General features: G+C 46.7%; 1 protein-coding gene across 3 annotated transcripts; it reads right to left on the bottom strand.

Annotated features, from left to right (window-relative positions):
- Positions 1–38,042: 38,042 nt before the first annotated feature.
- EFCAB5 (EF-hand calcium binding domain 5) lies at positions 38,043–192,432 on the bottom strand. Of its 3 annotated transcripts, none has more exons than XM_063955958.1 (21): positions 192,340–192,432; positions 169,144–169,703; positions 162,595–162,751; positions 159,559–159,622; positions 159,157–159,224; positions 151,965–152,120; positions 151,015–151,117; positions 131,797–131,973; positions 129,945–130,043; positions 127,006–127,098; positions 121,622–121,836; positions 120,875–121,031; positions 104,954–105,240; positions 104,685–104,854; positions 102,659–102,887; positions 101,597–101,749; positions 100,487–100,593; positions 63,251–63,507; positions 57,689–57,918; positions 55,276–55,372; positions 38,043–40,661 (listed from the first exon to the last, which is right to left on the bottom strand). In XM_063955958.1, the coding sequence occupies exons 1-21, from the start codon at positions 192,364–192,366 to the stop codon at positions 40,510–40,512; spliced, it is 3,558 nt and encodes a 1,185-aa protein (XP_063812028.1). In that variant the 5' UTR covers positions 192,367–192,432; the 3' UTR covers positions 38,043–40,509. The 3 variants fall into 3 exon arrangements, with proteins under 3 accessions (XP_063812028.1, XP_063812029.1, XP_063812030.1); XM_063955959.1 differs by lacking the exon at positions 192,340–192,432 and adding an exon at positions 183,431–183,577; XM_063955960.1 differs by lacking the exon at positions 192,340–192,432 and adding an exon at positions 183,431–183,577 and having other exon boundaries at positions 169,144–169,725.
- Positions 192,433–278,158: the final 85,726 nt, after the last annotated feature.

The following is a 278,158-nucleotide window of genomic DNA, read 5'->3' on the forward strand; positions in this document are numbered from 1 at the left end:
TTTATCAGGAATATGTCAAAATAAATTCACAACTTACCTCTTCAGCCTTGTACTCCATGTCACTATGACTCCGTCTAATTTCCCTGCGAATATATTGCGGTTTAAGTCTGTGAATATGAAAGTGTATGATGGTATATCTGGGGCGCCCTCTTTCTGTGGCTATGTGGGAAGGCCAAATCAATGGTCTCCTTATCAAACCAGGGACGAAACGGCCTGAGCTGATTGCAATCTGTGAGTAGGTCTGGAGCTACTCAGAAACTGCTAAGAATTTTCTATTCGCAATTCTGCCAATCTTTCGTTCGCAATTCTGCTAAGCTAAGATACACTCCCAGAGGGCGACGGCCTAGCGTGTGCAATGCTGCTAAAAGCAGCTAGCGAGCGATCAACTCGGAATGAGCCCCCATGCTCTGACTACAGAGACTGCGTCAGTAAACACAATGATAAGAGTTATGGAGAACTATGACAGACTAACTACGGACAATGTGCCAATAAGCCATTGCATGGAAGGGGTTGTCAGTGAAAAGGCATCATCCAAAAGTCTTTTGTCCTTTTAGAACATATCTCAAATTTGCCCTAAGTTGTTTTAGTGAGCACAATGTGAAACGTGAGGAAAAGAAAGAAACAGTCACAGCGCCCCACATGCTAATATAACCTATTGGGATGGTGGTCACAATGGAGGCACACCGGATGTAACAGTGGCTGTTAGGCCACACAGAAAGTCCGTAACAGCAGGTACAGGGTTAATGCAGGAACATAGTGGTAATGAAGTGGTTAACAGCAATGGCATCAAACCGTGGTAATTGCAGGTATTAGGTGTCTCACCTCAAGTGTGCAGCATACTTGCCCACTGCCATGGATTGGCCAGTAGGTTACTAAATTTTGGGTGGCGCTCAGCCTGGAAGAGTGGGCAAGTCTCCTGAAGGCCAACCACGGGCGCTCACTTCTCAAGTGAGGTGGGCAGTCCAGCCAACTGGTGACGTGGTTCGCACTGATTTGCTTCATCACGGCCCAGACCCTTGTCTCATTGTGCACAGCGATGAACAGTATATATCAGCTTCCCCTCTCATTCTCTATAAATGGACCCTAAATTGTTAATTATATATACTTACTTTTATGTTAGAGCCATGCAGGTGGTTTATGGCATTCATAAGAGTTTTAAAAACACGTCCATGTTCTTCTGGCTCTTCAATCTGTGCTTTATACATATATGCATGTATCATTTCATGGAGGAGGGTCTGCAATACAAAGCAATGAGTCTGTTATAGTAGGAACATTATGCCCACACAGTATGGCCCCTTATTGCACATTATGCCTACACAGTAGTGCCCCTTATTGCACATTATGCCTACACAGTAGTGTCCCTGTCAAAGTCGAAAAATATCATGATGCATATCCTTTTGTACTAACCCCATGCACATGCCCGCTGCGCGTGCACTCGCTCTGCCGTGCGTACGCATATCCGCACTTTGCGTAACGGAGCTTCCACGGCCATGCGCCCTGACGCGTGGTGTGCGCATTTACGGTAGGGTTTGTGAGCGTGTAGCGTGCGACTCAATCGTAGCATATTTAACCCACATAGTGCATTTTGTAGTTAATATTCCCCTAGACCATGTCAGCGAGTATGATTAGTTTAAACTGTTCCTGGACAGAGAGATTCCTCTTTGCATGATAGGAAGGGTCAGATAAAGGTTGAAAGGTGGTGTCTAGTATCCAGCTGTAGGGTATTTTAAGGGTAATATTCCTATGTTAGTTAGGAAAGAATCGCATGTTCCTGCGCATAGTTATGTGCAGAAGTAGAAAATAGATATAAAATTGTATTTAAAATATATTACGAATGGGGCGGGAACTCCACATCCCAAGTCCTAGGCATCGCCCACTTCTTGAACTAACCAATGGTCCCCGGTGCAGGACATATCCCACCCCCTAACCAATGGAAGAAGAGCACACAGTGTCTATTGTATTATGTCTTGAGCTAGTGAATAAATAGAGCTTGCAGCAGGCTTGGTCAGACAAGACTCTGAAGGCTTTCTCCCTGATAGCTGAGGACTGGATTCCAGGTTGCGCTGGCGAAACATTCTCACGTATGTATATTTCTCTGTAGCCATTATTCTCCATTATTCTGTTTAGATTTACTTGTTAGTTTGTAGTGTATGACTTGTATTGTTTTACCTTTTATTAGAATCAATCCACGGCAGTGTTAGAGCTGCTGTGGTTTTTAACCAAACCCGGTTTTGTGTTTTCACTTTCCTGCAAAGGGCTCTCTTAGCGTCTCAATCGCTCAAACAGCATACACATTGTTAAGGTTTTTAAGCGTTACATCATTACAGTATTTGACTACTAAGGTTTAGAGTATAAGTATATTCTTACTGTGTTTTATTAACAAGGTTTAAAGGTTATCAACTGTGTGTGCGCCCGCTGTGTGTAATCCGTACACTCAGCGCAGCGCAGCGTGTGTACGCCAAGTGCGTACCACGTGCAGGACTCTGTACGCAAATAGCGTACAAAGTGCGTAGCACGTGCACGTGGTCTAGCGGCCATAGCGGCTCCACGGTAATAGTGTATAGCTTTATGTTTAAAGATAATAATTGACATTATCAATTCGGGGCAATCGTCCGGTTCTCCTCATATCCGCAGCCTAGCAGGACAAGGCAGACTTTTATCTATCAGCAAAGGGCGGGAAGGTAGTATCCCCTGTTAGCCGTTTTGTGGTCGGGGATACATTAGTGCTGATTAGGTAAGCGTCTGCTCCGCTTGGTTTGTAGGGATGCTGGTGGGATCCGAATCCGAAAGGTAAGAACGTAAAGCTATTATTTTTTTTTAAATCTGTTAAATTTCTGTGTGGTGCCAACTGCGCACGCAACACACGTAACACACGCACACACCTGTATTTTATTTGTGTACTCTGCATATCTATTCACTTGTTGCCATTAGCATTGATTATTAGATACATTTTGACCCGTGCTGAAAAAAAATAATTGTTGCTATTTAGTTAAAAATATAGAGTAATATTTAAGGGAGTACATGTAAAACACACACGCAGCCTGGCCCAGTTATAAAGGTTAATACAGGAGATACTGTGTGGTGTGGGTAAGCGATTATAGTTGAATATCGTTTACATTTATAGAAGCGTGTTATTTGTGTTGCTGCGGACGTATCCGGCCTTTGTATACATGTCTCGGGCAGCGTGCGAGACTGCGTATGCAACGCAAAGGCCTACACACGTGACGTATTTTACGCAACGTGCGTACAGATACGCCCACTAAATACAAATCACACGATAGCATTGGTTTAGTTTAGGCGAGACGGTAGCCACGCGATAATAGCACAAATTGATCAGTATCCAATATTTAGTTTAAAAAAAAACTTTTTTTCTGTATTACCTCTGGGGAAAGTTATCAGTTAACAGGAAATTATTATTTTTTTTCTGATCAGAAAACTATAGAATGATAGTGTGGTCTTGGTGATCTTGGTGAAGCAAGGTCTAGGTGAAAACGTGCGAGCACGGTCCAGGTGTACACGTGCGACGGAGTGTGATAAAGTTTTCATGGTATTACGCTCCGGCTGTTGTGGAGCACAGTAGGGAGACTCCAATGATCCTACCATTTATAGATAACAAGTGTCTATAAGTGGTACGATTGGACCGCACGGTTGTATGTGTAAACAATTGACGCAACATGATATGAGGTTGCATATTCGTGCGTAAATCTTATCCTCATACGCGTTGTAGGGAGCACATGCAAGCGTGATTTGTGTAAAGTAAATGTTTAGGGAAATGTCGCCGATCTCTCAGGAAAATCTTGAGAGGTAGGGCCTGCAACGGCTACACGAGTCTGCTAGAAGGCGGACCGGGGATACTCGGAGCAGAAGAAGTTCAGTGGAAGAGCTTTAAGGATTTCCACCGTAGACTACTGTGTTTGGTGCATTTTAGGAAGTTTTTCTGTGTTAAAAAGGTCCACAATGGAAGCCAAGTGCACAACACAGGGACGTTACTCCGCCAGGGTTCAGGCAGAGATTTTCAGACCCCGGGGGTCTGCTCGGTTAGTAATGTGGGGGAAGTATGGTCCCCATACTGAGACCTTTTGTGATGAATGGACATGAATGACTGTGGGGGATAAAGCACCATTTCCTGGGATAGGTAGTTTTGACTCAGAGGTATTGCATAATCTAAGGCTTAGGATCTGTCTCATAAAATCCCAAAAACAGAGGATCAGACACACAAACTGTTTACATTTATGGCAACAAGAGAGTGATATACAGAGGGAATTAGCTTACACAGCTGGTTCCAACCCTAGCAGGAAACTGATAGCAACAGCACCACCACCACCACCACCATACATAACAGGAGAGAAAATGGCTACAGAGAATGGCATACTGGTATACGATAAAAGTGCACTTAATAAATATATTAATGACAATAAGAGTAAACGTAATAAATGTATTAATGACGATAGGAGTAAAACTGATAAATGTACAAATTCTAACCCGTGCAAGTTGCACCCCATGTTAAACTTCCCTCAGGATTACAAGCAAGAAAGTGAGCCCAGCACGATGTCGGCACTTTCTCCAGCAGCCACCATACAAGACACCCAGGTGGGCACGGCCCAATCGGTAAGGGCAGTAGTAAAGCCCCCTAACGGAGGGTCAGGTGAGGTCGTGTCCACAGGTAAGTACGGTATTGTACATTATGCACAGACAATTGCACCTCACATTGTAGAGTCAACACAAGATGGTGTAATTTAACTAAATCCTGTCAGGGTGATCACAGTCCCCAATGGGAGGACTGACGCTCAGGGAGTCACTCCCGTCAGAGACATTGCTATGCATTGTCCCTGGTCCCGGACAGAATTAAGGACAATTATGTCTGAATTTCCCGATCCCAGGAGAGATCTAGCCGCATGTGAAAGGTTTATTAAAGAATTAGGTAATGCCACCGAACCCACAAACAAAGATTGGCGAACAGTGCTACGAGTATGTCTACCCTCCAATATTGACCCTGCGAAATTCATCACTGATTGTAAGTTAAACGCAGAAGTACCTCTCACTGAGGAATACAATCAGGAGAATGTACGACAAATCAATCTGCAATTAGGAAAATATTTCCCAACTGTTGTCAAGTGGAAGAAAATTTTCTCCATTAGACAAAAAGAAGGTGAAACTGCTTCTGACTATTTCCACCGAGCACTGCAGGAAATGGCTAGATACACTGGGGTCGTGGACATTGAGGAAAATATGCATCATAGGGAGGTAGCTGTGTCCGTATTAATGGAAGGTTTAAAAGAAATGTTGAGAACCAGAGTACAAACCACTCAACCTAACTGGAGAGGTGTCTCGGTGGCTGCATTAAGAGAGTCCGCTGTTAAGCACGATCGGAACATCAGTAAACACAGGGAGTCACAGGGGGGTAAGCTGATGACAATAAGTATAAAAGTCCTGACAACGAAGCCACATCAGCCTAAACCCCAGACCCCTGTTAGTAAGTCGTATGTGGTAAAATGTTATAACTGCCAGAGGGAAGGACATTATGCACGGAGTTGCAGATTTAGAGACCCACATAAGGTATATCGACCCCCTAGACCTGAACATGACACACTGTATGACGCACGTAATTGTAATCAGGGATCATATAGGAAAATTTTGGGCCGCACCTGTAATTTGCAGCCAGTGAAGTTGATTGTTAGCCTAGGTAGTAAACCTGAGGTCACAGTTGATGTAATTGGTAGGTCATTCCTTGTAGACACAGGGGCGGCCAGGTAAACTCTGTGATTTATCTTTAAATGTTTCCTCTTCATCTCTGACGTTCACCAGCAGAACTACAGCTCAAACGTCACATGTCTACTTGGTCTTTTCAGAGGTCTGCCCAACCCCAGTATATCTTACCAGCATCATTGTGCCTGGCCATGCACAGAGGGTGGAGAGTGGAAATACTGGTGGGGGAGACTGTGCAGAGATACCGATAGACATGTTGGTGTGACAGCCTGATGGTGAACGGAAATCTGACAATTTTTCTCTTTTTCTATTATTCTCTCTCTTTTTGTTTTTTCATGTTCTAAGGATGGTATGTCACACAACAGTTAAACAAATGGTAATGCAAGATTTATGCTCCTTACAGAAAGGTCGCTGATTCGGAAAGAATATCGTATCACTGGAGTGTCCGTTTTGGGAAGACTTAGAGGCAGCACTGTTACTTGAGACGGCATCTGAGCAAGGAGAACAACAAGACTAGAGGCGGTTATCGCGCCAGTTTCTCTAACGTCCTAGTGGATGCTGGGGACTCCATCAGGACCATGGGGAATAGCGGCTCCGCAGGAGACAGGGCACAAAAGCAAGCTTTTAGGATCACATGGTGTGTACTGGCTCCTCCCCCTATGACCCTCCTCCAAGCCTCAGTTAGGTTTTTGTGCCCGTCCGAGAAGGGTGCAATCTAGGTGGCTCTCTTAAAGAGTTGCTTAGAAAAAGTTTTTAGGTTCTTTATTTTCAGTGAGTCCTGCTGGCAACAGGCTCACTGCATCGAGGGACTTAGGGGAGAGAATTTCAACTCACCTGCGTGCAGGATGGATTGGATTCTTAGGCTACTGGACACCATTAGCTTCAGAGGGAGTCGGAACACAGGTCTCGCCCTGGGGTTCGTCCCGGAGCCGCGCCGCCGACCCCCTTGCAGATGCTGAAGATTGAAGAGGTCCGGAACCAGGCGGCAGAAGACTTTTCAGTCTTCCTCAGGTAGCGCACAGCACTGCAGCTGTGCGCCATTGTCTGTCAGCACACTTCCCACAGCGATCACGGAGGGTGCAGGGCGCGGGGGGGGGCGCCCTGGCAGCAATGTAGAATACCTGTATGGCGAAAAATACATCACATATAGCCCTTGAGGCTATATGGATGTATTTAACCCCTGCCAGACTTCACAATCTCCGGAGAAGAAGCCCGCCGAAAAGGGGGCGGGGCCTATTCTCCTCAGCACACAGCGCCATTTTCCCTCACAGAAAGGCTGAGGGGAAGGCTCCCAGGCTCTCCCCTGCACTGCACTACAGAAACAGGGTTAAAACAGAGAGGGGGGGCACTGATTTGGCGATATACATATATATTAAATGCTATATGGGAGGAACACTTATATAAGGGTTGTCCCTGTATAATTATAGCATTTTGGTGTGTGCTGGCAAACTCTCCCTCTGTCTCCCCAAAGGGCTAGTGGGTCCTGTCCTCTATCAGAGCATTCCCTATGTGTGTGCTGTATGTCGGTACGTGTGTGTCGACATGTATGAGGAAAATGTTGGTGAGGAGGCGGAGCAAATTGCCTGTAATGGTGATGTCACTCTCTAGGGAGTCGACACCGGAATGGATGGCTTACTTATGGAATTACGTGATAATGTCAACACGCTGCAAGTGGGTTGACGACATGAGACGACCAGCGAACAAATTAGTACCGGTCCAGGCGTCTCAGACACCGTCAGGGGCTTGTAAAAACGCCCATTTACCTCAGTCGGTCGACATAGACCCAGACACGGACACTGATTTCAGTGTCGACGGTGAAGAAACAAACGTATTTTCCTTTAGGGCCACACGTTAAGGGCAATGAAGGAGGTGTTACATATTTCTGATACTCCAAGTACCACAAAGAAGGGTATTATGTGTGAGGTGAAAAAACTACCTGTAGTTTTTCCTGAATCAGATAAATTAAATGAAGTGTGTGATGATGCGTGGGTTTCCCCCGATAGAAAATTATTGGCGGTATACCCTTTCCCGCCAGAAGTTAAGGCGCATTGGGAAACACCCCTCAGGGTGGATAAGGCGCTCACATGCTTATCAGAAAAATATCCTAAAAAGTATACACACACATGCTGGTGTTATACTGTGACCAGCGATCGCCTCAGCCTGGATGTGCAGAGCTGAGGTGGCTTGGTCGGATTCCCTGACTAAAAATATTGATACCCTTGACAGGGACAGTATTTTATTGACTATAGAGCATTTAAAGGATGCATTTCTATATATACGAGATGCGCAGAGGGATATTTGCACTCTGGCATCAAGAGTAAATGCGATGTCCATATCTGCAAGAAGATGTTTATGGACACGACAGTGGTCAGGGGATGCAGATTCCAAACGGCACAAAGATGTATTGCCGTATAAAAGGGGAGGAGTTATTTGGGGTCGGTCCATGGGACCTGGTGGCCACGGCAACTGTTGGAAGATCCACCGTTTTTTACCCTAAGTCACATCTCTGCAGAAAAAGACACCGTCTTTTCAGCCTCAGTCTTTTCGTCCCTATAAGATATCTGCCCAGGGATAGAGGAAAGGGAAGAAGACTGCAGCAGGCAGCCCATTCCCAGTAACAGAAGCCCTCCACCGCTTCTACTAAGTTCTCAGCATGACGCTGGGACCGTACAGGACCCCTGGATCCTACAAGTAGTATCAAAGGGGCACAGATTGGAATGTCGAGGCGTTTCCCCCCTCGCAGGTTCCTGTAGTCTGCTGTACCAATGTCCCCCTCCGACAGGGAGGCAGTATTGAAAACAATTCACAAGCTGTATTCCCAGCAGGTGATAATAAAATTACCCCTCCTACAACAAGGAAAGGGGTATTGTTCCACACTATAGGGTGGTACTGAAGCCAGAAGGCTAGGTGAGACCGATTCTAAATCTGAAAAATTTGAACACTTACAAGGGTTCAAATCCAGATGGAGTCACTCAGAGCAGTGATAGCGAACTGGGAACAAGGGGACTATATGGTGTCCCGGGACATCAGGGATGCTTACCTCCATGTCCCAAAATTTGCTTTTCTCACCAAGGGTACCTCAGGTTCGTGGTACAGAACTGTCACTATCAGTTTCAGACGATGCCGTTGGAGTGTCCAAGGCACCCCGGGTCTTTACCAAGGTAATGACCGAAATGAGGATTCGTCTTCAAAGAAAATGGACGACCTCCTGATAAGAACAAGGTCCAGAGAACAGTTGGAGGTCGGAGTAGCACTATCTCAAGTAGTTCTACGACAGCACGGGTGGATTCTAAATATTCCAAAACCGCAGTTGTTCCGACGACACGTCTGCTGGTCCTAGGGATGATTCTGGACACAGTCCAGGAAAAGGGTGTTTCTCCCAGAGGAGAAAGCCAGGGAGTTATCCGAGCTAATCGGGATCCTCCTAAAACCAGGAAAAGTGTCAGTGCATCATTGCACAAGAGTCATGGTAAAAAATGGTGGCTTATTACGAAGCGCTTCCATTCGGCAGATTTCACGCAAGAACTCTTCAGTGGGATCTGCTGGACAAATGGTCCGGATCGCATCTTCAGATGCATCAGCGGATAACCCTATATCCAAGGACAAGGGTGTCTCTCCTGTGGTGATTACAGAGTGCTCATCTTCTAGAGGGCCGCAGATTCGGCATTCAGGATTGGATGCTGGTATCCACGGAGGCCAGCCTGAGAGGCTGGGGAGCAGTCACACAGGGAAAAAATTTCCAGGGAGTGTGATCAAGTCTGGAGAATTCTCTCCACATAAATATACTGGAGCTAAGAGCAAATTTGTAATGCTATAAGCTTAGCAAGGCCTCTGCTTCAAGGTCAGCCGGTATTGATCCAGTGGGATAACATCACGGCAGTCGCCCACGTAAACAGATAGGGCGGCACAAGAAGCAGGAGGGCAGTGGTCAAAACTGCAAGGATTTTTCGCTAGACGGAAAATCATGTGATAGCACTGTCAGCAGTGTTCATTCCGGGAGTGGACGACTGGGAAGCAGACTTCCTCAGCAGGCACGACCTCCACCCGGGAGAGTGGGAACTTCATCGGGAAGTTTTCCGCATGATTGTGAACCGTTGGGAAAGACCAAAGGTGGAAATGATGGCGTCCCGCCCGAACAAAAAACGGGACAGGTATTGCGCCAGGTCACGAGACCTTCAGGCGATAGCTGTGGACGTCCTGGTAACACCGTGGGTGTAACAGTCGGTGTATGTGTTCCCTCTTCTGCTTCTCATAACCAAGGTATTGAGAATTATAAGACGTAGAGGAGTAAGAACTATACTCGTGGCTCCGGATTGGCCAAGAGGGACTTGGTACCCGGAACTTCAAGAGATGCTCACAGAGGACTAATGGCCTCGGGAGCTAAGATGGGATTTGCTTTCAGCAAGAACCATGTCTGTTCCAAGAGGAACCGTGGCATCTGCCTCTAAGAAAGGACCTGCTCCAGCAGGGACCTTGTCTGTTCCAAGACTTACCGCGACTGCGTTTGACGGCATGGCGGTTGAACGCCGGATCCTAAGGGAAAAGGCATTCCGGAAGAGGTCATACCTACCCTGGTCAAAGCCAGGAAGGAGGTGACCGCACAACGTTATCACCACATGTGGTGAAAATATGTTGCGTGGGTGAGGCCAGGAAGGCCCCACGAAAAAATTTCAACTAGGTCGATTTCTGCACTTCCTGAAAACAGGAGTGTCTATGAGCCTCAAATTGGGGTCCATTAAGGTTCAAGTTTCGGCCCTGTAGATTTTCTTCCAGAAAAAATTGGCTTCAATTTCCTGAAGTCCAGACGTTTTGTCAAGGGAGTATTGCATATACAGCCCCTTGTGTGCCTCCAGTGGCACCGTGGGATCTCAACGTAGTGTTGGGATTCCTCAAATCATATTGGTTTGAACCGATCAAATCTGTGGATTTGAAATATCTCACATGGAAAGGGACCATGTTGTGGCCCTGGCCTCGGCCAGGCGATTGTCAGAATTGGGGGCTTTGTCTTAAAAAAAGCTCATATTTGTTTTTCCATTCGGACAGGGCAGAACTGCGGACTCGTCCCCAGTTTCTTCCTAAGGTGGTGTCAGCGTTTCGCCTGAAACAACATATTGTGGTGCCTGCGGCTACTAGGGACTTGGAGGACTCCAAGTTGCTAGACGTTGTCGGGGCCCTAAAAATATATATATATATATATATATATATATATATATTTCCAGGACGGCTGGAGTCAGAAAGTCTGACTTGCTGTTTATATTGTATGCACCCCAAAAGATGGGTGCTCCTGCTTCTAAGCAGACTATTGCTCGTTGGATTTGTAGTACAATTCAGCTTGCACAGTCTGTGGCAGGCCTGCCACAGCCAAAATCTGTCAATGCCCATTCCATAAGGAAGGTGGGCTCATCTTGGGCGGATGCCCGAGGGGGTCTCGGCTTTAAAATTTTGCCGAGCAGCTACGTGGTCAGGGGGGAACACGTTTGTAAAATTCTACAAATTTGATACCCTGGCTGAGGAGGACCTGGAGTTCTCTCAATCGGTGCTGCAGAGTCACCCGCACTCTCCCGCCCGTTTGGGAGCTTTGGTATAATCCCCATGGTCCTGACGGAGTCCCCAGCATCCACTAGGACGTTAGAGAAAATAAGATTTTACTTACCGATAAATCTATTTCTCGTAGTCCGTAGTGGATGCTGGGCGCCCATCCCAAGTGCGGATTGTCTGCATTACTTGTACATAGTTATTGTTACAAAAATCGGGTTATTATTGTTGTGAGCCATCTTTTTTAGAGGCTACTTCATTGTTATCATACTGTTAACTGGGTTCAGATCACAAGTTGTACGGTGTGATTGGTGTGGCTGGTTTGGGTCTTACCCGGGATTCAAGATCCTTCCTTATTGTGTACGCTCGTCCGGGCACAGTACCTAACTGAGGCTTGGAGGAGGGTCATAGGGGGAGGAGCCAGTACACACCATGTGATCCTAAAAGCTTGCTTTTGTGCCCTGTCTCCTGCGGAGCCGCTATTCCCCATGGTCCTGACGGAGTCCCCAGCATCCACTACGGACTACGAGAAATAGATTTATCGGTAAGTAAAATCTTATTTTTCTTTCCCTTCTAATTATTTTCTTTACCTCCCATTACCACTTTTTCTTTCTCCTCCTGCAAGATGGACTTACCCCCAAGAGACTGCGTTCCGGGTTTTCCTGTTAACCCTGTTGTTGACCAGAACAGTCTGTTTCGGTGAGAGTACCAGAGAAGTCGAGAGAGGATCTGGAGTGGGTTCTGATGACAAGGACGGATTCGTAGAATTCCAAGAGCAACACAATCACCGAGCTAAGGCGAGTATCAGAAAACGATCTGGTAGTCATGACACTAGGAGACATTGTGAAGGATTGTTAGCTGAAGAGAATTGTATCTGTAGGAATTGTGAAAACATAGTTGAGGACGGGTGCATCCAGAGATGTCAGTCCAGCCTTAATATCAACATGGACCGTCATCCATTGAGTGACTATCACTCATTAGTGGGTAAGGTTTTAAACCAAACGGAATGCTGGGTGTGCTCACAAGTACCTCAAGGTCATAGCAAGTCAGGACTAGTGCCATACTCTTTAACAATAGATGAGGTACTTGAATTAAGGGGTGGGAGACCGGTGGACAAGAAATCTAATATTTCTAGGGCTCCTAGTTTGAAGCTCCACCAATATCATGTGGATAGGTCCTTAGTATGTTTTAACATTTCCAATCCCCAAAAGCCGGGAAATTGGGAAGTGACATGGAACAACCAAACCATGGCATTTTCACACAGAGCCGATAGAATGCTCGTAGACTCAGAACTTATATGCCAAATAGCCAATGGTGGGAGATATTTTCAGTATAGGTACACTCTAGGAAGTAGGACCATGCGGGTTGGAGAAGTATCCCCAGGATACTGTGCGCGTATCATACAGCCTGATACGTGTACTGAACAGATGAGAGAGTTAGGGATAGGATTTTTCACCTGGAAGGTTTGCAATATGGGGATGTCATATTCTGTCCCATATGTCCTCCCCGATGATGCATATTTCATATGTGGGAGGAAGGCGTATAAGTGGCTTGCCCCAAACTCAGAGGGATTGTGTTACATTGGAAGAGTGTTGCCAGAAGTAATGACCATTACCCATGATAAGATGAAAGACGTTCACCGCAATGCTCAAGCTCCTTACACTCACACTCACTACGAACACATTGTTAAGAGACACCTTATAGATAGGACAGAGCACGCAGCCTCTGATTTGATCCACGAATCCACGGGGATTCAATTCCTACTCGCATTAGATATCACCCGTACCGCCAGAGGAATTATAAATTTTAGGTATATTACTGCGCTAGCGAACCTGATAGACAATATCACGAGATGTATGATGACACCTTCAGGTATACTGGGAGGGAATTGCAAGCTTACAAAACGGAACTGATCCAGCACAGGATGGTTCTCAATTACCTCACAGCGGTGACAGGCGGGTATTGTGTCACCCTAGCAACTCAGTATGGCGTGAAGTGCTGTACATATATCACAAACAGCACCGATGACCCAACCGAGGTCATAGATCAAAAGATGGACGATATCTTGCAATTGAAGTGGGAGTTCCGAAGGAGACACAACTTTACCCTTACTGCTGTGAGTAATGAACTGACCGGCTGGGTTTCATGTTTGACCCACGCAATTGGTTCTCAGGTTTAGGAGAATGGGCTCAAAATGTTATCGTGAATGTAGGGAAATTTCTCCTTTGTATCCTAGGAGTTGTCATAATGATTGGATTGATATTTAGATGTGTTCGGATTTTAATGCATTGCAAGCGCAGTACCAAATTGATGAGTTTAAGGAGCGAGGGCATTGTTACAACAACTGGTTTAATTTATGACCCATCAATCGAGACAATGTTGTGATAAGACGTGATTTCCCGGTCCGTTTCTTTCACCCGTTTCTCCTTTGTTTTTCTCCAAGGTAAAAAGACATCCACTCGGAAGAAGATTTTGATGCACATTTCTACAGACCGTTGATGAACATTTCCACAGACCTTTGATGAACTTTTTCACAGACTTTGCGAGACACTTTAGAGACTTTAACTTTCTATGGACACTTGAAAAACTTTGCTTACCACTTACAGCAAAGATACAGCAATCCGGACAAGACTTCAACAGACGCCCAAGGACAATCACACACATTACCATATGAATGTATTTATAACACATGTTTCTTATCTTCATCTCTACGATCTTCAGGTAGTGACACACATAGTCGACAGGTGACATAGGTACATATATCAGCACTCACATATTTTACCCCTCCATGTATCATCAACTAATGTGCACCCCATTTGTTGGAACTAAAAGCCGAAAAGAGCTCGGTAGAGTTTGTTAGCCCACTTACAGACCCTTAATACGGGATAAGAAGGATTTAATGTATACTTCGCAATACCTCAAAGCTTATTTAGAACATGTACGGCACGATGATACATGGACCCTCAGACATGAATTTCATACATACATGCTTTTACTATCCCACTAGGTCATACATTTCCCACCTTCTCCTCTCCTCCCTACACCCAATCATTTATAGGTATTTCACGGTATTATATATTTTTCTGCTTAATTGTTTAGATAGTGGCAGTTATTGTTGACTGCCAAAGGATGGACTGTCAAAGTCGAAAAATACCATGATGCATATCCTTTTGTACTAACCCCATGCACATGCCCGCTGCGTGTGCACTCGCTCTGCCGTGTGTACGCATATCCGCACTTTGCGTAACGGAGCTTCCACGGCCATGCGCCTTGGCGCGTGGTGTGCGCATTTACGGTAGGGTTTGTGAGCGTGTAGCGTGTGACTCGATCGTAGCATATTTAACCCACATAGTGCATTTTGTAGTTAATATTCCCCTAGACCATGTCAGCGAGTATGATTAGTTTAAACTGTTCCTGGACAGAGAGATTCCTCTTTGCATGATAGGAAGGGTCAGATAAAGGTTGAAAGGTGGTGTCTAGTATCCAGCTGTAGGGTATTTTAAGGGTAATATTCCTATGTTAGTTAGGAAAGAATCGCATGTTCCTGCGCATAGTTATGTGTAGAAGTAGAAAACAGATATAAAATTGTATTTAAAATATATTACGAATCAGGCGGGAACTCCACATCCCAAGTCCTAGCCATCGCCCACTACTTGAACTAACCAATGGTCCCCGGTGCAGGACATGTCCCACCCCCTAACCAATGGAAGAAGAGCACACAGTGTCTATTGTATTATGTCTTGAGCTAGTGAATAAATAGAGCTTGCAGCAGGCTTGGTCAGACAAGACTCTGAAGGCTTTCTCCCTGATAGCTGAGGACTGGATTCCAGGTTGCGCTGGCGAAACATTCTCACGTATGTATATTTCTCTGTAGCCATTATTCTCCATTATTCTGTTTAGATTTACTTGTTAGTTTGTAGTATATGACTTGTATTGTTTTACCTTTTATTAGAATCAATCCACGGCAGTGTTAGAGCTGCTGTGGTTTTTAACCAAACCCGGTGTTGTGTTTTCACTTTCCTGCAAAGGGCTCTCTTAGCGTCTCAATCGCTCAAACAGCATACACGTTGTTAAGGTTTTTAAGCGTTACATCATTACAGTATTTGACTACTAAGGTTTAGAGTATAAGTATATTCTTACTGTGTTTTATTGACAAGGTTTAAAGGTTATCAACTGTGTGTGCACCCGCTGTGTGTAATACGTACACTCAGCGCAGCGTGTGTACGCCAAGTGCGTACCACGTGCGGGACTCTGTACGCAAATAGCGTACAAAGTGCGTAGCACGTGCACGTTGTCTAGCGGCCATAGCGGCTCCACGGTAATAGTGTATAGCTTTATGTTTAAAGATAATAATTGACATTATCATCCCTTATGCCCATTATTCCACACAGTAGGGACCCCTTTACCTATTTGATACTAAAGAGTGGATTCGGCCTAATGCCCAGAGTCACATTTTTATTTGTGGCACGAGCCCTCTGTCTGCCTAGCATGCCCCACAGGCTTGAGACACCCATGGGCCTAATGCCTGACACCTGAAGGCCACCTATCAGTACCTACAGTAATATTGTTTAGGAAAAACATGTCTCCTTTTAACTAGTATTGATGTTAAAAAAAAAACGTGTCTCATTTGGCAAAATTACCACTTCAATGGTCCTAATGTTGTTAATATACACACATATTCATTTATTTGTCTTCCAATATTTTAGCTAGAATTGTTTTTCCAATATGATGTGACAAGATTCTCTAACACCCCCACCTGCCCTCCCCCACCTGTAAGAAAAGTTTAAGGCCCCCATATAGCAAAGAGTGTACGCTTTTAAACTCGTTTCTAGTGTTAATTAGCAATACTGCTATTTATGAATGTGGTTAGAACTATGCTGATGCAGCGCTATTGGTTTTTCATATTTTCATTATAAGTAGCCGGGTGCTCTTGTTTAACTCAAGCCGTCACCAATTTTTGTTACTGTAGCGATCTACTGTACATCTCGGTTTGCTCTTCCAGCCTAAACATAACAGAAGCCTGTCCTTTCCATGACAGATTTGTAGCAAACAGGTTAGCCCTAGGGATCTGGGCACTAGGTATTAGTTAGCTGGACAGGAAAAAAAACATAATTCAAATCGGATGTAAGGTGCAACATTTATGACTAAATGTTAATAAATAGAATCATTATTATTTTTTAGGAATATGTCAAAATAAATTCACAACTTACCTCTTCAGCCTCGTACTCCATGTCACTATGGCTCTGTCTAATTTCTCTGCGAATATATTGCGGTTTAAGTCTGTGAATATGAAAGTGTATGATGGTATATCTGGGGCGCCCTCTTTCTGTGGCTATGTGGGAAGGCCAAATCAATGGTCTCCTTATCAAACAAATGAGTGGGTAAACTCAATATGGGTGTGGTAACAATTATTGCTGTAACACTTAAATAAAAAGTAGACACAATTTAATATACAATAACGTACATAAAACATCTATATAAAAGCATACCAATAAGGTAAGCTAGGAGCCGCAGGTGTTATAGGGCAGGGTGGTCCAAGCTTCACCCTGCTCTGGCTCCCAAACTTATCAACAGGTCAATAACCCCTGAACGAATGGTGATATTTGCGGAGGTATTCAATAATACAGCAACTCAAACGGTAAAAGGAAAGCGTACCAGAAAGGTAGCCAAGGAGCCGTAGGTGTCGGAAATAGCAGGGTGGTCCAGACTTCACCCTGCTCTGGCTCCCAAGCTTACCACAAGGTCGGTGTTCAGTTGAAGATTGATGGTGATTCCGAATAGATCCAATATCCAACGCGTTTCAAGATATGCAATCTCTTCCTCAGGGCTTGATCAAGTCTGTGAATAGTTGTTGAATATTAGGGTGGGGGTCTATAGACTCCAACAATTCATCCACAACCGACAACTTGCCGGCAAAGACATTCTCTGTGCAGTCTTGCACGCTCTGTCCATCATGGACTGACATCTTCCTGAAACAGATGGCTCAGTAACTGTCAAGTCCTTACATGCGAGCCACAGTGCGCATGTCACAATGGCTGGCTTTATGGTGTGTGTGTGAGTCACAATGGCTAGGTGCATGATGGCTGGGATGTTAGTATCAGTTGTCGAAATCAAAAATATTACATAAAGAGAACATACAAACTACACACATTATAAGTCGCTATACTTGCAAATACGCGCAGCGAGCACAGCAATATATGGTAACACACGCATTTACACGGACATGCCACAGTGATGGATTCGACACTTATTTCATACAGTACATAATTATAATAATATCAAGCGCCAGACATCATGATGGTTTAGAATTGTATATGATGGAGCGGTGTCATGTATGTGTATTATTTGAACGAAACAAGATAGACCGGTCATGTTTACTATTGAAACGACCAGATTAATGTGTGGATTAATTTGATACTTGTTATTAAGTTGTAGGACATTGCAACACGGAATTATGATTAAATGTATATAAGCTAAAATCACTTTTATTAGAACAATAGATATTTCAAATAGGTAATGAACAGGCAAATTCAGGCCAGCCCTTTGGATGTCTTCAAGGCTGAACCTGATTACCATATACAAAGGGACTGGTGACTCATCGTGAACCCCTCCCCCAGAAACTAGATAACACATTGATCACACAGGAGCTCAGTGGCTTTTTGGTCTCAGAGGATGATGGACTTGCTGCCAGATCAGTTCCTGTATTTATTTACAAAGAGAGAGAGACATAAGATGCATTGAAGGGAATGGTAATTGTATCGCTGGCCTGTAACTGAAACTGTATGTAATGGCATGTAACTGTATGTAACTATATGTTTTAACTGCTTACTGTGTGAATGTAACCATGTAACTATAGGTATACTGTACTTTGTAATATATATTGAATCCATATCCTTTTTAATAACAAATATATACATCAATGAGCTTTGGAACTCAGATAATGTGTGGGTGTATTGTTTTCTCTTATGGGATGCAGTGTTTTGCGATGTATAGCGCACATTCATGGGATATGGCAATAAGAGGTGCAGGCGTTTACAATATATATTAGAGCGGGCATTTTAAATATTTGTGAGAAATCAATTTGGCATTCTTAGATGAGGGCTCTTACGGGATATCAGGGTCTTAATGATGCACTGTACATTACAAACGTGGCTGTCATTGACCGGCTCCGATGGACGCATTGCAAAGCTGATGAAAATAACATCCACGTTAATGTATTGTTGTGTTATCAGTAAGCCAATGATATGAAATTTCAAGGGACAATGCATTTCTCATAATATTTAAGATGCTAAAATGTATTTTTATTGTTGCAAAACAAGGTTCAAATAAGTCATATTGTGTTTGATTCAGATTGGATTGTTTACCTGTTTAAGTAAGTTTAAAAGTACATTTAAAAGTTGCTGTATAGCCGTGATATAGTTTTTTTTTTAAACTCAGGCCTAAAATAACTTCTGGTGCTTGTATGATGTGTGATTTCTTTGTGACAAAGGAAGCCGCATGGTCTGTCCTCCATTTTGGACTAACCACATGGCCTGTCCACTATTTTGTGTAACCCTCATGGATGTGGAAGGGGGAGGAGCAGCGGCCATTTTGGGAAGGTCATTTTCTAAATGGCTGATTTTCACTGCTCAGAATAATCAGCTTTCCTTGGTCACATCAAACACCATTTATGAGTTACCAATGCTTTTATTTAACCCATGCCATAGTCAATTACAAATAGTTTCAGCTGGGCCTAGTGAGAGTTAATAGATGAATACTTGATGTAAGAATTACACACAGATATAAACAAAGTTTTTTTCTTTTTCCTCCAGGATTTAGTTAAATCTGCTTGCTAGTTTAGGATAGCCATTGAAATGTTAATTAACCTGTGTAACTGCTTTTTCTTAGTAGTGAAAAACCACTTTTACAGGCAGGCAAAAGCATATAGCTTTGATATGCAAATTAGAAGCACTGAATGGGTAAATGAGTCTCATAGGAGACCAGTGAATGGTACATATATATAATATTATTATAATTATGTGTATATTTATATCAGTGTATGTTCTGCAAGATAGCTATCCAATCTGAATCATATCATTTAAATTATTGATTATTGCTAGAGTCATTATAGATCTGTGTGAAACCGTTTACATTTTGTTGCTATATAGTTAAAACTAAAATAAATGTTTAAGGAAGTAAGTGTAAAGCACAAACGCAGTCTGGCCTGGTTGTAAAGGTTTATACAGAAAAAAAACTGTGTGTTGTGTTAAGTGAGCGATTATAGTTAGTATTGCTCACATTTATAGAAGTTGTGTGATTTGTTTTATTGCGTACGCACATTGGTACACGTGGTACGGAACGTGAGGACAGCGTACAAAAACGTGCATGTGGCGCAAGGCCGCACACGTGGCATAGAGGTACGCACGGTTGCGTAATTACGCAACCTTGCGTAGGGTTGTGTGCGCATAATAAAATTACACAATAGTTCATTTAGTTTAAAGGTGGGACAGTAGCCACGCTACAATAGCACAAAACTGCCCGGTTTCTAAAGCAGATTAATATAAAAAAAAAAATAGTATAAAAACATTTTTTTTTAAATTGCCTCTGGGGTAAAGCTGTCAACCTGAATGAATCCAAATTTTCTGTACAGAAAAACAAAGTGTATTTGAGTGAGCGAACGTAGGAGTGAGTGGATATTTGAACCCAGGGAATTCGGGATCTCGTCGTGTGGTACATCAAGTAAGTGGAGGCTTGGTGGCGTGAGGCGGCTGACTCACGTTAGTATAAGGTTTAATACGCAAATCGTGAGGTGATTTGCAAAGGAGCGTGATAGTGCATAAGTATTGCGAAGTATTAAAGTAAAAAGGTTTTTGTATTACGCTCCGGGCTGAGGGTCACAGTTTGTACATTGACCCGTGGTTGTACGGCAGATAGGTAACAAGTACCTATACGCTGTGCAATTGGACCGCGCGTTTGTGGGTGCGATATATACAGCGCAACTTGATACCCCTTTACAAACTTTTGCGTAAAATCGCGGTATCATTAGCGCTGTGTAGAGCATACGCAAGCGTGATTTGTGTATAAGTGTATAGGGAGTTTTCGCTGGTCTCTCTCAGGATAATCTCCAGCGGTGTATATTCACTGGAATAGGTAAGTCACTCCTAAACACTTCCAGTGAATAGAAACCAGATAGGGGCCTCACTGGGTTCGCAGTGGTCACTATTGGAGTGAGTCGTGGTACTCAGCGGAGAAGGAGTTGGTGAAAGCGCTCTAAGAACTTTCACCGTCTATTCGTATTGTGCATTGGGGATTGCGTAAAAAGGAAAAAGTCTGCGATGGGATCCAATTGCACAAGCGGTGGATGTTTTGTAGCCAGGGTTCAGGTTGAAGAGCCGTGGCCCAAGGGGTCAGCGAGGTTTGTTATGTGTGGTAAATATGGATCACACACGGAAGACTTTTTGTCTGAATGGGTATGTATGACTGACAAAGATAGGGTACCATTCCCTAGGGTGGGCAGCTTTGAACCATAGGTACTGCAGAACTTAAGGATAAGAATATGTCTGATAAAATCCCGAAAACAAAGGGTCAGACATACAAATTGTTTAAACCTGTGACAGCAAGAGAGGTTGGCGAGTTTGATCCTAAGGTATTGCAGGTGGTATGTTTAACCAAAGTCATATAAGACAAGAATGGAAATATAAGAACTGTTTGAACTTGTAGCAACAATAAATAAGTAGGAAGAAAAAAGAGAATGCAAGTACACCGCCTTATGTAGATGTGGAAGCAGTTACGGCCAGCATACAAACTATAGAAAATAATAAAAATATGAAAAATATGACTGTAACCTATATATGTACTAATGAATGTTGAAGTTTTATTTAGGAGGAGAAGGTGACCTGATTGTTTTCAGCCATTTCTCATGTACCCAGAGGAGTATCCAACTGGTAAAAGAAGAGCAGTAGCCTGTGGGGGAAGTGGCTGAGACCAGTGGAACAGGTAAGTATGGTATCATTCGTGTACATATATAGTAAAACAAAACAAAACAAAAAAATAAAGAGTAATGTCAGAAATGGAGAAAAAACCTGTCCGCACATTAGTATTTGCCAGTAGGAAAGCGGACAGAGACAAGGTAACCCCAGTGTATTTCTTTCAGTTACCATATAAGAAGTATTCATTCCTAGTAATGCCCCTAGTAAAGATGAGCTTGGAAAGGTTTGTTGGACCATGTACAGACCCTTAATACGGGATGAGAAGGATTGAATGAAATACTTTGCATGACCTAGAAGCTTGTTAAACTTTTTTTGTTTTTGTCTCTTGCAGTAATAGAAAACTCTCCATCTGGATAAGATCACTGGTAAACACTAATTCGGCAAATGGGAGGTGGCTGTCTCTGTGCAAATGGATGGGCTCAATAAGGCATTGAGTGTCAGGGTGCAGACTTCTTTGCAAAATTGGAAAGGGGTCACAGTAGCTAATCTTAGATAGTGTGCTATTGAACATCACCAGAATAGTGCTAGGCGCAGAGAACAACAGGTGGAGAGGTTGAGGACGGTAAGTATACTGGCACATACAGGAAAGACCCATCAGTCCAAACCCCAGATCCCTAATGGTCAATAATATGTTACACTTGTAGGAAGGAAGGGCATTTTGCCAGAGATTGTAGGAGTAGTAGGACACATAGTCAATATAGATCCCCTAGACAGAAAACACAAGCCACATTATTAAACACATAGACGGGACCAAGGGACATATAGTAAGGAATCATAAGCCATATAGAAAACACAGATTCGGTTAATGGGAAGAACAGAATAAATGCAACTTACTAATGTTACATTTCACTGTTCTAGATGCATGTCCATCACAGGTAGAGGAAATTAACTCACAGATACCGGGTTCCCTATGAACTTAGGATGGACAGGACACTGGATTGATGGCTGGGATAGTCCCAGTAGAGATAAGACACACAGAAATTTTTTTTTTTTAAGGGGAGTAGACCAAGTAGAGAATCACTACCCCGTAGTGCCCAATCCAGTTGTCACATTTTTATAAAATCTTCTCCACCTCTACAAACTCATCTGTCACCAACCTCTATTCTGTTTCTCTACAGTTTCCTCTTCATCTTTTGCGTTCACACAGGGTGGTACAATACATGGACCCAAGTACAGTTCAAACTCCACATGCCTAGTAGAGATGAGCGCCGGAAATTTTTCGGGTTTTGTGTTTTGGTTTTGGGTTCGGTTCCGCGGCCGTGTTTTGGGTTCGACCGCGTTTTGGCAAAACCTAACCGAATTTTTTTTGTCGGATTCGGGTGTGTTTTGGATTCGGGTGTTTTTTTCCAAAAAACCTAAAAAACAGCTTAAATCATAGAATTTGGGGGTCATTTTGATCCCAAAGTATTATTAACCTCAAAAACCATCATTTCCACTCATTTTCAGTCTATTCTAAATACCTCACACCTCACAATATTATTTTTAGTCCTAAAATTTGCACCGAGGTCGCTGGATGACTAAGCTAAGCGACCCTAGTGGCCGACACAAACACCTGGCCCATCTAGGAGTGGCACTGCAGTGTCACGCAGGATGTCCCTTCCAAAAAACCCTCCCCAAACAGCACATGACGCAAAGAAAAAAAGAGGCGCAATGAGGTAGCTGTGTGAGTAAGATAAGCGACCCTAGTGGCCGACACAAACACCGGGCCCATCTAGGAGTGTCACTGCAGTGTCACGCAGGATGTCCCTTCCAAAAAACCCTCCCCAAACAGCACATGACGCAAAGAAAAAAAGAGGCGCAATGAGGTAGCTGTGTGAGTAAGATAAGCGACCCTAGTGGCCGACACAAACACCGGGCCCATCTAGGAGTGGCACTGCAGTGTCACGCAGGATGTCCCTTCCAAAAAACCCTCCCCAAACAGCACATGACGCAAAGAAAAAAAGAGGCGCAATGAGGTAGCTGTGTGAGTAAGATAAGCGACCCTAGTGGCCGACACAAACACCGGGCCCATCTAGGAGTGTCACTGCAGTGTCACGCAGGATGTCCCTTCCAAAAAACCCTCCCCAAACAGCACATGATGCAAAGAAAAAAAGAGGCGCAATGAGGTAGCTGTGTGAGTAAGATAAGCGACCCTAGTGGCCGACACAAACACCGGGCCCATCTAGGAGTGTCACTGCAGTGTCACGCAGGATGTCCCTTCCAAAAAACCCTCCCCAAACAGCACATGACGCAAAGAAAAAAAGAGGCGCAATGAGGTAGCTGTGTGAGTAAGATAAGCGACCCTAGTGGCCGACACAAACACCGGGCCCATCTAGGAGTGTCACTGCAGTGTCACGCAGGATGTCCCTTCCAAAAAACCCTCCCCAAACAGCACATGACGCAAAGAAAAATTAAAGAAAAAAGAGGTGCAAGATGGAATTGTCCTTGGGCCCTCCCACCCACCCTTATGTTGTATAAACAGGACATGCACACTTTAACCAACCCATAATTTCAGTGACAGGGTCTGCCACACGACTGTGACTGATATGACGGGTTGGTTTGGACCCCCACCAAAAAAGAAGCAATTAATCTCTCCTTGCACAAACTGGCTCTACAGAGGCAAGATGTCCACCTCATCATCATCCTCCGATATATCACCGTGTACATCCCCCTCCTCACAGATTATCAATTCGTCCCCACTGGAATCCACCATCTCAGCTCCCTGTGTACTTTGTGGAGGCAATTGCTGCTGGTCAATGTCTCCGCGGAGGAATTGATTATAATTCATTTTAATGAACATCATCTTCTCCACATTTTCTGGATGTAACCTCGTACGCCGATTGCTGACAAGGTGAGCGGCGGCACTAAACACTCTTTCGGAGTACACACTTGTGGGAGGGCAACTTAGGTAGAATAAAGCCAGTTTGTGCAAGGGCCTCCAAATTGCCTCTTTTTCCTGCCAGTATAAGTACGGACTGTGTGACGTGCCTACTTGGATGCGGTCACTCATATAATCCTCCACCATTCTTTCAATGTTGAGAGAATCATATGCAGTGACAGTAGACGACATGTCCGTAATCGTTGTCAGGTCCTTCAGTCCGGACCAGATGTCAGCATCAGCAGTCGCTCCAGACTGCCCTGCATCACCGCCAGCGGGTGGGCTCGGAATTCTGAGCCTTTTCCTCGCACCCCCAGTTGCGGGAGAATGTGAAGGAGGAGATGTTGACAGGTCGCGTTCCGCTTGACTTGACAATTTTCTCACCAGCAGGTCTTTCAACCCCAGCAGACTTGTGTCTGCCGGAAAGAGAGATCCAAGGTAGGCTTTAAATCTAGGATCGAACACGGTGGCCAAAATGTAGTGCTCTGATTTCAACAGATTGACCACCCGTGAATCCTTGTTAAGCGAATTAAGGGCTCCATCCACAAGTCCCACATGCCTAGCGGAATCGCTCCGTGTTAGCTCCTCCTTCAATGTCTCCAGCTTCTTCTGCAAAAGCCTGATGAGGGGAATGACCTGACTCAGGCTGGCAGTGTCTGAACTGACTTCACGTGTGGCAAGTTCAAAGGGCATCAGAACCTTGCACAACGTTGAAATCATTCTCCACTGCGCTTGAGACAGGTGCATTCCACCTCCTATATCGTGCTCAATTGTATAGGCTTGAATGGCCTTTTGCTGCTCCTCCAACCTCTGAAGCATATAGAGGGTTGAATTCCACCTCGTTACCACTTCTTGCTTCAGATGATGGCAGGGCAGGTTCAGTAGTTTTTGGTGGTGCTCCAGTCTTCTGTACGTGGTGCCTGTACGCCGAAAGTGTCCCGCAATTCTTATGGCCACCGACAGCATCTCTTGCACGCCCCTGTCGTTTTTTTAAAAAATTCTGCACCACCAAATTCAAGGTATGTGCAAAACATGGGACGTGCATGGAATTTGCCCATATTTAATGCACACACAATATTGCTGGCGTTGTCCGATGCCACAAATCCACAGGAGAGTCCAATTGGGGTAAGCCATTCCGCGATGATCTTCCTCAGTTGCCGTAAGAGGTTTTCAGCTGTGTGCGTATTCTGGAAACCGGTGATACAAAGCGTAGCCTGCCTAGGAAAGAGTTGGCGTTTGCGAGATGCTGCTACTGGTGCCGCCGCTGCTGTTCTTGCGGCGGGAGTCCATACATCTACCCAGTGGGCTGTCACAGTCATATAGTCCTGACCCTGCCCTGCTCCACTTGTCCACATGTCCGTGGTTAAGTGGACATTGGGTACAACTGCATTTTTTAGGACACTGGTGAGTCTTTTTCTGACGTCCGTGTACATTCTCGGTATCGCCTGCCTACAGAAGTGGAACCTAGATGGTATTTGGTAACGGGGGCACACTGCCTCAATAAATTGTCTAGTTCCCTGTGAACTAACGGCGGATACCGGACGCACGTCTAACACCAACATAGTTGTCAAGGCCTCAGTTATCCGCTTTGCAGCAGGATGACTGCTGTGATATTTCATCTTCCTCGCAAAGGACTGTTGAACAGTCAATTGCTTACTGGAAGTAGTACAAGTGGGCTTACGACTTCCCCTCTGGGATGACCATCGACTCCCAGCAGCAACAACAGCAGCGCCAGCAGCAGTAGGCGTTACACGCAAGGATGCATCGGAGGAATCCCAGGCAGGAGAGGACTCGTCAGAATTGCCAGTGACATGGCCTGCAGGACTATTGGCATTCCTGGGGAAGGAGGAAATTGACACTGAGGGAGTTGGTGGGGTGGTTTGCGTGAGCTTGGTTACAAGAGGAAGGGATTTACTGGTCAGTGGACTGCTTCCGCTGTCGCCCAAAGTTTTTGAACTTGTCACTGACTTATTATGAATGCGCTGCAGGTGACGTATAAGGGAGGATGTTCCGAGGTGGTTAACGTCCTTACCCCTACTTATTACAGCTTGACAAAGGCAACACACGGCTTGACACCTGTTGTCCGCATTTCTGTTGAAATACTTCCACACCGAAGAGCTGATTTTTTTTGTATTTTCACCAGGCATGTCTGTGGCCATATTCCTCCCACGGACAACAGGTGTCTCCCCGGGTGCCTGACTTAAACAAACCACCTCACCATCAGAATCCTCCTGGTCAATTTCCTCCCCAGCGCCAGCAACACCCATATCCTCCTCATCCTGGTGTACTTCAACACTGACATCTTCAATCTGACTATCAGGAACTGGACTGCGGGTGCTCCTTCCAGCACTTGCAGGGGGCGTGCAAATGGTGGAAGGCGCATGCTCTTCACGTCCAGTGTTGGGAAGGTCAGGCATCGCAACCGACACAATTGGACTCTCCTTGTGGATTTGGGATTTCGAAGAACGCACAGTTCTTTGCGGTGCTTTTGCCAGCTTGAGTCTTTTCAGTTTTCTAGCGAGAGGCTGAGTGCTTCCATCCTCATGTGAAGCTGAACCACTAGCCATGAACATAGGCCAGGGCCTCAGCCGTTCCTTGCCACTCCGTGTGGTAAATGGCATATTGGCAAGTTTACGCTTCTCCTCCGACAATTTTATTTTAGGTTTTGGAGTCCTTTTTTTACTGATATTTGGTGTTTTGGATTTGACATGCTCTGTACTATGACATTGGGCATCGGCCTTGGCAGACGACGTTGCTGGCATTTCATCGTCTCGGCCATGACTAGTGGCAGCAGCTTCAGCACGAGGTGGAAGTGGATCTTGATCTTTCCCTAATTTTGGAACCTCAACATTTTTGTTCTCCATATTTTAATAGGCACAACTAAAAGGCACCTCAGGTAAACAATGGAGATGGATGGATACTAGTATACAATTATGGATGGACTGCCGAGTGCCGACACAGAGGTAGCTACAGCCGTGGACTACCGTACTGTACTGTGTCTGCTGCTAATATAGACTGGTTGATAATGAGATGTAGTATGTATAAAGAAGAAAGAAAAAAAAAACCACGGGTAGGTGGTATACAATTATGGATGGACTGCCGAGTGCCGACACAGAGGTAGCTACAGCCGTGGACTACCGTACTGTACTGTGTCTGCTGCTAATATAGACTGGATGATAATGAGATGTAGTATGTATAAAGAAGAAAGAAAAAAAAAACCACGGGTAGGACTAGGTGGTATACAATTATGGATGGACTGCCGAGTGCCGACACAGAGGTAGCTACAGCCGTGGACTACCGTACTGTACTGTGTCTGCTGCTAATATAGACTGGTTGATAATGAGATGTAGTATGTATAAAGAAGAAAGAAAAAAAAAACCACGGGTAGGTGGTATACAATTATGGATGGACTGCCGAGTGCCGACACAGAGGTAGCTACAGCCGTGGACTACCGTACTGTACTGTGTCTGCTGCTAATATAGACTGGATGATAATGAGATGTAGTATGTATAAAGAAGAAAGAAAAAAAACCACGGGTAGGTGGTATACAATTATGGATGGACTGCCGAGTGCCGACACAGAGGTAGCTACAGCCGTGGACTACCGTACTGTACTGTGTCTGCTGCTAATATAGACTGGTTGATAATGAGATGTAGTATGTATAAAGAAGAAAGAAAAAAAAAACCACGGGTAGGTGGTATACAATTATGGATGGACTGCCGAGTGCCGACACAGAGGTAGCTACAGCCGTGGACTACCGTACTGTACTGTGTCTGCTGCTAATATAGACTGGTTGATAATGAGATAAAGAAAAAAAAAACACGGGTAGGTGGTATACAATTATGGATGGACTGCCGAGTGCCGACACAGAGATAGCTACAGCCATGGACTACCGTACTGTACTGTGTATGCTGCTAATATAGACTGGATGATAATGAGATGTAGTATGTATAAAGAAGAAAGAAAGAAAAAACCACGGGTAGGTGGTATACAATTATGGATGGACTGCCGAGTGCCGACACAGAGGTAGCTACAGCCGTGGACTACCGTACTGTACTGTGTCTGCTGCTAATATAGACTGGATGATAATGAGATGTAGTATGTATAAAGAAGAAAGAAAAAAAAAACCACGGGTAGGTGGTATACAATTATGGATGGACTGCCGAGTGCCGACACAGAGGTAGCTACAGCCGTGGACTACCGTACTGTACTGTGTCTGCTGCTAATATAGACTGGATGATAATGAGATGTAGTATGTATAAAGAAGAAAGAAAAAAAAAACCACGGGTAGGTGGTATACAATTATGGATGGACTGCCGAGTGCCGACACAGAGGTAGCTACAGCCGTGAACTACCGTACTGTGTCTGCTGCTAGTATAGACTGGATGATAAATAATGATATAAAAAATATATATATATATCACTACTGCAGCCGGACAGGTATATATTATATAATGACGGACCTGCTGGACACTGTCTGTCAGCAGAATGAGTTTTTTTATTTTTATAGAATAAAAAAACACCACACAAGTCACACGACGAGTGTACTTTTTCAGGCAGACATTCAATCACAATATACTATACTGGTGGTCAGTGTGGTCAGGTCACTGGTCACAGTGGTCAGTGGTCAGTCACACTGGCAGTGGCACTCTGGCAGCAAAAGTGTGCACTGTTTAATATGTACTCCTGGCTCCTGCTATAACCTATAACTGCTCCCCAGTCTCCCCCACAATTAAGCTGTGTGAGCACAGTCAGATATTATACATAGATGATGCAGCACACTGGGCTGAGCACAGATATGGTATGTGAGTGTGACTGAGTCACTGTGTATCGTTTTTTTCAGGCAGAGAACAAGAACAGAACGGATTATTAAATAATAATAAATTATAAAACTGCACTGGTGGTCAGGTCACTGGTCATCAGTCACTAGTATAACTCCTCCTAAGCTCCAGTAAGTAAATGAAGTGTCTCACTCTCACTCTCCTATCTATTTTAATTTCTAAACGGAGTGGACGCCAGCCACGTCCTCTCCCTATCAATCTCAATGCACGTGTGAAAATGGCCGCGACGCGCGGCTCCTTATATAGAATCCGAGTCTCGCGATAGAATCCGAGCCTCGCGAGAATCCGACAGCGTGATGATGACGTTCGGGCGCGCTCGGGTTGACCGAGCAAGGCGGGAAGATCCGAGTCGCTCGGACCGGTGTAAAAAAACATGAAGTTCGGGCGGGTTCGGATTCAGAGAAACCGAACCCGCTCATCTCTAATGCCTAGGTCCTTCAGAGTTCTGCCCAAACCCAGTATATCTCAACAGCACGATGACACCAGTATTACTGCAGTGTGCCTTGTCATGCACAAAGGGTGGTGAATGGGAATACTGGTGAAGGGAAATTTTGTATAGACACTGATATGTCTGTTGGTGAATGGCAAACCTGACATTTTCTTTTTCATTTTCTTCTTCTTTCTCTCCTCTAGAGATATTTCTTTTTTTCTTTTTTCTTTTTTGAGTTATGCTCATGGTACTCTACATTGCAAACACACGATAGTTAAATAAAGATACAAAAAAAATTGTGTTCCCTGCAGGAAGAGGCAATCTGGAGGACAAAGGGGTATGGCCAGGAGTCCTCAGGACTGTGGGCAGGTGGACACGGTAAGCCAGTAGCCCCCAGAGCATACCTTCCAAGTCTAGCTGAGGTGGCACACGGTCTGACTCATCTAGGCAAAGAGGGTAGGTGCAGGCTGATGAGAGCCTACTGGTGTGCGCCAGGATTCTATTCTCATGCAGGTAAGAGAGCAATGACCTGTCTTACTTGCTTGAGGAAGAATATTGGTAAAGCAATACCAACAGAGCCATCCCATATCCCTCCTGCAGACGGATCTTTTCAGGAAATACAAATCGACTTCGTACAGTTAACACCCTTTAGGAATTATTGTTATGTATTGGTGTGCACTGATGTTTTCTCAAACTGGGTAGAGGCATTTCCTGCCGCCACGGATGCTGCTGTGTTTACCACAAAGAAAAATTGCGCAGAAATTTGTGTGTAGATAATGGTACCCCTAGAAGTAGGAGCAAAGCCTGAAATTGTACTATTGTGATCATAGATACTGCCACTAGTATTATGTAGCTTCGGAACCACTCCCAGATCTTCACTTAATGAATCACCCTCTTCGAAATTTTGTTTTGGTATTTGTGTCTTTTTTTTGGATTGTTTTTGGAAGACAACCTCATGTCATGATTGATCCGCACAATGATCAGAAATACACCAATAAGGTGACAGTACAGTACCTTTTTGAGATGAGCCAGCATTTGAGAACTTGACAAAAGAACTTGAAACTGTTGATTGCTGGTATGCCAAATACTAATTGTCTTGATTGTGAACCAAGAGACTGTGTGATTGTTCTTACGCTCAGGTTGCCTAATAGACAGGTGGGAAGGACCATACCAAGTTTTGGTGACAGCACTATCCCAGTGAAAGTAGCCGAAAGAGAGGGTCCACTCGTCCCACTGCAAGAAGGTCGCTGATCCGGAGGGAACTCGTGACAAAGTAGTTTATTGCTCACATTCATCGAGTTTGTGTAGTTTGGTAACTGTGTGTTCGAAGTGAACTGTGTGTTCCAAGTGAACTGTGTGTTCAAAGAGCAAGGTGGAGAGCAAAGTGAACTGTGTGTTCCAAGTGAACTGTGTGTTTAAAGAGCAAGGCAAAGAGATCGCAAAAGTATCACCAGAGACTCTGTTCCGTGAAGACTGAGAGGCGGCACTGTTGAACACTACCTGAGCGTACTAAAGGATTGCAGAAAGACCAGTCATTGTAATTGATTTGTTATGAACAAGAGTTGTTTTGTTCTAGTTCTCTTTTCTCTCTTTCCCGCTGACAAACATTTTCTTTCAGGATATTCTATTTTTGCGAGGTTTTTTTTTTATGAGGAGTCGAGTGTGGGACTGGAACTGGTTCTGTAGGAAGGAGTGATCTCCTTATAGGATCCCAGGATTAGCCGATCAGTTTGTTAAAGTCAGAGAAAAATCAAAGGTCTAGTAGTTATGGAGTTCAGAGGTAATCAGGAACAGTCAGACAATGGCTATTCACACATTGCAGATAAAGAGCTCATTAATATATGTGGAAGAAAGGTTTATGAGTGGCTCTCCCCGAACTCCGAAGGTTTATGTTATTTAGGAAGGATACTACTTATAACCCTTGTTCAATGATTAAACAGACCTAGCATACGTTCCAGAAATGGAAACAATGTTCAGAAAATGATAGGAATATGTAGATCATGAAAATTTTATATGTCACTGTCACGATTTGTTTGTGTCTTCTTCATCTACCCAGCAGAACCTCAATCGAATCCAAACATCAGTGTACAAAGACGTAGGTACATGTATGTGTGAAATGTTCGTCGCAAATCAGGCATTATAGGCCAAAGCACTGTCCCAGCATACTCTATAGGTTGAATGTTGTCCCACACCCAACCAGTGGTCCCGTGACCGCCGAGTGCATATAGAGGATGTATCGTCGTCCTCCCTGTCTTCCCCAAATATAGTCAAGTGTCTGATTTGCGAAATGCATACATACTTGTGTCTAGGTCACCGATTATTGTATGAAATATTTTTTCTTATGTTAATAATTGATGGCAGTTATTGTTTACTGCCAAAGGGTGGACTGTCGAAGTCAGAAATATTACATAAAGAGAACATACAAACTACACACATTATAAGTCGCTAAAGTAGGACTGCAGCAAAGAAGGCTAATAAGATATTAGCATGCATAAAATGGGGTATTGATGCTAGGGACGAGAGTATTATACTCCCGTTATATAAATCACTAGTGAGGCCACACCTTGAATACTGTGTACAATTCTGGGCACCGTACTACAAAAAGGATATCCTGGAGCTAGAAAAGGTACAGAGGAGGGCGACCTAACTAATTAAGGGCATGGAGACGATGGAATACAAGGAAAGGCTTGAAAGACTAGGCATGTTTACATTGGAAAAGTGGAGACTAAGAGGGGATATGATCAACATCTACAAATATATAAGGGGACAATACACAGAGCTTGCGTGGGACCTGTTTTTGGTTAGATCAACACAGAGGACTCGTGGACACTCGCTCAGGTTAGAGGAGAGGAGATTCCGCACAATACGTCGTAAAGGCTTTTTCACGGTAAGGACAATACGTGTTTGGAATTCCCTGCCCGAGGGAGTTGTAATGGCGGAATCTGTCAACACCTTTAAGAATGGGTTAGATAAATTCCTAATGGATAAGGATATCCAGGGGTATGGTGCATAGTCATGCATTATAGTTACTATAAATAGGGATAAAATGCAACTGCTGACAGCAGCATCAGTCAGAAATTTTAGTCAAATCATCATGCATAGGAGACCACAAATAGGTTGAACTCGATGGACAATTGTCTTTTTTCAACCTCAGATACTATGTTACTATGTTACTATGTTACTTGCAAATACGCGCAGCGAGCACAGCAATATATGATAACACACGCATTTACACGGACATGCCACAGAGATGGATTCGACACGTATTTCATACAGTACATAATTATAATAATATCAAGCGCCAGACATCATGATGGTTTAGAATTGTATATGATGGAGTGGTGTCATGTATGTGTATTATTTGAACGAAACAAGATAGACCGGTCATGTTTACTATTGAAACGACCAGATTAATGTGTGGATTCATTTGATACTTGTTATTAAGGTGTAGGACATTGCAACACGGAATTATGATTAAATGTATAAAAGCTAAAATCACTTTTATTAGAACAATAGATATTCCAAACAGGTAATGAACAGGAAACTCATGCCAGCCCTTTGGATGTCTTCAAGGCTGAACCTGATTACCATATACAAAGGGACTGGTGACTCATCGTGAACCCTTCCCCCAGAAACTAGATAACACATTGATCACACAGGAGCTCAGTGGCTTTTTGGTCTCAGAGGATGATGGACTTGCTGCCAGATCGGTTCCTGTATTTATTTACAAAGAGAGAGAGACATAAGATGCATTGGAGGGAATGGTAATTGTATCGCTGGCTTGTAACTGAAACTGTATGTAATGGTATGTAACTGTATGTAACTAAGTTTTAACTGCTTACTGTGTGAGTGTAACCATGTAACTATAGGTATACTGTACTTTGTAATATATATTGAATCCATATCCTTTTTAATAACAAATATATACATCAATGAGCTTTGGAACTCAGATAATGTGTGAGTGTTTTGTTTTCTCTTATGGGATGCAGTGTTTTGCGATGTATAGCGCACATTCATGGGATATGGCAATAAGAGGTGCAGGTGTTTACAATATATAATAGAGCGGGCATTTTAAATATTTGTGAGAAATCAATTAGGCATTCTTACAGTAACATACAGAGAGGGAATAGGGGCAAATTAGATCATTCCTATACAGGTAAAGGACGTTTTACCATCACCGGCCAGGCCCAGTATAAGGGCAGGAATTAGCCAATGTTCTTATATAGACAAAAATAAATTCTGTTCAGGATAAAGGAAAGTTATGTGCCTAGAACCACAAGAAAATGGCTTACGGGAGCCCTTATACTGTTCACAAAATTAGTTCTAATAACTAGTCTCTCATTTAATGAATTAATCAGTGACTCATATTATGATGGTATATACTATTTTAAAGTCTGTACACACAGTGCTATTTTTCTTACGATTTTGACTATATAATCAAAATTGTAAGAAAATATAGTGCATACCGCACCGTGTGTATAGTCCTTGCGATGCCGATGTGTGGTCCTGCGGGATCGGCATCGCAAGGAAAAATAGACTGTGCAGGCAGCCCAACATTGACTATATCAGGGGGGCCCGGGCTCCGGCCACATTGAATAGTCAATGTCGGGCTGTACAGCACTTTGCACCGTGTGTACACAGCATTACTGACTGCTGATTAGTAGCTAACACTCAGGATCAAAGTTACTACATGGGTAAGTGTCTATTATATCTACCTTCATTACTCATATACCTTATACAGATAAAGAATTTACTAACTAGGTCTGTCCTTCATCGTTTCCATGACAGCAAAATATATGTATAAGTCCTGCTTGCATACCTTAACTTTCTCCTCTCTGGGAGAAGCCCGGAGAGAAGATGCTGCAGGAGACTTCGGGGGGCGGCGGCCAGGCTGTGACATTTGCATCATTTTGAAACCCTTCCCCACCCTACAGACCCGCGAATACGGGAGATTATCTCTCCATCCTGCCCTTATCACTAGGATGCGAGCAGGATGCGGGAGACATGCCAACTCTTCCGGGGGTGCGGGAGGCTACCCCAAAAAACTGGAGCCTCCCGCAGCTTCCGGGAGAGTAGGCAAGTGTGGTATAAGTCAAAATACATGTATATATATGCATACAACCCATATCTATAATATGTGATACATGCATAAAAGCTGTTTTATTTTAGGGACACGTGGCAAAATCACAAATCCTATCAATATCTGATGTTTATATCAGTGACGTGCGGTGGGGTGAGACAGGATATATACACTGCTCAAAAAAATAAAGGGAACACTAAAATAACACATCCTAGATCTTAATGCATTAAATATTCTTATTAAATACTTTGTTCTTTACATAGTTGAATGTGCTGACAACAAAATCACACAAAAATTATCAATGGAATCAAATTTATTAACCCATGGAGGTCTGGATTTGGAGTCACACTCAAAATGAAAGTGAAAAAACACACTACAGGCTGATCCAACTTTGATGTAATGTCCTTAAAACGGGTGGTATTCATGTGACCGGCGGTCTGCTGACCGACAGTCACATGACCTCCTCCACCATCCCGCCGGCTCAGTATCCCGATGGTCGGCATGCTGACCAACAGGGACTATTTCCACTCGTGGGTGTCCACGACACCCATAGAGTGGGAATAGAACCCGTGGCGACCGCAGGTCGCCACTGAGCCCGCAAAGGGCTTGCTACACTCGCCCCTCCCCACTGGGATCCCGGCGTCGGTATGCTGCCGGGATCCCGGCGCCGGTAAGCTGACCGGCGGTCAGGAGACCGCCGGTCAGCCATACTACACCCCTTAAAACAAGTAAAAAAGAGGCTCAGTAGTGTGTGTGGCCTTATATTTGTATATGGTTCTGCACTCACCATAATATACAACATGGTCATGGTTTTGGTTCATACAGTATTTAGGACCCTGTTACACAACTGACTTGTTTTGAGTACATGAACATTTTATATTACTATCAATTAAAAATGTGTTCATGATTGGTATTCTGTGGGCCTAATTCAGACCTGATCGCAGCAGCAAAATCTTTCTCTAATGGACAAAACCATGTTCAGTGCAGAGAGGGCAGATATAACATGTGCAGAGACAGTTAGATTTGGATGGGGTGTGTTCAAACTGAAATCTAATTTGCAGTGTAAAAATAATGCAGCCAGTATTTACCCTGCACAGAAACAAAATAACCCACCCAAATCTAACTCTCTCTGCTCTTTGCTGCTGCGATCAGGTCTGAATTGGGCCCTGTATCGGTTGTGGTTTGCTAAAGGCATACGTTTCCTTCCAGCTTGCCAGATCTTGTTCACATCCAATCAGATTAGGAAATGATGTAAAACATACTGTACTAGTATCTTCATAATTGGAATGGCTATCAGTAAGAAGATAGATGCAACAGATGCACGTACACACTCAGGAGCTGATGCTGAGTTGGCCACATATCTATTAAAAGAATAGCTGTTCTACCCGTTCTTCGTATGGGAGTTTCTGATTTTCATGGTTGTAAATATAAATGTGTTAAAATTTGGTGTGCATATATATATATATATATATATATATATAAGAAAGGTGATATGGGCGGCACTCATGCAGACTCAGCAGCCTAAATAAGGTAATTCACTTTAATACGGCCAACATGTTTCGGGGACCTAACCCCGTCCTCAGGGCCCTGAGGACGGGGTTAGGTCCCCGAAACATGTTGGCCGTATTAAAGTGAATTACCTTATTTACACTGCTGAGTCTGCATGAGTGCCGCCCATATCACCTTTCTTATCTACTTGGGACATTGTATCTATTTATTTATTATTTATTAACAGTTTCTTATATAGTGCAGCAAATTCCGTTGCGTTTTACAATTTGAAATAACAATAACAAACTGGGTGATAACAGTCATAGAGGTAGGAGGGCCCTGCTCGCAAGCTTACAATCTATAGGGAAATAGGCATATGTACACAAGGAAAGGTGCTATCTATTGCATAGAATGAGAAGACATGTGAGGATATGTGTGGACTGTACAGAGTGGATGTAATTTGATAGGAAGGTTTATGAAAGTTATGTGGGTGGTTCAGGAATTTGATACGCTTGCCTAAAGAGGTGAGTTTTGAGGGAACGCTTGAAGGTTTGGAGACTAGAGGAGAGTCTTATTGTGCGTGGTAGGGCATTCCACAGAGTGGGTGCAGCCCGATGAAAGTCCTGCAGTCGTGAGTGGGAGCGAGTAATGAGTGTGGATGAGAGACGCAGGTCTTGTGAAGAGCGAAGAGGTCGGGTTGGGAGATATTTTGTGATAAGCGAAGTGATGTACGTTGGTGTAGTTTGGTTAATGGCCTTGTGTGTGAGTAAAAGTATTTTATATTGAATGCGGTAGAGTACAGGTAACCAGAGGAGGGACTGACAGAGTGGATCTGCAGACGATGAACGTCTAGCGAGGAAGATAAGTCTCGCCGCTGCATTCAGAATGGATTGTAGTGGTGAGAGTCTCGTTTTGGGAAGACCAGTTAGGAGACTATTGCAATAATCAATGCGGGAGATAATGAGAGCGTGGATTAGAGTTTTAGCAGTGTCTTGTGTAAGGTATGGTCGTATTTTGGATATGTTTTTTAGATGCATGTAACATGATCTTGAGACAGATTGAATGTGGGGAACAAAGGACAGATCAGAGTCAAGGATGACACCTAGGCAGCGAGCTTGTGGGGTAGGGTAGATAGTCGAGTTTTCAACAGTGAAAACTGTTCCAACTGGGAAGGCACCTCAGCTGTTGCTGTTATTCTGAGTGGAGTGCCGGGCCATTCCTGTTTGTTCTATATATATATATATATAGAGAGAGAGAGAGAGAGAGAGAGAGAGAGATGTTAATTTAAGACGTCTTAATGTAAGTAAATATTATTCCATGGTTCTTGGTGTCACCCAAGGAGCACCCGTAGCAGATACAGTAAAAAGTGATAGGACCATTTTTGTAGTTTATTAAATTTTACACACTGGAGATGCAATCCAAATTTTCATCAGATTGTCCTTTTGGGTGTTGTCATTCACGCAACGCAAGCCACGCATCGGTAATGACGTCATTATGTCAACTCCCTTTTCATCCCCTTAGAGAATGGTTATTAAAATTCTAATTATGTGATTTTCCTATTTCCCACCTGAGGAATACCTATGTTACATTTCATCTTCCTAACATATCGGGAAGTAAGAGAATGAGTGAGTGAGTGAGTGAGTGAGTGAGTGAGTGAGTGAGTGAGTGAGGGCTTAGCATTTATGTATACAGATTAAAAGTATGGTAATATATGGACCTCATTTATAAAGAAATCATTGTTTTTTCTTTAGCAAAACATATTTCAGATATGGTAGTGTTTTAGTTATTAATATATACGTATTTTGTTTAAAATAAGCAATCTCTTAGTATAAAGTCTCTTTAATATAGAAATGTCAGTCTTTCTCTAACAGAAAGCCTGGTGGGAAGGCAGTATTGCAGTATGTAGGTATTTTGGATAAATAATGTTTTGTACTGGCAGTTTAATATCTTTTAGAAGATTCCTGGAAACATGGCTGTTTCTCCCTAATTGTCCTTTTACAGAAATACAAAGCAGAAAAGAGATTATCTCTGGGATCAGGTAGCACAATAACAAGAGCACCTTATCACATGAATCAGCAAGACAGCTCTGACCTGTATTGGCAGTGTATTATCAGATAAATAAAATAACACACAGATGTAATTTCCCAAATTTTGGTTTTATTAAAAAGATGTTCTTGCTTGGAATATGTTATTACAGAGATGGAATCTTTCTGTCACTCTCAATACAGAACACCTTAACTGCTTCGCTGCAGAGCTGCTGAAACAGGGAGCCTGGAGACCAATATAGTGCATGACAGAACAGAGTATATTTACAATATAGAGCAACAGATAGTAGAAACATATTTTTAAACGTACAGTAGCGCTTGTGTTTGGGGTTTTACTTTTTATACAGCATTGTATATGACAGTTTAAACACGTCTTAAGTGTAATCTGGTACTTATTAACTACTCCGAATTCCTTTGCTATTACTAAATTGCAGTATACAGTAGAAGCTTGCCCTGTTATCTCAGTGAAACAAATCTGTTCCCAACCTTTATCAGATGTAACAAACAGCTAAAACATAAATCATAGATCCCAGCACTAGGCTAGAGGTTAATTTTCTACATTGTCACCCAAAGCATATGTGTAGGGGTAAGATGGAACAGGGCACTACAACAGGTCAGGTTGTCAAATGTGTATTACAGATGTTCTGCCCAAATTCTCCAATGTGGTGTTTTCTCCTATGTAGTGTTTGCTCCTACAGAATGTGCTCCTATGTAGTGTTTGCGTCTACAGTATGTGGTGTTTGCTCCTATGTGGTATTGGTTCCTACAGTATGTGGTATTGGTTCCTACAGTATGTGGTATTGGCTCCTACAGTATGTGGTATTTGCTCCTACAGTATGTGGTGTTTACTCCTACAGTAAGTGGTGTTTGCTCCTATGTGGTATTTGCTCCTACAGTATGTGGTGTTTAAGCCTACAGTATGTGGTGTTTGCTCCTATGTGGTGTTTGATCCTACAGTATGTGGTGTTTGCTCCTACAGTATGTGGTGTTTGCTCCCATGCGGTGTTTACTCCTATGTGGTATTTTCTCCTATAGTATGTGGTATTTGCTCCTACAGTATGTGGTGTTTGCTCCTATGTGGTGTTTGATCCTACAGTATGTGGTGTTTGCTCCTACAGTATGTGGTGTTTGCTCCCATGCGGTGTTTACGCCTATGTGGTATTTGCTCCTACAGTATGTGGTGTTTGATCCTACAGTATGTGGTGTTTGATCCTACAGTATGTGGTGTTTGATCCTATGTGGTATTTGCTCCTACAGTATGTGGTGTTTACTCCTATGTGGTATTTGCGCCTACAGTATGTGGTGTTTGATCCTACAGTATGTGGTGTTTGATCCTACAGTATGTGGTGTTTGCTCCTATGTGGTATTTGCTCCTACAGTATGTGGTGTTTGCCGCGACAGTATGTGGTGTCTGTTCCTACAGTATGTGGTGTTTGATCCTACAGTATGTGGTGTTTGCTCCTACAGTATGTGGTGTTTGCTCCTACAGTATGTGGTGTTTGCTACTATGTGGTGTTTGCTCCTACAGTATGTGGTGTTTGACAATAGAGCAACCAATGACCAAACAGTTTCCTCCAGTCACCTACATTGTCTGTTCCTCTATCAGTAACCCCAGTGTGTCATCACAGATTGCCTTGCAGTGCATTGCTAGATATGGTAAATGGAGCATACTGTAAACACTGTAGATATAAGATAGTTTTATTGCACTCTGGTGCGATCCTCAGGGGCTCCTATAACAATGTACAGGATGTTCAGATTAGATCTAATTTACAGGGATAGCAGTTTGCCCTAACCCCACCATTTTAGGCCAAACACCACCATTTTACTTCCTGAACACTGATCCTCCACACTTTTCCCCAGTTGTGGGATATCACACGGGAGACTAAAATGTACACCTGTACACCTTACAACTCGAGAACAGAGCTATAAGATGAATAGTGGGAAAGTATTGTTTTCTTATTTTAGCTATTTTGTTTCTATATAAACCCCATAAAATACATATGTTTATGTTTAAATTTGTTCCATAAAAAAACAACAAAACAATGGAACATTCATTTGCTAATGCAAAGAAATTAACATGTCTCTATTAAATGTGAACATTTGGTCTGGTCATGGAGTGGAGAAGAACCTACACCGACAGTCTTGTAGTGGAACAGAATAACCATTAACACACAACGGGGGTATCCTATTAGCTGCGGTAATTTGCCAAATTAAAACAAAACAGGCTTTTATCGCGATAAAAGCCCGATGGTCACTTTGGGGTATTCAATTATTACTCCACTTTTTTTGTTCAGCAAATCAGCCCTATTTGCGCAAAAACACATAGGGTCCACGGGGTAGCTATTGCGGAAAAAATATTCTCATCGGGGATTTGGTTCCGCCTGCCTGAGGCAGGTAAAACCAAATCCCCAATAAATAACAGCATTGGGGCTAAAAGGGTAGCCCTGTCAGCGTTATTTACCACGGCTAACAGGATACCGCTGGGAGTATGCAAGCAACAAGTTACTATTAAACATACAAAGCAGGTAGCGCAGGCACTGTGTTATTTTTATTCATATGTTAGCTGGGTGGTGGAAGTGAGACCAGGGACGGGGAGTGTGTCTTCTGCATTTTCTGAGAAAGCTCCATAAGTGAGAGACAGGTGAAAGCCCAGTTATAGAGGTGTTCTGCTGGGATAGAGCCATGTTTCCAGACTGCGCCTCTGGGAATACCTGAAACATATTTCACAAAATCAATATTAACAATGTTATTTTCAAACGGGGGTGGAGATGGGGGGTTAGGGGTTTAAGAATGCAATAGAATTTTACATAACACCACAGTGTTTGATATATTCCCTGTGTGCAGCAATAGGAAAGAGATTTTATCATGAAGTAGGAAGTTGAGGAATGTCTAGCTATTTACTAAAACTGGAACTTTTCTAGATGTTCTAACCATGTCAGTATAAATTTCTATATGGGTTGTGGCCTTTACACTGCCAGATTACACACAACAGCCTGACTGTCTCCCCGGTCTTGGAGCATGTGTGAGAATGGGCACGTATAGCACATATATTCTGACATTAAAACTGGTTCTGGAAGGTCATCTGTAGCTTAGTTAGTAGATTGGTAGACCATGATATATAGACTATAGAAAGGATAATAGAGACATTATTGGTCATGTTCACCTAGAGTTACATTTACGGCATTTGCAAGTGAGCAGTTTTAATCCTGAAAGTTAAAATGACAATGATAATAATAATAAAAAATTTAAAATCGGTTGCGTTTTGCATATACTATTGCTAAGTAAAGGTAGCCCTTAGTCACTAAAGCAACAAAAGCCTCCTGTAAATGGTAATCCCCTAAACCTTTTGGTCAAGAGAAAATGATACCCAGGGTCCAAGCCCCTAAAAGCCTCATATTGGAACCCCAGATAATGTTCAAGGGATAACACCTGGAATAGAATCTCATAACTGGCTTTCTGTAACATGTGCAGCATTTCCTGTAAGTCCATATACGCATGGCCTGGCAAGTCCCTGCAGTGACCGGTCTTCTCCCTGTTGGGTCACAGATTGGTACTCCACAGGTCTTTTTTGAAAACCAATAAAAATGAAATAAACATTAATGATATGTAAAAACAGAGAATGAATGTGTGCATCCTGAGCTGCACAAGAGCAGAAACCTTATTGGCTCCAGTGAAAGCTCTGCAGCATACCAGAAAAGTAACACATGCCTCCATGTTTGCACATGCAGATTCCTTTTTGCGCAGTGAAATCACAGACTTGCAAAGCTTTCAGACTGTTCCTACCAGTGTGTGTTACCCAGGCAACCGGCACATACTGGCATCGATTCAAAGTTGTACGCAAGTGTGTTACAATTGCATCTGCCGTAATCATCATCAGCAACATCAATATACCTTGTGCATGAGTTAGAGATGAGCGCCGGAAATTTTTCGGGTTTTGTGTTTTGGTTTTGGGTTCGGTTCCGCGGCCGTGTTTTGGGTTCGACCGCGTTTTGGCAAAACCTCACCGAATTTTTTTTGTCGGATTCGGGTGTGTTTTGGATTCGGGTGTTTTTTTCAAAAAACCCTAAAAAACAGCTTAAATCATAGAATTTGGGGGTCATTTTGATCCCAAAGTATTATTAACCTCAAAAACCATAATTTACACTCATTTTCAGTCTATTCTGAATACCTCACACCTCACAATATTATTTTTAGTCCTAAAATTTGCACCGAGGTCGCTGTGTGAGTAAGATAAGCGACCCTAGTGGCCGACACAAACACCGGGCCCATCTAGGAGTGGCACTGCAGTGTCACGCAGGATGTCCCTTCCAAAAAACCCTCCCCAAACAGCACATGACGCAAAGAAAAAAAGAGGCGCAATGAGGTAGCTGACTGTGTGAGTAAGATAAGCGACCCTAGTGGCCGACACAAACACCGGGCCCATCTAGGAGTGGCACTGCAGTGTCACGCAGGATGTCCCTTCCAAAAAACCCTCCCCAAACAGCACATGACGCAAAGAAAAAAAGAGGCGCAATGAGGTAGCTGACTGTGTGAGTAAGATAAGCGACCCTAGTGGCCGACACAAACACCGGGCCCATCTAGGAGTGGCACTGCAGTGTCACGCAGGATGGCCCTTCCAAAAAACCCTCCCCAAACAGCACATGACGCAAAGAAAAAAAGAGGCGCAATGAGGTAGCTGACTGTGTGAATAAGATAAGCGACCCTAGTGGCCGACACAAACACCGGGCCCATCTAGGAGTGGCACTGCAGTGTCACGCAGGATGGCCCTTCCAAAAAACCCTCCCCAAACAGCACATGACGCAAAGAAAAAAAGAGGCGCAATGAGGTAGCTGACTGTGTGAGTAAGATAAGCGACCCTAGTGGCCGACACAAACACCGGGCCCATCTAGGAGTGGCACTGCAGTGTCACGCAGGATGGCCCTTCCAAAAAACCCTCCCCAAACAGCACATGACGCAAAGAAAAAGAAAAGAAAAAAGAGGTGCAAGATGGAATTGTCCTTGGGCCCTCCCACCCACCCTTATGTTGTATAAACAGGACATGCACACTTTAACCAACCCATCATTTCAGTGACAGGGTCTGCCACACGACTGTGACTGATATGACGGGTTGGTTTGGACCCCCCCCAAAAAAGAAGCAATTAATCTCTCCTTGCACAAACTGGCTCTACAGAGGCAAGATGTCCACCTCATCATCATCCTCCGATATATCACCGTGTACATCCCCCTCCTCACAGATTATCAATTCGTCCCCACTGGAATCCACCATCTCAGCTCCCTGTGTACTTTGTGGAGGCAATTGCTGCTGGTCAATGTCTCCGCGGAGGAATTGATTATAATTCATTTTAATGAACATCATCTTCTCCACATTTTCTGGATGTAACCTCGTACGCCGATTGCTGACAAGGTGAGCGGCGGCACTAAACACTCTTTCGGAGTACACACTTGTGGGAGGGCAACTTAGGTAGAATAAAGCCAGTTTGTGCAAGGGCCTCCAAATTGCCTCTTTTTCCTGCCAGTATAAGTACGGACTGTGTGACGTGCCTACTTGGATGCGGTCACTCATATAATCCTCCACCATTCTTTCAATGTTGAGAGAATCATATGCAGGGACAGTAGACGACATGTCCGTAATCGTTGTCAGGTCCTTCAGTCCGGACCAGATGTCAGCATCAGCAGTCGCTCCAGACTGCCCTGCATCACCGCCAGCGGGTGGGCTCGGAATTCTGAGCCTTTTCCTCGCACCCCCAGTTGCGGGAGAATGTGAAGGAGGAGATGTTGACAGGTCGCGTTCCGCTTGACTTGACAATTTTCTCACCAGCAGGTCTTTCAACCCCAGCAGACTTGTGTCTGCCGGAAAGAGAGATCCAAGGTAGGTGTGACAGGACGATACCGTACGGAAGCACTCGCAGCTTCCGCGTCCCGTTGACTGCGCACAGAATGGAAGGTCAAGCCGCACGAGGCCTGACCACATAGGGGATTCCCGCTTACCGTCAGTAACCGCCTGTTACTGACTCCACCCACTGCGCTGTGGGCGGGTTCTCGCTGCCACCACCAAACTCCTAACCTGCCGTGGCGTTTGGAACCACGGTTCTGCTCTGTATGTGCCGACGCACTGCTTTACCACACCTGTGTGGTGTCGACGAATCCCCACTAGCCACTTGCTAGGCCTCTACCGGTAGCTGGCGGAAGGCGGAGCTTGGAGACGTCAGGTGCTTCCCTGGACAGCCGGAGAACGGGGCTAGGTTTGGCCTAACCCTGTTGGTCACAAGATGAAGCAGTCTTCTTGAGGCAAAGGTGTTTATTGCTCAAATAACCTTTAAAAAGGCTCCTCCCTATTGCTAGGGGCAACGGCATACAATCAAGATCTTTTCAGCAGAAGAAGATGTTACAATACTACCATCTGGAGGCACACAGGTCTCCTTTTTATCTCAGTTCTACACACAGTACCACAGGGGGGTAAGCCCTCCCTGTCTTCTCCAACCAATCAGGTTATCGCAGAAAATATAAAGAAATACAAGTTTACAATTCAAAAGTTAAGAATTAGATAACGCACATTCCTGCTCCTCTTCATATATAACCAAACCAGTGTGCTATCCCAAACACAATCTGATTATCATGTTCCTGTCTCTTTCACAAATGTAAATGTAACTTGCATTTCAATTGCATTCACCCTCTCACACATAGACAACGTTCTTATACTGTAAATTAAACATAATCTGCATCACACATAATGCAGCCTAAGAAATCTTACATCAAACTGTTGTTGAATGAAACCCACTAGTTTGCATTTGTGAAACACAATCTGATTAACATGTTCCTGTCTCTCTAACATCTCCATGCAAACCCAGTTCACACAATATTCAGAGAAGACAGCAACAAATCCTTTCACCTGCATGTGTCTATAAAGTTACACAGACGCATCTCAATCTCAAACAAATGGCTTGTCCATACACCCCTTTCCAGGTGCCAGGGTCATCAGCATCTCAATCCCTAGGTGAGAAGCTTCCAAGCCATTTGTCCACAAACGTAAATGCATTTTAAAACCAACACAGCTTACACATTCCTTCTAAGTGCTGGCATTTGCTGCAATGTAAATGTGCAGTCTTACAACTGTGCCTATTGCCTTAAATATAACATTGGTGAAAACACAGTATTAAATATATTTTTAAATACCCGGTGCCTAGCACCCACACTACATTTAAAGATGGCGCTTAGCACCAGTGCACAATTTTAAAGTGGCGCCAAGCGCCCATTGTCCCTTAATATGGCGCCGGGCACGAGGATTAACACCTTCAGTGCCGCAGCCGCCATTACACGTGTGGCTGGTTGGTCTCTCCGGCCACACTCCTCCCCCCCCATTCAAGCGGGTCAACCAGGGACCCATGTCCCAACGATTTGGGTCCTGGTCCCGCAGTCCGTTGGGGTAAAGGGGACGCTACCTGGGATGTGTAGGCTCTGGCCTAGACAGTTCATCCATAGTGTAGTGGGCCTCTCTTCGTGTGTGCACAATGTTCAAATAGTCCACCTGAAGTCCAAGTTCAAGGCTCCACCACAAAAGTCTGTCCAATTTCCCCAAGGTAGGTTGCCGCCACCTAACAGGTGGGTGGTAAGTCACCACGGCGGGGGGCTGGTTACAAACAAGTGCCACCCACGGTGTCCCAACTGGGGCATACCCCACCTCCCACAATAGCAGTATACTGCTCAACCAGGCCACAGGGTGCTCCTGCCCATATGGCTCTTTCTGTCTCGGTACTGCTCCCAGTCCGTGCAGTGGCGCAATAGTTCGTAACACACAGTCCTGGTCAAGAATGTGCGCCATCAGCACTGGAGCGGGTACCCGAGCCTCCTTCAATGACTGGAATGCCAACTCGCAAGCGGGTGCAAAGTCCACTGACTTGGGAATGCCCTTCCTAGCCATCTCTGTCAAGGGGTTCACTACAGGACTAAAGTCAATGACAACATGTCCGTAGGGCCTTACAGGTTCTAAGGTCAGTACCGGTCTGGGTGATGTGGGTCGGGGACAGCCTCTGGTTGCCTCCACCCCCTCTGGGTTGGGCCTACCCCTGTCTCCTCCCACATGGTGCCCCAGGCACTGCACCTCCGTCATACCTATCTGGCAACTGTCTGCCCTAACTGTCAGACCTGCCCTCCAATCCTCTTCTGTCGACCTTTGACTCGGGAAACCTACCCTGTCACCTAGGCCTACTCTTTCCTCCTCGTCCGCTACCTGTGCCGCAGTGATGGCGGCCAGACCACCAGCCTCTGGATCCTGTGTGGCATCCACTACAGGGAGGCTGCGTGTCTTCCCCGATCTACTGCGCACAGGCAGGGGACCTGCTATGTCCACAGCAACTTGCTGCAAGGGTTCTCCTATGGGCAGAGGCCCAGAGACAACACAAACGCCGGAGTGCCCCGGCTGCCAACGCATGGCACCAGCCTTACAGTTGGTCTGGGCGTCATCCGACATTCCAGACCAGGGTAAGCACTGTGTCAGGCACTTTAGGGTACGGTCTGTCTCCGGGTTACTGTCCAAAGGGGTTTCACTGGCAACCGACACCGGTTGCGCAGGAACTTTCCCTGAGGGGACCAGTTGGACACATTCCCTATCTGGTCTATCCCCTCCCACTTTCCTGGCTACCCTGTACCTTAACCCTTCCCGCCAGGTCAAACTTCCTGCCCCAACCCTGTCAAGGCCGCTGCCAGAGTGGCGCCTCATGCCTTTTGGGGATGGGTCAGAGAGTTGAGCCTCCCTAAACTCCTGCCTGTGGCCCTCAATCTCTCCTAAATTGGGACACTCTACAGGGGGATCTAGGTGGGAACTACTAGGGTCAGTCTGGTAGGGGTCAGTCATGGAAAAATCAGTGTGGTTTCTCATACTCACCGCCGGAGTTGGCAAACCACTTGGGTCAGGAGCATCATTGGGCACCCCCACAGGATCAAACAAGCTGGAACCGACATCCTCTGCGTTGCTAGGGGACGTAGGCATACCAGAGGCAAAAGGCATGCGGGGTCGATGTACAGATCTAGCCGCTGTAATCTTTTCCTCTGGGCTGGTTGATGCTGTGGTTGGCTGTGTTGGCAGTTGTCTAGCAGCTGTAGTCTTTTCCTCTGGGCTGGGCTGTGCTGGAGTAGCTGATGTCAACGGTGGTTTTGGAACTTGACTCCGGGGAATGGCGCCAACAAACATAGTGACGATCCCACCACCCAGATCATTTCCTAGGACCACATCAGTTGGGAGACCATCCATGACGGCAACTTCTCGCAACTCTGGTCCAGCTCCCCAGTCCAGGTAGACTCTTGCCATGGGAACCGCTTTTTCTGTTCCTTCTGCCAGGGTGACCGTGGCAGTGTGACCCTGCAATACTGCAGCAGGATCTATAAGGTGGGGGCTCACCACAGTGATTGAGGCCCCAGAGTCTCTTAGGCCTTCTCCCTGCAGGGGTCCCACGTGGACTGGCTGCAGGTGCCTCCACATGTTGTGTAGGGGCTGTTTGGCCATGCAGGTGACTCTCTCTGCAGAGTGCACCTGTCTCTCGCCACACTCCATCGGACTGACTGGAGGGGGAACAGTCTCTGTAGGCTCATCTCCTCTCGTCAAACAAGCGAGCCGGGCTCCAGCACTCAGATTTGGGGCACGAGTCTGGGGTGCTTGGGATGCAGGACAGTTCATCCTCAGATGTCCGATTTTCCCACAGCCGTAGCACTTCTTCTCCAGTCGTGGCACCGATGATCTCTGATCAGTTGCAGGGACGCTGCGGTGCGGTTGCTGGCCAAGAGCACCCGGGTTGGAAGATGCTTGTCTTTGGGGGTGATGAGCTGAAGAGGGGGGTCCCCTTGGTGGTACAGTCTGTTGGAGCTGGCTGCTGGCGGGGCGCTTCTGCCCCCGTGGCCGAATTGCCACATACTTGTCGGCTAATTGGGCAGCCATCTTTAAGCTGGGTGGCTCTCGATCTAGCACCCACTCCTTCACTTCCTGGGCGCACCGGCGGTAGAACTGCTCCCTGCAGATCAGGTCGATCAGTGCGTCCCATGTAGTGGCTTCTGAATCCTTCACCCACTTCACCACGTACTGCCGCAGCTGGGTGGCGAACTGCTCATGGGTGCTGCTAGGATTCTTGGGCAAGTCTCTGAACTTCTTCCTGTAAGACTCCGGAGTGATGAAGAATCGCTGGAGGAGGGCCTTCGCGACTTCGTCGTAGTTCCCACAGTCCTCCGTCGCCACTCCTCGATAGGCCTCCAAGGCCTCTCCATGCAGAGTGGGTACAAGGTGTCTCACCCACTCTGACTTGGGTAGATCATGTAGTTTACAAGTCCTTTCAAAAACTTGCAAATGTCCATCAATGTCCCCATCACTGTCTGCAAACTTGGCAAACTGAACTCGTCCTGATCTGTGTACAACAGCTGACAACGGCTCCCGGGGTACCACGGCTTGTGATGCCCGCTCCGCATGCCACATCCGAATGACAAGCATGCGTTCTTGCTCCGTTGCCCTTTCCCCCAATTCCGCTAGCCGATCTGCTAGGGTATCCGGGCCGCCCCCCCTGGGACGTTGGGATCCTGGCCCTGCTAGGGATTGCTGGGAAACATTGCTGCTGTGAGAGAGGGCGGGGCTTGTGGTTCTCACCGGTTCCTCACGAAGGTCCACTGTTGGGCCGTCCTCTGCGATGCTGACGCCGTCAGTGCTTTCCACCTCCGCCCGATGAGACTCCTCCCAGCTCCTGAGCGCCGCCTTCATGACGCTTCTGGACGCGTTGAAAGGGATATCCACACCCTTGTCCTGGCATACGATCTCCAGATCATCCTTGGACATTCCGCTGAATTCCGCCATCTTGTGCGTTCTCCTGCGCTGCAGTTACTCCTCTCCTGAGTAACTCGGCTTCTCCAATCGGGTGATGAAAAGCCGCCTGGGATTATCCCACCACTATGCCACCAATTTCTGTGACAGGACGATACCGTACGGAAGCACTCGCAGCTTCCGCGTCCCGTTGACTGCGCACAGAATGGAAGGTCAAGCCGCACGAGGCCTGACCACATAGGGGATTCCCGCTTACCGTCAGTAACCGCCTGTTACTGACTCCACCCACTGCGCTGTGGGCGGGTTCTCGCTGCCACCACCAAACTCCTAACCTGCCGTGGCGTTTGGAACCACGGTTCTGCTCTGTATGTGCCGACGCACTGCTTTACCACACCTGTGTGGTGTCGACGAATCCCCACTAGCCACTTGCTAGGCCTCTACCGGTAGCTGGCGGAAGGCGGAGCTTGGAGACGTCAGGTGCTTCCCTGGACAGCCGGAGAACGGGGCTAGGTTTGGCCTAACCCTGTTGGTCACAAGATGAAGCAGTCTTCTTGAGGCAAAGGTGTTTATTGCTCAAATAACCTTTAAAAAGGCTCCTCCCTATTGCTAGGGGCAACGGCATACAATCAAGATCTTTTCAGCAGAAGAAGATGTTACAATACTACCATCTGGAGGCACGCAGGTCTCCTTTTTATCTCAGTTCTACACACAGTACCACAGGGGGGTAAGCCCTCCCTGTCTTCTCCAACCAATCAGGTTATCGCAGAAAATATAAAGAAATACAAGTTTACAATTCAAAAGTTAAGAATTAGATAACGCACATTCCTGCTCCTCTTCATATATAACCAAACCAGTGTGCTATCCCAAACACAATCTGATTATCATGTTCCTGTCTCTTTCACAAATGTAAATGTAACTTGCATTTCAATTGCATTCACCCTCTCACACATAGACAACGTTCTTATACTGTAAATTAAACATAATCTGCATCACACATAATGCAGCCTAAGAAATCTTACATCAAACTGTTGTTGAATGAAACCCACTAGTTTGCATTTGTGAAACACAATCTGATTAACATGTTCCTGTCTCTCTAACATCTCCATGCAAACCCAGTTCACACAATATTCAGAGAAGACAGCAACAAATCCTTTCACCTGCATGTGTCTATAAAGTTACACAGACGCATCTCAATCTCAAACAAATGGCTTGTCCATACACCCCTTTCCAGGTGCCAGGGTCATCAGCATCTCAATCCCTAGGTGAGAAGCTTCCAAGCCATTTGTCCACAAACGTAAATGCATTTTAAAACCAACACAGCTTACACATTCCTTCTAAGTGCTGGCATTTGCTGCAATGTAAATGTGCAGTCTTACAACTGTGCCTATTGCCTTAAATATAACATTGGTGAAAACACAGTATTAAATATATTTTTAAATACCCGGTGCCTAGCACCCACACTACATTTAAAGATGGCGCTTAGCACCAGTGCACAATTTTAAAGTGGCGCCAAGCGCCCATTGTCCCTTAATATGGCGCCGGGCACGAGGATTAACACCTTCAGTGCCGCAGCCGCCATTACACGTGTGGCTGGTTGGTCTCTCCGGCCACAGTAGGTTTTAAATCTAGGATCGAGCACGGTGGCCAAAATGTAGTGCTCTGATTTCAACAGATTGACCACCCGTGAATCCTTGTTAAGCGAATTAAGGGCTCCATCCACAAGTCCCACATGCCTAGCGGAATCGCTCCGTGTTAGCTCCTCCTTCAATGTCTCCAGCTTCTTCTGCAAAAGCCTGATGAGGGGAATGACCTGACTCAGGCTGGCAGTGTCTGAACTGACTTCACGTGTGGCAAGTTCAAAGGGCATCAGAACCTTGCACAACGTTGAAATCATTCTCCACTGCACTTGAGACAGGTGCATTCCACCTCCTATATCGTGCTCAATTGTATAGGCTTGAATGGCCTTTTGCTGCTCCTCCAACCTCTGAAGCATATAGAGGGTTGAATTCCACCTCGTTACCACTTCTTGCTTCAGATGATGGCAGGGCAGGTTCAGTAGTTTTTGGTGGTGCTCCAGTCTTCTGTACGTGGTGCCTGTACGCCGAAAGTGTCCCGCAATTCTTCTGGCCACCGACAGCATCTCTTGCACGCCCCTGTCGTTTTTTTTAAAATTCTGCACCACCAAATTCAAGGTATGTGCAAAACATGGGACGTGCTGGAATTTGCCCATATTTAATGCACACACAATATTGCTGGCGTTGTCCGATGCCACAAATCCACAGGAGAGTCCAATTGGGGTAAGCCATTCTGCGATGATCTTCCTCAGTTGCCGTAAGAGGTTTTTAGCTGTGTGCGTATTCTGGAAAGCGGTGATACAAAGCGTAGCCTGCCTAGGAAAGAGTTGGCGTTTGCGAGATGCTGCTACTGGTGCCGCCGCTGCTGTTCTTGCGGCGGGAGTCCATACATCTACCCAGTGGGCTGTCACAGTCATATAGTCCTGACCCTGCCCTGCTCCACTTGTCCACATGTCCGTGGTTAAGTGGACATTGGGTACAACTGCATTTTTTAGGACACTGGTGAGTCTTTTTCTGACGTCCGTGTACATTCTCGGTATCGCCTGCCTACAGAAGTGGAACCTAGATGGTATTTGGTAACGGGGGCACACTGCCTCAATAAATTGTCTAGTTCCCTGTGAACTAACGGCGGATACCGGACGCACGTCTAACACCAACATAGTTGTCAAGGCCTCAGTTATCCGCTTTGCAGCAGGATGACTGCTGTGATATTTCATCTTCCTCGCAAAGGACTGTTGGACAGTCAATTGCTTACTGGAAGTAGTACAAGTGGGCTTACGACTTCCCCTCTGGGATGACCATCGACTCCCAGCAGCAACAACAGCAGCGCCAGCAGCAGTAGGCGTTACACGCAAGGATGCATCGGAGGAATCCCAGGCAGGAGAGGACTCGTCAGAATTGCCAGTGACATGGCCTGCAGGACTATTGGCATTCCTGGGGAAGGAGGAAATTGACACTGAGGGAGTTGGTGGGGTGGTTTGCGTGAGCTTGGTTACAAGAGGAAGGGATTTACTGGTCAGTGGACTGCTTCCGCTGTCGCCCAAAGTTTTTGAACTTGTCACTGACTTATTATGAATGCGCTGCAGGTGACGTATAAGGGAGGATGTTCCGAGGTGGTTAACGTCCTTACCCCTACTTATTACAGCTTGACAAAGGGAACACACGGCTTGACAAATGTTGTCCGCATTTCTGGTGAAATACTTCCACACCGAAGAGCTGATTTTTTTTGGTATTTTCACCAGGCATGTCAACGGCCATATTCCTCCCACGGACAACAGGTGTCTCCCCGGGTGCCTGACTTAAACAAACCACCTCACCATCAGAATCCTCCTGGTCAATTTCCTCCCCAGCGCCAGCAACACCCATATCCTCCTCATCCTGGTGTACTTCAACACTGACATCTTCAATCTGACTATCAGGAACTGGACTGCGGGTGCTCCTTCCAGCACTTGCAGGGGGCGTGCAAATGGTGGAAGGCGCATGCTCTTCACGTCCAGTGTTGGGAAGGTCAGGCATCGCAACCGACACAATTGGACTCTCCTTGTGGATTTGGGATTTCGAAGAACGCACAGTTCTTTGCGGTGCTTTTGCCAGCTTGAGTCTTTTCAGTTTTCTAGCGAGAGGCTGAGTGCTTCCATCCTCATGTGAAGCTGAACCACTAGCCATGAACATAGGCCAGAGCCTCAGTCGTTCCTTGCCACTCCGTGTGGTAAATGGCATATTGGCAAGTTTACGCTTCTCCTCCGACAATTTTATTTTAGGTTTTGGAGTCCTTTTTTTACTGATATTTGGTGTTTTGGATTTGACATGCTCTGTACTATGACATTGGGCATCGGCCTTGGCAGACGACGTTGCTGGCATTTCATCGTCTCGGCCATGACTAGTGGCAGCAGCTTCAGCACGAGGTGGAAGTGGATCTTGATCTTTCCCTAATTTTGGAACCTCAACATTTTTGTTCTCCATATTTTAATAGGCACAACTAAAAGGCACCTCAGGTAAACAATGGAGATGGATGGATACTAGTATACAATTATGGATGGACTGCCGAGTGCCGACACAGAGGTAGCTACAGCCGTGGACTATTGTACTGTACTGTGTCTGCTGCTAATATAGACTGGATGATAATGAGATGTAGTATGTATGTATAAAGAAGAAAGAAAAAAAAACCACGGGTAGGTGGTATACAATTATGGATGGACTGCCGAGTGCCGACACAGAGGTAGCTACAGCCGTGGACTACCGTACTGTGTCTGCTGCTAATATAGACTGGTTGATAATGAGATGTAGTATGTATAAAGAAGAAAGAAAAAAAAAACCACGGGTAGGTGGTATACAATTATGGACGGACTGCCGAGTGCCGACACAGAGGTAGCTACAGCCGTGGACTACCGTACTGTGTCTGCTGCTAATATAGACTGGTTGATAATGAGATGTAGTATGTATAAAGAAGAAAGAAAAGAAAAAACCACGGGTAGGTGGTATACAATTATGGACGGACTGCCGAGTGCCGACACAGAGGTAGCTACAGCCGTGGACTACCGTACTGTACTGTGTCTGCTGCTAATATAGACTGGATGATAATGAGATGTAGTATGTATAAAGAAGAAAGAAAAAAAACCACGGGTAGGTGGTATACAATTATGGACGGACTGCCGAGTGCCGACACAGAGGTAGCTACAGCCGTGGACTACCGTACTGTACTGTGTCTGCTGCTAATATAGACTGGTTGATAAAGAGATGTAGTATGTATGTATAAAGAAGAAAGAAAAAAAAACCACGGGTAGGTGGTATACAATTATGGATGGACTGCCGAGTGCCGACACAGAGGTAGCTACAGCCGTGGACTACTGTACTGTGTCTGCTGCTAATATAGACTGGTTGATAAAGAGATGTAGTATGTATGTATAAAGAAGAAAGAAAAAAAAACCACGGGTAGGTGGTATACAATTATGGACGGACTGCCGAGTGCCGACACAGAGGTAGCTACAGCCATGGACTACCGTACTGTACTGTGTCTGCTGCTAATATAGACTGGTTGATAAAGAGATGTAGTATGTATGTATAAAGAAGAAAGAAAAAAAAACCACGGGTAGGTGGTATACAATTATGGATGGACTGCCGAGTGCCGACACAGAGGTAGCTACAGCCGTGGACTACTGTACTGTGTCTGCTGCTAATATAGACTGGTTGATAAAGAGATGTAGTATGTATGTATAAAGAAAAAAGAAAAAAAAACCACGGGTAGGTGGTATACAATTATGGATGGACTGCCGAGTGCCGACACAGAGGTAGCTACAGCCGTGAACTACCGTACTGTGTCTGCTGCGACTGGATGATTAATAATGATATAAAAAATATATATATATCACTACTGCAGCCGGACAGGTATATATTATATAATGACGGACCTGCTGGACACTGTCTGTCAGCAGAATGAGTTTTTTATAGAATAAAAAAAAAAACACCACACAAGTCACACGACGAGTGTTTAACTTTTTCAGGCAATCACAATATAGTATACTACTAACTATACTGGTGGTCAGTGTGGTCAGGTCACTGGTCAGTCACACTGGCAGTGGCACTCCTGCAGCAAAAGTGTGCACTGTTTAATTTTAATAATATGTACTCCTGGCTCCTGCTATAACCTATAACTGGCACTGCTCCCCAGTCTCCCCCACAATTATAAGCTGTGTGAGCACAGTCAGATATATACATAGATGATGCAGCACACTGGGCTGAGCAGTGCACACAGATATGGTATGTGACTGAGTCACTGTGTATCGTTTTTTTCAGGCAGAGAACGGATTATATTAAATAAAACTGCACTGTCTGGTGGTCACTGTGGTCAGTCACTACTAAACTCTGCACTCTCTACAGTACTCCTAAGCTCCAGTAAATCAAGTGTCTCTGTCTCAAATCAATCTCACTCTCTCTCTTCTAATCTAAATGGAGAGGACGCCAGCCACGTCCTCTCCCTATCAATCTCAATGCACGTGTGAAAATGGCGGCGACGCGCGGCTCCTTATATAGAATCCGAGTCTCGCGAGAATCCGACAGCGTCATGATGACGTTCGGGCGCGCTCGGGTTAACCGAGAAAGGCGGGAAGATCCGAGTCGCTCGGACCCGTGAAAAAAAACATGAAGTTCGGGCGGGTTCGGATTCCGAGGAACCGAACCCGCTCATCTCTAGCATGAGTACACTCAGCTCATCATAGCCCCCAGCTGCGTCTACACACCATTGGAACAATAAACCTACTATACGTACAAACACCCCATTACCACTCAGGTACACCCATTCAGCTGCAATTGAGATGCGTATGACTCTGGATCACCTCTGCAGTTACATACCCTTGGCTACGAAGCATGCACAGTACTAATAATCACATGACTTGTGTGCAACTCTGTAGCAGCCAATTTGCTTAATAATGAATATGTAACAACAAATAAGTCATTTACCTTTAACATACTTAGCCAGGATCTCCGGGTTGATCTGTACAGACTGGGCTGTGGGGTCAAAGTATAATATCTTCCGAATCAAATCACTATTTAGTTTCTAAAAATATGAAAATAAGTAATATAAATAAATATAAATAAAAAATAATGTAGTAGTGAAATATTGTCCTTAGGAACATAGTGCATCACCAAGCATGTAATATACAATGATGTTGGTCACTTCCTGGTGGGGATACTTTCTAAAATAAACACTAGTATGTAATATATTTTTCTATTTGTAACAATTTGACAGAGAAAGTTAAGGATACAGTTATTTTGGATAAGAAAGATCCACAAGCTTATACTTTATCTACAATTTATGAACCACGTAGTTGCTAAATGGACCTTAGACTATGAATCCATGTGTTTTTGCTATTCAGATAATCATTTTTGAATCTTTTTTGTCATTCTGCCAATGCAGGCAGTTACAGTGTTGTGGTGGGGCAACAACAGCTGCAGCTGTCGAAATTGATAGTTGCCGTTGTCAGAACGGTCAGTGCCACTGACTGTTCATACACTGCCTGCGTATCGGCGTGCTACCTTGTTTTTACTATTCAGATAATCATTTTTGAATCTATTTCTCATTCTGCTACTGCCAATATGTACTGTGCTGTCTGCTAAGATGTGCATATAGTGCACATCTCCTCAATACATGGGGGAGAAGCGACATAACGTACGCTGATACCACTTCTCCCCCATCGCCCATTAATACATCTACCCCAAACTTCTTCACAAGACTCAAGAAAATTGTGACCCCCGAAAAAAGATCAATGTTTACTATTACACAGACATCTGTACTCTATATATCAGGAGACAGGGGGCCTGATACAGATTTGTACACACATGCCAATGCAGCTGCGATTTATCTGCCTATGGACTTCCTGACCATCACAAGTGAAGCAGCCCAGAAAAGAACAGAAACGCCCACTGGAGCCATCATAAAATCTTCTGCAAATGCGCACATATACACAGCATCAACGCAGAAACGAGGAACATCGACTCTCCGAGTGAGGCTATTGTCATACAGACAGCTACAGCAGTGGTGACACTGGTGCCATGTTTCTCTATGTACATGATTGCAGCTGAAGGCAGAAACACACCCCGAGAGCAGCCGTGACACACCTGTGTTTTTGCTGCTGCTCCCCATTATCTCCCCCAAACGTTCCCTTCCTCTCAATTACTCTGCCCCAAACGTTCCCTTCCTCTCTATCAGTCTGCCCCAAATGTTCCCTTCCTCTCAGTCTGTACCAAACGTTCCCTTCCTCTCAATCAGTCTGCCGCAAACGTTCCCTTCCTCTCAATCAGTCTGCCCCAAACGTTCCCTTCCTCTCAATCAGTCTGCCCCAAACGTTCCCTTCTTCTCAATCAGTCTGCCCCAAACGTTCCCTTCCTCTCAGTCTGCCCCAAACGTTCCCTTCCTCTCAATCAATATGCCCCAAACGTTCCCTTCCTTTCAGTCTGCCCCAAACGTTCCCTTCCTCTCAATCAGTCTGCCCCAAACATTCCCTTCCTCTCACTCTGCTCCAAACATTCCCTTCCTCTCAATCAGTCTGCCCCAAACGTTCCCTTACTCTCAATCAGTCTGCCCCAAACGTTCCCTTCCTCTCTGTCTGCCCCAAACGTTCCCTTCCTCTCAGTCTGCCCCAAACGTTCCCTTCCTCTCAGTCTGCCCCAAACGTTCCCTTCCTCTCAGTCTGCCCCAAACGTTCCCTTCCTCTCAATCAGTCTGCCCCAAACGTTCCCTTACTCTCAATCAGTCTGCCCCAAACGTTCCCTTCCTCTCTGTCTGCCCCAAACGTTACCTTCCTCTCAGTCTGCCCCAAACGTTACCTTCCTCTCAGTCTGCCCCAAACGTTCCCTTCCTCTCAATCTGCCCCAAACGTTCCCTTCCTCTCAAGCAGTCTGCCCCAAACGTTCCCTTCCTCTCAATTAGTCTGCCGCAAACGTTCCCTTCCTCTCAGTCTGCCCCAAACGTTCCCTTCCTCTCAATCAGTCTGTCCCAAACGTTCCCTTGCTCTCAATCAGTCTGTCCCAAACGTTCCCTTCCTCTCAATCAGTCTGCCCCAAACGTTCCCTTCCTCTCAGTCTGCACCAAACATTCCCTTCCTCTCAATCAGTCTGCCCCAAACGTTCCCTTCCTCTCAGTCAGTCTGCCTCAAACGTTCCCTTCCTCTCAATCAGTGTGCAAATAAATTCTCACTGCAAGCTGCATCGCAAAGTTACTTTGGCATGTGCACAGTGCAATTGCAGTGCATGTACAGTCTACCACTATTCTCTCAGTTGCGTGAACATCGGAATTGCGTACAAATCTGAATCAGGCCGAGAGTGCAGCATGTGTGTAAAATGTATGGAGTTCTAGACTTCACAAATTACCTACCAGTTTGCATTGATTCCAGCTGTGAATCTCCTCTGATTCATCCCAGGCTGGGCAAAAGAAAAGCAGCACAGCCTTGAGGATACTATGTACCATTACAGGGGGCTCCTTATAGCTCTTCAGTTCAGCAAAGGACTGGTGGTCCAGCTTGCTGACACACTGCCTCAGATCCTGCAGCATGAAGCGATGAAATAGGACTCCCACGTTCCTCTGCCTGGACACTTGTTCTGCCTCTGCAATCACAAAGCAGGCAGGTGGAACAGACACCTGAGACAATACACAAAGGGGGTCAGTCAGACCTGAACGTAGCCGCACGTCTGTACTCAGCGGCTGCATTCAGGTGGTCTGCGCATGCGCACTTGCCGTAGTGTTTGTGCGTGACCTTACACATTGTGGCTGCATCCCAGAAGGAGTCATCCGCAGTGTGATTGACAGTGGTGGGCGTTCGCGAGGCAGTGACGAGGCAATGGGGGGCGTAGCGTTCAGGGAGCATTTTCGGGGCGGCTGTGTTACGTCACAAGCGCAGACTGGTTCGATGCATCTGCAATTTACTTGCAGACTCATCACGAGGCGGCGCTACATATGCTGGGTGGCCTTGGCCTGTGCTTGGCGGCGGCCCCCAGCATCTGAGGAGATGGACGCAGATCTGGCTGCGTATGCAGCGATCTACATCCATCTCTGATCCATCTCTGAATTAGGCCATTTTTCACAAGTTATTTCACATACTGTACATGGAAATGTTTATTTTTCCTGCTTTTATTTATTGATCATGTAAAATATTCAAATCAATGTAGGAGAAGAAATTGGGCATGCATGTTACCTGTTTACAACTTGTACTAATAGCTATATGAATGCATATGGTAATGGTACTCAATGCTTTGTTTTGCCTTTAAGAAGGGAATCTAGGATTCTGCTGTACAATGTAACTCTGCACAAGTTAATATTTATAACTAGGCACTAAAAGTAGTTTACTAATTGTAAAAGTACAAACCAGCAGGCAGGCTCTTTGTTAATGTCACACACCTAAAGAAAGTGCATGGATTAGCAAGCTAAAATGGTGCTCTCTGCAGTGGTGGAAGAGCCGTACCTAGGGCCTAATTCAGACCATGTCGCTGATGTGCAAAAATCGCTATGAAGAGATTTTTGCACATCCTCCTCGCATGCACATATGCCGGTACGTGCATGTGCAAGGTCCTAAACTGCGTTCTCTCCAGAACGCAATTTAAGATGGGGGGGGGGGGGGCGGGAATGGGGCATCGATGCCACGTTTTGTTGGCCTTGATGCTCCGTTTATGGGGCATGGTCCGTGCAACGGACAGCTTCTGGGGTGGGTCGCGGTGGCTGCGTGATGTCACACACAGCCGCAGCGACCCTTAACATGGCAAGTAGCTATCTGCCTTCGCAGCTAGGCTGTGTAAGCAGAGGGCTACTCGAAACATGAGAAAGCATCGCCGCCGTGCGATGCTTTTGCATGTCTGCAGGCAGAGCCGGCCTTAGTTATAGGCAGGCTAGGTATTTGCCTAGGGCATCCAAGCATGTCTAGGGGCACCCAAGCATGTCCCTGCAGTATTTCATGCTGGGAGGGACAGTCTGCAAACTATCTGTTGCTTTCTAAATATTTTCAATCAGTACTTGTATACACTGCTGTTTACATTTCAAATAGAATGCACACTGTCCCTTGAACTTCCTCTGACATGCTTGAATGCCCCTGACTTGTGAGACCTTAGACAGCAGAAGCCCAGTAACTGCAATTCCTGGACCTGTGACATTTTCACTGACTATATAAGTTTATTACTGGATGGCTCCTTATGATACCACGTGTATTCTGGAAGACTGCTCCACATAAATCTGACATCACCTTGTGCACATGGGGGAGGGGGACCCTGCTATCCTGTGTCCCTTATCTCTGTGCAACCCCTGGTGTCTGCAGGGACATAACATGGGCAGTGTTCTCCGCACACTTTATTTCTCAGTCAGTCCATGCTGTAAAATTCCCTTACCATCCAGCACTGTAACGTGGTCAGTAAGTTGCGTTGCGCTATTTCTATATGAAACGTCAGTGCAGCGTGACTTTCAGATGCATCAGACTGGAGAGCAGAGCATACTGCTCCCGCAGTATAAAATAAAGGGCATGCAGTTGCCGGGAGTAACAGACACCAGCAAACACACTGAACAGTGAAGAGAATGGACAGTTGCTACATGTTTGATACTGGTCTTTTTGTATAACCAGCAAGTATGGCAGTATCTGGACTTTGCTGACATCTGTGTCCAGCAAGCTAAAATAAAGGATGAGGCTTGCAAGGGACGGCATACCCTATGAGGGCACATCCCTTGTACGGGTGCCCCTTTAACGGGTGCCACCCCATCTCACAAAACGCAGTCACGGATCTAGGGAGCTGCATGGGTGCACACACTGACTGCAAGCACACCAGCAAGCAAAAGTAAGTTTTATAAAAAAAAAAAAAGCTACTAGCACTACTAATGTGGGGCATATGTGTAAGGTGAATTGCTGTGTGGCATTATGTGTATTAAGGGCATTACTAATGTGGTTCATATGTATAAGGTGCATTACTGTGTGGAATTATGTGTATTATGGGCATTACTGTGAGGCATTATGCAGGGTTGAACTGGCTCACAGGGGTACAGGGTAAGCCCCCGGTGGTGTTGCTGGGTCTAATGCAGAACTAGTGGTGGTGCTAGGGGGCACCAGTCAAAATTTTGCCTAGGGCATCAAATTGGCTAGGGCCAGCTCTCTCTGCAGGGGGGACTGGATCTGGCATGCAGGGTGGACTTGCCCTGTGCTGGGCGTCCCCCCGCATGTCAAAGAATTTGATCGTAGGTGTGCGTTTTTTCACACATCTGCAATCAGGTCTGAATTAGGCGCCTAGTTTTGTGGAGTATTACAAACACAGAATTTGTTTTGTGGAGTGTGATTGTTGAAATGAGAAAAAGGCCTGGGGTCATTGCATTGCTGTGTGGAAGGGTGCACAGGCATTTTCATCCTGCTACTGGACATGTGTTTTGTACTAGCAGTCCTATGCTAGGCCTCCATCTGGCTGCACTAATGACGGAGTAGTGTATTTCTAGGAGTAAAGTCATAAGCGAGGCTAAACTGATCAGTATTATAGACGGAAAACTGAAAAGTTTATATTATTGGCGGGGGGGTTCTAAATCGGTAGGAAGTTGGACTGTGAAGTTGCATTTACACTTTGCACAGTCTATATCTTAAAAGTTTTCCACCTTTCTGCACATCCACAGGGCTGTCTGTAATTTCAGGTGGCTGAGTGATGCTGCCATCAAGGGCGCAGGGCCTGTGGTTGGCACCATCAATGTCCATGGTACCTGCATTTGGAATAAAGGGTGCCTGGTATGGCAACCTGCAGCCTAGAGAGCTGAGCCACATGTAGCATTCTTAGGATACTGTGGGTGCTTAGCTTGGGTTGGTATCAAGATCCCGGCGCTTGGGATGTTGGAAGTCAAAATACCAACAGCGGCATCCCGAAGCACAGGATCCCAACACGCAGGGTCTTGACACCTGTATGGTAAGTATACTAAAAGTAACCGCTACCATTCTAACTCCCACCCCCCCTTCACAGGCTGACCATAATTCCCCCTTCCCTCCCTTCGTGCAGAACAACCCTAGCCCTCCCTACCCTGCAGGCTAACCCTATCCCTCCCCGGCTGTGCTTAACCCTTACATCCCCTCCCTGTAGCCTAACCCTAACCTCCACAACCCCCATTCGCAGTCTAACCATAACCGTCCCCACGCAGCCTAAGCCTAACCCACCTCCTCCAATGCAGCCTGATCCTAACCTGGCCCGGCATACTTACGGTCGAGATGCCGGAAATCGAAATGCCGACTTCTGTCCGTCGCAGGCATCCCGACACTGGTCAGAAGTCGGCATTCTGACTGCTGGCATCGCAATTGCCGGTATAGTGACCAGATCCCCTCAGCTTCTCTGATTAGCCCCGTCATGACAGTATACAGTATGTAAGTTCATCCTGCTATGGCCATACATATCCAGGTGCATTTCATCTTTGTCGACTTGTCTCCTGAGATCTGACAGCGGGGCTATCCTGTGCTGGTTGGCATATTTGTGTGCACTGGTGTGAAACAAAGGTGTTTTACAGTGTGCATCCACTATGCTTCTTAAGTGTGACCTCTTGTGCTTTGGGGCCCTCAATGTATCCAAATTGATGCAAAGTGCAGCTGTGGATTCTTAAGAACCATAGCAATTTGGCATTGCCTCTGTACAGTGATCTGACAATCAGCTGTCCCTGCAATCCCTAACACTCTACTTCAGTTGCACTGAAACTTACCTCTGACAGGTCTGCCCAGTGCGCATGTGTGACCTGAGTTCACGCATACCACTGCCGCAGGGCACGCAGGGCCAGAGGAATCCCTCTTCCCAACACAGACCTCTTTCCCATAGAAAGAATCTGGGCTCCATGAACCAACGCCATCTGAGAATTATGTAGGTTCCCGCAGGCAAACGCCCAAAGCTTTCAGTGTTCAGAGTTTGCTGAATATTGGGGCTCCTAATGATAAATAGTTCAGTTACTAAAAACACATGGACACTAGCATTTCTGCATGTGTAATAATCATTAATGATCATGAATAGGCCCCTTAAAAACTAAATTAAAATGTGGCCTGATGCTGATACTTGAGATAGGGAAGGTTGAGGAAATCCTAACATTAAGAAGGAAAATGGCTCCCTCTAGTGGGTAAACATATTTCATCAGGCAGCTCATTGAAGCTAAATATAATCCATATCTACGTAAAATGCATGGAACGAAGAAGCTCGTGTTTATTTATTTTTTGGGGAGAGAAACAACTTGTTTGAATACTTATGCATCTCAATTTATTAAGTTCTGTAATGGGTAACGGAGCGCAGTGGGACAATATTTATGGTTGCTATGGGTTGTCAGGATAGAGATAATCCCGTTTTGTGGCTGCTTCACCTTTTCCAACCCACAACCCTTTTTGCCCACTTCTAGGGCCCTCCACCCTCCTGCACCCAGCTCCAGCCCCTACAGTGTGTGTCTAGTTACTGTGGACTGGCCCCTTCCGGGACTAACCCTGCGCCCTGATCACCTCCAAATTCATATGTTCCTCTGCTCTTCCACCTCTGCTCCTCCTTCGTACTTTGTCTCCCTCCCCCATCTCCCTTAGACCCAAACACCCACCACAGCCCCTTTCAGAGCACCTGTCCCCGTATGTGATTTTTAATATATCTGAGCAATAATAGGCCCCTTTTTGTTGTAGTTTTATTCTAATACACTATTATCTTTATTCCCCAGTGTCCTTTTTAACATAAATATGTGCATATGTGTGTGTGTGTGTGTGTGTGTGTGTGTGTGTGTGTGTGTGTGTGTATTTGTGTAGAGACTGAGAGATAGATAGAGCTATATAAATGTCTATCTATCTATCTAATCAGAAAGGTGTCCAGCTGCCCCTGAGGGGTTGACGTTCAGCAATTTAGGGGTTTTAAAATGAAATTATATCTTGGCAACCCCCAACGTAAAAACATTGTGGTGCCCCTGACTGAAAGGGAAAAATGTTACCTAAGACAGCTTTTCTTGGCATGTCCCGTATTAGTTGTTCCTCCAGAATCTCATAACAGGCTTCTTGTAACATCTGTAGCATTTTCTGTAAATCCTGATACTCGTGGGCTGGTAACTCTCTGCAGTGACCGGTGTTCAGGTCCAACACTCCAAGAGTTCTCCCTGTTGGGTCTCGGATTGGTACCGCAATATGGTGCTCTCCATAGGCCTCAGTAGTAATAACCTCTGAGCTGTCTGCACACTTAAAGAGATAATCCCTGTCCAAATAACCAGGAGGTATTGCTTTAATCATAGAACATATTGACATTGACATGCAGTAATAATTTAAGAAAGTCAAGCTGATTCCTAAACTGTATCACCCTGAGGCAGGGTTGGACTGGCCCACAGGGGGGGGGGGGGGGGGGGGACGACCACCCACAGTCTGGGGCCCCCTCCTCCTCCTCTAGGGATCATCAGGTTCCAGCCTGTGTACTTAAATCATACATTATACATATGTTACCTTGTACTGCACTAGACCATGATATATTCTCTACAGTGCATTGCTAATATATCTGGTACATTATCATGCATGCACTAGCAGTATTCATATATATATATATCTATCAAGGGGCCCAGACCATGCACTCTCTAATGGTTAGGCAAACCAATGTAGTGGCTGGCCACACCCCCTCTGAAGACTGGCCACACTCCTAAACATGGGCCACTACCACTGCATTCCCTGGTGGGACCTTCATGCCCCAGTCCGACACTGCCCGAAGGTGCCGCAAAGCTCTTACATGGGTGCCTCGGTTTACTGTTCCAGGACAAAATGATAGGCAAAACCAGTGCTTGTGGCTGCCAATCATAAAACAGGTGGACAATCAGAAGCAAAACTGTACACCACCACATAACTGTCCCTAAGGATGACACGTAAGCCCAATTTACTGAATTTACAAATTATTCAATAAAAAACTTTTATCCTGGGCGCCGTGATTCAAGAAAGTTTGGGAACCACTGTCTTCACCTATAATCAAAATTAAAGCAATTTACATTGCGTCTCTGCTAGCTGCAAGTTGTTCATTGTCTATGAGAAATTATTTTAACCATTTTAACCTTGCCTGCGACTACCTCCCTTGTATGTAGCTAAGATGGAATTGTGACGGGAGACAAGGCTTCGCAGACAATACACCAAATACTAAAAATTGCATTGCACAATAAAAATATATTGACAATAATGGCCGGCTGTTCTGCTTGTAAGTAACCAAGTGGTTCGGAGCATTAGAATTAATACACAAATCAGATACTGTTCTGGACTATGGTGTGCTTAATGACTGCAAGATTCTGTGAAATTCAGTTTGCCCAAAACTATTGTTAAGCACTGCATAGTGCACTGCTTTCATTAATTATACTCAATATAGGTATTTTTCATAGTGGTTTGCCTGTACAAAAATGAATGTCTATATTATGATTTGTGCTTTAATTAATGCTTATCGTGTTTCACATGTATGAAAGGGGCAGTCATAAAACAAGATTTATGGTAAGAACTTACTGTTGTTAAATCTCTTTCTGCGAGGTACACTGGGCTCCACAAGGAATGACATTGGGGTGTAGAGTAGGATCTTGATCTGAGGCACCAACAGGCTAAAAGCTTTGACTGTTCCCAGAATGCATAGCGCCGCCTCCTCTATAACCCCACCTCCGTGCACAGGAGCTCAGTTTTTGTTAACCAGTCCAATGCAGTAGCAGGTAAAACAGACGACAACCGTTATTAGCCACATACACCACATTCTCACGACAGGAGAAAGTGTCAGCGTTTAATGCCATACCAACCCAAAGAAGCTATGTGCGTCAGGGTGGGCGCCCTGTGGAGCCCAGTGTACCTCGCAGAAAATAAGATTTTACTCACCGGTAAATCTATTTCTCGTAGTCCGTAGTGGATGCTGGGAACTCCGTAAGGACCATGGGGAATAGACGGGCTCCGCAGGAGACTGGGCACTCTAAAAGAAAGATTAGGTACTATCTGGTGTGCACTGGCTCCTCCCTCTATGCCCCTCCTCCAGACCTCAGTTAGGATACTGTGCCCGGAAGAGCTGACACAATAAGGAAGGATTTTGAATCCCGGGTAAGACTCATACCAGCCACACCAATCACACCGTATAACTCGTGATACAATACCCAGTTAACAGTATGAAATATAACTGAGCCTCTCAACAGATGGCTCAACAATAACCCTTTAGTTAGGCAATAACTATATACAAGTATTGCAGACAATCCGCACTTGGGATGGGCGCCCAGCATCCACTACGGACTACGAGAAATAGATTTACCGGTGAGTAAAATCTTTTTTTCTCTGACGTCCTAGTGGATGCTGGGAACTCCGTAAGGACCATGGGGATTATACCAAAGCTCCCAAACGGGCGGGAGAGTGCGGATGACTCTGCAGCACCGAATGAGAGTACTCAAGGTCCTCCTCAGCCAGGGTATCAAATTTGTAGCATTTAGCAAACGTGTTTGCCCCTGACCAAGTTGCAGCTCGGCAAAGTTGTAAAGCCGAGACCCCTCGGGCAGCCGCCCAAGATGAGCCCACTTTCCTCGTGGAATGGGCTGTTACTGATTTAGGATGCGGCAATCCAGCCGCAGAATGCTCCAGCTGAATTGTGCTACAAATTCAGCGAGCAATAGTCTGCTTAGAAGCAGGAGCACCTATTTTGTTGGGTGCCTACAGGATAAAAAACGAGTCAGTTTTCCTGACTCCAGCCGTCCTGGAAATATAAATTTTTAAGGCCCTGACTACGTCCAGTAACTTGGAATCTTCCAAGTCCCTAGTAGCCGCAGGCACTACAATAGGTTGGTTCAAGTGAAAAGCTGATACCACCTTAGGGAGAAACTGGGGACGAGTCCTCAATTCTGCCCTATCCATATGGAAAATCAGATAAGGGCTTTTACATGACAAAGCCGCCAATTCTGACACACGCCTGGCCGAAGCCAAGGCCAATAAAATGACCACTTTCCACGTGAGATATTTCAAATCCACAGTTTTAAGTGGCTCAAACCAATGTGATTTTAAGAAACTCAACACCACGTTGAGATCCCAAGGTGCCACAGAAGGCACAAAAAAGGGGCTGAATATGTAGCACTCCCTTTACAAATGTCTGAACTCCAGGCAGTGAAGCCAGTTCTTTCTGGAAGAAAATCGACAGAGCCGAAATCTGGACCTTAGTGGAACCCAAATGTAGGCCCATAGTCACTCCTGACTGTAGGAAGTGCAGAAAACGACCCAGCTGAAATTCCTCTGTTGGGGCCTTCCTGGCCTCACACCACGCAACATATTTTCGCCAAATACGGTGATAATGGTTTGCGGTTACTTCTTTTCTGGCTTTTATCAGCGTAGGAATGACTTCCTCCGGAATGCCCTTTTGCTTTAGGATCCGGAATTCAACCGCCATGCCGTCCAACGCAGCCGCGGTAAGTCTTGGAACAGACAGGGCCCCTGCTGTAGCAGATCCTCTCTCTACTATATCTCTCTCTAATATCTATCTAATATCTCTGATATTATTTCTTGAAGTTCTGGGTATCAAGCTCTTCTTGGCCCATCCGGAACCATGAGTATCGTTCTTACTCCTCGTTTTCTTATTATTCTCAGTACCTTTGGTATGAGAGGCAGAGGAGGGAATACATAAACCGACTGGTACACCCACGGTGTCACTAGAGCGTCCACAGCTATTGCCTGCGGGTCCCTTGACCTGGCGCAATATCTAGTTTTTTGTTTAGGCGGGACGCCATCATGTACACCTGTGGCCTTTCCCAACGGTTTACCAACAGTTGGAAGACTTCTGGATGAAGTCCCCACTCTCCCGGGTGTCGGTCGTGTCTGCTGAGGAAGTCTGCTTCCCAGTTGTCCACTCCCGGAATGAACACTGCTGACAGTGCTAAGACGTGATTTTCCGCCCATCGGAGAATCCTTGTGGCTTCTGCCATCGCCATCCTGCTTCTTGTGCCGCCCTGTCGGTTTACATGGGCGACTGCCGTGATGTTGTCTGATTGGATCAGTACCGGCTGGTTTTGAAGCAGAGGCCTTGCCAGACTTAGGGCATTGTAAATGGCCCTCAGTTCCAGAATATTTATGTGTAGGGACGACTCCTGACTTGACCAAAGTCCTTGGAAATTTCTTCCCTGTGTGACTGCCCCCCAGCCTCGAAGGCTGGCATCCGTGGTTACCAGGACCCAGTCCTGTATGCCGAATCTGCGGCCCTCTTGAAGATGAGCACTCTGCAGCCACCACAGTAGAGATACCCTGGTCCTTGGAGACAGGGTTATCAGCCGATGCATCTGAAGATGCGATTCCGACCACTTGTCCAAGAGGTCCCACTGAAAGGTTCTTGCATGGAACCTGCCGAATGGAATTTTGCTTCGTAAGAAGCTACCATTTTTCCCAGGACTCGTGTGCAGTGATGCACCGATACCTGTTTTGGTTTCAGGAGGTCTCTGACTAGAGATGACAGCTCCTTGGCTTTCTCCTGCGGGAGAAACACTTTTTTCTGTTCTGTGTCCAGAACCATCCCCAGGAACAGCAGGCGTGTGGTAGGAACCAGCTGTGACTTTGGAATGTATAGAATCCATCCGTGCTGTTGTAGCACTTCCCGAGATAGTGCTACTCCGACCAACAACTGCTCCATGGACCTCGCCTTTATAAGGAGATCGTCCAAGTACGGGATAATTAAAAACTCCCTTTTTTCGAAGGAGTATCATCATTTCTGCCATTACCTTGGTAAAGACCCTCGGTGCCGTGGACAGTCCAAACGGCAGTGTTTGGAATTGGTAATGGCAATCCTGTACCACAAATCTGAGGTACTCCTGGTGAGGATGGTAAATGGGGACATGTAGGTAAGCATCCTTGATGTCCAGGGATACCATGTAATCCCCCTCCTCCTGGCTTGCAATAACCGCCCTGAGCGATTCCATCTTGAACTTGAATTTTTTTATGTATGTGTTCAAGGACTTCAAATTTAAAATGGGTCTCACCGAACCGTCCGGTTTCGGTACCACAAACAGTGTGGAATAGTAACCCCGTCCTTGTTGAAGTAGGGGCACCTTGACTATCACCTGCTGGGAATACAGCTTGTGAATTGCCTCTAGCACAGCCTCCCTGCCTGAGGGAGTTGTCGGCAAGGCAGATTTGAGGAAACGGCGGGGGGAAGACGCCTCGAATTCCAGCCTGTACCCCTGAGATACTACTTGAAGGATCCAGGGATCCACCTGTGAGCGAGCCCACTGATCGCTGAAATTTTTGAGGCGGCCCCCCACCGTACCTGGCTACGCCTGTGGAGCCCCCGCGTCATGCGGTGGACTCAGAGGAAGCGGGGTAAGAATTTTGATTCTGGGAACTGGCTGACTGGTGCAGCTTTTTCCCTCTTCCCTCGTCTCTGTGCAGAAAGGAAGCGCCTTTGACCCGCTTGCTTTTCTGAAGCCGAAAGGACTGTACCTGATAATACAGTGCTTTCTTAGGCTGTGAGGAAACCTGAGGTAAAAATTTTTCTTCCCAGCTGTTGCTGTGGATACGAGGTCCCAGAGACCATCCCCAAACAATTCCTCACCCTTATAAGGCTCTATGTGCCTTTTAAAGTCAGCATCACCTGTCCAGTGTCGGGTCTCTAATACCCTCCTGACAGAATGGACATTGCATTAATTCTGGATGCCAGCCGGCAAAATATCCCTCTGTGCACCCCTTATATATAAGACGACGTCTTATGTTCGCAAAATAGTATCCCTGTTTGACAGGGTTACAGACCACGCTGCAGCAGCACTATCTGCAGGTCTCAGTCTAGTACCTGAGTGTGTAAATACAGACTACAGGATAGCCTCCTGCTTTTTATCAGCAGGTACCTTCAAAGTGGCCGTATCCTAAGACGGCAGTGCCACCCTTTTTGACAAACGTGTGAGCGCCTTATCCACCCTAGGGGATATCTCGCAGCGTAACTTATCCTCTGGCGGGAAAAGGTACGCCATCAGTAACTTTTTAGAAATTACCAGTTTCTTATCGGGGGAACCCACGCTTTTTCACACTTCATTCACTCATTTGATGGGGGAACAAAACACTGCCTGCTTTTTCTCCCCAAACATAAAACCCTTTTTTAGTGGTACTTGGGTTAATGTCAGAAATGTGTAACACATTTTTTATTGCCGGGATCATGTAACGGATGTTCCTAGTGTATTGTGTATATGTCTCAACCTCGTCGACACTGGAGTCAGACTCCGTGTCGACATCTGTGTCTGCCATCTGAGGGAGCGGGCGTTTTTGAGCCCCTGATGGCCTTTGAGACGCCTGGGCAGGCGCGGGCTGAGAAGCCGGCTGTCCCATAGCTGTTACGTCATCCAGCCTTTTATGTAAGGAGTTGACACTGTCGGTTAATACCTTCCACCTATCCATCCACTCTGGTGTCGGCCCACAGGGGGCGACATCCCATTTATCGGCATCTGCTCCGCCTCCACATAAGCCTCCTCATCAAACATGTCGACACAGCCGTACCGACACACCGCACACACACAGGGAATGCTCTGACTGAGGACAGGACACCACACAGCCCTTTGGGGAGACAGAGAGAGAGAGTATGCCAGCACACACCAGAGCGCTATATAATGTAGGGATAAACACTATCACTGAGTGAATTTTCCCCAATAGCTGCTTGTATAAACAATATTGCGCCTAAATTTAGTGCCCCCCCTCTCTTTTTAACCCTTTGAGCCTGAAAACTACAGGGGAGAGCCTGGGGAGCTGTCTTCCAGCTACACTGTGAAGAGAAAATGGCGCCAGTGTGCCGAGGGAGATAGCTCCGCACCTTTTCGCAGACTTTTCTCCCGCTTTTTTATGGATTCTGGCAGGGGTAATTATCACATATATAGCCTCTGGGGCTATATATTGTGATTATTTTGCCAGCCAAGGTGTTTTTAATCGCTGCTCAGGGCGCCCCCCCCCCCCCCAGCGCCCTGCACCCTCAGTGACCGGAGTGTGAAGTGTGTATGAGGAGCAATGGCGCACAGCTGCAGTGCTGTGCGCTACCTTGGTGAAGACTGAAGTCTTCTGCCGCCGATTTTCCGGACCATCTTCATGCTTCTGGCTCTGTAAGGGGGACGGCGGCGCGGCTCCGGGAACGAACACCAAGGACGGGTCCTGCGGTCGATCCCTCTGGAGCTAATGGTGTCCAGTAGCCTAAGAAGCCCAAGCTAGCTGCAAGCAGGTAGGTTCGCTTCTTCTCCCCTTAGTCCCTCGTTGCAGTGAGCCTGTTGCCAGCAGGTCTCACTGTAAAATAAAAAACCTAACATATACTTTCTTTCTAGGAGCTCAGGAGAGCCCCTAGTGTGCATCCAGCTCGGCCGGGCACAGAAATCTAACTGAGGTCTGGAGGAGGGGCATAGAGGGAGGAGCCAGTGCACACCAGATAGTACCTAATCTTTCTTTTAGAGTGCCCAGTCTCCTGCGGAGCCCGTCTATTCCCCATGGTCCTTACGGAGTTCCCAGCATCCACTAGGATGTCAGAGAAAGAGATTTAACAACGGTAAGTTCTTACCATAAATTTCGTTTTCTGCTGTGGAGTACACTGGGCTCCACAGGGAATGACATTGGGGATGTCCTAAAGTAGTTCTTCATGGGAGGGTATGCACTGTAGCAGGCACAAGAACCCGGCGTCCAGAGGAAGCATCCTGGGAGGCGGAAGTATCGAAGGCATAGAACTTTATGAACGTGTTCACTGAGGACCACGTAGCCGCCTTGCACAATAGTTCAAGGGCCGCACCACGGCGGGCCGCCCAAGAAGGTCCAACAGACCGAGTAGAATGGGCCTTGATGGTAGCAGGAGCTGGAAGGCCAGCCTGTACATAAGCATGTGCAATCACCATTCTAATCCATCTGGCCAGGGTCTGCTTGTGCGCAGGCCAGCCACGTTTGTGAAAACCAAAAAGTACAAAGAGAGGATCAGACTTCCGAAGGGATGCAGTTCTCTTCACATAGATACGGAGAGCCCGTACCACATCCAAAGACTGCTCTTTGGAAGACAAGCCAGGAGAGGCAAAGGCCGGAACCGCGATCTCCTGATTAAGGTGGAAAGAAGACACCACCTTATGTAAGTACCCGGGACGTGTTCTAAGAACCGCTCGGTCTTAGAATCCGTCTAGCAGAGGCAATAGCAAGCAGAAACAATACCTTAAGAGAAAGCCACTTAAGGTCTGCAGATTCAAGAGGCTCAAACGGAGACACTTGCAAATCCTCCAGAACAAGTCCCATGGAGCCACAGGCGGGACATAAGGAGGTTGAATCCACAACACACCCTGAGTGAACATATGAACATCAGGTAATGTCGCAATTTTTCTCTGAAACCAAACCAACAAGGCAGAAATATGAACCTTGATGGAGGCCAGACGAAGGCCCAAGTCCAGGCCTTGTTGTAGAAAGGCCAAAAGTTTGGCCGTACTAAACTTGTAAGCGTCATGATTATTAGTGGCGCACCAAGCAAAGTAAGAATTCCAGACCCTATGATAAATCCGAGCAGAAGCCGGTTGCCGGGCCTTCAACATGGTTTGAATGACCGCCTCAGAAAATCCTATGGCCCTCAGGACGGAAGCTTCAAGAGCCACGCCGTCAAAGCCAACCGGGCTAAATCCTGATACACACAGGGGCCCTGAATGACGAGATCCGGGCACTGTGGAAGTAGAAGTGGACGCTATATCGAGAGACCCTGTAGGTCTGAGAACCAATGCAGTCTGGGCCACGCATGAGCGATCAGAAGTAGGATTCCGCCTTCTTGTTTGAACTTCCTTATTACTCTGGGCAGGAGTGACACCGGAGGGAACACGTATGGCAGCTGAAAGTTCCATGGAATTGCAAGTGCGTCCACGAATGCTGCTTGAGGATCCCTTGTCCTTGCTCCGAAGACCGGAACCTTGTGATTGTGTCGAGACGCCATCAGGTCCACATCTGGAAGGCCCCACTTGTCCACCAGTAGTTGAAACACTTCTGGATGGAGGCTCCACTCTACAGCATGTATGTCCTGATGACTGAGAAAGTCCGCTTCCGAGTTTAGGACCCCTGAAATGAATACTGCCGATAAATCTGGCAGATGGTGTTCCGCCCACTGAAGAATCCTTGATACTTCCCTCATTGCCATGCGGCTTTGAGTGCCGCCTTGATGATTGATGTACGCCACTGTGGTGGTGTTGTCGGACTGTACTTGAACAGGTCTGTTCTGTATTAAATGCTGGGCCAAGTTCAGTGAGTTGAACACCGCCCGCAGTTCCAGAATGTTTATTGGGAGGAGAGACTCCTCCCTGGTCCACCGACCCTGAAGGGAGTGTTGCTCCAACACCGCGCCCCAACCCCTCAGACTGGCATCCGTCGTCAGAAGGACCCAGTTGGAGATCCAGAAAGGATGACCCCTGCTCAATCGATGGTCCTGCAGCCACCATCTTAGTGACAGACGGACCTCCGGAGACAAGGAGATAATTTGCGACCTGATCCGGTGAGGCAGGCCGTCCCACCTGGCAAGAATCCGCTTCGCTAGAGGGCGGCAATGGAATTGAGCGTACTCCACCATGTCAAAAGCCGACACCATGAAACCTAGCACTTGCATTGCCGAATGTATCGACACTTGTGGACGAGATAGGAAGCATCGAATCCTGTCCTGAAGCTTCAGGACTTCAGGACTTTCTCCTGAGGCAAGAACAACCACTGGTTGTGAGTGTCCAACAACGCCCCTAGGTGCACCATGCTCTGAGCAGGGAACAGGGAAGATTTCTTCCAGTTGATGAGCCACCCGTGGGCATGCAGAAACCGGATAGTCAAATCCAGATGGCGCAGGAGAATTTCTGGGGAATTCGCCAGGATCAACAAGTCGTCCAGATACGGCAGGATCCTGACCCCTTGACGGCGGAGCACAGCCATCATTACCGCCATGACCTTGGTGAAGACCCACATAGCCGTGGTCAAACCAAAAGGTAACGCCCGAGATTGGTAATGGAGGTTGCCAACCGCAAACCTCAGGTTCTGCTGATGCGACATTGCAATGGGAATATGCAGGTAAGCATCCTGTATATCCAGGGAGACCATATAATCCCCAGGTTCCAAGGCCAGAACAATAGAGTTAAGAGTTACCATACGAAACTTGGAGACCCTCACAAATTTGTTCAAGGACTTGAGGTTGAGAATGGGCCGAGAGGACCCATTCGGTTTCGGGACTAGGAACAGCGGTGAATAGTTTCTCTGAGCCAGAGGCACCTGTACTACCACTCCTGTGTCCAGGAGGGACTGTACCACAGAATGAAGAGTGTTTGCCTTCACCTGATCCGAAGGAAAATCTGTCAGGCAATATCGATGAGGGGGACGATTCTTGAAGGCGTAACCTCGAATGACAACTTCCCATATCCAGGCATCTGAAGTGGTCTTCAACCAATCCTGGGTAAACCCTAGAAGTCGGCCCCCCACCCTGGGAACCCCCAGAGGGAGGCCCGCCCCATCATGCAGCAGGCTTGTCAGTTTTGGAAGCAGGCTGACGGGCAGCCCAGGCCCGTTTAGGTTTGGGCTTAGTGGGTTTGGAAGTGCGAGCCTGTTTCGGGTATGTCTGACCCTTTACTTTCCCGGAAGGACGAAAGGAGCGAAAGGAAGTACTCTTAGCCTTCGGTACCGAAGAAGCAGTACTAGGTAGACAAGCTGTTTTAGCAGAAGCTAAGTCAGCCACAATCTTGTTGAGGTCTTCTCCGAAAAGAATGTCTCCCTTAAAAGGGAGCACCTCCAGGGTTTTCTTAGAGTCCAGATCCACAGACCAGGACCGTAACCAGAGAATCCGGCGAGCCCAAATGGACGTAGTAGAAGCCTTAGCCGCCAGAATACCGGCATCAGAAGCCGTCGCCTTAATGTAATGAGAAGCTGTGACAATATACAACAAACATTGTCTAGCATGATCGGAAACGTTGGAAGGCAGCTCAGCTTCCAACTCCTGAGCCCACGCTTCAATAGCCTCTGCAGCCCAAGTTGCTGCAATGGTGGGCCGATGCGCAGCACCAGCTAGGTGTCAGGGCCGGGTGTTTTTGTGAATCCGTTAACCCTGGACCAACCAAAGGTGTAGGTGCTGGGGTATGATGAAAGCAGGAAGGACGGAGAAAGTTCCGTTTCATATATTAATTGTAAGCAACAATTCCAGTAAGGAGTTGAATGACAAATTATTAATCACCATATATAAACTGACGTATTGCATAAAGTGGTAGAAATGATAAGCAGGAACAATCTTAAAGATACATTGAGGAAATGTTCATAGAACTGAGTTTTAAGCAGGCTTGTGAATGAATGATGAATTGTCCAAAAGAAACAAGATTTGATACTGAACTGTAAAGTGTGTTAACTGGATAATGCAGACATAAATAAGTAACTGTAGAGATTTGTAATGAAGTTTAGAGATTTAACTGAAAGGCTGTGAAGAATTGTCCTTGATTGTAGCAACACAGAAAATACAGTACTGAAATGGGTTACTTGCGAGTTCTGAAGATCACTGTGAAACTGCAGCAGACGACAATGGTGATAAATGGGTTAAGTTTAGAGCAGAGCAAACGAACAGCTGATGTTAGTAGAATCCTCCAAAGTCTGTGTGGTTGAAGCAGGCAGACAGGGTAACCTCTTGCAAGGCTCTGGGAATCCACTTGTTTGCCACTGGGAGAGTGATTGACTGACAGCACAGCAGGGAGCTGGAGGATCTTTAGCAGTGAAGGCTGCAGACGGACCTCTGGGAGCGGAGGCGATATCTGGACCACGGGAATCACACAGGAATGCACGGAGAGAGCACAGAGCTAGGGCATAAAGTAGATACAACAAAGCACTGGCCCAGAGTAGCATAATCCCAGCCTACTTAAAGGCAGCACAAGCACGGGATTGGCTTACACTTACCCACAGGTGTTTTCACAAGTGCTCTGTATTGCTTATTTGGTCTCCAACATGGCCGCCTCCTATACTGCAGACACACAGCGGTGCCTTTGGCCATTTGGTCCCCACACTCCCAGCTCCCAGATCCTGCATCACCTGTGCCACTGATCACGCCGCGTCCCCACACGGCCGCACAGCACCGCGAGCAACCGCACCGACAACGGATAAACCCCAGAACCCGCAGAGGTGAGAGATCGGTTCGTGACAGTACCCCCTCCTTTAAGGGTGGTCTCCGGAAACCTTTGAGCTTTATCAGGATTCTTGGAATAGAATTTCTGTACCAGTCTTGGAGCATGAACATCTTCGGCAAAAACCCAGGACCTCTCCTCTGGACCATAACCCTTCCAATCGACCAAAAACTGCAGACGTCCATATCGGCGACGTAAGTCCACAATCTCCTTAACCTCAAAATCCTCATCCTGCAAAGAGTGAACTTTAGGAGGTTTGGACAGGGTAGTACGAAACTTATTGAGAATCAAAGGTTTCAATAACGATGTATGAAAGGCGTTAGGAATTTTCAAAGACGGTGGCAACTTGACTTTGTATGACACAGGATTGAGTACCTTTACAATGGGAAATGGGCCAATAAACTTGGGAGCAAATTTCTTAGAAGGAACTTTGAACTTAAGATTGCGAGTAGAAATCCAAACTTGGTCTCCTACCTTGTAGTTTGGTACAGCCTTACGTTTTCTATCTGCAAAAGATTTATAACGAGCAGAAGATTTGACCAACGACTTGCGCACACAACTCCAGATTCTAGATAAACGTTGAAGCTCTTGATCTGCTGCTGGAACCTCTAGAGCTGGCAACGGATGGAACTCTGGCACACGAGGATGAAAACCAAAGTTAGTTTAAAATGGCGTAGATTCTGAAGACGAATGAAAGAGATTATTATGAGCGAATTCTGCCAATGGAAGGTAGTCAACCCAATCATCCTGTGGGGACGATATGTATAGCCGGAGAAAGGTTTCCAGATCTTGATTTACTCTCTCAGTTTGTCCATCTGTCTGAGGATGATATGCCGAAAAAAAATTCAACTTAATGTTTAAAGATGAACAAAGCGAACTCCAAAACTTGGCTACAAACTGTGTTCCCCGATCAGAGATGATCTCTCGAGGAAGGCCATGCAACTTGAAGATCTCAGAAATGAACAATCTGGCTAGTGAAGGGGCTGAAGGTAATCCAGTTAATGGAATGAAATGCGCCATTTTCGAAAATCGATCCACTATCACCCAAATGGTATTCCGCCCTTTTGATGGAGGTAAATCGGTCACGAAATCCATTGAGATATGAGTCCACGGTTGTTTGGGTATAGATGATGGATGTAACAAACCTGGCGGAGAACCCCTTGGACTCTTATGTTGGGCACATTTAGGACATGCTGCTATAAACTCTTGAACATCGGCTTTAAGACGTGGCCACCAGTAAGACTGTTGAATAAATTTGAGAGTCTTTAGAACCCCAGGATGACCCATGAAGGATGAAGAGTGAGCCCAAGTAAGCAGTCTTTTTCGAAGATTTGTGGCAACAAAGGTTTTGCCAGGCGGAGGAACCGGAGAGGTTCGAGTCATTAAAAAAGACGTAGGACTCACAATGGCTTGATTCGTGGTAGCATCATTTAATTCAGAAGAAGTGAAGGACCGAGAAAGGGCATCTGCCTTTTTGTTCTGAGACCGTGGACGATAGGTGAGCTTGAAATTAAATCGTGTGAAGAAAAGCGCCCATCGAGCTTGTCGTGGATTCAAACACTGAGCTGACTGCAGATATAGAAGATTCTTATGATCGGTATATACTGTAATGCGATGTTGTGCTCCCTCTAGAAGGTATCTCCACTCCTCAAATGCCAACTTGATGGCAAGTAATTCCTGCTCCCCAATTGCATAATTACGTTCAGCCGGTAGGAACTTACGGGAGAAATATCCGCAGGGATGAACTTTTTTTATCTTCAAAGACTTGTGACATCACAGCTCCTACTGCTTCCGTAGATGCGTCCACCTCCAGTAGAAAGGGACGGTTCAAATCTGGCTGTCGAAGAATGGGGGCTGACACAAAGGCTTGTTTTAAATCAGAGAAGGCTTTGATTGCTTCAGAGGACCAGTTCATAGGATTTGCTTCCTTGCGAGTCAAGGCTGTGATGGTAGCGGCCAACGTAGAGTAATTCTTAATGAATCTCCTATAGAAATTAGCAAAGCCAAGGAATTGCTGAATCCCCTTGAGAGTCGTAGGAGTGGACCAGTCTCGGATAGCTTGTACCTTTACAGGATCCATACATAGCTCTGATCCGGAAATGATGTAACCAAGGAACGGTATGGAGGATACTTCAAAAGTACACTTCTCCAACTTACAATATAGTCGATTTTTCCTCAGACGTGTCAGTACCTCTTTAACTTGGTGACGGTGAGACTTCAGATCCTTGGAGAATATTAAGATATCATCCAAGTATACTACTAGACACTTGTAGAGAAGATCACGAAAAAGTTCATTCACATAGCTTTGGAAAACTGCAGGCGCATTACAAAGACCAAAAGGCATTACAAGGTATTCGTAATGCCCATCCCGGGTATTAAAGGCAGTCTTCCATTCGTCCCCTGCACGATGCGGATTAAATTGTAGGCCCCTCGAAGATCTAATTTTGTAAACACAGTAGCTCCCTTTACCCGGTCAAATAATTCTGGAATTAATGGTAATGGGTACTTGTTTTTTCACAGTGATCTCATTAAGTCCACGGTAATCTATGCATGGTCGTAACCCACCATCTTTCTTCTTAACGAAGAAGAATCCGGGTCCTGCAGGTGAAGATGGTCTGATAAATCCTTTGGTTAAATTCTCTTGAATATAATCAGACATAGCTTGAGTCTCTGGGATGGATAGCGGATAAATTCGCCCCCTAGGAGGTGTTTTGCCCGGTACCAAAATGATTGGGCAGTCCCATTCGCAATGAGGGGGTAAGGAGTCTGCCGCTTGTTTACTGAAAACATCCACAAAGGATTGATAGACTGAGGGTAAGTCGGGAAGACTAACTGACCGGAGAGGTATAATTGAAGCTAAACAGTCCTTGGTACAGGATTTACCCCACGAAAGAACTTCCATGGTTTGCCAATTAAATTGTGGATTTTGTTTCTGTAGCCAAGGTAATCCAAGTATCACATCATGAGAGGCTTAGGGAATCACGAAGAAGGAAGTATATTCGGAATGGAGCACACCTACCTTCATCTTGAGACATACGGTTCGATGAGTAATTATACCATCTGGAATTCGACTTCCATCCACTGCTGTAACAGCAACTGCCGCTCCCAGAGGCATAGTTTGAACTTTAGATCGTATGACAAAGGCTGAGGTGATGAAGTTCTCGGCTGCACCGGAATCTAGAAGAGCTGAAACTTTAACTGTAGAACTTGGAACTTCTAAATGAATAGGCAAAGTCGGCTCTTTCCCAGAACGTGATTCCAAAGTAACTCCTAGCTTAACCTCTCTTGAATAAGCTAGGAGCGAGAGTTTCCCGGTCGGAGTTTGCAAGACTTAACTAAATGTTCGGAGGACCCGCAGTACATGCAGAGGTTACCCTGTCAACGACTAATTTGTTCCTCCTCTGTGATGCGAGAGCGCCCGATCTGCATAGGTTCTTCTGTCGTTACAGGAGACTGAGATGAAGAATCTTGTCGAGGTCTAGGATGATAGCGCGGACTAGATCGCTCTGCCTTGGATTTCTCTAAACATCACTCTCTGTAGCGTAGGTCAAGTTTATTACAGATAGAAATCAATTCATCCAGCTTAGTTGGCACATCCCGAATGGTTAAATCATCTTTGATTCTCTCTGAAAGTCCATTCCAAAATGTCGCGATCAGGGCCTCCTCATTCCAGTTTAACTCTGAAGACAACGTGCGAAACTGAATAATATATTGACTGACAGGACGTAAACCTTGACGTAGACGGAGAATCTCCAAAGATGCTGAAGTGGTTCTGCCTGGTTCATCGAAGATTTTCCGGAAGGATGATACAAACTCTTTGTAATTAGAGAGAATAGGATCTCCCCTCTCCCATAGTGGCGACGCCCACTCCAAGGCCTGACCGGACAGGAGGGCAATAATATATGCGACCTTAGAACGGGCTGATGGGAAACTAGCGGACAACAGTTCGAACTGGATCTCGCATTGGTTCAGAAATCCTCTGCAAAGCTTTGGAGTCCCGTCAAACTTACTCGGAGAGGGTAACTGCAAACGGGACATAGGCAGCGTCACAGGAGAAACCGTTGTGGTAGCCGAAACAACCGGAGTTGGGACTTGGACTTGAGACGTCTTTATAGCCGTATGAAGAACCTCCAAACGATCTGCCATAGTTTGCATAAACTGAACTATTTGTGTCTGTATAGACTCCTGATTTTCCAGACGGGAAAGGATGTCGGTCATAGCACCGCCTCCTGCGAATTGGTCACCTGACGGATCCATGTGGCCAGTGCTTACTGTCAGGGCCGGGTGTTTTTGTGAATCCGTTAACCCTGGACCAACCAAAGGTGTAGGTGCTGGGGTATGATGAAAGCAGGAAGGACGAAGAAAGTTCCGTTTTATATATTTATTGTAAGCAACAATTCCAGTAAGGAGTTGAATGACAAATTATTAATCACCATATATAAACTGACGTATTGCATAAAGTGGTAGAAATGATAAGCAGGAACAATCTTAAAGATACATTGAGGAAATGTTCATAGAACTGAGTTTTAAGCAGGCTTGTGAATGAATGATGAATTGTCCAAAAGAAACAAGATTTGATGCTGAACTGTAAAGTGTGTTAACTGGATAATGCAGACATAAATAATTAACTGTAGAGATTTGTAATGAAGTTTAGAGATTTAACTGAAAGGCTGTGAAGAATTGTCCTTGATTGTAGCAACACAGAAAATACAGTACTGAAATGGGTTACTTGCGAGTTCTGAAGATCACTGTGAAACTGCAGCAGACGACAATGGTGATAAATGGGTTAAGTTTAGAGCAGAGCAAACGAACAGCTGATGTTAGTAGAATCCTCCAAAGTCTGTGTGGTTGAAGCAGGCAGACAGGGTAACCTCTTGCAAGGCTCTGGGAATCCACTTGTTTGCCACTGGGAGAGTGATTGACTGACAGCACAGCAGGGAGCTGGAGGATCTTTAGCAGTAAAGGCTGCAGATGGACCTCTGGGAGCGGAGGCGATATCTGGACCACGGGAATCACACAGGAATGCACGGAGAGAGCACAGAGTTAGGGCATAAAGTAGATACAACAAAGCACTGGCCCAGAGTAGCATAATCCCAGCCTACTTAAAGGCAGCACAAGCAAGGGATTGGCTTACACTTACCCACAGGTGTTTTCACAAGTGCTCTGTATTGCTTATTTGGTCTCCAACATGGCCGCCTCCTATACTGCAGACACACAGCGGTGCCTTTGGCCATTTGGTCCCCGCACTCCCAGCTCCCAGATCCTGCATCACCTGTGCCACTGATCACGCCGCGTCCCCACATGGCCGCACAGCACCACGAGCAACCGCACCGGCAACGGATGAACCCCAGAACCCACAGAGGTGAGAGATTGGTTCGTGACACTAGGGTGTAAATCACCTTTAAACAACCCTCCACACGCTTATCTGTCAGTTCTTTCAGAGACGTGATGGTCGTTACAGGCAGAGCTGAAGATACCACCAGCCGCACCACCTGCGAATCCACTGTCAACTAAATGGTCAGAGTGAGGTAAAACTTGTTTAACCACTTTCTGATGTTTAAATCTTTCCCGTTTCTTAGGGGCAGTATCAGGCTCTGGGTCATCAGTAATTTGAAGGATTAACCTGACAGCCTCTAACAAGTCAGGAACATCCACCAGTGAATCAGATTCCCCATCAGAAGCATCAGAATCAGTGTCTGTAGGGTCAGTATATACGCCATCCTCGTCAGACGAGGTGTCTGGGACGTTGGTGGTTTGTGAGGAAGTAATGGCCCGCTTAGAGGACCCTTTGGTCTTAGGCGGACGAGGGTGAGATTTCTGTTTAGTCAGTGACTGGTTCAATTGCTGTAACTGAGTGGACAGTTGATCTGCCCATGGTGGATTAACCGCAGGGACCATAAGCAGTTGTACCGGCACAGGAGGTCCCATAGGGGGCGTAAGTCTAGTTACCAGCGTATTCAATAACGTGGAGAAAGTAGCCCAAGGTGGATCTTATTGAACCCCCGTTGCTACAGTCCCACTGGGGGGTAAGGAACCCCCAGAACCTGAACCCTCTGCTGCTATATTTTCCTCAAACATGTATGCAGAGTCACCATCACGCACTGTGGGATCAGCCCCAGCTCCATGCTCCATCACCCCTTGTAGCTGACATATCTGAAAGCTCAATTCAAGGCAACACAGTACAATATCAGCAGCCCAACAACTGACAAGAACCCACGTGTAGTGTATTAGCACAAACAGAGAGTTCCAGAGGAATATGGTGACTAAAAATCACAGAGAAAAATACACAATAAGTATATCTTGTGAAACACCTATATTAAATATAACCCTGACGCATTTAGCCCCCTCAGGTTATAGAATATAGGGATAGCAATCTGAGTGAGATACACCAAATGGAGATCACACAGCAGCTATCTGCACACACACAGTCACATTGTACAATGCAGAAATTATAACATGCTATAAAACTGCACTGGACTAGCAATACAGAGTAATACTAAGTATAGCTATACACTCAATGGATATATCAATGTACAGTAAAGACTGGATGTATATCACAGGGTACTTGTACTGTATAACCCTGACTAAATGCACTGTTTCTTAACTAACACTGTCAGCAGACATGTAGAATACTTAAGTGTCCTGTAAAATGCACAGCGCTGATATGCAGGCGGCTTTACAGAGGAGGATTTGCCCAAACAGTCCCAGGATCAGCTCAGCTTGTCCCAATGGTGCCCAAACGCTGACAGGGAGTGAGGGAGAGAGAGATATGCAGCTCCAGGGCGGGAACATTTACTCTAAATGGCGCCCGGGGGCTGGGGGAGGGGCTACAGGTCAAAGCCTAATCCCCTAGCTGGACTTCACCACCGGGTACTGCGGGCTTTATAGTAAACGGTTTTTAGTAAAACCGACCTGTGCCCTTGCCCTGGTGGTCTAGTGGGGTCCCTGTACTACCACAGTGTCCACGTCAGCGCGCGCGGCCCGCCTCCTACCGGCCGCGCCGGATCGCGATTTCCAGCGGGTCCCATCTGGGGGACCCACTTACCTCTTCCCTGAGTGCGGCCACGCGATTCGGGAGAGCTGCGGTGGGGTGTGTGACTGACAGATGAAAACCGGAGCCTCTGCTGTAAGTACTGAGCAACCAGGGCGCGGGAGTATACAGCGCCGCTGGGGGAGGTGATGAAGCTGCAGCAGGAGATGTCTGACTGACATCTAACACTCACAGTGTCTCTGCTGCAGCCCTTGAAGTCTTCATTTTTCACTTAAAAAAGCTCTTCTGAGGGCTGGAGCAGCCCACCTGTTGTATGCCTACACTGCATGGCACCAACTACAAAACTGAGCTCCTGTACAAGGAGGCGGGGTTATAGAGGAGGCGGTGCTATGCTTTCTGGGAACAGTCAAAGATTTTAGCCTGTTGGTGCCTTGGATCAGGATCCTACTCTACACATCAATGTCATTCCCTGTGAAGCCCAGTGTACCCCGCAGCAAAAATGTGTTTAATATAGTGGATGTCACCATATCAGGGTCGGATTCCTACTCATAAGGGGTGATTCCGACTTGATTGTAGCTGTGCTAAATGTAGCACAGCTACGATCAGGAACACAGACATGCGAGGGGACGCCCAGCACAGGGCTAGCCTGCCCCGCATGTCAGTCCCTGCCCCGTTGCTGAAGTACAAAAGCATCGCACAGCGGCGATGCTTTTGTACTTCAGGAGCAGCTCCCGGCCAGCACAGCTTTTGCGTGCTGGCCGGGAGCTATTCGTCGCTGCCTGGCTCGCAGCGGCTGCGTGTGATGTCACGCAGCCGCTGTGGCTCGCCCCCCGCACGTTACGGCCACACCTGCGTTGGCTGGACTGCGCCCACAAAACGGCGGCCAAACACTGCCGTGTCGCCACCTCCTGCCCAGCGACTGTCTCTGCCTGCCTATCAATCAGGCAGAGGCGATCGCTAGGCAATGACAGCCATCGGCTATCAGCCATGCGCTGGCGTGCGCAGTTCTGACCTGATCACTGCGCTGCGAATAACTGCAGCGAGCGTTCAGGTCAGAATGACCCCCAAAGGGTCCTGGAAGAACCCAGTAGTAGGAGCTTTAGATAATATGGCAGCAGGAGGTGAACAATCAGATGCCGGGGTGTGTACAAAACGTTGACATTTAGAATATTGACCAGTCAGATCAGACACTGCCATAATGTTGACATCATGAATGTCCTCAGTCGGTAGCAATTTCAGTAGATTGTAGCCCTACACCCTAATTCTACCCTAACTCTAACCCAGCCTAACCCTAACCACAGTCTACCTCTAACCCAAACACTTAGACCCCTTTCACACCGCAGCTTGTACCCGGTAATTTGCCGTTTTTACTGGCTTCCTAAACGGTTCGAGCTGCGATGTGAAAGGGTCACCTTCAATTTACCGTTTACAAAATACCAGTATTTTGAAACGGTAAAAAAAGCAGGGTCCTACCCGTTTCAGACCCGTTTCATTGTGCAGTGTGAAAGGGTCTGAAACGGTATTTGCAAGCCCCAGAAGGTGATAGGCTGTCTCCATGTGTGATCTCACCAGGCAGAAGCAGGAAATAAACATTTAAAATGACAACCACTGTTTTGTATGGGTGAAACGGGTTCAGTGTGAAAGGTACCAAAACGGTAATGAAATGGTAATATACTGGTTACAACATGCGATGTGAAGGGGGTTTAACTGCTCAGACCCGTTTTAAGAACCGTTTAAAGAGCCGTTTCAAAAGCAGGTTTTGCGATGTGAAAGCAGCATAAAATTGACTGTCAACATTCTGCCTGTCGGCATTCAAGTGTAACTTGAGCTAATGATTATCAGCATCCTGTAAACTACATAGACTTGCAGGCTGGAGAGGAGTAGCAGTCTGGAAGCTGCACAGGATTGCAGCGGTTAACTGCACTGTGTTGCTGGCTAAAGCTAGATATGATTAGCAGCCTGGGAACTACATAAGACAGCAATAATAACTGCAGAGGGTTTGAAGGCTGAAACTGCAAAGGATTAGTAGTATGGAAACTAAAAAGTAGTATGGAAAGTAAAAGAAAAACACTGCCAAAGAGAGAGAGAGAGATGGTGTTAGGGAGAGATTGACAGTGTCAGGGAGAGAGAGAGAGAGTCACTGCCAGAGAGAGAGTGAGAGAGAGGCAGTGTCAGGGAGATAGAGAGACAGTGTCAGGGAGATAGACAGTGTCAGAGAGAGAGGGAGGAGCAAGAGGGAGGGGAGTGAGCGGGATTGAGAGAGGGAAAGAGAGAGAGAGAGGGGAGTGAGAGTGTCAGGGAGAAAAAGAGGGAGAGAGTGTCAGGAGGGCAGAGAGAGAGAGAGAGAGAGAAAGACACCACATCAGGGAGAGAGAGGGAGACAGTGTCAGGGAGGGAGAGAGAGATATTGTCAGAGAGAGAGAGAGAGAGGGAGTGCCAGGTAGAGAGAGGGAGAGACAGTGTCAAAGATAGAGTGTGTCAGGGAGAGAGTGAGTCTGAGTGTAAGGAAGAGATAGATGGAGAGAGAGAGTGTCAGAGAGAGAGAACCATTGTTAGGGAGGGAGAGAGACAGTGTCAGGGAGGGAGAGACAGTGTCAGGAAGAGAGTGTCAGAGAGAGAGACAGTGTTCGAGAAAGAGAGAGAGGGGGGGGGGAGCATGAGAGAGTGTCCGGGAGAAAGGGCAGAGAAAGAGAGGGAGGGGGAGGGAGGGAGCAGTACCTGACTACAGCAGAGGTCTCAGATGGGCACAGGCACTTCACAGCAATAGGCCCCACCCCCTAAATACCCACAAATTGCGGCTCTGCTCTGCCGTCAGGACTTGGAGCTGGGTGGAGCTATCGGTGGTGGTAATTTTTCCCATAGGCAGGGGTGAAGGGGGAGCGGGCATTGGAGGCAGTCCGTGACAGGGTGCAGGTGGAGCTGCAGGCCCTTGAAGCAGCCAGGGCCCCATAGCAGCTGCACCCCCTGCACCCTCGGTAGTAATGCCACTGCCGCTACGGCATAACTTTGAATCCTAGCTGCCACTGCACCCAACCTATCCCTGATCCAGTGGCGGAACTAAAGAGTGGTGGACCTAGGTGCATATACATTCCCCTCCCACACACACCCCACCCCTTGCACCCCCTAGCATCTACACCCTGATTTTTAGTTAGCCACTCTGCAAAGTACAGGAGATTTAGGGGGCCAAACATTTGTGTTTTACTATAACACAAGTAAAGTTAAAAATTTACACATGTGCCATCAGAACCACATTTGCCTCTTTTCATGTCATCACACTCCTCCTCTGCAGGACACCAGCATTTATCACACATGCTGCCATGCTCACCAGCTACTGACAGTAGTGCCCTTATTCACATTACACCATACAGTCAAAATGCATATTATGCCACACAGTATAAGCCAAATTCACGTTACGCCACACACAGTGGCGGTTCTTGCCACGGGCAAGCGGTACTTTTGCCCGGGGCGCCGCCTTCCGGAGGGCGCTGGCGCCATCCGGAGGGCGCCGCACCAGGGCAAGAACCGCCACTGTGCCCCCCGCAGTGCCCTGCTGTGCCCCCCGCTTGGAAGGGAACCAGACGCGTAGCGTCTAGTTTCCCTTCATTGAGAGGACCTTAGTTGTGCGGTGCGCGATGACGTCATCGCGCACCGCACAGCAAAGGTCCTCTCCATGAAGGGAAACTAGACGCTACGGTCTAGTTTCCCTTCGTCTAGAGGACCTTTGCTGTGCGATGCGCGATGGCGTCATCGCGCACCGCACAGCACAGTGGCACAGACACTAGGGGTCATAATTGACCTCTAGTGTCTACGCTGTTCTATGGGAGAGACGTAATAACGTCTCTCCCATAGATCGAAGAGGAGAGCAGAAGAGCGGCGGCGCCGGCGGAGGGGGTCTGGATCAGGAACGGGGATGGTAAGTATACTTTTTATTTCTTTTTCTTTTTTCTTTCAGCGCGTTGACCACGCCCCCTATTGAAGCCACGCCCTCCATATTTTGCCCGGGGCGCCACAAAACATAGAACCGGCCCTGGCCACACAGTAGGTCCCACAGGCAGTTATAAGTAAAAACGTGCCCGAAGGAAAAAGACATATATGAGAGAAGGAAATATGAAAACAAAGAGTGGTGAGATTTACATACCAGCACACTACTAACATATAACAACCAGCAACGGCTGGCAACAACAACAGCAATAGCTGAACAGGTAACCACATAAAGAGAACCTGCAGAAAAGTCAATGGGGGTCATTCCGAGTTGATCGCTAGCTACATTTGTTTGCAGCGCAGCGATCAGGTTAAAAAACGGCAGTTCTGCGCATGTGTATGCAGCGCAAGACGCATGTGTGACGTACGGGCACAATGACCGATGCAGTTTTGCACGGGGTCTAGCGATGCATTTCAGTCACACTGGTTGCCGCAGAGTGATTGACATGAAGTGGGCGTTTCTGGGTGGCAACTGACCGTTTTCAGGGAGTGTTTGGAAAAACAAAGGCGTGCCAAGGAAAACACAAGCGTGGCTGGGCGGGTTTGTGACGTCAAATCCGGAACTGAATAATCTGAAGTGATCGCAAGCGCTGAATAGGTTTTGCGCTACTCTGAAACTACAGAAAAAATTTTTGTAGCCGCTCTGCGATACAACCGTTCGCACTTCTGCTAAGCTAAAAATACACTCCCAGTGGGCGGCGGCATAGCGTTTGCACGGCTGCTAAAACTAGCTAGTAAGCGATCAACTCGGAATGACCCCCAATGTAACGAGGCGCTCAATATCCCTTATGGACTACGAGAAAAGGATCTACCGGAAGGTAATTAAAATCCTATTTTCTCTAGAATCCATAAAGGATATTGGGGAATCTAGTACGATGGGGCATCCCAAAGCTTCCAGAACGGACGAGAATGTGCGGAAACTGCTGCAGCACCGCCAGCCCAAACTGGGTATCCTCTTTGGCCAGGGTATCAAACCTGTAGAACTTAACAAAAGTGTTCCTCTCCGACCAGGTAGCCGCTCGGCAGAGTTGCAAGGCCGAGACTTCACGGGCAGCCGCCCATGAAGAGCCCACTGATCTTGTAGAGTGGACCTTTAGAGGCTTAGGAACAGGTAAGGCAGCCGACACATAGGCTTGTTGGAAAGTAAGTCTAATCCAACGAGCAATGGACTGCTTTGAAGCAGGGCAACCCTTTTTCTGCGTATCATAGAGCACGAACAAAGAATCCGTCTTTCTGATCCGAGCCGTTCGCTTGATATAGATCTTCAAGGCTCGCACAGCAACCAACGCCTCCGGAGGAGCAGAAGAGCCAGAAGTTGACGGACCCACAATAGGTTGATTCAGGTGAAACATGGAGACAACCTTTGGTAGGAACTGCTGTCTGCTACGGAGCTCCGCTCTGTCCTCGTAAAAGACCAAGTACGGACTTTTACACGATAAGGCCCCCAATTCTAAGACACGTCGAGCAGAAACCAGGGCCAGTAACATCACCGTCTTCCACGTGAGGTACTTGTCTTCAACCGTCATCAGAGGTTCAAACCAGGAGGACTGTAGAAATTCCAACACAACATTCAAATCCCAGGGTGCCGTAGGTGGCACAAAAGGAGGTTGTATGTGGAGTGCCCCTTGCAAGAAGGCCTGTACTTCTGGTAACACCGCCAATTTCTTCTGGAAGAAAATGGAGAGCACTGAGATCTGGACCTTAATGGAACCCAGACGAAAGCCCTTATCCACCCCAGCCTGCAGGAAATGTAAGAAACGTCCCAAGTGAAACTCAGCAGGTGGATACACGCGTTCCTCACACCAAGAGCTATATCTCCTCCAGATATGATGATAGTGTTTTGACTTCACAGGCTTCCTGGCCTGAACCATGGTAGCAATAACCTTTTTGGAAAGGCCCTTGTGAGTTAGGATGTTCCGCTCAACCTCCTTGCCGTCAAACTAAGTCGCCGTAAGTCCGGGTAGACAAACGGTTTCTGTTGAAGAAGATCTCTTCATAGGGGTAGAGGCCAATGGTCTTCGACGAACATGTCCAGAAGGTCCGTGTACCACGCCCTCCGAGGCCAATCCGGGGCATTCAGAATTGCCTGGACTCCCTGATTTCTGATGCGCTTGAGCACCCTTGGGAATCAGAGGAAACAGGTAAACCAGCCGGTAAGGCCAAGGCGACGTCAGTGCATCTACTGTCCTCGCCTGAGGGTCCCTGGTTTGTGAGCAATACCAGTGAAGCTTCTTGTTGAGACGAGAAGCCATTATGTGTATCTGTGGGCCCCACCGGTGGATGATCTGCTGGAACACCTGCTGGGTGTAGATTGTGACGACTCAGGAAGTCCGCTTCCCAGTTGTCTACTCCCGGAATGAAGATTGCAGACATTGATCTTGCATTTCATTCCGCCCAGAGGAGTATCTTTGACACCTCTCGCATGCAGACTCTGCTTTTTGTCCCCCCCTGTTGATTGACGTACACCACTTCTGTGGCGTTGTCCGACTGAACCTGGATCACCCGATCCATGAGCAGAGGAGAGGCCTGAAGCAGAGCATTGCAGATCGCCCGAAGTTCCAGAATGTTGATCGGAAGGAGGCTTTCATGGGCTCACCACCTGCCCTGGAACTGCGCCCCTTGGGTGACAGCTCCCCATCCTCTTAGACTCGCATCCGTCGTGAGGAGGGTCCAATCCTGAATCCCGAAACTCAAGACCTCCAGTAGATTGGAGGACTGCAGCCACCACAGGAGGGAAATCCTGGCCTGAGGTGACAGCTGTATCATCCGGTGCATCTGAAGATGTGATCCAGACCATTTTCTCAGGAGATCCAGCTGAAAAGTTATGGCGTGGAACCTTCCATATTGGATCGCCTCGTATGAGGCAACCATCTTCCCCAACAATCTTATGCAAAGATGGATGGACACTCGAGTAGGACGGAATACCATGCGGACCATCTTCTGAAGCGTTCTTGCCTTGTTCTCTGGTAGGAACACCTTCTGGGCCACAGTATACAGCAACATCCCCAGGAACAGGAGCTGCTGAGTCGGCTCCAGGTGGGACTTCTGCAATTTGAGGATCCACCCATGGTGTGACAGAAGTTGGATAGTGCGGTCGATATGGAGCAACAAAAGCTCCCTGGATCTTGCTTTGATCAGAAGGTCGTCCAGGTAAGGGACAATATTTACTCCTTGGACCCTGAGCTGGAACATCATCTCCGCCATCACCTTTGTGAACACACTCGGAGCTGTGGAGAGGACGAAGGGCAGTGCCTGGAATTGGTAATGATTGTCCAGCAGGGCAAACCGCAGGTACGCATTATGAGGCGGCAAAATCAGAATATGGAGGTAGGCATCCTTGATATCCAAGGAGACCATGAATTCCTATTCTTCCAGGCCCGCAATCACTGCTAGCAATGTTTCCATTTTGAACTTGAACACCTTCAAGTAAGAATTCAAGGACTTTAGATTCAGAATGGGTCTTAACAAACCGTCCGGTTTCGGTACCACAAACAGGTTGGAGTAGTAACCCTTGCCACGTTGCGGTATTGGTACTGGAACAATGACGTGGGACTGGACCAACTTTAGGATGGCCTATTGCAACGTAACCTGCATATCCTCCAAAGCTGGTAAGCTTGATTTGAGAAATCGTTGGGGAGGTGTACTGTCGAACTCCAGCTTGTAGCCTTGAGAAACGAGAACCCTGACCCAGGTATCCTGGCAGGAAGCCTCCCAGACTCAGCTGAAGTGACGCAGTCGAGCTCCCACCTCGAGATCCCCTCGGGGTGGGTGGGCACGTCATGCTGAGGTCTTAGCGGAAGCAGAACTGGTGGTCTGTTCCTGAGAGCTGGCACTTGCAGGTTTTATGGACTTACCTCTGGTGCCTCTAGTCGCATTGGAGGCACCTCTGGCCTTGGATCGAAATCTGTGAGACCGAAAGGATTGTACAGACGGCCCCGGGTAGGAGCGTCTCGGCGGCCGGGCCCCAGAGGGAAGAAATGTGGATTTCCCAGCCGTAACTTTGGAAATCCAGGTATCCAATTCAACCCCAAAGAGCTATTGCCCCGAAAACGGGAGGGATTCCACACTACATTTGGATTCCGCGTCCGCTATCCTCTGACGCAACCACAAGGCCCTGCGCGCCGACACTGCCATGGCAGAAGTCCTAGAATTAATGTTCCCCATCTCCTTGAGTGAATCACAGAGGACACGTGTAGTGTCTTGAATGTGCTTTAAGAGGGTCACCATAGTGACCAGGGGCATAGGCCCGGAGAGGCCTTCCTGAATTTGAGTTGCCCATGAATGAATGGCATGGGTCAACCAGCAACCTGCAATGACCAGCCTTTGCGATACATCTGCTGCCATGTAAATAGATTTTAGTGTAGCTTCTATTTTCCTATCCCCAGGATCCTTTATGGTAAAGTAGCCCGGGTAAGGCAGCACCACCTTTTTGGACAGTCGAGAGACTGATACATCAACCCCTGGGGGTTCCTCCCCAAATTTCCTACCATCAGGAGCAAATGGGAAAGTACGCAAAAACTTTTTGGACACTTGGAATTTTTTGTCTGGATTTTCCAGGCCAGTTTGAATAGGTCATCTAACTCTGCAGAATCAGGGAAAGTGACATTAGGTTGGTTTTGTGTAAAGGAAAACGACTGCTGTGATGCAGTGTCTAGAGGGAGCTTTAACACGTCCCATATAGCCAAAATAAGGGGTTCAATACCCTGAGCAGAATCGGGATCCCCACTAACGGGGTCCAAGTCCTCCCCATCCTCCTGTTCATCTTCATATGTGTCAGATAGTAGAGCAGGCAAACCACGCTTTTGTGGTCCTGCATGAGTGGAGGGTGTCTGAGCAACATCTGCCCTAGCAGCTAAATCTACAACAGCCTGTTGTAGTAGCTGAGTTTTCTGAACATTAGCAGAGAGCTGGTATAACATATCTGACATCATAGTTTAAGAGACCCTAGCCAGTGGGGCTCTGGACCCTCTCTCCCCCAGCCCCTTAACTGATTTGTGAAGATTGGCTGCATTGTTCACATGAAACAGAATCAGATGATAATGGAGAGAATCTGGTGTGGCATACACTCACACTGTACAGCTTGTATTTACCCATGTTTCACAGTAAGCACAATCACATACACATATACACAGACAGTAATATATTGCAAGCCTGCCCTACTGTATGTGAGAGGAGACACACAGAGAGAAGGACACCAACACACCCCTAGCTGTACAGCCCCAGTGAGGCTGTCAGCTAACTTTATCACAGTAAACACTAATAAATTCTGTCCTGTAGAGGACCTAGATAGTGTACAACAGCGGCTTTCCCCCTTTGCTACACCCTGTACCAGATAGCTAGCGTGTCTGAGGAGTCAGGAAGCGCTGTGTGTGCTGTCCATGGCTGCAGTAAGCAGAGGAAGGCCTCTGGTCCCACTCCGAGTTAGCTCCGCCCCCTCCAATGGTGCCAGAGCTATAGTTATTATTTATACTGGCAATGTCTCCTTTCAGCTTAAAAACATCACAACAAATGTTAGTCTAAAGAACCCCATACACTACAACAATATGTCTGAGGCTGAAGTCGGAGGCGATTTCCCTTGAACTGCTCGGCAGCTTCCCGGGCGGCAGGATCGCATACGATACATCGTATGCGGTCCTTTTGCATACAATGTATCGTATGCGATCCCAGCCATGCCTGCGGGGTCGGACATGATCGTTAGTGCAGCACACTCAATCTAGGGCAGTGGTCTCCAACCTTAATTGGGGTGTGAGCTACTTTCGGAAAATAAAACCTCTGAAGGAGCTACCCCCTCCACCCAATGCGCGTGTGTTCCTGCGAAAGTGGGTGTGGCCTCACAACCACAAGTAATGCCTCCCCCGCGTAGTGCCAGATACACAAATAATGCCCCTCAGCAGAGCCAGACACACAAATAATGCCCCTCAGCAGTGCCAGATATTCAAATAATGCCCCCCGCAGTGCCATTTAAAATGCCCCCCGCAGCGCCAGATAAAATGCCCTCCCTGCAGTGTCCGATACAGTGCCCCACACAGTGCTAACCCTTGCTGGCTTCTTCTACTGCCACCGGTGCTGCTCCTCCTGTATGAGGGACAGAAGGGGAGGAGAGGGCAGCGCTCGCCTCTCCTGTGAAGTCCGGAGAGCGGCTGCGGTGAGGGTGACCGGTAAGTGATCCAATCAAAACTCACGGTCCAGCAGCCAATCAGGTGCCGCCACTGCCGGTCCACGAGCTCAGATTGGCTGACGGCCGGCACTATATTAAAAATGAAGGGAGGAGGAGTGCCAGTGACTGCCCAAGCCCGTGCGCTCTGTGAGCTACCGAAAATACTACGCCGAGCTACCGGTAGCTCGCAAGCTACTGGTTGGAGATCACTGATCTAGGGGATCCGATCCGATGCTCACGGGAACGCGCATCGGATTGGAAACACCTCCAAAATGCACTTCCAAAATGCCCAAATGCCCGAAATCGGATGAAATCGGGCATTATCGCTCTAGTGTATGGGGCCCTTAAGCGATTGTGATCCAGTCTACATGGGGGATGTCACCTTCAGGCAGTGTTAGGGGTGTGCGGCATGCTGTGGCTGTGACAGCCAAGGCGCAGTGCCTCGCTGAACAACAACCCCTCAGGACAGTGGTCCTGCAGCGGGGAAGCGGCTCTGCTCCTCGTAAGGCCGTTGACCCCCCCCCAACTCCCATGGTGCAGGTATGCAGGTAACATTAAAATTAAATTTAAGAAAACTCTCTAGAGCTCGGAGATGTGCATCCTCTCCTAAGGGCACTTTTTTCTAAACAACCTGTGGAAGGGGGCATAGAGGGGAGGAGCCAGCACACCCAGTGAAGAAATTTAAAGTGCACAGCTCCTTTGGACCCCTTCTATACCCCATCGTACTAGATTCCTCAATATCCCTTATAGATGCTAGAGAAATTCACACTATGCGTTATGCCACTCATTATGAGCCAAAATTCATGTTACCCCACACAGCCAGGGACTCGGAATCCTCCAAGTCCCGTGTAGCCACAGGCACGAAAATAGGTTGGTTCATATGAAAAGATGAGACCACCTTTGGCAGAAATTGAGGACGAGTCCTCAACTCTGCCCTATCCACGTGAAAAACCAAGTATGGGCTTTTATGTGATAAAGCCGCCAATTCTGAAACATGTTTAGCCGAAGCTAATGCCAACAACATGACCACTTTCCACGTGAGGTATTTCAACTCCACAGTTTTGAGTGGTTCAAACCAAGGTGACTTGAGGAAACGTAACACCACGTTAAGATCCCAAGGCGCCACCGGAGGCACAAAGGGAGGCTGAATATGCAGCACCCCCTTCACAAAAGTCTGTACTTCAGGAAGAGAGGCTAATTCTCTTTGAAAGAAAATGGATAAGGCCGAAATTTGAACCTTTATGGACCCTAATTTTAGGCCCACAGTCACTCCTGTTTGAAGGAAGTGAAGCAGACGTCCCAAATGGAACTCCTCTGTAGGAGCAGCTCTGGCCTCACACCAAGAAACATATTTCCGCCATATACGGTGATAATGTTTTAACGTCACGTCTTTCCTAGCCATGATCAGGGTAGGAATGACTTCCTCCGGAATTCCTTTTTCCGCTAGTGACAGCGTTCAACCGCCATGCCGTCAAACGCAGCCGCGGTAAGTCTACTATGCCACATAGTATGAGCCAACATTCTCGTTATGTCACATAGTTTGAGCTGAAATTCACACTATGCGTTATGCCACTTAGTATGAGCCAAAATTCACGTTACGCACACAGTATGAGCCAAGTTCACTCTGCCACACAGTAAGAGCCAAATTCATGTTATGCTACACAGTGCTAAAATTTACTCTATGCCACACACTATGCGTTATGCCACTTAGTATGAGCCAAATTCTCATGTTCTCCACCACCGGCTCTGAGTCCTCCTGAGAGGAACAATGATGATTGAGAGTGCGGGCGACAGAAGAGAGAGAGCACGGGCTGACGGAGACTTAGGTTGCGCGGTGTGACACCACGTCACATGGTGAGACAGAGCCAGGAGGATGTTTTATACCCCTTTCAGACTCACATAGCCGGGTCGCACCCGCAGTGCCGTAACTAGGTGTGCGCAGAAGGGGCGTTGCCCACAGCGCACACCTTAGTTAGAGCGCATATTCCCCCTGCGCTCCCACTGCCCGCATACCCGTTCAAGGGGCACAAAGTGTGCAGCATTGCAATGAGTCAGACTGACTCATTACAAGCCGCCTGTGCCCTGTGATGTGCGCGGTCACCGGAGCGAGGGGAGGAGGAGAAGGGAGGGGGACTTTGAAGCCTGCAGACCCCGAGAAAGCAAGGCGGAGACCCCGCCCAGCAATACTTGTTGGTCACGCCCCCACGCCGGCTCAGCTTGAGAGGGGCAGGTGAACTGATGTGCTGCTGGTCTTGCCTGCATTCCCAGATCTTCTGCTCTCCCGGCCAGGTCAGCAGCTGGAGGTGCGTGCTCTATGGTTCGGGATTTTTTTAAAGGGGGTGTGGCCACGGGGGGGGGGGGGGGTCCGCGATTAGGCCACGCCCCCGACTTGGCCTTGGCAAATTGTGTGCAGCTTTACCTGCTCAGTGCTCTCTCACCTTCTGACTAGTACTCCTGCAGTCATTCACCATGGAGGTAAAGTGTGTGTGGTGACTACAGGGGACAGAGTGTGTGCGTGTGTATCAGGGGCGTTTTAAGAGAGGAGGAGGCCCGGGTGCAGCCTCCTCCGTTCGGGCCCCCTCCTCTCTGCCGGCAGCGGGAAGAGTCTAAGCACTAGAGCGCTCAGACTCTACTGAGCATGTGCAGATCCCTGGGAAAATGGCGCGGCGGCTATTTTCTCTGAGATTTCTCTACTGCGCATGCGCAGAACTCCGTGAAAATGGGACGCTGTCTGCCGTAATGTGTAAAAAGGGGAATCTGTCTGCCGTAATGTGTAAGAGGGGCTGTACCTGGTGTAGTGGCGATACTGTGCGGCGTAATTTGAATAATGGAGACTACTATAATATGTAATGTGAATTGGTATTATTTTGTTGCCACACCCCTTCCCCATGAAGCCACGCCCCTATATTTTTTGCGCGCGCCTACGGCGCGCACTGCCCCTCTTTTTTACATAGAGGGGGGGGCGCCAATGCCCTATCTTGCACACAGCGCTAAAATGTCTAGTTACGGCACTGCGCACCCAGGAATGTGTACACAGGTGCTTCTCAGGTGCGACCCGGCTTGAGACCCCTTTCAGACTTGCGGCCCCACCCGGCATATTGCCGGGTTGGTGACGTCACAGCTGACACTACCGGAGGCTGTGCTTGGAGATGATCATCTCCAAGCACCGCCTCCTCCTATGCAGAGAACGGGTGCCGGGTCGCTCGACCTGGGATGGAATGCCGGGACGCTCGACCCGGATTATACTTTCAGGACACTTTCACACTGAGCAAATTCCAGGATTGATGCGCGTTCATGTGCAATAACCCGGGAAATATTTGTCAGTGTGAAAGGGGTATAAGTCCCCACGTGCGGCCACTGGCCATTACAGTATACACAGTGTGTGACAGCACATCGTCAGTTGGGGTGGCGGGCGCAGCGGGGTGGGGGGGAGACACAGTGACTGGAATGAGCAACAGGCTGGGCTCGGCGGTGTCTGATCACACACCCGCGGGCTGCTGCGATCACCACTGTGCTGCAGCAGGGGGGCATGTGGGGGCCGGGGGTGCCGGACATTAGGGTATGCCTGTGTACACCAGGCACCCCCATGCGCACGCCTATGATTTTCCAAATTATGTCTGGTTCTCCTTCTGTCTTCAATAACACTGTACAAACATATTTTCATTTTTAAGAATACAGGTCGTCCTAAGAAGTGATTTATAAATGTTACACTATTTATTGTTTTACAGCCTGCAGTAACCATGACTGTCCACAAGAAGCTGCTGCAGATATGAGAACTGAATTGCAGTAATGCACACCTGTCACAATATAACTATATATAGGGCATTGTCACATGATCTAGTTACTAGCAAAGTTGATGAGATCAAGAGATGTATAACCTGGAATTTTCTTATTTCCTTGTAATTTTTCTATCATGTTGCACATTCTTTTAATGTGTCCATATTATCTTTGCCTATCAAATGACAACTAAGATTACTCCAAAATACTGTATTCGCTTTCCCGGAATGTTTCCATGTAACAATGTCATAGAATCTCATTACAAGGCTGGACTATACAAAGCTGTTCATGATATTTAAGGTTAAATATTTGTTTCTAATTTCCCATCAAACTATGGGCCTGATTCAGGGGTCCCTTCAAAATGTTGCTATGGGGCCCACAAAGTTCCTGCTACATCCCTGGTCCTGGGCGTATCACATAGCTGTTTATGAAGTAAGGCGCTTTTGGGGTCTATTTACTAAGCTTTGCAGAGAGATAAAGTAACTGCCAATCAGCTCCTAACTGTTATTTTTCAAACCTAGCCTGTAACATAACAGTTAGGAGCTGATTGGCTGCTACTTTTTCCCGTCAACTTTATCTCTCTCCAAGGCTTAGTAAACAGACCCTTAATCACTCACATTGGGGGCCTTAAGGGCCCCGTACACTAGGACGATAATGCCCGATTTCATCCGATTTTCGCGCATTCGACCCGATATATCGGATGAAATCGGGCATTTTGGAGGTGTATCCGATCCGATCCGATGCGCGTTCCCGTGAGCATCAGATCGGATCCTCCAGATTGAATGTGCTGCACATTCAATCATGTCCGACCCCGCAGGCATGGCTGTATCCTGGGCGATCCTGCCCCCCGGGAGGCTGCCGGGGTGATCACCTGCGACATATAATACGGACATGTCATGTAAGTGTATGGGGCCCTTTACTCTGATGGAGAATCTGCACCTAGCATGGAGCTGGTGGAAGTATCGATAGTCCAATGGTTGCATGCAAAAATGCAACAAGTGGGCGTCCTAGTACTTGCACAGCTGTACACCGGGGGAATGGCTGATACTAACATCAGTACAATGTCACAGGTTCGACTAAAGCAATGGATGCTAAAGGTGCCGCAGGAGCGTGTGAGCCTGAATCATCCTATTTATTATCCTAGAGCAAGCCTGTCCAACCTTTGGCTCTCCGGATGTTGTGAAACTGCAAATCCCAGCATGCTCTGACACAGTTTTAGCATTCCCTAATAGCAAAACTGTGTCAAGGCATTATGGGACTTGTAGTTTTACAACAGCTGGAGAGCCACGGGTTGACCAGGCCTGTCCTAGAATGTATTCTCAAAAATTGGGGGGTTTTTATCTGCGCACCGAGTCCTCTCTGCTTCGGACAAGCTGCCGTACTAAATAGGTGACCACCTACGTACGTAAATCTATAGACAGGTAATTGTACTGCGCTCAGTCCTATGTTCATCTGTAGATGATGAAAGTTTATATATGGATAGTGTCTGTGTAGTTGATAAGGGTAGTAGTAATAAACGATAACTGAAAAGGAAATTTTGTGTCTGTGTGTACCGTTTGCCTTGTGAGTTTAATGAACAACAGACCTGAAAGAAGAAATTAATAGGATTTTATTCTAATCATAAACTGACCTCCGTTATGGTGCGTTTTAGTACCAGAAAAAAAAAATGAAAATGAAAACATAAAAATAAAAATAATAATAATAATAATAAATGATAAATATTAATGCAAATTTCTAAAATGAAAAAACAAAGATAAATCAAGAATAAAAAACAGGTCAAAAATAGAAAAAAATAGAAAAAAAACAATAGTGCTTGAGCAAATGCTCACAGTCCGGAATGATGGGGTAGTGTGGATTTTCAAAAAAAGGTCTATTAAACGTTGGTATCCAAAGTTCAGATGCAGTTCATACAATTTGCGGCGTCCCGCATAAATTTTCTCAGAGCGCTCGAGGGAGTGGATGATATCAGGGTACGTGATAGTATATGAGGTTAGTGCAGTGCTGGATATTGTGAGCTGGCAAGGAGTGGATGAGTTAAAGCTCCGGGCTAGTTCGTCCACCTCTCCCCTGGTCCCGAGAGTCGCGCCCGTGTTCAGGCGTTCCCCTGGTACCTGATCGGTTCGAGGGACGAACAGTGCCTAGGGTTTGGGTGATCACGACCAGCGCTCTCCGGAGCGTCTGCTCGTGAAATCCCTCACCGCGTACGGAGACTCACCTGCTGCCGCTTCCTGCCGTCCACCGTGTCTCTGCACTGGCTCCCGTCCTCCTTTACAGCGTCCTCCTGGTTGTTAGGTGACGTCCTGTTACTTTCGTTCTTCGGGGTCACGTGACCGGGATGTCCCGTCTTCCGCCAAACTTCTCCCAGAGGAAGACCCCTATGGGGTTGAAACGCGTTGGAGCCACTAATACACCCTGCTAAACAGGACCTACATTTAACAGAGAGCCACGAGCGGAAGACGGGACATCCCGGTCACGTGACCCCGAAGAACGAAAGTAACAGGACGTCACCTAACAACCAGGAGGACGCTGTAAAGGAGGACGGGAGCCAGTGCAGAGACACGGTGGACGGCAGGAAGCGGCAGCAGGTGAGTCTCCGTACGCGGTGAGGGATTTCACGAGCAGACGCTCCGGAGAGCGCTGGTCGTGATCACCCAAACCCTAGGCACTGTTCGTCCCTCGAACCGATCAGGTACCAGGGGAACGCCTGAACACGGGCGCGACTCTCGGGACCAGGGGAGAGGTGGACGAACTAGCCCGGAGCTTTAACTCATCCACTCCTTGCCAGCTCACAATATCCAGCACTGCACTAACCTCATATACTATCACGTACCCTGATATCATCCACTCCCTCGAGCGCTCTGAGAAAATTTATGCGGGACGCCGCAAATTGTATGAACTGCATCTGAACTTTGGATACCAACGTTTAATAGACCTTTTTTTGAAAATCCACACTACCCCATCATTCCGGACTGTGAGCATTTGCTCAAGCACTATTGTTTTTTTTTCTGTTTTTTTCTATTTTTGACCTGTTTTTTATTCTTGATTTATCTTTGTTTTTTCATTTTAGAAATTTGCATTAATATTTATCATTTATTATTATTATTTTTATTTTTATGTTTTCATTTTCATTTTTTTTTTCTGGTACTAAAACGCACCATAACGGAGGTCAGTTTATGATTAGAATAAAATCCTATTAATTTCTTCTTTCAGGTCTGTTGTTCATTAAACTCACAAGGCAAACGGTACACACAGACACAAAATTTCCTTTTCAGTTATCGTTTATTACTACTACCCTTATCAACTACACAGAACACTATCCATATATAAACTTTCATCATCTACAGATGAACATAGGACTGAGCGCAGTACAATTACCTGTCTGTCCTAGAATGTACATTGTGTAGCGCTACAATATTTCCTTTTGTAAAAACAATTATTAACATTTGCCGGTTTCAACTTGTTTTCCTGTCTGTTTTTAAACTTAAGGGCCCCATACACTTATACGACATGACGGTCCGTCATGTCATATAAGATTTCCTCCAACCTCCCGGCAGCCTCCCCGTTGGCAGGATAGTATTAGATATATCGTATGCAGTTTTTTTGTATCTTTCCCAATCCATTTACTGCGGGATCCGACATATGACGAGTGCAGCACTTGTGATATGTCGGAACTAGGGGGATCCGATCCGATGCACACGGGAACGCGCATCGGATCAGATCAGGGGAAAAACACACAGAAATTGCCTGATTTCACCCAATATATAGGGCCGAATGGCCGAATTGGGCTGAAATCGGGCATTATCGGTCTAGTGTATGGGGCCCTTTAGACAATGGGGGAGTGACAAACATCCTACATCGTTCTCCCAGTGTGTTCTAAAACTAAGTAAAATTTTATTTAACATTAATTAATTGACTTGAGAAGGTATTTAGGGGTCTATTCATGAAGCAGTAAAAAGTGTGGAGAAGTGAGCCAGTGGAGTAGTTGCCCATGGCAATTAATCAGCTGCTCCGTAAAATTTTATAGAAGGCACTTTATGTTACGTAAACACTGATTGGTTGACACGGGCAACTTCTCCACTGGCTCACTCCTCCACTCTTTTTTCACTGCCTCATGAATAGATCACTTCAGATAACACTGGTGGCATCCTGGTGGTTCCATAAATTCCTCAGTTCTGAAACAACAACTGCTCCTAAAGCCACTAACCTGAACAGATTATCCCGACGGTGCAGTGTGGCCGGAGAGCTGTAGATATCACACACGCCTGTGTTATTATCTGTGTGCATCATGTTCCGGAAGACATATCCCTGCGCCTAAAGATGAAACAAATACACATAATACATATATAGCCACAAAGTCACAGCAATTTCTGCTAAGTAGGGAACACATCAGTGCTGTATACAGTGTCTGTCTGTATCAGTAATACACTAAAAATGTGAAATTGTTCCCCCCACATGCTCACGCTACTCGTTTTACAGTCATATTATTGGGGGAATGTGGAAGTAGCGAAAATAAATAAGTAAATGTGAAATAAATGTTATTTTCTGACTACGCATTTATGTAGGCATGTGCTTAGCCTGCCTGTTAGGTAAGTACCACTCGACTACCTGCTTGATACCAAGGAAACCAGTGGCGGCAAGTGCAGGCAAACTTTTTCCACATGTAGGACTACATGCTGGAAGTCCAGATTACAAAGCAGGGTTTGGTTAAACATAAATATCTGTGGTGTAAGGTAGGAGTGGCTAAACCTAGCCTGCTGTGCCATGCTGAATAAACTCACACTTACCACTATGGGCTGTTTAATATAAATGCACATTATAGGGTAACACAGCTAACAGTGGGTGCAGCAGAACAATGGCCAAAAGAAAATACCCATTCATGTCAGCTGCATACAGAGCTTTGCCCATCTGATCAGCACAAGAGCCTCGTGCCTATCAAATATAGCCTGTATGCAACATAAACAGTAGAATATTTAGTACACAGCATAAGCAACCTGATGACCAATGACGTCCTATACACAGCACATATAAAAGCCATGCACAACATAACTGCCCTATGTATACAACCATTCACTGTGAACCAAATACAGCCTTGTGCCCAGCCCATCACAGTCACATGGCCTGGCCACCACTTACATCCAGTGCTCAGATAACTGACTATGCCAAGAACAGTCCCAACCATGTACATGTAGCCTTGTGCCATGCCCACTACAGTCCCACGGCCATAACACAGCACTGTGTTTACGATAACACACACAGAAATCACAATATTGTTATTATTACATATAGGAAGGAAAGTTTGCCTGCATACTGGTACCTTGTCTGCACAGGGCTCCATTAGGTAGGTGTTGATAATCCGGATGTTGGGAGCACGGCTGTAGATCCAGGCAAGTGCACTGCTCACCAACTGTACAATATGTCTCTGCCTCTGGACATGGTGATATGCGGAACTAAAGATATTTGTGACCCCCTAAAAACATACCCACAAATTATTTCAAACCTTAAAAAAAACTGGGATCATACAATAAAATAATACATCCACATTTTCATAAATATCTGTAATTACTTTCAAGCCATGTATCACTAAAATTAAAACCTAAATGTATGCAGAATGTTACTTCTATGTTCTGCAATGTGTGTAATAACAGTTCCTCGCTGATTCTATGTTAAATTGGGCACAAATTCAGCAATGTCATCATTGAGGTTGACCATTTCAACCCTATTTAAGCAAATAATATTATTAGTATTATTCTTGCTGTGAGGCAGCAATGATAACCACTGTGCCACTGTGCTTCCAAAATAACAGCTGCATATGGAACAGTAACTCATGGTCTAGTATCTACGGGCTTACAGTGATATTTTTTCCATTTATTGTTAAATAATTATATTGTAAGGCATGGTGCATGTAATAAAATGAAGCTGAGGGGCTTGTTGCCACGAGAATGACTACATGGTCCTCACGTCAACATTCAGAATTTTTGGAAAATTTTAGGAGTATGGCTAGGGGTAGGATCAGGCATACAACTCCAGAACGGAACTCCGCAAGCTTGACATGTCGCCTGTCAACATTGTGAAAGTGAATGTGAAATGTCAACATCTCGTCCTGGTGTCGACATATTTGACCACACCCAAATTGATACCTTGTGTTCTGACCAGCTGTCAACAGGGGCATTGAGAAGGAGAGCAGGTGCTACTTACCCGGGCCTAGGCCGGTTGGAGGGGCTGCTGGGGGCCCGGATCAGCGATTGCCCTCCACCTGTAACACGTCTCCTCTGTACATTGTTTGGGGAGGGGGTGTGGTCACACCTCTGAATTTGTTCATACACCCAGTATCAGGGCCCGTCAGAGCCCTGGCTATGCGGCCATTGGACATACACACCTGGTAAAAGTTGATCTCATGAGCAAGGAAAATATTCCTGTCACGAGGTTCTCTCATAGTGTCAATGCTGAGGGTACCAAAGATCTGCTGGTTCACATCTATCAGTGGCAGCACAATGAGGGATCCTTTCCTGTCGCCTTCAGGGCGCTCTGTATTCCAGAACTGAATGTTTCCGTGATACTGAACTCGAGGAACATGTTGTGGGGCCCCAGTGTCCACTGCTGCAAAGCTGAGACGTGCGAGTATTAAATACAGTACATTAAGCTGGTAAATTACTCAAATTTAAAACAATTATTAGTTATTATAGATAAACATACATTTACACAATGCTACCTAATTAGCTTTAAAAAATAAATAAATTATATTTTATATATATATATATATATATATATATATATTGCATAAAACAGAGTCAGATAAACACATACATTTAAGACTTATAAAGACATTTGTTTGTACATTTGTGTGGAGCCAATTGGACAACGGAGCTGCTGAAAACATGACTTTACTCTCAGACTCCATTACCAACATGGCTGCCGGGAGAACCTTCCGGGGCAGAAACCAAACAACATGAGATTGCTTCCAGTGATACAACAGTTGAATCTATATTGGTGACCCCATTAACATAATAAAACGTACAGTAAGTGCAAAAAGTTAATGCTTTTAAAATTGAAAGTTCATGTTAACATTCTGACTATTGACATTCAGTACCTGTCGACATTCTGAATGTTGATACCCACACAAGAAGCATATACAAAGATGCAACATGTAGATGAGATGGAAATGTAAATGCTCCAGCTTACATTCTATTGGTGACCAATGAGGCTGAAACTGATGCAGGTGTGACATAAAGTAGAAAAAGAAAGTCAATCTTGCCAAGATGTTGAAAACGTATAAAAGTGTGGAAAGTCGATTTAGAGGAATGCCAGACAAAGGGAGGTTACAGTAATTGAGGTGGATGATACAGTATTCAGAGAGTGGATGAATGTTTTGATTGCATTTAAGTTGAGAATGTGTTGTATCCTGGCAATGTTATGAAAAGTAAAGCAACAGCTTTAGAGGAAAGACTGGCCTCATATGAGGGGTGAAAGAGAGGATAACGTCAAGGATGACACAAAGTATTACTTGGGGAACAGGTGAGAGTATAGAGTTGTCTATTGTGAGGTAAATGTTGGGGTAGAGGAGGCAACAAGATGAGATCAGATTTGGCCATGTTACGTTTTATGTAGTGTGGGACATCTCTGAGGAGATGGCAGAGACACCTGGACTTGTGATGAAAGAGGAGAGATCTTTAGAGGACAATTATATTTGGATGCCATCACTATATTGGTGATACCGCAGTCTGACAGAGCTTATCATATACACTAAGGAGAAGGTGTAGAGTGAAAAGAGTATAGGGCAGAGGAGGATGAGCAAATTAAAGATAGAGATGGGACCATCGAGGAGTGGATGAGGAGAGAATAGTGTTATGAACCCCAATGGAATGTACATGAGGAAAAGGTGATTGATGGTGTCAAAACATGTGGAGAGGTCGAGGAGGATGAGAACGCAGAATTGACCTTTAGACTTAGAACAGAGAACACTGTTGATCACTTTAGTCAGGACAGTCTAGGTGGAGAGAAGCGGATGGAAATCCGACTGTAGGGTGTAAAGGAGAGAGTAAGGGTACAGAAAGTTTGAAAGGCAATTATAAACTCAAGTAGTTTGTAGGTGGACAGGAGCAAAGGCTGTAGGCAGTTGAAGGAGAGAAAGGCAGGGACAAGAGAAATATTTTATGAAGATGTGTGAGATAAGATCATGCTGAATGGAAGAAGTTGGAGATGCTGGAGGAGAGAGAAAGGTTGAAGATGTGTCTTAGGTGCAAGTTGACCTGATCAGTAGTTATATAAGAGAGATTGAATAGGATGGAGGGGGTAGTGTAGACACTGACATGTTTTGGATTATGTATTTTTGGGACATGATTGGCAAAGCAAGATAACAAAGTATGAAACGTGGTTATAATGAGGGAAATTGGTTATGTTCTTACCTCACACCCTTCATGTCTCTGTTCAGTGTCTTGTTTAGTAAATATATGGCATCCTCTGAAGTACACGCAACATAACGTAGAACCTCTGTCCACCGTTCTCCTTCTGAACTCTGCTCCAGAAGGGCAATGTTGGCACTGATCTTTTTGTTATTTCCATGAGCCTCTGCATCCTTTAAGCATAAATGAAAAATGTGACATCTGTATCTATGTTGTATGTAATAAATATGAATTGCTGCTGACAAGTGCATTCTGACATATTGTCGCTGTACCTTGTAAAGCACTTGGAACAAAGATTTGTAGACAGACTCAAGGCTTCCTCCACTAGTTTCAGCAACTGTCTGAATTTGTTGAAGCCACTTCCTTCGGGAAGATCCTCGCAGCTTTTCCGCCTGTGTACGCTCTACACTGGAAGTCAAAAATTCCACCAAATTTTCAAACACCTCTTTTTCTAGTCCTGGCAGCTCTCGGATCACACCCAAGATATAGCTACTGAACTCACACACTGAGAGCTTCCTTGACCCTCGCTGAGATTGTGAAGATGTTAGAGTCTCTCTTCCTGTACAAAACAAATACGTATTGTTTGAAAAAAATATTAGAAAGTGTGGACAGTGGCTCTGTATTTATGGCTAAATTCATCCTAGCAAGCGAGTGGTATTGGGTATATAGTTTAGTCAGCAAGGGCAAGTAAGGAGTGATTTAAATGTCTCTGCTCACAACTGATTGGATGAACTATAATTTCTCTGACGTCCTAAGTGGATGCTGGGACTCCGTAAGGACCATGGGGAATAGCGGCTCCGCAGGAGACTGGGCACAACTAAAGAAAGCTTTAGGACTACCTGGTGTGCACTGGCTCCTCCCACTATGACCCTCCTCCAGACCTCAGTTAGAATCTTGTGCCCGGCTGAGCTGAATGCACACTAGGGGCTCTCCTGAGCTCCTAGAAAGAAAGTATATTTTAGGTTTTTTATTTTACAGTGAGATCTGCTGGCAACAGACTCACTGCAGCGAGGGACTAAGGGGAGAAGAAGCGAACCTGCCTAACTGGTGGTAGCTTGGGCTTCTTAGGCTACTGGACACCATTAGCTCCAGAGGGATCGACCACAGGACCCGACCTTGATGTTCGGTCCCGGAGCCGCGCCGCCGGCCCCCTTACAGAGCCCGAAGCAAGAAGTGTTCCGGAAAATCGTCGGCAGAAGACTTCTGTCTTCAACAAGGTAGCGCACAGCACTGCAGCTGTGCGCCATTGCTCCTCATGCACACCTCACACTCCGGTCACTGATGGGTGCAGGGCGCTGGGGGGGGGGCGCCCTGAGGGCAATATAAACACCTTGGCTGGCAAATCATCACAATATATAGTCCCAGGGCTATATATGTGATAAATTACCCCTGCCAGAATCCATGAAAAAAGCGGGAGAAAAGTCCGCCGAAAAAGGGGCGGGGCTATCTCCCTCAGCACACTGGCGCCATTTTTTCTTCACAGTGCAGCTGGAAGACAGCTCCCCAGGCTCTCCCCTGTAGTTTTCAGGCTCAAAGGGTTAAAAAGAGAGGGGGGGCACTAAATTTAGGCGAAATATGTGTATACAAGCAGCTATTGGGGGAAAAAATCACTCAGTTATAGTGTTAATCCCTGCATTATATAGCGCTCTGGTGTGTGCTGGCATACTCTCTCTCTGTCTCCCCAAAGGACTTTGTGGGGTCCTGTCCTCAGTCAGAGCATTCCCTGTGTGTGTGCTGTGTGTCGGTACGGCTGTGTCGACATGTTGGATGAGGAAGGTTACGTGGAGGCGGAGCAGAGGCCGATAAATGGGATGTCGCCCCCTGTGGGGCCGACACCAGAGTGGATGGATAGGTGGAAGGTATTAACCGACAATGTGAACTCCTTACATAAAAGGCTGGATGACGTAACAGCTGTGGGACAGCCGGCTTCTCAGCCCGCGCCTGCCCAGGCGTCTCAAAGGCCATCAGGGGCTCAAAAAACGCCCGTTACCTCAGATGGCAGACACAGATGTCGACACGGAGTCTGACTCCAGTGTCGACGAGGTTGAGACATATACACAATCCACTAGGAACATCCGTTGCATGATCTCGGCAATGAAAAATGTGTTACACATTTCTGACATTAACCCAAGTACCACATAAAAGGGGTTTTATGTTTGGGGAGAAAAAGCAGCCAGTGTTTTGTTCCCCCATCAGATGAGTGAATGAAGTGTGTAAAGAAGCGTGGGTTCCCCCGATAAGAAACTGGTAATTTCTAAAAAGTTACTGCTGGCGTACCCTTTCCCGCCAGAGGATAGGTCACGTTGGGAGATATCCCCTAGGGTGGATAAGGCGCTCACACGTTTGTCAAAAAAGGTGGCACTGCCGTCTGGGGATACGGCCACTTTGAAGGAGCCTGCTGATAAAAAGCAGGAGGCTATCCTGAAGTCTGTATATACACACTCAGGTACTATACTGAGACCTGCATTTGCCTCAGCATAAATAGTGCTGCTGCAGCGTGGTCTGATACCCTGTCAGATAATATTAATACCCTAGACAGGGATAATATTTTGCTAACATAGAGCATATTAAAGACGTCGTCTTATATATGAAGGATGCACAGAGGGATATTTGCCGGCTGGCATCCAGAATTAATGCAATGTCCATTCTGCCAGGAGGGTATTAGAGACCCGGCAGTGGACAGGTGATGCTGCCTTTAAAAGGCACATGGAGATTCTGCCTTATAAGGGTGAGGAATTGTTTGGGGATGGTCTCTGGGACCTCGTATCCACAGCAACAGCTGGGAAGAAAATTTTTTACCTCAGGTTTCCTCACAGCCTAAGAAAGCACCGTGTTTTCAGGTACAGTCCTTTCGGCTTCAGAAAAGCAAGCGGGTCAAAGGCGCTTCCTTTCTGCACAGAGACAAGGGAAGAAGGAAAAAGCTGCACCAGACAGCCAGTTCCCAGGATCAAAAATCTTCCCCCGCTTCCTCTGAGTCCACCGCATGACGCTGGGGCTCCACAGGTGTAGACAGGTGCGGTGGGGGCGCGTCTCGGGAACTTCAGGGACCAGTGGGCTTGCCCACAGGTGGATCCCTAGGTTCTGCAAGTAGTATCACAGGGATACAGGCTGGAGTTCGAGGCGACTCCCCCTCGCCGTTACCTCACATCTGCCTTGCCTGCTGCCCTCGGAGAAAGGGAGGTAGTACTGGCGGCAATTCACAAGCTGTACTTCCAGCAGGTGAAATCAAGGTACCCCTCCTTCAACAAGGCCGGGGTTACTATTCCAGAATGTTGTGGTACCGAAACCAGACGGTTCGGTGAGACCCATTCTAAAATTGAAATCCTTGAACACTTATATACGAAGGTTCAAGTTTAAAATGGAATCGCTCAGGGCGATTATTGCAAGCCTGGAGAATTTCATGGTATCACTGGACATCAAGGATGCTTACCTGCATGTCCCTATTTACCCTCTTCACCAGGAGTACCTCAAAATTGTGGTACAGGATTGTCATTACCAATTCCAGACGTTGCCGTTGGTCTGTGCCCGGCACCGAGGGTATTTACCAAGGTAATGGCCGAAATAATTATCCCGTACTTGGACGATCTCCTTATAAAGGCGAGGTCCAGGGAGCAGTTGTTCATCAGAGTAGCACTATCTCGGGAAGTGCTACAACAGCACGGCTGGATTCTGAATATTCCAAAGTCGCAGCTGGTTCCTACGACGCGTCTACTGTTCCTGGGTATGGTTCTGGACACAGAACAGGAAAAAAGGGTTTCTCCCGGAAGAGAAGTCCAAGGAGTTGTCGTCTCTAGACAGAGACCTCCTAATACAAATACAGGTGTCGGTGCATCAATGCACGCGAGCCCTGGGAAAGATGGTAGCTTCTTACGAAGAAATTCCATTCGCCAGGTCCCATGCAAGGATCTTCCAGTGGGATCTGTTGGACAAGTGGTCCGGGTCGCATCTTCAGATGCATCGGCGGATAACCCTGTCTCCAAGGGCCAGGGTGTCGCTGTTGTGGTGGCTGCAGAGTGCTCATCTTCTAGGGGGCCGCAGATTCGGCATACAGGACTGGGTCCTGGTGACCACGGATGCCAGCCTTCGAGGCTGGGGGGCAGTCACACAGGGAAGAAACTTCCAAGGACTATGGAAAAGTCAGGAGACTTCCCTACACATAAATATTCTGGAACTAAGGGCCATTTACAATGCCCTAAGTCAGGCTAGCCCCTGCTTCAACACCGGCCGGTGCTGATCCAGTCAGACAACATCACGGCGGTCGCTCATGTAAAACCGACAGGGCGGCACAAGAAGCAGGATGGCGATGGCAGAAGCCACAAGGATTCTCCGATGGGTGGAAAATCATGTGTTAGCACTGTCAGCAGTGTTCATTCCCGGAGTGGACAACTGGGAAGCAGACTTTCTCAGCAGACACGACCTGCACCCGGGACAGTGGGGACTTCATCCAGAAGTCTTCCAAATGATTGTACACCGTTGGGAAAGGCCACAGGTGGACATGATGGCGTCCCGCCTCAACAAAAAGCTACAAAGATATTGCGCCAGGTCAAGGGACCCTCAGGTGATAGCTGTGGACGCTCTGGTAACACCGTGGGTGTACCAGTCGGTGTATGTGTTCCCTTCTCTGCCTCTCATACCCAGGGTACTGAGAATAATAAGAAGGAGAGGAGTAAGAACTATACTCATTGTTCCGGATTGGCCAAGAAGAGCTTGGTACCCAGAACTCCAAGAAATGATCTCAGAGGACCCATGGCCTCTGCCGCTCAGACGGGACCTGCTGCAGCAGGGGGCCTGTCTGTTCCAAGACGTACCGCGGCTGCGTTTGACGGCATGGCGGTTGAACGCCGGATCCTGAAGGAAAAGGGCATTCCGGAGGAAGTTATCCCTACGCTAATTAAAGCTAGGAAAGAAGTGAACGCAAACCATTATCACCGCATATGGCGGAAATATGTTGCGTGCTATGAGGCCAGGAAGGCCCCAACGGAGGAATTTCAGCTAGGTCGATTTCTGCACTTCCTACAGTCAGGGGTGACTATGGGCCTAAAATTGGGTTCCATTAAGGTCCAGATTTCGGCTCTATCGATTTTCTTCCAAAATGGAACTGACTTCACTGCCTGAAGTTCAGACTTTTGTTAAGGGAGTGCTGCATAGTCAGCCCCCGTTGGTGCCTCCAGTGGCACCGTGGGATCTCAACGTGGTGTTGGATTTCCTGAAGTCGCATTGGGTTGAGCCACTTAAATCCGTGGAGCTAAAATACCTCACGTGGAAAGTGGTCATGCTGTTGGCCTTGGCGTCGGCCAGGCGTGTATCAGAATTAGCGGCTTTATCATGCAAAAGCCCTTATCTAATTTTTTTATATGGATAGGGCGGAATTGAGGACTCGTTCCCAATTCCTTCCTAAGGTGGTATCAGTTTTCATGTGAACCAACCTATTGTGGTGCCTGCGGCTACTTGGGACTTGGAGGATTCCAAGTTACTGGACGTAGTCAGGGCCCTGAAAAATATATGTTTCCAGGACGGCTGGAGTCAGGAAAACTGACTCGCTATTTATCCTGTATGCACCCAACAAGCTGGGTGCTCCTGCTTCTAAGCAGACTATTGCTCGCTGGATCTGTAGCACGATTCAACTTGCACATTCTGCGGCTGGACTGCCGCACCCTAAATCTGTAAAAGCCCATTCCACGAGGAAAGTGGGCTCTTCTTGGGCGGCTGCCCGAGGGGTCTCGGCTTTACAAATTTGCCGAGCTGTTACTTGGTCGGGTTCAAACACTTTTGCAAGAGTCTACAAGTTTGATACCCTGGCTGAGGAGGACCTAGAGTTTGCTCATTCGGTGCTGCAGAGTCATCCGCACTCTCCCGCCCGTTTGGGAGCTTTGGTATAATCCCCATGGTCCTTACGGAGTCCCAGCATCCACTTAGGACGTCAGAGAAAATAAGATTTTACTCACCGGTAAATCTATTTCTCGTAGTCCGTAGTGGATGCTGGGCGCCCATCCCAAGTGCGGATTGTCTGCAATACTTGTATATAGTTATTGCCTAACTAAAGGGTTATTGTTGAGCCATCTGTTGAGAGGCTCAGTTATATTTCATACTGTTAACTGGGTATAGTATCATAAGTTATACGGTGTGATTGGTGTGGCTGGTATGAGTCTTACCCGGGATTCAAAATCCTTCCTTATTGTGTCAGCTCTTCCGGGCACAGTATCCTAACTGAGGTCTGGAGGAGGGTCATAGTGGGAGGAGCCAGTGCACACCAGGTAGTCCTAAAGCTTTCTTTAGTTGTGCCCAGTCTCCTGCGGAGCCGCTATTCCCCATGGTCCTTACGGAGTCCCAGCATCCACTACGGACTACGAGAAATAGATTTACCGGTGAGTAAAATCTTATTTTCTCCATCATCCTATTGGAGAATCTTAAACCATGAGTATACTGGCTCAGGCAGGAGTTTGATCAGTCTAAGAAATCTGACACAAGTCTAAAAATACTCCTCCACAATATTCCCTATAGGCTGCTTGGAATCAGCCAGTCACATAACTACATCCCTCTAGAAGTGCCCAAAATAGTAAGGCACAGCGCTACCTATGCCAAGATAATCGTTCAACCTTTTATTTACTTTTCATTCATTCATTTTTTTTTTACAAGATAGCTGCAGCTGCAGTGATATCAGTCAAATCTGCATAGTGGATATAGCCCGCGTGCACCCACCGAGAGCTTATGCAGCTTACAGCATGTCTCAGGGGGGTGAGCCAAGACATTTGTTCCTTGCATCTCCCCTCTTACAACATCTGCTCTGATTCAAAGTGGAAAGTTTTCCCAGGGGTCTTTCATCCCTCTGAGTACACAACATGGAGTCAAAGCATGAATAAATCAGTTATGTTTTATAGATCATGCTTCTAAAGTATATTAGGGGGTGATTCAATCGTTTTACCCCAATGCCAGAGGCGGACTCAGACCTCATTGGGCCCCAAGCAAGACACCAATATTGGGCCCCCCTCCCTCATACAACTTACTGCTGTTTGTCTCTGTATCACAATCAGACGGCGTTAGCAATATTCAGCAAAGCCTGCCACAATAGCTGTTGCTGGCAGCGTACGGGGGGGGGGGGGGGGGGGGTTCAGTGACGTGCGGTGGGGTGAGGCAGTTACCTTTCCTGTCATGCTAACGATTGTGCCAGAGTTTTGACTGTATAAAGTATATGAAAAATACAAATCATTTGTTTTAAATATCTTCTTTGCATTATTCTAATCATTTTTATAGCCAAAGCTATGGAGTAAAAAGTCTATGGCAGGTGAGGCTGTGCCACACCTGTCTATCTTTTCAGCACATCCCTGATCAAAACTCACCAAATTTCCAGGAGATTATACTGCTGCACCTGTGTATAATGCCCAGATGTACGCTTTGGCTCATATATTGCATGTAAATCTGTCTCTGTAGCTAAGGGGGACGGGGACATCCACAACCATAATATGCTGCTGGTAATAAGCATTATAGTTAAATGGGGCCCTTTAAGGGATAGTTATCAAATGTTGTACAGAGATAGAGATAAAGTGGATAGAGTTACGGTACCATCCAATTAGCTACTAAGGGACTTTTTTTTAACACAGCCTGTAAAATGTCAGGTAGAAGCTGATTGGTTGGCACTTTATCTCCCTCCAAGCTTTGATAAATATCCCCTTTTCATGATTTCATCTTGGCAAGAAAATACTCTGACAATGTGGGGGCATATAATGTGTATCTGACAAAGTGCGTGCATATAATGTGTATCTGGCACTGTGGGGCATATAATGTGTATATGGCACTGTGGGGGCATATAATAAGAATTTACTTACCGATAATTCTATTTCTCGTAGTCCGTAGTGGATGCTGGGGACTCCGTAAGGACCATGGGGGAATAGCGGCTCCGCAGGAGACAGGGCACAAAAGTAAAAGCTTTAGGATCAGGTGGTGTGCACTGGCTCCTCCCCCTATGACCCCCCTCCAAGCCTCAGTTAGGATACTGTGCCCGGACGAGCGTACACAATAAGGAAGGATTTTGAATCCCGGGTAAGACTCATACCAGCCACACCAATCACACTGTACAACCTGTGATCTGAACCCAGTTAACAGCATGATAACAGCGGAGCCTCTGAAAAGATGGCTCACAACAATAATAACCCGATTTTTGTAACAATAACTATGTACAAGTATTGCAGACAATACGCACTTGGGATGGGCGCCCAGCATCCACTACGGACTACGAGAAATAGAATTATCGGTAAGTAAATTCTTATTTTCTCTGACGTCCTAAGTGGATGCTGGGGACTCCGTAAGGACCATGGGGATTATACCAAAGCTCCCAAACGGGCGGGAGAGTGCGGATGACTCTGCAGCACCGAATGAGAGAACTCCAGGTCCTCCTCAGCCAGGGTATCAAATTTGTAGAATTTTGCAAACGTGTTTGCCCCTGACCAAGTAGCAGCTCGGCAAAGTTGTAAAGCCGAGACCCCTCGGGCAGCCGCCCAAGATGAGCCCACCTTTCTTGTGGAATGGGCATTTACATATTTTGGCTGTGGCAGGCCTGCCACAGAATGTGCAAGCTGAATTGTACTACACATCCAACTAGCAATCGTCTGCTTAGAAGCAAGAGCACCCAGTTTGTTGGGTGTATACAGGATAACAGCAAATCAGTTTTCCTGACTCCAGCCGTCCTGGAAACCTATATTTTCAGGGCCCTGACAACATCTAGCAACTTGGAGTCCTCCAAGTCCATAGTAGCCGCAAGTACCACAATAAGCTGGTTCAGTTGAAACGCTGACACCACCTTAGGGAGAAACTGGGGATGAGTCCGCAGCTCTGCCCTGTCCGAATGGACAATCAGATATGGGCTTTTGTGAGACAAAGCCGCCAATTCTGACACTCGCCTGGCCGAGGCCAGGGCCAACAGCATGGTCACTTTCCATGTGAGATATTTCAAATCCACAGATTTGAGCGGTTTAAACCAATGTGATTTGAGGAATCCCAGAACTACGTTGAGATCCCACAGTGCCACTGGAGGCACAAAAGGGGGTTGTATATGCAGTACTCCCTTGACAAACTTCTGGACTTCAGGAACTGAAGCCAATTCTTTCTGGAAGAAAATCGACAGGGCCGAAATTTGAACCTTAATGGACCCCAATTTGAGGCCCATAGACACTCCTGTTTGTAGGAAATGCAGGAATCGACCGAGTTGAAATTCCTCCGTGGGGGCCTTCTTGGCCTCACACCATGCAACATATTTTCGCCAAATGCGGTGATAATGTTGTGCGGTCACCTCCTTCCTGGCTCTGACCAGGGTAGGGATGACCTCTTCCGGAATGCCTTTTTCCCTTAGGATCCGGCGTTCAACCGCCATGCCGTCAAACGCAGCCGCGGTAAGTCTTGGAACAGACATGATCCTTGCTGAAGCAAGTCCCTTCTTAGTGTCTCTTGAAGTTCCGGGTACCAAGTCCTTCTTGGCCAATCCGGAGCCACGAGTATAGTTCTTACTCCTCTCCGTCTTATAATTCTCAGTACCTTGGGTATGAGAGGCAGAGGAGGGAAAACATACACCGACTGGTACACCCACGGTGTTACCAGAGCGTCCCAGCTATTGCCTGAGGGTCTCTTGACCTGGCGCAATACCTGTCCATTTTTTTGTGTTTAGACGGGACGCCATCATGTCCACCTTTGGTCTTTCCCAACGGTTCACAATCATGTGGAAGACTTCCAGATGAAGTCCCCACTCTCCCGGGTGGAGGTCGTGCCTGCTGAGGAAGTCTGCTTCCCAGTTGTCCACTCCCGGAATGAACACCGCTGACAGTGTTATCACATGATTTTTCGCCCCGCGAAGAATCCTTGCTGCCATTTCCCTCCTGCTTCTTGTGCCGCCCTGTCTGTTTACGTGGGCGACTGCCGTGATGTTGTCCGACTGGATCAGCACCGGTTGACTTTGAAGCAGAGGTCTTCCTAGGCTCAGAGCATTGTAAATTGCCCTTAGCTCCAGTATATTTATGTGGAGAGAAGTCTCCAGACTTGACCACACTCCTTGGAAATTTCTTCCCTGTGTGACTGCTCCCCAGCCTCTCAGGCTGGCATCCGTGGTCACCAGGACCCAGTCCTGAATGCCGAATCTGCTGCCCTCTAGTAGATGAGCACTCTGCAGCCACCACAGAAGAGACACCCTTGTCCTTGGAGACAGGATTATCCGCTGATGCATCTGAAGATGCGATCCGGACCATTCGTCCAGCAGATCCCACTGAAAAATTATTGCGTGAAATCTGCCGAATGGAATCGCTTCGTAAGAAGCCACCATTTTTCCCAGGACTCTTGTGCATTGATGCACTGACACTTGGCCTGGTTTTAGGAGGTTTCTGACTAGCTCGGATAACTCCCTGGCTTTCTCCTCCGGGAGAAACACCTTTTTCTGGACTGTGTCCAGAATCATCCCTAGGAACAGCAGACGTGTCGTCGGAATCAGCTGCGATTTTGGAATATTTAGAATCCACCCGTGCTGTCGTAGAACTACTTGAGATAGTGCTACTCCGACCTCCAACTGTTCTCTGGACCTTGCCCTTATCAGGAGATCGTCCAAGTAAGGGATAATTAAGACGCCTTTTCTTTGAAGAAGAATCATCATTTCGGCCATTACCTTGGTAAAGACCCGGGGTGCCGTGGACAATCCAAACGGCAGCGTCTGAAACTGATAGTGACAGTTCTGTACCACGAACCTGAGGTACCCTTGGTGAGAAGGGCAAATTTGGACATGGAGGTAAGCATCCTTGATGTCCAGGGACACCATATAGTCCCCTTCTTCCTGGTTCGCTATCACTGCTCTGAGTGACTCCATCTTGATTTGAACCTTTGTATGTAAGTGTTCAAAGATTTCAGATTTAGAATAGGTCTCACCGAGCCGTCTGGCTTCAGTACCACAAATAGTGTGGAATAATACCCCTTTCCTTGTTGTAGGAGGGGTACTTTGATTATCACCTGCTGGGAATACAGCTTGTGAATTGTTTCCAATACTGCCTCCCTGTCGGAGGGAGACGTTGGTAAAGCAGACTTCAGGAACCTGCGAGGGGGAGACGTCTCGAATTTCCAATCTGTACCCCTGGGATACTACTTGTAGGATCCAGGGGTCCACTTGCGAGTGAGCCCACTGCGTGCTGAAACTCTTGAGACGACCCCCCACCGCACCTGAGTCCGCTTGTACGGCCCCAGCGTCATGCTGAGGACTTGGCAGAAGCGGTGGAGGGCTTCTGTTCCTGGGAAGGGGCTGCCTGCTGCAGTCTTCTTCCCTTTCCTCTACCCCTGGGCAGATATGACTGGCCTTTTGCCCGCTTGCCCTTATGGGGACGAAAGGACTGAGGCTGAAAAGACGGTGTCTTTTTCTGCTGAGATGTGACTTGGGGTAAAAAAGGTGGATTTTCCAGCTGTTGCCGTGGCCACCAGGTCCGATGGACCGACCCCAAATAACTCCTCCCCTTTATACGGCAATACTTCCATGTGCCGTTTGGAATCTGCATCACCTGACCACTGTCGTGTCCATAAACATCTTCTGGCAGACATGGACATCGCACTTACTCTTGATGCCAGAGTGCAAATATCCCTCTGTGCATCTCGCATATATAGAAATGCATCCTTTAAAAGTCAATAAAATACTGTCCCTATCAAGGGTATCAATATTTTCAGTCAGGGAATCCGACCAAGCCACCCCAGCGCTGCACATCCAGGCTGAGGCGATCGCTGGTCGCAGTATAACACCAGTATGTGTGTATATACTTTTTTGGATATTTTCCAGCCTCCTATCAGCTGGCTCCTTGAGGGCGGCCGTATCTGGAGACGGTAACGCCACTTGTTTTGATAAGCGTGTGAGCGCCTTATCCACCCTAGGGGGTGTTTCCCAACGCGCCCTAACTTCTGGCGGGAAAGGGTATAACGCCAATAATTTTCTATCGGGGGAAACCCACGCATCATCACACACTTCATTTAATTTATCTGATTCAGGAAAAACTACAGGTAGTTTTTTCACACCCCACATAATACCCTTTTTTGTGGTACTTGTAGTATCAGAAATATGTAACACCTCCTTCATTGCCCTTAACATGTAACGTGTGGCCCTAATGGAAAATACGTTTGTTTCTTCACCGTCGACACTGGAGTCAGTGTCCGTGTCTGTGTCGACCGACTGAGGTAATGAGCGTTTTAAAGCCCCTGACGGTGTTTGAGACGCCTGGACAGGTACTAATTGGTTTGCCGGCCATCTCATGTCGTCAACCGACCTTGCAGCGTGTTGACATTATCACGTAATTCCCTAAATAAGCCATCCAGTCCGGTGTCGACTCCCTAGAGAGTGACATCACCATTACAGGCAATTGCTCCGCCTCCTCACCAACATCGTCCTCATACATGTCGACACACACGTACCGACACACAGCACACACACAGGGAATGCTCTGATAGAGGACAGGACCCCACTAGCCCTTTGGGGAGACAGAGGGAGAGTTTGCCAGCACACACCAAAACGCTATAATTATACAGGGACAACCTTATATAAGTGTTTTCCCTTATAGCATCTTAATATATAATAATATCGCCACATAAAATGCCCCCCCTCTCTGTTTTAACCCTGTTTCTGTAGTGCAGTGCAGGGGAGAGCCTGGGAGCCTTCCTAGCAGCGGAGCTGTGTAGGAAAATGGCGCTGTGTGCTGAGGAGAATAGGCCCCGCCCCCTTTTCGGCGGGCTTCTTCTCCCGTTTTTCTTACAACCTGGCAGGGGTTAAATACATCCATATAGCCCCAGAGGCTATATGTGATGTATTTTTAGCCAGAATAGGTACTTTCATTGCTGCCCAGGGCGCCCCCCCCCCAGCGCCCTGCACCCTCAGTGACCGTTGGTGTGAAGTGTGCTGAGAGCAATGGCGCACAGCTGCAGTGCTGTGCGCTACCTCATGAAGACTGAGAAGTCTTCAGCCGCCGGTTTCTGGACCTCTTCTCTCTTCGGCATCTGCAAGGGGGTCGGCGGCGCGGCTCCGGTGACCCATCCAGGCTGTACCTGTGATCGTCCCTCTGGAGCTAGTGTCCAGTAGCCTAAGAAGCCAATCCATCCTGCACACAGGTGAGTTCACTTCTTCTCCCCTAAGTCCCTCGTTGCAGTGAGCCTGTTGCCAGCAGGACTCACTGAAAATAAAAAACCTAACAAAACTTTTACTCTAAGCAGCTCTTTAGGAGAGCCACCTAGATTGCACCCTTCTCGGCCGGGCACAAAAACCTAACTGAGGCTTGGAGGGGGGTCATAGGGGGAGGAGCCAGTGCACACCACCTGATCCTAAAGCTTTTACTTTTGTGCCCTGACTCCTGCGGAGCCGCTATTCCCCCATGGTCCTTACGGAGTCCCCAGCATCCACTTAGGACGTCAGAGAAAATGTGTATCTGGCACTGTGGGGGCATATAATGTGTATCTAGCACTGCACTGCTGGGGGCATATGTGTATCTGGCATTGTGGGGGCATATAATGTGTATCTGGCATTGTGGGGGCATATAAGGTGTATCTGGCACTGGGGGGGGCATATAATGTGTATCTGGCACTGCTGGGGGAATATAATGTGTATCTGGCACTGCACTACTGGGGGCATATGTGTATCTGGCACCGTGGGGGCATATAATGTGTATTTTGCACTACTGGGGTCATTATGTGTCTGACACTATACTGGAGACATTATGTGTAAGGAACACTATTGTGGGGGTTATGTGTATGGCTGATAATTGTGTGTGTAGAGGGGGTGTGAAAATATATTTATTTATAGTTTAATTATATAAAGTTATATAAAGTTGGTATGTTATACCTCTTGTGTTACTCATGTCAGGCCATTTCTACAACATTTTACAGGGCCACTTTTTGTTTCCAACCATACATAAAGTTCTCTGCCTCTTCTCTGGTTTTCCTTTTTTTGTTTTTGACAATAAAATGTTGTGGGTACCTGGTTATGCTTTGGCCATAAGAGCTATAGTTTATCCTTCATGCTCCACAAGTCATGTTATGGCAGCTACAGGACTATTAGTATTGAATTAAGTAAGTACCAAAATACAAAAAAGGTGTGCCAGAATTTTAATGAGTATTTTCTTGCCAAGATGAAATCATGAAAAGGGGATATTTATCAAAGCTTGGAGGGAGATAAAGTGCCAATCAATCAGCTACTACCTGACATTTTACAGGCCGTGTTAAAAAAAGTCTCTTAGTAGCTAATTGAATGGTACTGTAACTCTATCCACTTTATCTCTCTCTGGGGGATATCCAATTAGCCCCCGGAAATTACCTGGGCTAAGTGTCCCACCAGGGGCTAGCTAATTAGCCCCGATAAGCAGCGGCACGTGCCGGCTTATCTGGGATTTAGTTTCACCTGCCTCCGGCAGGAGAAGCAGAATCCCCGGAAATAGCCCGTTTCCGTCCGAAAACGGGGCTGTTTCACACGAAAACATACCAGTAGATGAACGGCAGCCGCCAGCGATGAAGCGGGAGCGCGCATCAGCGCTCACCGCTCATCGCTTGTGCATACACACTGGGCAGCTTTGAGCTGAAAGCAGCTCAACACACCAAAAGTGGGCTGCTTTCAGCTCAAAATCGCCCAGTGTGTATGGGCCTTTAGTCATGGGCACCTGATCGGAGCAACAATGGAATTGCTCTGACCGGCACCCATTACTTTGGGCGCCCCAAAAAAACTATTGAATCACCACCTTAAAATCTATCTTTTAACCTAGGCTCCACAAATGCTATAGTACTGCAGTGGTCCAGTACTGATAGGGATCAGGCTCGGCTGGTAATTTTTAGGATTAATGGTATTTGGACATGGACTCCTTAACAAGGCAGGGTGTGGACAACAGAAAGCAATCCTCCATTTCATGTGGAGAGCGACAGAGAGGGACAACAAAGAGCATGGTCAGCAATGTGACCAGCTCCCAAATCCTCAGAAACATGGTCAGTATTACAAGTATTCTGCCCACCCAGGAGCACATTAGTGCAAGCCCGCTATTGCCCAACCAACATGGTTTTCATCACCAGTTTTCCTGGAAACAAACAAATAGGCTGGCTCTGAGGAAGTTGGGATTATATTAAAATCTATTTTTGGCTAAAAAACAGACGTCTTTTTTGGATGGGCAGATTCAAGATGATGAAAGTATAGAACAAATGAGTTTATGGCCTCTATGCACATCAGAAATGCATGCTTGCATGTCCCAATCTGTGAAGGTCATCAATGCCTTCTCAGATTCGCACTCCAGTCTCATTATCATCAATTTCAGGCTCCTCCTTTCAGCCTCGCTACAATATTGGTGGTATGCGTAAAGACCATGGCAGTTATGGACGTTCTTCTGAGATCCAGGAAGGTGACAATCATTATAATAATAACACACTCCCAACAATTTTACAGCCACCTGGTCTCCCTGGATCAATCATTAATTATTCAGGCATATTTACAAATAAAAAGTATCCCCCCCAAATGTACATATGGTGGACTGCAGCAGACATCGGAGATATCAGAGAAACCTATGGGGACTGCTTTCTTGCTGCATTTACGAAGCACACAGAATGCTTGGTCCCCGGTTGCTAGTTAGCTACTTTCCACAAGCGTTACCGGGACCTGGCACTCTCCAATTGTGCATGTGTAGTCAGCAGATGAAGCAGTAGCGCACACAGCTCCGAAAGAAGGAAGAAATTGCGAATGCTACACATTCACTTCTTACACATTGCAGAGATGGGCTGAGTGCATTTTAACACATTCAGAGGATAATTAATTTCTTATTGCCGTCAATACCAATATAAAATGATGATTATTGGGTTTAGGACCTGGTAATAAATAGCTATGCCCCTATAAACCACAGCAGAGAATAGTTTACTCTGTTAATAGGCGTATGTATACCTGTCAGTCAAAAAACCTATTTGAAGCATCGTGTTACTTGCATTTTAATAATGAATTGACCTGCCTGGTCAGTCACAAAGTTGCTCCTCAGTGGCCTTACTAGGGTCAGTGAGACCCGGTGCCCCTGCCTGTGCCTTTGGCATGCTCATCCAAAATGGGGTGTGGCCTCATGGAAAGCGCATGGCATCGTGGAGACCCCATTCTACATCACTTTGGGAACGTGGCCTCTCGGAAGCGGTGGTCTTAAAAGAAGTGTGTTGGACTTGCTGTATTGTATAAGAGCAAATTTTACCTTTAATCATGACCTCAGCTTCCATCCCCTCCTTGAATTTTGCAAGGACTGCTTCTACCTCTTCCAGCAACAGGAATCCAGACCCATCATTGTCCCATTTCTCAAAGAGAGCTTGGAGGATAAGCTTCTGCTGTGCAATAAGTGTGCCCCGACGTACCTACAGTACCAGGAAATAACAAATGACGGTTGTATAAATATGAATTTATTGCACCAGGGTAGCCAATAAAAAAATAGGATAAATTACAAAAAGGTGATACAGGATAGTAAGCTGCAGACAGCTATAACAAGGGGAATTTACAAAAACGTATTGAGAATTCTATGTTTACTAGCTGCGCATTAGTAATTTACTAATACACTTATCCAAATAAAATAATCAGCAGCTATGTTAATAGGGGAGGCAATCACGAGACCGCCTATCGGCATCCCGGCAGTCAAAATGCCACTGCCGGAATCCCTACAGACGGTGAAATGCCGCAGCCGGAATACCGGTGCCAGAGGCTTTGCTCCCTCTGTGGGTGTCCACGACACCCATAGAGGGAGAATATAACCTGTGGCGAGCCCAGCAAGCCACCGTGCCCGCAGCATGGTGAGCGCAGTGAGCCCGCAAGGAGCTTACTAGCACTCGCCCCACTGCCGGCATACTGGAGGCCGGGATGTTGCTGTCGGTTTCTTGTGTTGCCGGTAAATAGTATGTATTCCATATGTTAATACAGCTAGATCAGAAAATGTAGTATGAGCAGGCATTACTTTAGCTAGCAATGCTAATTTCTCCTCTTCCGTCTCTACATATTCCTTCTGTATATAGGAGGTAAGCTTCTCCACGGCTGCAAGCGGGGCTCTCTCTCCCACAAATGTCTCCATCAGCTGTACAAACTGGGGCAAGTTGAGAGCACTGCCATTGAAAGCACTGGGAATGAGTGATGGACCACGGCTATTGATATCCGAGATGATAGTGCGTAAATCTAAGAATAGAATGAATTTGTTATATATATATTTCAAAATAGTGTCCTCATATTTTCATCAGACCCATATCAAATATATTATAAATTATTAAGTGGATTTAATGTCTACATGGAGAAAAATAATACATTGTGTCAAGTGAAGCAATATGAATCCTATCAATTTATTTGTTCACTTTGTACCTCTCGCCTTCCAGATGTCACTAGCTCCCAAGTAAATGGATTGGCTGTATTTTCACTTCAGCCCACAATATGGCTGCCACTATGCTTAAAGTATTCCATTATGCTTTATCTGCTCCTTACCTACTACAGCTGTATATAGGCCCTCATTCCGAGTTGTTCACTCGCTAGCTGCTTTTAGCAGCCGTGCAAACGCTAAGCCACCGCCCTCTGGGAGTGTATCTTAGCTTAGCAGAAGTGCGAACGAAAGGATCGCACAGCGGCTCCAAAATAATTTTGTGCAGCTTCAGAGTAGCTCCAGACCTACTCCTAGCTTGCGATCACTACAGACTATTTCCTGTTTTGACGTCACGAACATGCCCTGCGTTCGGCCAGCCACGCCTACGTTTCCCCAGCCACGCCTGCGTTTGTATCTGGCACGCCGGCGTTTTTCCGCTCACTCCCTGAAAATGGTCAGTTGACACCCAGAAACACCCACTTCCTGTCAATCACTCTGCGGTCAGCAGTGCGACTGAAAAGCTTCGCTAGACCTTGTGTGAAACTACATAGTTTGTTGTAAGAGTACGACACGCATGCGCATTGCGCCGCATACGCATGCACAGAACTGCCGTTATTTTGCCTGATCGCTGCGCTGCGAACGAAAGCAGCTAGCGATCAGCTCGGAATGACCACCATAATGTGCTCATCTAGCTATGACTTATTATAGCAGGGTAGCTGCAAAGACCAGCTTTGTGGAATAAATAATTAAATTAATTCTAAATGGCTCATAATTTTCAAATAACAACACAGTTTTATTCCCACCATCTACCCCCATCAAAGTATTATGTAAGTTCAAAAGAAACCAGAAAAAAAATGAACTAGGAATTGCAGTCACATTACAGACAAAAATGTTCATTTTATCAGCTCCTGTTTCTTGACCAGAGTATTTCCAAGAACCTATTTTGATCTAGAATGGACGGATTATATTTACACTCTGGCTGCAGGAAGCTCCCTTTGATCTTGCAGATACATGAAACATAAGAGTATCTGTAAGTGACCACATCAAAGTGAACTTTGGATAGTGTATATATAACACACCGATTTCACATGGTACAGAGGATAAACAGAGAGCAACTTTAATTGAAGCACATATACTTTGGACAACAAATTGCATTGCACAACATGTACATTAATTATCCTTATACTCTGGACGCATTTGAGTAATAAAGCAAATGCCTAATATATATATATATATATATATATACACACACACATACACATTTGTGATAAAATTACTCTGTTGCCCCCATTCAGAGCATCACGGTTGTATCCAGAAGAAAAATTGTTTAGTTGAACTTTTACATAATTAGAGATATATTAAATAAGGAGCCTAATTCAGAGTTGATCGCAGCAGCAAATTTGTTAGCATTTGGGCAAAACCATGGGGGTCATTCAGAGTTGTTCGTTCGCTAGCAGATTTTAGCAGCATTGCACACGCTAGGCCGCCGCCCTCTGGGTATCTTAGCTTAGCAGAATAGCGAACGAAAGATTAGCAGAATTGTGAATAGAAAATTCTTAGCAGTTTCTGAGTATCTCGAGACTTACTCCTACACTGCGATCAGCTCAGCCCGTTTCGTTCCTGGTTTGACGTCACAAACACGCCCTGCGTTCGGCCAGCCACTCCCCCGTTTCTCCAGACACTCCCGCGTTTTATCCTGGCACGCCTGCGTTTATCCACACACTCCCAGAAAATGGTCAGTTTGCGCCCAAAAACACCCACTTCCTGTCAATCACACTCTGATCACTTCAACGATGAAAATTCTTCGTTCGGACGTGAGTAAATCTACTAAGTTTTGTGCTAAAATACTTAGCGCATGCGCACTGCGTACCTTTGCCTTAATCGCTCCGTTGCGAAAATCGGCAACGAGCGAACAACTCGGAATGACCCCCCATGTGCACTGCAGGGGGGGGGGCAGATATAACATGTGCAGAGAGAGTTAGGTTTGGGTGGGGTGTGTTCAAACTAAAATCTAAATTGCAGTGTAAATAAAGCAGCAAGTATTTACCCTGCACAGAAACAAAATAACCCACCCAAATCTAACTCTCTCTGCAAATGTTATATCTGTCACACCTGCAGTGCACATGATTTTGTCCAACTGCTAACAAATTTGCTGCTGCAATCAGGTCTGAATTACCCCCAATGTGCAAAAAGAGATCGGATAGGTGCGCTAATATTGTAGAAGGGGGGAAATACAGAAGAATATGCTTCCCTCAATAGTACTTCTGTTCAAATGCCGCAATCGCCGTGACATCTGTATTGGATTCCATATAAAGGATAATGTATAAAAATGGATATAGGGGGTCATTCCGAGTTGATCGCTCGCTACCTACTTTTAGCAGCCGTGCAAACGCATTGTCGCCGCCCACCGGGGAGTTTATTTTCGTTTTGCAGAAGTGCAAACGCTTGTGCAGCAGAGCGGCTGCAAAATAATTTTGTGCAAAACAAGACCAGCCCTGTAGTTACTCTTCGCGTGCGTTGATTCTAACGATGGAGGGACGGCTTTTGACGTCACACACCCGCCCAGCCACGCCTGCGTTTTCCCCGACACGCCTGCGTTTTTCTAAGCACTCCCTAAAAACGGTCGGATGCCACCCAGAAACGCCCACTTCATGTCAATCTTTCTCCGTTCTGCCGTGCACCTGAAAGCTTCGCTAGAACCTGTGCAAAACCACAAAGGACTCTGTACCCGTACGTTGCACGTGCGCATTGCGGTGCATACGCATGCGTAGAAATGCTGATTTTTAGCCTGATGCTGCGCTGCGAACAGCAGCTAGCGATCAACTCGGAATGACCCACAAAGTGTAATAAGTTCCAGAAAAGGTAAATTTATTACATATAGCACGGTTTTGCTGGCTCCGGATCCTGTCCTGAAACGCGGGTCCCGAAACGCATTGGAAGCAGGAGATAGGAGTGTGATCCCAAAGGAGAAGGTGAAAGGCTGGCCAGACGAAAGTGCAATTTGGACCGAGGAGACAGGTTCCAGAGCCAGGTTCTCCCTGTTTGCACTCTTAAGGCCCATGTTACACAGAATTCTGGTAAACCTCCACCTATATCTCTGTAATTTCATCGTTTTATGAATTGTTTCAATCTAATGAAGGAATTGTGTGTTCATAGAACACTGTTTTTATTTGTGAGAGCAAAACCATGCTATATGTAATAAATGTACCTTTTTGGCACTTATAACACTACAGTATATCCATTTTTATCCATTTTTCTTTATATGGAATCCAATACGGATGTTACGGAGATTGCGGCATTTGAACAGAAGTACTACTGAGGGAAGTATATTCTTCTGTATTCCTCCCCCCCCCCCTTCTACAATATTAGCGCACCTATCCAATCTCTTTTTTCACGTTTGTATACTATTTTTGGTATTGGGGAATAGCACTGGTCAGAGGGTTGCTGTTATTCTTTGTGTGCGCCACGGTCACTCTTTAAATCCTTCTACCTATAGTAAATCATTTTTTATGTAATTTACACCTTGTTAAGCAATAGATCCAGGTAAATTGTGTTTGTAACCAAAGCTAGAAAAAGCACCCATCCATGATCTAGTAAGAAACCAAATTTACAATGGATAAAAAGTCAATTTAATTACACAACAAATTACTCTCTATTTTATAGCACTGGGTTTTGTAAAAACAACAGTGAAGCAAATATACTATTGACCATTTGATAAAGATTTATAATTAATAACTTACTAACAAAACACTTGAAAAGTGTATTTATAGAATTTAAAGACTGGTAAATGATTGCAAATTAATGAAAGAAAGCTTCTCAGCCCTGGGGTAATCTGTCATGATGCTTCCACGGAATATGTCACTAGGCTCTTGCATGATAAAGTGGAACCCTTTTACGTACCTTCCAACATGACCCTCTCCAGGAGGGACACAATGTTCTGCTTCTGGACTTTTTTCTGAATTTATGATTGCCAACACCTGCGTTGAACAGGTTCATGGATAAGAACGTTGTTTCAGCACAGGTGATGGCAATCATACATTAAGAGGGAAGTCCAGGAGCAGACCATTCTGTCCCTCCTGGAGAGGGTCATGTTGGGAGGAATCAATGCTTTTATAAGATTTGGTACCTCTGGTATATACTCAGTGGTAGTTCTTCACTGGGTAGGGTGTGACCCCCTTTCCTATAAAGGTCTTGTATCTTTCTTTATGTATTCATTTTTTGTTTTCTTTTTTGTCCTCCGAGTCATTCCTCTGCCACTAGGAGGAACCGCTTCCCACTAGGTGTTCCCCTCCCCTCCTCCTTTACCCTACTTCATGCTACTTTTATCAAGTTTGTTTTTATTTACTTGCTGTTTCTTCAATTTTAAAATTGACAGGTGTCTGAGCTGCTATATTTTGTTTACATTTTGACTTATGTATGTAACTTGTATGCCTTATACATTTATTCTAAATAAAGAGGTAAAAGACCGAGAAAGATTGCACGCAAGCTGTGGATTCATTTTTTGTAATAAGTATTTTCACATTTAGCTGATTAATTTTTATTTGTAATCAAAATACTAAGATTGCCGGCTGGACTAATCCTGTATAACAGAAAATACAAACTACATGTTGGAAATCTACGAATAATGGAAAAACAACAGATCTGCTGCAATATGTGCAGTGAAATCCGGCTACTTATCCCATATCACAGTGATTACAGCCTTAAAAATACCATGATGCCCAACAACAAAATCTTGATGAAAATTATATGAATATTATATTCATATAATATATTATATTATATGAATATTAATCAGTCGCGTTGGTAAATACAGCTGGAAGATATGCGCTTTGGCCTGTATGTTAAAGTGCAGTCATATTCCCACAACATTAACAGACCTCCTGAAACTTGAAACTCCAGAAGCACAGCTAGAGCCAGAATATTTTCCAACATGGCCACCTACGAGTGGCAGCATAGGCTTGTGTATTGGCCTATAGAGTATATATAATAATTACCTGTGAATTTAGAGGATGCGTCACAGCACTCATCCTGACTTCTATCCCCATAGGAACTGTACCTAATAGCCAGATCTGAAGTCAGTAGATCACCTATAAAGATACACAATGATTAATACATGGTTACCTGGTTGTATTTTTACTGTACTGTGTTCAAATTCAATGACATAAATAAGGTTACACTGTGGATGTAGCACGCTATAGACAGAGGACTTACTGTGTCCTTGCCCAGGGGCGTAACCAGAACTTTGTGGGCCCCATAGCAACATACTGAAGGGGCCCCAGTCCCAAAGCTTCTTGAGAGACACCTCTCCACAATAGTTGCTAATTGTATGCCCCATAATAGTCATTTTCTGAACCATAGTAGTGCCCTACTTAATATTATGCCCCATAGTAGTTCCCTAGTTTACATGATGTCACATTATAGGGCTGCCAGAACACATTATGCCACACAGTTCACATGGTGCTCTTCCGGTTCAAATTATGCTACTTTATAGGGCCTCCATTTCATAGTGTGCCACATTAAAATGCCCCAGTTCTTATTATGTAACATTATAGTGCCCTCTACATTACAGTGATCAGATCATATTATGCCACATTACAGTGCCTCCTTACCATTATAACATCCACTACTCACACATGTCTCACTGAAAATTAAATGTCATACAGTTGATTATTATTTATTTATTAACAGTTTCTTATATAGCGCAGCATATTCCATTGCGCTTTACAATTAATAGTTCAACCTGGGCAATAGATCAGACCCAATTGCTTAGCAGGCAAATCTGGGAATTTGGTATACAAGTTTATAACCTGGGTCCAGGTCCCGCTAAGCCTCTGGGCTCCATAGCAATGGCACCCCTTGTACCCACTTATGTTACGCCCACGTTCATGCCCCCAATGTTGGCAGTAGCTGTAAATACAAATATGTTCTATATACACTCTACTATTGTATATTCAAAAAAGCTATACACAGGAAAGGGGTTATAGTTTGCAAATGTAACCCCCAAAAAGAAAACTGCTGAAAAGTGGAATTACCTGTAAGACATTCACAACCTTCCAGACTTGCTCTCACACTATTTACCCATTCACCTGGAGAGCGTCGCAGACTAGATTTTAAACAATGCTTGAGAGCCCCATCTGGAGAGATATGTTAGCTTGTTGGTTGTTCTCACATCTGCATTGTATTGCATCAGAAGATACAGTGCTAATCACCATTATGGAGCCTATTTATTACATGCATTGTTACAAATGAACAATATTTTATCACTGAGACAGACAGCTAACAAAATAGCAGCAACTATATAAGCGCCTAATTCAGACCTGATCGCTCCTCTGCAAATTTGCAGAGGTTTGCTACCGGGTAGTCGCCGCCCAGACAGAGTGAAATACCGCCCGTGCAAGTCTGCGTACGCCATGCGAAACGCTTTGCAAAAATCCGTTTGCAACTCACTCACCATGGAATGTTTTTTCCAGTCTGTACAGCCTGTGCGCAGCCCAGGACTTACTCCTACAGTGCGAAAGAAACAGGCTGATCAGGCCAGAGCTGACATCACACACCTTTACCTAAAAACGCTTGGGCACGCCTGCATTTTTCCTGACACTCCCAGAAGACGGGCAGTTACCACTCCCAACGTCCACTTCCTGTCAATCAACCTGCGTTCGCCTAGCACTCAAAAAAAGAAGCTGATTTCTTTTGCAGTTTAGCCTCGCACGTGTGCATTATGATCCATACGCATGCGCAGCCATTTGACAATCGGACGCCTTGCGAATTCGCACAACAGCGGTCAGGTCTGAATTAACCCCCAAATCCATTAGATTTACTCAGTCCTCTGGAGCCCCTGTGCATATGGAGTGGCGCATGTGTGGAGCTAGAAGGCCAGTTTCACCTTACAGTATAACAACTGAAAAAAATAAATCTAAATATGGTATCGATACATGTCACATAAGCTATATTGTGTTTAACTCTCCTCCAACCCATATCTCAGCACTGGAAACAGATCTAGCAGAAAAAAATTGCTGATATCATAACTTGTCAGTCCTCTCGCCTGATATGGTCCTCTCGCCTGATATGGTCCTCTCGCCTGATATGGTATTAACAGCACAGGTATTGATTAAGAGCGCAGAGCTAGCCATTGACAGCGAGAACTGGTGGTATCCACCTTCATATATATGTAATGAAGTGAAAATGCTCTATTGCTCTCGAAGTACATTTATAAATCATCCCCAATGTGATTAGTGGGGTGTAGAATCAGTACTTTCAAGCATACGCACTAAGCTGTAAACATTTAAAAAGAGTTTTCTACCTTTCAGGCTTTCTACCGTTTTCCTGTTATTCCACACTAGTGGTACAATGTGGGTATCTTTCTTGGGACACACTGTTTCCTCATTTTACAGCTTGGGACCTCTTGGTAACCTTTCTGGAATGAGTTCTAAGTAGCGGGGGAACCAACTCACAATCCATAAATGACATCAGCTCCATAGTGGACAGCTGCTGCGCTATTCCTTCAGTACTCAGAGATAATTATGGTGGCCGATCATCATTGGTCAGCAATAGCTGTAAGTACCAGAAGCTGCACAATTCCGGAATTGGTAATGATGGGGTAGAGCAGTGTTTCCAAACTGCGGTCCTCAAGGCACACTAACAGTCCTGGTTTTAGTGATATCCAGGCTTGAACAAAGGTGACTTAATTAGCACCTCAGTTATTTTGATTTAACCATCTGTGCTGAAGCCTGGATATCACTAAAACCTGCACTGTTGGTGTGCCTTGAGGACCGTGGTTGGGAATGCCTGGGGTAGAGGAAAGCATAAGGAAGACATATAATATACTGCATAACGCACCATCAATTATTTGTGGAACAATAAACATAAACCTACTGTATATTTTGGTAAATGCAGCTAGATGTTATGGTACTTTACTCTGTCTAGTAGTAGTCACCTGACCAGGGTTGGCCCTCCATAAAGTGTGAGGTGCTGCTGCTGTCTTCAGCCTGTGGGGCGTGTCCATCCTCAGCTGTGTGTGTTATACCTGTAAAACCTGTAAGTATACACAACATGTCAGTGAGATTTACTATGTGTATTTGTTTGGTGCAGTTTGAGCAATAGAGTTTAGGCATTATTTTATAGCATTTAGGGCCTGATTCAGAGCCATACAAATGCTGATGTTCACGTAGCTGAGTGAATGTTTACAACGGCATCCCTACAAACTCGTATGGCGCCTATTCTAAAATACTGCATGTGTTAAATGAACTCTACTGCCATCTAATGGCTAAAGTCATAGCAGCTTTTGTCTAGTTTTAATTATTCATGACCTATGAAAGAGGTGGAGCTATAGGTACAAGAACAAATGCTACTGTACCAAGGACTGTTACAACAAATGTGCAATGCGAGTGCCGCACAGCCGCAGTTCCGACCCGTTCGCAACGCAGCGAAGAACCGCTGCGTACGAACGGGTCGGAATGACCCCCAAAATCCTTCTACACTAGGCAGATGCAGTTTAGAGTTCAGGTTGTTGACCCCATCCTCTCTAGCATTATGCCACATTCTACTGTGCATGCATAGGTCTCTGGTCACATGCCATCCGTGACAGGTTTCCCGTGGCCTCTCTATTGTGCATGCGCAAATCATCAGGAAAATGGCCGCCGCACCATTTTCTCAGTGATTTCTGCTGCTCTGCAGAACAGGCGACGTGGTACTCCAGGGAGTTATGTAGATATAATTATGGGTGCAGGGTGTGCAGTGAGCCATCCTGGACCCAAGGACCCATATGCACCACACACTGCACCCTTTATAGATACACCAATGATACTAGGTTCTAATACTTGCATTTTTTCATAGCTTTCTAATTAATTCCTGTCCAGTTTTAAAAACACACTGCATCTTCAAGGTAGGGATGGCCATCGTTGGGTTAACTATCTATGGTGTCATCAATAATTAACATTGATGGCAATGAAAGCATTGGTGGACCAACCAGGGAAGGGGGTAGAGCTTAGGCACTTGCTGGCTCTCCTATACTGCTCCCCCTCCTCCCTTTCATAGTACTCCGCTCGGGGAGGGGCGGAGTTTTGTGGAATGACGCAGTTGTGTCATGACGTCACAACCCAACTGAATCATTCCACTAATCTCTGCTCCCCGAGCAAAGTACTATGGAAGGGAGAAGGGGGAGCAGGATAGCAGTGAGTACACAACCCTGACACGGAGCATGACACCCAGAGCATGAAACCCATGGCAACGAGCATGACACCCAGCACATGAAACCCCTGGCAACAAGCATGACACCCAGTGCATGAAACCCCTGGGAACGAGCAGGTCATTTAAAAGTAATTATAAGCTTTACTGTAGAGCATAATGTATCAAGGGCATTGTGGTGTATGGCATAATATTGTGCAGGGGGCATAATATGGTGCAAGGGGCATTACGGTGCGGGGCTTAATATGGTGTCATTTTTTTTTTCTGTGGTGGCCGAGGTCTGTTGTTGCAGGGTCAAAAATTGGGGTGTAAGGTAGTCTTTTCCTGAGAGGCCATGCCTTTTTTTATCGAGGCCACACCCCTTTGTCGGGAGCATGCATTTTTAATGTCTGTTGGGAGGGGGGGCACTGGGAGCTAAACTGGCTAGAAACAGCCCTGCTTGGAGGGCTGTTAAGCTATGATAGTCAATGGTCATCCCTACTCCAAGGGATTAAGGTTCAGCTGCTTTTATTCTAAAGCATGTTGCTCAGGAGGAACCCCTACTATCCTCTGCCTTAGATCCAACACCTGCTCATTTGTTATTGATTCTGCCCCACATTCACCTGGATCCTCCATAGACATTGTGTCTTTGTGATCATCTACTTCAGGAAGAGACCCGCTGGGTATAGTTGATATTGTAGTTTTAGGCTGGTTTCCATTATCGTCCAATGGTTTAACCTCTTCTTGGAAATCAGCCCAGAAGTCAGTTGGTTCCATTTCACCCAGTTCAATTACTGGCCCTAAAGTCCCAAAGAAAAAAGATTAAACTACACGTGAAATAACTGGATATATTCTTACATACAGTAGGTCAAGCTTATTCTCCAGATGATGGAAAAAAAGTCAATCTATATTATTTGTTACAGAAAGAAATGAGTGCAGCATTGCATGTACTGTTTTTTTTAATCACATAGTGAACAAAGTTCTACTTTTATACTGTATATAATGTGTATATTTAAACTCATTTAGAATTGAATGTAAGATTCACATTTCCATACTGTGCAATGAGTGCCAAAGAAGTCCACCCAGGTGACATGTTTCAACTTTCAAGAAGAATTTTCCTTAGGTTCGGTCTCTAGTTGGTGCCATCTTGCCAGAGGCCATGCAATTAATCTCCGGGCTCCACTTCAGTGGGCTTTCCTTCCTTGATTAAACCCCTCTCTACGACTGCAGTGTCAGAGCCTTCTCTGCTCTTATACCTGACAGCCAGCCTGATAATTAGGGTGTGCAGTCCAGCCCACCTCCCCTTTTTCTCTGTATTTGTGTGTATATTATACACCTGAAGTTGAGACTCCTTCCCTCTGGACTAGTACTCCACCCACCGGCTCTTAGGGTGATTTTAATTAGATTATTAGAATGGCATTATGAATGGTAAGTCCTAGATATATTTATATAATGTGTCAGTATTAGGGATGCTAGGGACCCCCTTGATAAAGGTTCACCTTGCTGCGGTAGGTGGGCTTACATTTTTGGTTGAACATGTACCATACTTGCCTACTGTTGAAAAAGCATTTCAGGGAGATATGAAAGTAACATCTATCAGTGCGGACGTGTACTGCTACATCTGAAAGGCGTGTCATAACAATGACTTACATCCAAATGTAAATGAGCCCCAAAGTTAGTAAGATTTACTTGTTAGTGAACAGACTCTTATATTTTGCAGGATTTGTTTGTGTATTGTGCTTTACAAGAGGTTCCATATAATGTAAGTGGCCATGAGAAACTTTATTTAAAATGCATGTAGCCATAGGGATCATTGTGTCTTATAACCAATGCAGGGAAATGGCACTGATGTTCCCATTTGAATGTATGTATCTGCATGGCCGTAACTAGGGAGGGGCTAAGGGGGCATGTGACCCGGGCGCCCAATCAGAGGGGGCGCTGACAGGACCCACTTGTGCAAGCAACCAGATCCACTGCCAAAGCACAGCGCAGCGATTCAACGTCCCCATCTTGGCCCTCCCCCTGTGAGACAGACGGAGAGCTCACATACTAGCATGGGCGGAGGTTCGGGAGGCTGTCAACTAATCATCTCCCCCATCCTGGCCCTCCCCCTGTGAGACAGACGGAGAGCCTGGGCGGAGGTTTGAAAGATGTGCCGTGATATGAGCTGCTGCGGCGTGTGCTCCTCCTCCCATGCACTGAGCTGGCCATGCTGCTTTTGAACGAGTAAGTCACTTCACTCCTCGGATGCACTACCGGACACAGGTTATACTAGTAAGTTGTAACCCTGTCAAGAGGATATAATCTGCAGACAGTGACAGTGTGTATTAAGCTACAGTTGTGTGTAGTGTGTGGGGGGATGGGACAGTGTGAGTCTGTGTGTGTTAATCTATCTGCAGACCATTGTATGTGGCAGAGGGAGGGGACAGTGTGAGTTTACCCTGTGTGTGTGTGTACTCTGTCTACAGTCTGAGTGGGTGCATGCTTTGGGGGAAGTCTGTCTGTGTAATCTACAGTCTGAGTGTGTGTGTGAGGGGTGGCACTTGGTGTGTGTAATCTACAGTCTGACTGTTTGTGTAGAGGGGGCAGTCTGTGTTTCATATTGGTAATATACATACAGTATACTGTTTTACAGTATACATTGTTACAATTGTACACATGTATGATGCATGTTGGTGGTAATTTTATATATATATATATATATATATATATATATATATATAACACACACATACATGTGCGCGCAGAAACCCCCTTACAAATTACGTCTTTGTCCCTGGTGCTGGTGCAAAGCAGTGAATGCCAGCAAAGGCATGTAATTCCGAATGGCGCGGGCTGAAGAGACGACGCCCCTACTCCGCTGTACGGTCCTCACACTATGCACACACACAGCACAGGGGACTTGGGACTGAGGGCGTATAATAGGGAAGGTAGGGACAGCTATATCACTACCGTGTGTTTGTGTATGTGTGTACTGGAACAATGTAGTGTAATATTGTATGTGTGTGCTGGAGCCATGCAGTGTTTCTTTGTGTGTGTGCGCGCGCGCGCACTGGAGAAGTCCAGTGTAACCCGATGTGTATGTTTTTGTGTGCTGGAGCAGTGCAGTGTAACCCAGTGTGTGTGAGTGCTGGAGCAGTGCCGTGTAACCCATTGTGTGGGTGTGTGTGTGCTGCAGCAGCAATGTGGTGCAACGTTTGGTACCCAGGGTGGGTACCTGGATGGGTGTATATTGTCACAATATAGCATGTATATATGTTTATTGGTGGTATGTGTATATTCAGGGGCTGTGTATAAATGTACTGTACTGTTTATTGATGGTGTGTTAACTAAACTGCTTCAGAACATCCCCGCGTTGTTTGCCACACTTGAGCCTAAGGGCACTATTACTGTGTGCCATTATGTGTATAAGGTGCATCAGTACTGTGTGGCGTAACATGTATAAGGGATACTACTGTTTGGCACAATTTGTTATAAAGGGCATTACTACTGTGTGGTGTATTTGTATATAAGGGGCTCTATTGTGTTGCATAATGCGTATAGGGTTACTACAGTGTAGTGTAGCATGAATAAGGGGTACTACAGTGTGGTGTAATGTGAATAAGGTTGCACTATTGTGTTGCATAGTTTCGTTTAAAAAAAAATATTTTTGAAAGGAGGGGGGGGCACCAAATTACTACCTTGCCCCGGGTGCCAAAAATCCTGGTTTCGGCCCTGGTATCTGTGATTCATTTCTCCCCCCAAGAACGTGACAGCTGCACAATGGGGTTAAGGTGCAATCAGGGAGATTGCTGGACTATTCAGGGAGTCACGGAGATTGCTTCTATTTCAGGGAGTCTCCTGCAGCATGAGGGAGCATAGGCAAGTATGACATGTACTAAGAAACCTTATTATTACTCCATGTTAAATTGTAAAGTTTATTACAATTGTTCTGATTATTAGTATTCTTAGTGCTTGAAGTGTGCATCTGCTTTATCTGCATAGACAGTTGTGTGTCTTCCAGCTGCCAATACAGTGATCTCCTTATTAATTCTATGATTCACTCCATGGGCGATTAGTGTGTTGAGTTGGTAAATCCCTGCTGGGCTTCCCTACCTAAAATAAGCCGCAGCAGCAGCATTCTGTAACATATATCCCATTTTTAGTATGACATGTAATTAAATATTTATTTATTTTAAATACATTTTTTATTGACAGGGTTGCAGTCATTAGTAATTAAATATTATACTAAGTTGGTTTGCTGATTAACTTAAATTCAACTGCTCTTACAAAGTCACATTCTGTACAGCGGCCGCACCTGTCAAATCCTTTGGTATTAACAGACTGTTTTTCTCTCATCAACAAAAGCACTCCTAACTCATTGGGGGTATTCAATTGTTTGAAAAGTCAGTAATAGACAGGAAAAAAACAGATACCCAAGCGACTTTTCAAACAATTGAATATCCCCCATTAATTTTTTATTTTTTTTTAAATAAATTTCTTTATTAGACAGCCATAAAGTCACAACATACGTTACCAGGTATTAAGGTACAAGAATATTCAGCAGTGACACATAATCAAGTTAAAAAATGAATAGAATACAGAGAATTGAAGGCTATACAGTTTTTTTTTTTTTTTGTAAGAGAAGAAGGAAAATAGAAATATTTCACATCAAATAATGCAAACACAGCTGTCTAGTAATAATAGTAGTAGTAGGGGGCGTGTGTCACTTAAGTGCACCACCTCCCCCAATAATAAACAACAGTCATAAAAAGTGAGTTAAATATCACAGCTGTTAAAGGAAAGAAGAGATAGGAAAGAAGAAAGGATATAAATAGAAATTAAAGAAAAAGAATTAGTACAGAGGTACCATAGATGGGCGGTGTATGTTGCCAGGGGGGGGACTGACTGATTAAATCTATAATCTGGATGAGGAGAGTAGATCATGGCTTTGGAGTGAATACTGTAGTATGTAGTACCCTAATGAGGAAAGTCGATGCTATAAGCAAGGTATCCCAATTAAACCTATCTTTCAGCCTACAGGAGGTCAAGTAATAGTTCCCACTATCCGACTAGTCCAATACCATGTTGTGTCTCGGAATACCTTCCAGATACATTCGCGTCTGTCTAGGGGTAAACTCTCTATATAGGTTCCCCATTTTTTATGGAAAAGTATCACTCCATTTTCAATTTGAAAAGTGGCCATTCGTCTCTCACAAAATAGTACGTCTAATAAGGCTCATTCCCATTCTCCTACCGATGGAGCAGTTTTATATATCCTATGTCGCAATGTCTGTTTCGCCACCGTGACCATCAGTCAGCAGAGGGATCACAGGAGCAAGGTCAAACCGCGACAGCCAGGGCGAGAAGTCCGCGAACAGCAACGGGCCCACCGCCTCAGGAAGAGTTAATTTGAGTAAACGGGATAAATACTGGAGAATTTTACGCCAGAACCGTTTAATTTTCCCACATAACCAGAGATTGTGTGCAAGGGATGCTCCACTTACTCCACATTTAGGGCAACTGCCCGACTCACCAGGGCGGAAATGTTGTCTTTGAGAGGGGGCTATATACATCCTGTTCAGAGTCCTTAAGTGTATTTCTTGTAGTGTAGTGGATTTTAGAGCCTTTAGGACCAATTCAGTGTTCGCAGAAATCTCGCCCATCGCGGGTGACTCCGGGAGCTCCCGCCGCCATGAAGCAGAGAGAGGGGACCAAGAGGGGGCTGACACCTCAATCAGAAAACTGTAAAGGTAACGAATTTTGAATGGGTTATGTCTGCAAAACGTGAGAGTGTCGAGTATTGTTCGAGTAGAGGCCTTTTTGCCTAAGGGGTCACCTAGGGAGTTAATATAATGGCGCGCTTGGAGGTACATAAAGAAATTAGAGTGGGGCAAAGAAAATCTGTCACGTAGTTGGTTGAAGGAGAGCATCTGTCCACCAGGATCAAAGACATCCTTGATAGAATATATTCCTTTACATTTCCATGTGTAGAAATGACGATTATCTAAAGAAGAGGGGAAGTTAGGGTTGCCCCATAAGGGTATGTACGGTGACTCAAAAGGGTTAGTACGGAATAGTTTATGAGTGGAGATCCAGGTCCTATAAGTATCCCAAAATAAAATATTAGTCCTAAACTCCTGGGGTAGTTTAGATAATGGTGTGTGAAGCAATGCTGCAGGGGAGTAAGGGAAAAATAGTGCTTCTTCCAATTCCAGGTTCGTAAATAGATCTGACCGGAGCAGCCAGTCTGAGGCGAACTTAAATAGTGCTGATCTAGCAAACATCGTCACATTGGGCATACTCAGACCACCTTTTCGTTTGTTAACATAAGTTCGGGCTTTGGGCATGCGAGGCTTAGCATTTTTCCAGATACATTTTGAAAATATTTGCGAGCAGAGTAGGGAGTCCTGTTTAGTGATCGAAACGGGGAGCATTTGGAGTAAATAAGCCAGTTTTGGGAATATAACAGTCTTTATCATCACTATCCTGCCTAGTAGGGAGAGTTTGAGGTCTTTTCAGGTTTCTAAGCGTGTTTTAATTTGTTGAATAATGGGTGTATAATTGAATAGATACAGCCGGGAGAGTTCCGAAAAGATATAAATACCTAAGTATTTTAGTTTAGTAGGGGTCAGCGTAAATTGGGAAGTGAAGTCAGTATAGAGAAGGGGGTCCTTTATGTTAGTCAGGGGGAGTAATTCAGATTTATGGGTATTTATGCGATAACCAGCAAAGGAACTAAAACAGTGTATAGTGTCAAAAATAGCTGGTATCGAAGTACGGGGATTGGAGACAAATAAGATCATATCATCCGCGAATAATCCAAGTTTAACTTCTCTCTCCCCTACCGAGATCCCCGAAAAGGCCGGTAATCGTCTCAGTGCTATAGCCAGCGGTTCCAAAGCTGCCGCAAAAAGCAGAGGGGATAAGGGGCATCCCTGTCTAGTCCCCCTATGAATCATTAAAGGTCGTGACAGATATCTATTAGTGAAAATTTGTGTAGATGCATTATGGTATATAGTGTGTATAACGGCTACAAATCGGTCAGGAAATCCGAAACGTCGGAGCGTCTCAAACAGATGGTCCCACGTCACCAAATCAAATGCCTTTTCGGCGTCCAATGACAGTAGGAAAGTGGGATCACCTGTCTCCACCTTCCCCAGGGATTGTAGGACTGTCAGAACTTTACGGCTATTGGTCACCGAGTGTCTGCCTGAGATAAAACCGGTTTGATGCTCATGGATTATTTCAGGCAAGATAAATTTTAGCCGATCCACCAACAGTTTAGTAAACAATTTGTAGTCCACATTAAGTAAGGAGATAGGGCGGTAAGAAGACGGGAGGAGCGGGTCTTTACCAGGTTTGGGTATAACTCGAATCAGGGCCGAGTTAAAATAGTGTGGGATAGTAAGGCTGGAAAAAATAGAATTAAAAAAGGCTGTTAGAGAGTCCACTATTTTAGGGGAGAGCAATTTAAAGAATTCCCCGGATAAACCATCAGGGCCCGGGGTCTTCAGTGGTTTAAGGGCTTTAATAGCTTCTGTCACTTCAATGACAGTAACAGGAGCCGTAAGGGAATCTGACTGATCTGGGGAGATCTGAGGCAACTGTAATATTTCCCAGAAGGAGTTTTTAGTAGGTTGGTCAATATCGCTATGTGAGTAGAGTTCGCTATAAAAGGAGTGAAAAATATCAGTGATCGCCTTCCCTTCAGATTGTATAGCTGAGGATGGGTCTCTCAGAGCTGTTACATGTTGGGGCCCCTTATCGGATTTAAGTAGATTGGAAAGCATTCGGCTAGGCTTATCTCCATATTGAAAAAAATATACTTTCCTGCAATAAGGAATCTATTGTCCATTTGTGTCAGAGTATGGTCAAACTGGGTCTTAGCATCCCTATATTTCTGTTTGTTAGCTAACGTGGGTGAGGATTTAAAGTTTTGGAATGAGGAAGTGAGTATAGATTGTGTCGCCCTATATGCGGCGTCCTGGTCTCGTCTATATTTCGCCATGTATGCAATTATATCCCCTCGTAAAACAGCTTTAGCCGTCTGCCAAAACAAGGCAGGGTCAGACTTGTGGTCAGAGTTGTTAAGAACGTAAGAGTCCCAGGAAGTCATCAACATAGTTTTAAAGTCTGGAGAAGCCGCCATCTTGGCAGGGAATCTCCAATGTGAATTGGTACCCAAAGTGAGTCTACCCTGTAGAACAATCGATATAGGGGCATGGTCTGAAATGGTTATGGGGTTAATAGCTGCCTCAATGATCCTGGGGGACAGATCGGTGGAAACAAAAAAGTAATCAATACGTGAGAAGGAATTATGAGTTGAAGAGTAGTAAGTATATTCCAATTCCACAGGGTTATGAAGACGCCATACATCAATCAGTCCCAGCTGTGCAGACATGTAATCCAGATTGATCCCGGGGAGTCGGGTCCTCTGAGACGAGGCACCCTTCCTGTCCAAGACCAAAGAGGATACCATATTCATATCCCCTCCAACAATAAGAGAGGTATGTGAATATGGGCGGAGAATATTTGTTATCTCTAAATAAAATGATTTATCATAGATAGCCGGGGCATAGACGTTGCACAAGGTTAATCTGGTGCCCTCTAAGGTGATATCTAAGACAATGTATCTACCTAGAGGGTCGATAATCTGATGATGGATGTCAAACACCACCCCCTTACGGATAAGGATCGCGACCCCCCTCGCCTTAGAAGAGAATGAAGAAAAAGCTACAACTTCTTGTCTAAGCATGGTAAGTTTAGCATGTTCAGCAGGGGTCAGGTGTGTCTCCTGGAGCATAGAGACGTCCGCTTTTATCTTATTTAAGTAGGTAAGGATACGTCTCCGTTTAATAGGAGAATTAATACCCTTAACATTCCACGATATTATATTAAGTTGTGACATTTATACCATCAGCAGGGGAATACAGAAGGACAGTACCAGGTCTTGAGATGAGAAACCTCCTTATATAAACAATCCAGAGTATCATAAACATAAACAATCCCCACCCCAACCGGCTAGGCATCTTCAGGTAAGAAGGAATAAAGAAGAAGACAGAAAAAGTCAGAAAGTTGAGAGAAAAGTAAAGATAAAGGTTAAGACAAAAACAATATATGGGAGCGTCCACACCAGCATACATCAGTATAGACTTTCTGCATGGGCCCGCTGCAATGTAGAACAAAAAGGAATAACAACATAGCCAACAGGCAATACCAAGATAATAAACTTCAAGAAACATCACAATGACCCTTATATAAAGAGAATGGAGTGATTTCTAAATTAACATGGTAGGAGTTAAACCAAATCCACCCCGCAATAGAGGAGAAACATCAACTATATCAACCAGCATAAGAATATGGACTAAGTCCTGATATCAGGTTTTAATCATTATCGTCTGCTCTGCTCGGAGAAGATGGGTGTGAGTCCGAGGGCGACCGCATGGGTCCTCCGAGCTCCGTTACAAAGTCCTTAGCCGAGTCCACTGAAGTGAAATCTTTCGGACCTTGTGGAGTGAAAATACGCAGCCGCGCAGGATAAAGGAGGGCAAATCGGATACCACTTTTCACCAGCTGAGAGCATATTGGAGACATTTCCCTTCTGGCTCTAGAGACTTCTGCGGAATAATCCTGGAAGAGAAACAGCCGTTGGCCGTCCCATTGAAGTGGGCCTTTGCTCCGCGCCGCAGACCACATCAGTTCTTTATGTCTGAAATTTAAGCATTTAAAGATAACCGGGCGGGGTCTAGATTGGTTAGAGTCACGTGGTGGACCCAGTCTATGAGCTCGTTCAATTTCCATCGAAGAGAGTTCTTCAGGGATACCTAGGAGGTCTGGCAGGTCGGAGAGGAGAAATTTTAGAAGATCAGGGCCTTTCAGTGATTCTTTAAGGCCCACAATTCTCATGTTGTTACGTCTGGAACGATTTTCTAGGTCGTCCATCTTCATCATCATATGTTGGCGCGAAGATGTTAAAGATACGACCTGTTCTTTAAGATCCTCAATTTCCTTGAAGTTAACTCCAATCCTATTCTCATTCACCGAGATTCTGCGAGTCATAGACCCAAGCTCTGATTTTAGGTCTGATACTGCGGTCATAAATTTATCCGCCTGTGCTTGTAATAAAGGTTCCACGGTTTCCTTAATCGCTTTCACTATTTCCGAATAGGAAGGAGGAGCGGGGGGAGCTTTCGGGGCCATGGTAGGCGGTGATTCATCTTCGCTGTCTAAGCCGACAGGATTAGAGGACAGTGATGGAGAGTTGGGGCTTGGTTCCCCGCGTTTGCTTCCACTTCTATATCTTTGGGGTTTTGGTGCAGAAGAACTTAAGAATTTGTCCATAATAACAATTATGAGCTCATGAGGGTCGGATAGATGAGATGGTATGCCTTTGGCTTTGGAAGCATGAAGAATTTTACATCACAGCTGCGGGTGGTGTGAATTCACATATCGTTGTGAAATGTGTCGATTTAGGGGAAACTGAGGGCGGGTGTAGTCCACCAAGTTGTCAGCGGAATGCAATTGTGTTAACCGGGTATAAATTTGATATCGCCGGGGCGTGGCCTGGTGGGCAGACTGGAAGGACGTGCCTGAGGACAGCTCCCGACCCCAGAACCGAAAGTGCCCAATAAAGACCCCTAACTGGCCCATATTCGGTCCCAATCCACACCAGCTGCCTTAATTAATCCCCCCTGCACCTGATAAGCCGAGTCCCGGAGCCGGAGGAGGCCTCCTGCCTCCTTGCGGGTTGGGGCCTAGGTGCTGAGCACAAGCCGGGGGCTGGATTTTGGAGTGGACCCCGCTCGGGGCGACGGGACCCGCCGGGAAATACCACAAGCTGCTGACCACACTGCGGCCTCACCAGCGGTCACCACAAGTGCAGTGCCCCGCTATCGTCTGGCGGAAAGAGGGACCGAAAGCGGGCGGCGGCCTGCACGGAGCTCTGAGGGGACTGTGACGTCTGCCGCGACCCGCCGGAGGCCGTGGGCAGACCCCCCACTGCGCGACGGACGTCGGCGGCGGTGATTCCCCGCTACACCGGGACCACCTGTACTGTATATCCCCCCACCCTGCAGGGTCTATCACGCAAGCCTGCGGGAGATAGTGTGGAGGCTGGCGGCCATCTTGCTTCGGAAGCCTGGGATACAGGTGAGGCCCTCGGCGGCCAAAGGTGAGACTGGGGGACCCTGTGAGTCGGCTGGTCCGCAAATAGGAGCCCCCCTCTGTTGACCCTGGTAGGATACTCCAATCATGCATCCCTGACCTGCAGTAATAGAACAGGAGGCCCTGACAGTACTACACTGTTCCTCACCACAGGCTCAACAGCCCAATCCACCCAGGCCTACAGTAAACAGGACCAGGGGGGACCCTCTGGCCCTGTCTCTTCACCAGTCCAGTGTTTCCCACCACAAAATATATCCCTCATTTATTATGCTCTGCAGTACCTATGATCCTTGAACCTAGAGCTCCACCTGCTGGCAGCCCTCATGCCTGATTCCAGCTGCAGGCTGAGCACTCTATCACCCATAATGTGATTCATCGGGATATGCCCTGAGTCTTGGAGTCGCCTATGTCATAACATTGAAGCTGCTCCTCCCCTACCACCGGGACCGCCTTAAACGCACCGCTGCAACGATTCGCTCTAATCAACATATACACACACATGGTCAACATGCCTAAAGGCAACAAAAAGCAACAGGGGGCAACGGCGACCCCGAGCCTGAAAAAATATGCCTACTCAAATTCCAAAACACCAGGACAAGAGGCTGCGTCACAACATGACGTATCAGACTCGGAGGACTCTGACCATTCTCCTCTGACCCGAAAGGATCTCCATATGCTTTTCCGCGAAATTAAGGAGACAAGGAAATCTGTACAGGCGGTACAGGCGGAGGTTCATACCGCTATTACATCTCTTAAAGCCGACATCACAGACCTGGGGGACAGGACGGACCACTTGGAGTCCAAAATGGACGAAGTGGCCGCTTTTCAGCAGGGGATAGAGGATGACGTCCATACCCTGAGACAAGAAATGCGCCTAATCCTGGAGCACCAGGAGGACCAGGATAATCGGGCGCGCCGGAATAATCTTCGCATCAGGGGGATCCCCGAGGAAATTGATATGGCATCCCTCCCCGGCTTTCTCAGGAAATTGTTTGTTCATCTCTCGCCCTCAACCCCGGAAGACCAGTTTCTGCTGGATAGGGCCCACAGGGCTCTTCGCCCCCGATCTCAAGATCAAGCCCAACCCAGAGATGTCATACTCCGATGCCACTATTATTCGGCCAAAGAGGACCTGCTCCGGGAGTCTAGGAAGCTTCCCAAACTGGACTTTCTAGGACATCCCCTCCAAATATTCCAGGACATCGCTCCTAGTACACTACTCAAAAGAAAGGAACTCCGCCCCATCACTATGGCTTTACGCGATAAGGGCATCCGATATAGATGGGGATTCCCCTTCCGCATACTTGTATGGCATCATAACCGCCTTCACTCGGCTAGGGACCTAGCCGAGGCTAAAGATCTCCTCCGTAACCTAGGCGTTACTCCGTCTCCAGCTATACCCGAGTCTCCAATGCGGTTAAATGAAGATCCTTCTGCAGAAACGACCGACACTCCGAGACGTTCCCTGAATCGCGACTGGACACGAGTCCCCTCAGCGCGGAAATCCGCCTCTGTTGGCCATGACTCCTGAGGACAGTCCAGCTTAAATGTTATCTTACTCCGCTATTCTGTATCGTTCATATGTGTGTTTACCTTTTTCAGACATGCCCTCCCCCTGTTTCTGCCCCAACATTGTCCCGCCTCCCCACACCAAATGTTTTGCTGCCCAGATACGGCAACCCAGGTTGGCCGCTGTTATTTTGCTAGATAAATTAGGAGGAGATGGAATGGAGGGAGCGGCTATATTTACACATACCCCCCCCTTAAGGTAGATTCCCAGACTCGGGGCACTGTGATGAGTGTCCGCTACCCATGTTACGTCTGGCTCGGCCAGGCCGCGTCCCCACATATGGGTCCTATACCCTAGACCGGTCGATGTCACCCGGTGACCCCTCTTGGTTTCCCCTTGACCGGCACGTATGGCCAGATGCCGTTTTTTCTGGCCTCCAACTTTCCTCTTTTCCCTGTCTTTCCCACGTTCTGTCCTCCCTGTTTCTGTCTCCAATTTGGTATATGTGTTTTTTCTTTTCCTTTGTCCGCCAATGTATAAATACCGACCATATACTGCACGCATTCATATTGTTTTTGTCCTGGTTTTCGTAGGGTTGCGGTGTCTGGAGGGAGATGGTGAAGCGTTTCGAGACCCGGTCGAACATGGCTCTTAAAGTCTATTCGCACAACGTCAAAGGTTTGAACAGCCCTAACAAACGCACTAAACTTTTCCTTTCCCTCAAGCAGGCCAAAGGTGACTTAGTTTTCCTACAGGAAACTCACTTTAAGAAATCCCTACACCCTGACCTAAAATCCAAAGCTTACCCCCTTACGTTTCATGCATGCGATGCCACACGTAAGAAGAGGGGGGTTTCCATCCTGATAGCGGCCCACCTTACGTTTGAATTGCTGGACAGTCATGCAGATAAAGCAGGTAGATGGCTTATTCTAGTGGGGAAGCTGAATGATACCCTATGTACCCTAATAAATATATACGCCCCAAATCAAAACCAAGCTACATTCTTCGGGAGGCTAGGTGCTCAACTAACTAGATTCGGTAGAGGAGAAGTCATCATGGCTGGAGATTTTAATGAGGTACTAGATGCCTCCTTAGACAGGTCATCCCCTCCCAACCCTAGGTCCCCCCGCTACTCCAGACCGACTGTGGCGTCACTTGCTCTGCTAGACCTTCTGAAAACCCACCTATTATTCGATTCCTTTAGGGTATCTGAACCGCTGACCAGAGACTACACCTTTTATTCCTCTGTACACAAGACCTACTCTAGAATTGACATGATCCTACTCAGCCGGGATATCTCCTCTAAACTGAAATCTGCCAGTATTCTCCCTATGATATGGTCTGACCACTCCCCAATCACTGCCGAACTCCAATCTATTACCCCACGCCCTCCCCCCGTGTCCTGGCGTCTGAACGACTCCATATTACACAACCAGGAAGTCGCCTCTCAAATCAAGGTCTGCCTAGCCGACTACTTCCTTCTTAACGATATCCCAGAGATTTCCCCAACTACTTTGTGGGAAGCACACAAAGCGGTTCTCCGAGGCCACCTGATAAGCCAGGCGGCTAGGTTCAAAAAATCCCGTGAGCACAGCTTCCTTTCCCTCTCTACGAAACTCCAGGCCCTTGAGCGTCAGCATAAACTCTCTCCCACTCCGTCTAACCTAGAGCCCCTACTAGAGGCTAGGAACGCACTGTCACTTTCTCTGTCAGAACGCACGGCGAAGACTCTCCAGAGGCTTAACCAGACCTTCTACGAGAAAGGCGATAAAGCCGATAGAATCTTGGCATCCCGCCTCAGAGCACAAAGATCCCGTAATAATATACTAGCGATAAATACTGAATCTGGGGAACCTACATATGACCCAGAGGGTATAAACAAGATATTCCGTGATTATTACACCAAGCTATATAATTTAAACCCCAAGGCCCCGAGCCCCGACCCTCCTGATACGCTAATCTCAGAATTCCTACGCCGAGCCGATCTCCCCCAACTATCTGTCACAGACTCTGTAGATCTGAATAGAGACATCACGGAGGAGGAAATATCGGCCGTCCTGAGAAACTTTAAATCTTCTAAGGCCCCTGGCCCTGATGGCTTTTCGGCCTCATACTACAAAAAATTTGCACCTTTGTTGGTCCCCCATCTACGAGTACTGTTTAATGCAGTCCTACATGGCGCCCCATTTCCAAGTACTATGCTGGAGGCCAGAGTAATAGTCATACATAAAGAGGGCAGAGACCCGCGAAATTGTGCTAATTATCGCCCCATATCCTTATTGAATCTCGATATTAAAATCTATGCAAAGATCTTGGCCACCCGCCTTAACGGTGTACTATCTGAACTGATACACTACGACCAGGTGGGATTTATCCCAGGACGCCAGGCCAGAGACAACACTAGGAAAGCAATTGATATTATCCACCTGTTGAATAATAGGCAAGCCCCATCTATTATTCTATCACTTGATGCAGAGAAGGCGTTCGACCGTATCTCATGGCCGTTCTTACTGCAGACTCTTCAGGCGTTCGGGATATCGGCGGAATTTTTGACGGGGGTCTCTGCACTCTATTCCTCCCCAATAGCAAAAGTCCTCACCAACGGGATATTGTCCCCTGCCTTCCCATTGGCTAATGGAACTAGACAGGGATGCCCTCTCTCACCCCTAGTGTTTGCCATGGTCATTGAACCATTGGCAGCCATGATAAGGAAGTCCAGCAATGTTCGAGGAGTGCAGATGGGCTCAAAGGAGTCTAAGATCTCGCTCTTCGCTGACGATGTCCTATTATCTCTAACCCAGCCGCAGTCATCCCTCCCCGCCCTATACGAGATCATAGAGGAATATGGTTCCCTCTCAGGATATAAAATAAACTATTCTAAATCCGAAGCCATGTTGCTCCATGTCCCTGGAGACCTCAGGCGCTCCCTGCAGTCCTCCTATGACTTACGATGGCAGACCAATAAGATTAAGTACCTAGGTGTCTATATTACCTCCCATTATAACTCCCTATATTCTGAAAATTTTCCGCGAATACTGAGCAAGATTAAATCAGATTTGACAAGGTGGAGGACTCATATCATATCCTGGCTGGGTAGGATAATCGCCCTCAAAATGACAATCATGCCACAACTTCTATATCTATTCCAAACCCTACCTGTGAGGGTGCCAGAGAAGGTCATCAGGGATGCCCGGGCCTCATTTGTGAGGTTCGTATGGAACGACAAACCCCCACGGATTGCTTTTAATACGCTTCGGCTCCCTCGCTCTGCGGGTGGCCGAGGACTCCCCGATATCAAATTCTATTATCTGGCCAGCCATCTCAGTCAAATGGTGGCCTCTTATGCGCCCCGTGGCAGTATTGCATGGGTTGATCTTACCGCACTTTCTATGGGAATTCGTTCGATGGCTTCGCTGTGGGGCCTGGGCAAACCATATCTGCTGGCTCACAAGGACATCCCTCCCTCCCTTAAGTTTCACCTTTCTACCTGGCACAAGGCTATTACGAAATACAGCCTATCTTCCTCACACTCCCCTCTCACACCCATCTGGGACAACCCGGATTTCCCTGCCGGGGTCCCTCCTCGTAAGTTTACGGCTTGGTTTAATGCCCGGATCCTTGTGGTCCACGACCTATCCATACAAGGCCATTGGATGTCATTAGACGATATTAAATCTAAATTCCCCTCACTCTCTCCTCCCTTCTTTGAATATTTTCAACTCCGTCACTTCCTCCAATCCCTGCCACAGACTGATGCCCAGCGGGACCTTACACCTTATGAGTCTTTATGTCTTGCAAAGCCCGTAAGTGGAGGGCTAATCTCGCAAATATATACCCTGCTGGTCGGGATTTCCTCTGGGCTGCAGACCCGCCACGAGCGAGAGTGGGAGAGGGACTTGGGCCCCCCCCCCGACGAATCCTGTTGGGAGGAGGTACGAGAGGGCATCGCTAAGAGCTCGATCTCTACCCGACTCAAGGAGACATCCTATAAATTGTATTACCGGTGGTATTATACACCAGACAAACTATCCCGGATGTTCCCCTCTGCCACCCCGGTATGTTGGCGGGGATGCGGCCTACGGGGCACTCTCCTCCACATCTGGTGGACATACCCACGTATCGCTACCTACTGGAAAAAAGTACTGGACATATTGAACTCGATAACTGGGCTTAAACTCACACCAGACCCATGGATGTTCTTACTGGCCCGTCCGATCCCGGACCTTGACCCCCTCTTGAATAAATTAATTTCCCACATACTAGTAGCGGCTAAGTCTTTGATTGCCAAAAACTGGAAATCCCCCGCCCCGCCCACGATTCCTGCCCTGAACAACCATATCTGGTTCGTAGCCAAAATGGAAAAAATCACCTATTACCTGCATGACTGTCCCCACAAATTTGAATTAGTTTGGGGTCCCTGGATATCCGCGCGGTCTTCCTTAAATTAGACTCAAACCTGACCTCTGACCCCACTTCATTGACCCCCGAGTGGGACCCGCTCGAGCCCTCCCTCCGGACACCGCCAAGCAAGCACTCTCAAATCCGATGAGACCGTGCACTGATACATACCCCGCAGGTACGCTTAACCTATATGCTTTATAGTGTATATGTGGTCTTAGGACTCCCCAGATGTCGTGCTCCCACTGGAGCATAGAACAGCTCTGATGCCCCCTCTCTCCCCTTTTTCTTTCCTTTTTGTTCCCCCTCCTCCTCCCCTTTACCTCTACCCGCTGTTGTTCCCAGTTACCCCTCCTATACGCTTCTCTCTCGAGGAGTAATGTTGCTATATGTTTAACTATATTTGAAAAAATTGGAAAATTGACGCCTTGAAGACTGTTGAGTGCACTTTATTATGCCATTGTTCTTGTACCGTGTGTTGTTGATTTCTCAGTCTCTCTTGGTGTAAATAAAGAAAATCGTTAAAAAAAAAAAAAAAAATTTGATATCGCCAGTTTATGTGGGAGAGTAAGTAGCTAGATTTAGAGAGCGTGGTAAATATTTTCAGTAGTGTAATATTTCAATTACAACGGCAATCCGGCCAGCGGCATCACCGTATGAGCACGCCAACTGAAGATTAATTAGTAAGTATTGAGATAATCGCACTCACCTCCCACACACGTGGCGACGAGAGGAGGGGGTAGGAGTTGTAATTCACTTTGTGGCAACGGACTGGAGAAACAGCACTGGTTCTGAGGATCAACAGTGGTGGTATAGGGGGTATCCCGTCCCACTATAATGTGATTCAGGAGATATCCAGCTTAGAGGAAAGATTTAATCAGCAGAAGATGAAGGGAAGCAGGGCCTGGTAGGTCTGTGGTGCCTCTGCAGTTGATGCAATGTAAGAGACCCAGAGTGTCAGGTGATCTCCCACAGTCTTCTCATATAACTGTGGTGCTTATAGGCCTCCTCAGTTCCAAGGCCCCCTTCCGCCCCACCCAGCGCCGGCAGATTATATTTCCAGGGGGAGAGGGGTGCAGGGAGGGCACAGCCGCCTCGTAGGGAGTCCGCAGCAGGCAGGGACAGAACTGTGGTGCCGCAGCACCGGAAGTGCGGTCCCGCGACTCTCTCCGTCCGCGAGCGCCGGGTCTCAGTAGCCGCTCCACCAACCTCCTTGTAGGGGGGTCTCAGAGGCTTCTCAGCAGGTGGTAATGTGAGTCCAGGTGCTCCGATGATCGCGGGTAGTTCCGGCGTTCACGCTGCTCACGAAGCCTCCCGTCGGCCCATACATGAAAATTTAGCCTGCGGCTCCGGCACCCGGCGCAGGCCACAACCTGCAAAGACCGTAAAAACGGTCTCCCGGCTCCGCGACCAGGCACTCAGGTAACCAGAGCCCCAGGGGGAACTGTAGGGGTATGAAGGAGCTAATAAATTCAACGGCAGCTGGTGTTTTGTGGATGTTTAGCAGGAGCTCTGAATTCCTGCTTCCAGCCGTCTCTCCAGTCCCCCCAATAAATTTTTAAGTGCTATCCAATTGCAAAGACATAGGGTTGTCGAGTAATATGTTCTTTAGAAAAAGAATCCCACAATAAGATTTTCCAGATGGCGTAATGGTTAGCATTACTGCCTCACAGCACTGAGGTCATGGGTTTGATTCCCATCATGGCTCTAACTCTGGGGAGTTTGTATATTCTCCCTGTGCTTGCGTGGGTATCCTTCGGGTACTCCGGCTTTCCCCACAATCCAAAAATATACTGGCAGGTTAATTGTCTCCCAACAAAAATGAACCCTAGCGTGAATGTGTGCTCATGTACATATGGTAGAGAATATAGATTGTAAGCTCCACTGGGGCAGGGACTGATGTGAATGGCCAAATATTATCTCTATAGCACTGCGGAATATGTGTGTGCTATATAAATAACTGGTAATGATAATAATAATGGTTTTTAAAAATGTGTTTTACATTTTTATAGTTCCTATTAAATTGTGAACTGAAGGCTAATCAAACAACTTCTTTCTCACTTATTTGTCATTTATATCCCAGCAAACATTTACAATGAATAGTATGAACATCTCTGAAGGATTTATTCCCCAACAGTTCCTTTATATCGCTTTTCTAAAAAAAAAAAATGTTTCCTCATTACCATGACTTGTTCATTGGACACAGAACAGTCCTAAGTAAACTCTCCCAATGGGATGTTTTCTAGCCGTTTATCTTATGCTATGTCTATCATATAAGTATAGACACTTGTACGCCTCACATACATGAGGAGTAAATGCAACTGTTGTACATGTGGACAAATCTTGAGATGAGTAATAGTGACCATATAAATTGTAAACGTGCTTTTTCTTGCATGCATTTTTTCTACATATGTTCTAGGCATAAATGCGTCCACCTTTAAATGACAATGAGCCCTCAAAAAGCTCTCTCCTCCCCGTTCTTCACTATTCTTTACAACACAATGTGATCATGGGCAGTAAAGATCACTACTAGGTTTTTTGGTTTTATACGCTACGGCAACATTTGTTTTTGGGCTGAATCTGGCTGCTGAGGCTTCACACATGAACTGTTGCTTTGCCTCCGTCACACAGTATCAGGTGTGTGTTCTCAGATATTTTCATAACATGTTTTAGAAATGAGCACAATACATTTCTCATGCATTGATGGATGCTACAACTACTGTACATTGTGGAATATGATTAAACAAAACAAATGAACTACTTGTAAATATTAAGTATGTTCCCTTACATTGCCGAGGGTTTCGTGGCTGCCACGCCTCCGCTTCAGAGGTTATACCATCATAGAACATTTCCAAGAGAGCAAGAACCCTTTGCCTGTCTAGGAAGCCAACCTAAAAAAAAATTAAAAAATCAATATGTTAAGGCATAGTAAATGTCTTCCTCCAATAACTGCAATGGCTACTATATAATAGCAGTTTGTCACACAAGGTGACTTCTAACACATATTTTTATTTTAAGCATATGCATGAGATACTTAGGGGCAAATTTATCACAATTTGCATCTCAGACTCGGCTTGCGAGAAAGCTCCGTCCCTCTTCTCACCGCAGCACTTAGGATATTTTTCGTGAATGAGCATGCACTGCAAACCCCCCCATCCCAACCCAGTAAGCTTACACATCCCTGGTGTCCAGCTTCTGATGTGAAACTCCTGGCTGGCCTCATTGCTGTAAAGTGAGAGTTTCACAGCATCAGCTGACAGGTGACACACAAAGAAGGAGCCAGACTCTGATCCCTGGCTACAGCAGCGTGCAGGTACTGTAAGTTTTTTTGTATTATTTTATTTTTTTTACTTTCTTTTATCGTCAGTCCAGCCTTCTCTGCAAGCAGGCAGGGAAGGCTGCAGTAGAGTAGGGGAACCAGAGGGAAGCCTGCATAATGCCATCTAAAGATGGAATTATTATCACACGGCTCCCTCAGGTATTTTTTTACAATTAGATTTTAGTAAATGTGCAGCATATTCCATTTCCCATTACAGGTATGGGAAATGCATTCTGCTTACTAAAGAAATGTGATATTAAGGGCTTGGGGGATAATTTAGCTAATTCTCCTCCAATAGGTCATTAGTACATTTAAGTGATACTACAATAATATAAATTGATAAATATGCCCGATAATGTGTCATCTGCAGTTTCAGATATCATAGAAAATAAAAAATAAAAATAAATAGTAGTACAAACCTTTCCCCAATCACAGGCAAGAAAGAGCTCTGAAAACTTTTGTCTCCAAATATCATGTATGACTGTCTCCCGGAACGTGTCAGCGCACTGTGCCATGTGCTGCAGAAACTGCTGGAACAAGTCTGTGTTGATGTGACTGATAACTGGATGCACATACTGCAAGGAAAATGGTAGACAACACCCAGTACATATACATGAGAATAGTAAATTACTAATATATGTTTAGTCTTTCCTGCATAACAAGTGAAACAATGCACGATGGAACTCGGCTGGGTATGACTAGTGGATAAGCTGCTTTTAGAAGTGTAAAGGGTTGTCTGTGTGTAGGCTTCAGTCATGCATCACTCTCTATAATACCAGGAAGTACCCTTGTTTTATTTACTTTCTAACAGGGCCAAATTAAGCATGGGGAGGATGGAGCTCCAGCTCCAGGCCTCAACGTAAAAACAGGCCAATCATCATGGCAGCATGATGATTGTCAGGTCTCTAGGTTTGTCTGTCCCCGGCGGGGGCGCTAGTGGGTCAGTGTTGGTCTAATGGATAAAACGTGGAGGCAATATAATAGTCCTGCGCATAGGCGCTGATATTTTATTGTTACTGAGCAGATCGGATAACACAGTATAAACAGAAAACCGGTAATGGAATGACAATGGTTGATAACTGGATTTAAATAGCTGAGGTCTCTTGCAAATGAAATGTGAAACAACAAAACTGAAGGCAGATGATATAACTAAAGTCCAATAGTACTTGATAGCACACAGTCTCAGTATAACGTAAAATAAAATAACTTGAAAGGCAAAACTCCGGTATGTATAAGAAACACTCAGTCTCTATAAAGCACACGAGTCCAGATAGCTTTACTAGGCTCAAGCAGGAAACAGTCTCTAAGCCATCAATAGTAATACTGCTGAAATGCACAGATGGAATACAGATAGCCAGTGTACAAGTGAGATGGTAATATGAACACCTGAGGAGAGTCTCTGCTGCTGGTGATTGTGGCTGGATGGAATTGGAGTCCGGAGTTTAACAGGAGAGCTGTGAGAATGAAGACTGGAACAAACGGAAGTAACCACAGGGATCGCTGGAAACAGGAACCAGAAGAACTAAGGCACACGGTGTGTGACTTGTTGTCCGAGGCAAAGTGAGAGAGCCACAAGCTGGAAGTTATACCTCCTGCCCAGCAGTGATTGGACACAAACTGCAGGCGGAGATATAAGCTGGATTGAACATCAGAATCAGCTGCATGCAGGTGTCATGGTAACGTCCACACAGGCTGGACATCGGCACGCCGCAAAACCCACACAGGACCAGACTCAGGAGTACTCAGCAATGTGAAATAGAACGGTCGCGGTTACTACACCCATGCAGCCGCAACTGGGGACAAGACCTCCGGAGGCCCGCACACCAGCGCGCTGGTAAGTGAGACGTAGCAGAGCGCCGATTCCTGACAGTACCCCCTCCTTTATGGGTGGGCACCGAACACCCACGAGGCTTAGCAGGGAAGAGTCTGTGGAAGGCTTGGATCAGACGTGGAGCATGTACATCCATGGCGTCGACCCAACTCCTCTCTTCAGGACCATATCCAGACCAGTCAATGAGATATTGCAGATGACCATAATGATGTCGAGAGTCTAATATCTTTTCCACCTCGTATTCCACGCCCCGATGAGTTCGTACCTTTGAAGCTGCTGGAAGCGTTCTCTGGAAACGATTGAGAATTAGTGGTCTGAGGAGAGAAATATGGAATGAGTTGGGTATTTTCAAAAAAGCAGGCAGTTTCAACTTATAAGCCACCGGATTAATAACACTTTCTACTGGAAAAGGTCCAATAAACCGTGGAGCAAACTTCATTGAGGGGACTCTGAGCCGGAGATTACGGGTAGATAACCAGACCTTATCGCCCGGTTTCAAACTAGGAACTGCTCGCCTCTTCCGATCAGCGAACATTTTGTACCGTTGAGAAACTTTTTTAAGAGATGAATGAATCTCTTTCCAAATTTGAGCGAACCGCTGGAGAGCAGAAGCAGCCGCAGGCACATCTATGGCAGGTAATTCTTGGAAATCCGGTACTCTAGGATGCTGGCCATAAACTGCGAAAAAAGGAGTTGTGTCAGTTGAAGTATGATAACGGAAATTATGAGCAAACTCCGCCCATGGCAGCAATTCTACCCAGTCATCCTGCGAAGAAGAGATATACAGTCTCAAATAGGTCTCAAGTTCTTGATTTACCCTCTCTGTCTGCCCATTTGTTTGAGGATGATAGGCCGTAGAGAACTTCAGTTTTACCTGTAGTGCTGAACACAGAGCCCTCCAAAACTTGGCCACAAATTGTACTCCTCGGTCAGATATGATGTCTGTTGGAAGTCCATGTAACCTGAATATTTCACGAAGAAACAACTGAGCCAACTTTGGAGCAGAGGGTAATCCCATGAGTGGAATGAAGTGTGCCATTTTTGAAAACCTATCGACTACTACCCAGATGGTGTCATACCCTTTGGATGGAGGGAGGTCAGAAATAAAGTCCATCGACACATGAGACCAGGGGCGCTTAGGAATGGAATTGGGAATCAATTGGCCTGCGGGAGCCTGACGAGAATTTTTATGCTGAGCACATTTGGGACATGAAGCTATGAACTCTTGAATATCTACCTTCATACGAGGCCACCAATACGTTTGAGACAGAAACTTAAAAATCTTTAGAACCCCAGGGTGACCAGTAAACTTGGACGTATGAGCCCAAGACAGAAGGTTTGGACGAAGCTCCGGAGAGACAAATATCTTGCCTGGAGGCGGGACTTGCGACATCCCTGTAGCTGCGAAAACCACTGGATTTAATACTGGTCGAGCAGCCTGTTCTGCAGATTCCTTGTTTGAGCTCATGGAGCGAGACAAAGCATCCGCTTTGACATTTTGTGAGCCCAGTCTAAACATCAACTTAAAATCAAAGTGAGAAAAGAATAGAGCCCACCTTGCTTGCCGAGGATTCAGACACTGCGCGGCTTTCAAGTAGAGAAGGTTCTTGTGATCCGTGTAGATGGTAATGGGAAATCTCGTACCCTCCAGCAGATACCTCCATTCTTCAAGGGCCAATTTGATTGCTAACAACTCCTGGTCGCCGATGGTATAGTTCATTTCTGCAGATGAAAACCTACGAGAAAAAAACCCACAGTGGTGAGTCTTACCATCACTGCCAACCTGGGACAGGACTGCGTCCACGCCAACCGTTGAAGCGTCCACTTCCAAGATGAAGGCTTTACTGACATCCGGCTGCTGTAACACAGGAGCTGAAATAAAAGCTTGTTTTATTTTGTGAAAAGCGGACAGTGCGTCATCCGACCATTGGGAAGGATTTCCCCCTTTCCGGGTAAGGCAGGTAATTGGAGCTATTAGCGTGGAAAAGCCTTTAATAAACTTTCTGTAGTAATTGGCGAAGCCAATGAAGCGTTGAACTGACTTGAGTGTTGTTGGAAGAGACCAGTTTTCTATAGCTTCCAGTTTAGCTGGATCCATTTGAAGATCTGTTCCGGAAATGATATATCCTAAGAAAGATATTGAAGAAGCTTCAAATGTGCATTTGGACAATTTGCCATACAGATGATTCCGTCGAAGACATTGCAGAACCTCCTTCACCTGCTGGCGATGAGAGACTAAATCACGGGAGAATATCAAGATGTCATCGAGGTAAACCACCACACATTTATACAAGAGATCTCTAAACACTTCGTTGACAAAGTTTTGAAACACGGCAGGGGCATTACTTAAACCGAAGGGCATCACTAGATATTCATAGTGGCCGTCACGGGTATTGAAGGTGGTTTTCCACTCATCACCACTTCGAATCCTGATAAGGTTGTAAGCCCCGCGAAGATCCAGTTTCGTGAAGATGGAAGCCCCTCTAACTCTGTCAAACAGCTCTGTGATAAGAGGTAACGGGTAGCTATTTTTGATCGTGATGTCATTTAAACCCGATAATCGATACAGGGGCGAAGCCTCCATCTTTCTTCTTGACGAAGAAGAATCCAGCACCAGCTGGGGAAGTGGATGGGCGGATGAAACCATTCTGTAAATTTTCCTTTATGTATTCACTCATGGCTTGAGTTTCTGGGACTGAAAGAGGGTATGTACGCCCTCTAGGCGGCTTGCTCCCTGGAACCAGATCGATGGGACAATCCCACTCTCGATGGGGAGGCAAGACATCCGCTGCTTTCTCACTGAAGACGTCAGTGAATTCCTGATAGGCCTCCGGGAGGCCAGGCTGAGACTTTACACCAGAAGACTTTATTGGAAACACTTGAGCCAGACAAGACTGACGACAGGAGGAACTCCATGATGTTAACTGCAATGTGGACCAGTCAAATTGCGGATTGTGCAGTTGGAGCCAAGGCATACCCAGTACTATCTCATAGCCCGCTTTGAGTATAACCAGGAACTCAATGAGCTCAGAATGCAGGAAGCCTACTCCTAGAACGACCGGCTTGGTTTGCTGAAAGATGGAACCTTCAGAAATACGGCTTCCGTCCACGGCCGTGAGATAAACTGGACGACACAGCTTAGTCACTGGGAGATGAAGTCTATCCACTGCAGCTTGCGTGATAAAATTCCCAGCAGCACCACAATCCACTAAGGCAGACAAAGATTGGAGTCCCTCAGACCTTTCCAAGGTGACAGGTAATATAAGATCCTGAGATGAAGGAGCTTTATTCAAAAGCCCTAACTTGACTCCTCCTCTACAAGTTAGGACCTGGCGTTTCCCGGCCGAGCAGGGCAGGAACCAATCAGATGACCAGCAGCAGCACAATAGAGACACAGTCTTTCCTTTAATCTTCTGGACCGCTCCTCAGGTGTTAAACAAGATTTGTTTACCTGCATGGGTTCATCAGTAATAATAGGTAGAGACTGTACAGGAGGCATAGCTCGGTGCTTGCGAAGATCACCTCGAGAGCGTTCACAGGTCCGCTCGCGTAGACGTAGATCCAATTTGACACATAGGGAAATTAGAGCTTCCAGTTGCTCTGGTAAATCTCGAGTAGTCAGTTCATCCTTGATGCGGTCAGACAGACCATGCCAAAAGGCGGCAACCAATGCCTGGTTGTTCCACTTCACCTCCGATGCCAATGTCTGGAACTGGATAACGTACTGACCCACAGTACGTGTTCCCTGGCGGATCTGAAGGAGGTCAGAAGAAGCAGAGGTCGTACGCCCAGGTTCGTCAAAGATGCGTCGGAATGCGGCAACAAATTCAGTATAGTTGTTCAATATTGCATCTGCTCGCTCCCACAGCGGAGAGACCCAGTTCAAAGCAGAGCCAGCTAGAAGAGAAACAATATAAGCCACCTTTGTTCTAGGTGTTGGAAAGTTCTGTGGCTGCAATTCAAACTGAACTTCGCATTGATTTAGAAACCCACGACACATCTTAGAATTACCATCAAATTTACTCGGGGTAGGAAGATGGATGCGAGACATTGGAACAGGAGCAACTGGAGAGCTGGAAACTGAGAAACCTGGAGCAGGAACTATAACTGAAGAGGACACTGGGGAAACTGGAATTGGAAGTGATTGTTGCAAAGTATCTAGTCGTAAAGACATTCCTTGCAGGAATTGCATAACCTGCTGCTGCGCAGCCTCTTGACCATCCAGTCGTGACACTAGGTCTTGGAGTGTCCCTGACCCCACACTCTGACCACCGTCCGGGTCCATGGGCCTCGGACAAACTGTCAGGTCTCTAGGTTTTTCTTTCCCCGGCGGGGGCGCTAGTGGGTCAGTGTTGGTCTGATGGATAAAACGTGGAGGCAATATAATAGTCCTGCGCATAGGCGCTGATGTTTTATTGTTACTGAGCAGATCGGATAACACAGTATAAACAGAAAACCGGTAATGGAATGACAATGGTTGATAACTGGATTTAAATAGCTGAGGTCTCTTGCAAATGAAATGTGAAACAACAAAACTGAAGGCAGATGATATAACTAAAGTCCAATAGTACTTCATAGCACACAGTCTCAGTATAACGTAAAATAAAATAACTTGAAAGGCAGAACTCTGGTATGTATAAGAAACACTCAGTCTCTATAAAGCACACAAGTCCAGATAGCTTTACTAGGCTCAAGCAGGAAACAGTCTCTGAGCCATCAATAGTAATACTGCTGAAATGCACAGATGGAATACAGATAGCCAGTGTACAAGTGAGATGGTAATACGAACACCTGAGGAGAGTCTCTGCTGCTGGTGATTGTGGCTGGATGGAATTGGAGTCCGGAGTTTAACAGGAGAGCTGTGAGAATGAAGACTGGAACAAACGGAAGTAACCACGGGGATCGCTGGAAACAGGAACCAGAAGAACTAAGACACACGGTGTGTGACTTGTTGTCCGAGGCAATGTGAGAGAGCCACAAGCTGGAAGTTATACCTCCTGCCCAGCAGTGATTGGACACAAACTGCAGGCGGAGATATAAGCTGGATTGAACATCAGAATCAGCTGCGTGCAGGTGTCATGGTAACGTCCACACAGGCTGGACATCGGCACGCCGCAAAACCCACACAGGACCAGACTCAGGAGTACTCAGCAATGTGAAATAGAACGGTCGCGGTTACTACACCCATGCAGCCGCAACTGGGGACAAGACCTCTCCGGAGGCCCGCACACTAGCGCGCTGGTAAGTGAGACGTAGCAGAGCGCCGATTCCTGACAATGATGACTTGTTGCCTCTATGGCCACACATTGGGCCATAAATCAAGTACTAAAGTTGTTTTTCTAGTTTTCTCACAAAATTATATAACTGGTCTCTTTAAATTTATTTAGGGAGACATTGGCGCTGATAGTGTAGGAAGTGTACACACCCACATAGCATTGGCCACACGCACACAGCACAAGTTAAAGCTTCTTGAAAATTTTCAGCACCAGGCCCATCTGACTCTTAGTCTTGCCCTGTTGCATAAAACATGTAGTTTCCAAAATAAGTATTTCATCTATATAATCCCAATAAATGATGCTTTGTTTTCAGTTTCATAGAATTGAGCCCGATTTATAGGGTGCATCCACATACACAACATAAACATTGTAAAATTAAATTAATATGGCATATTTTATTGTATAGAAAGGTTCAGTTAGATTCAGGATTATGTCACCAATAAACATTCTTCTGGGGGTAAAAATGAATAGTCGTAGAAAACAAAGTCTGTGACTACTATTCACCTCTATAAACTCTTCTCCATTCAGCTTCTGTTCCAGAGAATTGACTGTCTCCAGTTCGGTATTGCTCACTACAAAAGAAAAAGGATATATATCAGAGGCTCCCAAACGCGGTCCTCAAGGCACCTTAATGATGCGGGTTTTAAAGTTATCCATGGCTCCGCACAGATGGCTAAATCAAACTGACTGATGTACTAATGAAGTCACCTGTGGCCAAGCATGGATATACTTAAAACTTGGACTGTTAGCATGCCTTGAGGACAGCGTATGGGACCCTCTGAGACATAAAATATCTAATTTATAGCATGGACATGTAATCATGTAATAAATTCAATATAGATTGTCCATATTTAATTCAAACAAACTTTATAGGATAAAAATAACACTGGCGTTCGCAAAGCTCACCTGTTTTGGCTTGTAATGGGAGTTCCGAAATTACTTCAAAAAACGATTTTAGTGCACTTTGTACCTGGTGTCAAGGCAGAAACATAATATAATCAGGTATATAGATGATGTACATGAAACAGGACTGGACCTAGGAATCTGATGTCAGCATATGTATGAAGTCATCTGATAACCAGACATTCCCTGAACTCCATCTGGATGTGTCCCATTTGGAGATAGGTGTAAAAACTAAACACTAACTATATGCAAATGCAACAATGCACAGGATGGAATAAGCAACTGAGTATAAACCGTATATGAATGCAACAATGCACAAGATGGTATTAGCAACTAAACAAAGACTGTATGTGAATGCAACAATGCACAGGGTGGTATTAGCAACTAAGTATAAACTGTATATGAATGCAACAATGCATAGGGTGGTATAAGCAACTAAGTACAAGCAATGAATAACTTACCTGTGAGTCCCTTAAGGAACTTGGCAGAGCAAAGCAAGGTACAGATACTGTAATAAGATAATTTAGCTGCAGGAGTCCCCTGGATTCCAGACAAGGCAAGGTAAGGCTGGAACTGGAGCTTGTCTGAATGGACTTCCAGACTAGGTCTCACATACACAGTCGGGAGCTCAGGTAACACAGGTAATGTACTCAGGATTCTGGCAGGACAGGGTACACAGGATTCAAACAGGACTGGGTATCAAAAGTAATGTAATAACACGAACTGCACAGGTTCAAGATACCACCATAGGACAGGGACCAGAACCAGGTACAAACAGGAATAAGAACCTATATCCGGCCTCAGGTAAAGGGCAAGCTGGGTAATAAAGGGAGACGCTTCCAATCAAAACAGCCAGAGAACAAACCTCCTGATGAGGAGATACAATGCAGCTGGACAGCTAGACACACAGATGCAAACTACTAATTATACAGCAGCTGAGGATAAACACAGGGAAACTCTTAAAAGAAGACTTATTATCTGACAGGTGAGACTGCACAGGCCACACATACAGGAGACAGGCTGCAGTTACACAGACCCACCAAAGGTGGCCCACAACAGTGCCACAAACAAGTACATGAGAAAACCTGGGATGCTAACAGAAACACAAAAGACTCACAACATAAGAACATAAACAGAATGCAAGCTGCATTTGCAGCTTGTAACACAAATACATAACTGTAGAGCTGCACCTGTAGCTGGAGATCAGTGGCAGCAGTGGTAGAAGGGAGCAGTACCGGAAGTAGGTAGTATCAAGAGCAAGTCCATCACTGCCTGGCTGCTCCTTTCAGCTGCATCAGCTGGGGTCAGAGATGGAGCGTGTGCTTGTTTGGGGCCAGGCAAGCGGAGGAGCTGAGGACCAGGAGCAGGTAAGGGGCTGTGGTCCGATATGGGGGAGCTCATTTCCCCATATGTCCCCACTGTACTGCCTGCCACTCTTCAACAAAGTTTGGGAACCGCTGTAGTACCCATTACCCTCTCATGTGTCACCTTATGCACCCATATAGTAACTGTCACCCTGTGCACCCATATAGTACCTGTCATACTCTCCCCTGTGTGCTCATATAGTACCTGTCCTCTGCGCACCTACCTCTCCCCTGTCACCTTATGTGCCCATTTAATACCTGTCAACCTGTAAGCCCATATACTACCTGAGACCTTCTCCCCTGTCATCCTAAGCACCATTAAAGTACCTGTCACCCACTCCCCTGTCACCATGTGTGCCAATATAGTACGCCATCCACTTCCCTGTCACCTTGCGGGGACCCTGACTATTTTGTCAGTCTCGAGCCCCACAATTTCTGATGGCAGCCCTATTTGGAGATGTAACTCAAATGTCTTACTGTATCATGACCTCTAAAGCCAAGATAGTTTTGACGCTGATCCATTTACTAACATTGCATTTAGGTGCAAAATTTGCACTAAAACACAGCAACCAATCAGCATGTAGATTTTCCCTGCCTAATGCAAGCTAGGCCATACAAGCCTACACTCCCGAAATGTCTGGAAGATTCATATAAGGCAAATTCAAAAAGTCATACTTGCCTACCATCCTGGAAGTTGCGTGAGTCTCTAGATTCTCTGTGTAGCACCTGTAAAGTCCGGAAGAATAGACGGCTCTCCAACATATTGTCTGCTTCCTAGTGAAGCAGACATGATGGGGTTAAAATCACCATGATGGTGGATCCGCCGACAGGAGGTGGTGCTTAATGATGCGATTCACATCATTAGGCCCTGCTAGCTGGCTTTTTTCCTTTTTTTGGGATGGGGCATAATGACTCAACAGCCCGGCTCCACACGCAGACTTCTCCCGGAGAGGAAACAGTCAAAGTGGGCAAGTATGCAGTCAGTATGAGTGAGCACAAAATTTTGGACACTGGGAGAGTGAATTTCAGTGGGTGTTCCTAGGAGGTAACAGAGGAGTGACTAGCCAGACATGGGTGTATCTTAGCGTGTCGCAGGCAGAGACTGCATCTAAAGACGCAGAACCACTCCCACAGGAGACCATGGTCAGACAAAGAAACTGTGCCTGCCACAGAGCTGGTGCAAGTTTTGTTGTTGAGAACGATGGTGTTTCTAAAGATGCACCAAGACGGATTAGTGTGCGGCTAGTGGGCGACTTAGTAGGAAGCTCATCAGTCACGGAATTAGCATAAAGATGTCTGTGTCTCTAGTGTGGGTACACATTAGACAATATGTCATTCGATACCGTGGATCGGAGCAACATATTATCCATATCATCTAGTGTGTACACTCAATTGCGTGCTCACGCAGGACACTGTCACATCTGATGCTCTGCATGGCAGATGTGACGACCCAGCAGATGACGGCATGCTCCTGGATGCAGCCACTGAACGATATATTGCGCTTTCAGGTGCTACATCATTCTGTGTGTACGGGCGGCCAATGTATCTTTACATCGGGCATACCATTGGCCGCGATCCAGGTTGTTGTTATATGCACACTGTCTTACTACAATCTGCCCTATAATCAGTTGTAAAGAATAAGGAAAATTCAATCATCAGTATAGCAGACGCTTACCAGGGCAAGAGGGATCCTGCCACTAACATCCAATGTCCAATCCTGGAATTGTAAGGACAAGGCTTCCTTTCTCTTCTGCATAATCTGGCTCTGGATGCTTTCCACTTGAACCCTGTTCTCTTGGGCTTCTTTCATTTGTGCTTGCAGTTGGCCTAGCCTGCCAGAAACAAGGTCATTACACACCCATACTGTATACAAAACACTATCTATCATTCCCTAAATGGAGCAAGAACATCCCACATATAATCAGCACTGATACAAATATGATAGGTATACTGTAATATATCTATCACGCACTCAGCGCCCCCTACTGCTCAGTCACAGTGTTAAGCTTTATCTCACTTGCGCAACCGCCAGGACTGTTTTAAGTAATTCATCTGTAGTACACTGCTGGTCCTGATTTACATGTACCACTACCCTAGGCTACTTGTGCCCAGTGTCAGACTGGGGCATGAAGGGTCCACCGGGGAGATGCAGTGATAGGGGCCCATGTTATGGGGGTGGCCAGTCTCCAGAGGGGGTGTGGCCATCCACCACAGAGGCTTGGCTAACTATTAGAGAGTGCACAGTCTGGGCCCCTTGATAAATATATACTTTACCGTTTAATTATAAGTATATAGTATAAGTATTATACATATGTATAATGTATAATTCAAGTGCACAGTCTGGAACTTGATCCCTAGAGGAGGAGGTGCCCCCCCCCCCAGGCAGCGGGACCCACCGGTTGTTTCTCCTGTGCCCTTATGGGCCAGTCCAACCCTGCTTGTGCCTCCCCATAACATCCTCCAGGCCCAAAACACATAGCAACATATCTATATAGCATATGTAGGCTACGTAAAAGGAATTTAATGATCACTAAATCAGCTACATTGAAATCTATATAATAAAAAGAAAATCTACTAATATCTAAAATATAAAAATACGTATACATAAATTCTAAGAACACTCTAGGCAGGGGTGTATCTTCCTATTGGCCAGGATGGCACTTGCCAGGGGTGCCGGCCAAGGAGGGGGTGCTGCCCGGCAGTGCCACCCAAGCCAGGGGGTAGAATGACATAGTAGTTCTTACTACATCCCTTAGCAGAGCTCATCCACTGCCGACCTCTCAGAAGCGTATTGCACTCTGACACTCTCTGTGGCTACATTCACAATGATGGTGAATATAGCCGGGGAGGGGGCACTTCCAGGTATGGCGAGGGGTGAGGAACTTCCTCTTCCTCATCCGCTCCCCTTCTCATTGGTCCCGCGCGGTCTGTCACCAAACACCAGCAACTACAATCAGCACCAGTCAGCAGTGGAGCGTGAGCATACCTGTACATTTTCTGTGGTACCGTAGCTGCACTGCATGGTCTATCCTGGCAGTCTGGATCACATCTTACAAAGAGCTCTGTATGGAGAAGAGTCTAGAGCAGTGACTGTCTGTCCAGCTGTGTTGAGACTACAAGTCCCAGCACACCTTGTCAACTGGATTTGCTGAGACATGTAGTGCCATCACACCTTGAGAGGGTTTTTTAACTGTATGCATGTGTGTATACAGTATATCCCCTCGGTGTTCCTGCCCGCACCCTCCTTGTAATTACCCCTCAGTGTTCCTGCCCGCACCATCCCTGTAACTGCCCCCTCAGTGACCCTGCCCATACACTCCTGTAATTTCCTCTGTGTCCCTGCCCACACCCTTCCCATAATTCCCCCACAGTATCCCTGCCCACACCCTCCCCGTAATTCCCTGTCAGTGTCCCTGACCTCAGCCTATCTGTAACTCCTCCTCTGTGTCCCTGGGTGGGGAAGGTAGGGGGCCCCAGTTCCTTACTTTGCCTGGGGCGCTCAGACCCCTAGATACACCCCTGACTCTAGGGTCAGGATTATGTGGCTTTTGCACAAATCCAAGCTTGCTTTATTGCCCATGAATCCCTGCCATGTATCCGGAAACTAATCTTTACTTAGTGTGAGCAAATCACCGGGAAAAATGTCCACCCGCTATTTTCCCGGTGATTTCTGCGTCACTGCAGGAGTCTGGAAAGATAATAATATATGGGTGCAGGGTGTACGGTGTGGGCCCCCCTGAATATGCCCCCCTCCCCCAATTCTCAGTGATGTTATGCATATTACATTTCTGCCCCATAGTGCAAAACTTTTTTTTTTCCACGTCCACGTTTTGTACTTAATTATATAAAATGTGTCTGCCTGGACACAACACAAAAGAAAAATATTGGGGCACAATTGTAGCATAATAATAAATGTACTTAATAAAAATTGCTTTTGTTCAAAGATTATTACCAGGTGATCGGCTAGACACCTTGAATAGTATCAACTTACTGCAAATTGAGATGAGCAGATCATTCCTGCATTGAGTCTCTCACACCAACCACACGTCAGACACGTTTACACTTTAGTTGACTACACTCCAGAATGCTCAAATCGTCTCATCTCAATTTGATCTTGGCAAATGCAGCAACTTCCCACTTTAAAGTGCCTTACAACTGAGCACTGGCACTCTGACCTGCACGGTGGAGATACTGTAGGCTAGTAAAGTACGTAGCAAGTGAAAGGGCCGCTCCAGAGTAACCAGTAAGGCATACAAACTTCAGTAACCTATTTCAGTGACAGAGCTGGTTGTGTATCCCTGATCCACCTGCTTAGATAATGTAACCTGGCTCTCACTTACTGTATGTTGGCCGCATTTCTACAATTCCCCATACAAAAACGCAGATTGGAGGCCAATGATGACTGGCGATCCGTCTGGGAATCAGGCAAATTCTGCATGTTCAAAATCCTGATAATTTTTTGGTCAAATGTGTTGGATTTCCCTAATTCTCCAACCCCAGCATCGGGGGATCGGGGAATTGCCCCAATATGTCGCAGATGTATGGGGCCTATTATTCGTATTAGTGGAAATGGGTTTGTGTTTTCTATCTCAAGAAAACTAGGTACATATTGCTTTTGGGATGGAGTCAAACGTTTCACCTAGTGTAGCTCAAAAGGGATTGAGGCAAGGGCGTAGCTACCATAGGTGCAGGGAGTGCAGCTGCTATGGGGCCCAGAGCTGAGAGGGGCCCACCTTCCCTGTCACAGTTACATGTGTTATATAAATGTTTCACCATTGGGTGGTACATAGGGGCCCTTACAAACTTTTGCCTTTCAGCCTACATACCTAGTTACGCCCCTGGATCTGCTCATTGTACTGTGGTATAAAATGAACTGGAGGGCATCATAATGTTACATACAGTAATATGAACTGGGGCACTGTAATGTGGCACAATATGAAGTGGAAGCACTATAGTGTGGCATAATATGAGCTCTGGAGACACTATGCTCTGGGGACACTGTATATAGTAATGTGAATTAGGGGTACTGTATTGCATAATGTGTACTGGCAGCACTACAATGTAACACACTATGGTTTATAAAATAAACAAGGGCAGTACTATGGGGCTTAACATTAACAAAGGCACTATTATAGTTCAGTACATAAACTAGGGCACTATTATAGGGCATACAATAAACTGCTGCAGAGAGATCTCTCTCTAGAAGCATTGGGACAGGGGCCCTTTCAAAATGTTGCTATGGGGCCCACAAAGTTCTGGCTGCGTCTCTGGATTGAGGCTGGACTAATGTGTGTGTCCTGAGCCCATTGATGTCCTAAACCAGTGGTTCCCAAACGTTTTTGAATCACGGCACTCTAGAGTATCAGAATTCTTTTCACGGCACCCCTAGGAAAAAGTTTTTCATTGAGAAATTTAAAAATAAATATTAAATTAAGTAAATTGTGGTTATGTCATCCTTAGGTTCAATTGTGTGATGAGGGACAAGATTTGCTTCTGTTTGTCCACACAGTTTATGTTTGACAGCCACCATCACTGGTTTTGCCTATTACACTGACCATAAATAATTTGAATTGGTCCTGGAACACCAATCCAAGGCACCCCTGCCAGTGTCCTAAGGTACCCCAGGGTGCCACGGCACACAGTTTGAGAACCACTGTCCTAAAGCATCCTTGACTGATGATCACATGATATGCCTAGTGTTGATAAGAGAGTCCTGGTCTAACAGATGCACAGAACTGGATATCCGCACACTCAAACAATCAGTGTTATAATGATCTTGAGTGAATGTATATGATTCATCACCATACACTCACTTGTATAACCCCTATTTTATATTATACACAATATGAATTGAAATTAGGGGGTGCAGTCAACTACAGTTTATCAAGACTGTTTAGGAGAAAAAGAAGAGGGGATTCTGTATTGTCGACGCACAGAAAAATTTATTAATTCTAAAAAATAGCCTTTATTAGATATGTATTAAAATATGAATATGATTAATTCATTCCCAACTACAGTGAAACATAGAATTAAAATCACAGACAAACAGGTAAGTGAATCTAAACAAAAGATTGAAAATGTGTAAATAAAGATTTTAAAAAGCGTGTCCACGTGTGTTTGCAAGTATGTCTTAGTATTCGGGGGTTACTATATTGGTACAGACACCATCAATGTTTCTACATCCATCCAATGTTATTCGGCCACTGTCAACATCAACAGTGTCGGTACATACATATAATGTCGACCACTATTTGAATCTAAGATGTCTGTGTCTATTGTTTTGAATTCCAAACACTTTGGGATCGTATATAAGGTGAAACTTCAAGTTCCTCACTTTTGTTATTTATGGTGACTATAGGTCATCTGTGGATATACTCACAGATCTGATCCTCTTAGAATCTATTTCTGATATATTGAGAGCCTCTCACATTGGCTGTCAATATTATTGGGGTATCTATGCATGAAAACATACAGCTTCAGAGAGTATATTATTCCCTGCTTATATAAAGAACAACTGTCTTATACAGTGATGTTATTTGTATATATGGTGTCCACCTGTGTTACACAGATTTCAAAGATACTGCTTGTGTTAGGGGTGTTGCAGCCCCAATTGTACTAGTTAGAGAACAACTGTCTTATACAGTGATGTTATTTGTATATATGATGTCCACCCGTGTTACACAGATTTCAAGGATACTGCTTGTGTTAGGGGTATTGCAGCCCCAATTGTACTTCCAAAGCAGACCGTTTATCAATACGGTTTATTCCTTATACATCAAATATTAGCCATGGTGTCCAACTATATTACACATATTTCACAGATACTGCTTATATTAGGGGTATTGCAGCCCCAATTATACTTCCAAAACAGACCGTTTATCAGTACGGTTTATTCCTTATGCTTCAGATATTAGCCATACCATTTAGCTGATGATGTTATTATACTGTATAATAGTTTTAGTTTTTAAATTTTAAACAAGCTGATTCTCATGCATAGTACTCTCAATTAACAATAAGGGATAGGTCTTATTTACTTATATAAGTAAAGGGGTGATCAGAAATTATCAAAAATTATCAGAGAATATAGTGACCCATATATATATTCATTAGATCCACATTTATTAAACTCAGAATGATGTGTGTTTTGTTACAGATATTTAATGGTGTTTATCATTGGATAGAGTTTTGGTTTTACACTGTGCCCCAAATTCTAAGGTGTCTATCGTTGTTGGTAGTTATAGCATCACAATATATTTAATATATATTAATGAAATTTGTGAGCTATTCATGCACTGCTTTTAGCAGTAGTCACTTCGGACTGTTGAGTCTGTCTATTAGTGTGACAGAATTTTGCTACAATGTATGCACTTAAAGTATCTTATTCAGAGCATGCAGCTGCTATGCTCCTGAATGTTGCCAATTGTTGCAGTGTGATACTATTGTAACATAGGCTACTTTATCAGTACTTGCTTCAAATGGCTGTTAAAATCTGTACTATTGCAGCTACACTATTGTTCATATAGATTATAGTAGTGTAAACGCTTGGTATTCACAATGCTTTTACAGCTACATACATTCTATCCTATAGGCTCTGACTGTCTTAATCGTGGCAGTCTATGTGAGCAGGTCTGGATATGACATGCAGGTATGAGCATGTGTCACTGTACTTAATACAGATAGCTGCAATCTATTGTGCCTGATTTTCTTTATTCATTAAACTGCCAGCTGACGTCTCATGTCAATTTATATAATTGCATCATAGCTTTCTGACTGTCTTTAATCGTGGCAGTCTATGTAAGCAAGTCTGGATGTGACATACATATATAACTGTGTTTGATACAGATGGCTACAGTCTATTGAGCCTATTTTTTCTTATCAATAAACTACCAGCTAACGTCTCTAATCAATTAGTATAGTTGCATCATAGCTTCAAACACTAAAAACGCGTGGACACGCTGTGCCCTTACCTGTTTGTCTGTGATTTTAATTCTATGTTTCACTGTAGTTGGGAATGAATTAATCATATTCATATTTTAATACATATCTAATAAAGGCTATTTTTTAGAATTAATAAATTTTTCTGTGCGTCGACAATACAGAATCCCCTCTTCTTTTTCTCCTAAACAGTCTAACAGATGCAACCAGATTTGAATGTAATTCAATAATTAGATTTAATTGTCAGCAAAGTATATAATACACATTTTGGAGTAATATTTGCACCCACCTGTTGAACTCTAAGTCAAACACATTATTTTTCAGATCCGCAACTACCTGTTCTAAGCCATAAACATAGGCAGACTTCTCAGAACCAGCAGAGATCTCAGAGTTATGTCTCATGAGGTACTCTCCAAGAAAAGTAACTGGGTCAAACATCACTGAATCATCTTCAAGGACCTTTTTCTTTTCGACTTCCATAAGCAGAGTATCGACCCCCTGCACCACTGTGGGTAATAACCTGTCAAGAAGATAGACTCTGGGGTCCACAGATGATTTATCTTGGCTGAACCATTCCCTTGCCATTGCATAATCTGAAGATGCCTCTCGAACTTTCTCCTTCTGCTCTCTTTGCATTTTTATTTTCTGCGAGATTTCTTGTTGCAGTTTTAATCCTCTCTGTTGCATTTTCTCTGAAAATATTCTTTTATAGTCACCATCTGTATGTATGGATTGGCAACAACTGACGCTTGTCACTTGACGCAGGTGGTCGGTAATCGTCTGAGAATCTGAAGCAGGATTTGTGATGGAGGTCTGGCCATAGCACTCAGCCTCTGAGTCCATGGTTATCTAAGGAAACAAAAGAGTGCACCTACCATACATTATTATGAGCTGGATTAGCACAATATTCCAGCACTAGAAAGATAATAACATGTGAAAAAACAAAATGGCTGAGCTATTGTCATGGATGTTGTGTCCAGCACAGTCCTACAGTATGATACAAACTGTATATCAGAAACGTAAAAGCTATGCTATATAAGTCAGTCAGAGTTCCAACTGAAAGCAAGTAAAGCCTACTAATATTGCATATCTCCCAACTGTCCCGATATTCGCTGGACAGTCCCATTTTTTTGGGATTGTCCCGCTGTCCCACCCGTCTCCTTTTCGACTGGGCGCGCGCAGATGTCCCTTTTTCTATGTTTCAATTGTTGGGAGGTATGCTATTGGCATATCAGGGGACACTGGGCCTGAGGCTGTTTTTAACGTGTGTTTCCTTTTTATCTGGAGAGCTCTGGGATAATTACCTCTATCATTACCTTTCAACATTGCTGAAAAAAGCACAGAGCCCCATTAAGTGCAATTCTATTTATTAACATAAGGAACATTGCAGCACTAGTTGATACAGAAGGCTCAGATCCTACTAAGTCTCCAGTACCTGGGAGGCCCATAGCAGCTGCATAGGCATTTATGGCTTTGCTGGATACTTAGTTGAATACACAGTGACCAAGAGTTCTGCCTATTTCTGCACCGATTCCCACATGAAAAATGAGATTTATGGTAAGAACTTACCATTGTTAAATCTCTTTCTGCAAGGTACACTGGGCTCCACAAGGAATGACATTGGGGTGTAGAGTAGAATCTTGATCCGAGGCACCAAAAGGCTCAAAGCTTTGACCTTCTTCCCAAGATGCATAGCGCCGCCTCCTATATCACCCCGCCTCCGTGCACAGGAGCTCAGTTTTGTTAACCAGCCCAATGCAGTAGCAGGTAAAAGAGACGACAAACATGAGTAGCCACACAGACCACACACTCACCACAGGGAAGGGTGTCAGCGGCTAATGTCATACTAACCCAAAGAAGCAAAGTGCGTCAGGGTGGGCGCCTTGTGGAGCCCAGTGTACCCCACAGAAAGAGATTTAACAACGGTAAGTTCTTACCATAAATCTTGTTTTCTGCTGCGGGGTACACTGGGCTCCACAAGGATTAACATCGGGGATGTCCTAAAGCAGTTCCTTATGGGAGGGGAAACACTGTAGCGGTCACAAGAACCCGGCATCCAAAGGAAGCATCCTGAGAGGCGGTAGTATCGAAGGCATAGAACCTTATGAACGTGTTCACTGAGGACCACGTAGCTGCCTTGCACAACTGTTCAAGGGTCGCACCATGGTGGGCCGCCCAAGAAGGTCCAACCGACCGAGTAGAATGGGCTTCAATGGTAGCAGGATCTGGACGACCAGCCTGTACATAAGCATGTGCAATCACCATTCTAATCCAAATGGCCAAGCTCTGCTTATGAGCAGGCCAGCCACGTTTGTGAAAACCAAACAGAACAAAGAGAGAATCCGACTTCCTGATGGAGGCAGTTCTCTTCACATAGATACGGAGAGCCCGTAACACATCCAAAGACCGCTCTTTGGAAGACAATTCAGGAGAGGCAAAAGCGGAACCACAATCTCCTGATTAAGGTGGAAAGAAGACACCACCTTAGGTAAATACCAGGGACGTGTTCTAAGAACCGCCCGATCATGGTGAAATATCAGATATGGTGACCTACAAGACAAGGCACCCAAATCCGACACCCTTCTAGCAAAGGCAATTGCCAGCAGAAACAATACCTTAAGAGAAAGCCACTTAAGGTCTGCAGACTCAAGAGGCTCAAACGGAGACCCTTGCAATGCCTCCAATACCACCGACAAGTTCCAAGGGGCCACAGGCGGGATATAGGGAGGTTGAATCCACAACACACCCTGAGTGAAAGTATGTACATCAGGTAAAGTCACAATTTCTCTCTGGAATCAAACCAACAAGGCAGAAATATGAACCTTGATGGAGGCCAGACGAAGGCCCAAGTCCAGGCCCTGTTGTAGAAAGGCCAAAAGTTTGGCCATACTAAACTTGTAAGTGTCATGATTGGTATATGCGCACCAAGCAAAGTAAGACATCCAGACCCTATGGTAAATCCGAGCAGAAGCCGGTTGCCGGGCCTTCAACATGGTTTGAATTAACGCCTCAGAAAATCCCTTGGCTCTCAAGATGGAATCTTCAAGAGCCACGCCGTCAAAGCCAACCGGGCTAAATCCTGATATACACAGGGGCCCAGAACAAGGAGATCTGGACGCTGTGGAAGTAGAAGAGGGCGCTCTATTGATAGACCCTGAAGGTCTGAGAACCAATGCGGTCTGGGCCACCCGGGAGCGATCAGAAGTAGGAGTCCTCCTTCTTGCTTGAACTTCATTATTACTCCGGGCAGGAGTGACACCGGAGGGAACACGTATTGCAGCTGAAAGTTCCATGGAATTGCCAGTGCGTCCACGAACGCTGCTTGACGATCCCTTGTCCTTGCTCCGAGGACCGGAACCTTGTGATTGTGTCAAGACGCCATCAGATCCACATCTGGAAGGCCCCACCTATCCACGAGAAGTTGAAACACTTCTGGATGGAGGCTCCAGTGACGACTGAGAAAGTCCGCTTCCCAGTTTAGGACCCCCGGAATGAACACTGCCGATATGGCTGGCAGATGGCGTTCCACCCACTGAAGAATCCGTGATACTTCCCTCATTGCCATGCGGCTTCGAGTGTATGCCACCGTGGTGGCGTTGTCCGACTGTACTTGAACAGGTCCATTCTGTATTAAATGCTGGGCCAGGTTCAATGGGTTGAACACCGCCTGCAATTCCAGAAAGTTTATCGGGAGGAGAGACTCCTCCTTGGTCCACCAACCCTGAAGGGAATGTTGCTCCAACACTGCGCCCCAACCTCTCAGACTGGGATCCGTTGTCAGAATGACCCAGTTGGAGATCCAGAAGGGACGACCCCTGCTCAATCGTTGGTCCTGAAGCCACCAGCTCAGTTACAGACAGACCTCCGGAGACAAGATCATTTGAGACCTGATACGGCGAGGCAGGCCATCCAACTTTGCAAGAATTAGCTTCTGCAGAGGGCGGGAATGGAATTGAGCGTACTCCACCATGTCGAAAGCCGACACCATGAGACCTAGCACTTGCATTGCCGAATGTATCGACACTTGCGGACGAGATATAAAGCATCAAATCCTGTCCTGAAGTTCCAGGACCTTCTCCTGAGACAAGAACAGCCGCTGGTTGTGAGTGTCCAGTAACGCCCCCAGGTGCACCATGCTCTGAGCAAGGACCAGGGAAGATTTCTTCCAGTTGATGAGCCACCCGTGGGCTGAATAGTCAGATCCAGATGGCGTAGGAGAATATCCGGGGAATTTGCCAGGGTCAACAAGACGTCCAGGTACGGTAGGATCCTGACCCCTTGATGGCGGAGTACAGCCGTCAGTACCGCCATGACCTTGGTGAAAACTCGCGGAGCCACGGTCAAACCAAAAGGAAACGCCCGAAATTGGTAATGGAGGTTGCCAACCGCAAACCTCAGATATTGCTGATGCGACACTGCAATGGGAATATGCAGGTAAGCATCCTGTATGTCCAGGGAGACCATATGATCCCCAGGTTCCAATGCCAGAACAAAAGAGCGAAAAGTTACCATACGAAACTTGGAGACCTTCACAAATTTGTTCAAGGACTTGAGGTTGAGAATGGGCCGGGAGCAGTGGTGCAAGTATGCGGGTACGGGTGGGTATGGCGTACCCTTAACAATTTCGCCGTGGGTACGCCATACCCACACCGACGGGCCGCCGCTCGCTACCGCTGATGTGAGGGGAGGAGAGCGCAGCCTGCGCCTCTCCTGCCCCTCAATGTCTTCGTTCAAATCAGCGCCGCCCGTGAGCCAATCAGAGCTCGCGGAGCTTTGATTGGCTCACGGATCGGCGCTGAATTGAACTCACCCGCCGGAGACTGAGGGGAAGGAGAGGCGCAGGCTGCACTCTCCTCCCCTCACACAGGGGCGGTGAGCAGGGGAAGGGGGGGAGCTGCTTCATGAATACCTGGTACTGTGGGGGGCAATGTATATCTGGCACTGTGGGGGGCAATGTAAATCTGGCACTGTGGGGGGCAATGTATATCTGGCACTGTGGGAGCAATGTATATCTGGCACTGTGGGGGCAATGTATATCTGGCACTGTGGGGGGCAAAGTATATCTGGCACTGTGGGGGCAATGTATATCTGGCACTGTGGGGGCAATGTATATCTGGCACTGTGGGGCAATGTATATCTGGCACTGTGGGGGGCAATGTATATCTGGCACTGTGGGGGGCAATGTATATCTGGCACTGTGGGGGCAATGTATATCTGGCACTGTGGGGGCAATACATACTAAAACAAATTTTGCACTTATCACAATTTGCGCATTTAAGCATCAAAGAATGGAATGGTGTCCCAAAAAAGGGTGTTCCCTCACCCTCAAATGAACTCAGAAAAACTTTTTTTGGTATGGGGCACCTTTCCCTTTGCGCTCAAAATCCAAGGAAGAGAGAAAGAGGTCAACTTAACTTAAAAGGATGAGTCCTCTATTTCTGTGTGTAAATCTTCACAGCAGGATACCTTGCATGTGTTATACGTAAGAAACATCCAAAGTACATACATATAGGAAAGAAAGGAGAAAAACAATCTAGTGCAATATGTTCATCACAATGTACCTCATATGCATGGAGACTGTTTCTCACCAAAATAAAATTCAATAAGTATAATTAAAAACAAATTGCACTGTGAGGGCAATGTATATCTGGCACTGTGGGGCATTCGTGTATCTGGCACTGTGGAGCATTCGTGTATCTGGCACTGTGGGGCAACGTGTATCTGGCACTGTGGGGCAACGTGTATCTGGCACTGTGGGGCAACGTGTATCTGGCACTGTGGGGGTCATATGTGTATCTGCCCCTCCCCCATATGTGTATCACGCCCACATTTTCATTGGCCATGCCCCATATGGCATTTGGCCACACCCATTTTTGGCACGAGCACACAGTACCTGTAAGAAATCTTTTCTACTTGCATTACTGGCCGGGAGGACCGATTCAGTTTCGGGACTAGGAATAGCGGTGAATAGTACCCCTTGCCTCTCTGAGCCAGAGGCACCTGTACTACCACTCCTGTGTCCATGAGGGACTGTACCACCGAATAAAGAGTTTTTGCCTTCACCTGATCCGAAGGGACGTCTGTCAGGCAAAATCAATGAGGGGGGGGGGCGATTCTTGAAGGATACGGCGTAACCTCGAGTGACGACCTCCCGTACCCAGGCATCGGAAGTGGTCTTCAACCATTCCTGGGTAAGCCCTAGAAGCCGGCCCCCCATCCTGGGATCCCCCAGAGGGAGGCCTGCCCCTTCATGCAGCAGGCTTGTCAGTTTTGAAAGCAGGCTGACGGGCAGCCCAGGCCCGTTTGGGTTTGGGCTTATTGGGTTTGGAAGTGTGAAGCTGTTTCGGGTACGCCTGACCTTTTGCTCTCCCTGGAGGACAAAAGGGGCGAAAGGGAGTACTCTTAGCCTTCGACACCGAAGGAGCAGTACTAGGTAGACATACTGTTTTAGCAGAAGCTAAGTCAGCTACTAGTTTGTTGAGGTCTTCTCCGAAAAGAATGTCTCCCTTAAAAGGGAGTACCTCCAGGATTTTCTTAGAGTCCAGATCCACAGACCCGGACTGTAACCAGAGAATCCGGCGAGCCAAAACGGACGTAGTAGAAGACTTGGGCGCCAGAATCCCGGCATCAGAAGCCGCCTCCTGAATGTAATGAGACGCTGTGACAATATATATGTCATTGTCTAGCATGATCAGAAGCGTTGGAAGGCAACTCCGTCTCCAGCTCCTGAGCCCACGCTTCCACAGCCCCTGCAGCCCATGTCGCTGCAATGGTGGACCTATGCGCAGCACCAGGTAGTATGTAAATTGCCTTTAAACAACCCTCCACACGCTTATCCGTCGGTTCTTTCAGAGACGTGACGGTAGTTACAGGCAGAGCTAAGGATACCACCAGCCGCGCCACCTGTGAATCCACTGGCGGGGGTGTTTCCCAATTTTTACTTAGCTTCGCAGCGAGGGAGTAGTGAGCCAGCATCTTCTTATGAGGCGTGAATTTCTTTCCTGGATTTTCCCAGGACGCCTGACGTATGTCAACTAAATGAGTGAGGTAAAACTTCTTTAACCACTCTCTGACGTTTAAACCTGTCCGTTTTCTTAGGGACAGCATCAGGCTCCGATCATCATCAACTTGGAGAACAAGTCTGATAGCTTCCAACAAGTCAGGAACATCCACCTGAGAAGCGTCGGGATCGAAATCTGTGGGGTCAGTATAAACGCCATCCTCATTAGATAAGGTGTCTGGGATGTTGGTGGATTGCGAGGAAGTAATTGCCCTCTTAGAGGACCCCTTGGTCTTAGGTGGGCAAGGGTTAGACTTCTGAGTAGTCAGTGATTGGTTCAATTGCTGTAACTGATAGGACAGTTGATCTGCCAATGGCAGGTTAACCGCGGGGACCATAAGCGGTTGTACCGGCACAGAAGGTCCCATAGGGGGCGTTAGTCTAGTTACCAGCGTATTCAATAGCGTGGAGAAGGTAACCCAAGGTGGGTCATTTTGAACCCCTGTTGCTACAGTCCCACTGGGGGGTAAGGAGCCCCCAGAACCTGAACCCTCAGCTGCTATGTTATCCTCAAATGTGTCTGCAGCGTCAACACCACGCAATGTGGGAGCAGCCCCAGCACCATTGCCCTTTGTAGCTGACATAATCAAAAGCTCAATGCAAGGCAACTCAGTACAATATCGGCAGCACAGTACCTGACAAGGGGTGTAGTATGGCTGACCGGCGGGCAGCAGCGGGCAGATGGCTGTCAGAGGTGCCAGACCCGGGACAGCTGTGCCCCCAGCATCCCTCTGATGGCGGCCCTGATTGCAAATGATGAAAATACCCAGGTGGTCGCCTGTTCCTGGACGATAGCTGCCATGGCTCTGTGTTCTTCATGCACAGGCCATGTGTAGCATGCCGGCATGTTGGGCGGGGGGGGGGGGGGCACTTTGGGACTAGATAAGAGCATAGTTGAACTGGGGTGTCAATTTTATAAGAGCGGGTTCCCATAAGTATTAATCCAGTCCTGATGATGATGATGATGATGATGATGATGGTCACCAACACTAACTAGCTACATCCAATTGGATGACTGCAAATTCTTCTTTTTTTGAAGCTTGTATTATGATGGAAGGAATATTATATCTACTCTATTATAGAGGGATTTCATTTAAATGAAACCTAATAGTGAATTGATTTTTGTTCACAATCAGAACAATGTAAACCTTTCACAACAAGTATGGACAAACTTCACTTGTGCATATGACCTGTTTGTATGTGGGCGAATGTGTGCCTGACATAGGGGGTAATTCAGGCTGGATTGCTGCAGCGGCATTGATCGCAGTCTGAAGCTCTTTGTGGAGTGCGCCCGCGGGAGGCCCGGTGAGATGCTAACATCTTCTCAGGGCTGCGATCGCCTCTGCCTGAATGACAGGCAGAGGCGGTCGCGGGGCGGAAGGGAACGTGCCAACGGCGTTAGAACGCTGTTGGTGGGGAGCGGTCCGGACAACGCAGGCATGTCCGGACCGTTGCGGGGGTGGACTGCTGTGGCTGCGTGACGTCACACACAGCCACTGTGATCTGGGACGCGGCGGGTAGCCACCTGCCAGCACCGCTAGGCTGCACAGGCAGGGAGCTACTTGCCGGGTACGGAGGCATTGCCGCCGTGCGATGCTTTTGCACCAGTGCGGGGGAGGGGGGGAAGGGCCTGACATGCGGGGCGGACTAGCCCTGTGCTTCGGGCAAGGTTACTGTTCCCAATTGTAGTTCACGTGGATCGTCGAGTATGAAAAAGTCCAAAAAGTTAAACATTTTTTTTGAAAAACTCATGTCGACCTATTGACCATGTCGACCTAATGCACGCCGACCTTCAGTGGTCAACATAATGACTGTCGACCTACACTGTGTCGACCTAACGACCGTATCCACACCAGAATACTTAACCAAGTAAAAGTGCAGAAAAAACGAAGCAACGGGCGAGCGCCCAGTATCCCCTACAGACTACGAGAAAAGGATTTACCAGTAGGTTATTAAAATCCTATGTTGTGGTTACTGGGAATCCATTTAGTACCATGGGGAAGTACCAAAGCTCCCAAACCGGGTGGGAGAGTGCTGAGGTTCCTGCAGAACTGATTGACCAAACTGAAGGGCCTCAGAATTCAAAGTATCGAACTTGTAAAACTTTGCAAAAGTGTTTGAACCTGACCAAGTAACTACTCGGCAGAGCTGTAAAGCCGAGACACCCCGGGCAGCCGCCCAAGAAGAACCCACCGACCTAGTAGAGTGGGCCTGTACAGATTTTGTAATCGGTAATCCTGCCGTGGAATAAGCATGCTGGATAGTGAGCCTGATCCAGCTTGCAATAGACTGCTTTGAAGCAGGACACCTAATTTTATTGGGGTCATACAAAACGAACAGCGAGTCAGATTTCTTGTTACGAGCTATCCTCTTTACGTACACCTTCAAAGCTCTCACAACATCCAAAGACCTTTAAGAAGCAGAGGTGTCCGCAAACAGCCGGAACCACAACAGGTTGGTTGATGTGAAACGCAGACACCACCTTAGGAAGAAATTGCTGACAAGTTCTGAGTTCAGCTCTGTCCTCATGGAAAATTATTTAGGGGCTTTTGTGAGACAACACCCCTAGCTCCTACACACTTCTTGCTGAAGCCAAGGCCAACAGTGTGATGGTCTTCCACGTAAGGTATTTACGTCAACCTCCTGTAACGGTTCAAACCAATCCGATTGGAGGAACTGCAGCACCAAATTGAGATCCCAAGGTGCCGTGGGAGGCACAAATGGAGGCTGGATGTGCAGAACACCTTTCAAAAACGTCTGGACTTCAGGGAGAGAAGCCAATTGTTTCTGAAAGTAAATAGACAAGGCCAAAATTTGGACTTTAATGGAGCCTAGGCATAGGCCCACATCCACTCCCGACTGCAGAAAAAGCAGGAGACGTCCCAGATGAAATTCCACCGCAGAATATTGTCTGCTGTCACACCAAGAAACATACTTCTTCCAAATATGGTGGTAATGTTTAGACGTTACCCCCTTCTTGGCTTGGATCATAGTCGGGATGACCTTGTCAGGAAACCCTCTCCTGTCTAGAATCAGCCATTCAACTTCCATGCAGTTAAACGTAGCCTTGGTAAGTCTTGAAAGACAAACGGGCCCTGTTGCATAAAATCCTCACAAAGAGGTAGAGGCCGTAGATCTTCGATTAGCATCTCGAGAAGATCCACATACCAGGCCCTTCAGGCCAGTCCGGAGCAATGAGGATTGCTTGAACCTATTCCCTTTTTATTCTCTTTAGAATTCTTGGGATCAGAGGAAGTGGAGGAAACACGTACACCAGCTAGTAGACCCACGGAGTTGTCAGAGCGTCTACTGCTACTGCTTGTGTGTCTTTCGACCTGGAACAGTACCGCTTGAGCTTCTTGTTGAGTCGAGAGGCCATCATGTCGATCTGTTGATATCCCTACTGACGTGCCAACCATCGGAACACCTCCGGGTGCAGGTCGTGTCTGCTGAGGAAGTCTGCTTCCCAGTTGTCTACTCCCAGAATTAAGACCGCGAACAATGCCACAGCGTGTTTTTCCGCCCAAAGGAGAATTCTTGACACCTCTGACATGGCTGATCTGCTTTTCGTTCCACCCTGTTGGTTTATGTACGTTACCACCGTTACATTGTCCGACTGGACTTGAATGGCCTGATTCCAAAGTAGAGATGAGGCCTGCATCATCTCTATGAGTTCCAAGATATTTATTGAAAGGACAACTTCCCGACTTGACCATCTTCCTTGAAACTGCACCCCCTAGGTGACTGCTCCCCAACCTCTGAGGCTTGCGTCTGTGGTTAGCAGAATCCAATTCTGAATCCCGAACCTCCGACTCTCGACAAGGTGAGAAGTCTATAGCCACCACAGAAGGGAGATTCTGGCTTTTGGCGACAGACAGATCCTCTGGTGCATGTGAAGATGTGATCCGGACCATTTGTCCAACAGATCCAGCTGGAAGGGCCTCGCATGAAACCTTCCGTACTGAAGCGCCTCGTAAGAGGCCCCCATTTTCCCCAAAAGGCAAATGCAAAGATGTACCGATATCCGGGTTGGCTTCAGGACATCCCGAACCATCGACTGGATTACCAATGCCTTTTCCAATGGAAGGAACATTTTCTGCGACTCCGTGTCTAGTATCATTCCCAGGAATGGGAGCGTCCGTGTTGGCTCTAGGTGAGATTTCGGAAAGGTTCAGAATCCACCCGTGATCCTGGAGAAGTTTTGTTGAGAGGCCAATGCTGTCCAGCAACCTCTCCCTGGACGGCGCCTTTATCAGAAGATCGTCCAGGTACGGAATTATGGGGGTCATTCCGAGTTGTTCGCTCTGTATTTTTTTCTCGCAACGGAGCGATTAGTCGCTAATGCGCATGCGCAATGGCCGCAGTGCGACTGCGCCAAGTAAATTTGCTATGCAGTTAGGTATTTTACTCATGGCATTACGAGGTTTTTTCTTCGTTCTGGTGATCGTAATGTGATTGACAGGAAGTGGGTGTTTCTGGGCGGAAACTGGACGTTTTATGGGTGTGTGCGAAAAAACGCTACCGTTTCTGTGGAAAACGCGGGAGTGGCTGCAGAAACGGAGGAGTGTCTGGGCGAACGCTGGGTGTGTTTGTGACGTCAAACCAGGAACGACAAGCACTGAACTGATCGCAGATGCCGAGTAAGTGTGGAGCTACTCAGAAACTGCTAAGAAGTGTCTATTCGCAATTTTGCTAATCTTTCGTTCGCAATTTTGATAAGCTAAGATTCACTCCCAGTAGGCGGCGGCTTAGCGTGTGCAAAGCTGCTAAAAGCAGCTTGCGAGCGAACAACTCGGAATGACCCCCTATGTTCACTCCCTGCTTGCGAAGGAGAAACATCATCTCTGCCATCTCTGCCATCACTTTGGTGAATAACCTCGGTGCCGTGGAGAGACCAAATGGCAGGGCCTGGAACTGGTAGTGACAGTTCTGCAGTGCAAACCGTAGATAAGCCTGATGAGGCGGCCAGATCGGAAAGTAAAGGTACGCATCCTTGATATCCAGAGACACAAGGAATTCCCCTTCCTCCAGACCTGAAATCACCGCTCTCAAAGACTCCATCTTGAATTTTAACACTCTTAGGAACGGATTCAAGGACTTGAGGTTCAGAATTGGTCGTACCGAACCGTACGGTTTCGGTACTACAAACAAGTTGTAATAGTACTTCTTGTTGTGCAGATGAGGTGGAACTGGAACAATGACTTGAGTCTGTACCAGTTTTTGGATGTCCTGCTGTAAAGTTATACTTGCCTCTTGTGAAGCTGATAAGCCTGATTTGAAGAATCTTTGAGGTGGGAGGTCTTGGAACTCCAGTTTGAAGCCCTGGGAAATAAGACCTATGACCCAGGGATCCCGGCACGAACTTGACCAGATGTGACTGAAGAATTTTAGTCAGGCTCCCACCTGACAGCCCTCCAGGCATCGGGGTCCACCGTCATGCTGAAGGCTTTGAGGAAACAGAGCCTGATCTCTGTTCATGAACACCTGCAGTTGCTGATTTGCGTGGTTTACCTCTTGCGCATCTGGAGGCCGTAGAAGCACCTCTGGATTTTCCCTTAAACTTGGCTGTCCGAAAGGACTGTAAATTTGAAGCTGCGGAAGGAAGATACGTAGACTTACCAGCAGTAGCTTTGGAGATCCATTTGTCTAGTTCGTCTCCAAACAAGGTCTTTCCTGTGAATGGCAGGCCTTCCACGCCTTTCATGGAGTCCGCATCAGCAGTCCACTGGCGTAGCCACAAGCCCCTGCGTGCTGACACTGCCATAGAGGTGGTGTGTGCATTAAGCAAACCAATCTCTTTTATGACTTCCACCATAAAGTTCGCAGAGTCCTGTATATGCTGTAGGAGTAAAACAACCCCCTCCCCCCCCCCCCCAGACAAGGAATCTAACCCCTCAATTAGGTTACCTGATCATTTAGCAATGGCTTTTGTGATCCACGCACATGCAATAGTGAATCTTTGGCCACCCCAGCAGCTGTGTACAGCGATCGCAAAAACACGCTATAGCGCGTATTTTATGCGATATTGTGGACCAGGGACTCACTTTTTCTGAATGGTTGGGGTGGTGGCGTGCTGCGGGAATGTATGCTCGCCGTGGTGGGGCTTGCGAATAGTTCCCTCAGGAGCTCAGTGTCCTGTCAGCGGGGAACGGGACCATTAACCCTTCAAGAGGTTTGGCCGCGGGCCCCCCCCTTCCCCCCAAGTCCCACGAAGCAGGCAGGCTGGTGCCAATCAGCCCTGCCTGAACATAACAAACATATAAAATAAATGCAAAAAACTCTTCAGGAGCTTCCATAAGCGTGACCGGGCTCCTCCGGGCACATTTTCTAAACTGATTCTGGTAGGAGGGGCATAGAGGGAGGAGCCAGCCCACACTAGCAAATTATTTAAGTGCCCATGGCTCCTACTGGACCTGTCTAGTACTAAATGGAACCCCAGTATCCTCTAGGACGTAAGAGAAATATATTTATAGCACACAAATATTTAATTAATTTATTATTGGGGGCAAATAGATAATAACAATTAAAAAAATAACAATTTAATTACACAGCCAATTTAATATTAAATAAATGTTAGGGTGCCAATATTATTTAAAAATGTAATAAGATTTTTATGTTAATTAGGACCAGCTTAATTTATTAATGATGGAGGCACATGCATAGTGACACAAGCGTGCAATAATACTGTTTAAAAAGTGAAAATATGATTTATTTAGTTATTATTCATTATTCATTTTCCCACCATAATAAATTCATCAAATAACGTAATCCCCTTTTTTTTTGTATTAATAACTTAATACATACATTTAATGTGCTTCTTTATTTGGGTCTGGCCGGACAAGTAGCTCAAACTACATCGATTTAAGCAATCTTGCCAACCAAAACCATTTTTTGGATCAAATCGGCAGCAATATTGGCCTATCAAAATTGGCGATTTGCATTATAACCCTCCGCATCAGTGGGTATTAAATCAGACTGTTTCAAGATCAACATCTCACTACATGGCATTTCGCTATAGTAATTTAAGCTTTAAATATTGAAAGATGTATTCAATAATTAGGAATTTCATTCCCTGCATATTTGCAGCTTATGCCCAATTGTTTCTACGTTTAACACTATTGTTTTTAGTTAAAAAAAAAAAAGTTATGATTATGATACACCAATCAATTCTATGATATTTTAAGGATATCTTTAAAAATATGGTTAAAAAATAATCCTATATTTTTACTTTCTTTCTACTGTGTAACTGTAACAATTACCAGCCATGACCATACATTTTATAATTGTAATAGAATGTGCCGCAATATTCACAAATGCCCTTTAACTGTATATATTGGTAACCTGTAAATTAAACATACAATTAAAACAAGGAACTGCACACAATGCAACCATTCATTTTATGAAACAGTTTTGTTTTCTATATAAATATGCCTTTCTTATTGTTGATACAAGAGGCCTTGCATACACTTGCACTCAGTTGAACATCATAATTTTACATTTCACTGGCTCTTCTTACCTTTAATGTTAGTTATCTACCCGCAGCTCAGAAGTGTAAGTGATTGTATGGTCTGTGTTATGAGTCTCTCCCTTGTGCTGTGCAGATGTCCTCTCAGTGTTTAGCTTTGTCTGGTTGCCAGGTGATGAGCCAGGAAGTAGCTGCCATGCCTCACTCACAGTGACTACTTGTACATCCTGCTTCTCCAGTACTTTACTGCATCCCCGGATGGAAGGGTTCCCAGATACACAGTATTTTCACAATATATATGTTACCTTTACTTATTCTGCACAGCTAGGGAGAAGCCAGACAATCAGGCTCTGCAGTACTTTACTGTATGCTGTTTTGTAATGTGTTGAGTAGCATTTTTTTAATAATGATATCAAATCCAGTGGTGCAAATAGAAAAAATGACTTAGTGGTACTGTGTGCATCAAATGCGGTGCGCCAAAAAAATGGGTGCGTGATACACATGTAGGGGGCCAGATACACATATGACCCCAATAGTGCGGTGCCAGATACACATTTGCCCCCAACACTTCAGTGCCAGATACACATATGCCCCCAATAGTACCAGATACACATATGTCCCCAGTAGTGCAGTGCCAGATACACATATGCCCCCACATAACTGGCTCACGAACTGGCGGCTGATTTGAGATCTTACACACCGCCGCCAAAATGAGCAATGAGGGGCAGGAGAGGTGTGTGGTGCGCTCTCCTCCCCTGACACACACACAGCAGCGGCTGCAACTAAGGTGGACGGCCAGCTGTACTGCGTACCGGCTGTCAATTTCTCACCGGTACACAGTACCGCCATACTTACAACACTGAATGTACCAATAGCAGTCTCAGATAGCAGTAAGTCCCACAAATAGCAGGGCTTAATGGAACAAAATGGGCAGAATTTTTTTTTGTCTTGATTTTTAATTGGATAAATGTTGGTAGGTATGTAATATTTTATGGAACCATGGCTCCTTGTTTAATGAACATTTTAAATCCAGTACAGATAGAAGGCGATAAAAATTATTCATAGGGGGGGATTCAAATGTTTGAAAAGTCCGTTGGGTGTCTGTTTTTTCCTGTCTATTAGATTAGACAGGCAGAGTCCCCATTTTACACTTTACGGCAGGCAGAGTCCCCATTTTATACATTATGGCAGGCAAGAGTCCCCATTTTACACATTACGGCAGGCGAGAGTCCTCATTTTACACATTATAGCAGGAAAGAGTCCCCATTTTACACATTATGGAAGGCAGAGTCCTCATTTTACACATTATGGCAGGCGAGAGTCCCCATTTTACACATTATAGCAGGAAAGAGTCCCCATTTTACACATTATGGAAGGCAGAGTCCCCATTTTACACATTATGGCAGGCAAGAGTCCCCATTTTACACATTATAGCAGGCAGAGTCCCCATTTTACACATTATGGCAGACAAGAGTTCCCATTTTACACATGATAGCAGGCAAGTATCCCCATTTTACACATTATAGTAGGCAGAGTCCCCTTTTACAGGGAGAGAGAGAGAGAGAGAGAAAGAAAGAGTTTGTTATACCTACGTTTGCAGCAGCATCCACCGGCCAGCTGTCCTTTTGTCCTTCCCGCTTCCCGCCTTTCGCAGCGCAGGGCACTGTGCTAAGGGCTGAGGCCGGCTGGGAGTGACAGGCAGGGGTGGAGTCAGGGGCATCAGAACATTTTTTGGTTGGTAGATAAAATCTCTATTTGGCACCCCTAGCTTCTGGCCACCATATATTGGTCACTTGCACCTGTACAGAACTCTATGGAGCAGCTGGGAGTGAGTGGCCCCTTGTACACATTACACCTGGTAGAGCCCCTTATACACATTATGCCAGGTAGAGCCCATTACACACATTATGCCAGGTAGAGCCCATTTCTCTGACGTCCTAAGTGGATGCTGGGACTCCGTAAGGACCATGGGGAATAGCGGCTCCGCAGGAGACTGGGCACAACTAAAGAAAGCTTTAGGACTACCTGGTGTGCACTGGCTCCTCCCACTATGACCCTCCTCCAGACCTCAGTTAGAATCTTGTGCCCGGCTGAGCTGGATGCACACTAGGGGCTCTCCTGAGCTCCTAGAAAGAAAGTATATTTTAGGTTTTTTATTTTACAGTGAGATCTGCTGGCAACAGACTCACTGCAGCGAGGGACTAAGGGGAGAAGAAGCGAACCTACCTGACTGGAGATAGTTTGGTCTTCTTAGGCTACTGGACACCATTAGCTCCAGAGGGATCGAACACAGGACCCGACCTCGATCGTTCGGTCCCGGAGCCGCGCCGCCGTCCCCCTTACAGAGCCAGAAGCAAGAAGTGGTCCGGAAAATCGGCGGCAGAAGACCTCGGTCTTCAACAAGGTAGCGCACAGCACTGCAGCTGTGCGCCATTGCTCCTCATGCACACCTCACACTCCGGTCACTGATGGGTGCAGGGCGCTGGGGGGGCGCCCTGAGCAGCAATATAAACACCTTGGCTGGCAAATCATCACAATATATAGTCCCAGGGCTATATATGTGATAAATTACCCCTGCCAGAATCCATGAAAAAATGCGGGAGAAAAGTCCGCCGAAAAAGGGGCAAGGCTATCTCCCTCAGCACACTGGCGCCATTTTTTCTTCACAGTGCAGCTGGAAGACAGCTCCCCAGGCTCTCCCCTGTAGTTTTCAGGCTCAAAGGGTTAAAAAGAGAGGGGGGGCACTAAATTTAGGCGCAATATGTGTATACAAGCAGCTATTGGGGGAAAAATCACTCAGTTATAGTGTTAATCCCTGCATTATATAGCGCTCTGGTGTGTGCTGGCATACTCTCTCTCTGTCTCCCCAAAGGACTTTGTGGGGTCCTGTCCTCAGTCAGAGCATTCCCTGTGTGTGTGCGGTGTGTCGGTACGGCTGTGTCGACATGTTGGATGAGGAAGGTTACGTGGAGGCGGAGCAGAGGCCGATAAATGGGATGTCGCCCCCTGTGGGGCCGACACCAGAGTGGATGGATAGGTGGAAGGTATTAACCGACAATGTCAACTCCTTACATAAAAGGCTGGATGACGTAACAGCTGTGGGACAGCCGGCTTCTCAGCCCGCGCCTGCCCAGGCGTCTCAAAGGCCATCAGGGGCTCAAAAAACGCCCGTTACCTCAGATGGCAGACACGGATGTCGACACGGAGTCTGACTCCAGTGTCGACGAGGTTGAGACATATACACAATCCACTAGGAACATCCGTTGCATGATCTCGGCAATGAAAAATGTGTTACACATTTCTGACATGAACCCAAGTACCACATAAAAGGGGTTTTATGTTTGGGGAGAAAAAGCAGCCAGTGTTTTGTTCCCCCATCAGATGAGTGAATGAAGTGTGTAAAGAAGCGTGAGTTCCCCCGATAAGAAACTGGTAATTTCTAAAAAGTTACTGCTGGCGTACCCTTTCCCGCCAGAGGATAGGTCACGTTGGGAGATATCCCCTAGGATGGATAAGGCGCTCACACGTTTGTCAAAAAAGGTGGCACTGCCGTCTTAGGATACGGACACTTTGAAGGAGCCTGCTGATAAAAAAGCAGGAGGCTATCCTGAAGTCTGTATATACACACTCAGGTACTATACTGAGACCTGCAATTGCCTCAGCATGAATAGTGCTGCTGCAGCGTGGTCTGATACCCTGTCAGATAATATTAATACCCTAGACAGGGATAATATTTTTCTAACATAGAGCATATTAAAGACGTCGTCTTATATATGAGGGATGCACAGAGGGATATTTGCCGGCTGGCATCCAGAATCTGCCAGGAGGGTATTAGAGACCCGGCAGTGGACAGGTGACTTTAAAAGGCACATGGAGATTCTGCCTTATAAGGGTGAGGAATTGTTTGGGGATGGTCTCTGGGACCTCGTATCCACAGCAACAGCTGGGAAGAAAGAATTTTACCTCAGGTTTCCTCACAGCCTAAGAAAGCACCGTATTTTCAGGTACAGCCCTTTTGGCTTCAGAAAAGCAAGCGGGTCAAAGGCGCTTCCTTTCTGCACAGAGACAAGGGAAGAAGGAAAAAGCTGCACCAGACAGCCAGTTCCCAGGATCAAAAATCTTCCCCCGCTTCCTCTGAGTCCACCGCATGACGCTGGGGCTCCACAGGTGGAGACAGGTGCGGTGGGGGCGCGTCTCGGGAACTTCAGGGACCAGTGGGCTTGCCCACAGGTGGATCCCTAGGTTCTGCAAGTAGTATCACAGGGAAACAAGCTGGAGTTCGAGGCGACTCCCCCTCGCCGTTACCTCACATCAGCCTTGCCTGCTGCCCTCGGAGAAAGGGAGGTAGTACTGGCGGCAATTCACAAGCTGTACTTCCAGCAGGTGAAATCAAGGTACCCCTCCTTCAACAAGGCCGGGGTTACTATTCCAAAATGTTTGTGGTACCGAAACCAGACGGTTCGGTGAGACCCATTCTAAAATTGAAATCCTTGAACACTTATAAACGAAGGTTCAAGTTCAAAATGGAATCGCTCAGGGCGATTATTGCAAGCCTGGAGAATTTCATGGTATCACTGGACATCAAGGATGCTTACCTGCATGTCCCTATTTACCCTCCTCACCAGGAGTACCTCAAAATTGTGGTACAGGATTGTCATTACCAATTCCAGATGTTGCCGTTGGTCTGTCCCCGGCACCGAAGGTATTTACCAAGGTAATGGCCGAAATAATTATCCCGTACTTGGACGATCTCCTTATAAAGGTGAGGTCCAGGGAGCAGTTGTTCGTCGGAGTAGCACTATCTCGGGAAGTGCTACAACAGCACGGCTGGATTCTGAATATTCCAAAGTCGCAGCTGGTTCCTACGACGCGTCTACTGTTCCTGGGTATGGTTCTGGACACAGAACAAGAAAAAAAAAAAAAAAGGGTTTCTCCCGGAGGAGAAGTCCAAGGAGTTGTCGTCTCTAGACAGAGACCTCCTAATAAAAATACAGGTGTCGGTGCATCAATGCACGCGAGCCCTGGGAAAGATGGTAGCTTCTTACGAAGAAATTCCATTCGCCAGGTCCCATGCAAGGATCTTCCAGTGGGATCTGTTGGACAAGTGGTCCGGGTCGCATCTTCAGATGCATCGGCGGATAACCCTGTCTCCAAGGGCCAGGGTGTCGCTGTTGTGGTGGCTGCAGAGTGCTCATCTTCTAGAGGGCCGCAGATTCGGCATACAGGACTGGGTCCTGGTGACCACGGATGCCAGCCTTCGAGGCTGGGGGGCAGTCACACAGGGAAGAAACTTCCAAAAATATGGACAAGTCAGGAGACTTCCCTACACATAAATGTTCTGGAACTATGGGCCATTTACAATGCCCTAAGTCAGGCTAGACCCCTGCTTCAACACCGGCCGGTGCTGATCCAGTCAGACAACATCACGGCAGTCGCTCATGTAAACCGACAGGGCGGCACAAGAAGCAGGATGGCGATGGCAGAAGCCACAAGGATTCTCCGATGGGCGGAAAATCATGTGTTAGCACTGTCAGCAGTGTTCATTCCCGGAGTGGACAACTGGGAAGCAGACTTTCTCAGCAGACACGACCTCCACCCGGGAGAGTGGGGACTTCATCCAGAAGTCTTCCAAATAATTGTACACCGTTGGGAAAGGCCACAGGTGGACATGATGGCGTCCCGCCTCAACAAAAAGCTAAAAAGATATTGCGCCAGGTCAAGGGACCCTCAGGCGATAGCTGTGGACGCTCTGGTAACACCGTGGATGTACCAGTCGGTGTATGTGTTCCCTTCTCTGCCTCTCATACCCAGGGTAATGAGAATAATAAGAAGGAGAGGAGTAAGAACTATACTCATTGTTCCGGATTGGCCAAGAAGAGCTTGGTACCCAGAACTCCAAGAAATGATCTCAGAGGACCCATGGCCTCTGCCGCTCAGACAGGACCTGCTGCAGCAGGGGGCCTGTCTGTTCCAAGACGTACCGCGGCTGCGTTTGACGGCATGGCGGTTGAACGCCGAATCCTGAAGGAAAAGGGCATTCCGGAGGAAGTTATCCCTACGCTAATTAAAGCTAGGAAAGAAGTGAACGCAAACCATTATCACCGCATATGGCGGAAATATGTTGCGTGCTGTGAGGCCAGGAAGGCCCCAACGGAGGAATTTCAGCTAGGTCGATTTCTGCACTTCCTACAGTCAGGGGTGACTATGGGCCTAAAATTGGGTTCCATTAAGGTCCAGATTTCGGCTCTATCGATTTTCTTCCAAAATAGAACTGACTTCACTGCCTGAAGTTCAGACTTTTGTTAAGGGAGTGCTGCATAGTCAGCCCCCGTTTGTGCCTCCAGTGGCACCGTGGGATCTCAACGTGGTGTTGGATTTCCTGAAGTCGCATTGGGTTGAGCCACTTAAATCCGTGGAGCTACAATACCTCACGTGGAAAGTGGTCATGCTGTCGGCCTTGGCGTCGGCCAGGCGTGTATCAGTATTAGCGGCTTTATCATGCAAAAGCCCTTATCTAATTTTTTTATATGGATAGGGCGGAATTGAGGACTCGTTCCCAATTCCTTCCTAAGGTGGTATCAGTTTTTCATGTGAACCAACCTATTGTGGTGCCTGCGGCTACTTGGGACTTGGAGGATTCCAAGTTACTGGACGTAGTCAGGGCCCTGAAAAATATATGTTTCCAGGACGGCTGGAGTCAGGAAAACTGACTCGCTATTTATCCTGTATGCACCCAACAAGCTGGGTGCTCCTGCTTCTAAGCAGACTATTGCTCGCTGGATCTGTAGCACGATTCAACTTGCACATTCTGCGGCTGGACTGCCGCACCCTAAATCTGTAAAAGCCCATTCCACGAGGAAAGTGGGCTCTTCTTGGGCGGCTGCCCGAAGGGTCTCGGCTTTACAAATTTGCCGAGCTGTTACTTGGTCGGGTTCAAACACTTTTGCAAGAGTCTACATGTTTGATACCCTGGCTGAGGAGGACCTAGAGTTTGCTCATTCGGTGCTGCAGAGTCATCCGCACTCTCCCGCCCGTTTGGGAGCTTTGGTATAATCCCCATGGTCCTTACGGAGTCCCAGCATCCACTTAGGACGTCAGAGAAAATAAGATTTTACTCACCGGTAAATCTATTTCTCGTAGTCCGTAGTGGATGCTGGGCGCCCATCCCAGGTGCGGATTGTCTGCAATACTTGTATATAGTTATTGCCTAACTAAAGGGTTATTGTTGAGCCATCTGTTGAGAGGCTCAGTTATATTTCATACTGTTAACTGGGTATAGTATCACGAGTTATACGGTGTGATTGGTGTGGCTGGTATGAGTCTTACCCGGGATTCAAAATCCTTCCTTATTGTGTCAGCTCTTCCGGGCACAGTATCCTAACTGAGGTCTGGAGGAGGGTCATAGTGGGAGGAGCCAGTGCACACCAGGTAGTCCTAAAGCTTTCTTTAGTTGTGCCCAGTCTCCTGCGGAGCCGCTATTCCCCATGGTCCTTACGGAGTCCCAGCATCCACTACAGACTACGAGAAATAGATTTACCGGTGAGTAAAATCTTATTTATACACATCACGCTTGGTAGAGCCGCTTGTACACATTACACCTAGTAGAGCCGCTTGTACACATTTCACCTGATAGAGCCCATTATACATATTACGCCTGGTAGAGCTCATTACACATGTTACACATTACACCTGGTAGAGCCCCTTATACACATTATGCCAGGTAGAGCCCATTATACATATTATGCCAGATATAGCCCATTATACACATTATGCCTGGTAGACCCCATTATACACAGTATGCCTCGTAGAGCCCATTACACACATTATGCCAGGTAGAGCCCATTATACACATTACACCTAGTAGAACCACTTGTACACATTACACCTGGTAGAGCCACTTGTACACATTACGTCAGTTAGAGACCATTATACATCTTACATCAGATATAGCCCATAATACATATTACGCCTGGTAGGGCCCATTATACACATTACGCTGGGTAGAGCCCATTACACATTACGCCAGATATAGCCCATTATACACATCTGCTAGATAGAGTGCCTCCTCCTCCCGCCCTCCCCTCCCACTCTCACATTTAAGTCCATATTATATTTATTTCTTTAATTTAGAGGATCAGCTATTGTTTTGCTGCTGGTGTTCCAATTAAAACAGGATTTCTTTATTTATGTTTAACTGTTTCAGTGCGTTATTGATGCAGGCAGAGACAGGCTCAATTATGATCAGTCTGTTTATAATACAAATGTCACACTGTACTTCTGTTATGTGCCAGTATAGGAGAATGGGAGCACACGTATATCTATGGTATACAGTAGGTTACTAGAGTGATCAGTAAGTAGGGAAATTGTTGTTTTTTAAGGTGTGTAAAATATGTATCTGTAAAGTTAAATCGGAGCATGGAGATATACTGTGCATCCGGCATATTGTGACTTGTGGAACTACAAGTCCCACCATGCACACCCAAGATCCGAATGGAAGGATGTGCAGCTCTGCGATCCTTATTTAGCAGCACATGGACAGCGATACAGTACATTGCCTTCAATGCTAATACTTGTAGTCTTACAGCAACCTGTGATGTGGATTGCAAGTTCCCCTGCACCCCTGGATAATATATACATGCATCTTTATTACTTTCCCTATATACTGTATATGTGTAAGTGCTGAGATCTCTGTGTTATGTGACACTAGTTATGTGACTGTCTCTGTATATGGATATATCCTGAATACAATGTATGATAACCTGGAATGGACCAGGCACTGTGAGGTGAGCGTGTTCCTCAGTCTCTGATGTTGGACTGATGCTCTGAGGATGAAGCATTTTGCTTTACTTGTCTCTTATAAACTCTCCCCTACCAATTGCCATCACCTCAAAGCCCTGATTCCATGTGTAGTCCTGCAAGGAGGGGGTCTGTGGAAATGAACATTACACACACCAGCTCACCTGTGCTGCTGAATGTGTCCCTCTCATGAATTAAATACCAGGGGAACTTCTGATCGCTGCTGCAGTAGAAGAGGACAGTTCCACCGGGCAGGAGCAGTTGGGATCCGGCAGGCGGCCAGACAGCCAGGTGGGCGGGAGGGGAGGGCGGGGTCGGGGAGGACGTGGAGCCCCTGGGATCTGGCGGGCGGCCGCGCGCTGTACAGTGAGTGAAGGTGACTCACCCACTGTCAGCAGCCGTGCCCTCCACTGACTGGCGCGCTACGCGGCTGCGTAGCCCACGTATGCATCGGTCCGGCGCTGGGCAGAGCACAAGGGGAAGGCAGCTTCAGCGCTGCCCGCTGTGTAAAGTAGGCATGGGCAAAGAGATACATTGAACTGAGTTGAGACACATGACTCAGCTCAGTGTAGTGTCTTGACTTGAAACAGTGACTCGGCACACAACTCTTTTGAAATGCAGTGAGTGCAGAGACTGCTGGGAGTGCCTAGACTCGTGGAGGAAGAGGGAGTGACTCAGAGCTCTGGTCGGCTATTCTGCTGCACTGATTATGCAGTTCATCTGGGGGAGCTGGCTGCATAAGCATTGATTGTTGATAATGGTGGTCATTCCAAGTTGATCGCTAGCTGCCGTTGTTCGCAGCGCAGCAATCAGGTTAAAAATCGGCATTTCTGCACATGCGTATGCACCGTAATGCGCACGCGCGACGTACGGGTACAAAGCCCGTTGTGGTTGTGCACAGGTTCTAGCAAAGTTTTCAGTCGCACTGTCGGCCGCAAGAAGATTGACAGGAAGGGGGCCTTTCTGGGTGTCAACTGACCGTTTTCAGGGAGTGTTTGCAAAAACACAGGCGTGTCTGAAAAAACGCAGGCGTGGCTGGGCGGGTGTATGACGTCAAATCCGGACACGAATAGGCTGAAGTGATCGCAAGCGCTGAGTAGGTTCAGAACTACTCAGAAACTGCACAAACTGTTTTTGCAGAGCTCGGCTGCACATGCGTTCGCACTTCTGCTAAGCTAAAATACACTCCCCAGTGGGCGGCGGCATAGCGTTTGCACTGCTGCTAAAACTAGCGAGCGAGCGATCAACTCGGAATGAGGGCCAATATACTAACATAGTCCTGATTCAATGTTATTTTGGTATATTATTAATAATCAATGCATATTAGTTACTTAATTTATACATTTCCTTTTGCTGAGGAGAGAATGTGTAAACACCTGTCGTTCAGTCCTGGAACTGAATCAAATAAAATTGCAAATTGTTAAATCCCTCATAACACATCTGTCAGTAAAGAGGATCCCTCTCTCCTCAGGGGTGACTGCAGATAGCAGCAGCTCTCTATCCCAGGGAGGGGGAAAGAACAGGGTAGCACAGCACACTGAGCCCTTCCTCTCTCCTATGTAGGTTCCGCATCCCACAGCACTAGTGCTGCTGAATGAATCTGATCCGTCTCCACTGAGTCACTGCACTAGGGCCCTCATTCCGAGTTGATCGCTAGCTGCATTCGGTCGCAGCGCAGCGATTAGGTGAAAAAGCGGCATTTCTGCGCATGCGTACGGGCCGCAGTACGCACGCGCGAAGTATTTTCACACAAAACTAAGCAGTTTTACACAAGGTCGAGCAACGCTTTTCTGTCGCTGTGTTGATCGGTGAGTGATTGATAGGAAGTGAGTGTTTCTGGGTGGTAACTGGCCGTTTTCAGGGAGTGTGCTAAAAACGCAGGCGTGTCAGCTAAAAACGCAGGCGTGCCTGGGGAAACGGGGGAGTGGCTGGCCGAACGCAGGGTGTGTTTGTGACGCCAAAGCAGGAACTAAACTGAACTAAACAGGTGATCGCAAGGTAGGAGTAAGTTTCGAGCTGCTCAGAAACTGCATGAAAATAACCTTTCGTTCGCACTTCTGCTAAGCTAAGATACACTCCCAGAGGGCGGCGGCCTAGCGTGTGCACTGCTGCTAAAAGCAGCTAGCGAGCGATCAACTCGGAATGAGGGCCTAGATGTCTCGACTCCATGTCACAGACAGTCCGGCACATTAGTGCAACAGGTTAGTACTGTGGATGTGTTGTGCAGGTGCAGGTGGACGTTGACGACGTACCTGGATTCTTCGCCTGAAATCACCTCTTGGACCAGATCTCACTTACTGGAACCCTAGGCAGAAAGGATGAGGAACCCTAACCCAAGATGACCCAATATACCGGTCACCACACGTTAGGACGGTGAAATTAAGATTTATTATGCAGGAACACAACTGGTCACCGCTGCGAAATTATTTGGTTAAAGAGCAAATACAATTTCACATATAAAGAAAAATAATACATAAAAAAAGATGCAATGCGGTTTACGGTTGCAAACAGTAAGACTATGTCACCTTGTACAATCAAACAAATCAGTATACCATGTATATATGCATTACTATACTGGTAACTTGCAATCTTCTATTATGCTCACAATGGGCGGTCTAACCCTAGTGATTACTATACTTTTACTTTTACCTAGGCACAAACTCAATTTATAGTGAACCTACAGTCAGCTGATATATCACAGACAATAGCACAGTGCAGAAATGCTAAAGTTCAGACAGCAAATATGCAACCTAGGGCCCTCATTCCGAGTTGATCGCACGTAGCAACTTTTTGCTGCTGGTGCGATCAACTAATCTCCGCCTATGGGGGAGTGTATTTCAGCAACGCTTGTGCAGCCTTGCTATGCTAAAAAAGATTCCTGCAAAACAAGACCAGGGTAAGAGTTACTTACCCTGTGCGACGGATCCAGCGACGAAGGTCCCGGTCCTGACATCACATCCACCCTCCAAACGCCTGGACACGCCTGCGTTGGACTCACCACGCCTGGTAAACGGTGAGTATCCACCCCGGAATGCCTCCTGCCTGTCCATCTTCTTGCGATCGCCTCTGCGATCACATTTGTCGCTGGCAGCATCGTTGCCCGGCGACGATCGTCGCCAGGCAACAATGCGCGTGCGCAATGCGTCCGCCGCGCATGCGCATTTTCGACCTGTTTGCACCACAGCGAAGAATCTCTGCGTGCGAACAGATCGGAATGACCCCCTAGGTCCAGCAGTTCAGTGAAATTAAGCATGCAGGTCCTTAACAGTGCTCAGTCAGTAAAGGCAGCATGCATAAGATGATAATGTTAGCAAGAGCAGTTTCTAAGCAGAATAGAAAGGTTGAGGCAAAGCTGGCAATGTAAGCAGTAGGGTTCAGTTCCAGTGCATGAAGTAAGTAATTGCAGGCAAAAGTGTTTAACAAAAGCAAGCTGACAGAATTTGGCAGTAGATAGGGCAGTATCGTTCATGACACAGTTCCGCCTACAAATAAGCGCTCAAGAAGTTCCACAGGGTAGCTCAGTTCTTTATAATAGAGGTTAGTGTGCAGGGAAAATTAGGGAAATGTGGTGACTCCCACAAGGATAACTTCACTGGAATAATGCAAACAGTAGTGGATTGGCCCAACACAGTTTCTCCCTTTGGGCAAGCTTCTTGACTACAACACAGCCCTGCAATAGGTCAGTATCTCTTTCTCTCCCTCTAATGCTGCTTTATAATTGATTTATTCGAAAGGTATAAATCTGCACAGGATATAACGATTATAATTGAATAGATTGATAATATTGTTAAACCAACGTAAAGCCTACTTAAATACTATTGTAACTATGAAACAACGGGTGTGGTCTTTTGAGGAGACAAAAGCAACTATATGCCTTTTCCATGAATAATGAGGATTTGCATACAAGGGACACATGCATTTATGATTCATGGATTAATCTAATCTCTGAATTTACAGTATTGGGCAATATACTGAATTTCTTTTCATGGTGTTTATATATTGTTTTGCTTTCAAATATATGTGGCTATTACAACGTTTTTTTATTGCTGAGGCTACTGCCTTACTCATTACATCTAAACTTTTTAAGGTATGCAAAACTGGAAACTGGGATATACCCAGGGCATTTGTGCAGAGTATATATTAACAAATTATTATATCCCTTTTCAGAGCACAACGTATTGAATGATTCTTGTGATGCCTGCTGCTATTTTCAATTATTTTACAAATGTGTGGGAAATAGAGAGATATCTAGGAGATCTGTATAGAGAATACACTTATCCATATACTTTTTCATATTTTTTCACATTCCATTGAATTTACATCCTAGTGCAGAGGTACCCAAACTGTGTGCCATGGCTCCCAGGGGTGCCTCGGGACACTTGCAGGGGTGCCCTGGGTTGGTGGTCCAGGACCAATTCAAATTATTCATGGTCAATATAATAGGCAAAACCAGTGCTGGTGGGTGCCAGTCATAAAATATGTGGCCAAACAGAAGCAAATCTTGTCCCTCACCACACAGCTGACCCTAAGGATGACATATAAACGCAATCTACTTAATGTAATATTTCTTTCTAAGTTTCTCAATAAGACATTTTTGGCATAGGGGTGCCGTGAATAAAATTCTGATATTCTAGGGTGCCGTGATTCAAAAAAGTTTGGAAACCACTGTCCTAGTGCTTAGTACTGCTGTCCATGTGTGGTTGCTGTTAATCTTTTGGTTGTCACAATTTCTCAGTGTTCGGCAATATAATCACACTCAGATTGCATAAGTGTGGAAAGCCAGAGGCACTACATGATATCACAGCTCCTTTTCTCCCGTTTTTTTTTTGAAGTTGGGTAATGAAACCACTGTATTTTTGCACAAAAATTATACTTGGGAGCTCAATTGTGATAGATTTTATATAGGTGTTATAAAACCCAGGGATCAGGGAAATACACAACCATTAGTGAATGCTATATATCCACAATTGAGATACCATTTTGAAGGATCAATTCACAATTACCTATTTTCACTTTTTCAATTTCAGGGTACTCTCTCATCCCACAATGCCAAGTGACACTCTGCAATGCTTTATGTAACAGGATGCCACTCCCCACAGGGACAGCAGAAGTACCATACTTCACTTGCTTCTGGGACAATGTCTGTTCTTGATTACTAACTCATTCGGTCATTCGATGTTTAGAGACAGATGATCGAACAGCAGAAGTATCAGAACATCCAGACTTGTTTCCTTCCTTTCCTCCATTAACTATTTTTATCTTTCCGGTACAATTCTATATCTATTCAGTTTCCTAATCACGTTCCTACACCATATACAGATCCATCGGGATCATATACCTTCTATACACAGTAATCTCAAGCAATCTATTTTCCATCAACATCCTCTCAGTTGATCTATGCAGCCTTACTACCATCCTTCAATAATCAACATAGATTTATTGTGACACAATATCTTTGTCACACAGATCTTTATTGTTAGATTTCTCAGCAATATTTTTGTAACCTATTTTTCGGACAATTAAAGCCTAATACTCACTCAATTTTTGATCGATATCTGTGGGTCCCTACACAATTGGAATACTGTGCGCTCTGGAGACATATTCACCTATGGCACTGAGTATGCCCAAACTCGTCTGATCTTGGAAGCCAAGCACTGCAGGGCCTGGTCAGTACCTGGATGGGGAACCACCAGGGAATACTATGTACCATAGGTATTTTATTCTCCCACGCACATCATAACTTTGAGACCCACGGTCAAGAATTCGATCCTAGGTTCCAATAATTATTGGACCCTATCAGGTCTGAGGGAGTGACCTCATTCCACAAAATTCTCCATTATAGAGGATATGAATGTTTTTTCATGAATGAGGGATTACAGACTTTCGCTGACTTATATTATTATTTTGCCTATAATATGAATATTAATGCTCATGAGTATTAACGCTCTCAAATTATGAACGCTTGCTCTCTTCTTTTTTAAGTATATTATAATAAAAGTTACATTTTAATAATTTCATATTTTAAATTTTTCAAGTGTGCCCTGGAAAAGGCATATAGTTGCTTTTGTCTTTTGTCTCCTCAAAAGACCACACCCGTTGTTTCATGCTTTATAATTGACTCATTAGTCCCTGTTTGGGGTTTCCACTTGCGCAGGGGTGATGCAGTATCAAAGTGACCAGGATACCGGCTACAGAGAAGTCACTCTAACTGGGGGCGCCCCTACTGTTCAATATAACTAGCCGAGATATGTGTGAGTGGCTGTTCCTCTCCCCTGTGTCTCCCTCTCTGTGCAGCTTAAACAGGGTAACTTGGGTATGATCACTGGATAGTCTGATGGCACTGAAAGCGGTGAGGGGTATGGCTACCTGTTGGTACCTGATGGCTGCGACTGATGGCTCAGGTCACTCTCTCTCTGTGCCTCTGCCCCGGCGGCAATTCTCCTCAGCGCGTCATGGCAGCTAGATTCTCCGGCTGTGTTCACTGCAGCGAGTGGTGGGCGGCAGCTCAGGGCTTTTGGACGGGTCTTTCCCCGGTAGCGACTCTCTGCAATTTCCTCCCAAGGGCTCCACTCCCGGCAGGCCGTCTTCCTCCTCAGTGCGCTCCTCACAGCGTCTCCCTGTCACCTCAGGAGACTCCTCAGCAATCACCTCAGGAGGCAACCCCGCCTCCTACTCTTCTCGCTCTGCACCACCCAATCAGCAGCTTTGATTCCTCCTGCTCTGCAGGTCTGTACCTGGGTCCTAGCACTCCACAAGTTGCTGTCCTTTGGTTGCTGGTGTTGCCTAGCAACCTAAGCAAGGGGAAGCTGTTAACCCTTTCAGCTGCACTGTGCCAGTAAGTGAGAAGTGAGAAGTGAGGGTTCCTTTTAGGGAAAATGTAGGTGTCTCACCCAGGTTGTCTCCAGTATATGGGTGATGGTACCTACAGTATATAGCCACATATATCCCCATAAATCCAATTAAATAGGATATCCATGTAAGAGTGTCACATTAGCATTCAGCAGCCTCCTGACCAGCATCGACAACACACATACTGATTCCATCCCTCCCAAGGGAGTCATTACACCCTCAGCGGTAGCGGCGCCGGCACTGCGGCAGGGAATGGGCAGGCACAGCATGATTGCATCAGTATATTTCAGTACCCAATGGTAGCATGAAAGAATGCGGCTTTCCCGGAGGTGCCGTGCCTGCAGAAGGTAATGAGACTGAGTGACTGACTTGTGAGAGAGGCTACTGGGAGTAGCTGTACCAACACATAAAACTTTGAATGACTCGAATTATTCGAACTTCTAAATTATTCGAGTCACTGTGTTGAGACAGCGACTCAGTAGCCATCTCTAGTGTAAAGTAATATAGTAGCAGTGCCGGACGCACCGCTGCTAATACAGCACGGGTAGCGCTGAACGTGCTGGTGGCGGCTGCACTGGCTTGCAGTTGCGGGTCTGGCTGGATTGCGCCTCTCTCCTGTTTTGGGGGAAGCGAGCTGCCCCCTTGCCCCCACATTCCGACACCCCTGGGTGGAGAGAAAGGGGAGCAGAGAGGCTGCCCTGCTCACGGATGGCTGCGGCGGCCATCCTCTGTAAGTGTAGAGACAGAGATAAAGCTATCTCTGTCTCTCCATCAGGGGGGTTTCTGCTGCCGGTGTCAGGGAGCGGGAGGAATGAGCCGCAGCTCAGTAAAGAAAGAGTCGCATGCGGCTCGAGAGACGCGGGTTGGCCACCGCTGCCATAGAATGATTTCAGTCATAGTCATTGCGATATAACAAAACATAGTTCTAGAGTAATTGTTTCATCTCTAACTTCTTGCTCTCCATGAGCAGGCTGTTGGGCTCGGCTCCTGCAGATGCTACAGTACCACCAATGCAGGGCTGTTTCTAGACAATAAGGCTCCCAGTGCGAGCATTAAAAAAAAAGTCCCCCCCATCTCATACACATTAAAAAATGAGCCCCCCGAGGGGGTGTGGCCACTGGCCTCACATGAAAAGACTACCTTATACCCCAGTTTCTGACCCTGCAACAACAGACCTTGGCCACCACAGAGGGAAAAACAACATTCCACCATATTAAGCCCCACACAGTAATGCCCCCTGCACCATATTATGCCCCCTGCACCATATTATGCCATACACTGCAATTCCCGTGATACATTATGCCCTGCAGTAAAGCTTCTAATTACTTTTAAATTACCTGCTTGTTGCCATGGGTTTAATGCACTGGGTGTCATTGCTCATTGCCAAGGGTAATGATCGCTGCAAGGGGTTTCATTCTCTTGGATGCATGCTAGTTGCCAAGGGTAATGCTCATTACTAGGGGTTTCATGCTCTGGGATCCATGCTCATTGCCAAGGGTAATGCTCATTGCTAGGAATATATACTTACTAGCGGGCTATTCTGCTCCCCCTTCTCCTTCCCCCCTAGTACTGCGCTGGGGGGGCAAGTTACGCGGATTGAGGCAATTGCATCGTGGCATCTCAACACAATCGCGTCATTCCATGAAACTTCACCTCCCAAACGGAGTACTAGGGGAGGGGGAGCAGGAAGCCACAAAAGTGCAGCGGTAGGCACACTGTGCGATTGCACGGCTCGCCCACCGCTAGCAATGGCACTGCACCAGTGGAATACAGGGCCTGGGAATTTGTGCTATGGATTTCAATTGACCATCACTGATTTCCCTGTGAATGGCTTTATACTATCAAGGTTAACCACTGATGGTGATCATTGATGGTTAACCGACCGATGGCCATCCCAGCCTTTTAAGTGGACAACCTGACACAAGGTGTTAGGTCAGAGTTTCCCAAACACACCATTAAATTTCAGGTTTTAATGATATGCATGCTTCAGCACAGGTACCTCATCAATTTGATTTTACCATCTGGACACGAGCATGGATATCCTAAAAACCTGGACTGCAATGGCAGAGCCTGGGAAACTCTGTATTAGGAAGTCTTCCTCCAGACACTGTGCTCCCTAACTTTTGGGACTGAGAGTGAAGTGCTTTGTTTGTTGGATGCCTGCTGACAGATCAGGTTTGCCTGACCTGCTGATTCCTGTGACCTTTCTTGTTGGATACCTATTTTGCCAGATCCAGTTTGCCTCTGACCTGCTATTGTCTGTGTGCTTACCTATTGGACACCTGTTGCCAGACCAAGATTATCTCTGATCTGCTGATGCCTGTGCCCTTACTGTTGGATACCTGCAACCTGCCTTGGACTGTATTTAATCCCCTATTATCAGGTGCCACCATCTTGGCTGGACATTTACCATTCATCTGCTGGTTTATAAATTTCAGGGAGAGGACCTCATCCATCTACTTGGATGAATGCTTTGTGCAACAGCATTGCGAACTGTGAAGCATATAGGGGTCTATTCATCATCACTTAATATATACAAAAATAGGTGAAATTCACATTTTCACATACTTTACAAGTTAAGTGTCAGGGCTATTCATGATAAAGGTAACATAGGAGTTATTACAGATATGCCCTGCTTACCTTTTACTCCCAATCTGGCCCACTGTCCCCATACACTAGTATGGGGAGCTAAATTCATCAAGCTCTGTAAATACAACATTTTTAGAGCTTCATTGTGGGAACATTCACCTTCTTCAGATGGCATTTGTTCCTGCACCCCGTTACTTACCTAATGGAAGCAGTCCTGGTCGCGAAGAAGGATCCATTCGGATTCCTCTGCCACTGCCCGTCTTCTTCCACTGGAGGTCGTGCAAGCATGAACCCAAGTTCACGCAAGCGCAGCGGCACTGCCTAGTCAGATTCACGGGGACAGACGACAGACAGTGTTATTGAAGGAAGGGGGGGGTACTTTTTACCCGGGCCTCTTGGAGATCCCGCTTCCCCCCCCCCATCCCATTGCACACTGTGGCACTTTAAGCAGGTAGAGCGATAGGACTGATGGCTGCTGCAGCAGCCTCACTCCTCAGCCGCCGCCGCCGCTGCCGCCTCCTCCTCTGCAAATCGGTCCTCAACCCGGTTACCCCCCACCCACACATGTGGAGTACGCGCCATTAATTTCTCCGTGGCTGCACAGATGTTAAAGGTTTTAATATTTCCTAAGGAGGGGGGCTAGCTACATGCCACACCTATCCGCATTGGCCATGCCCTCTCCCAGTACCTGGGCCCGGCACAGCTTTCAATGCCCCTGAGGACATATTATTTTTGGATCAGCTGTCTCTGTCTCCACGCTGGATCAATGATGAATTGCTTAGCACTCGCAGCAAGTATAAAACTTAATTAACTGGGGCGGCCCGATAATTAGCATAATGAATTTATTATTTATTTATTTATTTATTAACAGTTTCTTATATAGCGCAGCATATTCCGTTGCGCTTTACAATTAGAACAACAGTAATAGAACAAAACTGGGTAAAAACAGACAGACATAGAGGTAGGAAGGCCCTGCTCGCAAGCTTACAATCTATAGGGAAATAGGCATAGCTACACAAGGATAGATGCTATCTATTGCATAATGGTCCACCAGATTGCTAGGTTCTTAATGGGTTGTATGATGATACCCCACAAAGTTATCCAAGTGTCAGGAGGGTGTGAGACTAAAGAAAGACAAGATATGTGATGTTATGAATACTCTACAGAGGATGTAATTAGATAGGGAAGCACTGAAGGTTATGTGGGTGGGTCTGGAATTTGATAGGCTTGTCTGAAGAGGTGAGTTTTCAGGGAACATTTAAAGGTTTGGAGACTAGAGGCAAGTCTTACTGTGCATGGGAGGGCATTCCACAGAGTGGGTGAAGCCCGGATAAAGTCCTGTAATTTTGAGTGTGAACAAGTAATGCGTGTGGATGAGAGACGTAGATCTTATGCAGAGCGGAGAGGTCGGGTAGGGAGATATTTTGAGATGAGTGAAGAGATGTATGTTGGTGCAGTTTGGTTAATAGCCTTGTATGTGAGTTAAAGTATTTTATATTTAATACGGTAGAATACCGGTAACCAATGGAGGGACTGACAGAGCGGATCTGCAGACGATGAACGTCTGGCAAGGAAGATTAGCCTCGCAGCTGCATTAAAAATGGATTGTAGTGGTGAGAGCCTATGTTTGGGAAGACCGGTCAGGAGACTATTACAATAATCAATGCGGGAGATAATGAGAGCATGGATTAGAGTTTTTGCTGTGTCTTGTGTAAGATAAGGGCGTATTTTGGATATGTTTCTTAGATGTATGTAACATGATCTTGAGACAGATTGAATGTGGGTAACAAAGGACTGTTCAGAGTCAAGAATGACACCTAGGCAGCGAGCTTGTGGGGTAGGGGTGATTGCAGAGTTCTCAACAGTGATAGAGCTATCAGGTTGGAAACTACTATTGGCCGGTGGAAATATAATTAATTCTGTTTTGGAAATATTAAGTTTGAGGTGGCGAGATGTCATCCAAGATGAAATGGCAGAAAGGCATTCAGTGACACGGCCCAATACAGATGGTGACAAATCAGGGGAGGATAGGTAGATTTGAGTATCATCCGCATACAGATGGTACTGAAATCCTAAAGAGTTGATTAGTTTGCCAAGAGATGTGGTATAGATAGAGAAAAGCAGAGGACCTAGGACTGAGCCTTGCGGTACTCCAACTGAGAGAGGTAGCGAAGGAGAGGTGGAATCAGAGAAACGAACACTGAAGGAGCGATTAGATAGGTAGGATGAGAACCAAGAAAGGGCTGTGTCCTGAATACCTAGGGATTGTAGTGTTTGTATGAGAAGAGAGTGGTCATCAGTGTCAAAAGCAGCAGAGAGATCAAGGAGAATAAGTAGAGAGTAATGTCCTTTAGATTTAGCAGTGACCAAATCATTCACTACCTTAGTCAGTGCTGTCTCTGTGGAGTGTTGGGCACGAAATCCTGACTGAAGTGGGTCCAGTAGGCTGTGTGAGTTAAGAAAGTGTGTGAGGCGAGTGTAGGCAAGTCTCTCCAGTAGCTTGGAGGGGCATGGGAGCTGAGAGATGGGACGGTAGTTAGAGAGAGAGTTCGGGTCAGAGTTTTGTTTTTTTCAGAATGGGAGTAATCACTGCATGCTTGTATAGAGAAGGAAAGATACCAGTAGACAGGGAGAGATTACAGATTTTCGTTAAGGTTGGGATGAGCACAGTAGACAGAGCTTTACTAATTTGTGAGGGTATAGAGTCAAGGGGAGAGGTATTAGAGTAGGCAGATGAAAAGAGTGCAGATACTTCATCTTCATTTGTAGGATCAAAGGAAGAGAAGGTGTTAGAGGGTTCAGGCAGGGAATTGAGCAGGTCACTTGCTGTGGAAGAGCATACCATTTCATTTCGGATCTTGTCAATCTTGTCCTTGAAATAGGAAGCAAGATCTTGCGCACTGACAGTGGCTGGTGGGTTAGGTGAGGGAGGGACAAGAAGTGATTTAAATGTATTAAAAAGTCGCTTGGGGTTAGAGGCTTGAGCAGAGATGAGAGATTGAAAATATGTTTGTTTGGCAGTGTCCAGAGCATTACGATAAGAGTGGTAGGTGGTCTTATATGTGAGAAAGTCACTTGAACTACGAGATTTACGCCACTGGCGTTCAACTTTACGTGAGAGTTTTTGTAAGTGTCTAGTGTATTTAGAGTGCCACGGTTGACATCTAAGTCTACGTGGAGTGTGATGGGTAGCTGGAGCCACTTCATCAAGTGCTGTTACTAGAGTTTGGTTAAGGTGTGACACAGCAGTCTCTGGAGAGGTGAATGTAGAAATTGGTGAGAGCAGTGGTTGCAGAGAGGTAGATAGTTGTTGAAAATTAATAGCGTTAATATTTCTGCGGGTAAGAGGTGTCCTTGTAGACTTTAGGGACATGGAGTTTGAAGTAATGGAGGAGAGCATGCATGTGATAAGGTTGTGATCTGAGAGAGGGAATTGGCTAAGAATACCAAATAGAAATTTAAAAGAGCAGCACAAAGAGTAATATACAGTGATAACACTGAGTTGGGCAATAGCAAAAAAAACTGTAAAATACGTAAGGCTTAGCTTTCTGTGTTTGCTGATCATTCTGCGCAGTACTAATACAAGGAGCTGTACGCTGATGTATGTGAAATGTAGAGTGAGGGCTCCCTCTTGTGTAGAAGAAACAGAATGACATACTGAGTGCTAGCAACTGAATAGAACGATAGGGTATTAGTGGCAATATTAACAGTGATTGCCCATATGTTGATATTCAGAAGATTTAACAGGGTATTAATGTATGTGAAAACTTGAAGGGCAATTATATGAAGAGGGTTGAAGTGCCAAGACCCTCACACAGCAATAGTGTAAATGATGGATAAACTAATCAGTAGGTAAGAAATGGACATGTTGCTGGGGCCCTTTAAGTCCCGTCACATTCTTGTTTTGTATACAGGTACAACGTGCATTAGTGGCCACTATGGTATAATGCTGCTTTTTGTAAATGCTTATGCTCCATCATTTGCTTCCTCCTCAATTTTTTCAACCATACAGAACAGAGATGGCCCTAGACATAGGCAAACTAGCAAATGCCTAGGGGCACAAGCAGCTTCTGCTGATTAAAATGATATGCAGCATGCCTCGATTCTGTGTGTGACTGCGGCTCTATCTGCATACAAAATGCATTACTAATGTGCAGCATTATGTGTATAAGGTGTACTACAGTTCTTGGTGGTGAAACGTATAGAAAAGGCACTACTGTGTGGTCTAATGTGAATAAAGAGCAATATGGTGTGGTGTAATGTGAATAAGGGGCACTACTGTGAGGAGTAACGTGGTATTACTGTGTGATGTAACGTGAATAAGAGATACTATTGCATGATATAATGTGAATAAAGTTGCAGTACTGTGTGGCGTAATTTTTGTGTGGCCATGCCCCTTCCCAGCAAGAACACAAACCATATTGGACTGCGCACTGAATGTGCACACTGTTCCTATTTAAAATATAGGGGGTAGGAGTACTAAAATGAGGACTACTATGGGTGAGGGGTGATGGTGCTGGTAAAGGGGTACAGGATGAGAGGCGGAACTAGCGTCTGTACAAGGGGGCACCAGGCAAAATCTTGCCTAGAGCATCATATTGGTTAGGGCCGGCTCTGATACAGAATATCTGAAAAGCGGCATTATCATGGATCATGGATATGAAACTGCAAGTAATATGATGTTTGGAAGCAGGAGAGAATCAGGTTCAGTTAAATGTTATTACTCTACTGTTGAACAAGTACATTGTTCAGTAAGCATACTTGCCGACTTTATGGCTGCCCCCTCTGGGAGGGGATAGTCAGGTCAGCTCAGCGGGGGTCATGTCACGGAAAAGTAGGCAAACAGGGGAAAGGCATGATGATGCAATTGTGTCCTCGTGGCCCCAACCCCTGCTACATAATGCCGTAATGATCTGCATTGTGAAGACGGGATTGGGGCCACAATAATGCAATTCAGCGCAAATCGCATCATCTAACGCCCGGACCACCCACTTTCCGGACCACCCACTTTCTCTCAGTAAGAGGACGGCTGCAGGCGGTTGTTAGCCGGCTCCAGTAGACTTGCACACTCTTCCAGGTGACGGAAGTCCCACCCAATTTTTGGGAGCCTCCTGGACGTTCTGGGTGAGTAGACAAGTTAGTCATTAAGGCATGTATTTTTATTTAATGATCCAGCATACTGTAGCACTGATTTACATAGGGCTCCATCACCGTGGAATACAACCTTAAGGGGGAGTCTCCCTATAGTGTGTTCATTATTGTATCCACATCCTGAAATCTTCAGTTTTCTTTCGAGAAATCCTGCAGGGAATGAATGAATAGCATTATTTTTGAGGTTGCATTCACAGGCTTCATCTATAAATTCCTGTTTACAACCTAGGGGTCCTATAAATGTTTATAAGTAATGATCAGATATCCGTAATGGGGTTAATTTATATTTTAATATTTGTTAATTTATTTTGTGTGAGATATGCATTTTTGTACTGTACATGCACCATAAAACTACATACATATGCCTATATAGAGTTTTTGTGTATGTCTGTCTTTTATCTCCTTAAGGCGGGAGAGGTGGGACTGGGGTGTTGTTCAGTCATAGACAAGTACAGTAAGGTCATGTACATGCAATACAGTTGAGAGGCGTGTCACTTGCGGGTAGGAGCGCTGGTTCAATGACATAAGATGCTGCTGCTGATTGCCTTGTGGTACCCCCTCTCCTTGTCTCCCAATACACTCCAGTGTGGCTCTTTAGACACTAATTTGCTGGCTGGACGTATTTGTGCATTGTACGTGACTAGTATAAAGAACACATGAAAATCAACATAGTTACATGCATATGTTGTAAAACCCCAGTTTTGCACCCTGCACCCCCAGACACTGGCCACTACCAGAAATAAAATACACACATATGCCCCAATAGGAAAAATAAATAAATAAATACACTGACCCATTTATGAAAAAAACTAACACATTGGCCCCATAGGAAAAAATAAAAATAAACACATTGGACCCCTCAGTTGAAAAATAATATACACTGCTCAAAAAAATAAAGGGAACACTTAAACAACACAATGTAACTCCAAGTCAATCACACTTCTGTGAAATCAAACTGTCCACTTAGGAAGCAACACTGATTGACAATCAATTTCACATGCTGTTGTGCAAATGGAATAGACAACAGGTGGAAATGATAGGCAATTAGCAAGACACCCCCAATGAAGGAGTTGTTCTGCAGGTGGTGACCACAGACCACTTCTCAGCTCCCATGCTTCCTGGCTGATGTTTTGGTCACTTTTGAAAGCTGGCAGTGCTTTCACTCTAGTGGTAGCATGAGGCGGAGTCTACAACCTACACAAGTGGCTCAGGTAGTGCAGCTCATCCAGGATGGCACATCAATGCGAGCTGTGGCAAGAAGATTTGCTGTGTCTGTCAGCGTAGTGTCCAGAGCATGGAGGCGCGACCAGGAGACAGGCCAGTACATCAGGAGACGTGGAGGAGGCCGTAGGAGGGCAACAACCCAGCAGCAGGACCGCTACCTCCGCCTTTGTGCAAGGAGGAACAGGAGGAGCACTGCCAGAGCCCTGCAAAATGACCTCCAGCAAGCCACAAATGTGCATGTGTCTACTCAAACAATCAGAAACAGACTCCATGAGGGTGGTATGAGGGCCCAACGTCCACAGGTGGGGGTTGTGCTTACAGCCCAACACCGTGCAGGACGTTTGGCATTTGCCAGAGAACACCAAGATTGGCAAATTCGCCACTGGCGTCCTGTGCTCTTCACAGATGAAAGCAGGTTCTCACTGAGCACGTGACAGACGTGACAGAGTCTGGAGACGCCAAGGAGAACGTTCTGCTGCCTGCAACATCCTTCAGCATGATCAGTTTGGCAGTGGGTCAGTAATGGTGTGGGGTGGAATTTCTTTGGGGGGCCGCACAGCCCTCCATGTGCTTGCCAGAGGTAGCCTGACTGCCATTAGGTACCGAGATGAGATCCTCAGACCCCTTGTGAGACCATATGCTAGTGCGGTTGGCCCTGGGTTCCTCCTAATGCAAGACAATGCTAGACCTCATGTGGCTGGAGTGTGTCAGCAGTTCCTGCAAGACGAAGGCATTGATGCTATGGACTGGCCCGCCCATTCCCCAGACCTGAATCCAATTGAGCACATCTGGGACATCATGTTTCGCTCCATCCACCAATGTCACGTTGCACCACAGACTGTCCAGGAGTTGGCGGATGCTTTAGTCCAGGTCTGGGAGGAGATCCCTCAGGAGACCATCCGCCACCTCATCAGGAGCATGCCCAGGCGTTGTAGGGAGGTCATACAAGCACGTGAAGGCCACACACACTACTGAGCCTCATTTTGACTTGTTTTAAGTACATTACATCAAAGTTGGATCGGCCTGTAGTGTGTTTTTCCACTTTAATTTTGAGTGTGACTCCAAATCCAGACCTCCATGGGTTAATAAATTTGATTTCCATTGATAATTTTTGTGTGATTTTGTTGTCAGCACATTCAACTATGTAAAGAACAAAGTATTTAATAAGAATATATTTCATAGGAAGTGTTATTTTAATGTTCCCTTTATTTTTTTGAGCAGTGTATTTACAATGTATAGGGGCACTAGTAACATCACTGCATGATATATGCTGTAATATACAATGTATTGAGGTACCGGTAACAACACTGCACTGTCTATGCTATAATATACAATGTATAGTAGAGGCACTAGTAACTAGAGATGAGCGGGTTCGGTTTCTCTGAATCCGAACCCGCCCGAACTTCATGGTTTTTTTCACGGGTCCGAGCAGACTCGGATCCTCCCGCCTTGCTCGGTTAACCCGAGCGCGCCCGAACGTCATCATGACGCTGTCGGATTCTCGCGAGACTCGGATTCTATATAAGGAGCCGCGCGTCGCCGCCATTTTCACACGTGCATTGAGATTGATAGTGAGAGGACGTGGCTGGCGTCCTCTCCATTTAGATTATAAGAGAGAGAGATTTACTGGAGCTTAGGACTAGGAGGAGTACTGTAGAAGTGTAGAGAGTGCAGAGAGTTTACTAGTGAGTGACCACCAGACAGTGCAGTTTATTTAATATATCCGTTCTCTGCCTGAAAAAAGCGATACACACAGTGACTCAGTCACATACCATATCTGTGTGCACTGCTCAGGCTCAGCCCAGTGTGCTGCATCATCTATATATATTATATATCTGTCTGACTGCTCAGCTCACACAGCTTATAATTGTGGGGGAGACTGGGGAGCACTGCAGTGCCAGTTATAGGTTATAGCAGGAGCCAGGAGTACATAATATTATATAGTGAGTGACCACCAGACAGTGCAGTTTATTTAATATATCCGTTCTCTGCCTGAAAAAAGCGATACACACAGTGACTCAGTCACATACCATATCTGTGTGCACTGCTCAGGCTCAGCCCAGTGTGCTGCATCATCTATATATATATATATCTGTCTGACTGCTCAGCTCACACAGCTTATAATTGTGGGGGAGACTGGGGAGCACTGCAGTGCCAGTTATAGGTTATAGCAGGAGCCAGGAGTACATAATATTATATTAAAATTAAACAGTGCACACTTTTGCTGCAGGAGTGCCACTGCCAGTGTGACTGACCAGTGACCTGACCACACTGACCACCAGTATAGTTAGTAGTATACTTATATTGTGATTGCCTGAAAAAGTTAAACACTCGTCGTGTGACTTCACTTGTGTGTTGTTGTTTTTTTTATTCTATAAAAATAAAACTCATTCTGCTGACAGACAGTGTCCAGCAGGTCCGTCATTATATAATATATAATATATACCTGTCCGGCTGCAGTAGTGATATATATATATTTTTTATATCATTTATCATCCAGTCGCAGCAGACACAGTACGGTAGTTCACGGCTGTGGCTACCTCTGTGTCTGCACTCGGCAGGCAGTCCGTCCATAATTGTATACCACCTAACCGTGGTTTTTTTTTCTTCTTTATACATACATACTACTACGACATCTCTTTATCAACCAGTCTATATTAGCAGCAGACACAGTACAGTACGGTAGTTCACGGCTGTGGCTGCCTCTGTGTCTGCACTCGGCAGGCAGTCCGTCCATAATTGTATACCACCTAACCTTTTTCTTTGCATCATGTGCTGATTGGGGAGGGTTTTTTGGAAGGGACATCCTGCGTGACACTGCAGTGCCACTCCTAAATGGGCCCGGTGTTTGTGTCGGCCACTAGGGTCGCTAATCCTACTCACACAGTCAGCTACCTCATTGCGCCTCTTTTTTTCTTTGCGTCATGTGCTGTTTGGGGAGGGTTTTTTGGAAGGGACATCCTGCGTGACACTGCAGTGCCACTCCTAGATGGGCCCGGTGTTTGTGTCGGCCACTAGGGTCGCTAATCTTACTCACACAGCTACCTCATTGCGCCTCTTTTTTTCTTTGCGTCATGTGCTGTTTGGGGAGGGTTTTTTGGAAGGGACATCCTGCGTGACACTGCAGTGCCACTCCTAGATGGGCCCGGTGTTTGTGTCGGCCACTAGGGTCGCTAATCTTACTCACACAGCTACCTCATTGCGCCTCTTTTTTTCTTTGCGTCATGTGCTGTTTGGGGAGGGTTTTTTGGAAGGGCCATCCTGCGTGACACTGCAGTGCCACTCCTAGATGGGCCCGGTGTTTGTGTCGGCCACTAGGGTCGCTAATCTTACTCACACAGCTACTTCATTGCGCCTCTTTTTTTCTTTGCGTCATGTGCTGTTTGGGGAGGGTTTTTTGGAAGGGACATCCTGCGTGACACTGCAGTGCCACTCCTAGATGGGCCCGGTGTTTGTGTCGGCCACTAGCGTCGCTTATCTTACTCACACAGCGACCTCGGTGCAAATCTTAGGACTAAAAATAATATTGTGAGGTGTGAGGTATTCAGAATAGACTGAAAATGAGTGTAAATTATGGTTTTTGAGGTTAATAATACTTTGGGATCAAAATGACCCCCAAATTCTATGATTTAAGCTGTTTTTTAGTGTTTTTTGAAAAAAACACCCGAATCCAAAACACACCCGAATCCGACAAAAAAAATTCAGTGAGGTTTTGCCAAAACGCGTTCGAACCCAAAACACGGCCGCGGAACCGAACCCAAAACCAAAACACAAAACCCGAAAAATTTCAGGCGCTCATCTCTACTAGTAACACCACTTCTGCATACTGTGCCTCTACAGTAGAGTACTGTATTTTAACTACTTCCAGTGCAGTGCAGGTCAGTCCCACATGGGTTAAGTGAAACACACTATGGCCCTCATTCCGAGTTGTTCGCTCGCTAGCTGCTTTTAGCAGCAATGCACACGCTAGGCCGCCGCCCTCTGGGAGTGTATCTTAGCTTAGCAGAATTGCTAACGAAAGGTTAGCAGTTCTGCTATTAAATATTTCCCTGCAGTTTCTGAGTAGCTCCAGACCTACTCCTAGATTGCGATCACTGCAGACTGTTTGGTTGCTGGTTTGACGTCACATACACGCCCTGCGTTCGGCCAGCCACTCCCTCATTTCGCCAGGCACGCCTGCGTTTTTACCTGACACGCCTGCGTTTTTTAGCACACTCCCGGAAAACGCTCAGTGTCCGCCCAGAAACACCCACTTCCTGTCAATCACTCACCGATCAGCAGAGCAACAGAAAAGCGTAGCTCGGTCCTGTGTAAAATTGCATAGTTTTGTGTGAAAGTACTTAGCGCGTGCGCCCTGTGGCCCATACGCATGCGCAGAACTGGTGGTTTTTAGCCTGATCGCAATTCTGCTAAAAACGGCAGCGAGCGAACAACTCGGAATGACCCCCTGTGTCAGTAGACTATGCCAGCAGCAGCAGCAGAGATACTGGGGGGGATTTATAATCAAATACACAGTGGGTCCCTATGCTCTCTAGTGGTACTGCACATAGGGCCTATTTCAGACCTGATCACTGCTGTGCATTTTCGCACAACAGCCGATCAGGTCTGAACTGCACATGCACCGGTGCCGCATGCCAGACAGCCGACGGCCATCTCAGCCCTGCTATCGCCTCTGCCTGATTGACAGGCAGAGGTGGTCGCTGGGCAGGAGGGGGCGGGCCGGCGGCATTTGGCTGCCATTTTAGGGACGCAGTCCGGGCAATGCAGGCGTGCTCGGACTGTACGGGGGCGGGCTGTGGTGGCTGCGCAATGTCACATGAAGCCGCTGCGACCCGAACAGCGACGGGTAGCTCCCTGCCAGCGAGCAGTAGATTCGCTGGCAGGGAGCTACTCGTCAAGTACAAAAGCATCACCGCTGTGCGATGCTTTTGTACTTGTGCGGCGGGGCAGAGCCAGTCATGCGGGGCGGACTAGCCCTGTGCTGGGCGTCCCTCGCATATCTGAGTAACTGATCATAGCCGTGCAAAATTTTGCACAGCTACTATCAAGTCTGAATTAGGCCCATAATGCAGGTATTTCAGTATTACACCACCAAAAATGTTACCACCTCACAGGCAGTTTTTGCCTTCTCAGTTATAATACACATGGATGCCCACCAAATATACATAATGCAGAAACATGGGGCAGGATGTACTAAGCGGAAAATGTGGTAAATCCCCGTTTACCGCATTTACCTAATGTACAAAGACCTGGCCGCCGAGTCAGTGCTGCGGAGGGGTTCGCCACCTTTTGCTGATAATACCCCATAAAAGCCTATAGGCTTCTTTCCGCAGTGCTGTGTGAGGGATCTGATCGGATCCCTTTCAGCATGCCCCGCAGCCGACCCCGTCATTCTGCACATGCGGACACAGGGGAACGAAATCTGGAAGTCAGAGAGATGCCAGGGATCGCGAAGGACAGCTCTTATCGGAAGAGCTGTCCTTCGCAATACTAAGCGCATATGTAAATACATACGCGCTTAGCAGTGTGGTGATGGGTGGCGATGTCACATAGTACATCCCTCCCATGGCAATAGTAGCTTTTTGCTGGAGTGGTGTGATTGTCTCTAGTGTACATGATATCTACAGCAGGCTGAGAAAAACGGGATCCGGTCTGAAGATCGACAGTGTCTAGGTCGACAATGTTTAGGTCGACCACTATAGGTCGACAGTCACTAGGTCGACATGGATGGAAGGTCGACAGGGTTTCTAGGTCGACATGTGCTAGGTCGACAGGTCTAAAGGTCGACATGAGTTTTTCACTTTTTTTTCATACTTAACGATCCACGTGGTCTACGATTGGAACGGTAAAGTGTGGCGAGCGAAGCGGTAGCGGAGCGAAGGCACCATGCCCGAAGCATGGCGAGCGAAGCGAGCCATGCGAGGGGACGCGGTGCACTAATTTGGGATCCCGGTCACTCTACGAAGAAAACGACACAAAAATAAATAAATCCTCATGTCGACCTTTAGACCTGTCGACCTAGCACATGTCGACCTAGAAACCCTGTCGACCTTCCATCCATGTTGACCTAGTGACTGTCGACCTATAGTGGTCGACCTAAACATTGTCGACCTAGATACTGTTGATAAAACGAACCACACCCGAGAAAAACTACATGATAAAATATAAACATGGTTGCATTATCATACTGTAACTCACTGAATAGGATGTGTTGCTGACTCCATAGAGAAAAAAAATAAACACATTGTACCTCTTGGTAGAAAAATAATATTTCTCTGACGTCCTAGTGGATGCTGGGAACTCCGTAAAGACCATGGGGAATAGACGGGCTCCGCAGGAGACTGGGCACTCTAAGAAAGAATTAGGACTACTGGTGTGCACTGGCTCCTCCCTCTATGCCCATCCTCCAGACCTCAGTTAGAATCTGTGCCCGGCTCGAGCTGGTTGCACACTAGGGGCTCTCCTGAGCTTCTAGTAAAAGAAAGTATTTATTAGGTTTTTTATTTTCAGTGAGATCTGCTGGCAACAGACTCACTGCTACGAGGGACTTAGGGGAGAGAAGCGAACCTACCTGCTTGCAGCTAGCTTGGGCTTCTAGGCTACTGGACACCATTAGCTCCAGAGGGATCGAACACAGGCTCAGCCTCGGTCGTCCGGTCCCGGAGCCGCGCCGCCGTCCCCCTTGCAGAGCCAGAAGCAAGAAGAACGTCCTGGAAATCGGCGGCTGAAGACTCCGGTCTTCATTAAGGTAGCGCACAGCACTGCAGCTGTGCGCCATTGCTCCCTATGCACACCACATACTCCCGTCACTGATGGGTGCAGGGCGCTGGGGGGGGGGGGGGGCGCCCTGGGCTGCAATTAGAGTACCTTAAATTGGCAAAAAGCACATAATATAGTCTAATAAACTATATATGTGCAAAAATACCCTACCATAATATTAATAAAAGAGCGGGAGAAGCCCGCCGTGAAGGGGGCGGGGCTATCTCCCTCAGCACACTGGCGCTGTCTTTCCTCTTCACAGCTCCTCTGGAAGACAGCTCCCCAGGCTCTCCCCTGCAGTTTCCAGGCTCAAAGGGTAAAAAAGAGAGGGGGGGCACTAAATTTAGGCGCAAAACTGTATTTATATAGCTGCTGTAGGGAAAATCACTTTGTGTAGTGTAAATCCCTGTTTATATAGCGCTGTGGTGTGTGCTGGCATACTCTCTCTCTGTCTCCCCAAAGGACTTTGTGGGGTCCTGTCCTCAGTCAGAGCATTCCCTGTGTGTGTGCGGTGTGTCGGTACGGCTGTGTCGACATGTTTGATGAGGAGGCTTATGTGGAGGCGGAGCAGGTGCCGATAAATGTGATGTCACCCCCTGCGGGGTCGACACCAGAGTGGATGGATATGTGGAAGGTTTTACACGACAGTGTCAACTCCTTACATAAAAGGTTCGATGACATAACAGCTGTGGGACAGCCGGCTTCTCAGCCAGTGCCTGCCCAGGCGTCTCATAGGCCATCAGGGGCTCAAAAACGCCCGATACCTCAGATGGCAGACACAGATGTCGACACGGAGTCTGACTCCAGTGTCGACGATGACGAGGCTAATGTACATTCCACGAGGGCCGTCCGTTGCATGATTACGGCAATGAAAAATGTGTTGCACATTTCTGACATTAACCCAGGTACCACTAAAAAGGGTATTATGTTTGGGGAGAAAAAGCAACCAGTGGTTTTTCCCCCATCAGATGAGTTGAATGAAGTGTGTGAAGAAGCGTGGGCTTCCCCCGATAAGAAGCTAGTGATTTCTAAAAAGTTACTGATGGCGTACCCTTTCCCGCCAGAGGACAGGTTACGTTGGGAGACATCCCCGAGGGTGGATAAAGCGCTCACACGCTTGTCAAAAAAGGTGGCACTGCCGTCTCAGGATACGGCCGCCTTAAAGGAGCCTGCAGATAGAAAGCAGGAGGCTATCCTGAAGTCTGTATATACACACTCAGGTACTATACTGAGACCTGCATTTGCCTCAGCATAAATAGAGACCTGCTGTTGCTTCAGCATGGATGTGCAGTGCTGCAGCAGCGTGGTCTGATTCCCTGTCTGATAACATTGATTCCCTTGACAGGGACACTATATTGCTAACCATAGAGCATATTAAAGACGTAGTCTTATATATGAGAGATGCACAGAGGGATATCTGCCGGCTGGCATCTAGAATTAATGCAATGTCCATTTCTGCCAGGAGAGTATTATGGACTCGGCAGTGGACAGGTGATGCGGATTCTAAAAGGCACATGGAGGTTTTGCCTTACAAGGGTGAGGAATTGTTTGGGGATGGTCTCTCGGACCTCGTTTCCACAGCAACAGCTGGGAAGTCGACATTTTTACCTCAGGTTCCCTCACAGCCTAAGAAAGCACCGTACTATCAGGTACAGTCCTTTCGGCCCCAGAAAGGCAAGCGGGTTAAAGGCGCGTCCTTTCTGCCCAGAGGCAGGGGTAGAGGGAAAAAGCTGCACCATACAGCCAGTTCCCAAGAACAAAAATCCTCCCCTGCTTCCACTAAATCCACCGCATGACGCTGGGGCTCCACTGGTGGAGCCAGGTGCGGTGGGGGCCCGTCTCCGGAACTTCAGCGACCGGTGGGTTCGCTCACAGGTGGATCCCTGGGTTCTACAAGTGGTATCTCAGGGATACAAGCTGGAATTCGAGACATCTCCCCCTCGCCGTTACCTCAAATCAGCCTTGCCAGCTACTCCCCAGGACAGGGAGGTAGTGCTGGCGGCAATTCACAAGCTGTACCTCCAGCAGGTGATAATAAAAGTTCCCCTCCTTCAACAGGGACGGGGTTACTATTCCACAATGTTTGTGGTACAGAAACCAGACGGTTCGGTGAGACCCATTCTAAATTTGAAATCCTTGAACACTTATATAAGGAAGTTCAATTTCAAAATGGAATCGCTCAGGGCGGTTATTGCAAGCCTGGAAGAGGGGGATTACATGGTATCACTGGACATCAAGGATGCTTACCTGCATGTCCCCATTTACCCACCTCACCAGGTGTACCTCCGTTTTGTGGTACAGGACTGCCATTACCAATTCCAGACGTTGCCGTTTGGTCTGTCCACGGCACCGAGTGTATTTACCAAAGTAATGGCCGAAATGATGATACTCCTTCGAAAGAAGGGAGTTATAATTATCCCGTACTTGGACGATCTCCTTATAAAGGCGAGGTCCAGGGAGCAGTTGTTGGCTGGAGTAGCACTATCTCAGGAAGTGCTACAACAGCACGGCTGGATTCTGAATATCCCAAAGTCGCAGCTGGTTCCTACGACGTGTCTGCTGTTCCTGGGTATGATTCTGGACACAGAACAGAAGAAGGTGTTTCTCCCGGAGGAGAAGGCCAAGGAGTTGTCTTCTGTAGTCAGAGACCTCCTGAAACCAAAACAGGTGTCGGTGCATCACTGCACGCGAGGCTTCTTACGAGGCAATTCCATTCGGCAGGTTCCATGCAAGGATCTTTCAGTGGGATCTGTTAGACAAGTGGTCCGGATCGCATCTTCAGATGCATCGGCTGTTCACCCTGTCCCCGAGGGCCAGGGTGTCTCTGCTGTGGTGGCGGCAGAGTGCTCATCTTCTCGAGGGCCGCAGATTCGGCATACAGGACTGGGTCCTGGTGACCACGGATGCAAGCCTCCGAGGTTGGGGGGCAGTCACTCAGGGAAGAAACTTCCAAGGACAATGGTCGAGTCAGGAGGCTTCCCTACACATAAATATTCTGGAACTAAGGGCCATTTACAATGCCCTAAGTCAGGCAAGACCCCTGCTTCAAAACCAGCCGGTGCTGATTCAGTCAGACAACATCACGGCGGTCGCCCATGTGAACCGACAGGGCGGCACAAGAAGCAGGATGGCGATGGCAGAAGCCACAAGGATTCTCCAATGGGCGGAAAATCACGTGATAGCACTGTCAGCAGTGTTCATTCCGGGAGTGGACAACTGGGAAGCAGACTTCCTGTCAGGAATCGACTTACCAGGCTGGCATCCGTCCGCCGCTGCGGACTCCGTCCTAGCTCCCTGCGGTCGCCTGTCACCTATGCCCCTGCCATGGGACATCATCAAGGGCCTGGGAACACTCCTGAGACGGCGGGCGTGTAGCGCGCCGCGTCCCCGCTAGGCCGCGGCGTGGGCGCCGCCATGACAGTCTGCAAACAGCCAGTATACTGCGGCCAATCCGGTGCTTGGCCGCACCCACTTTCCTTCACTCACCCAATCCCTGTGCACCATGGGGTACATAAGAGACTGCAGGATCAGTCTGCAGGCATCCTGGACTTTGTGTCTTTCCAGCGACCCATGTGAAAGGATCTGTTCCTGTTTTCTCCTGTGTTCCTGGTTCTCTGCTTAAGAACTTGTACTCCTGGTTACTCTGCACAGCTCCGTGGAACTTCAAGGCTCAGCAATACCTGCAACCTGCAATAAGGCTTCACACTCATCACCACCTTGTGTGCTTCAGCCTGCAGTTGAAGACTGACTCCAGGTGTGTTTCATTCCTCCACCTGTGACACAGCTTGCTGCTGCCAGTGCCTCATCACCTGCACTGTGAAGTCAGACTCCTGCCTCTGCTCAGGTTTGCCATTTCCACCTTACTGCCTAAGTTTCCTGTGTTAAAACCTGCACTGGTTTCCAAACCAGCACCATTTCACAAACACTTGTTCTTCTGTTTATTTATTACCGGATATCATTTTCTCAAGTCATCTATCATCCATTGCCATAGACTTTCAGTTATCATACTGAGTGATTGACTTTATTCATCTGTTATTATTATTTCTGCTACCATTTGTATTATATCATCTGCCAAATAAATACCATTGCGCTCATGCGCAGGAACGTTATCCAGCCTCCTCGTTTTCTCCCATCTACCTCCACTGACCCACTAGCGCCCCCTCCGGGGACACAGCCCGAACACAATCTGACAGTAAGTCCAGGATCGATGGACTCGGATGGTGGACGGAGTGTGGGGTCAGAGGCCTTGCAAAATCTGGTCTCCCGTCTGGATGGTCAAGAGGTTGCGCAGCAGCAGATGCTTCAATTCCTGCAAGGGATGTCCTCCCGATTAGATATACTACAGCAATCCCTGCCTAGTGTACTCTCTCCTACTGTTCCTGTTACTCCAGCACCTGCCAGTGCTGTGAGTTCTTCTATGCCGGCTGCATCAGCTCCAGTGTCACGTCTGCATCTGCCCGTGCCGAGCAAGTATGATGGCAGTCCTAAGTTATGTCGCGGGTTTCTCAATCAATGTGAAATACAGTTTGAGTTATTGCCACATAATTTCCCCACGCCAAGATCCAAGGTTGCCTACATCATCTCCTTACTCTCTGGATCTGCTCTGAGTTGGGTGTCTCCTCTGTGGGAAAGTGCTGACCCTCTGATTAACAACTACACAGACTTCGTGTCAACCTTCAGACGGATCTTTGACGAGCCTGGTCGTGCGACATCAGCTTCGGCAGACCTGATCCAACTTCGTCAAGGTACCCGAAGCATGGGACAATATGTCATCCAGTTCCAGACGTTGGCTGCAGAGGTTCAGTGGAACAACCAAGCTCTGGTAGCAGCTTTCTGGCACGGACTCTCGGATCGGATCAAGGATGAACTGGCGACCCGTGACATTCCTGTTCAACTGTCTGATTTGATCTCCCTGTGCATTAAGTTGGACTCTCGCATCCGCGAACGCAATAATGAACGCGCTCGGAGTGAGCCACGCAGATCAAGGTTCATACCTTCTGTACAGTTCCAGTCTCCCTCTTCTGACGAGCCTATGCAGATAAATAGGTCCCGCCTAACTCCTGAAGAGCGGGCAAGAAGAATACGTGAGAGACTCTGCCTATACTGTGCTGCTGCGGGCCATCAGATTAACTCCTGCACGGTGCGTTCGGGAAACGCCAGATCCTGACTTGTAAGGGAGGAGTCAAGTTAGGATCTTTCAGTCAAGCTCCTTCTCAACAAGACCTCATCCTTCCAGTGATGCTAGAGACTCCAGTTGGGCTCCAGTCTGCGTCAGCATTAGTGGACTGCGGTGCTGCAGGAAACTTTATCACCCAAGCTGCGGTAAATAAATTTTGCCTATCTACCTGTGAACTTTCTTGTCCAGTTTACATTACTGCTGTGGATGGTAGTCGAATCTCCAAGGGGAACATTTCTCATCAAACTGTTCCAGTGGTTCTGGGAGTTGGATTTCTCCATTCTGAACTGATCAAGTTCCTGGTCATCCCTCAAGCCACCCAGGAGATTGTCTTGGGCATGCCCTGGCTCCAGCTACATAATCCACAGTTTGACTGGTCAACGTTGCAGCTTACCTCATGGGGTTCACATTGTCATCAATCCTGCTTAGCCCAAGTGTGTCCCATTAAGTCTACCGAAGTAAAGACACAGTCAAGTCTCCCAGCAGCTTATCAAGACTTCTCAGACGTCTTCTGTGAAAAGGCTGCTGATATCCTGCCGCCCCATAGGGAATGGGATTGTCCCATCGATCTCCTTCCTGGCAAGAAGCCACCTAGGGGGCGCACCTACCCGTTGTCTGTTCCTGAAACTGAGGCGATGAGTAATTACATCAGAGAGAATCTTCAGAAGGGATTCATCCGTCCGTCATCATCTCCCGCTGGTGCAGGTTTCTTCTTTGTTAAAAAGAAGGATGGAGGACTGCGTCCATGCATTGACTATCGGGGTCTCAATGACATTACTATCAAGAATAGTTATCCATTACCACTCATTACCGAATTATTTGACAGAGTTAAAGGAGCCCGCATCTTCACCAAGTTAGATCTCCGCGGTGCCTATAATCTCATCAGAATCCGGAGTGGTGACGAGTGGAAGACAGCTTTCAACACTCGAGATGGCCATTATGAATACCTGGTAATGCCATTTGGGTTGAGTAATGCTCCAGCAGTGTTCCAACACTTTGTGAACGAAATCTTTCGTGATGTCCTGTATAAGTACCTCGTTGTTTACTTAGATGATATCCTTATCTTCTCCCAAGACCTTCCATCTCATCGTCTACAAGTTTGTGAAGTTCTCCGACGTCTTCGTGAGAACCGGCTCTACGGGAAACTATCTAAATGCACCTTTGAAGTTCCCTCTATACCCTTCCTGGGTTATATAATTTCCGGATCGGATCTTCAGATGGACCCGACAAAATTGGAAGCTATTGCCAATTGGTCCATTCCAAACTCTCTCAAGTCTATCCAGCGATTCCTGGGTTTCGCCAACTACTATAGAAAATTTATTCGAGGATTCTCCACTCTCATCGCTCCTATTACCAACCTGACTCGGAAAGGGGCAGACCATTCCAACTGGTCAGAAGAAGCCTTGGCAGCCTTCCAGAAGATCAAGCTAGCCTTTATGTCTGCTCCAGTGCTGTCTCAGCCAGATGTCAACAGACCATTCGAGTTGGAGATAGATGCCTCTACAGTTGGGGTTGGAGCTGTTCTCTCCCAGAAGGGATCCGATGGGAAAGTCCACCCTTGTGGATTTTATTCTCGAAAGTTTCTTCCTGCAGAAGCTAACTACTCCGTGGGAGATCAAGAACTACTGGCGATCAAGCTGGCTCTCGAGGAATGGAGATATCTCCTAGAAGGGGCCAAACATCCGTTTAATATCTACACGGATCATAAAAACCTGCTATATTTAAAGGCAGCTCAGTGCCTTAACCATCGCCAGTCCAGGTGGGCTATGTTTTTCTCACGTTTTAATTTCAAGCTTCATTTCCGCCCAGGTTTGCAGAATGTGAAAGCCGACGCGTTATCCCGATCCATGGAATCTGAAGAAGGAACATCTGACTCAGTGCCACATTCCATCCTGAGTCCCGTGGTTTTCGCTGCATCTCAAGTCTCCCCAGCTCCTCCTCCTGGTAAGACTTTTGTTTCCCCAGATCTCCGTCCCAAGTTGCTATCTTGGGCCCATCAATCCAAGTTCACTGGTCATCCTGGGGTCCTGAAGACCTTCAAGTTCCTTTCTGCTACATATTGGTGGCCAAAGATGAAAATGGACATCCAGGATTTCGTGGCATCCTGTCCTAAATGTGTGCAGCACAAGACTCCTCGTCAGTCTCCAGCAGGTCAGTTACAACCACTGTCTATTCCTAGTCGTCCCTGGTCACACCTGTCCATGGATTTTATCACCGACCTTCCTCCTTCTCAAGGACATAATACCATTTGGGTTGTAGTGGACAGATTCACCAAGATGGCTCATTTTGTTCCTCTCCAGGGTCTCCCTTCTGCCCCAAAACTTGCCCAAATCTTCCTACGGGAGATTTTCCGCTTACATGGTTTACCCTCTGAAATAATATCTGACCGGGGGGTACAGTTTGTAGCGAGGTTTTGGAGGGCCCTCTGTTCTGCCATGCAGGTCAAACTGAAGTTTTCATCTTCATACCATCCTCAGACGAATGGGCAGACAGAGAGGGTCAATCAAGAACTTGAGACTTTTTTAAGATTATATGTTTCATCTTCCCAGGATGACTGGTTCGATCTGCTCCCATGGGCCGAGTTTGCCCACAACTTTCGATACCATACTGCCACTGAAACGACACCATTCTTTGCAGTATATGGGCAACATCCCCGTGTACCTGATTTCCAAGAACTCCCTCATATGGATGTTCCTGCTGCCACTACTGCTCTGACTCAGTTTTCATCTATTTGGAGAAAAATTCACGTTTCCCTCAAAAAGGCCTCCAGTCGGTACAAGGTCTTTGCCGACCGCAAGAGACGTGCGGTTCCCCATTTGAAACCTGGGGACAAGGTTTGGCTATCAACCCGTAACCTCCGTCTCAGGGTCCCATCCATGAAGTTTGCACCACGCTTCATTGGTCCTTACCCTGTCGAAAGAGTCATCAACCCAGTGGCCTATAAATTAAAGTTACCATCTTCCCTTCGTATACCTAACGCTTTTCATATTTCTCTCCTCAGACCTCTAGTCCTAAACCGCTTTCAGAATACTCTTCCAGTAGGTCCCAAGGTTCGAACTCAGCGGGGCGTGGAATTCGAGATCAACAAAATTCTGGACTCCCGTTGTCGGTATGGACGTCTCCAGTACCTGGTCGATTGGTTCGGTTATGGCCCAGAGGAGAGAAGTTGGGTGAATTCGTCCGATGTCCATGCTCCTAGGTTGGTCCGTGTCTTCCACAGCACTCATCCCTCCAAGCCACGTGGGTGTTCGGTGTCCACCCCTAAAGGAGGGGGTACTGTCAGGAATCGACTTACCAGGCTGGCATCCGTCCGCCGCTGCGGACTCCGTCCTGGCTCCCTGCGGTCGCCTGTCACCTATGCCCCTGCCATGGGACATCATCAAGGGCCTGGGAACACTCCTGAGATGGCGGGCGTGTAGCGCGCCGCGTCCCCGCTAGGCCGCGGCGTGGGCGCCGCCATGACAGTCTGCAAACAGCCAGTATACTGCGGCCAATCCGGTGCTTGGCCGCACCCACTTTCCTTCACTCACCCAATCCCTGTGCACCATGGGGTACATAAGAGACTGCAGGATCAGTCTGCAGGCATCCTGGACTTTGTGTCTTTCCAGCGACCCATGTGAAAGGATCTGTTCCTGTTTTCTCCTGTGTTCCTGGTTCTCTGCTTAAGAACTTGTACTCCTGGTTACTCTGCACAGCTCCGTGGAACTTCAAGGCTCAGCAATACCTGCAACCTGCAATAAGGCTTCACACTCATCACCACCTTGTGTGCTTCAGCCTGCAGTTGAAGACTGACTCCAGGTGTGTTTCATTCCTCCACCTGTGACACAGCTTGCTGCTGCCAGTGCCTCATCACCTGCACTGTGAAGTCAGACTCCTGCCTCTGCTCAGGTTTGCCATTTCCACCTTACTGCCTAAGTTTCCTGTGTTAAAACCTGCACTGGTTTCCAAACCAGCACCATTTCACAAACACTTGTTCTTCTGTTTATTTATTACCGGATATCATTTTCTCAAGTCATCTATCATCCATTGCCATAGACTTTCAGTTATCATACTGAGTGATTGACTTTATTCATCTGTTATTATTATTTCTGCTACCATTTGTATTATATCATCTGCCAAATAAATACCATTGCGCTCATGCGCAGGAACGTTATCCAGCCTCCTCGTTTTCTCCCATCTACCTCCACTGACCCACTAGCGCCCCCTCCGGGGACACAGCCCGAACACAATCTGACACTTCCTCAGCAGGCACAACCTCCACCCGGGAGAGTGGGGACTTCATCCAGAAGTCTTCCAGCTGATTGTAAATCGTTGGGAAAGGCCACAGGTGGACATGATGGCGTCCCGCCTCAACAAAAAGCTAAAAAGATATTGCGCCAGGTCAAGAGACCCTCAGGCGATAGCTGTGGACGCTCTAGTGACACAGTGGGTGTACCAGTCGGTTTATGTGTTCCCTCCTCTTCCTCTCATACCAAAGGTGCTGAGGATAATAAAAAAGAGAGGAGTAAGAACTATACTCATCGTTCCGGATTGGCCAAGAAGAACTTGGTACCCGGAACTAAAAGAAATGACCTCAGAGGACCCTTGGCCTCTGCCTCTCAGACAGGACCTGCTACAGCAGGGGCCCTGTCTGTTCCAAGACTTACCGCGGCTGCGTTTGACGGCATGACGGTTGAACGTCGGATCCTGATGGAAAAGGGCATTCCGGTTGAAGTCATTCCTACGCTGATAAAAGCTAGGAAGGATGTGACAGCAAAACATTATCACCGCATATGGCGAAAATATGTTGCTTGGTGTGAGGCTATGAAGGCCCCCACGGAAGAATTTCAGCTGGGTCGATTTCTGCACTTCCTACAATCAGGAGTGACTATGGGCCTAAAATTGGGATCCATTAAAGTCCAGATTTCGGCCCTGTCTATTTTCTTTCAAAAAGAACTGGCTTCACTGCCTGAAGTTCAGACGTTTGTTAAGGGAGTGCTGCATATTCAGCCCCCTTTTGTGCCCCCAGTGGCACCTTGGGATCTCAACGTTGTGTTGGATTTCCTAAAATCACATTGGTTTGAGCCACTTCAGACCGTGGAATTAAAATATCTCACATGGAAAGTGGTCATGCTTTTGACCTTGGCTTCGGCTAGGCGGGTGTCAGAATTGGCGGCTTTGTCCTGTAAAAGCCCCTATCTGATCTTCCGTATGGACAGAGCAGAATTGAGGACTCGTCCCCAATTCCTCCCTAAGGTGGTCTCAGCGTTTCATTTGAACCAACCTATTGTGGTGCCTGCGGCTACCCGGGACTTGGAGGCTTCCAAGTTGCTGGACGTAGTCCGGGCCCTGAAAATCTATGTTTCCAGGACGGCTAGAGTCAGAAAGACTGACTCGCTGTTTATCCTGCATGCACCCAACAAGCTGGGTGCTCCTGCTTCTAAGCAGACTATTGCTCGCTGGATCTGCTCCACGATTCAACTTGCACATTCTGCGGCTGGACTGCCGCATCCTAAATCGGTAAAAGCCCATTCCACGAGGAAGGTGGGTTCTTCTTGGGCGGCTGCCCGAGGGGTCTCGGCTTTACAACTTTGCCGAGCTGCTACCTGGTCGGGATCAAACACGTTTGCAAAATTCTACAAGTTTGATACCCTGGCCGAGGAGGACCTTGAGTTTGCTCATTCGGTGCTGCAGAGTCATCCGCACTCTCCCGCCCGTTTGGGAGCTTTGGTATAATCCCCATGGTCCTTACGGAGTTCCCAGCATCCACTAGGACGTCAGAGAAAATAAGAATTTAGTCACCGGTAATTCTATTTCTCGTAGTCCGTAGTGGATGCTGGGCGCCCATCCCAAGTGCGGATTGTCTGCAATACTTGTGTATAGTTATTGCCTAACTAAAGGGTTATTGTTATGAGCCATCTGTTCAGTGAGGCTCAGTTGTTATTCATACTGTTAACTGGGCATAGTTATCACGAGTTGTACGGTGTGATTGGTGTGGCTGGTATGAGTCTTACCCGGGATTCCAAATCCTTTCCTTGTTGTGTCAGCTCTTCCGGGCACAGTTTCCCTAACTGAGGTCTGGTGGAGGGGCATAGAGGGAGGAGCCAGTGCACACCAGTAGTCCTAATTTTTTCTTAGAGTGCCCAGTCTCCTGCGGAGCCCGTCTATTCCCCATGGTCCTTACGGAGTTCCCAGCATCCACTACGGACTACGAGAAATAGAATTACCGGTGAGTAAATTCTTATTATTTACAATGTACAGAAGACTACTAACACCACTGCACAGTGTATGCTGTAATATACAATGTATAGAGGTACTGGTAACAACACTGCACTGTCTGTCTATGCTGTAATATACAATCAGGAGCGGTTCTAGGCATGGGCAAGCGGGGCGGGCGCCCGGGCGCTGCAGCCCGCAGGCGCGGCTGCAGTCTACCCCACCCACACCCGTCGCGCACCTGCACCCCGCATCCCGACTCCAGCAGGCGCCGTGGGCTGTGTGCCGACTGCAGCAGGCGCCTACTGCAGCCAGTGCCACTGTCAGACGCTAGAGGTCATAATTGACCTCTAGTGTCTATGCGGCGCTGCTATGGGAGAGACGTCATGACGTCTCTCCCAAATAGAGGAGCGGGTGGCCAGAGACGGAGGGCAGCGCAGCAGCGGTCGGAAAGCAGGAGCGGTTCTTGTAAGTATTGTGTGTGTTTTTTGTTCTGTTTTTTTGTGTTTGTAAGCGGCGCTACTGGGGGGCACAACTACAGGGGCTACAGCTACAGGGGCTACAGCTACAGGGGGCACAAACTACTGGGGGCATAACTACTGGGGGCAAATCTACTGGGGGCACATCTACTGGGGGCACAGCTACTTGGGGCAAATCTACTGGAGGCACAGCTACTGGGGGCACAACTACTGGGGGCAAATCTACTGGGGGCAAATCTACTGGGGGCAAATCTACTGGGGGCACATCTGCTGGGTGGCACAGCTACAGGGGGTACAACTACAGGGGGCACAACTAGTGGGGACACAGCTACAGGGGGCACAACTACTGGGGGCACATCTACAGGGGCCATAACTGTTGCCACGCCCTTTCCCTATGAAGCCACAACCTATTTTTGGGTGCGCGCCTTCAATGCGCACCAATTCTGTTTTGCCTGTCGGGAAGGGGGGGGGGGGGTGGAGGGGGGGGGGCAAAGAAAACTTTTGCCCCCCACCTCCGCCCTTGTATACAATGTATAGTAGAGGCACTAGTAACGAGTAAAGATATAAATATGGTTGCATTATCATACTGTAACTCACTGAATAGGATGTGTTGCTGACTCTTCAGTCCCCACCTCACTCCTCTGAATGATGGTGACTACTCCTCATTGGCTGGCTGGCCTTAAAAACAGCGCGGGTTCCATAACGTGACATTATGACGTCATGTCATCATGACGCATCCGCGTCATTCTAGGGTAACTCTGCCTGCAAGTGGAGCACTGGGCAGTGGGAGGGAGATAATGTGGGTGCAGGCACAGCCCGTTTAGACTGTATGACAGGCTGGGGGCACCCAGTGTGATTATACGGCTCATAGTAATGCCCATAGTTGTTATACTCCACGAGCACGTAAACCCTTCCTGACATGTAGCAGATCTCCACCCTGCCACTGCCTCCTAAAAGTCAAATGTAAAGGGCCCCATACACCAGAACGGTAATGGCCAATTTCATCCGATTTCGGGAATTCGGGCCGATATATCGGGTGAAATCAGGCATTTTGGAGGTGTTTCCGATCCGATCCGTGTTCCCGTGAGCTTCGGATCGGATCCCCTAGATTGAATGTGCTGCACTAACGATCATGTCCGACCCCGCAGGCATGGCTGGAATTGCATAAGATACATCGTATGCAAAAGGACCGCATATGATGTATCTTATGTGATCCTGCCGCCCGGGAGGCTGCCGGGGTGAACGCCTGCGACCTGAGGGTCGGACATGTCGCGTTAGTGTATGGGGCCCTTAAGAATGCACCATACTTGCCTACCTGACCCTCTCCATGAGGGAGAAAATGCTCTGTTCCTGGACTTTCCTGGTAATGTATGATTGCCATCACCTGTGGTGAGCTAGTGAATTGATAAGAAAGGTGTTTCACCACAGGTGATGGCAATCATACATTACCAGGAAAGTCCAGGAACAGAGCATTTTCTCCCTCATGGAGAGGGTCAGGTAGGCAAGTATGGAATGCACCCATAACACAATTGCGTGAATACGCCCTTACTGTACTCAGGGGCAGATGTATTAAGCCTGGAGAAGTGATAAAGCAGTGATAAGTGGAAGGTGAAAACGCACCAGCCAATCAGCTCTAATATGTAAATTTACATACTGGAACCGATTGGCTGGTGGATCATCACCTTGCACTTATCACTGCTTTATCACTTCTCCAGGTTTAATACATCTGCCCGTCAGCCTAGGCTTGTCCTCCCTAGTCATAGCCACAGTGCTGTAGCAGTGTGATAATGTACTCATGGCCAGCTCCGACCCATGCACATGTGACATCTGCCAACTATTAGTGCATCCACAGGACACGCAGGGCAGTTTCCTGGCAGATCTGCGGTGTGCCCTGCGAGCCAAATATAGATGCCATGGAGCAGCAACGGTGCTGCCCCCTCAGGCTTGTGTCCTAGTCAGCGTTACCACATGTACACTTCTAGTTGTGACCCTGCATACCCATTCTGCCTCACCTGATGTAAGGTAATGCTAGTCAATATGCAAATATCTGGATATGGACATATTCATACACACTGCTCAGTACATAAGTCTAACACAAAAGAAAACTGCCAAACGCCCAACTTTATATGAGACCCTAGTTCTGTGACAGTTACTTGGTTTTATTTATTTATTTTAGAATTTAATTAACTATATATATATATATATATATATATATATATATATTAGCCTATGACAATCATGTATGCCAAATTGGGCAGCTGATATATGGAGATATTTATATTTAATAATCTTGTATCCTTTATTTCTGCATTACTTTATAAATGACCCATACTGTACTTTCATGTGTCCTACCAAATCTGTGTATTGGCTTCGATCTTTTGTGTCATGATACTTATATATTGCTATGCTAATATATTTTTATGATCTACACCCAGGAAAAAAAACTCCCAGAGTATTTCAGGCATACGTTATTCATTTTCCAGTCTATCTTTCTAGCTGCACATTAGGAAAGCAGCAGGATATGAGGTCACAGTTAATTGATTTTGTACTAATGTTTTCTTTACTTAGTCATGACAAAAAAAAAAAAAGTTAAGTATCTATATTTTATGAAGGATATGTAATATTTTTGTTTCATTTTGTTGGTTTATAACAAAGCACAACTTAAATATAAATCACACTAATGGGCCCTACACACTGGTCGATACCAGTGAAAGATATGAACGATCTCGTTCATTAATGAACGAGATATCGTTCATATCTTTCAGTGTGTAGGCACCAGCGATTAACAATACGTGGCCCTGCGCTCGTTCATCGCTGGTGCCGGCTCGTTTAAACATGCAGGCCAATATGGACAATCTCGTCCATATTAGCATGCAGTGCTATGGAGCCGTGTGACGGGGGGAGTGAAGAAACTTCACTCCCCACATCACCTCCCCACCCGCCGCTGTGCCGCCAGTCTGCCATATCGGCCATCGGGCAGCTCGGCGGCGGGTCGTATAGGTGTGTAGGGCCCTTAAGATATAGAGGCTAAAGAGCCAGTTGTACAGTGATTTATTCCTCAGTAACATATTGCCATAATTATTCCATGTCAGAAAATCATTCTAGGCATATTGAGACTGACTGGAACTCTACATGCTGATTAACTAGCAACTAAATTTCCACATAATAAATGTGCCAAATTTTCGGCTATAAATTTTAACATGGAGATCGAGCTTTGAACAATCATTCTTAGCCCAAGGGATGTGACCCACTGCTGTGACTGCATAAAATAACACAAGTGCATGAGAAAATGCATATCAAAATCATCTAATGCACGTTTCATACTGGGTTCACATATGACTGAGGCATGATTTGCATTCGTGTCTAGATATGTAATATGCATTAGACAGGTAGGTTGCACTAGGCAATGTTAGTAAATGTGAGTAAAACATTTAAGAGAAATGATCTGACAGATGCAAAAGATCTCAAAGCGACTCCGGACCTAATTAATAGATTTTCGCAGATACAGTAAGACAGTCGCTGTATCTTTTGGGGGTCATTCCGAGTTGTTCGCTCATTGACGATTTTTGCAACGGAGCGTTTAAGGCAAAAATGCGCATGCGCATGGTACGCAGTGTGCATGCGCTAAGTAATTTAGCACAAAACTTAGTTGATTTACTCACGTCTGAACGAAGAATTTTAATCGTTGAAGTGATCGGAGTGTGATTGACAGGAAGTGGGTGTTTCTGGGCGGAAACTGTCCGTTTTCTGGGAGTGTGCGGAAAAACGCAGGCGTGTCAGGGAAAAACGCGGGAGTGTCTGGAGAAACGGGGGAGTTGCTGGCCGAACGCTGGGCGTGTGTGTGACGTCAAACCAGGAACGAAACGGCCTGAGGTGTGTGCAATGCTGCTAAAAGCAGCTAGCGAGCGAACAACTCGGAATGACCCCCTATGTGCGATAATATAAGAGTGTTACATAGATGAAAAGTAATAATTAGAAAGTTAAAAGTTGTTACATAGGTAGAAAAATAATTAGGTGCTAAAACAGTGCTAGATTAAGTACTAGAATGTGTTGCGCCAAAGCAGCCAGGCCGAATCAACTCAGGGAGCCCCGTGCCCCAAACTCATCCTTAAAACTGACAAATGGTATAAATGTATTCAGGTCGGAAAATCATAGGGGATAATTCAGAGTTGATCGCAGCAGCAAATTTGTTTGCAGTCGGGCAAAACCATGTGCAGTGCACTGCAGGGGGAGGGGGGGGGCAGATATAACATGTGCATACCTCCCAACTGTCCCGATTTTCGCGGGACAGTCCCGTTTTTTGGGGACTGTCCCGCTGTCCCACTTACGGGCCGCAGTGTCCCGCGGTGGGGGGGGGGGCAGTTGGGAGTCTATGAATCGCTGCCCTGCTTAGCAGAGCAGCGGTGAATAGACGCTGTGCTGTGCGCTTGAGTCAGAGGGAGAGGGGCATGCCAGCGGCTCACAGAGCGCTGGGCATGCCCCCTCAGTGACGAAAACGGGGGCGTGGCTCGCGATCGCGGGTCCTCCGTGAAGCCACGCCCCCTTTTCTTAGGCCACGACCCTTTTCGGGAACGCGCGCGGCGCGCGTGTGTCCCGCTTCACAAACAAACAAAGTTGGGAGGTATGCATGTGCAGAGAGAGTTAGATTTGGGTGGGGTGTGTTGAAACTGAAATCTAAATTGCAGTGTAAAAATAAAGCAGCCAGTATTTACCCTGTACAGAAAGAAAATAACCCACCCAAATCTAACTCTCTCTGCAAATGTTATATCTGCCACACCTGCAGTGCACATAGGGGGTCATTCCGGGTTGATTGCTCGCTAGCTATTTTTTGCAGCGCTGCGAACAGATAGTTTCTGCCTATAGGAGAGTGTATGTTTGCTTTGCAAGTATGCGATCGCATGTGCAGCCGAGCACTACAAAAAAGTTTTGTGCAGTTTCTGAGTAGCTCAGAACTTACTCAGCCGCTGCGAACACTTCAGCCTGCCCGGGCCCGGAATTGACGTCAGACACCCGCCCTGCAAACGCTTGGACACGCCTGCGTTTTTCCAACCACTCCCTGAAAACGGTCAGTTGACACCCACAAACGCCTTCTTCCTGTCAATCTCCTTGCGATCAGCTGTGCGAATGGATTCTTCGTAAAATCCATCGCTCAGCAGCAATCCGCTTTGTACCCGTACGACGCGCCTGCGCATTGCGGTGCATACACATGTGCAGTTCTGACCTGATCGCAGCGCAGCGAAAAATCCTAGCGCGCAATCAGGTCGGAGTGACCCCCATGGTTTTGTCCAACTGCTAACAAATTTGCTGCTGCGATCAACTCTGAATTACCCCCATGTTGTCTTTCCAAATATGCAGTCTGTAAATGCGAGAGATCTATGGTAACATACAAGTTACTCAGGATGGGTGGGTAATATATTATTTTATTTTGTACGCAAAACCATTGGATTTGCATACATCTCTTATACAGGCCCTATCTACATTGAAATCTGATGAAAATCAAATCAACAGATCAGGACTATTTTTATTTTTTGCCATATTTCAACATTGGCATAATACAGAGGTTCTCAAACGCGATTCTCAATACACCCCAACGATCCAGGTTTTAAGTATATCCGAGGCTCAGCACAGATGGTTAAATCAAATTGACTGAGGTACTAATTAAGTCACCTGTTGCCAAGAATGGATATACTTAAAACCTGGACCGTTGGGGTACCTTGTGGACCGCGTTTGAGAACCTCTGCAATAATAAATTTCATGTCCATACACTGACACTAAGGCCTGATTCTGAGGTGGGAATAAAAAAAAGAGAAAGTAACTGTGCACCTTGGCAAAACCTTGGCAGATGGGGCAGATTTCAAATGTTGCAGATATTATTGATTTGAAAGTGGCATGTCCCAACTCAAATCTAAATTGCAATGCAAAAATAAAGCTGTCCAGCATTTGTGGGCAACATGCAAATGCAGCCACTATTTTCCCTGTATGAAAAAAAAATGTATGTGCACCCTTACCTGAGGGCCCAACCCCTTCTCTAGAGATCAGGTTCCAGATACCTAATTTTCTCCTCTCTGGCAGAAGCCCGTAGAGCAGACACTGCTGGGCACTTTTGGCTGCAGGGGTGGGCTCTGATGTTTCTGCAAAACGCCACAATTTGCGGGACTGCGGGGCTGCCATGATTTATGGTAAATATCTCTCCATCCCATACTTGCCTGCCTGACCCTCTCCATGAGGGAGAAAATGCTCTGTTCCTGGACTTTCCTGGTAATGTATGATTGCCATCCCCTGTGGTGAGCTAGTTCATTGATAAGAAAGGTGTTTCACCACAGGTGATGGCAATCATACATTACCAGGAAAGTCCAGGAACAGAGCATTTTCTCCCTCATGGAGAGGGTCAGGTAGGCAAGTATGCTCCATCCTTCCCACCCCACTAGAATGCGGGCAGGATTCGAGAGATCTGCCTACTCTTCCAAGAGTGCAGGGGACTACCTGAAAAATCAGAAGTCTCCCGCAACTTCCAGGTGAGTAAATAAGTATGCCCTAAGCATGGGCCCCTACTACTGTATTCCCCTGGTTGGCCCTTCATGCTCCAGTCCAACACTGCTGGTACCTCAGAATTAGGCCTAAGCATACCTCCCAACTGTCCCGAAAAGCAGGACTGTCCTGCTGTCCCACTCGCGGGCTGCAGTGTCCTTGGTGGTGATGGCAGGGAGTTGGGAGGCCTACTCTCAACTGATACTCTGCTAGCAAAGCAAAGGATTATTAGATACTGTGCACATCTTTGAACGCAGCTGCTGTATGAAAAGAAAACATGCCAATTCCGCAGGAGGTGTCTTGTGTAAATAGATGCCCCCTGCCAGCTTCTGTGATCCACCTCTGTGTCCAACAAAGCAGCATTAAATCACTATGTGTGAACATTGGCCATCTACTTAATCCTTAGGTTACTCAGGATGGCCAGGCAATGAGGCCAGGAAATCTACATCAGATGATACAGACCCTGGCCTCGGCATGCCTACAAAATGGGGCAACACGCCCTAAACTGCCACAGCCTGTCAATCATGCTGTGGCATAGGGGGTACTGCGTGTGACGACGCATTACCCATTCTGCACATGTGCCGTACTGGTACATTACATGTGCAGTACTGGTCCAGTGCGTATACAGTACTGATCCTGCGCATGCATAGTAATGGTCCCACACATGCGCAGTACTGATCCTACGCAGTGTACAACTACAAATATTGGAGTTGTAAGCAAACCGTTAGGCCCATCATCTTTTTGAATGGTCTTTGAGCTGCCTGATTAAAGCTAGGTACACATCTGAAAGATAAGAGTAACAATCCACTTTTTTTCTGACGGAAATGATCCAGAAAATGTCCAGTTACTAGTGATGAAAAGATTCGGTTTTGAGAACCGAGTAAAACCGAGTAAAACCGAATCCGCTCATCACTACCAGTTACCTGTATACACGCTACACTAGTGGTTCTAACTTCAACCTCAAGTTTTCCCACCAAGTCATGTTTTGAGGATTTATGTCTGTAGAAGCTGGTGGAATAATTACTGACCTTGCAAAATAGATGAACTCACCTCTGCATGATTACCGAATTCCACAAAGCATGACCTGTGGGTGATTCTTGAGGACTAGAGTTGAGAACCCCTGCACTACACAATTATCATTCCTATACGAGCGATACATATCCATAAATATTGTTGAGGTGATGTTATTACACGCAGTTTGTCAGACGATGTCTGCATACACCCCATTTGGGCACATAGGCTCATCCGAAACAACGAACTATGTACAGCACTAGTGATATCTGGAGCCGATCTGACGTGTTTTTGAAAGACAGTCTGCCCTGGGTGGAGTGTAAAACACAGGGCCTAATTCAGACCTGGATGCAGCCGCTCGGTCACTCACAGTGGCCGCATCCAGGTGGTCTGCACACGCGCACCGGCCATTGTGAGCATGTGCAACCTTACACAGTGCGGCTGCATCCAGGAAGCATCTTGGGGACTACCCGAAAATATTGTGTCCTGGACTTTCCGGGAGAATAGGTAATTAGCCTATCTAGGGAATTCAATTTAAATCAATAACGTCTTAAGACCCGTTAACTTGCGGTCACGTGATAATTTTTCCGGGTGAAATATTATCGGTATATTCATTTACGTGTTTATCGGGTGATATGTGTATTTTCGTTTTTGCTTTCACCCGTAACCGATTTTCAATGGTTAAAGATAGGTTTATCGCGGAATGATATTCAATTTTTCTAAACCGATTTTTTTCGGTCGTTTTGACGGGTACTTATCGCCGTTTTACTTCACCTACTGCTGAGTAGGTGAAATAAATTTTAATGTTATTTTCTTGCTGTAAAAAGGCAATAGTTTAGTTGTTTTTTTTTTTTTTTAAAGAGTGCCCCATGATTTTTTTTTTTTAATTTCTCTTTTTTTATAATTTTAAAAGCATTTTTAAAAAAATTTTTTGGTTACTGTAATATTAATCCCCATGATGCAATGCAAAAGTCCCCAGGATGTATAGCTCCTGTTTTGACAGGAATCTGTCACTCCTCTCTTGGGACTTCAAGGAGAAACACACCAATTGTGCAGTCTGCTGTTGGATACGTTTTTTTGCGGTTAGTTTGCGGATTTATTACTTTACAACTTTTTAGCTCTGTCTACAATCATGGAGCCATTCACTGATACAGTTTGGATGTTCATGATCCAGGCTGCTGTTGTGACACAGGAGGACAGGACAGATGAGGAAGGTGATCAGTCAATTGCTCCAGGTGGTGAGGTAGAGCGCGTTTCAATTCCACGCCCACGCCCACGTAACTATCGTTGTAGGTGTGTGCTGGCAGACTTCTCCGAGGTGGATGTGATTAAGAACTTTCGCTTATCCTCTTGTTCAATCCATATGCTGTATGACTTGATGGAGCCGGACCTTGAACCACGGGTGCCCACTAATCACGCAGTCAGTGGTATGTCTAAACTGCTGGCTGCATTACATTATTTTGCGTCTGGCACTTTCCAGCCAGTTTTGTCCCAAACAGTCGGTTTTTCCCAGCCCACATTTTCGCGTATTTTAACTCAGGTCTGTATGGCTTTCTGTAAATTAACGACCCAGTTTATTTATTTTCCAAGTACTGTCAGCGAATGGAGGGAGGTCAAATTGGATTTTTTTGAGAAATCACGCTTTCCCAATGTTCTGGGCGCGATAGATTGCACTCATGTGGCAATTGCACCACCAAGGAAGAGTGTTTTCGTAATAGAAAATCTTTCCATTCCTTGAATGTACAGATGGTGTGTGATGCCAAATTGAAAATCACCAATCTTTTTGTGGGCTTCCCTGGGTCGGCCCACGACTCCTTTATTTTGAGCCAGTCATCCGTGTTCCGTGATTTTGAAGATTGCAACATGCCGGATGGGTGGCTGTTGGGTGAGGTTTTTTTTCTTTCTGATTTTTAATTAATTTTTTAATTGTGGTTTATTATTTATGTTTTTTTTTCCACCATTTATTTCTTTAAGGTGATGGTGGATACCCTAACAAGAGTTGGCTTCTTACCCCATTGTCCAATCCCGTTAGTGATGCTGAGCATATGTACCAAAAAGCGCACATTACATCGAGGGGTGTAATTGAAAGGACCTTCGGTGTGCTTAAATCCCGGTTTCGCTGTTTAGACAGGTCTGGGGGTACGCTGTTATATTCTCCGGATAAAGTTTGCAATATAGTTAATGCTTGTTGCATTTTACATAACATCTGTGTTGCAAACAGATATCCGGAGAATATAGATCCAGGTGTTTGGCGGGATTCGGACATTAGCTCAGCATCACTTGAGGGTATGAATGATGGAGGTGATACTCGTTGAACACTAATTGATGGATTCTTCACTGGTGAGTTTTTTTAATTGCCTTTCTATTTGTTTGTGCTTGTTAGATACTGATCCTACTAATGTTTTTTTCTTTTCTTTTTTGATTTGCAGAAGAATGTGCTTGAGATTTTCTTCCGAGTTTGGCCCCTGTTGTTTAAAATATGGCCATTTGGTTTTTCTTGTTTGCTTTTTGAAGCGCAGTTGTTTATTTTTCAATTTACTTGTTGGAGGGTTTTTAAAAAAATTTAAATCCTATCAGGTATGAAATTTGTCTATTAGTTATGATGTGAATGAGTTTGCTATTTCAAATATGTTAAGTTTGTGTCATTTAAAAAAATAAATAAACAGCCTTTTTGCAGCTACCTTGACTCCATGAGAGGCGTCTCCTTTGTGCCCACACTTACCTGTCCCTGGCTCCTGTGATCCATCCTTCCCTGCAGCGAGATGGCCTCTCCACTTCTTTCCTGGCAGAAGGAGGTTGATGCTGAGGGATCCCTTGAGTCTCCTTTCCGGTGAGTATCCCCCAAATCCCCTCCCTGCCTCCTCTGTGTCCACGCTAGCTTTTAGGTTGTAAGTGTGTACTAAGCCCAGTCCTCTTTATGTTTTTCCTAGGAACACTGATTTGGACTTTTCTTTGATCCTTTCAACACAACCAAATCAACTTTCTTAACAAACTGAACAGAAGGTTGCAAAGTTTTAAACTTCTTAAAGGTTACAATGTAAAAGAATATTCAGGGATGTTTTAATGAGTTTATTAAAGTGATGAATTTAATTTGTTTTGTTAATGTCAATGAACTGTAAACAATATTTACTTGTGTTTGCATTTTTATTCGTTTTTTTTTAATAAACTTACATATTAAAAGTAATTTGTTCAATATTTTTTTTAATAAATAACAATATAATTAGTATAGTATACCTATATAAATATATAGGTATAGTGTATATCCCTCCATTTAACAGTGCACACACATAAGCATCCAAAAGCACAGAAACAAATCATGTAGGTAGGATGCCAAACAATCAAACAGAGTTATGTTTACCCTGAGAAACAAATGTAAAATGTATAACATTAAAATAAATGATAGTGCAAACCACAACGAGTAGTACATATAGACATTGGTCCAATTTGAGAGGACAAGTAACAATTAACAATGTGATTCATCTGGTTTTTGTTGTTGTGTGTATGGTCCTGGTGTGATTACACTATCAGGAGGAGCAGAACTAGGAGCTGTTGGCATTTGCGGATGGACATCACCAGAGTCCAATCCATGTAATTGTCCCTCTGGACCAAAACCTGGAAATGGTTGAGTTGATTCTTGAATGGCTGGATGGTGTTGTCCCTGACTCAAAGCAGCCAACATCTTCAACATGATAGTATTCATAGTTTGGAGTTGTGTAGCTATTAGAGATGTATTTGCTGCAGGTTGGCTATGGCTGGTCTGCATGATTTGTAGGGTGTTTCCCTGGCACGAAGTGTTGTCCACAAGTTTGTTTAAGGCAACAATCATGGTACCTAGTTTGGACTCTATGCCCTGTAACATGGTAGAAGTGGAGGTTGTCACGTCTCTTAGATAATCAGAGAAACGTCCCAGTGTTTCGTCCATCTTTAGCAGACGGTGGTCTACGGTTACACGAAAGCTTTCTTGTCTGTTCTCCATTTGTTTCGCTATGTCATTCACACGTTCAGTAGTCCCTGTCGATAGGCCTGTCCGTATATCCTCCAACACTTGAAATTGACTTTCTAAAAAAAAAATATAGATTTAATAAAAATGTTACTTAAATATTATTCAGTCATACTTGCGTATAGTTTACATTTTAAAAAATTAAAAAAGTTGGAATACACTAGTTACACATTACTGTACCTATAAGAGATGATACTTGTGTCCTATCAGGCTCATCTAAAGGTTCTACATCTTCCTCAGGGGAAAAAGCTGCAGTAATTGCTGTGGCAGATTCAATCAGCTCCTCCGATGTGTTAGTATGTACGTCAGATAATTGTGTACTCTCACGTTCTGGTTCCTGAAATGGCTCATTTATTGGGCTTGAAGGAGAAGTGGAAATTACAATTGAAGAAAAAGTAAAAAATATGAAACATGTTAGTTTACAGTAAATATGTGTTTTGAGCGAGTGCATGAATACGCTTCAAATGTGGAGGTTCAATCTGCTGCTGACAATGGGGGTAATTATGAGTTGATCGCAGCAGCAAGTTTGTTAGCAATTGAGCAAAACCATGTGCACTGCAGGGCAGGCAGATATAACATGTGCAGAGAGAGTTAGATTTGGGTGGGTTATTTTGTTTCTGTGCAGGGTAAATACTGGCTGCTTTATTTTTACACTGCAATTTAGATTGCAGATTTAACACACCACACCCAAATCTAATCTATCTGCACATGTTATATCTGCCTCACCTGCAGTGCACATGGTTTTGCCCAACTGCTAAAAAAATTCCTGCTGCGATCAACTTGGAATTACCCCCCATATACGTTGTTCTCAGTCACTCAAGTGTGCAACATAACTTGTGATGTTCCTTTACATTTTTCGAGGCAAGAGCAGCTGCATGTCATGCAGAGAAATATTAGAGATGATCTCAACCTACTTCTGGCAGAATGGTGTGTAATGTTACACAATGGTCATACACCTTCACACTTTTTTTAACCATGGTTGCCATGAAGCATATTTGCACATGATTATTTCCTTAAAACATTGTGAAATTGGGAACCTCATCTTGCATTTTCGCATTAAATAGTATTGGTGGTTGCATCACAATTGCAGGATATGGTCCAAACTTGAAAATTCTTTTACCTTCCGCAGTGGGTCCTGGGTTATCGTCAATATGGCAGCGGTGCTGCTTTCCAGAATATGTGAGGGTGTAAATTTTTCAGTAACTTTTTGATGAATTAATTTTCCTGGAGTCGGATCAGCTTGGACGTTTTTTACGGCTTTGTCATGTCTTCTTCTTACATCCTCACTCGTCAGCTGACTCATGGTCAATCTACCTACTTAATAATTCAAATAGAAAAAATGATGGTACTTTCAAATGAGCGCAGTAGGTAATAAAATGCTGTCCAGGTTCAAAAACAAAGGAGATAAACACAAATCTCCAAACATAGAATTCAAACAAAGAGAAGATGTGATTGAACCCCTGGCGCACTATGTTACTAGATGCCTTTCTTATAATAAAATAATGGATGTACTGGTGGTAGTACAACACTAACGATATTTATTAAAACGCAGTCCCCAGCTGGGAATCAACAAATGACAAACAATCAATCAACATATACACAAATGTGGTGGATGGAAAGGAATACCAGTATTTTCATAAAGTGCTTTCGTGCTCAAAGTTCTTCATGAATACAGAAGAAATCTCTCACCATATTGCGTAGCCGCGGTGGGCTAGCTTTTTTGAAGAGGTAGCTATGGTCCTAGGCTGAATTGCCCAGCACCACCGCAGCGAGCGTATCAGCTTGATCACTGGTTCCCAAATCTCCACCACTTCTTTCCTTTATCCAAATAACGCGTTTCGGTCTTTTATTGGCCTTTCTCAAAGTTGGATAAAGTATAGCATCCTTGCTGGCTTTTTATTTACAAGCTAATTGCCATATAATGAGCAATGATCCATTACACCTGTGATTTCCGGAATCGTATACCGGAAATGATGTAAATGCGTTCCAAATGCCACGCCGGAAGTAGTTTTTGCGTTCCATTGGTAATTCTAGCATCCGTGTGTAATCACCGGAAGTGCGGTGAGTGCGTCCCAGATACCGGATGTTGTTTTCTTGCGTTCCATTAGCGCTTCCGCAGTGTTCTCCTCCAGTTTTGAATGTATGTAGATCAAACATAATTATAAATGTGAATCGGAATGTCTCTTCCTTCACTCATATGCTCAATTGATAAGTTTTATATTATGTACGGAATATGTTAGAATTACCCCGAGACTGGAGGAGAACACTGCGGAAGCGCTAATGGAACGCAAGAAAACAACATCCGGTATCTGGGACGCACTCACCGCACTTCCGGTGATTACACACGGATGCTAGAATTACCAATGGAACGCAAAAACTACTTCCGGCGTGGCATTTGGAACGCATTTACATCATTTCCGGTATACGATTCCGGAAATCACAGGTGTAATGGATCATTGCTCATTATATGGCAATTAGCTTGTAAATAAAAAGCCAGCAAGGATGCTATACTTTATCCAACTTTGAGAAAGGCCAATAAAAGACCGAAACGCGTTATTTGGATAAAGGAAAGAAGTGGTGGAGATTTGGGAACCAGTGATCAAGCTGATACGCTCGCTGCGGTGGTGCTGGGCAATTCAGCCTAGGACCATAGCTACCTCTTCAAAAAAGCTAGCCCACCGCGGCTACGCAATATGGTGAGAGATTTCTTCTGTATTCATGAAGAACTTTGAGCACGAAAGCACTTTATGAAAATACTGGTATTCCTTTCCATCCACCACATTTGTGTATATGTTGATTGATTGTTTGTCATTTGTTGATTCCCAGCTGGGGACTGCGTTTTAATAAATATCGTTAGTGTTGTACTACCACCAGTACATCCATTATTTTATTATAAGAAAGGCATCTAGTAACATAGTGCGCCAGGGGTTCAATCACATCTTCTCTTTGTTTGATACCTACTTAATAAGAAAGTTTACTTAGAATAATTTTCAAAACAGTTTATTTAGTTTCCAAAATTACTACAAACTTCAGTCGTACTCAATTATTTAACTAATAGATTTACCATGAGTTTTACTTGTCTTTTTGGAAGATGTTCCAGCTGCTGATGACATTTTTTCAGCAAGATTTCTTAAAAGCTGTGAATCTCCTAATATTGGAAATTAGGGCATTACAGGTGTACAAATTTTTTTTTAAGAAAATGAATACAATGTAGACCACTTTATTGCTGATATGAATATTGCTTGATATTATCTGGTAATTGTGTAATTACCTTGGCCTTTTGAAGACTTTGAAGTTGTGGCTTGTCTACTCCCGCTACCAGATACCTGAACTTGTCTTGGTCGATGTGTTTCACTGGGATCTGTATTAAAGGGAGTGTTATGCATAGATGTTAATCTCCTTAATACAAAGGCAAGTCTGAAGTATTGAATATTTTTTATAAAATAAACAAAAAAAACAATCTACCTAGACAAAAAAGGTGCATGGATTAATGACAGATAAACCAAAATCTATGTTATTTGCTAAACAGATTGTAAATTTATTACAAGAAATAATCAAATGAAAGTAAAAAAATAATAATAATAATAATATTTTTGAGGTGCATATCTTGTGTCACATTTAGTTATTACTGTTTTATTTGGGTGAATTGGTGGTGAATACATGGTAGTCTTATTTATTGAAAGTGAGGTGAAGTTTACTTTTGGCCAGCTTTTTGAACAAATTTTTTTTTTAACCCTTCAAAATAGTCTAAAATATTTTAATCCATAAAAAAAATGGCATACAGGAGCAGCATTTTTAAACACAGCTTGTAATGTGTTTTGGATTACTTGAGTTTATTATAAATGGACTTTTAAAATACCTTCTTCAGTGTGTATTCTGCTGACCATTGATGCCATCCTTGCTTGTTTAGGGTGATGGGATTTTGCCCTTTTTTCAACTTCTGCAGTGCGTATTTTTTTACTTGGTCTGCCTTCTTGACTCTCCTTACGAGTTCTTTCTTGAATTCCACCTTTAGAACATACTACATTAGTAAAAAACAAAACTTTTAAATTTGTATACAATTTTTAATTCAAATACTTACTTTGTGCCTGACTTGAGACTGAAGGCCGAGAGTGTCTGGGAGCAGTACCACTTGTTGATGGACCTTGATGTCTTTCCATTGATTCTCTTATATCTGTTTATTTTTGATAATAATGTCAAAAAAATTGGTTAAATTAAAGACAATAAAAATGGGGGTGGGTGGTGGGTTGGTTAGAATGATTACCTGTGCTTATAGCAGGCCTGGAAATGCTGCTATCTATGCTTGCTGGCAAGCCTTGAACCATAGCCGGATTCATTCTCTGAATGATTTTTTTCTTCCCAGGGCAGCCAAGTTATGTCCAATGCCGGTCCTCCACCTGTACCTTTTTTATAATTATGCTCTTTGGCCATTTTTTTCTTGGTGCATCTCCTGCAATCACTGTATCTTTTTTTTACATACATCTACTTCCCTGACTACACCAGAAACTGCAGTAACATTATCTGCAATTTTCCGCCATATTTTCATCTTTTCACTCGGATGACCTAAAAGTTTGTCATATAATTTGTCAACACCATCGATGAATGCATCATTCTCTGCATTGTTAAATCTGGCAGATCGGATTGCCTTAGTTTTTTTAGATTTGGAGTGAGCAGGTACCTCAGCCTCAGAGGTGTCAGTATCCTTATTATTTCCCTGTAAAAAAAAAAATTACAAAAGTTACAACAACAAAAAAATGGATGGTGGGGTGGGTGCATGTGTGTGGAGGGATGGTGGGGTGGGTGCATGTGTGTGGAGGGATGGTGGGGTGGGTGCATGTGTGTAGAGGGATGGTGGTGGTGGGTGCATGTGTGTGGAGGGATGGTGGGGTGGGTGCATGTGTGTAGAGGGATGGGTGCATGTGTGTGGAGGGATGGTGGGGTGGGTGCATGTGTGTGGAGGGATGGTGGAGTGGGTGCATGTGTGTGGAGGGATGGGTGCATGTGTGTGGAGGGATGGGTGCATGTGTGGAGGGATGGTGGGGTGGGTGCATGTGTGTGGAGGGATGGTGGGGTGGGTGCATGTGTGTGGAGGGATAGGTGCATGTGTGTGGAGGGATGGTGGGGTGGGTGCATGTGTGTGGAGGGATGGTGGGGTGGGTGAATGTGTGTGGAGGGATGGGTGCATGTGTGTGGAGGGATGGTGGGGTGGGTGCATGTGTGTGGAGGGATGGGTGCATGTGTGTGGAGGGATGGTGGGGTGGGTGCATGTGTGTGGAGGGATGGGTGCATGTGTGTGGAGGGATGGTGGGGTGGGTGCATGTGTGTGGAAGGATGGTGGGGTTGGTGCATGTGTATGGAGGGATGGGTGCATGTGTGTGGAGGGATGGTGGGGTGGGTGCATGTGTGTGGAGGGATGGGTGCATGTGTGTGGAGGGATGGTGGGGTGGGTGCATGTGTGTGGAGGGATGGTGGGATGGGTGCATGTGTGTGGAGGGATAAGTGCATGTGTGTGGAGGGATGGTGGGGTGGGTACATGTGTGTGGAGGGATGGTGGGGTGGGTGCATGTGTGTGGAGGGATGGGTGCATGTGTGTGGAGGGATGGTGGGGTGGGTGCATGTGTGTGGAGGGATGGTGGGGTTGGTGCATGTGTGTGGAGGGATGGGTGCATGTGTGTGGAGGGATCGTGGGGTGGGTGCATGTGTGTGGAGGGATGGGTGCATGTGTGTGGAGGGATGGTGGGGTGGGTGCATGTGTGTGGAGGGATGGTGGGATGGGTGCATGTGTGTGGAGGGATGGGTGCATGTGTGTGGAGGGATGGGTGCATGTGTGTGGAGGGATGGTGGGGTGGGTACATGTGTGTGGAGGGATGGTGGGGTGGGTGCATGTGTGTGGAGGGATGGGTGCATGTGTGTGGAGGGATAGGTGCATGTGTGTGGAGGGATGGCGGGGTGGGTGCATGTGTGTGGAGGGATGGTGGTGGTGGGTGCATGTGTGTGGAGGGATGGTGGGGTGGGTGCATGTGTGTAGAGGGATGGGTGCATGTGTGTGGAGGGATGGTGGGGTGGGTGCATGTGTGTGGAGGGATGGTGGAGTGGGTGCATGTGTGTGGAGGGATGGGTGCATGTGTGGAGGGATGGTGGGGTGGGTGCATGTGTGTGGAGGGATGGTGGGGTGGGTGCATGTGTGTGGAGGGATAGGTGCATGTGTGTGGAGGGATGGTGGGGTGGGTGCATGTGTGTGGAGGGATGGTGGGGTGGGTGAATGTGTGTGGAGGGATGGGTGCATGTGTGTGGAAGGATGGTGGGGTGGGTGCATGTGTGTGGAGGGATGGGTGCATGTGTGTGGAGGGATGGTGGGGTGGGTGCATGTGTGTGGAGGGATGGTGGGGTTGGTGCATGTGTGTGGAGGGATGGGTGCATATGTGTGGAGGGATGGTGGGGTGGGTGCATGTGTGTGGAGGGATGGGTGCATGTGTGTGGAGGGATGGTGGGGTGGGTGCATGTCTGTGGAGGGATGGTGGGATGGGTGCATGTGTGTGGAGGGATGGGTGCATGTGTGTGGAGGGATGGGTGCATGTGTGTGGAGGGATGGTGGGGTGGGTACATGTGTGTGGAGGGATTGTGGGGTGGGTGCATGTGTGTGGAGGGATGGGTGCATGTGTGTGGAGGGATGGGTGCATGTGTGTGGAGGGATGGTGGGGTGGGTGCATGTGTGTGGAGGGATGGTGGGGTTGGTGCATGTGTGTGAAGGGATGGGTGCATGTGTGTGGAGGGATGGGTGCATGTGTGTGGAGGGATGGGTGCATGTGTGTGGAGGGATGGTGGGGTGGGTACATGTGTGTGGAGGGATGGTGGGGTGGGTGCATGTGTGTGGAGGGATGGGTGCATGTGTGTGGAGGGATGGGTGCATGTGTGTGGAGGGATGGTGGGGTGGGTACATGTGTGTGGAGGGATGGTGGGGTGGTTGCATGTGTGTGGAGGGATGGGTGCATGTGTGTGGAGGGATGGGTGCATGTGTGTGGAGGGATGGTGGGGTGGGTACATGTGTGTGGAGGGATTGTGGGGTGGGTGCATGTGTGTGGAGGGATGGTGGGGTTGGTGCATGTGTGTGGAGGGATGGGTGCATGTGTGTGGAGGGATGGGTGCATGTGTGTGGAGGGATGGGTGCATGTGTGTGGAGGGATGGTGGGGTGGGTTGATGTGTGTGGAGGGATGGTGGGGTGGGTGCATGTGTGTGGAGGGATGGGTGCATGTGTGTGGAGGGATAGGTGCATGTGTGTGGAGGGATGGCGGGGTGGGTGCATGTGTGTGGAGGGATGGTGGTGGTGGGTGCATGTGTGTGGAGGGATGGTGGGGTGGGTGCATGTGTGTAGAGGGATGGGTGCATGTGTGTGGAGGGATGGTGGGGTGGGTGCATGTGTGTGGAGGGATGGTGGAGTGGGTGCATGTGTGTGGAGGGATGGGTGCATGTGTGGAGGGATGGTGGGGTGGGTGCATGTGTGTGGAGGGATGGTGGGGTGGGTGCATGTGTGTGGAGGGATAGGTGCATGTGTGTGGAGGGATGGTGGGGTGGGTGCATGTGTGTGGAGGGATGGTGGGGTGGGTGAATGTGTGTGGAGGGATGGGTGCATGTGTGTGGAGGGATGGTGGGGTGGGTGCATGTGTGTGGAGGGATGGGTGCATGTGTGTGGAGGGATGGTGGGGTGGGTGCATGTGTGTGGAGGGATGGTGGGGTTGGTGCATGTGTGTGGAGGGATGGGTGCATATGTGTGGAGGGATGGTGGGGTGGGTGCATGTGTGTGGAGGGATGGGTGCATGTGTGTGGAGGGATGGTGGGGTGGGTGCATGTCTGTGGAGGGATGGTGGGATGGGTGCATGTGTGTGGAGGGATGGGTGCATGTGTGTGGAGGGATGGGTGCATGTGTGTGGAGGGATGGTGGGGTGGGTACATGTGTGTGGAGGGATGGTGGGGTGGGTGCATGTGTGTGGAGGGATGGGTGCATGTGTGTGGAGGGATGGGTGCATGTGTGTGGAGGGATGGTGGGGTGGGTGCATGTGTGTGGAGGGATGGTGGGGTTGGTGCATGTGTGTGGAGGGATGGGTGCATGTGTGTGGAGGGATGGTGGGGTGGGTGCATGTGTGTGGAGGGATGGTGGGATGGGTGCATATGTGTGGAGGGATGGGTGCATGTGTGTGTGGAGGGATGGGTGCATGTGTGTGGAGGGATGGTGGGGTGGGTACATGTGTGTGGAGGGATGGTGGGGTGGTTGCATGTGTGTGGAGGGATGGGTGCATGTGTGTGGAGGGATAGGTGCATGTGTGTGGAGGGATGGTGGGGTGGGTGCATGTGTGTGGAGGGATGGCGGGGTGGGTGCATGTGTGTGGAGGGATGGTGGGATGGGTGCATGTGTGTGGAGGGATGGTGGGGTTGGTGCATGTGTATGGAGGGATGGGTGCATGTGTGTGGAGGGATGGTGGGGTGGGTGCATGTGTGTGGAGGGATGGGTGCATGTGTGTGGAGGGATGGTGGGGTGGGTGCATGTGTGTGGAGGGATGGTGGGATGGGTGCATGTGTGTGGAGGGATAAGTGCATGTGTGTGGAGGGATGGTGGGGTGGGTGAATGTGTGTGGAGGGATGGGTGCATGTGTGTGGAGGGATGGTGGGGTGGGTGCATGTGTGTGGAGGGATGGGTGCATGTGTGTGGAGGGATGGGTGCATGTGTGTGGAGGGATGGTGGGGTGGGTGCATGTGTGTGGAGGGATGGTGGGGTTGGTGCATGTGTGTGGAGGGATGGGTGCATGTGTGTGGAGGGATCGTGGGGTGGGTGCATGTGTGTGGAGGGATGGGTGCATGTGTGTGGAGGGATGGTGGGGTGGGTGCATGTGTGTGGAGGGATGGTGGGATGGGTGCATGTGTGTGGAGGGATGGGTGCATGTGTGTGGAGGGATGGGTGCATGTGTGTGGAGGGATGGTGGGGTGGGTACATGTGTGTGGAGGGATGGTGGGGTGGGTGCATGTGTGTGGAGGGATGGGTGCATGTGTGTGGAGGGATAGGTGCATGTGTGTGGAGGGATGGCGGGGTGGGTGCATGTGTGTGGAGGGATGGTGGTGGTGGGTGCATGTGTGTGGAGGGATGGTGGGGTGGGTGCATGTGTGTAGAGGGATGGGTGCATGTGTGTGGAGGGATGGTGGGGTGGGTGCATGTGTGTGGAGGGATGGTGGAGTGGGTGCATGTGTGGAGGGATGGTGGGGTGGGTGCATGTGTGTGGAGGGATGGTGGGGTGGGTGCATGTGTGTGGAGGGATAGGTGCATGTGTGTGGAGGGATGGTGGGGTGGGTGCATGTGTGTGGAGGGATGGTGGGGTGGGTGAATGTGTGTGGAGGGATGGGTGCATGTGTGTGGAGGGATGGTGGGGTGGGTGCATGTGTGTGGAGGGATGGGTGCATGTGTGTGGAGGGATGGTGGGGTGGGTGCATGTGTGTGGAGGGATGGTGGGGTTGGTGCATGTGTGTGGAGGGATGGGTGCATATGTGTGGAGGGATGGTGGGGTGGGTGCATGTGTGTGGAGGGATGGGTGCATGTGTGTGGAGGGATGGTGGGGTGGGTGCATGTGTGTGGAGGGATGGTGGGATGGGTGCATATGTGTGGAGGGATGGGTGCATGTGTGTGTGGAGGGATGGGTGCATGTGTGTGGAGGGATGGTGGGGTGGGTACATGTGTGTGGAGGGATGGTGGGGTGGTTGCATGTGTGTGGAGGGATGGGTGCATGTGTGTGGAGGGATGGTGGGGTGGGTACATGTGTGTGGAGGGATGGTGGGGTGGGTGCATGTGTGTGGAGGGATGGGTGCATGTGGGGTGGGTGCATGTGTGTGGAGGGATGGGTGCATGTGTGTGGAAGGATGGGTGCATGTGTGTGGAGGGATGGTGGGGTGGGTACATGTGTGTGGAGGGATGGTGGGGTGGGTGCATGTGTGTGGAGGGATGGGTGCATGTGTGTGGAGGGATAGGTGCATGTGTGTGGAGGGATGGCGGGGTGGGTGCATGTGTGTGGAGGGATGGTGGTGGTTGGTGCATGTGTGTGGAGGGATGGTGGGGTGGGTGCATGTGTGTAGAGGGATGGGTGCATGTGTGTGGAGGGATGGTGGGGTGGGTGCATGTGTGTGGAGGGATGGTGGAGTGGGTGCATGTGTGTGGAGGGATGGGTGCATGTGTGGAGGGATGGTGGGGTGGGTGCATGTGTGTGGAGGGATAGGTGCATGTGTGTGGAGGGATGGTGGGGTGGGTGCATGTGTGTGGAGGGATGGTGGGGTGGGTGAATGTGTGTGGAGGGATGGGTGCATGTGTGTGGAGGGATGGTGGGGTGGGTGCATGTGTGTGGAGGGATGGGTGCATGTGTGTGGAGGGATGGTGGGGTGGGTGCATGTGTGTGGAGGGATGGTGGGGTTGGTGCATGTGTGTGGAGGGATGGGTGCATATGTGTGGAGGGATGGTGGGGTGGGTGCATGTGTGTGGAGGGATGGGTGCATGTGTGTGGAGGGATGGTGGGGTGGGTGCATGTCTGTGGAGGGATGGTGGGATGGGTGCATGTGTGTGGAGGGATGGGTGCATGTGTGTGGAGGGATGGGTGCATGTGTGTGGAGGGATGGTGGGGTGGGTACATGTGTGTGGAGGGATGGTGGGGTGGGTGCATGTGTGTGGAGGGATGGGTGCATGTGTGTGGAGGGATGGGTGCATGTGTGTGGAGGGATGGTGGGGTGGGTGCATGTGTGTGGAGGGATGGTGGGGTTGGTGCATGTGTGTGGAGGGATGGGTGCATGTGTGTGGAGGGATGGTGGGGTGGGTGCATGTGTGTGGAGGGATGGGTGCATGTGTGTGGAGGGATGGTGGGGTGGGTGCATGTGTGTGGAGGGATGGTGGGATGGGTGCATATGTGTGGAGGGATGGGTGCATGTGTGTGTGGAGGGATGGGTGCATGTGTGTGGAGGGATGGTGGGGTGGGTACATGTGTGTGGAGGGATGGTGGGGTGGTTGCATGTGTGTGGAGGGATGGGTGCATGTGTGTGGAGGGATAGGTGCATGTGTGTGGAGGGATGGTGGGGTGGGTGCATGTGTGTGGAGGGATGGCGGGGTGGGTGCATGTGTGTGGAGGGATGGTGGGATGGGTGCATGTGTGTGGAGGGATGGTGGGGTGGTTGCATGTGTGTGGAGGGATGGGTGCATGTGTGTGGAGGGATGGGTGCATGTGTGTGGTGGGGTGGGTACATGTGTGTGGAGGGATGGTGGGGTTGGTGCATGTGTGTGGAGGGATGGGTGCATATGTGTGGAGGGATGGTGGGGTGGGTGCATGTGTGTGGAGGGATGGGTGCATGTGTGTGGAGGGATGGTGGGGTGGGTGCATGTCTGTGGAGGGATGGTGGGATGGGTGCATGTGTGTGGAGGGATGGGTGCATGTGTGTGGAGGGATGGGTGCATGTGTGTGGAGGGATGGTGGGGTGGGTGCATGTGTGTGGAGGGATGGGTGCATGTGTGTGGAGGGATGGGTGCATGTGTGTGGAGGGATGGTGGGGTGGGTGCATGTGTGTGGAGGGATGGTGGGGTTGGTGCATGTGTGTGGAGGGATGGGTGCATGTGTGTGGAGGGATGGTGGGGTGGGTGCATGTGTGTGGAGGGATGGGTGCATGTGTGTGGAGGAATGGTGGGGTGGGTGCATGTGTGTGGAGGGATGGTGGGATGGGTGCATATGTGTGGAGGGATGGGTGCATGTGTGTGTGGAGGGATGGTGCATGTGTGTGGAGGGATGGTGGGGTGGGTACATGTGTGTGGAGGGATGGTGGGGTGGTTGCATGTGTGTGGAGGGATGGGTGCATGTGTGTGGAGGGATAGGTGCATGTGTGTGGAGGGATGGTGGGGTGGGTGCATGTGTGTGGAGGGATGGCGGGGTGGGTGCATGTGTGTGGAGGGATGGTGGGATGGGTGCATGTGTGTGGAGGGATGGGTGCATGTGTGTGGAGGGATAGGTGCATGTGTGTGGAGGGATGGTGGGGTGGGTGCATGTGTGTGGAGGGATGGCGGGGTGGGTGCATGTGTGTGGAGGGATGGGTGCATGTGTGTGGAGGGATGGTGGGGTGGGTGCATGTCTGTGGAGGGATGGTGGGATGGGTGCATGTGTGTGGAGGGATGGGTGCATGTGTGTGGAGGGATGGGTGCATGTTTGTGGAGGGATGGTGGGGTGGGTACATGTGTGTGGAGGGATGGTGGGGTGGGTGCATGTGTGTGGAGGGATGGGTGCATGTGTGTGGAGGGATGGGTGCATGTGTGTGGAGGGATGGTGGGGTGGGTGCATGTGTGTGGAGGGATGGTGGGGTTGGTGCATGTGTGTGGAGGGATGGGTGCATGTGTGTGGAGGGATGGTGGGGTGGGTGCATGTGTGTGGAGGGATGGGTGCATGTGTGTGGAGGGATGGTGGGGTGGGTGCATGTGTGTGGAGGGATGGTGGGATGGGTGCATATGTGTGGAGGGATGGGTGCATGTGTGTGTGGAGGGATGGGTGCATGTGTGTGGAGGGATGGTGGGGTGGGTACATGTGTGTGGAGGGATGGTGGGGTGGTTGCATGTGTGTGGAGGGATGGGTGCATGTGTGTGGAGGGATAGGTGCATGTGTGTGGAGGGATGGTGGGGTGGGTGCATGTGTGTGGAGGGATGGCGGGGTGGGTGCATGTGTGTGGAGGGATGGTGGGATGGGTGCATGTGTGTGGAGGGATGGTGGTGGTGGGTGCATGTGTGGGGAGGAAGCATGCGGTGTCAGCCAGTGACGGGACAGGGCAGGTGGGGGGGGGGGGGGGGGTGGATATGGTGGAGTAGTGGAGGAGTTTGTTAAGCACTGGGGTTTTTTAAATACCTGTGTCTGTTGAGGATGCATAGACCCTGAACTCTATCTTGGCTCAGGCTGCCACTCCTTATCACTATCAGGATTTGAAAACACTGGAGAAGGGATTGGCCTCTGTCTCTTCTCACGAGACATTCTTCTAACCGCTGTTTTTAAAAAATAGAAGTAAACATGCAGCAGAACATTGAACATGATAGAACATGCAGCACTACACTGCAGTTGAAACAGGAGAATTATTTCAGACAATTTTTATAAAATTAGTTTTATTTAAAAAAAAAATACACATTAAAAAAAAATATCAACCAACAACAAAAAAAAGAAAAGAAAAACCATTAGCATGATGCCCACACATCTGAACTTGCCATGTGGCCCCTGCCAGCATATGCCCTTTGCCATTTGGCCCCCGGGGGCCCCATGGCACAGGGGTTAAACTACAGGGGAGCCCATGTGCCCACATGGCAAGTTCAGATGGGAGGGGGGTCGGGCCCCCGGGGGCCACATGGCACAGGGGAGAAAATACAGGGGGCCCATGTGGCCACATGGCAGGTTCGGATGGGCGGATGGGGGTCGGGGCCCCTGGGGGCCACATGGCACAGTGGGGGGAATACAGGGGGCCCATGTGGCCACATGGCAGGTTCGGATGGGCGGGTGAGGGTCGGGGCCCCTGGGGGCCACATGGCACAGGGGGGGAAATACAGGGGGCCCATGTGGCCACATGGCAGGTTCGGATGGGCGGGCGGGGGTCAGGGCCCCCGGGGGCCACATGGCACAGGGGGGGAAATACAGGGGGGCCATGTGGCCACATGGCAGGTTCGGATGGCCGGGCAGGGGTCGGGGCCCCTGGGGACACATGGCACAGGGGGGAAAATACAGGGGGCCCATGTGGCCGCATGGCAGGTTCGGATGGCCGGGTGGACGGACAACACAGATTGGGCAATTTACCAATCTACTCCACCAAACAGGGCCAAACATGCAAGAAAAATATGCTTCTTCTAACTGGCTGGCTTCTAGGCTGGCTTCTGGCTGGCTTCTAGATAGCTTGTAGCTGGCTTCTTGGCTGGCTTCGCTTCTTGGCTGACTTCTTGGCTGACTTCTGGCACTTGCAGTACTTCCACATTAAACATAGATCTGGAACAATATCCCTGAGGTCTCTCGTTGAGGCGAGACGCCAACATGTCCAATTGAGGCACTCCTCAAAGACTTGTCACTTCTGTGAAAACTTCTCGATGACGACTGCATTTCTCCCGGATGGAGATCGCGTCTGCAGAGGAAATCTATTTCTCCGTCGTCAACATCCGGAAACAAAGACTGCTAATATAGCGTTCACCTGTCTTTCCGCCCAGCGGAAAACTTTTGCAGCTTCTGCTCCTTGTTCCGCCCTAGCGGCTTACTTCCGCCACTGCTGTCAAGTCGTCCAACAGAATTAACACTGGCAGATCACGAAGAAAATGTTCGTTGAAAATAGCTCTTAATTCAAGAAAGCTTATTGCAGACAAGCTTCCCAGCTTGATCCTTTCCTCTGGAAATACTCTCGGAAAGACTGCTCCCCAGCCTCGGAGAACTGCATGCATGGACACCAGGATCTAATCCTGGATCCCGAACCTTTGTCCCTCTAGGAGGTGAGACTTTGCAGACACCACAGGAGCGATATCCTGGCCATTAGGATTATATTCCAGTGCATGTGCAGGTGAGACTCGGACCACATTCCAACTGTTCCCGTGAAAACCACTCTGGCATATGGCCTGCCGACCGAAAAGACCTCTTAGGCCGCACCCGTCTTCTTCAACAATGGAACATATTGATGGATTGTCACTGCAAATCTGATCCGACTCTGGATTCTAAGACCTCATTTCACAGGAAAACACTGAACCTCAACCGTTCAGTAACTACTCCGATACCCACTACCGACATCCGCGTCGTTGGGACAACAGTCGTTCCCTGTTCGAAGAACAGTCAAAGAGAAACAACTATTTGGAGCACTTGTTTCTTGACCCCACCGGAATCAGGCGAGCGTCTTAGTACAGAATAACAATGGCTCTTACTATTGAAAGAAAACCATCATACTGCCAACACTCCGGTGAGATGCAAAGACAATCCTGGATATCAACCCAGGTAGGCTGAATGCTGAGAAAAACGCATTTAAGCGCTTTTTTACGTTTACGCGCTGGAGCTCCCTGGCCTGAGAGATTCCATCCTGTAGTTCAACTTCGTAAGTAGAAGTCTTTGTTTCTGGTGGCTGGGGATCTGAACCCAGGACCCCAGCTGTTGTAGTGCAGAGCACTGTACCACTAGGCTACTCGAGTGGTTATATATATATATTTTTTTTAACAGAGACAGTAGGATAAAATCCTGAACCTGACGCAACTGTGGTATGGCGTCGCGTACTACCTCCCCTTCCAGAGGGGAATCAGTAAGATCTATTTGAAAACTCAGTGAGGAGAATCATCTGTAAATTCCAATATGTCCCCCTTTTGCTTCTACTATTAACCCCAGGTCCAAGTCCATTCCCGGACTGACGGAAGAGTATTAGACAAGTTACCACCGGTGTGGGCTCCAGCCAGAGAGACCCAGCGACATGCGGTGGATGTGGTAGAAACCGAAAACAATATCCGCTTCTGCGAACCTAACAAGGTTGCAGACCTCTTACCTTTTCACCTTCCACTATCTGCACAGAAAGGGAAAAAAGAACGGTTTCGAAGCAGTTAAAAGGACTGCATCCCACCAAAGAATGCGTCACCAACCGTTGTGAGGGAATCTAACTCACGAAGGTAGTCTTACCAGTGTTATTCGCCGAGAGTGACTTAACTGAGGCAGAGCCGGCCCTAACCAATATGATGCCCTAGGCAAGATTTTGGCTGGTGCCCCCTAGCACCGCCGCTAGTTGTGCAGGAGATGCCTGGCATGAGTCAGCTGGCAGCTCTGCTAACGTCGGGCGCCTTTTGTTTATGAAAATGCATCTTATTTGCATTACTATGTGGCTAGGATACACAAGCAGCTTCTGCTGATTAAAATGATATGCAGCATGCCTGTATTCTATGTGTGACTGCGGCTGCATCTACATACAAAATGCTACATTACAGTGATTTCCAGGAATACACTGCAATGTAGCATTTCGTATGCAGATACAGCCGCAGTCACACAGAGAATATAGGCATGCCGCATATCATTTTAATCAGCAGAAGCTGCTGGTGTCCCTAAGCATATAAAATGCCCTAGGCATTTGCCTAGTTTGCCTATGCCTAAGGCCGGCTCTGAACTGAGGCATCCCCAAACAGCGGTACACCGTCACAGGGAAAGAACTCCAGTATCTCTCGGAGTCAGCCTCAGCATTCCTCCGGCCACACCTACTGCAGACGCACGGCAGCCTGCCGCAATGTTATAGATAAACATCCCCTCTCTCTCTAGGGTAATACTATCGGATGTTTTTCCGAATACAAGCACTCCCCCATGCGCATGTAATGCAAATAACCTCAAAGCATATAAGTAAAATATCACTTCGTTTCCTGTATACGATCCTTTGTGACAGGGCCCCGTGTCGACCAGGAGTTGACTTTCACCGTATTCTATCCGCGGCGGGAAAAGAATAAACACTCTGACTCCTCGTGAGGATCTGAGACCAACTCGTCACGGCCGACCTAGAGCTTTATCAACAGAGCGACCAGCACATGAGAAGGAATACTTTTACTTCAGCATTCATTAGAACTTGCAATATGAATATACATATTTAAATACACATAAGCACACATATCCTCTATATATATACATATATATCATACATATAAGTATTATGTCCAGAACCCCAGGGTCCCTAGTAACATTAATGTGTGCTGAATGTGTACGACCATGTACTGAATGCCCAAGTCGTGGATCTGACCAGGAAACCTTATGGTCGACATATAACATAGAATTTGTCAACAACAGGGAGTGGAAACTAGGTAAAATTAACATTCTTACGACCCCGAGGGGTTCGAGGGAAGTATATACACATAAATTTAATACCCTGTACAGGTATAGGTTATTGACTTCATGTTAATTTACCCCCAGTAATAACAGATGGTGCCGACAGGTCCCCCACATACTACTATGTCACCCATACAGTGTTTACTTTCGAAAAAGCATACAACTACCGACCTGCTCACACTTGATCTACAGACCCAAGTACCATCAGGAGTCGGCAATGCCGACAGAGGGATTCCCATAGCCAGCTCGTGGCAGAGCACACACACATGTCGACACATGAGTACTATAAGCTATCATGGGTATATGTGACAGGGAAAACACAGAATACAAGTACAACTCATTAACTAACACACCCATTATAGCTTTATATAACTCACGAAGGTAGACTTACCAGTGTTATTCGCCGACAGTGACTTAACTGAGGCATCCCCAAACAGCGGTACACCGTCACAGGGAAAGAACTCCAGTATCTCTCGGAGTCAGATATTTCCTCTTTTGCACTAAAACCACCTTGCCCCCCCCCCCCTCATTTTCCACTGTTAGCTGCCTAACAGTGCTTTTTGGCGAGGACATGAGGAGAAAATGGCGCTGTAACAAGTTGTGAGGACTAAGCCCCGCCCCCTCTCGGCACGCTTCAGCCCCTCCATATTATACATATTTATACTGGCGGGGGTCCCTATACAGTGCCTATGCACTGTATACATTTTTTGCCAGTTGCAGGAAAGAGGTATATTGCTGCCCAGGGCGCCCCCCCCCCCCCCCCCTGCACCCTTGTAGAACCGTTGGTGTGTGGGAGCAATGGCGCGCAGTGCGACCGCTGCGCTGTACCTCCGACCTGAAGTCTTCTGCCGTCACTGAAGTCTTCTTTTTCTTCCAATACTCACCCGGCTTCTGTCTTCTGGCTTCTGTGAGGGGGTTGACGGCGCGGCTCCAGGAACAAGCAGCTAGGCACACCAAGTGATCGAACCCTCTGGAGTTAATGGTGTTCAGTAGCCTAAGAAGCAGAGCCCTTAACTCAGAAGAAGTAGGTCTGACTTCTCTCCCCTCAGTCCCACGAAGCAGAGAGCCTGTAGCCAGCAGGTCTCTCTGAAAATAAAAAACCTAGCATAAAGTCTTTCCAGAGAAACTCAGTAGAGCTCCCCTAGTGTGTGACCAGTCTCTCCTGGGCACAGAATCTAACTGAGGTCTGGAGGAGGGGCATAGAGGGAGGAGCCAGTTCACACCCATTAAAAGTCTTATAGTGTGCCCATGTCTCCTGCGGATCCCGTCTATACCCCATGGTCCTTACGGAGTCCCCAGCATCCTCTAGGACGTATGAGAAATAATTTGCTCCACCTGTGGGTCTTTTAAAATGTGTCAGTGAGTAATGAATACACCTGTTCAACTGCTAGGTGACCTGGAAAACATGAACTGTTGGGGGTACTAGAGGACTGAGGTTGAGAACCACTGGGTCTTGCTGTTATACTGAACTGATATCATTGACAAGTTTGGGAAGGATTCTAAAGGGGGGTACACACGGAGAGATCCGTGCTTAGGGGGTCATTCCGAGTTGATTGCTAGCTGCCGTTGTTCGCTGCGTAGCGATCAGTGAAAAAAATGGCTAATCTGCGCATGCGTATGCACCGCAATGCACATACGCGTAATATGGGTACAAAGTCCTTTGTGGTTTTTCACTGGTTCTAGCGATGATTACAAACGCACAGCCGATCGCAAGGAGATTGACAGAAAGTGGGAGTTTCTGGGTGGCAACTGACCATTTTCTGGGAGTGTTTGGAAAAACGCAGGTGTGGCCAGGCGTTTGCTGGGCGGGTATCTGACGTCATTACCGTGTCACTCGTTGCAGCAAACATCGCACAGGATAAGTAACTACAGGGCTGGTCTTGTTTTGCACAAAATGTGTTTGCAGGCGCTCTGCTGCACAGGCGTTCACACTCCTGCAAAGCGAAAATACACTCCCCCGTGGGCGGCGACTATGTGTTTGCACGGCTGCTAAAAACTGCTAGAGAGCGATCAACTCGGAATGACCCCCTTAATTTCTAATCAATCTGACTAGATTGCTTAGAAATTAAGCACGGATCTCTCTGTGTATATGCCCCATAGAGATAGCACGTCCCCGTGCGTCACTATCGCTGACTCTAGATTGTGTTGCAAGCAGGCACAATCTAGACAGATCGCTCACTTCACCGCTGGGTTAAGTGAGCGTTCCACCCCCCTCCCCCCACCTCTTGCTCAGTACATATCGCGCTGAGTGCTGAGCGGGGGGAGAGATATGTGCTGTGCAGTCTGCGCTAGATTGCTCCGCACACATTTCTGTACACATCGATACGTGTGCATGGAATGAAAATTGGGGTATTGGGGTCACCTATGAAGTAGAAAAAATGTGGAGGTGCTGCACACTTTTATTATGAGCTTATTGCCTTGGCACTCCATCCACCCATGCTCTCATAATCTTCCTATTGTGGCTGGAATAAAGATCGCCTCTAAATATGACGTGCTGCTATTATATGGCTCTTTGGAACATCTTTTATGGCTGAAATAATGAATGTGCAAAATGATGTTCATGGTGCTATGGAGCAGGTAGTCAGAGATAATGGGGAAGATTTATCAAAGCTTAGAGAGAGATAAAGTACCAACCAATCAGCTTCTAAGGGGTATACTTACTAACGTTTGATTTTGTGTTGTGTTTAAATTGAATCAAAATGACATTCTTTTTCACTGTTCAAATCGTTCACATGTTGAGCATGTGCAAAATGATTTGCCTTCATCTCTGCACATGCAGGAGGGCCACCCAGCACAGGGCAAGGTCGCCCAGCATGTGTGAGGCCGCCCTCCGATGCGTCCACAATTAGATTGCGGACGTATCGGATCTAAGGTTGACCCCTGGCTGCGCTGTCAGGTGGTCAGCGGCTATTTTGTTTCTGGAGCGGCTGTGTGTGACGTCATGCAGCCATCCTGAAAACGCTCTGGACACGCCCCTGTTCAGTCCACCCCGCCCCACAACACAGCGACGACACCCCACCGACGGCCTCCGCTGTCAATCCCACTGCGGTTGCATCCTTCCTGGATGCGGCCGCAATGTGTAAGGTCGCGCACTGCTGTCAGTGCGCGTGTGCAGACCTGATGGACACGGCTGCTGCGAGCTGAGTTCATATCTGAATTAGGCCCTTTATCTCTCTCCACTTTATCTCTCTCCAAGCTTTGCCAAATCGTCCCCATTGTTCTGATGTTCAGATTAGTAAATGACCTCGAGTTCTTTCTTTCTGTTTTCCTTTCTTTCTGTTTTACAACACAAACATTACAACTGTCTTCTAGTTACTGTAGTTACTGTGAGGCACATCTAAAATATTGTTGTTGCACCCACTACATACCTGTAGAGGGCGAGCTTTCCTTACCAAAATATTATAAATTTCCCAGCTTGCATTGGTGTTATCGCATCTAGAAACAGATCTATACCAAACCAATTTTTAAATGGACTCCACATGAAAACATCCCTAGGGCTCTGATTAAAGTAAGTGATTTCTAACATTATGTCAGATAGCCTTAATCAAAATAGATAGGTCTATTTACTAATGCACTGATAGCGCAGATGCTCCTGATTCATTAGTAAGCTGGAGATAGGCTACTTGCCATAAAAAGGGCTTTAATGGAAAACGATTGTATGTTCTGTAAGCCATTATATGCCCTAGTAAATGACATTATAGTAAGTATTTTACTCAAGCACAAATACGGAGTCTATTTATCAATTAAGGTATGTGGGATATCACCCCCAAAACACTAGCTTTTGGGGGGTACCCACAAACATGTTTCCCCCAAATGTATGTACAGGGGACCTGCAGAAGATATCGGACATATCTGCTGCAGTCTCCCATATTCTCTTGCAAAAGCATAGGTTTATATGGGGGCTGCTTCATGGCCGAATGTACAGTACCAAGCGTTAGCCATTGCAGCCTATAGGCTACTCTTTGCAGAAATACTGGAAGTGGGCTTCGTAGGATCCCTCCCCAGCAATGACCGCCTGCACGCATGGTCGGACTGGCCCATAGGAGTTCAGGGGAAACCCCCGGTGGGAGTTCCACTGTTCCACTGGGAACGCCTCTTCTGGAATTAATATACCTCCCAATATTGTAAAATCCCAGAGAGGGACTCCAGTGTATGAGGGGGCATGCCCAGCTCTTCTGTCTCCATTGAACAGACGCGGACCCTCATTCCAAGTTGGTCGCACGTAGCAACTTTTTGCTGCTCGTGCGATCAACTTGACGCCGCCTATGTGGGAGTGTATTTTAGCATAGCAGCCCTGCTATGCTAAAAAAGTTTCCTGCAAAACAAGACCAGGGTCAGACTTACTTACCCTGTGCGATGGATCCAGCGACAAAGGTCCCAGGATTGACGTCAGACATCCGCCCTCCAAACGCCTGGACACACCTGCATTCGGATCTCCACGCCAGGAAAACGGTGAGTATCCACCACAGAACGCCTCCCCGCTGTCAATCTTCTTCTTCTCTATTCTGGTTGTTGCCCGGCGCAGTTCCGACCCGATCGCACTGCAGTGAAGAACGGCTGCGTGCGAACGGGTCGGAATGACCCCTGCTGTGCTAAGCAGCGAGTGACAGGAGCTAAGCCGCACACCCCCACACCCCATACACACACACTGTGGGACAGCGGGACAGTCCCACAAAAAGGCACTGTCCCGCAACAATCGGGACAGTTGGGAGGTATGGAATTATACATTGTGCATATGTTATATTATACTGCATGCACTAACAGTATTTACTGTGTATATTATTTATCAAGGGGCCCATGCATTAATGGTTAGCCAATCCTCTATGAATTGGCTCCTACTACTGCATTTCCCCGGTGGGCCCTTCATGCCCCAGCCCAACACTGCCTGCACGTGTGTGGTCAGCAGACCTCTCATGCGCAGTCATGCCTCGGAGACCCAAAGAAGAAGTGATGCAATAGCATTAGTGATCACATCCCTTCATATACACCATCCCTACAGGGGATTTTTAATATATTGCTGCGATCCTTCATTTGATATTACTGTGAAAAGCGGTGATATGACTTTCCAAGTTGTTTAACAGTCTGCAGCCGTTTGGGGTGGTGACAGCCTCTGTTTCCAAAAATGGAGGCCTATTGCCTTCATTTTGTGGGAGTGCCAAGGCCTGGGTCTCTGTCTTCTGATGGATATTTCCTGGCTTCAGCAACTGAGCTGTGGTGGCCAGTCTGCATTATGGTGTAGCAAAGGATCACACATGCATGCAGGAGGTGTCTACTTATACCATTACTATATGCACAGGTTCTCAAACTCGGTCCTCAGGACCCCACACGGTGCATGTTTTGCAGGTCTACTCACAGAATTGTAGAGATGTGCCCTGTGGGCACATCAGTGTTGCTGTCCCGGGTGTCCGGTGCAGGGATTACCCTTTTCCCTGCACCGGACCGGAGGCTGCGGGTCGTTTCAAACGTTGGCGCCCGCCGGGAGCCAATCGCGGCTCCCGGAGCGGCAGCCAATCAGAGAGGGACGCGGCGAGCCAATCGGCGCTCGCCGCGTCATAGGCCCCGCCCCCGGCGTCTGACGTCAGACGCCGGGCGGGAGCCGAGGACACCGCGCGCGTGGAAGAGCGCGAAGAAAAAAGAAGACGGGCGGGAGCAGCGGAGAAGTTCGTCGGCGCACCGGAGCGCAGAAGATCCCGGCGGCGAGAGGAAGAAGACGTCGTGGTCAGAGCTCGGGTGGCCGCGGAAGAGGCCTGAAGACGTCCGGCGGCAGGAAGATGTCCAGCGGCGGCTGGACGCGGCGAGGCGACGGCGGCGCCGCTGGCCAGGACGGGCCAGCGGCCGAAGATTAAAGAAGAGCGCCGGAGGGGTCACCAGGGGTGGGAAGCAAAGGGCTGGCGAAGCTCCCCCCTGGTGCCTCTCCCAGCGGGTCAGGTAGGCCCTTTTCAGGTGCCCCTGTACCCGCTCCTCCCTAGACCACCGGGTGTTCGGGCATTAGGCCCGTGGGCACAGTCAGGCACTCCCGGCCTGTGGGCATGTAGTCGGGCCCTCCCGGCCCGTGGGCATTTAGTCGGGCCTCCTGGCCCGTGGGGCAGTTAGTCGGGCCCTCCAGGCCCGTGGCCCAGATAGTCAGGCACTAGGCCTGGGGGCACAGGTTGGGCACTAGGCCCATAAGGATAGTCAGGCCACCGGCCTGTGGGACGGTTAGGCGGGCATTAGGCCCGAGGGGCATATCAGGCAATAGGCCTGTGGGGCATTAGAGGGCATTAGGCCCTAGTGTATTCTGGCCAAATAGGGTAACATAAGGTGACCCTGGGCGCTAGGCCCAGGTCACCCAACGGGTGACGAGTTAGGCGGGCGCTAGGCCCAGTGGGTAAGTGTCCCCGAGGTGAATAAAGGTGGCACTGGGCGCTAGGCCCAGGCCACCCTGAGGTGTTAGGTAGGCAGGCCCGCTCGGCCTGAGCCCCTAAGAAGAGAGTACGGTAGGTGGGTGAGCTGTGCGGCCCCCCCTCCCCACTACTGGGTGTTCTGAGTCGGGTAACTAAAGGGACCGTACCGTCGCTTGCATTGTGTATCGTGATGTATGTTACCGTGCGGGGCAAAGTGTGAGCTCGTTAAGTGTGTTTAGTTTTGTTGCACCACACCCACAGAGCTAGTTCGAGGGCTCTGCCGTTGTAGTTAGTATAGGGTGTGACACTAGGTTAGAGTTAGGCCCTACACGGCTGTTTGCTTGTTTGTTTACCTCCTTACAGGGACCTGTAAGAGAAGAAGACGTTCGCAGTGCGAAACTGACGGTGAGTAACATCTGTGTGCGTTTGTCCCTTGTCTGTCCCCGAGCGCCGGAGTCGGGATTGCTCACGGACGTGAGAATCCTTTTCATCACACTACGTGCGAGAGCGCGAGTGTGTGAAATCTGGGTGGCTGAGGCTTTGTGCCGGTGATGACCTTTCACCCAACCGGTGAAGGTCGCGGTCACCCCTGGGGGTATCCCCTCTTCCAGTGGAAGAAGGGTCGATACCCCCTTTAAGGTAAACCATTCTCTCCTCAGCTCGGTCGTCGGTCAGCTCCGAGAGGGAATCGCCGTGTCCGGATCCGATTGAAGATTTCCAGGTCCGTTGAGGGTTCCGGTACCTGAAGGTGAGAGAGCGGTGCCTGGTGAGTACCGAGTCTACACCTGCACGGCAGCAGGCACCACACGCACCTCTCACAGAATCACAAGTGACATAATTAGCTCCACCTGTGGACCTTTTAAAATGTGTCAGACAGTGAGTAATTAATACACCTGTGCACTTGCTGGATTACCTGCAAAACATGAGTTTGAGAACCACTGCTATATGTAAGCATCACTGCTGCATCCAAAAAGTGATTCTTACTACAGTACAATCACATCTGAATCACCACATATATTCCCTAACACAAGCAAAACCAATTAACTTATCAGTATCTTTCTGGATTGTGGAAACTGGAGCACCTGTGATAAATCCACACAGGCACCTGAAGAAGGTACAAACTCCACAAATATAGGGTCTTGGTCGTTCTATATCAAGCAAGAAGGCCACCAATCAGGTCTGTTTACAGGGCTCCCTAAACTAGGGATGTCCATCAACCATCGTTTGGTAAAAATAGTTGATGGATGTCCCTAACGATATTAGATGGTTCCCCACCATTGTTGGTAGCATTGGTCCCGAAGTATTTTGTGTTTTCTTTTTACGCTTGCACTGAAGCACAGAGCAACTATACTGTCAGCCAGTAGCCCTGTACCATAGCCGGCAGGAAACAACAATGGTAAGCTATAACACAGTTCCATTCCATTGATGGTTCCGGGCATATTTACCATCAATGAAGGGCACGCCGTTGGCTATCCCTAGCCTAGTCTACTCTATACTCCACAAACACATTGTGTCTCCTCACTTACATACCCTTTAGTCACAACATGTATACGCTGATATTTCATGTACTGAGGTAGCAGATTAAAAAAAATTACCAATGATCTACATACAACTGTGTCTGAACATATATACCTACAGAATATGTTTGTGCTACTGTATATAAATTTTAATAAAGAAAAAAAAATACCTCACACATTACTTAGTGACACAAACCCCAATCATCTTATGCCACAACCATTTCTAACAAGGCCCATTTTCCCAATAAGTAGTTCCATCATGAAAAATTCTTGGCTCGGTACTTTAAATGGGCATGCCCAATCAGGGATAGGGCTGTATACAGGGGCGCTTCGAGAGGAGGAGGCCTGTGTGCAGACTCCGCCTGGGCCCCCTCCTCTCTAGCCGGAAGCGCTGTAGACTCTGGGCAATAGGGACCCTTGCGCTGTCCCAGAGTCTAGTGCACATGCGCAAGTCTCCGTGAAAATGCAGTGGCTGCCATTTTCCCAGAGATTTCCTTACTGCGCATGCGCAAATCTCCAGAAAAATGGCGGCCACAACATATACCGGAGATTTGCTTAGAGATGCTGCCGCCGGCAGGAGTCTCTGGAGAGGTATTTAAAAATGGGTGCAAGGTGTGCGGTATGGGCCCGCCCTGGACCCCAAGGGTCCGTGTGCACCGCACACACTGTACCCATTGTATATATGAGAGTGACTTTATACCCTGTTTGCATATCAGCCCCCGTGGAGATGCTATGCTACCGCTGCACCACTCTGATGTGGCCACATAACATTGGGGGGCATAACTATGCTTTTTTGGCTGGACTGAGTTACCTGACATGCACTGACTTTTCTATAATGGGGGCAGTGTGTGCGGTGTACACGGGCCCCTGAGTCCAGAGGGGGCCCACACCGCACACACTGCACCCAGTTTTTAAATACTCACCCCTCCGGAGTCCCGAGCCAACGTCACTGGCGCTGTTAAACCCTGTGAAAATGGCGCAGTGGCCATTTTCACAGAGTTCTGTACATGCGCAGTAGAGAAATCTCTGGGTAAATGGCCACCGCGTCATTTTCCCGGAGATCTGACCCTCTAATGCGCAGACTCTACAGCACTCCTGCAGAAAGGAGGGGGCCCATACTGAGGAGGCAGCACACGGGCCTCCTCCTTTCTTAAAGCGCCCCTGCTGACATGCCTGAGTACTTTGGTGCTGACACACCCCACTTGCTCTTGGCATCCATAAATTGTCAGTCTTCCATAAAACAAGGTGTGCAACACATACATATGTTAGGTTTAGAGTAGAGATGTGCACCGACCCCCATGTTTTGGTTTTGGTTTTGGTATCTGTATCTCCTTCACGTTTTGTATATGTATTTGGTTTTGCTAAAAGCGCCCTTGCGTGTTTTGGTTTGCATCTGTTTTTGTTTTTTATATATCATAAAAACTGCTAAAATCACAGAATTTGGCCTTGTTTTTGTTCCTACAGCATTATTAACCTCAATAACATACATTCCTAGTCGTTTACATTCAAGTGTGACAACAGCAAGATTGTTTTCATCCAGTTTAGGCCAAAAGGTTGCACCGAGGTAGCTGGATGACAAAGCTAAGCGACAGCAGTGGGCTGCACAAACATGTGGCAGTTCAACTTCCAACATGGCACATCTGGGAAACAGAGTGGTACTGCAGTGGCAGACAGGGTGGCAGTTTAATAAACTATAAAAATGTTTATCGTCTACACAAGAAGACAGTCAGCAAACAGTGCATAATGCAAAGAAAAGAGGTGCATTATATTGTATATATTAAACAGAATATATTTTAAACAAGACATGCACAGTTTATTTTTATTTTTTTAAAGCAATTTATTGGACAACTGCACAATACAGAAACATGAAGATACAGATCGTAACAAGACAACAGACATATAGCGGGTAATGTGGGAGCAACACCAACAATACAATTAAAATAGAAGATCATTAGCATAGTCAGCAACAATTAGTCAATAAGGATCTCAGGGCCTCCTAAGTGGAAGGACAAGGAAGATATTATGAAAACTAATAGAAGGGTAATAACCCAGGAAGGGGGGTTAAAAGGGTGGGGAACCTAGAGCAATACATTCCAGATTATACCAGGTGGTGAGTACTATAGCCTGTCTGAGAGAATTTTTTACAAAATCGGGTAACAATCGAACATATGGAAGCCAGATATTGAAAAACTTTTCTATTCCCTTTTCCTTGTCTATCACCATCTCTAACCATTCCATAGGGAACAGAAACGATGAACGAGGCAGTAACAAAGCCAGGGAGAGAGTGTCCGTGGATATCCATTGTGAGAGAACAGTTTTCTTACCGGCAGCAGCTATTTTAGCTAATAGGACACGTTGCCTTGGCGATAGTTTGGGGCTATGGTGTGGTGGATGTATATCCCAAAAAACCCACTCAGGAGATATTTCAATGTTGATGTCCAATTTCTCCCGAATAAAAGTTTGTATTAAACTCCAGAATTCATAAATCTCTGGGCAATTCCACAAACAATGGTATATGTCAGCATCCACCCTGCCACATTTGAAACATTTAGAGTCAGATGCTGTACCCATTTGAAATCGTAACTTAGGTGTAATGTAGGAACGGTGTAATATTTGGTAGTTCATTTCAGCATATGAGGCCGAAATGAGGCACTTATTCAACCGAGTGAAAGCATGAAGGATCGTTGGGATCGTGATAGTTGGGAAATCAGTGGACCACTTAGATACTCCCGTTTGGGTGGTTTCCCAATCAATAGTCTTTCTAATATACATATACAGTGTTGATGTGAAGTGAGTCCCACCTGGAGATAATCTCAATAATTTATCCAAACCGTTAATTTTATCGTTGTTCATCAGGGCAGCCAATGAGGCGTTAATATAACTGTGTAATTGAAAAGATACAAATAAAGGAATATATATTTGAGGGAACATTTCACAAATAGTCATGTAGGGATTAATTTTGAGTGTGCGTTGATCCAACAACTGATATAACGATCGAATATTTTGTCGAGACATATCAGTTAAGGTGGAATGGATAGTAGACCCCCGAAATCTAACGTTTTGAGTTAGTGGGAGCAGAGCCGTCTTAACAGCAGTGTAGGCCCCTGGGCACAGCAATGCACTGGGGCTCCTACCCAGCCATCAGCGGTAGGGGTGGGGGGTGCTATCAGCGGCAGCTTTGATGTCCCACGGGGGGTAGGGGGCTCTATCTTTCGCTCAGCATGTAGGACCTGGAGAAATAATTTCTGCTAATTACTCCTTTACTGCACAAATGGGACGGGAAGGAGAACCCTAAACTGTAGAAGGGGACACTGTGCTGAATGAAGAGGCCCTGGTGCATGACTTCCAGGGTGGTAGGGAGTGTTTAATACACAGGGGAGGGGTGGATAGTGGAGTGGGCTTAATATTCATCATTTTCCTGGGGTCAGGGCAGCTTGCTTTACTGCAGATATCTCCAGTTCCTGGAAATATATTTCTTAGCTTTAATGTAATGTAAAAAATAAACTAGAGAGTCCCACCTTTCAGGAGGTATTGGGGACTTGGGGATCAGACTTCAGGAGCCAGAGCAATCCACCAACAAAAATATAAAAATGCATATTAAGCGTGTGGAGCTGGAGCAGGGACCAGCTGCTTGAAGGCTGATATCTCTGGTTCTGGGCATAGTAGAGACAAGCTGCCAGAGTCCACTGAAAGGGGAGAGTGCCAGCTTTTGGAGTATACCCTCATAAAAACTCTAAGTCAGACAGAACCCAAGATATCTGGCTGGGAAGAACAATTAACAGGCTTGGATGGGGACCACTGCTTTGAAGTCAGACATCTCCGGTTCCCCAGGGCAGATTTTAAAAAATCTGGTACCCCTGGAAAGAGGGGACCCTCAGCTATCAGTCTAGGGCCCTTTTACTCCTGGGGCCCTTGGGCAAGAGCCCATTGAGCCCATACGAAAAGACGGCCCTGAGTGGGAGGAAAATTGTGTTATAACTGGAGATGCCCAATCTAGAACGTGTAAGTCTGTAGAGGGGAAGTCATAGTGGCAGGTGATTTTAACGAAGTACTAGACGCCTCATTGGATAGATCGTCCCCTCCCTCTCTTCGTTCTTCTATCCCTACACGCCTGACATCGGCATCTCTGGCCCTACTAGACCTTTTGAAATCCCAGTTGCTATTTGACTCTTTCAGACTAACTGACCCTCAAACTAGAGACTATACTTTTTTTCCCTCTGTACACAAGTCCTATTCTAGGATAGACATGATCCTACTCAGCCGAGACCTGTCCGCTAAACTTAATTCTACTAGTATACTTCCTATGATATGGTCCGACCACTGCCCGATCACGGCTGACCTCTACTCTATTGCCCCCCGTCCCCCCCCTACCTCATGGCGGATGAATGACTCTTTGTTGCATAATCAAGAAGTCACGGATCAGATTAAATGCTGCCTCACTGACTACTTTTTACTTAATGATCTTTCAGAGACATCACCTATCACACTTTGGGAGGCACATAAGGCTGTCTTACGTGGCCATTTGATTAGCCAGGCGTCCAGGTTTAAAAAGTCCCGGGAGGCTAGTTTCCTCTCCCTTTCCACCAAACTTCAGACCCTAGAACGCCAACATAAACTCTCCCCTACCCCTTCCAATTTAGAGTCCTTGCTGGAAGTGCGGTCTGCGATAACGCTATCCCTATCGGAGCGTACGGCAAAGACTCTCCAGAAGCTTAATCAGACCTTCTATGAGAAGGGGACAAAGCCGATAGAATACTGGCATCCCGCCTTAGAGCACATCGGTCACGAAATAACATTCTGGCGGTGCACACTAAATCTGGTGGGGTCACATATGCCCCAGAGGATATAAATAGGGTGTTCCGGGACTATTATACCAAGCTCTATAATCTAAACCAAGCTGACTCAGGCCCTGATCCCCCAGATGCTTTGATATCAGAGTTCTTACATCGAGCTAATCTCCCTCGGCTATCTGAATTCGACTCTTCGGAGCTGATGAAGAAATAGCTGCCGTTCTGAAGACTTTCAAATCTTCTAAAGCGCCGGACCCGGATGGCTTTACGGCCTCTTACTATAAAAAATTTGCCTCCATTCTGGTCCCCCACCTCAGGGTACTGTTTAATGCTGTACTTCATGGCACCCCGTTCCCGAGTAATATGCTGGAGGCCAGGGTTATAGTTATCCATAAAGAGAGCAGGGATCCTCGGAACTGCGATAACTATCGGCCGATATCCCTATTGAATTTGGACATCAAACTTTATGCAAAAATTTTGGCTACCCGTCTCAATGGTGTGCTCCCTGATTTGATACACTATGACCAAGTGGGATTCATCCCTGGTTGTCAGGCCAGGGATAACACTAGAAGAGCGATAGACCTTATACAATTGTTGAATTGCAGACAAACCCCATCCATTATCCTTTCTCTCGACGCCGAAAAGGCGTTCGATCGTATCTCATGGCCTTTCTTATTTCAGACATTGCAAGCGTTTGGGATATCAGCAGAATTTTTGACGGGAGTCTCTGCTCTATACTCCTCCCCTATAGCTAAGGTCCTTACTAACGGATTATTATCCCCTCCCTTCCCGCTGTCCAATGGCACAAGGCAAGGATGTCCTCTCTCCCCCCTAGTGTTTGCCATGGTCATTGAACCCCTGGCCGCTATGATAAGAAATTCTGATGGAATTAGGGGAGTGAAGGTGGGCCCGCAGGAGTCTAAGATCTCGCTCTTTGCAGACGATGTTTTGTTGTCACTTACTCAGCCGCAGTCTTCTCTCCCCGCCCTATATCGGATAATAGAGGAATATGGTTCCCTGTCGGGCTATAAAATAAATTTCACTAAATCCGAAGCTATGTTATTACATGTCCCTGGTGATCTCAAACGCTCCCTGCAGTCCTCCTATAACCTTCTATGGCAGACCACTAAGATAAAGTATCTGGGTGTCTATATCACTTCTCACTATAATTCCCTGTACTCTGAAAATTTCCCGCGATTGTTGACCAAGATTAAATCTGATCTGGCAAGATGGAGATCACATATTATATCCTGGCTGGGTAGGATCATTGCTCTCAAAATGACAGTCATGCCGCAACTTCTCTACCTTTTTCAAACTCTACCTGTGAGGGTTCCGGAGGGGGTTCTTAGGGATGCCCAGGCCTCATTCGTTAGGTTTGTATGGAACGACAAACCCCCACGAATAGCCTTAACTGTGCTCAGACTACCTCGCTCTGAAGGAGGCCGAGGATTCCCCGATGTTAAATTTTATTATTTGGCGAGCCATCTAAGTCAAATAGTGGCCACCTTTTCGCCCTGTGGCTCTATTGCCTGGGTGGATTTTGTAGCTTTTTCATTGGGAATCCGATCATTGGCCTCGCTGTGGGGTCTGGGCAAATCACACCAGCTCACTCTAGCGAACTCCTCTCCTTCTCTTAAATTCCACCTCTCTATTTGGCATAAATCTCTTACGAAATATAAGCTGTCCTCCTCATGCTCCCCTCTCACACCCCTCTGGGACAACCCTGATTTCCCAGCTGGGATTTCACCTTATAGGTTCACACCCTGGTTTGGTGCCAGGATCCATGTGGTACATATTTCTCTACAGGGCCATTGGATGTCAATAGACGAAATCAAAGGTAGATTTTCCTCGCTATCTCCTCCCTTTTTTGAATACTTTCAGCTCCGTCACTTTCTTCTCTCCCTGCCTCATGCGGATGCTCTGCGGGATCTTACCTCTTTTGAGTCTCTATGCACTACAAAACCCATATGTAGAGGGTTAATTTAGCTGATCTATTCTATGTTGGTTGGGGTGTCCTCGGGGCCGCAGACTCGCCATGAGCGGGAGTGGGAGAGGGACCTGGGTCCCCCACCAGACGATGCCTGTTGGGAGGAAGTCCGGGAGGGTATTGCTAAAAGCTCTATCTCTACCCGACTCAAGGAAACATCCTATAAACTATATTATAGGTGGTATTATACCCCGGATAAACTGTCTAGGATGTTCCCTTCTGCCACCCCGGTCTGTTGGCGGGGATGCGGCCAACGTGGAACTCTCTTCCATATTTGGTGGACCTGTCCACGTATTGTTCACTTCTGAATAGAGTACGTGACATATTAAACTCCATATCTGGTTTAGCAATCGACCTTGACCCGTGGATGTTTTTATTGGCCCGCCCACACCCAGATCTTGACCCTCTATTGAATAAACTGTTCTCCCACATATTGTTAGCTGCTAAATCATTAATAGCCAAAAATTGGAAGTCCTCTGCTGCTCCTACTATTCCAGCTTTGAATAATTATATTTGGTTCGTTGTAATATGGAAAAGATCACTTATTACCTACATGACTGTCCTCACAAATTTGAACTGGTTTGGGGCCCCTGGCTGCTTATGATGTCTCCTCCAACTTGATGCTCAAACCGTTTTTTCCTTTGTCCCATCCTCTGAGTTCCTGACCGTGCTGTACCTGGATCCTCCCTCCGGGCGTCGCCACGCCCTCCCTGATCCTTATTGATTACTGAGCGATGTCTAGCCCGAATGTATATTTCGTTTTTGTAATGTGTATGCATTGTTCTTAGAATCATTCGTTGTGCTTCCCTTCCCATGTCATAGATCGGCTCTGTTCTTTTTTTTTTTTTTCTGCATCTGCCCCTCTTCTTTCTCTTTCTGCTCCCCCTCCCCCCTCTCTCTTTCCTCTTCCCTGTTTTTTTTTTCTCTCTTTCTTTTATGTATAAGGTCCCCGTATAGGGGTCATCTTTGATTGTTTTGTTAATTACGATCAAAACTATTTGAACGAAAAATTTCCATGGAGACTGTATCTCTTCCTTTCATGTACAACTATGTCAGTAATGTTTAACTTTTTGTTTCTCCTGGTATAAATAAAGAGTTTAAAAAAAAAAAGAACATGTAAGTCTCCATGCAGTGCATGTGGAGGTTATTAGGAAATTATCCTTGAGTGAATTAGTAGAGGGGCGCATATGTAACAGACTAACAAGCAATATTTCAGGACACATAGCCTGTTCCAAGCCAGTATTAGCAAAGGTTTCCATCATTTGTATCCAGTTAACGGCGTAACGATAGTTCACAGCCAGCATGTAACTCCTAAGACAGGGTAAGTTGACACCCCCTAATTTTGGTAATTGACTCAAATTAAACAGGGAAATGCAAGTTTTTTTTATCACCCCAAATAAACCCACTAAAAGCCTTGTTCAACACAGATAAATCTGCATCTGACAATAGTAAGGGCAGCATCTGCATAGGGTATAATAATCTTGATAAATCTGCATATGACAATAGTAAGGGCAGCATCTGCATAGGGTATAATAAGCTTGGCAAGGAGATCATCTTGATCAGTTGGCACCGTCCGAAGTATGAAAGAGGCAAGTGTTTCCAAGCGCGGAAATCTGCTAAAGTGCGAGCAATAAGTTGTGGGAAATTAGACATGTATAGTTGAGAGGGAGGCACAGGGATATGAAGATCCAGGTATACCATTTTTTGTTTTGCCCAGCAAAAAGGGAATTGAATACTCCAGTTCTGAGCTGGTTTTGGGTGTAGTGCCAAAGCCTCTGTTTTTTTTTTATTGATAAGGAATCCCGAAATAGATTCAAATGTTAGTAGTTGTAACAAACTAGGGAAAGCGATGTGTGGGTTTGAGAAGTACAACAGCAAATCATCAGCATATGCGGAGACCTTGAGGTTGTAAGATCCTATTGTAAGCCCATGCCAGGTAGAATTCAGATAGCAATGCCGAATGAGCGGGTCCAAGGTGAGGTTGAAAAGGAGTGGGGACAGGGGGCATCCTTGTCTGGTACCTCTGTGTAGTACGAAAGCCTCAGTATTCATCCCATTTACAGTAAGGAATGCAGAGGGTAGGGCGTATAAAGTGCGGTAAAGTACTTGTAGTAAATGGGACCAGGATACCCGGTCAAATGCTTTGTCAGCATCACAGCTTACTAATAAAGACGTGCCATGTGGTACTTGGGCCGTATTAGTCAGAGCAGCTACCAGTTGCCTTATATTATGTACTGAAGCTCTCCCCTTCAGAAAGCCAGTCTGGGATGGGTGAAGTATTCTGGACAAAACGGGTTGCAATCTATTTGCCATAAGAGCAGATAAGAGTTTAAAATCTTGATTCAGCAAGGAAATCGGTCGATAGGATTGAATTAGGGTAATATCCTTGCCTGGCTTTGACAATACTACGATGCATGCTTGATTAAAGGTGGGAGGGGTGACCTTACCAGACAGTATGGAATTAAATAAAGCCAGCAGGTGAGGCGTTGCATGTGGTAATAGCATCTTATAATACTCAGCACTCCGTCCATTTGGGCCAGGAAACTTGCCATTAGCGAGGTTTTTGATTAGCGTGGTTAATTCTAGGTCAGTGACAGGTTCTGAGAGGGAGTCTCGTTCCTCCTCTGTCAACATAGGGGAGCCGGCCGACCGCAGGAAGGCCATGCCCTCGGTAGGGTCATCCGGGGGGGCTGTGTATAATTCATTTAAATAATCTAAAAAGGTATTAGCGATATCCCGAGTCAGCTAATGTTTGAGTAACAGTGTTAAGAGAGAGAATATTAGTTACAGGGCGCTGGCTGCTGACCACACTAGCTAAGAGTTTTCTGGCTTTATTGCCCCACATAAAATATTTGTGCTTTTGATAATCTAAGGTATACTGTGCTCTTTCCGTGAGGACATGCACAGTTTAACAAACCAATCACTTCAGCGATAGGAACTGCCACTTGTGGCTAAGATGAATGGTTTGTTTAGGCCCCCATAAAACATTGCTGGCAATGATCTCTACCTACACGAACTGGCTCTACATAGGCAAGATGTCGCGATCATCATCATCCGATTCCTAATCCCCATCAGTGTGTAAATCATCTGCTTCACACAAAAATAATTCGTCCCTGATGGAATCCACCATTATAGGCGTCTCTGTATTTTTTTACATAATTGCCGGTAGAGGTCTCCCTCGTGGAATTTGTAATTTATTTTGATGAACATCATCTTTTCCACATTTTGGGGAAGCAACCTCCAACGCCGATCGCTAGCAAGGTTCCCGGCTGTGCTGAAAACTCGTTCTGAGTTAACACTGGAGGATGGTCAACTTAATTAAAGTAAAGACAGTTTGTGTTAGGGCTTCCAAATTGCCTTTTTTTTTTCTGCCAGTAGTGAAACGGACTGTCTGACATGCCTATTTGAATGCTATCACTAAAATAATCATCGACCAACCATGAATATTAAACTGTGGTACGGCCTGCACCGTCAAACTAATTGTATGAATATTACACTGCAGTATGGCCTACAGTGTCACAATACTTGGAGTATGGCCTGCAACATCACAGTAACTGTATCAAATATTACACTGCGGTATGGCCTGCAGTGTCACAGTAATTGAATATATATTACACTGCGGTACGACCTGCAGCATCATAGTAATTGTATGAATAATACACTGCATACGACCTACAGTGTCACAATACTTGTATGAAACTGGGGTATGACCTACAGCGTCACAATACGTGTATGAAAATTACACTGCAGTCTGACTTGCAGCGTCACAATATGTGTATAAATATTAAGCTGCGGTATGACCTGCAGAGTCCCAATACATGTATGAATAATACACTGTGGTACAACCTGCAGCGTTACAATATTTATATAAATATTACATTGCGGTATGAATGACCTACAGCATCACAATACTTGTATGAATATTACACTTTGGTATGAATGACCTACAGTGTCGCAATACTTGTATGAATATTACACTGCGGTATGAATGACCTACAGAGTCACAATACTTGTATGAATATTACACTGCAGTATGAATGACCTTTAGCGTCACAATACTTGTATGTATATTACACTGCGGTATGAATGACATACAGCATCACAATACTTTTATGAATAATACACTGCAGTATGAATGGCCTACAGCATCACAATACTTTTATGAATATTACACTGCAGCATGATCAGCAGCTCCACAGCGCTTATATAGATACACTGGGGGGTATGGCATACAGCATCACAGTGCTTATATGGATACACTGGGGTACAGCACACAAAAAATATATCTTTAACCTTTATTTTCTTTCTTTACAGCCCGTGGATGGACAGCACACCCCTGGATTGTGTATTTTTGCATTCTTGTTTTTCTGAATGATGCTTGCCATCTGGTGATCAGTTATAAATCTGATGGTGTACAGGAGTGAACATCATGTATTCTTCTGGCAGGAATCATATGTACTGGCACTGTGATCTTAAGAAACTTTAAGTGACAGTGTGAAACTTTACTGTTTACTGGTTTTATTGGAGCAAGAACAACAACATTAACTCAGTAAGTAAAGAAGAAAAGAGAGTAAGGGGATACAACCACCATCAGCCATTACTTAGTTCAGTATGATTTGCCGATGGACGGCTGCATCCTGTCCATCATAATCCCAATAACCCCCCATTCTGCACCCTAACCCTCACCTTTTCTCTACCCTAACCCTCCCTTCTGGGTGCCTAACCCTAACCCTCCCTCGTGGTGATAAACCTAACCCTCCTTGCTTGGTGCCTAACCCTAACCCTCCCTTCCCTATTGCCAAAACCTAACCCTCCCCGCTTAATGCCAAACCCTAACCTCCACTTCTAAGTGCCTGACCCTCCCTCCCCCGTTCCTAACTTTAACCTTCCCTGCTCCCTATCCCTATCCCCTCTTGTCCTGCCTAAACCTAACCTCCCCCCAAGCGGCAGGATGCGTAGGGTAGGGCAGGTCGATCGGGATGCCGGCAGCGGCAGTCAGTAATGTGATGCTGGCATCCCCATCGGCGTTGTTATGTGGACGCCGGCATTGCATCCTCCCTCGGGATCCCAGCCATCAGGAAGCTAACTGCTTCCCCTTAGGAGACACTAATTGTTAAAAAAATTTCCTAAAGATTGTTTTCAAGCACAATTCTAAAAAGTTTATTTTTTTGTTATTGCTTATGATCCGTGTACGTTTTCTAGTACTATTCATTACAGAACAGCACAATGACTTAGTCCCTGCTAATGTAGAAGCGTAAAAAATAGACTACATTTCTAGGACTGGTGGATCCAAAGTAATGGTGTATATTATATTACAATGTAAAATGTCCAAACAAGGTGGATTTCGCTCTTTGAGATTTTACATCCATAAAGACCGGGGAAGTCTAACCTGGCTATCTTCCCGATAGCTATATTTATCATGCAGTATCCATTCGCACTTTTCTGGATTCATACCATGAATTCTTTCAACTTATAACCCTGATTTTGGCAGCTGCTGGGCTACCCCCTTCCCCCAGTCTCCATTGCACACCATCATGGAGCACCACTTGCTGTCAGCATAGCAGGGCAGACACGTCCCTCAACCTCCAACGGGACACTGCAGTTCAGGAGGTATAGGCTCTCCGCATGCTGTAAACAGGTCCCGGAACTTTGTAAATTTGGCAGAATCGCAGCCCCCATAGAAACATATGGGGGCTGCGGCTGCCTGTGGGAATGGAGGGATAATAGCAGATATCGAAAATATCTGCTGAGGTCCATTACTTAATACATGCTGGTGATACTAAATATTTGTGGTTAAGCTGCAAATACTGAATGATAAATTGGCACCAAAATCAGTGACCACCTTAGTCAGTCTCTGTGGAGTGTTGGGAACAAAAGCCTGACTAATGAGGGCCTAACAGGCTGTGTGTGAAAGAAAACATGTGAGAAGAAGTTAGGGGAAACACGTAAAGGCCAGTACTCACTGGCCGATGCGGGAGAGATGTGTGCTGAGCGAACCGCTCAGCACACATCTCTCCCGCCGCTCAGCACAGCGCGATGTGTGCTGAGCGCACGGGGGGAGACGTGGGGGGCCGCTCATTTCACCCAGCGGGTGAAATGAGCGACCCGCTAGATTGGCCTGCACGGCAGGCCAATCTAGCACCAGCGATAGCGATGCGCGGGGCTGCACATCGCTATCGCTGTAGGGGGTACACACGGAGCGATCAGGCTTAAAATCTAAGCAATCTAGTCAGATTGCTTAGATTTTAAGCAGCGATCGCTCCGTGAGTACCCCACTTAAGAGGAAAATAATGACTCACTAAAGCAGTCTAAATAGTAAACAGAGTGGACACAGGACCTATTCTTTAAGTTGAGGCACTCTAGGGTGAGGAGAACATAAAAAGTCACTGAAAACAATGGGGGTGACTCAGACCTGATAACTGGGCTGCTAATTTTGCTGTCCTGCGTTCAGATAGTCGCTGCCTCCAGGTTGGAGTGTATATTTGCCATTTAAGTGTGCAAATCTATGTGTACGCCGAGCTGCTAAAATCCACTTTGTGCAGTCTCTACACAGCCCAGGACTTACTCGTACAGTGCGATCACAACAGGCTGATCAGGGCCGGAGCTGACGTCAGACGCCATCCCCGAAAGCGCTTGGGTACGCCTGCGTTTCTCCGGACATTCCCAATAAACGGTCAGTTACCACCCACAAACGGCTTCCTCCTGTCAATCACCTTGCGATCAGATTTTTCGCCTGCCCTTTGTTGCTGTCTGACGCGCGGTGCATACGCATGCGCAGTTAGTACCTGATCGCCCACTCCACTGTGCGAAAACGCACAGCAGCGATCAGGTATGAGTCACCCCCAATGACTGAGCAGTCATTGTAGGATAAAATCCAAACGTATGTGTCAGGTGAAGATAACTGAGAATTTGGTGCAACAATTGTCCGATGTGGCTGACAGTGAGATGGTGCTTTTAGACATCGGAGTTGGCTTTTCCCATGAGTGTTGTCTCAGTGCAGTTGCAGGATGGAAACCTAAACTGAAAATAGTCCCATCAGAGGATCCATTAAAAAACTTTTATTCATTTCTAGTTCATTTAAAAAATATAGGCAAGATTTTTTCTGGATGTTCTAGACTGAAAGAATTTGTAAATATCTGTCAAACATAAAGGGTGGTATTCAAATGATATATCACACCCAATCTCCTTTCTAAAATGATCCCCGTTTTCTCTTACGTCCTAGGGGATACTGGGAATCCATTTAGTACCATGGGGTATAGACGGGTCCACTAGGAGCCTGGGGCACTATAGAAGTTTGATTAAGTGTGCTGGCTCCTCCCTCTATGCCCATCCTACCAGACTCAGTTTAGAAAATGTGCCCGGAGGAGCCGGTCACGTCTCTGGAAGCTTTATTTTCTAAGTTTGTTGTTTTCAGGCCGGGTTGGATGGCACCAACCTGCCTGCTTCGTGGGATTTAGGGGGGGGGGGGGGGGGGGGAATGGGCCAACCTCTCTCAGGATTAATGGTCCCGTTTCCTGCTGACAGGATGCTAGCTCCTCAGGGAAACTATTTGCAAGCCCCACCACGGGCAGCGTACATTCCCGCAGCGTGCCGCCACCCCTAACAGAGCCAGAAAAATGAAGAGTACTAAGCCGACATCCTGGTTAGCGGGTCGCCGGCCATTATGGCGGCATGATGGTACGGAGACGCACGGCTTATAAACGGGACGGACTGAGTCTCCTGACTGTGTACACTACAGCGTACACAGTACCCTGACTGGCATCACAGCCATAAAAGGAGGTTTACTCCATTTTATGCAAATAGACACACACAGCCAGCATGTTGAAGAGCGGGAAGACCGCGTGCCATTGAAGGGGCGGAACTTCACTATGAGCGGATCCAGAAGCTCACAGGCGCCATTTTCCCTACTGCAGCTAACACAGACGCTGACTGACAGGGACGCGCAGATCCTCCGGAGAGACTCCAGATTACCTCAGCGGTACCAGGGGGTCATAGCCGGGGGAAGCAACTTATTAGTGTACTAAGTCCCTAATCTAGGTACTTAGGGGCAAATTCAGTAAGGATTGCAAAAATTACAAATTAGCAAAAATTGCAAGCAAAAGCAAAATTGCGAAAGCACGCCCAAACGGAAAAACTGCAACACTAATTTAATTTAACAAAAAGAAGGTGGCCTTGTGAAATGTGCAAATATTGCGCAAACCATCCTAATAATCACAATTTTTGCATACATATTACAAATGTACGCAATTTTTGCGTACATGTTTCTGATGTTGCATTTTTTGCTAACAGTGTTTTTTCCTTAAAAATTGCACAACCTACTTTCCTGCACCCAAATTAAAGAAACTACTCAACAATTATAAATCAATTCAGTCATCACTTAATTGGTCAAATGATCTTGTGGTAATTTAGCAATTATTATCTTAAAGACACCATAGTGTTTTTCTTCAAACATTGACTAATGCCCATAACTGTGTTAAAATATATTCAACTAGAGAGA

The sequence above is a fragment of the Pseudophryne corroboree genome, chromosome 2, assembly GCF_028390025.1.
Source record: "Pseudophryne corroboree isolate aPseCor3 chromosome 2, aPseCor3.hap2, whole genome shotgun sequence".
Taxonomy (NCBI): Eukaryota; Metazoa; Chordata; class Amphibia; order Anura; family Myobatrachidae; genus Pseudophryne; species Pseudophryne corroboree.

Bases quoted from the DNA above. Each gene is read 5' to 3' on its own strand.
- EFCAB5 (XM_063955958.1), bottom strand. From the start codon at position 192,366: ATGAGAGGGACACATTCAGCAGCACAG. The intron at 159,225-159,558 runs GTGAGCTTTGCG...TTTCTTTTGTAG, and splicing joins CCCATTACAAGCCAAAACAG to TGAGCAATACCGAACTGGAG. The intron at 152,121-159,156 runs GTGAATAGTAGT...TTTTCCTTGCAG, and splicing joins ATGGAGAAGAGTTTATAGAG to TATGTGCATCCAGTTATCAG.